Source organism: Falco punctatus, assembly GCF_963210335.1.
Source record: "Falco punctatus genome assembly, chromosome: 15".
NCBI lineage: Eukaryota > Metazoa > Chordata > Aves > Falconiformes > Falconidae > Falco > Falco punctatus.
In genome coordinates, this window is record NC_137595.1 from 14916079 (window position 1) to 15160148 (window position 244070).

Below are 244070 nucleotides of genomic sequence, written 5' to 3' on the forward strand. Positions count from 1 at the left end.
TGGCTTTTAAATTCATGCATAGGAACAAAAAAGCAGAAACTTTCACAGGCTCAGATATTGTAAAAGCCATTCATTGATTATCAGGAAGATATTTTAACTAGATAGTACAGAATTGTTGTTAAATTATGAATACAGCCAGTACAGTGTATCCTCACAGGAGGTGGTCAAAACTGTCAATACTGAAGTTATGCAAAGAGTTAAATAAGGTTTTCTCTGGGCTGATGAAGCAAGTGGCTCTGGAACCTATTAATTCTTTTCCCAGAGAATACTCCTGTGGTACTAAGGCATGGTTCTAATGGGCTTTGCACTGGAACAAAAGGCATGTTTAGATGCTGATGCTGAAGGCTGCTCTAACTTATGCTTGGGAATGGTCTAGCAATTAGCTTGGGATCAGGGGATTTCAAGAGTCACCTTTGCACCTCCTGTTTTGAGCTGCAGTGTGCATTTTTATCTTGTATCCCAGATCATACCAGGGTAGGTGATTGGAGCAGTAATTTACTGTATTACTTTTCCCTACACACCAATAAATAGAAAATATTTTGTCTCTTTTAGAGATTTATTCTTTTGAAATAACTCCAGAGTTTAGGATTTGTACAATATTTGTCTGGCAGGAGAACACCTCTGCAGACTTTTGCTGTTATATAGGTTTTTCTAAAGATCCTTAATGGAACAAGATAATTCCACCTGTGTGTCATCATTCAGTGTAAGGGTAAAGTTGTCAGATTGCACAGGGAGATGAACGCTCTGGTTCCCTTCATATTAAAGTGAGATATATGTGTGTTATTTCCTTACATGTCACCTGGAAGGTTTCCCCTGAGTATTACCAAGTCATGCAATTAACACTGCTGAATTCCCCAGGAGAGTCTATGCTTCTAATTTTCTACCCATACTAAGACAGTGATTTCAGCCTCAGACTAGCTTCAGTATTGAGTAACAGTCAAGTACAGGAAACTGGAAAACTTGTGTATGTTCAGCAAAGGCTTTACTAAAGCAAAACAAAGCACTAGCTTAGAATAAAGAACAGTTTCTCTGTCTTCCCTCTATTTTTTCTTTTTTTTAAGGGGGGTGGGGAAACGGGCAAAAACAACCTCTCAGGTCAAGGTTGAAGACTGTAATGCAGAAAAACAAAGCTTGACTGTGATAATCTACAGAGCACCTGCCCTGAGGATAAACAAACAGTTCACTTTTTAGTGCTTTCAAGTATGGTATGAGCAAAATCGCATGAGCAAAACATTCTTTTGAACCCTGTAGAAAAGGAAAAGTTGAAATCTTAAGAACAAACAAAATAGTATTTTATGTGCTGTGATAGATTTTCTGTTTAATAGAAGCTGCAGCATGCAAATCAAATTGACCAAAATCAACCATGTCATTAACCACATAGATACAAACTGAGAAGCTGTTCTACTTGTTACCAGCTTGTTCTTGAGCATAACATTGTTTTCTGTGCAACACTAGGCTGCCCTGCGCCTTGCTGATGGAGAAGCACACTGCTTACCTTGTGAAACATGCCTGCTTTTAGTGCCTCACAGCCTTTGTTTCGCCCAATTAAGGATTCCAAATTCTAAGCTGTGAATTAGCTCTATGCTGGCATTTTCGGTCAGGATATACCTGTTGTTGCTTCATTCCCTGATCCTTTGAGCAGTGCCAGCATGTACAAACTGTAACTGTAATTTGGCTAATTGTGTGATTTTTTTCTAAGTTGCCTGAACAAGGCTTGTGTTAACAGTCTGATTCTCATTCCTGGTTTCCCTTAATCAGGGTGATTTTTCTGAAAAGTTTTGCTAGTTGCTGTTCTTTAACATCCTTCTCATGTACTCCAGAACTTCTCAGCACCTCCTGTTCTTCATAGCCTGAAAAACCACATTTTTAGGCTCTGCTGTTCTAAAGCCGCCTTCTAGCTAGCAGAATGTTCATAACTAACATACCACACACCTGTCACATGTTGCATACTGATCATCCCACTGCCATGCATGCAGGTTTTTCCTCCCTCTGTTGGATTTCAGTCTGTTGTTCAAATAGTGTTGATGAGATTCCAGAAGTCTTGCATGATCTCCGCTTGATGCTTGATACATTCTCCAGCCTTTGTGAAAATGTTTTTTGGGATAACGATGTTACCCTTTCAAATTTGGGACTCCAGTCTCCTACCACAAACACTGAGCAAATGAGCTTCTGATAACTTTAATTTTACTTCAGATTATATTCTGATATCTATGTCAATGAAAAATAACCACAGAGAGAGAGAGCACACAGATTGACAGATTGAACAGGGGACCATTAACCAAGAGTATATCGTTAGGTATAGTTAGTATGCTGTACATTGTTGAAGCACAGGCAAAGTGAAAGGGAACAAAGCTTTGGAAGTTCACATCAGGCTGAACAGGGACAACTGAGTCCAACAAAGAGACAAGCTTGCTCGTGTCCTGAGATTTCTTACTGACCACAGCCAGGCTCTCTCTCGATCATACTGGAAATCCTTAACAAAACTCCTATTTATTTCCATTGCTGCACAAATTGTCTCATGATAATTTCAAGATTTATTTTATAATCCTAGGAATAATAGAAATGCCTATATGCAAAGAAAATGCTTGTGTTTATGATTCTCCTCTGAGTTCCATTTTCTCTAGAATCAAAGTCCCAGTTCCCACTTCATGATGAATCTAAGTCTTCAGCTTTGCTTCTGTTAGCACCACGGAGAAATCTCTGACAAGACAGATGTCCGTGGCCATCAGAAGCCTTAAAATGAACACCTAAAAATAGAAAGCTACAGAATTTATAAATATTTTTGCAAATCAACCTTTTATAACTACCCTCCTTTTGTAGCAGTGGTAGTTAGCATTGAAATCTAAGTATATTTCAGCAAAAGAGAAAGCTGACCAAGCAGCCCAAAAAATTCTGCAGAGTTCTGCAAATTGCAAGAGGCCCAGGGAAGGAAATCACTGCATGCCAAATTTTCCCACTGATTTCTATTGTCTCCACTTATCATATGTAACACTAGGAATGCATCGTGGAGTACTGTATCTTCCCCACAATTCTCACCTAGCTAATAGCCTGATTATGGTTTATGACTTTGTATTCTCATTCAACATAATTTACTCTTGAGTTAGAAAATATGATTGTCCCCAGAGAAACATCCAGTCCTTTGTTCTCTTTGTTCACAAATTATTTTGGAGAAGGATCGACCGGTAGTGTAGAAAGCCTGTATTAGATCTGTTAAGATCTCTTCCTATTCAGATTTGCTTTCTGTTGCTGGAGGCTACTCTTGATATTTATTTGGAATGAAATACTGCTCATCCCCTTAACAAAGAGAGAGTTGGTTCCATTCAGTACTTCCATGAACCTCAGACAGTGTTTATATAGTATGTATTCAAAACACGCCAGCTATTTCTTACCATCATGTAGTTTCTCTGACCATAAGCTGGGCTTCTGTTTTATCAGAGGGTTTCTGTTTACCTGGCATCTTTTTTTGTTCTTTTATATCTTTTTCTGTGCAATCATTTCCTAAACTGCCTAAGTAAATATGATTATGAAGAGGAAGAACTTCAGAATTCCTCTGCAATAAGTTCCTTCAGCTTTTCTTCCAGAGACTCACTCTTCTCCCCCTTTCTTACACCTCAGGTTTGGATACCCCCACATAGCTCCTCGCAAAACCCAGTGCTCCCTTCTCCGCTTCCCTGACACCAGCATGCGAACATTGCTGTGGGAGCCCATGAGGATATCACTGTGGATGATTTCCATTTACATCTGATGTCTCAGTAAACCTCTACCTGGAGAATTCTCTCCTTTCTTGTGTATCCCATTTGTGTAACCTGTTTATTTCTGGTTTCACGTTGCTGCTGCAGTGATCTGTGCCAAATAGGAACAAAATCAGAGGATTCTTAAGTAGAAAGTTACCCCTGCATAATTTCTACTTCCAGGAGAGGTCTTTGCTATTGAATATATGTCTTAAGGTTGATCTGCACTACCAAGACTTTGCCAGGGAAGTCAAACCAGTAACAACTTCTTGAGAAGGATCCAGTCCTGTGTATAAAAAATGCCTGCATTGCTAACCAGGCTTCTCTAAGCCATCCTGAAAAAGATTTCTTTTGCCACTATGAATTGTGCCAGCCCAGGTGATTTCCTTTCTAAGCTATTTTGGCAAAATGCTGCCTATGCAGTGCTTTGTAGGTTAAACTGATACCTTATGCAGAATTTTTTTGAACCAGGTGAATTCTTTCTATTGCCCTGCTATGAATATCAATGGAAATCTGACTTGGGTCACACCAAAGCCTTTGATTTAACCTGCAGGAGCGGGAAGATGAGAGGCAGAAGGCAAGAGGCATCTCTGCTGAGTTGAAATCCTAGGCACTACAGACAAAAAAGCCCCTAGCGGGTCTCAGAATGCCTGATCCAGCTAACTCACATATATATATAGTAACTATCACCAGAGTATGTGAACATTGACAGTACGTATTCTTTCTCTGCTGTGCATTGAAACCATCGTGGACAAGACATATTAGGTATTTTCTTATGTTTATGCAGTCCTTTGTAAATGTAGGGCCAGATGCACAGCTGCTTTAGATTAATGCCAATTCACCTATTTATACCAGCTGGCAACCTAGTCCACAGATCACTAAATGCTATTTATTATTTTATTTTGTTTGATAGAGTGACAATAGAAGTGACATTGATACACAGGTCAATTCAATCCTGCTGACATAGTCTTAAGGGGTTTTTTGTTTATTTTTTTTATTTTTCACCTCTCCCAAGAGAATCCCCTTTATAGCTTTATTTTTTGTTAATGTTTATTTAATAAGATCAGAACATTGGCAGTCTCATAAGCTTGTTATTTTATGTATCCTTCAATTTCTTTAGCTTTATTAATCATCATGGTACTTGAAGCTGCTAGCATGAAAAATGCACTGTAAGTATAAATAATCGTTATTATCAAAGTGCTTTCACAAAAATGATCTGTAGGATTAAATTCTTATTAGAGCAGCATTATTGGTCATGATTATTATTATTATGTATTAATTAGTAGTACCAAGATAGTGCAGCTTTCAGAATTATCTTTACCAAATTCAGTTAGATATGAGAGTTTAAAATGTCAATAGATTTAGTAGTTTAGGACATGGTACTGGGATTATAGTTAATATTATTTATTCCATTCAGTACTTGCAAAAAGCTGATGAAATGCTCAATGTTGTGCACAGCAGAACTTGTTGCCTGAAACACATACTTTAAGAAAGGGAAAGGAAATAGTTGCATTAGAATAGGTCTTTTTTTTTCTTCATTCTGGAACCCAGGAGATCAGCGTTGTTTATGGCTCTGCCACTTCCTGCGTCTATTAAATTTTGTGCTTTGTCATCTATTTAATCTTTCTCTGCCTCAGTGTATTGATGTGCATAAAGTATGTTACATTAATTAATCTGTGTAAAGCATTTTGAATTATAGGTACCATATAAGAATGGAGTATTTTTTACCATACGTGAGAGAAGAAGCTCTAGTTTAGATGGATTGCCCTATTGTATGGCTGTGTATTTTTCATAGATGTGTTGCCTGTTTGGTTAATGTAACTGTGAGGTGACATGATGAGCAGATTGTGTACAGCATACCTCTCTCTTTTTCTTTTATCTGAAATGATACTATTACTCCTTCCCTTTGATGCAATAACCTAGTCAAGCTTCAAGAGACATAGGATGAGAAAAGACTGACAAATAAAATATTGTTATGGCAGGTGTCATGAGATAGGTTATATAAAGTCTTCCAAGTTCTTTTTTTCCTCATCTTATTATGTGAGCAAACGTTCAGTCTTGGGAAGACACATGGTGTTTGTAAATTTTCTTTTGCAAGGTCCTGGATAGAGAAAGTCAAATAAATAATTTTTTGTTGTTGCCTCGGCCTCTGGATGGAGTTGTTCTGGAGGCAGTCACTCCCCAACAGACAGGCATTAGTACTTGGCTAAAATTCCCAAACAAAGCCATTGCCCTGCTGTTGCCATGTCTTTTTCAGGTCTAGTTTTGCTTGTTGCCTTCTTTCTTTATCTCATGACTCAAATTTAGCATCCCGGGCTTTTAAGAGCAAAGACTTTGTGTTAGATACAGAAAATCCCGCTTAGGCACAGGTGCTGGCTGCAAAGCAGGAGGCAGGCTGGGTACTTAAAAATGACAGTCCCAGCAGCCAGCATATGGAAGGGCAGTTAGTGACTGAGAGGAGATGCCCTGGCCTTTCGGTTTGGCCTCTGCTTGCATAGGTGTCACCTGGGATTCCAGAATATCTCTTGGAGGTGGGTACCCAAAAGAAGTTGACCCTTCACTACCAAAACAGAATGAGGAAAAGACCTTTTCTTTCTTCTTCTGTTAACTGGGCATCTTCTAGGGAAGGGGAAGCTAAATGTCCCTCTGCCAAATCTGGCATATGGAATTAAAATTAGGTCTCCCACATCTCAGAAAGGGCTCTGCTCTCCGGGCTTTTTGAGTGCTGTGAGCTCTTGCAGCCTCTTCCAGTGACACACTTCCAATTTGCATACCCACTGAATTACCAGCGGTTGAAATAATTACTTGATGAGATGTCCTAACTTTGTCAACTGCCATGTGAGCGATGTAACCATTGGTTTGCAGGGTCTTCCTGTCATAACCTCCTGTCTTGACAAAAGCCTGACACTCTTAAGAGATGGAAGAGATCTGGGTTGAAGTCCCCACCCAAGTGAGGCAGAGTAGGGTTTAAAATGCTGATCACCCAGATCACAGGCAAATAGCCTAGCTCCTGGAATGTGGGGTTTAGTATGTTTTAAAGGTATCTACTAAACTGGTCCCTGTTGGTTAATAAACAGGAGATCCTAAGGTCTGCTGTGCTGAGTAACCTGGTCTAGATTCTTGCCATTAGTGTGCCACGGGGGGGCTTGACGTATTATGGACATAATGGCTCTTCTTTTAAAAGCACCAAATTCCTCTTGCACTCAGTGGCATTTGGGGGTTTGCAAGGAATGCAAGAGCAGGTTGCTGAGAACAGCAGCTAGTCATTTGAGTAGTCTGAACTTTTTGCTTGGCTGCCCCATTTAAAATGGGTATCAATGAAGCAATAGATTGGCATCTGATGTTAGAATAAAACCTCCACACTTAAGTGATACAGTAGCAAAGCAATTTTTGTAAATCTCTGGAATTAATAACCACAGCTATTTGAGAAGAGAAACAGTATCATTCATACTGAAAAATATTCTCTTCCCTCCCACAGGGGAAGCCTGTGTAGGTGTGGAGCTGTAGTCTGGGAAATTAAAAAATGCAAATTAAAAAATGCAAATGTAAAAGAGAGGCACTGCTTGCTGCAGTGCTCTAAGGGTTTTCTTGAATAGCAGCAAATTAAAGAAATGCTATGTAATCAAAGTTTATATCAAGCCTATGAAAGAAAAGCACTATTATCTCTAAATATAGTAATAGTACTCGCTGCTCCTGATCTTTTACATTGTGTACATATTACCAATAAATTACAAAGTTACTGTATCATAGTTTTTAACAAGTCCTTGAAAAAATGCACATTACCTTTTATATGCCACTTTATTCTGTTGTATTAAAACATTGTGATTAGGAAGGAGAGAGTAGCTGGGCTAGCTTTTTTTTTCAACTTAGGTCATTCAAGTTTCTTCACTCCGTTTCCCTTTGCTGCTCAGCACCAACGAGCGCTTCCCAGCTGCAGCTGTTCACCACTGACTTTAATACAGTTCAATCACATACACTGCCTTGCTTGCATATAGGTTTAGACAGTAGATATGTTCTGTCTTTCATATCCCCTCTCAATTTATCCATATATAACCCTAAGCAGCTGCTTTTCTCAGCTTCACATCAACTTCACTTGTGGACTGTTTGCAGCATTTTCCACAAAAGGCCAGCATAGGCCATCTAGGGAAAATAAACGCATGTGCATGTCTGTTCAGTGCTTCAAGATAAGTGCAGTGCATTATGAGAACTGTAAGCCACATGGCTATTAAGGATGTCCCAGTGTAAGAGTACCCTGGGCAATGCCCGAATGGTTTAACAGCAGCACAGGGAGTGGGCAATGTGGCCAAGAAAAGGGGAGAGAATCAGGCAAATGGTGCATCCTAGCAACATCCAGGTAACCTGTTGGTCTCCAAGGCAATATGTAACTGGTTTTGAGAGTGATGAGATCATTGCCAACTAAGATGAAAAATAAGCCATGATGGAAACTCATATTTACTAGGTTGGTAATTACAAGAAGCCTCACTTCCTCCAACAGGACCAGGATATGTTGGGCACAGCTAGAACAGAGGCACAGCCGTTAACCATGTAGCTGGGAATTTCACCAAAGGTAAGTTAATGCTATTTAAATTTTGATTCCTGTGTTGGAAATCACTTGTGTTGCTTTGTGCTGTGATGATTTTATAAGTTTCACGGTCAGTCGTCTTTGACAGAAAATTCCCTGGGGCCAGAGATTTGCACATGACTGTCTCTAGGTTCCTGCAGAGAGTAGGTGGAAAGTAAAATAGAAATGCAAGTTTCATGGAGCCTTCTTTCCTCCTATGTTGCAGAGGAAGCTTGCAACCACAATGAGTTGCAGAGCCAGGAAGTTGTGGAAAGCAGAGCAGAGGTAGAAAGAGCAGATCTGTATAAAAGCAATGCAGGCCTTACACAAATGCTTGTAACCAGTGAATTCAGTATCTCTTGGCTGAAATTGTGCCTGCAGCCTGAGCTGCACACAGAATGCAGGTCTGTGGATTTGGCAATTGAGCAAATGAAGACTTCAGCAGAATCTCTAGGCACTTTAAGAAACTAGGCCAAGCATGCCCAGGTAGATAGCCACTGAATAAAATATTTTTTTAGACCCTGATTTTAATTAAAATGAAGCATAACTACTCCATTGTGACACTGCTACAGTTTACAATTCTTTCTTAATTTATTTAATCAGTCAAAGCAGATAAATCATCAAATAGTGCTTGCAAAGTCTCCTAGATTAAGAGGTAAAACTCAGATAATGTTCACCAAATACATTAAAAAAAAACCACCAGAATTAGCAAAATCCGCCAAATACCTCTATGGATGAAAAATACTAAAGGGATTTGAAAACAGCTCTTAATAGCTGTAAATAGCATATATTTTTAATTTAATACTGTAATATAGGATATGCTGCTTACTGTTCTTACTCATTCAGCAGTGGATATTTAAATAAAATTCAGATCTGGACTGAGATATCCTGCACTGGAAAAAAGGTGGCATTTTCAGCCACTATTGCCACCATGATGTGGTGAGGTGAGCAAAGATTCCTCAAGGGCATCTTCTTGAGCTCTGTCTTATATTTCAATGACTATCCCATTCTCTTGGTCTGCAAAAGGGAAGAAAACACAGAATTGCATTTGGTGTGTGAAACACTCACTGTTAGGACTATGAAAGTCACTTATGATATGACCTTTACTCCCTCTGAATGATGGGGAGGTGAACTTCTCCAATGTCAAATTGATTACTGCAAAAGAAGTCATCATCACTGTTTCATACTCTTACTGTACCTTAACAGACTTCTGTAACTAGCCTATCTCTGCTTCCAGAGCGGCAGCTTATTAGAAAAGAGCTTAAATGTTTCCATGATCAGTATTCCAAATACTTCACAGTGCAACATACGAAATGCAAGTCTACGTCTCCTTTGACATTTTAATACTAATTGAGATGGCCATTCAGATTTTAGAGTCATCAGTGTCTCTCTGCAGTGTGCATTTAGCAGCCTTGAAACTCTTCCAAATTGTCTGGCTTTAGCTGCCTAGAAGATTCCATTACTCACAAATTCAAATACCATCATAAAAGCTGCTGTAACACCAGGGGTCCTCAAAAGGTCTTTTGTCCAATTCACCTAACATTATCAAAGTGCTTGTAACTGGGCATATATGTTATATTCCTAACTTTAGTTTATTTTTAATGTAGCTGGCATTGGGAAAAGATGGTGAATTTCTCAAGATCTTTAAATAACCTAATATATCTTTTCTATTGAGTCTTCTGTTCTTTTCACATTGTCTCTTGCTCCTGACAGCTAGCGTGAAGTTCTGCTACCAGTAGTTACTGTTTTTATGGATGTCAATATTAGCTGTTCTGCAGCCTTTAAAACTGCTAAGGAAGTTACTGAAGTCATTATAATTTCTGTGGGGTAACACAGGCAAAACAAGTTGAGGTGTCAGGCTCGTCATTTTCAAACCAACTAAATCATACCTTCCTGCCCTGACATCACTGGAATTACCCATCTGTTTCCTGTATTTTAGTGCCTTGTTGATTTGAGGAGTGCTTTGCTCATGTTTCTTACTAAAAGTGGTGTGCTGAAGCACGTCAGCAGGCATTGAAGCAAGCTTGCAGCACCTATTTAGTGGAAGGATTGAAGGACTTTTGCCTCTAAAGCTATTAATCTTGTAAATTCCAAGCACAGAAATCAATAACATTTTGGAAAGTCAAATTGTTCATAAAGGAGCTATGGGTGGTGTCAGTGCAGAAAAAACCAAATACATATTTACTGGAAAATACAGAGAAATTTATGTATTTATTTGATATTGGGTGGCATGTATCAGAAATGTAACCAATATCTCTAGCAAGAAACAAATTTTTGTAAAAGCCCGATTGGCCAAGGAAAGGGGAAGAAGGATCTAAAACCAGAAGAGGCAGAGCTGTAAGAAATAATAAAATATTCAAATGCAAATAGTAACTAGAGCTGGACTACAGTGCATAACCTTTTCCTTCAAATGTGGATTGAAATCTTTCCAAATATCAATTAATCCCTAATCTACCATGTATTTCCTAGTTGCTTCCTGTGCATTATTAATGGACTGATCACCCTGAGATGAAGGTAGGAAGTAAAAGCAATTAAATTCCTCTCCCACCCCTGCAGATACAATTGACCTAGAGGATTCAGCTACAAGTAAAAATGAAAAAGCTCCAAAAAAGAATAAACATGCCCTTCTTGCCTGAGCCAGACTGTGTAGTTTAAAATGCATCATGCAAGAGCAACAGCAAGCTCCTTTTATATAAAACATCAAATTCTAAGATCCAGGGCTGATCAAGGAAAAGAGCAGGTGCCCACTCTCTGCTGATTTTTCCTGGTGTTCTATAGCTGAATGAATACTTTGAGCCAGAACTCCAGACACTGATTCTTTTTTCAGTGTAGAAAAGAAAACCCCATCTGTCTCCTGAAAGGTATTGATCCCATTTGAATTCGAAGAAACAATTTTAACTTCATGTTTTTGTGCTGGGTGATGGCCACAGAATTCAGTAAGGCTTCTGACTGTATAATACAGTTAACTCCAGCCTGAGAGGGTTATAGTCATCCTAGCCTGCAATTATCATACAGATCAGTCAGCAAGGATAACAAGGAGAGCTCTGTGGTTGGCGTTTGCACTCTAACGTGAAAGATTTGTGTTTGTTTCCACAGTGTTGTAATGCCGAGGTGAAAGTCTATCCCTTTTGCCCTGTTCAGCATCACTGGAGAGAACATACTAAGCTAAAATAGGCGTCTTTCCAAATCACCATGTTTATCCTTCTATTTAGGAAAAGAACCCTAGCCTAACAAAGATTATGTTATCAAACTCAGGGTGTATGAACAACTAACTGGTAAGGAACAAAGGAGGAAAACACTGACAGTGCCTACACAGTACAGGGAAGAAAGGGGAAGGAGTGACATGTGGTTTTACTAATGTAGAGGGTCAGTTCCGAATGTCTATGAATGAGGTCCTTAGTTATAGCCATCCTATATGTACGTGACTGGAAGTATTTTCTCGCTATTTATTCTCTCACTATTTCTTTCAAGGTCTTTTAGGATCATAAAGTCTTTGGGAGCACACTAGCTTGGGTGCCAGGAAGAAGAGAGGGAAGGCAGAAGAAATTATAGAAAACATGAGCTAGTCTTCCTTCTGCGCTTGAGATTTAGTGAGCCATTTGGGCTTTCTTATGATAAGAAGTCTCAGAGGGGTGGCAACGAACACAAACGCTTAGAACCAGTGGCAGTGCAGAGAACCAGACCATAGGTTTTCTTGAACCATTATTTTTCCTGGTGACGATAAAGGTTTTGATATCAATATATGGTTCCCTGAATCTGTGCTGGTCTCAGGTGAGTCTGTCACACTCAGTGCCTGCCATTCTGGATGATTCTTTGGTTTGGTTTAAAAATGAGCACCCAGCAAGAGTTGCACAGGAGCCCAAGGTCTGCGTGAAAAGGAATGATTCAAATATCATCATTGTGGGAGGGTAAATCTAGAAACTTAAAGGTTAGGCAGAGCAGAGTTTTAGGGCGGTCATGGGACCCTGACATGGAAATTGTCACAGGAGAGAGGAGATGAAGTTCAAAGCAAAACCACAGAGGAGAAGAGCTGGAGAGGGGTAAAGTGAAGGAATAAAGTTCCTGCGAAGCAGCCATCCATGGGCAGCTTTGTTGAGGCACTGGCTTTCCACATTGTTGTATTTCTTTCTTTTGTAACAGTTTATACCTACTAGAAAAAGACATTGTGAGTAATCAGCTTTGGCATATTTTCCATTTTCTCATTGCATGTGTTTTTTTCAGAATAATTTATGATACAAAGGGCAAGTTTTTACAAATTAATTTCTGCATAAAGACGTCAATTGCTCAGCCTCATTTAATGGGATTTCATTAGCTCTTTTGGGATATCCAGTAGACGTTGCCATTAAGATATACAGCAAGTGATCCAAATATGGCTCTCTTTGATATGAAATCCTGATGCGGTCAGGAGAGCTTCACGAACAGAAACGAGAGCAGGCTCATGCTAGAAGGGTGAGCTGGGCTCACAATTGCAGTACTGCTTAGTATGAGTGGAATGGGAAACAGGTGTTCGTTTTGCATGTAATTAAGAATGGCATTGGAAACAAGGAATGCAGAAAGATGGGCTAAAAGCTGAGACGGAAGTGGCCATAAAACCACAGGCAGGGTGCAAATTAGTATTGTCATAAAATACTAAAATAAAATTATATAAAGTACTAAAAACTATGGTTACATGGCACCAGTGTATGTATTAGTATTTAGTATTAGTAAAGAACTGAGAAATGCCACAGAATACGAGCTTTGGTTGGTTCTGTGCCTTTTAATGAGACCATTGTGCCTGTTCTTCATAACAACATAAATTAAGGAGAGGCCGTCAGCTTTGATTTTGAATTTCCATGTTTGTCAAACTGAGTTTCTAAAGCAATTTTTTTGTTCTTTTTCTTTTAAAAGGACAAAAAAGATGGAGATCATATTATATTCTAATCACTTGTCAAAATTCCTTTTTTTAAATCAAAGTTGTTTAATGTTCAAGAATCCTTTTTATGCATATAAAGTACTATGTTTTACTCTTCTATGATTTAAAACTGATTTTATTAATATTAGCAAAATGTCCTCACAGACAGACTGAACTCTTGTGCTGTAACTCAAATCCCAGTTAATTATGGCTCAGCTGTAAAGTTATAAACCCTTGGAAAAAAAGGTTTATAAGAGAAGTATTGACACAGTCTTAACTATAGCCATGTGAATGGAGCCACTGTAATATTGTTTGGAAATAGTGTTCTAAAAGGGAATCTTTTATGAAAAGAGATGCCAGCTGTTCACTTTGGAAACATTTATTTCATTGGCACATGATAAAATTGGCTGTGGAAGATATTATTCTGAAACACAGCAACTTCTTAATTTCATTATGACCTGAAGTCACTGAGAAAGACATGATGCCTAGGAGCCGTGAAAAGGGATCGTCACTGTGTCTTTTGCTTATATTGCTTTTCAAGAAATATACACATTTTCTTAGAACAATTCAGTCTGGACGGGCCCTCAAAAGATCATTTAGTACCTCCTGCTCAAGGCAGGAGAAAATACATGATAACCATTTTTTTATTTCATTTTTTGAACAAAGATTTTCTTTTTATTTTAAGACAAGAAGGCTTAAGAAAGCTTGCTTATTAATTATATTTTTTGGCTTTTGGCAGTAGTTTGCCAGGCAAGAGCCATTTGCTTTGGTTTGAGACAGAAGTCTACAAGCATGGCTAGGAGCACCTGCCAGCCCCAGCCACACTACACAGTCCAGGATCACACATGAATAGGTGGCTTTAATCACAAGAACCCAAAATCTAAAGAGATAAGTAGGGAAAAAGTGAGGGAAACAGAGAGGAGTGTATCCTGTTGACTGGCTTGTGAGGATCTGCCATGTGGAATCTCACTTCTGAGTCAAAAAGGTTGCTGGGTCTGGGAATGAGATCCAGAATCTGAGTGTGCTGGCAGGGGAGATGCCACAGCTGAAAATGCTGCTCCAGTGATGCTTTTCTGCAAAGAACCTAACAGGAGATAGCTGTCTACCCTCAATAATAAGGTCTGGCATGAGTCTCTTGTACATCAAATGGAGCTTGTTCATCTCACAGCATCCCCTTGTGCCAAAATTAAAGGAAAGGTATAGAGTGGTATAGCTCTGTATGTGCCCAGCTACACCTGGGTATGCAGTCCTGAAATGATATCCTATATTATAATTCTATGACTTATATTCCTATTATACATAATATTTTAATGGTGCAATGCTCTTGGAGGTGTAGGGGAGGAAAGAACTTCCATTTACCTGAGTTATTTTTCTTTAATGTACAGTGCGGCATGAAGACACAGATCATTCCTTATGCGTTCATTCCTTATTGCTACATCTTCTTGTCCTTGAATAGTGCTGATGAACTTCTTGTACTGGCCACTGTCTGCTGCTATTATTGACTACAGTCTATCCTCTGCCATGTCATTGAACTTCCATCACCGTTGGCTTCATTAGCAATTATTGTTTTGGTGAAAAAAAATCCTACACCACATATTATGGGATGACCTGAGGCCATTATAGAACTGAACGTTCCCATAAGGATAATCTAGCCACAATATATCAAAGTGCTGAGAAAATATCCTTTGTCTCAGGTCATGTAACCAATGTGGCTGTTAAATGTTTTAAAAGCAGTTATATAACTGGCATTTAAAATGTTTTATTGAAAACCCTTAATCCTACTGTAACTAAAATGACCTTTAGTGGAGTATAACACATCACACCTTAAAATGGGATTTGATTAAAATATCAGATGTTATAATGTGCTCATGGCTGTACATGCACCATCCTGTCATACCAGCCACAAAAGCACATGCACTGACTTTGGCTTTTCAATGTTATTTTCGGCTTAAATTTATAACTCAGTTACTTTACAAGGAACAATTGTTACGAACTTTTAAACATTCCTTGCAATATTTGACATGAGCACTTTATTATTGGTATTTTTTTTATGAACAGGTGGTATCTTTTAAAGCAGATGTTCCCAAACAGAGAGCATTTGATCTAGGCAGAGTTAGCTGATCAGAAGATTCTCACTGGCTTCAATTCTCTTCCCGTGCTATTATTAGATCTTTCCAAGAAACAAAAAATACATCCCCATTAATCTGTACTGTTGTGGAAGGAACCACAGAATTGCAAGAAAGTAGAGAGGTGGTTTTACATTCTAATGCAAAACAAGATAGCCATGAAAGATTTTTTCCCCTTAAGAGACTGCCCTTGCTAGAAGCAATTTTAAAAGCCCCACAGAGCAAACTTACATGTAAAAATATATTAAATGTCATGTTACAAGTCATATACTGCTGATGTCTGGAGTTCTGAAACACAAAGCCATCTGAATAGTGAGAGTGGAAATGTTTTTGAACTCAGGATAACAAAGCTAGAAGTAGAACAGATACACAAGTGGGGGAAAAAATATTCCCTGAATGACAATTGAAATGAGAGATACTTTTAAAAAAATGGAGAAATGTTCTCTCTAAGACTATCTGGCCTACTGAGAAACATAATCCTTTTTTCACTTTCAAGTACTCTGAAGAGGGGTAAGTAGAAAAAAAACCCTACTCCAACCTATGACAGCAAAAGATCTTTTTATCTTTCTACTTACTTACCTGTCTATAGTTCTTTCTCTATAATCTCATGAGCACTGGTCATTCCAAACAGATTATTATTCTCATTATTTTACAGCTAGGAAGTTGAGTCACATAGGAATAAAGCAGGGTGTCCAAGATCACCAAGTAAGTGTGGAATAGATAGAATCAGGAGCTGAACTAAGTCCCTGACATATGCTTTCATCACATCAATCTTCTCCCCATCCCAAATTCCACTCCCAGTGCCCATGCAAATATCTCACCCATATTGAACTGATATGTGCAGGATGGGCAAGCCTTCTGTGGTATATGAGATTGTCTGGAACAGGATTCAGGATCCCAGAGGATGAATTTGTTACCAGGTGAGGTGGTAATTTGCTGATGAAGTGAATGTGTTCATCATAAGTGAACTGAAAAAGTGTGAGGCCAAAACAGACATAAAGCTTTAACAAACCTGTACAGAAATACTGTGGGGGGGGGGGGGAATTATCAGATGCATCAAGGAAACAGTGAACAGCTAACAAAGTTTTGTGTTAAAAAAATGGATTTGATAACTTCCCCACATCTGTTCATCCTTTCAGAAAGTCACCTCTGTCCCCCCAAACTTACAAGACACAGATACCAGCTTTAAAATACCTAGATGCAATAAGAGTATTGATTTAGCAGCAACTGAGGCAAACAAGGGATGGTCCTGCAGGGAGGCAAAGCTTTTGAAGCCTGATGGGTGCTGCTGGGGAAAGGGGCTGTAGGTCTGTGATGGTGAGAGAAAGGCTGAGTAAGGGGGAGTGCTCAGGGGCTGGAAGCAATGCAGGAGGAGCCTGGAAGCACAAAGAGGAAAGATGGGGAGCATGAGGTGAGTAAGAAACCCTAGCAAAACAAGTATTGCACTGAAAGTTGCTTGAGAACAGAAATGATGCTTCAGGTATCAAATGGTCTCTCTGGGCTGGCATTTGGCTGTGACTATCACAGAGGCTGGCCAGGTGAGACAGAGTTGGTGCTGTTATTACCAGAGCTGCTGTCCACAAGAAGGGTCTTGATCTCTGGAGCCACTGGGGTGCCTTAGGAGAATGCTTCTAAGTTGCAGGAAGAGTCCCGTTAAACGTGTGAACAAAAACATAGAGAAAGCTTTAGTGTTGGGTGGCAATTACGCAAAACCTCTGGAAGTAGAAACCAACCCAGTGTTAGAAAGAGGGAAGTTTGAAAATAACTCCAGTTATGACGATCATACTGAACAGTCAGATCAGCATTTGTGCTCAGTCAGACCAGGATTTGTCTGCCAGAGAGTTTGATTTTGCAAAGTGAGAACAATGGAATCACGCATGCAAAAAACGATTCTTTGTGGAGGGGAATGTTGTCGTCTCCAGACCAAAAGGAAAAGGCGGATGTAGGGAGCATGGACTAAACCGATGCTTAGAACTGACAGATGTGAGCAAGAAGAAATCAAGAAATGGAACAAGCAGAAACAATAATACCCCTGAATAAACAGCTCCAAAGTCACTGGATAAAATAACAGGCATAATGGTGGTGGCTTCCATAGGTTGCTGAGGTGCTGGGCCATGGTGGAGATACCAGTCAACTTATAGTCCTTTTTGGTGCCTTTGCGATCATAAATGAGTAGTAACAACAAAGCAGGAACAAAAGAGATCTGAGAAATGTCACTATGGATCTGGGGAACCAGTAGGTTTCCCGTGGAACTTCTTCTAAAAGGGAAATGGGAAATAATTCAGAGAACAGTAAATCCTAGTAAATGTTTATACACTGAACTTCACACTCTGATGTGCAGTTCAATCCCCCTCCACTACAGGGCCCTGGGGTGGAGCTGGCAATTAATCTACAATTGCTTGGGAGGGAGCAGTTCACAGCTGAAGGGGCTCTGTGGATTATAAATTTAGCAAGCAAAATGGGAAGTCAGAGAACTGGTAATAAAGGAAGTGCCAATAGTTAAAGCTATAATCATCAGAACTCTAGGGCAGATAATCGACACCTATATGGCAATTTTCAATTCAATAAATAAAGCTAACTGAGTTGCCTAACAACGCCATTGAGCTACGATTACAACTGGCAGCATTATGTAACTGTGACAACCAGACGAAGCAGGGGAAAAAAAAAAAGAGAACTAGAAATGCATATATATTTCCAGTCTCAGTTACTGAAGGAGTCTGGGGGATGGAGCCCCATATATGAAAGCTGCAGAGAGAGCATATACAACCCATTTCGGATACTCCTCATCAACACCCCAGGGATCTGCACGCACAAAAAGAAGATTAGACAAAGGCACTGTTGGGTTTTTTCCTACCATGAAAGTGGCACCAGAACCATATTCTTTCCGTTCGTTAAATAATGCAGTCCAAGTACACTTAAAGAACCTGGAGGCATGGCTAGCCTCAGCTCTAGCCACTAGTGTGGAATTTTGCTCTGCAATGTTCACATGCTCAAATTTACCATAGCAACCTCCACATCACATTTAATACACAGAGACATCCCTCCTCTTGCCTGTTTAAAGAGCCCTTGTTAAGTGGTTTTGCTGTATTTTAGATGCCAAAATGTCGGTAAGATTGATGGAAGGGTGCACAATCAAACTTGCAAGGAGAGCCTAGGATCTAGCTCATTATGTAAGAGAATTAGCAAGGCAGTTCTTTTGACATGACAGTCCATTATGGCGGCTGTCAATCATACCTTAGCATATGCTTTTTTTTGTCCTCTTCAGTGATTTAAAAAAAAAAAAAATGTTCCAATCCTGTTCATCAATAAGGCAGAGCGTAAACGCTTTGTGTGCATGCACAGTAGCTGTTACAGATCTAGATGGGCAGTGCTTTCTCCACAGTAATCACTGGGTGAACATATTATTATGCAAGCATGTATAATCCTTACTCGTGTGGCTTTTTGTCCCAATTATATGTGCACAGAGGCTTGAATCTGCTATTGCTTCTCATCCAGCTAATAGTTTTGGGTCCTTTTCTATGAGGTAGTGGTGCTTAGACATTTTGGTGCAGAAAGCCTAGGTTTACTGCCTGAGGAAAATCCATCTAGAAAGGCAGTTATTTTTATTCATTCCCTCTTCAGGAAAGGAAAGAAAAACTTGCACTAAGAGTTGTCTTAAAATGACAGTGATACTAGAATAATATCTGTGTCTCTACTGCTTTTCATAAAAAATACTTCCATATAATGAACAGAGCTTATTGAACTAAACTTGGAAGGTGGCTCAGTGTTGTAGTAGTTTGTGCGTGGGAAAACAGAGGCACAGGGAATCTCAAGTTTCTGACTCTGATATCCTTCCTGAAGTCTTCTACCACTGAGCCGTCTCCTATTAAGAAGGAACTGAGATGGAAAAGAAACAGCTTCTGAGAAGGTCTCTCTTCATCTCCAAAAGAACATCTGAGGGAGGGAGGAGGAACTAGAAGGACAGATTGCCTCTGAAAGATAAGGAAGTTCATCTGTAAAGCCACATCTTGCCTGGTGTGCTCGTTTGAGAGAGATGGTAACTGGCAGTAATGCATACTAGGGAGCCTGGGAAGTTAACACGTATCAAACAATAGTGCATTTGCAAACATAGAATACGTACTGAGGTAGAATTATCTTTTTGTGTTATTTTTAAGGAAAAAAAGGTCCTCTATATTACAAGGCAACTCTTGTAAATTGTAGCTATATCTGAATTTGATTCACATGTATATCAAGCAGTACAGTTGACACCAGAGGTACACTTTAGATGTGGGTTTGGTTCATTTATGGTAACACACAGATAAGTTGGAAAAAGAAGCTTCATTGTGCACATCCATCTTTCTGCCACTCCTCCTTTCTTAGTATCTCTGTTGTACCCATGTAAAACTAGTCTTCTGGGGCAGCATGAAACACAACAACTTAACGCAAAGCTGCACCAGTGGGAAAGAGGTAGCACATCTATCCTAGTAAAGATGAACTTCCAAAAGAGGTTAGCTACTGGGAAAACCCAGGTTCAACACAGTAAAATGCTTTATCTTGACTATGACTTTTGTTAGGGTGAGTAGGAAAGCGAAATTGCACTTTAAGAGCACAGTAAAAAAGTAAATATATGGTTTCTTCCTAAAGTAAATGTTTTCAGAAAAGTCCTTTAAAATGTTCTCTGGTTTCTCTCCTCTTAGTTTATCTGGAAAGGAGCGATATGTGACTATTTAAATAATCCCCTCATTAGCCTTGAGGTAATTTATCTGTATTGCTTGGTTTTATGCTGTTACTTACAATCCTAGATAGTGCTGGGGCATCCTTGTATATATACACCATATAAATACAGATAAATTACACCCTCTGCCCAAGGATCGTACAGACCAAGGCTTCATTGGTACTGCTCAGATGTCCAGTGGTGTGCAGATGTTTGCTTCTGACCTTTCTAACATTCTTTTCCATTAAAAATAAATAAGTCATGCCCTGAAATACCAAACAGAGTCCATTGACATTATTCTAGCTGACTGCAGGTTAGATTTTTCCCTTCTATGCTATCATTTGATATTCCTTAAATAAATACTTCCTATCCTTTTTTTAGGGGGTGGAATACTGAGATAGATAGATAGATATACGCACACCCTGTCAAATAACTTCAAGGATGCTTCGTTCTACTATTTCATCCTGAACCAGCCATGTGGTGACTCTTCTCCTGATCTGGTCTGCAATGAAATCAGTGGGAAGTGTTCTATTGAATTCATTTGGCTTCAGATCAGATGCTGCCATTGAAAACCATAATGTAAGCAGCCTGGTCTTTGTGATATCTACCATAATGGCACAGTGTGGTCCCAATCCTGCAGTCTTACTCTGGGAAAATCCCCATTGACTTCAATGAGAGCTCTCCTTAACTAAAGATTTCACAATCAGATAATGAGAAGCAATGAGCATACGCTGCCCTCTCTATTAGATCCTGTAGTCAGACTACTTCTGATAGGCTTCTATAAAGTGATTTTCTATGGCAATCTGTGCTTCCAACAGCACCTGCTCTGTTAGTCTCTCAATTCTTCACTTAACAAAACAGCTTGACACCGCAGGTGAAAGATTCTGAAATGTTTTAATTAACTAGCTTGAGCACCATTTGATTTCTATCTCCCTAGATGTTTCAGAAATTCTAAACTGCTTGGTTCAGTGACTGCCATCAAACACGATTTGAATGTATGAAATAGGCTTCTATAAGAGGAAGAGGTGCTGAATTTATATTGGGAAGTTTACATCAGGCCACTGTAAACAGTGTGTTTCTGCAGCTCATTATCACTGGGAGATACGACCGGCAATATTTCTCAGTCTGCAAGAATAGTTCTAGAAATCATGGGCCAAACCTTACAGCTTGGATTTAGTCAAAACTCCTATTCACCTCAGGACTTTTGGCTTGGGGCTCATCTTGAGTTTTAGAGAATGAAATAAAAGATTAATGGGAAGAGCAAAAAAAACTCACCTGGGGTTTTTAAACGACTCATTTTTCAGGTTATACAAGAATGTGCATTTCAGTGGGTTGAAATTGTACAGAAGCAACCAGAACTCTCAGTCATAAAAGAACCTCTCGGTCATACGATGAAATAATTACTGAAATGTTCTGGCCATATTAGCATAGCTCAGTGCAGTAGGTCAACGCTGTGCACCTACTGCCGCACAAAGAGGGATCAAAGAAAGGCAATAAAACACAGCGCCGGCAATCTTTCCGAGACAGCCCACACCATGGGCTACCACACCCTTCCCGGCTGCTGGCTGGGAATGGGAGAGCTGGAGATAAGGGCTTGTTGTCTGAATGCAAAGAAATAGGTTCCTCTCAAAGGGCTCGGAAGGGACAGTGTATTTAGCAGTCGTGTTATCTAGCAGGAGTAGTTATTAGCTTGGAGAAGACCAGTTTATTTGCATGTATCAGCCTCAGAGTTACTTGCTTACAGGATCTGACATCAGGCTTCTGAAAAAAATGTGAAAAGTTGGCATGTGCAGGGAGGGAAAGCCATCAGATGTCTGTCATGGCCAGCAGGTACCTTTTTTTGGTCCTGCCAAAATGGTGAAAGTATACCTTTAGAAAAAAGATAAAAGCTAAAATTCTCTTGTAATAACTTGCCTCCACAATCTGAAATATCACAAATAATATCCCTTATAAAGGGATGAAAGCATAACAGTCTTACCAGTACAGCAGCAAAGCCACAGTGTGCATTTGTGGAATCCAGGATTTGAACATGACGTAGTCAATATGGAATGAGTTTTAAATGCTCTACACATAGTAAGAAACACCGGTTACCAACAAATCTTTAATAATCAGTAAAGTGCTGCTGGGAAGAAAAAAAAATTAAAATCTGGGATTACGATACAGATATCTTTGCAGAATTATGAGTATTACTGTTCTGAAGACTTAATCTGAAAGTTTTTTTCCCCTCACATTAAGCACAGTAAACTAAATGAAGTGTTCTGTGCCCCATTGTGTCTTTTCATAGTTTCTGAACAGAAGCCAATTTAAATAGTTAAAATCCATTTACGGGTAATGTTCCTCACAAACAGTGCACCACTGAGACTATTTGTCTTTCTGAACTTGTGCTAGTGCTCACTGCATTAGCAGTTTAATCAGATTTGTTAATGAATAATGTTTCGCTTGCAAAGTATATCTTAACGTGCATTAAGCTCTTAATTGTGGAGTTGCCACAAGCCCTGGATAAAAGGCAGTGTGTGCTGAAGAAGTCGGGGAATCCAGATCACAGCTGGGTTCCTGCTCCCCCTTGCTCCATCCTGGCTTAGCTGAGCTCTACTGGGTGCTCAGAGGAGAGGCCCATTGCTCACCTGCCTCCCTCTAGTCCTTGGTAGGGCTTGAGTAGCAGGGGCAAAAAAAGATGATTCTTCTGGTGTGGGGTGGTGGTTTTTTTGTAACTTGAAACAGGAGAGAACAGGGATGTTGGCTCCAGAAAATAATAATTTAACCCTGTAGAGTAGTTCCGATATTGCTGATTACTAATGTATTTTTTCCTGCTGGTACTGTTGCTCTAGCCTTGGAGCATTACTTTCACTCTTTCACTTAGCGTTATAAGAAATTAACCAAAAAATGGAACTTTGATGTAGGTCTTCAGTTAATGTATTCAGTCTTGTCTGGTTTAGCCTGCTATTTCTTAATGCCTGGTCCTTATTTTCATCTTGAAGTTTCCTTCATGTCTTTTTCTTGAGTAGATTTAATTTATTAGTCAAATAAATTTACAGTTGGCCATCACAAATCTACAAACTGGGCAGTCTTTTCTACTAAAGTACAAGCTGGCTTTTACATTCTGACTAACGATAAATCACAGTATTGTGTATGAAACTAGTCATTTAATTGCAATGCAGAACAGTGGGACAGAAGTAGGAAGTGAGGTTTTATTTCTCTTTGAAGTTGAACACTTCATTTCTCATTTTCTTATCATGTTTTCAGTTTCATATGCCTTTGAAATGCAGCAATTATATAAAACACTGGTTTGAACTATGTCATAGAAAACTGTGCCAAATTTTTTTAAGGCCTGGAAGTATGTATAAACATAAGTTGTTTCACATCATATCTGGTTTTGTAGGTTTTTTGGAATTGAAACTAGAATACTGAATCAGACTTAGGCACTTGTTTAAGGACATAATGAAACCTGGAATTTCTCAAGTAAGGAAATCAGGTCCTGAATCCAGGTATTAGCAATCAATTACTTCCTCAATTTGACTGACAGGACACTTCTGCAATGTTTTTGATATATTCATTTTCCTCCACAGTGATTTCATTTTATTTTCTCCAGGGAAGACCAGTATGGTCTCAGATTGGATTATCTGAAAGTGCCTTCCTTAACCCATCTTTTTCAATACTGTGAATCGTAACTTTTCTGGATTCATTTTGAAATCTGTCCAACTTCAACAAGATGTGCCTTGCTGGGGTGCTTTCATAGGCTGCGTCTGCTTTGTGCCTCTGGTGCCAGGCTCTGACCCAGTAATCTGAGGAACCCGTGGGCTGTGACCATGCCAGGGCACAGCCGGGCCGAGAGCAGGCAGTCTTGAACTATCAAAAGCACCCGTGGCCAGTAAGCTGAGCTCGAGGTTTGCTGTCCCTTGCCTCAGGTCACACCTCACGTGGCTCAGCTGTAAGCAGAGGTGAAGCAGTATGCACGTGGGGGACCCCCCATGAAAGCCAACAGAGATCTCTCTTACGAGGACCTTTCCCCCTCCAAGCCCTGTCCTTGTCTGTTGCTCTGCTCCCCCCCAGCTCTGGAGCCGATGCCTCCTGGCCACTGAGCACTTTGTGGGAGGCAGCAGCTAATGGTCCTTCACCCCCTGAATGTGATCAGAAAACTGTCTACACGCATCTTCCTCCAGCTGGCTCGGGAGGCAGCGGTCCCAGGTGAAAGGTGGTGCTGGCAGCTGGGGCTCCTGGCAATAGCACAAGGTCCTTATCCAGGCAGGCTCTGTATTAAAGGTTCCCCTCCACCAGCATTCGCTCGTTTGCTCCTGCCCTTTCCCAGCTGATACTGGGAATTGCCCTGCTCAGGCGGTGCTAATTCAGGAGTACAGTGCTGGCAGGCTAGCCTAGGTCTGTGAAACTCTCCTGGGTTTTTCCTCTCTAAAAAAAAAAGAAAATAATAATAAGAAGAAGTACATTCCTTTGGGCTCTCCTGCAGTGGTTTCACAGCCCTGGATCACTAGTGGCACAGCAGTAATGTGGCACCACTGCGGCACGGCTGCTTCCCAGGCAGGGCTGGAGCTCGGGGCCCTCTTCCCACAAGGCTCCACCGCGAAGGACCCCATCCAGCTGGCGGGGGCCACCACCGGCGTGTCCCCACGGCAGAGGTGAAGAGCAGCACTTGCTTGTGCAATCAGGCTCCTGGCGCGGTGACGCTTTAGCAGTGTGCACAGCGAGCGAGGCAGGGCGCGGGGCCAGCACAGACCAGGGTCAAACGCACGCTGCAGACGTCACTGTTACTGACTGCTCTTCTGCTAGCCTTTAGTTCCTTCCTGGTTTTATTTATTCCTTGTGGTGAGCACCAGCTGAATGCTCTGTTTTATCCCTAGCAGGACACGGCACACCCAGCGAGGAGAAGCAGAGAGTTCACCGTGGCTCCAGCCAAGCTGGGAGCCTCTGCAGGGTTACTGTCAACAGTAGCTAGTGGGGCTTATTTGCCTGGGGAAATATGACGAGTAAAACTTAAAGAAGGAGGCAGAGCCAAACCTGTCAGCTCTATCCAAAGCAGAGCTAGGTAACACTGCTGTTTACTGGGTTACACCAGCTGCTACAGCCCCTTTTTCCTAGTGTAAAGGCACAAAGAAACCAGATTGTGACTCAAAGCCTGATCTTGTACGTTTGCTGCACTGGCACTGTATTTTGGTGGCCAGAAGGATGGAAATTGTTGAAATTAATGTCTATGTGACTGTGATTATTTCTGTTGTGTGTACTTCTCTGATGCTTATGTGTGAGTAGCTCAGCCCAGTATCTCCCACTGATCCTGAAGCTAACTGCCTTCTGCTTTGAGATTTCTTTTATTTAGCACCCATCCCTGTGTCAAATTCTTTTTATCTTCTCCCTTCCAAATACACTCTATGCTTGGGAGGCTGCTGAGCACGCGCACACACACACACCGCGCAAGGAGTGTTGCAGCTTGCTCTTCAGGTGATTCCTTTGCAGCCCCTGTGGCAGAGAAGACTATTTCCAAATGTTGCTAAGCTGACACCATTTTTCTGAAAGCTTCCCATATAAATCCAGCAGACTTGGAGGAAGTAATTGCTCCATCTTTGGCTCAAGATAACTTCTGACACCATGTAATGTTTTATAAATACTTAAGAGGCAGGTTTTTCAAGAGAGAAGGCTCACTACCTATTATTAAGTGTGTGAGCACTCAGCTCTGTCTGATTTTACTCTGGTGTTTAGAAACTTCTGAAGTTTTACTTCAGCAGAACCAGGATTTCACCTTTTTGGTAGACTCAGCACTTCAGTATGATTATCAGCACAGCCACATCCACACCAAAATTATATGATTTCATTTCATAGTCATGTTCCTGCTTGCAGCTAGATACCTCATCCCTAATATTTCTTGGGTAGCTCTGGTGTCTTTTTATGTACAGTCCTGTTTCCTTTCTGGACATGGTACTGAAATATGACCAGGTGCGAAGCCTGGTGCCAGGGTATAAAGTGCATATGAAGAGCAGACTAGCTTGTCAGCACAGCAACTAGTACTATAGCCAAGAGTCTGTGTACAGATTACATTTTTGTGTGGACTGAACTATGCTATAAACACATGAGACAGAAAAATCGCAAGCCAATGAGAATACTGTTACATAAATAAAGTCATATTTATTTCTTTGGCCTAAGAAAATGTTGTGACTAAAACATTGAGGGAGATCAAAGAGGCAAAAAACTCCTAAATAAAACAGTAATAATTGGTGAGTCCAGCTTCCCTCTTATAAACTGGTCAAATGGGACAGAGCAAAACAAGTTCTTAGCCCTTCATTAATCACAATCTAAATAACTAGCTGCAGAGCACACAAGAGGGGAGGCTGTTCTTAGCTATGTCCTAACTAACATAGGCAAGTTAGCTAAAGATGTAGCTATAGCTGAACCTCTAAGCAGCAGTAAGTACAGTGAGTGGTGCTGTATTTTGTTTGAAAATGAAGTTTCCTTTTTCATTGAGAACACATGGAAATAGCTGAGGAAAGTCTGATTTTAAGAGTACTTTAGGAAATGGTCAAATTAGATTTGATAGAGTAGTGATGTGTAAAATAATGCATGTAAGACAAAATGTGCATCAGGGAATTCTCAGGACACCTTTCATCATAACAAAGCCAAAAGCCATGCAAGATATAGAAAGATATTTTTATTTCAAGCTATGGATTTTTTCCCCCCCTCTCTTTCTGCAGTGTTGCTCCCGGTCAGAAGAGTAGGAGCCTCTCCTCCATCTGCCTGCAGTCCTGGGTCTTGCTGCTTGCACAAAACTTGCCCAGTGAGTAAAGTTGCTCAGACTTCATACTCACAAACATAAAGTATTTTTTCAGCCCATGTGTAATGGGTGGAACAAAATATTGAGACCTTACAAGTATTCCAGAAAGGACAATTAAATGCTCAGAAACAGGTCACGAGCTTATCTACAGTGATATTAACTAGGATAAAAACCTTAAGAGATTTAAATGCTTATGATTCACAGCGTATGTAAGTACTGACTGATGAGATTTAAGGAAAAAATTTCCTTTAGGGCAGCCTTTTCCATAACAGGCACACTTCTCTTGTCCACGGTACAGATTACAGGGACAGCAAGTGTGATACAGGGCGGCAGTTCCCATCCTCCTGCAAGGTGAATTCTGTGGCCAACAATCCCTGTTCTCTCTGAGACATGCCTATGGGTAATGTAGAGTGCATTTTCAGGTTTCATCAGGCAATATGGGTTTTCCCACTTACTACTTTTTCCCCATTTTAAGCTCCTGCCCAGGTAACCTCGGAATTACTGTGTGGATTGATTGTTGATTTGCTGTGTGAGCAAGGAGTGTTTGCATACATTGCTATTAAAGACCAGGCTGTGGACTGTGCAGAATACAATTTCAAGAGATCCCAGTTAACCTAAAAAACAAATATTATCTTGAAATAACTTAGTATGAAGAAATTACTTAGTATGATCTGCTTTGGTCGAGGTCTTGCTTCTGTAGTTGTCACCTGCCTTACCTCAAGACAAGCAGAAACTGCAGGTGGGGCTGGCAGGAAAGCAGGTGTGATTTTCAACAAGTGTGGTCCTGTTCAATCAGCAATGGAACCTGTTGTCTCTTGCCACAAAAGAGAGGGGTCCTGTCAGGCTGCTGCTTCTATGCCGTGAAACTCATTTATGGATACGTTTGTAGGAAAATGTAGGGTTGCTTGATATAAGCAAGTCGCGGGGGATCAATAGATCAATAGGGTGGGTGCCTACGTCTTGCACAACTGAGGAGCAGCAGCGTACGCTGATTGAAATAGCTCAGCATCCACAGCAGTAACGCGATCTATAACAAGTCTCCTGTACCATGAAGGCATTAAAAGTTGAAATCAGCTCCCTTTTCTGTGGACAGATCTTTATGATCCTCTCGCTGGCAATACTGAATTCCACACTTAAAAGGGAAATATGTTTAAGAAGTATACTTTTGTCTGTATTTTCCTTGGCTAGAGGCTGAAGTGAGTACAGTGTGCAAGTGTGGTACAATAAAAGAGGCTTCAAGAAAGAAAAGAGCATGAGATGTGTATGTTATAGATGTAAATATCACTAGCAGAGCTGCACTGCAGAATAAATTGAAAGGTTTATAATGGGTTTCTGTCAAGAGGTTGCATAATGGTTAGAAAGGCAATACATGGTTCAAATTCACAGTTCAAGTCTAGAAATGGCAGCAGATGGAAAAGTATTGATTTATATTAGCAACAGTAGAAAAATAAAGGAAATAATTGAGCTACCACAGCTAGTTTCATGCTAAAAGAACAGCATTCACATTCCAGTTGCATGCTGCTACTGGGTATCAGGGTGACTACAGTAGAGATGCCTGTATTTCAACCACTGATTTGCATCTTTGAGCTTTGAGGGCCAAATAATTTAGTTTTAATAGCTATCAACACTGAATTTAATGGCATTATTCTGTATTCAGTTAGTGCTACTGGATGCAAAATTTTGTCTTAATAGGAAGCAGAACAAACAAATAAAAATCTATATTTCTACCAGATTCTCTCTAGTAACACAATTCTGCTCCACACTGGAAAATGAGGACAGTGTTGAAGATCCAACTATAACCTCCTCTATGCTCATCAGACTATACTGACTGACCCTGGGTGACTTTAAAATGATCGTGAGATCACTCCAGACTACAGTACTGCAACAAAGTTTACATGAAGTGGAGAATCACTGGAGCAGAGCATCCCAAATACCCCTTTGTTCCCCATTAAAATCCTTAATGAGATTTTAACTTGGGAACTCACTTCCACTTGGCTTTACCCCCATTCTGAGGGAGTTTTTTATGGTCACTTAAAGCAAATTCTTTTCCTTTGAGCCACTTGTACAAGATTCAGCTTTCTAACTTAGGATTTGTAAGTCATCTGTATGCATCTAGACTGTTTAGGAGAGTTCCCAGGGGTCCAAGTCCCCTGGTCACCCAGATCAGTTCCCTTCTTCCCAGGCAGACAGGCTCCGTCCTGTGAAATCAGGAGCACTGATGGTGGGTTGATGGGTGTCCCCTTGATACGGGCTAGTGAGGCAGTTTAGACAGAAATCTGAACTGGGAATGTGCTCCTGTATCTTCCAGTTGAGCCTGAGCCTGTGGCATAAGCATCAGATCACATCTAAGCTGAGAAGCTGCATGCAAAGTGACCTCCTGCTCTCTCCACTCATTTCTTGCCTCTTTTCTGAGCAGAAATGCTGAGCTGAAGCAGGCTGGGTTCCAGTTTAGTTGCATCTCCTACAGGTTATTGTGCTGCCCTCTGTTTCGTGGAGTTTGGAGAGAATTAATCTTTGCTTAAATGCAGCTTCTCTTGCAAGTGTAGCTGCATGGAGAGATGTCTTGGTCTCTGGACTCTTAGTCTCTATTAGTCCTGGACTAATAATGGTTTTGTAAATTAGGATTAGGACTTTAAATCTGATCCAAAAAATATTCAGTAGTCAGCTAAGGCTGTGAATCATGTTGTGCAAACTCTGTGTATTCTCATCAGCCTTTTTTGCACACTTAGTAAGACTCTAACTTCTCTAGCTGCACATGCACGGCAGCGAGGTGTCTTTCTGGCACAAGTAGCCACAAAGTCCACACTGGCAGAAAGAGGCCTGAAGGACTTCCCCTGTATTCCTTTGGAAAGATCAGGTGTGCCCAGTTCTGGGGGACTGCTGACAGACGTGCAGCTGATGCATCCTGCCATTTTCCACCGGTCTGTCTGCCCCAGTCAGTGACAATGCAAAGCAACGAAGATGACTGGGATTTCTGGGGGGACCTAGGCTTCTTCTTAAAGGAGTACTAATACTGGCTGCTGCAAGAGCAGATGGGATTTGTAGGAACCCCAAGCTCCATCTGTTCACAATAGACTTGATGAGCCCAAGGGCACAGCTGAATGCAATGGCTAGCCCAGCATTGTCAGCTGGAGGTGAAGAACAAGTGGGTCAGAGCAGCAAGATTAGAAAACAGACGGTAAAGGCTTCTTTCTCTAGAAAATGGCAGTAAACACTTTTCACCACTGTTTAAATATACCTGTAGTAGCATCAAAAGTCTAGGTCACCTTCTAAATACAACTGCCTATCCTTTGAACAGCCTTCTTTTGCCATCTAAGTTGCCTACAGTTGTGGCTGCAGAGAACAAATCAGCTAGCCGGCTGCAGCGTACAACCTTTTACTTAGTGGGTGGAGCTGGCACAGCAGCATTTGTAACCTCAGAAGCTTGAATAACCCAGTTTCTAAAATCATCATACTCGCCAGCCTATGCAAAGAACATATAATTAGAGCAGCCTCGACTATTTCTGTTGAAACAGCTCTTGCAGCTTCTTGTTAGTTCTGATAACAAGAATGTTGCTGCTTCTGCACTAATTGCTCTAACAATCTTCTGAGGGCTCAATCCTGCAGTTAGTACATGCAGTTCCTGCTGAGCATGCTGCTCTTAAAGCTGAGGGACTGTCAGCCCTGGAAAGAACAGAGCAGTGCTGGCTGATGTTCTGCAGGTTTTTCTTGCATAAGAGGCAGAAAAGACATTGTCACTTGTTATTGATACACTTTTTCACTGTGACACACTTCTTCACAGTAACCTGCTCCGATAAATGTGTTTGCTTCCATCAGGATCTCAGGATCTCCACAGCTAACTTTTATTGATGAGTTCTAGCACATGAACTCAGCTATGACTTGCAGGAGCACTCTTTTCTGTACCGCAAAAAAATAAGCCTCCTTGGGTAAATGATGAGTTCGTCTAAGATGACATCCCTTTGCTGATTAACACTAGTTCATATGGGGAGAAGATGCTAAAGCTAACTTAACTCTCTGTTATCCTTGACGAGTTTGGCATTCTCCAGGATGGGAAAGTTTATGCCTTATTTTGGTGGTGCTTTTCAATTATCACCTGATATTTCCACTTCTGGAGCACCAGGGCAAGGTTGCCTCTCAATGGCATAAATTCCTAGAACAGCTCAGCCTCAGATGAGGCCACATTTTCAAGTGAAGTTCTCTCAGCTGTATCATCTTGCCATGGCAATCTCAAACTATAGCTGTGCATCCACAGAAGACAAAATCAACTGTGTATCCTGAAATGCCTAGGATCATCAGAATTTTCACACAAAAGGCAAAGCTTCCCTTTTAGAGCCTCCACTGATGTTGGTGGGGTGAGGCTAAGGCATTAGCAAGCCAGGATCTTGTTGGTGTAACATAAGTTAGAGTGGTGTATTTGAAATACTTTAACACAAATTTATCAGTCACTGCCTCTGGGGAATTTGCCTGATATGTTGCAATCATCTGGATATTTTAACAGAGTTTCAATACTTGCGTCAAAATCATTTTGCCATCATCTTGACATAGTAATGTAGTCTCCAGTGACTGCAGTGACATTATTTTGCCATCATGTTGATATCATGTATTACAGCATTGAGGTCCCCATGCTATGGCATTGCTGAGTGCTTTGCCTGATTATATTATTTTCATAAGCTTGCTCTGAAATTTGTGCAAAATAGCTGTGGTTTTCATGGCATGTTACAAGTAAAGGGGGAGTTCCCTGAAATCAGAAAAGATATTTCAAGTATACTGGTCCGCTATTTTAAGAACACTCCAGATTTTTAACATTTTTCCTTTAAATGACCAAAATGTTTAATTCATACAAAACTGCCAGAAAAATGTTCATTTAGGAGGTAAATGATGTTTTACTCAGAGTTTGGCAGGAGTACTGAGAACTGGTTCCAAATTATGCTTTGTTCAATTCTCCATCATTAAGAGCAACATAAACTTACTTAATCTTTTTGGGGTGTACACTGGAGGAAACATTGCTTATTGCAGCATGAAATAGCTGCAGCATTCTTAGGTTTGTGATCCAATGGCTCCTGTGTTTGGGATCCAGCTTATTATGAATAAACTCAATCCTTGACTGCATCATTTTAAGTCATTCAGATATCTCAAATATCTTCACAGGCACAGATAATTTCAGAAATGGTAGTCTTGTTGAATTGTCTTAGAGAAAAGCTTGAGTTTGGGCTTAGCCTGGCCATGTTTAGCTAAAGCCATCTTAAACTCAGACATTTTTTTGTGGTTAAGACAAACAGCTGCTTTGATGGGATTGTTCATGCGAGTATGAAGTATTCACGTAAGTACTTGGAGAATCCAAGAGGGCGAGAGACATGTAAAGGTTCCCACTGACTTTAATGGCTTTAAAATGGCTTCAGTAGCTTTACATCAGGCCCTTAGAGAGCTTCTAATGTTAATATTTGTAGAAACAGGAGGAGGAAGCTTTAAGCTTGGTGCATCAGTCAGTGCACAACGGTAAGCCTCTGGCAATCCTGCAAATATTGGAGTTTGAAACTTAGGATGGAAAATGCTGTCTGCAGTATTTCAGCTCCCTGTAAACACTAGGAATGAGGAGGTACAACACTGTCATAACTGGAGAGCCAGTTGACACAGGACCTGATGCTAAATAGCAGTTCCTCTTTTGCAGCCTTTTTGTAAATTGCTGTAGCGTCCCTGCTTCTTAACAGCCTGCCTTGGTGCCTTCATGTCTCTGTTCCAATAGTCTCAGTTTCAATGTTTCAGCTAATCACATTTTCTAAAGAAAATAGTAGTTAAAAATTGGTGTCCAATGAAGGCATGATTTTATTTTTTTTTTATGCCTTCATAGGAGGCCATCAGATTATAAACATGAAGTTGGAAAAAATGAGTTTATTTCTTAACTATGGGAAAAATAGCTGGGATGGTTTTTTTGCTATTGATGTTACCCTTTTCAAAAGTACACACATAGCAGTAATTTTAAAGTTTCAGCTTTTAAAGTATGTTGTCTCACATTCCAGTACTGATCCTTGTGGCATTGTCTCTTGGTTAGCTGCCCTTTCATTTCTCTTCAATTACAGCTCCCTCAAAAGCTGTATAGAAAAAGATGCAAAAGAATAACACAGGCCATTATTCTAGGCTTTCAGTGGTGATAGACTTCACTATAGCAGACATTCAAATAATGACTGAACTATCACTTCCCTCAGAAGCTGTTCTAACAGAACACCACCAACGAAATTCATGGAGTTAGTTTATGTTTAATTGTGACAAGTTATGGGATGATATGGAATCGCTTTTTGTTCAAAACCAGAATTACCTCATGGTTCTGCTGTCTATATCAAATCTTCATTAGTCCAAAAATGAGACTGAAATCAGGCCATTCATACAGTGACATCTGCTGAGCTTGCAGATGAATAAAACTTTGTGCTTCTCCCCTACATTCAGTGGGTTGGCAAACAAATAATTATTTTCTGTTTCTGTTTTATTCATACAAAGCCACCAAATCTTGGTGCAAATACATGTGACAGTAAATCTCCCATTGTCTCTCACCGGAGCCATGTCTGGGTCCATCTATATGCAAGTTGTTAAGTCTGTCCTGAAAAAAGCTGCCCAGTAACCCCGTTAGTATGCCAACAATCATAAATGTGGTCTGTTTTATGGAGCATGCTGCAAAATTACTTGTGCTAGGGAAAAAGTTACTGACAGAAGCAGCCGCTGTCCCCGGGATGAGAAAGCAGGCATGCCCATTAGCAATTCCTTTGTCAGTAGAAGAGAAGCTTATCTTCACAATGCAGCCAAGGGAAGTCTGAATTACTATCAGGAAAACGGGCAAGTAGCTACTACTATAAGCTGAGTGGGAGGAGGAAGAGAATGGGGAGCAGGTCGCTGGGACGCTCCTCTTCTGTAGGGAGTGCGAGGGGAGTTAGATAAAATGAAAACAGGGTCAGTGTCAAAATGAGGATGTTTGATTAAGAGGCAGCAGCAGTGGAGTGAGCAGGGGCAGGAGAAAGGGGGACAAGATCACACGAGATAAAGAAATCGTGGGGAAAAGCAACAAAGTCAAAAAGCTCAAGGCTGTCATCTCATTCTCTGTTTTTTTGCCAAGGAGAAATGTTACCTCTGGAAAAGAATTTGTGCAATGCTTCAGCAGTCACACTGATAGGAGGTAGGAGCTGCAGGAGGAAAGTCTGAGGGTTTCACTGGTCCTCGGCAAGAGGGGGGGGATCCGGAGAAAGGGGCTCAGCTGCTGGAGGGGAGGAGAGGCTTCTTACAGTCCAGTGCAGGTAAGTAAGAGTACGTTTTCACGGTTAGCACAGGCAGGCAGTGAGCCACTTTTCCCCAGAGGCAGGGATGGCTTTGGTGAGCCTGGGTGCTGAGGCTGGTGAGATGAGGTGTGTGAGGAGCAGCTCAGCATGCAGGGAGAAGGGCTTTTGCTCCGGGGCCCCAGGCTGAAGCACAGCACAGGGTGTTTAAAATGCTTCTGCCAGGCTCTGCTCACATCTTTCATTTTAAAACAATGAATGTAGCTATTCCTAATTTATTGTAGGATTCTCAGTGCTGGCAGATCACCAGCGTTGTTCCTTCTCTCCTTGGATTAACCCAGCCAGCTCTCTCTGTATTTCCCTGAGTTGCTGCTGCCAGTGTTGTTCGGAATCCTGTAGCACCAGCTAAGTCAATCAATCACCGCAATCGGCACTGGTGTTGAGACACAAAATAACATGGAAAAAAACCCACTCTGTAACCCAGCGAAGGGCTGGGTGGCACTGCAAAATCAAGAGCAGACACATCCTGCCGGTGGCTCCACCAGCTCCTCGTTCCCTGCTGTGTGTGTGCATGCACATGTTGAGCCTTTTCTCTTTCCTGCTAGAAGTTTGAGAAACTTGGCTTGATATGCTAGAATAATCATCCACTGAAACAGCAAAATATTTAGTGCATCCTCTTTATGCCTCAAATCTAGTCCAGGCTAAGCAGAACGGGGGAAGGATTTGTGATTGAATACTAAGTTTGACATATTCTTAATATGTTTTATTAGCATGTGTTATTAATTGAATGAAATACATTGTGTAACAGAACACACCTCCTTTACAACTGCAACCCTAAGAAATACATCTGTGCTTGTACAGGGGGAGAATGCAAGAATTCTTGTACACTTTTCATTTACCAGCAGGCAAGCCTTGCCTTCTCCTAATCCACCCCAATTTTATTATTATTACAGCGATGTCAATTCACACTGTGTAAGTTCAGATACATTAACTTTCTCATTTATTGGGAGCTGTGGCTTTCTACAGCACCATGGCTTCAACAGGCAGAGACAGAGTAAAGTTTGTCTGGGACTTCTGTGGGTGGTAGGAACGTGAATATCTTTGCAGCTGTGAACTTAAAGCGATCAAGATTCTAGCAACAATTTTAATGGAAAGATTCAACAACTATTGTTCAGTGGGTTCTACACATGGCTAAGTCTGCGTTTAAATGCGTTTGTCGCAGGGATAAATTCTTGGCTGGGGGCCAGTGACGCGGTGTCTCCACTTTGTGTGCGCATTACCTACAGATCGTGCAGGCGCTCCTGAGCAGGGCGGGAGGCGCAGTGGGTAGGACATGATCAGCTACATGAGACTGTAACTTGGGCTTCAGCTCTCCTGGGTTTTAATGACAGTGTTCAGTACTTCCCATTTCCCTCTGAAATGAATTCTTAACTAGAGCAGGGAGTGCAGGTTATGTTTTCTCCCAGCAGAAGCACTTCCAGGCTGAGCACGCTGCCGCAGGTCCAAATAGTAGATGGTCAATCTTGGACAGTTGTGGTGCAGCTTAGCAGGAAAAAAACTGACAGTTCAGCCCCCAGTTCAATAAAGTGTTGAAACGTATGTTGAAGTATAGAAATGCCTGCAGGGAGGATCACCTCTCTGCTTGAGGTGAAGCACCTGCTTAAGCACACCACTGAGACTGCCAGTGTGAGAAGGCTGGGACAGGGACTGCTGTGGTATTGTGCCATACCAGCACCCAGGCAAGGCTTCCCTTTCACCAGAGTGAATTATCCTTTCGAAAAACAGTCCTAGTAAAGTGAAGTGGATTTTGAGAGGTCATCCAAGTCCATCTGCAACTTTAAAAGCACAATTTCTGATCAGTGTAAGCCTTGCATACTCCTGAAAACCTCCAAGGAGGTAGGCTCTGCAACCTCCCCAGGCGATCTTTTCCAGTGCTTAACTAGCCATATTATTACCAAGTGTTTCCTAATGTTTAACCTAAATTTCCTGTGCTCCTGTTTAACCCAATACTCCTTGTCCTATCCAGAGTGGATAAGGAAGACTACTTACTCCTTTCCTCTTTACATGCATATGCATTACATATGAAGTCCTTCTCAGCCTTTTCTGCAGAATATATGAGAACATTCTTTCTAGTTCTCTTTGCTGCTTGTGTTTCCTAGACCTCTGGCTGCTCTCAGTGTTCTCTGCTAGATCTTTTCTGCTTGGTATCTTTTTTTGAAGCAGAAATGTGTTGCCCCAAACTGGATACACTGCTCTGCCTGTCAAAATCACATTGTATTCTAAGCAAAGATCCTCAGACTCACTTGCTATTGCCTGGTGCAGCCCTTCTCAGCTTCACTGTGTGCAGAAAGTAAGTCACTCTGTTCTAACAAACAAGACTGCGGTAGAAGTATTTCACAGCAGCAAATCCAGGGCAGATGCCTGCAGAAATGTACTTAACAATATCCTTCCAGTCTGACAGAGAGTTTTGTAGGTAGAGGGAACCATATTTTCCCTAGCTCACTTATGACCATGAGGAAGCTGATACTGGAAAGCTTTACTAAAGCTGAGATTTATCTACTGCTTCTCCTCTGTTCCCATGGAAGGAAATTAAATTGGTCTAACAAATCTTTGTTTTTGACAAAGCCGTGCTAGCTGTTACTCGTCTACTTGTTATTTCCTGAGTGGTTCCAAATAATCTGATTGTTTCTGTATTTTTCCAAAAACTGATCTTCACTCACTACTTTTTAATTCCCCATTATAACCTTTTCCCTCCCTGTAAGGAAACACACTACATGCCATTTTTCTGCCCTCTGGATCTTCACCCATCTTCCATAAGCTCTCAAAGATAACCAGTAATGGCTCTGAGATTTCTTCCAACAGTCCAGTAGGATACCTTGGGATGAATTGTATCTGACCCAGCCAATTTGAAAGATCTAATTTATCTAAGTACCATTTAATCTGTTCTTTCCCTGTTTTCACTTGTGTTTCTACCCCTTTGTCACTGGTGCTGTTTCCTGCCTGATCTCATTTGACCTTTTTGGTAAAGATTGCAGAAAAAAAGCTGTAAGCACTCAACCTTTTCAGCATCACCTATCAATAACTTTCCCTGCCTTGTTCAACAGCAGGCCGACACTGTGTCCTCATCTTCCTCTTATTATGAAGTACATTTGTGGCAAGTTTTCTTGTTATCCTTTCTGCACCACTTCTCATTTGACCTTCCTAATTTGGGCCCTATACTCTCTCTCTCTCTCTTCTTCCACCCTCATCTTCAGTAATCTGATAGAGGTTCAACTTCCTATGCACATCTGGTGTTAAAGGCCAGCAAGGAGTACAAGATGTGGTTTCTTACAACACTTTAATGGTTTTACTGATCTGGGATAATTTGCACTTGTGCCCTTAACAGAACTATTTTAAGGAACTGTCAGCTACTCTAAGCTTGTTCCCCATGAGATATTACTTACCAATTTTCTGAATTTAAGCTGGCTTTCTTCAAGTCTGTTGCTTGTATTTTGCTGTTCTATTCCCTTCCAGGAGCAGTGAGTTTTCTCATTCCATGATAACTATCAGCCAAATTGCCTTCTATTTGCATATTTTAAACCTGTTTCTCCTGAATCTTAAAATCAAGAGTAAGGAGCCTTCAATTTAGTTGTTTCTCCAGCCTTGGTAGCAAGATGTTGGCAGCATGGAGTTTGTGTTCTGTGATACTCTGTGTCCCAGCAGGTATCTCCATTAGCCTCCTTGCCATGTGCCTCCATCATCTTCAAGCCCAGTGTGCACTGAATGTATGATTCATCTTTTTGCCCTCCAAAAGAAGTCGCTCCGTCCATCTGTTCTTTGTGGCTTTACTCTAGACACCCCATACCCCCCCATCGTGACAGCACCTGCGTTCATTCCCCCTGTTATTATTAGCTAGGGATTTTCAACTGGTTCGTCTCTTTCCACATTTTACACTGTGGTGTGAATGTGTCTATGGACAGCATTTCATCCCTCTTCTCCCTGAACAAACTGTACTAGCTATATTAATATTCTGGTCATGTGAATTATCCCAACAAGTTTCTCATGCCAATTAATTCATAATTTTGAGCACGTATTAAAACTTCCAAGTCCTCCTGTTTATTCCCCGTATTTCTTGCATAAGTTCTTGTGATTACTTTTTGTGATTGCACCCAGCATATATCAGGAATAACTCTGGGAAGTCAGCAGGTCGTATTTCACTGTCGGTTACATGACTGTCAATCCAAATGATTCTACTGATTGCCAAGAAGTTATTTCAGATTTACTTGCGTGAGGGTAAAGGAAGAATTTGGCCCATTGAAATGAATTCCGTGTGAAATAGGTCCAGGCCAGGAGGATTAAGCATGTTTCTCTAATTGCTAGATGTGTTATATTGTATGTAATCAGTGTAGTGGCAATAAAAGAGGATTGCCACACCCAGAAATTTCATCACTGAGCTTTTTGGATCCTGTGCTTGTCCTTCCCTTGTTACTGTGTTCATGTTAATAAGGTGCAAGGTTTTACATAACTGGGAAAATAAATTTTAAAAATTTTAAAAAGAGAACTCTAGCTGAGATATGCATGCAAGCAGACTATACCATGTAGTTTGTGCTACAGCAAAGCAGCAAAATGTGAGGTAGAAAAAGTCAGCTTTTGAGGTTTTATTACTTTTTGCTTTGTGATGACTGGCTTCGAGCCCACACATTTCTTGAATACACAATAGGGAGTTGGGCAAGACTGCAGAAATAAATTTTATTAACACACAATCACTGCAGCACCAGACAGAATAATCTCCTTTAGTCTCCTCTAGCTGGCAGAGTCCTCTTTGTACCAGGTCAAGTCAATTAGCAGTATAATGTACGACAGGTTTTATTTAAAAAGGGTTTAATTAAAGTTTTGTTACAAAGCTCATACAAACTAACAATCTGTCTTTCAGGGATATGTATTATCTAGAAATTGATTTTAACTTACACACTAATTTATAGACTGTCCCCTTTAATAAGTATAATTCCTTGGAAGATATTAAGGTCCTCCTGCCCCAAATAAATTCAGGTCCTGATTCAGCAAAACACATAATTACTAAGGACTTCAGTGAGGCCACTCATACAGTAAAAGCTGAAGGTGTGCTTCAGCACTTCGCTGAATTGGGGCCTTACTGTACAACCACTGCCCTGATCACACACATTGTTCAGTTCAGCCATGTCTTTACTGAAAAAGATATTTAAAAGAATTACTGATGTCTTTAAAATATCTCATACGGGCCATTAAAGATGGGAATATGCCTTTCTGCTAGATATAGATGGGTTTTCACTAGTCCTGGCTTCTTCTCAGTTCTTACATCTAAACACAATGATTTACCTGCATTACCTGTGTATATATTTTTCAAAAAAAATATTGACCTTACTAATGCTTTTTTTTTTTTTTCTTTTTTTTTTTTTTTCCACAAGAGAGCAAAGGCTGCCTCCCCAGCAGATGTGGCTAAGCATAGCTGCATTAACTTAAACAGAACTATGTCAGTTTATGTCAATTGAGGATTGCACCCCAAAAGTTTATTTAAGTAGACTTAATGAAAACCAGCTATGTTATTCTACTGATTGCCAACTACAAACTTTCACCTTATTCTAATCCCTATAGAATAATAACAGTTCCAAAAGCTGAAGAATATATCCATTTCAGGATAACTTATAATTCACCATTGTATATGACTTTTATTCACAAACTATATAATTTAGAATAAGAAATGGGTGGATAGAAAGGATTTCTATGTAGAAAAGATCCCAGGTGTTTTTCTGGCTCTCTCCTGGGCAGTGCGGTTATATTACATCAAAACCTCTGCATAATTAATTTGCTCAATGGCCAGGGAGGCAGGCAAACTGGGTTCTGTAGTCAGCCTCGGAAACCACAGAACTTGCTTATACGTTTATAGCACGTACAGGAGCCAGGAACTACGGACCCTGCTGGGGCAGCCCAAATGGGTAAGTCAGATGCTCTCCCCGTGCTGTCAGCAGTGCTGGGAAAGACCCAGCAGCGCCCGTTGTGTCCGTTTACAGCCGTGAATCCCCAACAATGGCCAGAGACACCAAGAAGCCTTAGAAGGCATCTGTCTTCTCTTCATAGCCTATTTGGGAAAGTTGTGCCTTTTTGTTCTAATGTTTATTACCAAAGTGAAGCCCCCTCATTTTTTATTTTAACTTTTTAAATCTTTGAGACACATGGAACAGCGGGCCAGAATTTGCTTTGATTCATCTTCAATCTGGTTCTGCTGTGTTCTTCCCCATGGTATAAATCTAGGCTGCAGCTGGTGGGGGGGTTGTATGCTAAAAAGTCTCAGCACCAAAACATTCAAAGTAGCAAGGTTGTGTTGCCTACTTCCAAGTCTGAATAGTCTGAAAACCAAAATGTAATTCAAACACTACTTTTTCTTCTACCTTCTGCCTGAGCCAAACAGAGATGAGGCAGGGAAGGCAGGTATGTGTTTGAAATATGTGACAAAAGAATAAAATGGGACGAGGAGAGGAAGGGGGGAAACAGGTGAATTCTGAAAACCTGTAGAAAGGAATAGTGACAAACTTGAACAGAAAAATAAATTCTGTGGGACAAGTCCTACACTGATGGCTGCTGCCACAGATCCCTTGATTTCAGCGAGGCCTCTGACACGTAAGCTGCTCAGGCTATTCTGTCTTGATGGCCTTACTTGTTTCAGCATAGCTGTTGGGTGGGGATGCCTGGGATGCCTGGCTCTAATATACATCATAGGCTGCCTGCTAGCTAGAAGAACAGGCTTGCTCATTTAAAATTGAATCAGGCTTTGAGCCTGTTTGCAACAGAGAAACACATGCAATGGTTTGCAAAGAAAGTCTTAAGCAATCTGATAGATTCTCAAACCAAACTTTTTCAGATTTGTCCAGGATTGATGCCCAGTCATCTTGCAAGTTAGATGCACGCTGGTTATAGCATATTTCACAAAAAATGAAAGCGCCTATGATTTGTTCTGTGAGCCCTTGCACACAGCAGGGTGTGGGGTTCTGCTGGCATCACTGTCAGGCTCAGGTGTGCTGGGAGGCACAAGGCACAGCCTGTGCTCCTAATGGAGGTTGCAAGGCTGAGGGAGGTCTGACCCATGCAATTAAACAGAGATATTTTCACTGATTGGATTTCTTGTTGGCCAGTCAAGAAGCATGGGGTATTTTTACTTGCCGTTTATACAAGTATAAGTCTGTGTGTGACCGTGTTGTTCACAGTATATGGCATCAAGGGAGAGAGGAGTATTTAAGGACTCGAGTACTGTTTTCCTGGCTCTGTGTACACACACACACAAGTGTGTGCTGGGTGTGGTGGAACGGCTGTGTCTGAATGTGTGCAAACCCTCACAAGTGTGAGCACTGCTGGAAGGTGGCGGGATGGCATGCGGCAGGGAGAGAGGCAGGCTGTCCGGGATCAGCTGCCACGTACTGTCCTGTGTTGCAAGATGCTGAACACCAGCCAGTGCCAGGTGACTAAGCTTTCAGGTACATGGTTAACCTTTAAGGTCCCGCAGCCTTCACAGAGGCACTTGCAGGTTTAAAGTTAAGAGTGTTTGTAAAAGCACAATTGGTTTGGGGCCGAACTGATCAGCATTTGAAGAGTTCAAGCCCAGAACTGTAAAGCAGAATAAACCCAGGCCTCCATGTGCAAAAGCCGAACTCATTAGCCCACTCTTTCATCCACCCTTTCCTTCCCTCCCCTCCAGAAACGGTCTCACCCAGTTTTACTGTACTGTAATGGAAAATAGGAGCCAGAATGGACTTGGGGCCTCCTATACCAATTTTTTTAGTGTCCAAATAGGTCCCACAGAGCTTTTCACCAAGCGATTTTGCTTCTCTTAGTCAAAGTACCAATGTGCAATAAAATACAAACGTCATTAATCCTAAAAGACAAAGTAAAGCAGAAGAAAGAGTTGCAGTGAGAATTAAAATATCTGCAAATGAATTTAGCTAGCATCCACTGTCCTTTTAACATTTGGAGTGATCTTCCTCTGGAAAAAAAATAAATTAAGGTCAACACACAAACTTCCTCTGCTTCCTGGAATTCTTACATATTTTCACTATGATAACATGATTCGTGTGTGTGTAAATGCAAGGGGAGAGGCGGCCGAAAGCTGGCAGAGAGCCCCCTCCCCCTCCGGTCCTGGGAGAATGCCTGAAGCATGAGCTCAGCTGTTCAGGCTCCGCGCATGGTGTCATACACTTCCACAAGCAAATTCACAGTGACATTAAGAAAAGAAGATCTGGGGGCCTAGTCTCTAAAGTGTTCACAGCGTCCACGAGACACTCCTACATAAAGGGCTGTTTATTTGTTGAATTATCAAATTGTTACCCGTGGAGGGGGCTGAAAATATTTGAGCAGTCCTGGGGTTTTCTTTGCTACGGTCACAAAAATGTGTTTTCTTCTATGTTAGTTTTCCCTGACGGAAACCCAGGTCTTTGCATTTCTGCTTCTCTCCCCTCCTCCCTCTATATATATAAACACCCTTGGAAAAAAAAAGGTAGCCCACAATTAGCCATTAATTAAGTCCTTCACTGGTTTAAAATAAATAGTTGATGAAAGCTTAGGAAGAGGATCTCTGCACAAAGCGTGTCTGTACGACATGGTGTGCTTCTGAGAAACAGAATTTAAATGATTTGCATATGGCCACCTAAATATTTAATGATTTTGCAGTTTAGGAAAGCAGGTTTAAAACTATGCTGTGCAGTCTATGATCTTATCTGGCTCCGCTGGCTATGTTGGGTCAAATGTGTTGTTATTTTTAGGGACTGATCCTGGAATTTCAGAGGCTGTGGGAGCACTCAGCACCATTTTAAACCCAAGCTTCTCTGGCGTTTATCTGCGCACAGCTGAGGCTAGTACACATTCAAGTTTCTAAAGCTGCTAAAGTGTTTGAGACTCTTTAAGCCCAAACCTGGCAATGTTGTTCCCTTCACAAAGAAGTTTCACAGTAGCATCGTATCAGTTCTCAAGCTGCCTTACAGCCTGTCTTTCTTTCCCCTGTCCCCATCCCCCAGCCATGGCCCGCTATGTACATGCTCCCAAACCCAGCTAAGCATTTCGTGAGTGTGCAGGGCTGAATGCACATTCACAGGAAACAAAACCGTGAGATACTTTCAAAAATGCAGACACACAAAACACTTCTAGACAGCTACAGGCAGGTGCAGAGTTTACGCTTCAGATGACTGTCCGGTTTTACAGCGCAGGACAGAGGCATTCTGATGAGACCACTCTCGAAGGCCACAGTAAAATATTAACTGAATGGAAAAGTTAAATAAAAAGAAGCAGCTCTTCCCAGTGGAATTGTAGCATTCTCTCCTCTTCACATTCTTTTGAGCTCATTCATTCCTTTGAGCTGCAATAACAAGTCAGCTCTTTGTATATGGTGAGACTTGTAACTGAGAAGAGAGAAATTCGCTCAGAAGCAAAATCCTGTCTTGCTGCAGTTTTTGCAGTGATCGCTATGCTTCTCCCCCAGCTGCAGAAAGACTTCTTCCCAGTTCCACTTCCAGGAAGCCTAACTCTTTAGCGTCGACACCTGGTCCCTGTGATTTAGAGAGCAGGTCTCCCATCACAAACATGCATCCAAATAACCAGCATTTTTGAAGCCCTCACTCCAAGCATTCCATCAGCTAAACTGGAAGCTGGAGTTTAGCTGATGGAGCTGAGGAGACCAGTAGCCCTAGGGATTCTTAATATCATGCAGAGCCAGGTCTTACTGGGCCAGTCCTGGTTACCCAAAATTCCTGTTGACACCAATGGGAGTTGCAGGTGCTTGAAAAGCTCTCAGATAATATGGATAGCTTAATTCATCATTCAGCTGCAGCAGTGTCTGGACAGGAAGACAGTAACCTTTAAAGAGCAACACTTCACAACCATTAAGCAACTAATATTTTATGCATTTGTATCACAGTTGGCTCCAAAGCCAACCTTGGCAAGTGTCTGGGGGTTTCTCTTGAGAGTCATTTTGTCTGTTTATACTGCTGTTCTGTTTAAGGTGTGTAAGGGTTGTTTCCCTGATCCTTCTTCATTAGAAGTAATTGAATAGTTTAGAAGCCTGATCATTGTTTGGCTGAGTCTTCCAGTCAACAACCCGCTGATTGAATAATCGATCACAAGACACAGAGGCACAGAAAGATAGGTTTATCACAATTTTATAGCACTCAGAACATCTTCAAAGTGTTTGGCAGGCCACTAATTACATTTTTATAAACAGCTGTGGATTCAGATCTTGCGAAAATGCAGAAAGATTCCTGTAGCCCACGATTTCAATTTCCCTGCAACCTGACTGGTGATTTGGGCAACAACATCCTTTGCACAGGCTCCTCACTTGGGGGAAAAAAAATATCCCTCCAGTTGCTTTGCAAGGAGGTTCTGTGCAACACCAGGTGCCAGCCCCTTCCTGCAGGCTTCTGAGCAGCTCCGTGTTCTTTCTGTGCGAAGAGATTTCCTTTCACCACCCCCAGCGAGACAGAGTTTACCTTCTGCCTCAGGCAGAGCTGCAGCTCAGCCATGCCAATTATAAAAGATGCCTCCCAAACGTGTATTCCTAGTTTCCAGAGTGACTCTGAGGTGCCACCACTCCTACATTTAGAGTGGCTAGAAGTTACCAAGAGGCAGTGTGGTCACAGGGAGTCATGTACTGTGGTGATGAGCATGACATGAATTGCTAACTAGACAGTCAGGGACGCTGGATTCTCAACCCAGCATCCCTGGCTGACAAAGGCAGATCTGGTTTTTGTGTGTGGATCGCTGTTTGGCTCTCCTGGCATTGCTGGGATGTGTCATGCCTTGCTTCCCTCATATGCGTTATGCCTGAAGTTGCACTTGCCTGTTTCCCCCTCCTCTTCAGACCGCATGGGCCATCCCAGCTTGGGGTGGAGGTAGGCAAGGGATCAGCTGGCCAAGTGGCATGCACAGGTTCAAAACAGCTGCCAAACAGGGATCATTAATACCAAAGATGTGAACTATCACATTCAAAGAGAGAAGAACTTTCTGGAAAGAAATGTAATAATTGAACATTGTACCCACTGTGTTTGTATCACAGCTTAGCTGGCAACATCTCTGTATCAGAGGTGAGCCCCCACTGAGAAAACTGCTCTTAGCTCCATGCTGCTCAGTTTCATTGCTGTTGACTTCAATTCAGCTGTCTTGAAAACACTTTCCCATCGCTCCTACAGAAACTGTGATACATGTTCATACCAGCATCTTACCAAAGCCTTCAGAATAGTGTGAATCTTGGTGAATTTTGAATGTGTGATTGCTTTCATCCAAGGACTGCTGACTCCCCAACAGCCTCAGTCACTGACTGCACCAGAAATTGTATCAAGATCCATGGTCAGTGTCCAGAGGGCAATGCAGCTAGAGCAGAGTGGCACAACCACTGTATACAGGGAAGGGAGCACAATAATTTGGCTAGCAGGCTAGGGTTAGGGTCACCTGTGCTATAGGTATTTCAAATCCATCCAATTAAACAATGTTAATTAGTGGTGGTTCTTTTTCCTATAATAGTCATCGCTGTTCTTTCCTGTCTAATAATGGAAGAATGCCACCAGCTTCAACAGTGATTTCTAAGGACTGATTAAAGAATATTTGTTCAACTTAGAGAAGAATGAAGTCCTACATATATGTTAATACATCCCCACTAACACAGAATAGCTTTTTGTTGTTCTCCTCTGTCTGGAACGTGAGCAATTTGTAGTCTGCTGCTGCATCTAATTAGTGGATCTGATCCTTAAATTGAAGCAGTAGAGGCTTGTGATTTTTAAGTCCAACATTTCAAGGCTCTATCATTGGAAAAAGGCTTCATCAAAGACTCAAGAGATGGAGTATTATGATATTTAAAAGCCAAAGACAGATAGAGCCAGAAAATAAAGGTGTGATCTTAAGCAGTTGCATGGCTGTCTTGGTTCAGATTCACAACACATAGCGAAGGTAAACTGCTTCAACATAGATATGTGGGAAGAACTTGGCTTTGTATAGCTCCCTCCTTGGTACTAGCCAAGATAAAAATACATCAGGATAACCAGCATCTAGGAAACTAGCATATGGTGCTCCTGCAGAATGTAATACTAATATATTTGAGAAAACCATTATTTTTCTCTTTTTGTGTGCTTTCTCATTAATCTAGATGCCATTCATTCTCTGCCTGGATTTTCCCCGCATTTTTCCCATGAAAAGAGAGGATATGCTTGAATTAATTTAATTGCCAAATGTTTTGTTCAAATAGCTGTAGCAGAAATAACTTTTAGTAGCCAGGTTAAATAGCCCCCTTCACTGCGGCAGTTAACGCTTATTGTTGCTGCCAGCCCCCCTGCATTGATTCGGGATCATACCGCTATTAGCGCTGAAGTGGCTTGGGAAGTTGCAGTGCTTCCTTTTCTCTCCCATTCTCTGCTTTCTTTTTCCTGCAAGAGCAAGAAGATCTCACCGTAATCTGGAAATAAATTGTTTTCAAATACTTCAGGCAGAGCCAGAGCGCTCAAAAGGTATCTGGAGGTTCATTTCCAAGCCAGCTGAAGATTGCCTTTGAATGAGTAGGCCTGATCCTTCACTGGTGTAAATCACCGTGCTTCTGTGGGGCTGTACTGTTCACATCAAGTAGGCATCAGCCAGGTGTCATCCCCGGAAGCCATCTACCCACCTTCTCCATCCTCCCATGGCAAAACACAGCTTCCCTCAGTGTGATATGTAAGCTGCAGCTGATGCTGCTCCAAATAGCAACGGGTGCCCAAGAACTGCAGCACAGAGCAGGGTGATCATTGTCACCTTTCTGGTGGGGAAACACCTTCCTCGTCCCAGCTCCAGCTGCACCAGCCGTGGCAGGAGGAGGAAGGGAAGCTGGTCCATGTACCTCTCACAGTCTTTACCTGCAAAGGTTGGACTGGCTAGTCACACGAGGGCTGCACCCTTTCTGCCGTTGCCGAAGTTAATCTATTCTGCACTGTACAAAAACAAGTGAGGATGAAGTGACAAGACAAAAGAAAATGCAATCCTGTTGATTCTGTTGTTTCTGCCGCTGCTGTCAGCCCTAAAGGTTTTGTATTTTAGTAAACAGAGAACTCATTATGACATGCAAGTGACTTGAGACTAGTGATGGTAAGACAGAGATTTCTTTATTGGAGAAAAACATAAAAACAAAAACATGCTCTGAACAGTGAGACAGGTATGCACCAAAGAGAGCACACAGTGGAATTGTCAGCATCTTTCACCAAACCCCACAAATGCCATTGAACTTTCATAAGCAGCTAATGATGGAACCATAAAGGTCCAAAACCTCACGGACTTCTGTTGGCCTGTAAAGCCCACTGCCAGCAGGCAGGTAGCCTGCTGCTGAGTCCGCGGTACGGCGTGGCACATGCTGGCAGCAGCAGCGTTCAGAAGCAGTAGGTCAGAGACAGACCTGTCTCCACCCAGGAGCGTTTCCCGTGGGGAAGGGAAGGCAGCAGAGTGGTTAGATGGAATTAGAGGTGTGAGCACAGCAGAAGGACCAAGAGAAAGTCTTAAAGAGTAGTAGGGGAAAATGAAAAACAACACTGGGCAGGAATGTGTTGGGTGACCAGGAGCAGAAGGTGGGCAGGAGAACAGCAGGACGTAGGGGGGCAGGCTGAGAGGGGACACATGCCCAAACTCCCAGTGGCTCACAGTGGTATTCTACTTTCTGATCTTTACAAATGCTGGCAGTTCAACTATCACTCTTGGCCCTAACGAACAGAGAATTACTATACCCACCATCCTTTTGCACTTGTGCATCGTGTAACTTGCTCGTGACAGATCTTTAGTTAAATTCAAGCTGTTTCTTGAGCTATTTGAGAAGTCTGAGGTACCTGTCTCGTAATTTCAAGATGCTCTGTGAACTCTTTTGAGTAATTTCCTTTGAGGGGTGGGAGAGAGGGTGATGTAATTTCTCAGGAAACTGCCCCCATTAATTTTGATAACAAAATGCATAGTTCTGAATGGATGCCATAGTTGTGCAAGTCATACTGATACCATACTGGACATAGAAATGTATCTTAATAGCTGGTATTCGGTCCTGCACTGAAGGGAAGTAGGGCTTTATTTTTTGGCTCAAGAAATCTGAGACTAGTTGAGACAACACACATTTTTATACAAGGCTATAGCCACTAGCAAATGGATGCATCTTTATATGACAGGATATGCTCAGTAGCCCTGGGAAACCAAGATTTGAAATCAATAATTTCTAGTAAATCACAAACTGACATTGGCAACATCCTAGTCTGGCTGAATATCTGTATCATCACAGACACTCTTCTTTAATAAACAGAACATACAATGTTTCATGCATCGGTTTTGCATTTTCTTGACAACTGCATAAAAAGCATAATTTCTGTGCTTGATCCAAGGGATCTCTGACAAAGGGAAGAGGGTAACATTTGTTTCTGTGGGCTTTACGGTTTTAAATCTCAGGGCCAATTCTGCCATCAGGTAGTTTATGAATATTCATGTAAATTGTTTTGAGTTGAAGAATATGTAACTTTGCCATGTATCTGGCATGGAAAGAATAGTTTGACAGCCATGAAATAAAGAATGCTTTAAAAAATAGTGTCAGCTCTAGCAAAGAGAGGACAACTCTAGGAATGAAAGGGAAAATTAAGGAAGAAAGGTATATGTGTGTCCTGAGGGAAGCGAAATTAGGTGATCCTGTCTTAAAAACAATGAATACAGAACCATTTTTGCAGACTTAGATATTTAAAGCAATTTGGAACCTCTTTTATCAGGTATGGGCCAGAATCTGCCTTTCTGTTGACTTCTAGAAGAGTTGAGGCAGGCCCATATGTTCCTGATCACTGCATGTGTATATGAACTGTATGATCCAGCAGTCAGAAAACAGCAAAGCTAGACTTATTACTAAGCTTTTTTGAATTATTATGTCGTCTGAGTGGTGCCTTACTTGCCATCAGTTACAGGAGTCAAGTAAGAGTGTCCTGTTGCCCAGGCCTATTGTTAACTTGGAAATACGGCAAGTGACGCCTGTCACTCTTTGCTCCTGATCTGATACCCCTTCCATGGGCTGGAAGCTGCTTTTGTGCCCACTTGGCTGCTGGAGCTCTGCAGCAACTGACAAATGTGAGAACGCTACCGAATGTAACGAACACTTGGAGAAAAAGGCATCTCCTGGGTAGTGACAGGCATTGCAAACACAGCCTCATTTAAATGATGCCTGTGTATTTGCATGTACACTTTCGGTTGAGCGTATGATGGCTTTTATTCTTAGATGTGACTGAGGCTGCAGGTGAAATGTGTAGCAGCGTCAGCCCTGCCATCCCACATCCCTACAGCCCAACGCCTTCAGTGGGAAAGGCCAGCACACAGCCTGTGCTCAAAGCCAGCAGCAGCCGTGCAGGGAGCAGGTGTCATAAATCAAGAGTGAAGACATTTTATGCACAAGTCATACCTAGAGAAATGCCATTAATTAACAATTTTTTTTCAGTATGTTGTTGCTAACAATACAGCTGTTAAATGTCATATTATGTTCGCTTGTACCATCTTCCATATTTTTAATGGAAACTCTTACTAGCTGCAAGATGATCAGAACTGAAATGACCATAAGCCCTGTACAAAGACAGTTAAACTTGTTGGTCGTAATTCAGCCTTTTTATAGAATATTTTGGCCTTGATGAAGGTGCATCAGGTATTTGATATTATTCTAGCACTGCTTCCTAGCCTCAGTCATGGTGGAACTCTGCACTCAGAGTGCGTTGCAGCTTTTCATGGCCTGATTGCAAGTAGAGATGCAGAGAGGTAAAATATTGCAGAGCTAAATCCTGCAGGCCAGACTTCACTCCAGTAAAAACGAAATGCCTGGATGAAATGAACAGGATTTTATTTACATGAGAAGATTTTGAGTAGTGGTCTTGAGTTTGGGATGTCAGTAGGGATGGGATTTTGCCTTATGCAAGCAAGACTTGATCACACCAGTGCTGATGGTGCAGATGTATCTGTGTGCTTACCTAAGCACTCAAGTAATCCCTTCAGTTTCTGAGAGAGTCATACATAACGTTAAGCATGTGCTTAAGTGTATCTTTGAGCTATGAAAATAATTGATTTCTGTATTTAAAATATAAGTTCAAAGTAGATCAATTTAGAACAACTATTTGGCAACCAAACAGACATTAACAATATGATTTTAACCTATACTTCGGTAGAAGCTACATACTTTATGCTTTGTACCTTTCTATGAAAATATGAAGAAGTTACTAACAACGTTGTCATCTCTTAACTCCTAAGTACAGAGATTCTGGTTAGATCTGTGTCTGGTTTTCTGTATGAAAGACAAAATCAGCATTCACTTTGATTTATGTGATTTTCTAAACTAGTTCCGAAATGTTAGCATGCCAGTCCTCCTTTGATGATTTTACCTATACATGAACATATACATATTCCATGGACACTCATGTAATGACCTACTAAAGGAAAAGTTGATGAGCTGTGTTTGTCTTTTATGTCCAAATCAACAGAGGCCATGCTGAAACCCTTCAGTTAACTGCTCACAAACAAAAGTGTTTTCCTTGAAGCTTCTTGTTTTCATAAAAGTGAAGTTTCTTTAAAAATTTAGAATTGCTACATTAACATTTATACATATTTTTCTACATGACTTACAAAACTACTTAATGTAGCAAACATTACTGAGGAAATTAAAATTGTTGATTGATGCAGTTTTTCTATTTTCAGGTATTTTCCGTATACTTTTACCAGGAAAAAAAGGTCATCTGATTAAACATATTCAGAAATTACCCGAGATGATCTTTTACTCGACACAGGATGTTATTGATGCTAATAGTGTAACGGGTTTCAGAAATTGAGATTTTGCATGCATTAGAAATTTCATCGCCGATATATTATCATGTGCTATGGGGGAAGTACCAAAGGGCACAAGCCCTCCTGGTTCTGAGCATCACCCAGTTACAGATGGTCTATGCTTAGAAAGAAACTTGCTAAGAAACTTGCACCGCTACCTGCAATTTGTCCTGCAATTGCTCAGTAAAGGTTTCTATTCCATCTTCTGAAGCACCAGCTATTGCCTGTGATCAGAGACAAGATACCAAGTTAGCTAGATCACTGGTCTGATCTAGCATAAGAAATGCAATCCTGACCAGCCAAACTGAAGGTTTCTCTAGCCCAATACCTGTGCCTGAAAGTGGCTGCTACTAGATCCTTAGGGAAGAACCTGCTGTGTACACGAGGCGCGGATAGAGTCCTGCCTCTCCTTGTACCGCCTGCCAGCTTCCAGCATTTAGTGGTTCAGAACCGGAGGTCATGTCCAGACCTTCGTGTTAAATAGCCACTGACGAATTTGCCCTCCATAAGTACTTCAAATCCCTTTTGAACCTATTTATTCTAAAATGGCCATCCATGGTAATGATCTCCACAGTTTAATTAAGTGCTTTTTGAAAATGGATATCACTGATATCCCAAAGAAAAATACTGGTTAGGTGCACCTTTGGTCTGATGGGAATTCTTCTGTTCTTATTTAATTACACTGACTTGTGATTATGGCACAGTTGTCTTCATTCCTTTAAAGGAAACACAGATAGATTTGTGCGGGTTTTCTATAATTTTCTATCAGAGGAGTATTTAATCTTTTGTATATTCTACCTTATCATCTTGTTTATATTTAATGTAATAATTATCTTTGCTGTGGAACAGAGTTGTCCACATCCCAGTTTACACATCTCTTCCTTGAATTTTGTTCATGCTCATGTGCTAAGGGTTTGTGTTTGGGGTAGAATAAAACTTATGTTTTAGCTTATGAAGACTTGTGTATAGCTGCTGCAGTTCATGAGAATTTGCTCCCCAGGAGCTTTGCTTTGCGTTTTAGCTCCAAACAAGCATAGGCTCAACAGTATTTCAGCCAAAGCCATTGATTTCACATGATTTCAGGTCAAAAACCTGCAAGTGGCAAGTATCACATGATTCCATCCATCTGGTTCTGGGTCGCTGACAAATTCGCGAATCCTTCAGTGAACCTGTGGTGAATCTTTGCACCGCTCAGTTGCTGCTTCCCTTCAGTGTGCAAGATGTGCTGCGGAGCAGCCCTTGTCTGCTCGGACTTCTGTTGCCCTCACTGATGTCAGGAACAACCAGAGGCCAGCTGGGAGTCTGGCACAGTTCTCCTGGGAGAACAGAGTCCCAGCATCAAGGTTACCTGGACACTCAGCTTTAGCGTGCTTAGTTCACAGCAACCTGAAAGAAGCAAATCTTTTCTGTAGCCTTTGGCTACCTGGTATTGGCAGTGCCTGTTGCTCACACGACTCACGAAGATTGTGTGCAATCCTTTCACTTGGCAAACATAATGTTGGGCAGTTATTTAACACACTGCAACTTTCCAGCTAACAGTTCTCCTTAGGTGAAAAGACACTGCTTTTTCAAAAACTGCAGAGTGCAGGACAAGCATTGGTCCTGTTTAGGGTTTGGTGTTTACTTTTTTTTCCCCAGAAAAGATACACTTCAGTGCACTCTTCTCTTCAGTTTGTTCTTTTTTTAGATACAGTTACAACTTCTCAGCTCTCAGGACTCTGGCTTTTGAGTAAGACATCCCAATTTGGAACGAAATTATGCTAGATCTGTAAATAAACAAAGCAAATTATATTTTCTATGGATATTAAGGATACTAAGTGAAATATGGCAAACTCTTGAAAAATCAATAAAGAACAGGAGTAATACCAGCCGGTCAGGCCTGGGTTTGATGCCCAGCCTTGGGGTACCATTTGCGGTACTAGGGTACATTTTGAGAAGTCTCAGCCTGTGGCCATAATAACAGCCTTGATGCCCTTAGAATTGCCTGTTTTCTTCTGAATCCCACAACTCACCTTTTCAAAATAAGACAGAAGCACAATAATAAGATAGTCTGCAATTTGCTTAGGGTAGGCCTAACCTAGGAAGATAAAATACTGCCCTGAAGAAGCCAATGAAAGTTTTGCCACTGATTCCAGAGCAGCCAGGGATTCCCCCAGGTCAGCTGTAGTAAACATGCCTAAAGAAAGGGCTCATAATTTAATCACCAAAGACCAAAATTGCAACCCTGAAATCCCCTGCTTAGCCATTACCCATCGCTGAAAATCAGTGATCACTGCAAGGGTCTTATTTTTTTGTTAAATGCTCATGCTGCCCAGAATTAGGCTTCTGCATACACCCAAACCTCTTCTTGTTGTGACACTGTTGAGCATCCCAGCACATACCTTACAGCTTTGCCTGATCAGCCCAGAGCACCACGCTTGGCAGCATGGGGACCCTTGGCACCGGACTGCCGGAGTGAAATCCAGACCTCCAGACCTTGCGCAGCTTGAGCCAGTTGGTTTGAAAAAGAAAATGTTGCCACAAATCTCTTGTGGACTAACCAGTGGATTAAAGTACTTGTCTCAATTTGATTTCCATCTGGGAGCGTATCCCACCTTGCAGAGGAGAATACAAACCTCTGTCTGGCAAGCAGATCACCTTGACAACTAAAGACAGCAGCATCTTTCCTGCTGCGTGAGGAGGCACAGACAGGACTCCTATACACCCTGTTCATGTCAGCTTCCTTCTGGGGAAGTCCTTTGGTCTAGTTTTATGAAGTAAGCAAAGCAACTAACAATCTTGAGGAAATATTGCCATTTGTCAGGAACTTGAGGTACCTGGCAAGAGTCATGAATGACATTGTTTGTCCAAAACTGCTGGACAAATGGCTGCTGTGCACTGTAGGTGCCACATAGCAAACCTGCTGTGGACCTACCATTGCATTCATCATCTGATCACAGTGTTCTCAGTAGGTCCAGTGTAGCTAGAGAACGTGGGAACCCCTGTGTGTCCCACGTGTTTCATACACTCATATTTTAGTCCAAAAAACTCCGGGCAGAAAGATGAGGGCCCTTACACACACACATATATCTCCAGGGAAGGGTTCCAGACATTGCATACTGGGCAGACAGCAGCACCTCCTTGCAGGTGGAACTTAATTCCTGCATGACAAATGCATCTCTTCACTGAGCTTGCTCATTGTGTTGGCTCTTTTGGATCCCATGTGCAGCTCTAATGCTGTGTTTGAGCCCCAGCACCTCAGGCAGGGTTGTAGATTCAATACGGGCATCCCAACAAACCCGAACACCAGGTGTCAATATGCCTCCTCTTAGACACTAAAACATTTTGAGATACAGCCCTCAGAGTCTGTAAAATTCAAGGTGTTCACACCCTCACAGTTTATTATTGTTATGTTTATTTTTTTTTTTTCGGTTGATAAAAGAGATTGAAGTAATTTGAAATAATATAGAAGGCAAAATCAGTAGAAAAGCAAACCCATAAACTTCCAAACAATGCAAACTGAAGTAACACAAATAATTCTCAGGGGAGTAGGGCCATTGTTAGAGTAGTCACAGGAAAGCTAGAGGCTTCAGCAAAGGTGAAAACAAATATTTATCTGTTGATGAACTGATATGCCTGATATTTATTAACCCAGAGTACAAAGATGGGTTTGGTCTATAAGTTAACTGCAAGTTGAAGATGACTGCTGTCTGAGAAACTTTCAGGGAAGTGAGGCCAGATTCTGGCTCCACTTGTATGTGTTTGGTCACAATAATTGGGTTTTATTCAAATGACTTTTTTCTTAATTTTATAAAGCGTAATTTACTAATATTACTGGTTTATGAATGATTTAAAAAATAGACATTTTATTAGAAATGGTGCTGTCTTCTGCATCTCATCCATTGAGCTGGTGTACAGGTTTCTAGCATCTAAAATGTATTGGGACAGGAGTAACAACTGTACTGAGTTAGCAAGGTAAATAAATGAAATTATAGCAGCAATTATTTGTGGCCCCAGTGTGCTCTCCTAGCTGCCTGCAGTGTGCTCTTCTCCGTCCTTTCTGCACAAGCCAAGAGGAGATCTGAATAGGTTCTCAGCTTTCAGTTGATGGTGTGTCAAAATTAATATTCAGAGATTGCAGCTTGTAACAAGCACATTTATAGTCGTGTGAGAAGCGTGTGGTTTTATGGGAGCTCTCTATTCAGAATTGTATCTGTCTTCAAAAATATATCTACATAGCACAAAGGGTGAAAATGAAACAACTCTACTGTTTCCTTCTTGGTAACCTGGGTTCACCTGTGTGAGATGAATTTAACCCTTTTATGAGTGGTAAGACTGATGAATATCATACAGTGATGGCATAAAGAGACAGGGAACTGCACTTTTTAAGAATAACTCAAACCTTTACACTTCATGCCTCGGACTCTCTTTTCAGTGATTTGTACACTCCGATTTGGAAAAAAAACCCCTAATTATCCATTAATTGGCAGTATCTTTTCGAGCTACCATACTTTCGTACTAAATGAACTTGAAGCTCTACAAAGAAGGCACTAAACGCGCTAAGCAGCTTTTTGCGTGTTAAAATGCTGTGCATGGGTGGCATGATTTTCGCCTTCACGCACAGAGAAAAAATATTAAATCCTTGGATCTGTGAGGTTTCCAGTTTCTAAAGAAAATGTTACTGCCCCTTTAAGCCTGGAGCCGCGAGCGTGCGTGTGTGTGTGTGTGTGTATGTGTGCGTGTGTGTCTCCTCCTCTTTGAGTGACACAGCACTTAGATATGCCTATCAGTAACTTAAACCCCACAAACTCCACCTTCTAAGTGAGGAAGCTGTGGGTTGATGGAAATGTAGTGAGCAGATTGAGACAGACAGTGAATCATTAGCAAACTGCAACGCCAGGATGAACTTGTCTGGAACCTAAAAGGAGAAAACAGTCTCGGGAGTCCTTCGCGGTGCTGGGTTTTGCTAAATACAGCCAAAGTGGATCTAAAAGCCGGTTGATCCCCAGTCCAAGATGCTGCTGGTTTCCCAGCGGGTAGAAGCACCACGCATGGAGCCGCATATTCCAGTAAGTAGCATTTGAAATCGATCTGGACTGGAAAAGTCGGAGCTGATTTAAAAGGACTCGCAGAGCCCCGGCACGGTGCTCGCCCGGACCCGGTGCGGCTGCGGCCGCCGCTCTCCGCCGGGGCTGTAAAGTTTGCAGCCGCGGTTCAAGAAAGTGCCGGGCGGGTACCGGCGGTGCCCCGGCCCGGGGGGACAGCGCACCGGGGGGGATTCGCCCTCCCTTCTGCGGAGAGCCGGTGTCAATCGCGAGAGAGGAGGGAGGGGGTCCGTGGGCTTGAAAATGGTGGTGAGCGAGGTGATCCCGGGGCGGTGCGGGCTCCGGCGCGGCGGCGGGGCAGCCGGTGCGCGGCGGCGGCGAGAACGGCGGCGGGCGGCGGGCAGCTCCCGGGGAAGGGGGGCGCCCCGACCAGCCCCGTCCGCGGCGGGGGACGCTCCGTGCGGTTTGGTGTCAGCGCCCGTGTGGCGGGGGATGTGGACGCCGCTGGTCTCGACGGGGGCGAAGAGCTGGCGGGGCTGGGGAAGTGCCGGTGCGGCCCGTGCCCCCCTGCGAGCGGCCGGGCGCGCTCGGCCCCTCGCTTGGGGGGGTGCGGGGGATCTGTGTGTGCATTTAAACTTAGACCGAGCAGGCAGGGAAGGATAAACCCGTCAGCGCAAGGGGACTGACTCCTCCGGGAAGGTGTCACACGTAGAAGGGCTAGTGCTGTTCTGTATTAATTTTTTTCCCCCAATAACTCCTGGTATTTGTGTTGGCAGCGGCGTGCCGGGTTTTTTTCGGGAGTCTGAAGCGCACGTTACATAGGCAGGATTTTGAACAAAAGGCTTCGCCGAGCCCAGAAGGAGCCCTCGGTTGTTCCTGAAAGGAGCGCAGATCCCGGCTTTCAGCCGCCGTTCGGCGGGGCTGCGCGCGCGCTGCTCGGCACGGGAATAGCCCAGAAGTGAGGGACGGTGCGAACGCGGCGCGTTTGCCACTCTCTCCGAGACTATACGTGTATTTGAAATAAAATGCATGCTGACTCACGATTTAAACTGTTTTGGTTTCTCATCCTGTGATTAAGATCGGGGTTTAGAGCAATTGCAGGGTAAACAAGGCGTTCGCTGACTGGGTCCCACGTCTCTAAGGCAGGGGCTGCCCCTCTCCCCAGTCAATAGGCGATCCCTCCTCCGGTCCCTCCTCCGCCGCCTCCCGGCCTGTTGCTCGGCCCGGGGGAGCGCCGGGGCCGCGGGCACCGCGGCTTTTGTTCGGGGCTGGCTGGCGGGAGGTTGTCACCAGGGTGACTCGGAGGGATCCCGGGGAGAAAGGCCGTTTCTTGGAAGAAGACAGGCTTTAGTTTCCTTTCACCCCCACCTCCCCCCGCAACAATAAATTAAAAGGCTGCTTTTGTTTTCTGCGGTGCTCCCGGCGGGGGGAGGCGGCGGAGCCCGGGGCTGTGCAGCGGGGGCCGGGAGGGGCCGCGGCCGCTGCCCGGCGCGGTGGGCTGGGCAGCCTCTCCGGTGCAGCTGCGAGCGGCCGGGCTCTCCCGTCGGAAGCCGGTGAGCCTCCAGGGCACCGACCGCTAGTGGGGAGCCTCCTGGCACGGGCGCTGCACGAAAAGCCAGCCTGCCTCCTCCTCCTCCTCCTCCGGCACCGGGGGGGGGGGACCCCGCAGTCCCTCCCACGACCCGCCAGCGGGGGATTAACTGCGTCTGGCCCCTTCCCCGAGCCGGGGGCGGAGGCGTCGGGCTCCCCCCCGCCGCCGCTCCGGCCGCCTCCCGCTGCCGTGCGGCCGCCCCGGCTCGGGGGGAGGGGTGTGGGAGCGCCGGGAGGGGCGAAGTACTCCCCCTGTTATATAATGTGAGTGTTTCCCTGCTTAGCCCTGTAATCCCTGGGTAATGCCTAGTGCCCGTGCCCGTGCCCCTGGGGGAAGGGGGGGCCGGGCAGAGGGGGGCTGCCCCTCCCAGAGCTCCCCCTCTGGGCCGAGCTGATGGGGCAATAAAGCTGCTGATGTGCGAGATGGACCATATGGTGCCTCCAGGCGCGGGGGAGCCGAAACGGCCTTGAACCTGCCGGACCCAACAGCTGTTTGCTGCGCCCACCCCGGGCGGGGGGCACCGGGGCATCCCCCGGATAAACGGGGCCCTCGCGCCTCCTCCGCGGCGGCAGCGGCGTTTCCCCGCCGCCCCCGAGCCGGGCCACCCGCCGGGGCTGCATTTGTGAGCGATCCCGTGCGAGGGGCTGCGGGCGGCACCGAGCGGGCGGGGGCCGCGCTCCCAGTCGCGGGCGGACGGGAGCGGTTGGAGCAAGTTACATGCTGGAACATAAAAAAGCAGCGATCTAGTTCTGTCACTGACCATTTTCAGTTCTCTCTCCCAGCCATATGTTGGGGGGGGGGGGGGGGGGGGGGGGGCGGAGGGGGAATAAAAAAAAAAAAGCAATTTGGGAAAGATGCTCTCAGCTGAAGGGAGGAGGTGGGCTGAGGGAGCGAGATACAAGGAAATTCCATGTTAGGAAAGCATTAGCAAGGGGTGACTTCTAATGTTTTCCTGCCACTGACGTTGACAGTGACACACATGTGTGGGTTGAAATTGGAACGTCACTGAGTTTTTAAACTCAACCAGGAAATAGTCTGTTGCTCGGGGATAAAAAACAAATAGTGTATATTGTAAGGCAGGTAACACGCAGTTAACAGCTCCTCTCCACTGAAAAGCTGTTTAACGTTTAGAATCGAGCAGTTCAAATTTAATTTAGCTTTTTATTTTCAGCGGTGGTGGGTTTTTTCTAAACTTGAGGGTTTTTCACCTCTATTTTTAATCCTTTTAACTAATACTTCAGAATCAGAAAAGCAAATATTGACAGGGCTTCACTTTTAGTCCCTTGTAAACTAAGTAGTTCAAACCTGCAAAGTCTGGATTTTTTTAAAGTTAGGGTAGTAGTTAAAGGATTTGGGGGGGATTCATAATTACAGGAGGCAGTTACATTTTTTTTTACTTCTTTTGTATGGCTTCCTGTTAGACAGGTAGAAGCATTTTATGAATACAATGTGTTTGGTTTGGGTTTTTTTGCTGACCTTGTTACAAATGTTTCGGTGTGGGAGCGTTCAGAGATTTAGCATGGGCTTAGGGAGCTATTCTGCCTGATGCTTTCTGAACATACGGGAAGATTTACAGCAAGAGCCCGTGATCCAAGGTGTCAGGCTGACACTCTTGCCCTGACTTACATGGTCTCTAACCTGCCTGGATGCAACTGTAGGATGAGGATCGACCTAGGTACTGGCTTCATGAGAGAGGCAAAAGTTAGGAAGGCAGAAGGTAACACAAGGGCAAGTATAACAGTAAGTAAAACCCCTGAGTCGTCCTGTAGGTTAAGTACAGTGCAACTCACTGGTTCCCAGTCATTTAATCAATAAATGTTCTATGTTACTTGTTACTCTGATGAAAGTCGCCTTAAAATAACTTTTATGAGTACATAGCCATGGGAAAGTGAAGTAAATCTTGCAGAAGCTGTGACAAATGGATTTATCCAAACTGGGGGATGGAGTAGTAGAAGGTTGTCTGAGCTTCTTAAAGAGGGAAAAAGGCAGGATCCCCAGGTTTTCATTGTTCCCCTGTGCTGACTCTTTCTAAGTGTCAGCGTTTTCCAGCATTTGGGCAAAGGTGACTATAAGTTACGATTCATTAGTAATTGGTATGGTCTCCAAATAAAGATAGTTAAATCAGTTTAAATGATGCTGGCGCCTCTCCAAGGAACCCTCTTTATATCTGACACATTTGCCGCTCACTTCTTTTAAGGAACAATTAATATTGTACACTGCTATTTTTTCCTCTACAGGAAGAGTAGTAGTGTAACTCATTACAAAGACTCTACCTGATGTTCCAGTTTGACTTGCTATGTTTAAAAAAAAAAATTAAAAAAAAAAAAATCTTCTGAACTGAAGCAGAAGATGCACCAAGGCTTTGCATTGAACTGTTTTATATCAATATTGATTTTTTAAGGGGGTTTGTGTTATAAAGAGGGAGCTTTTATCCCCCTGAGCTCTTTGGCAATTATCTTCCTGCCATAAATGTTGATACGCACATAATGGATGTAACTAAAAAATCTCCTTATCCCAGCAGAAAAGGCTGACTGTTTGTTGGAGCAGAGAGAATGCTGAGAGTGTGAATAGACAAACCCATATGTCGCTGGTGAGAGAGATAAATGATGGACGAACAGGAGTTGGTTACTATGGATCAGCACAATAAACCAATTCCCATCATACACCTCTCTTAATAATATACCAGTTTCAATGCCATTGACGGGTAACCTAGGTAGCACCAGTCAACTGTAAGTTTTTCAACTGTTCTTTTATACATCTCAAAGAACAGTTGGGACTGTTCTAATTTTTTCAGATGTTGAGTGCTAAAATTATGCAGAACTTCCTTCCTTGCCAGTAATTTTGAAGGGGAACTTTAGAGAATTGCTGTAAAATGCCAAATGTGCATGATACCGTTGTGTACTCATAGTAAGTTTTGTTTTCTGCAGCCGTGAAAGGGGTGCACTCAAAAAGGCAATTGCTTAATAAATATGTGAAGAAACTGTGTAGGCGTTTAGTGCTACCCTCATTAGTGGGTTTGAGATTAGACCAGATATTGGAAGATACTGGAGTATCGTTTTAAGTTAAAATAGCAGAAGAACAATGCTGTTTTATTTAAAAACAAACAAACCAGCCCTGCAGAATAGGCAGTGATCAATAACACAGTTTTAACTTTCTGTAGCCCATTTCAAGGCTGCCAGCAGCTGAAGGGAAACTTTGCAAAACAGTTTGTGCTTGCATCACGGTCTCCTTCCCATGTTCTTTATTATTGCTGCTAGCGCTTTGCACAGAAAATTGAAGTCTTTGTCAGTTAAAGGTTTCACTTTATGTCTTTGTCTTCTGGTAGATATTTTTCATTGCAGTTGCTGTGGACCGGCCTGTTAGCTCTGTTCAAAATGAAAGTATATCTCAGGGTGACAGTGTAAGCAGGGCTTATGGCTCTTAGGATGTGACACCATGGGTTTCGAAGTCACCAGTTGAGCTATCAGAGAGCAATGCCGTCAGAGAGGGATAACTGGCAAATGCAAATGAGCTATGAAGAGTCTTTATTCCACTTAGGAAGCTTCCTCACTAAAAATAATCTAAGTTTTTTAAATGAAAGGAAATGTATTATGAAGTCATTACTTTCCTTCAAGAGGAAAATGCTTATTTTGTGCAGTATTTACTTGCAAAGTTGCAGTAGCTCTTTTTAGACCCGTTTACTTTGGGTCTGCATCTGGGATGAACTGAAAGGTGTTTGTTTGGCCAGGTGGTAGGAGAGCACACCAGTCTTTCTCCTGTCAGGGCCAGCCTAGCAGTCCTTTTTCATTTTATGTTAGATGAGGCTTAGATTTGATCCCAGAATTAAGGGCTCAAGGATCAGGCCCTTGAGTAGGGAAGGGGGGGTGTTATGTGCCCCCCACCCAGCTCCCTCTGGCCTGTTGGAGGAAGTGAAATGGAAACGAAGCAGGGCAAAGGATTCTGCCTCTGCAGGCTGGCTATCAGCTCTTGGCTCCTGCGGAGGAACGGTTGTGCCCACAGGGTAGAGCAGGGCAAAGAGCCCTGGGTTTCCTTCCTCCCCTCCCAGCCAGGCAGCCCAGCCAGCTGGACTGGCCGGGGGACACAGGCTGTGCCCTGGGAACTTGTGGCCAGTGGCGGTTCCCGTGGGGCCCAGCATGGCTGATGGAGGGGGATGTGGGATTTCTTATGGCTCTTTACTCCTAGCACTGCCTTGTCACTGCCAGGGGCCATTGGTAAGCGCTGACCTGACAAAGGGCTGCTGCTGAGGGGGGTGGGTGCACCCCGGGCCTCGGGCAGGGGCTGGGGCAGCCCAGAACAGCTCCTTGGGAGTGGGTGGCCGGGCTCGGGAGGAGGGAACGAGGCTTCATTGTCATGCCCTGTCCATAGGAAGGCATCGTATCGTGACTTGTTGAAATCCGCTTGGCTTTTCCCTGCAAGGGACTTGGCAGTTTTATTGATAAAGAAGTGTTACATAAGTATCCCATCAGGCATGTCCTAATTTGTTAATAATTGATGATCTGGGTAGTAGAGAAATACCAGTGGTGTTAATGCACTCCCACGCTGATCTGCAATCTCTGAGCCCCCTGTTCTCCCTTTAATTGTAATACAGGCCTCTTCTTTTTTTTTTTTTTTTTTTTTTTTTTTTTTTTAATTTTTCTTTTCAATTTACCTGGTGATCCAACCGCAGGTGCCCATTGTGCCTTCCTGTTCCGGCAGGGACAGCTGGGGGCTCAGCCTGGCGCAGACATGATATAGATTACCTCTGCAGGGGAGGGTGTTAACCACCTTATTGTTTCACCCCATGTCAGGCAGCCTATTGAGTGGCATCAGCGTCAGCCCGGGGGAAGCCGACTTTTTGCACTTTCCACCGTTGGAAGTCAGGTGTAAGTTGAGTGGGACGAACGTGGTGGTGCATCTGCAGTTTCTGCACCAGGATTTGTCAGCGCGGGGAAGCCAGGGCACTTTGTGCACAGGACAGAGCAAGCATCTTTCAGTTTCTCCCCTCCTGTAAACAGGCTGTATTTGCATGGATTGAAAAATCAGCTATTTTTTATCGTGCCACAGCTAAAAGAGGTCGGAAAAAACATTTACTTTTGTTGTCACACACGAAAAAGAAATACTTGCTGGTTATCATCAATGTGATCTGGCTGCCTCTTTTGTCTTGGACTGTTTTTTCTTTTGCATTTCTGTGGAAGTTTCTTTTTCTGTAGAAGTAAATACCCCAGAACTCTGAACAGGTTTGGGAGTTAAACCTACCCAAGACATACTTATTTATTGTTTTCAGAATAACACAGCACATTTACTCTGTTGTGGGCAATGAAATCCATTACCTGCATTAAAATCAGAAGCAGCAAGGTAGCTTTCTAGTTATGTTGTGAAATAGAATGCTATTGTTCGCTTTTATTAACGTCTCGAGGTTGATTATACGGCGGTTAGAAGCCTGTTCTGCTGTGCAAAAGACTGTCTTTAATTTCAAGTGGTTGATCCTGATCAGGCAGTTAGAGTGGCTGCAGCAACAATTGCTTGGAGCTCTAAATCACGTTTGTCACAAGATCTGCCTGGTAGTATTGGCTGCTTGAAGACTTACTCCAACTTTTCCGCGTTAGCCTTTGGTTGGATTGCAGTGGTAAGGGGCTTGCCAATCTTGCCTGCTCTTTGTGCCTAATTCCGAAAGACTGGCAAGCTTTATGCTATGTTTTCTGAAGAGGGCCCGGCTTTACTAAGCTGCCTGTCTGTCAGGGATTAATTTAACCTCTAATTACTACATTTTCTTCACAGTTTGCTGCACATGAGCGTGTTATAACAAAAGCACAAAGAAGTATGTCATTTTATTTAGCCACTACTCTGAAATTAATTTAGGGGGTATAGAGTCAGATCTGACACACTTGGTGTTAAAATAATTGTGCTGGCATTAGAATTAAAGTACATAATCTTGTTGTTTCTAATGATACAACAATACTAGTGTAAATAGTGTTGTTAACTTGTTAGTCATAGCCACAGTAAGAGAAACGATATCTAGTTACAGAGAAATACTCAAACAAGCATGGCAGTAAAAGTTTCCCAAAAATAATTTGTGCTTTACCCAAAATAATGCATGGTTTCTGCTTGATTCCCTTCTACCATTTGGGTTTAAGATTACATGTCTAACAGTAGTTTGTTATTTTTCTGAAAAGGTCTTCCAAATTGCAATAAACAATACTTAGGATGAAAGTTGGGTTTCTTCTAGCCTGGATAATGATTTTTGAATTTTATATATATATTTATTTTTGTTTCTTTTTTTTAAACACGCGACGTCTTGGGAACAGTACAAAAGGCCATATGTCCTCTTTTGCCTGCTCACACTGACATCAGCGATGCCGCAGTTCACGTTATATTGAGAGCAGCATGTAGTCTTGGAGGAAGGGAATGAATCTGTTTCTGTTATGAAACACAGGCTGACTTTCTTCTATTCCAGGTCTGTGCTCTGTAATATTTACAGCAAAGGTTATTCTTTCCTTTGGGAAGGTTTGGATTAGGAAATGCAGCCTATCTACACTATAGGTAAATGTAGTTGAAAGAACTGTTGTTGTTACATAAGAAATTTGCAGTAACTGTTTCTTCATTCTGCCCCGTGTCCTTTCCCTCTGAGCAGGCTCGTTTGGAATGACTTTGAACATGTAATTTCTCACACAGGGTTGGATCTGCAAAATCGTGGATTAGGAACTGCTGATTTTTTTTTTTCTACTGGAAACAGAAGATTGGTTGTATATTTTTGTGTCATGCATTCAAGCTATAAAGCATGGGCCCAGCTCTGTAATCCTCCTTCAGTAAAAACTGTAACTGCATTTGATGGGAAACTTCCCCCAAAGATTCCCCAAGGTCAGATAGGACACGGTTACAGAGTCAAGTCTTGTAGTCCCTTTCTCAAAAGGAGAATTAATGTGGCATCGTTATCCTGGCTTGTGACAACAGTGACACAGGATTGCCAAAAAGACTAATGGAAGGAGGTGGATGATTGATTCTCTTTACAGTAGTAGATCAGGTTATTTCTCTGAATTCTTTCCTCAGTTCTCCCAATTCCCAAACTGTAACCAGTTACTGTAATTATTTACTGTAATTACTTCCAATCTACAAGTAAATTGAACATAAATTAAGATCAGCTGATGTAAGGGATGGGTGGTTCAGTGAGCTGACAGCAAGGCATGGAGGTGCTTTTGCTGATCAGTGCTTACACAGGATGGCTGTTTGATAGCTGCATGGAGTGAGTGGTAAGTGCCTGCTCTTAATTTTTGTGGATAGGTGTTTTCATGTAACAGTTTGAAGATTTCCTAAGGTAGAAGCCAAGCCCAAACAATGCCTACTTTAATTTCAGAACTGTCAAGATTATTTTTTTCAAAGGGTCTGAATATCTGCAGGCCTTCAGAGGTGGAGGCAGGTTGCGGAGTAAGTAGTTCCCAGGTTCTTACTTGGTGTCTTTACCCCAGACAAAACCAGCACGCTTGTCTGTTGTAAACAGACCTTCATGCTAAGTATCCTTAACTGGTTAAATATATTGTAAATTATAAGTGCTTGTTAGTAGCTGAGGTCTTTAGGGACTTTGTACATAGTTGGAAATTATATTCAAAATAAAGACAGGTACATCCTACTCTAAGCCCCCCTCAGTGTGAATGATAGTTTTATTTCTTTGCTTTGGCTATAATGCGAATGCAGGTGGATTCCCACCCACACACACACCCATCCCCCTGCCATCACATCATAGCATCTTCCTTTTTGCTGAAACTTCAGAATTTGATATAGGGGGAAAGAAAATATTTAAAGACAAAAATGACATTACTCTCAGGCATGTAGTTTAATGTTTCATTCTCCATCTTAGATCTTCATAGGTTACGTTTTGGACAAAAGTAAACAAATGAATATTTTACAAAGACATTTGTCTTACACAGTTCCACTCACACATGAGAAGCTTTTCCCCATATGTTAGTATGTAACATTTAGTATGGAAACATTTCCATTAGTTTAAGCATAATTATGCAACACTAATTTCATGTGGCTATCAGAATTGATACTGAGCATAATCTCATTTTGCTTTGACTAGTTACTTTAAGTCTTACCAGGATTTTCACAATTCCAAATTTATATAGGGAAATAATTTCTGAATTAATCCGATATTTCAGTAACCTAGTAGATCATGCTGATGGTTAGGTACTTTTAAGGACTTCACTTTTCCTGTTCTTTTTACTTACTTTCTTTCTTAATTAACTGTGTTGATTTAAATAAAGTCACACAGACTGAAAAAAACCCAAGTGTTTACAATCTTGCAGTCAAAAATACAGGCAAAAGGTTTTGGTCTCTGACTGCCAAACGGTGACTCATTAAAAAGGAATTTTTGTTCCTCCCTTTTCAAAGGGTTACTCACTACAAGCAGTAAATATCTAGTTTTGATGCTACTGCATTGAAATGCCTGACATTGTTGGTGTATTAAGTCCAAACTCTGTAAGATTATTTGGTCACAGGCTCCACAACGTTTTATTTTGTTGTTTTTCTTGATGGAAAAAAAAAAAAACAAACCTGTTGGGGGATTTTCCCCAAGCTTTACTCTTGTCAGTTTGAGTACAGTCTAAAATGAAATATGTTAGGATTTTAATAACAGAGGACCCTTTCCATACTTTAAGCAGTGGGTCATTCAAATTATTTTTAAACACATAGGACTATGCAAGTGCTGATTTCTTTCTAATTTTGCATTGGGTAACATTAGACAAGGACATTGGAATTCGTTTAAATAAAAAAAAATAAATCTTTGTTTTCCACATCAAGGGTTGTATGCTAAGCATTTTCTAATATTGCACTGCATAAAGCTGAAAACAAATTGTATTGAAGAGACACTGTCAAAATCCAACCAAAGGCATTCCCTTTTTCTCTATTTCTGTATTAATCTTAACTCTCTGAGCCGTCTGCTTTGTCTTCCTGTTCTTACCTATTCTACACATTTGATGGATGGGAACAAAGGCATGTTTGAATCCTCCATCTCATCTCTTCTCTTCTTATTTATGGATTGGTTGGTTTGAACTTTACACAGTGTTGGAATGATGTTTTCTTGGTTGCAGCAACACTTGTATTTGACTGGAAGCAGGAGGAGAGTGTGTTCAGGCTTTTCACTCTTCATGAGAAGTGAGTCTTGCTCCCTGTTCCCAGAAGGTAGATCAGCTTTAATTTCAAGTGAAAGTCCTGCATCTTCAAATAACTTCCCATGTCAGTTAAAGTTCAATATTCTTGAATTCCAGAGATATAGATGAGTCAAATCCAAAGTTTAGGGCAAGCGTGAAGGATGTAAGAGAAAATGTAGACGTTTCTTCTGATGCCACTCTCCCCTCCCCTTCAGGGCTCCTACAGTCTGTCAGCTGTAACAGAGTGATTTGATTATTTTGTAGTGTTAAGCTAAAAGAATAAATCTAAGCGCCTTGGGAATGGGGAACCAATCCAACAATCAAAAACAAACAAGTTAATAAATGTGAAGTATTTCTGCATGGTGCTGCTGCAGAAATGCTACTTCCAGAAATGCTTGGGGGCAGGCATGACTATTGGACCAGTCAATTAGTGTAAATATGTTCAGTGTACACACCACTATTAATTGGATGCTGGGGGGTGCGCTCTGTGTTTTGAAGGAGAAGTCTGTTTCTTCTGTTGGTTATAAATTATGAAAATCTTGAATGTCACAAACTGAACTGTTTATTGCTCACCCCCTTGCTTCTCAGTCACTCTAACATACCTGGAAAAAGCTTGACTTAGGCAGTCTTAATTGCCCTTTCTTTAAAATCATTCTGGCTCTAAGCATCATCTACAAAATCTTTTTTCCCCTTGTCGGCTCTTCTCTCCCCCTACCCCAGCCCCCCAAAATCTAGCCAGAAGCAGAGCATTCAAGTAACTGTCCACAGAGGCAGTCTGAAATCCAAATTATCCACTCAAACTGGATTCTGATGTCCATGTGCCAGGAGTCATCTGTAAGGACGGTGTGCTTAGAAATACTCTGAGCTACAGCAACAGTGTCAAGTGGTGTTGTGTAAGAAAACCCCTATTACTCACTTGTGTGAAACTGATTTGGGATTTGGGTACATGCGCAGATGAGGTGCAGGCACTTGCCAGAAGTCTTATGCCAGCCTGTAACCTTAATTTTATCATATCTAAGAATGGCAATAATGGTGAACTAGCAGGTAAACGACTGATTCTGGCTGCCTATGAGTCCTCTCTTTGGAGCATCTATATTTGTAGCTACATGCCTATTATTTCAGGATTTAAAATGGTCATCCACTATGCAGCCTTCAGCTAGTCCAGCAAAAGTCTCTTCACTGGCATTCACACCCAGAACAGAAACAGGTATAGGTCTTTGTGCAAGGACTGCAGAAATCATACCATTGAGTGCTTTTCCATCTGCTACTCAAAGTGTAACGAAGCAAACTGTTAAACCTTGCATGGAGCTTAGGGCTTGATTAACTTAAATTACACTCCTGTTGTACATGTTTGCAATGCCGAGGGCATTAGGTGGCATATATTTTCAAGAAATACATGTTCATTATTAAGAAAGCTTAAGCAATAGCATCGAGTGGTCATTTCCTTTTGGAGCATAGCTCTGTGTCTGTAGTGTAATTTGTTTGTTTATGCATACTGCTGGGTCCCGGCAAGGAGGTGGACCAGCAGTGCAGGCGTGAGCCGAGCTGCTGTGCGGTGCTGGCTGGCCCAGCTGTGTGAGCTGGTGCTGCCCGAGCTGCCGATGGAGAGCCAGAGACCTCGGGCCGTAGAGGTGAAGAGGTCCAAAGTACGAGGAGGCGATGGTAGGGAAGAGAGAGCAGGGACGGGCTGGGACCGAAGGGAGGGAAAAGCCAAGGAGGCAGAGGGAGAGCTGAGGAAGCCAGGCAGGTATCTGGGGGGAGGGGGCGCACAACAGGTCCAGGCCCACCTCGGGAGGGCTGGGATCCCTTATGTGCCTGGTCTGACAGGTCCAGCATTTCCCATTGCTTCCACTCAAGTGGTGTTTCCTGCGTGCAAGCTCATTCTGTGCTCTTTCAACACTGACTTACAGACAGTGCTTTTCTTTATCTCCATAGTCTTTTTTTAAGTTTGTGATGCTTGTGGGTTTTTTCCTCATACTCTTGGCTTTCATACCTTTGTTGTGGTTGCTCTGCTGGAGAAATTGGACTCTTAGCTGCAGTGAAGAAACGCTCCAGGGAGCTAACCCTGTGCTGCCTCTTCAGAGGCAGGCGGAGCCGCGGCAGGGAGCCGGCACAGTGCTGGTGCTGCACACCTTTGATTGCCCTGTGATCCTGGGCATGTGTTGGGTTGATATATTTTTCACAAAGGATTTTTCTTCGGGCGAGCGCAGTGCTTGGGCAGCCCAGCTACTCAAGAGCCGCCCAAAGCGCACAGCTGCAGGACGTGCCGGCTGGCGCTGAGCTGGTGCTAACACTAGGACACAAGTCAAGGTATGTCTGTGCTGCTGTCCTTGTGTAAATTCACTCGTTCAGGCAGAAAGGGTGAAGCCCGCTTTCACCTGGCTAGCCTGCTGGCTACTGACAGCGAGACGGCTGTGGTTGCATGAGTGAAGTTTGAGCTGCAGAAGTTGCTTAAGACATTAAGTAAATAATCTCGCACTTGACCCACCTGGACCAGCAGAAGTGCCCGGAGCGGCGTTGCAAGCCCTCCCCGGGCCCACCTCGCAGGCACGTCTGCCTGAGATCAGTGCCGCTCGCCGTGCCCGGGAAGCTGGCTCAGAGCATCAGCTGAGCTGCTAATGAGCCGTCTTCCCAAATCTCCTTTCACAGAAGTTTGGGATCTTCAGGTAGCCTTGGATTTTGTCAACCGAAGACAGTGACATTGTCTTTTACAGCTGGCTCTGAAGCACTGTAGCTTCTCCAGAGTAAGGAGACGTAATTCAGTGTTTATAAAGGCAGACAGGAAAGTAAAAGATCCTTTGGTTCCCTCCGAGAGCTTTTTTCACACGTAGAAAGAATGAGTCACTCGACATTTCATTACTGAATGGGAGCTGATTTACAAGTGTGTATGCTCTAAGACAATGGCGCTGGATGAACTCCTATAGTTTCCTCCATGACCGTGCTGTAAATGGGCTTCAGCCAGTTTGATGTAATTCATTCTGTGGCACTGTGCTGTCTTTTGAAATGGAAGCATCATCCTTCTTATGATCTTCTGAAGGCTAGAAGGACAATTAGCATGGGAATTCTTGATTAGCTTTAATTCAGCCCTACTACTCCAGGAAAGCATAGTTCCTGAATTGCACAAAGACAGACTCTTCAAACACGGATCCAAATCAGTGTACTGGAGATCCTGTTGGTAGGTGTGGTGACCCTGATTAATATTTACTTGATGCCTTTCATCTTCCAAGTACTTTACACAGAACAAGCATTTCATCTTCACAAAAGATGAATGAGTTAGGTAAAATAAATTTTACCATCTCTGCTTTATTAATAAAGGCAGGGAAACTGAAGCAAAGAGATTAAAGTAGTTTGCTTGTTGTTACAAAGAAGGCCAGCGCTGAACCTGTGTAATTTCTGGTTTCTATTTCTGTGTCCAGACTAATGTCTCTTCTTTGTAAGAAGAAGCAGAAGGACAAACTTTTGAGTAAGAGCATTGTAAGAATTTAGTGAGGCAACTTGGCAGATGTTGCAGCTGTACCTGTGGCACTTAACGCTGGTGTCCTGCTGAGTGATGCACTACTCTCGTCGCTTGGCACTGCCGTCTCCCATGCACCCTTATGGAGGCATGCCCACAGATCGCTGCTTGCATTGCAAAGCACCCACGGACCTTTTTTAGGCTGATATCATGGCTCAGTTTAGTCGCTGGTATGGCTGGACCATTGGAGACATGAATTTGTGTTGAGATTTCTGGGGTAAAAGAGTTTCTGCTGGAATGAACGTGATGAGGTACGTACATGTTTTTATTCAACTTAATGACTTCCTGAGATGTTCTTTTGGAGACGCGTTAGTAAAATCCTTAAATTATATTGTTGAAATTTAAGCATGCAAGTGGTCTCATTAGTAGGGAAAAATTATTTGTTTATCTTTGGTTTGGATAGGGCTACTCACAGAGGTCGATGTAAGTATCTGCTCAAGTGCGTTGCTGAAGTGGGGCCCTAGGTAAAAGCCAAGGCTGTGTCACCCTGAACTGCAGGCTGGCAGAGAATTTGTTGAGGACCCAAAGGCAGTTTCTGGTTTAAAGAGCTTCACATCAAGATGAGTCAGTGGACAAAGCTTGACATCTGAAGTTCTTACCTGAGAAGGCATCTGACGTTCTGAAAGAGAAACCTTTGTAGGTGCATACGAGTTGCGTGCACCCTCAATCAGATTGTGCTGCCAGTTGGCTGTAATGGAAATCCTCACCTGGGGAGGCTGTGCTGGCCGAGCCCGGAGCCCCCTGCCCGCTCTGCAGGGAAGAGAATTGCGTGTCAGCTCCTCCAATCCCACCTTCGTGGAGGAAGAGAAGGTGCCCTCGCCTGAAACTGGAATCTGCTCAGGGAATCTGCTGTAGAAGCCAATTCATTTAGTCTGGATTCAACTATAAATTCAGCCTCCTGTTTCATGTGGAGTAATGATTTTTATGCTGGAGTGAGGAATCGCTCAGCGAGAGAAGGGAGACAGGAGAGCAGAGCAATGCAGCCCTGCTCTCCTTGTAAGGCCATGGTTCAAAATGTTTAATTAGTTGTTTCGAAACGGTGGCTCTTCTCCTTTGAGGAAAGAATGATGTATCAGCAAAAGCTGACCAAATTGATGTAGCAAATCAATTCTATGGTAATCCGTTTATTTAAACTTTGGTACTTAATTTTATAAGCTCTTCTCAAGTGTTCCTGTGCTCCTGTTCATTAGCTGGTATTCTTTTATGCTGTTGCTTGGAGGTTTGTGCTGCAGATAGCAAAATGGCCAGGACATGCTACTCGAAACTGCCTCTAAATGTAATTCAAGCAGGTCTGCAATAACAGTGCTAAAAGAAGAGCTATTTAGCGGCATTATTAATGGGCAAAGAGTTCAGGCAGGATTATGAAAAAGTAAAATTTTATTAAGAGTGGAGGAGCTAGAAGAATGGACTGATTGCCCTGAGTCCTCTGGGCCCTCGAGCAATCAATTTCCCTTTCTAGTATTCAGTTACTTGCTAATTGTATTGATTTTTATCAAATATGTGTACAAATCAATTTTATATTTTAGTGCTGTTAAAAGCTTCCTTCCTTCCTCGCAGGCAGTGTTGCTCTGATCATCCTCATTGTCTTTCTTTATTTTAATGCTTTTGTCTTGATGCGTGTTTTCGTTAGGACACGCGTGTTTTTCTTTAGGACACTTAACTGGGTAGGGATTTTACCTAGATGCTCTGGGTTGGACCAAATGGGCGTCACTGGAACAAAACCTCTGTGAACTCTGTGGAAGTGTCTGCTTGAGTAAAAATTGCAGGAAAGGGATGTGTTGTGTTGTAAAATGGGTGGGTGCAAGTGACCATATAGTGTGACCCCCTGAAGAGCAGGAAGCACTGCTAGCGCAGGAGGTGAATTGTGTTACGGAAAGATTGTGACTAGAAACAAAGAAGGGGATAAATGCTGAACATGACGCACTCTTATTGAATAAACATGAAAATTAAGTCGGGGCAGCAAAAATTAAACTCTTGAAATAACGTGAGCTCTTTTATCAGTGAGGCCTCCATCATTTCTGAAAACTGAGTCACTCGGGCACTTCAAGTGAAGTGGATGCTGGAGACATCTCTAAGCAAAGGGAATGTACGGAGCTCTGAACAAAATAAAACACCGTTCTCCATTTGTGTTTGTTTATGCCCGTGGCAATTTAAATTGTTTCTGTCAAACATACCTATTTTCTGAGATAGCACACACTTGCGCTCTCTTTTTAATGTAACCTACACAGTCTGGAGTTGAGGAGAATCTCTCTGGCTGTGTGTAAGCCTGAGAAATTGACTCTTATAATTGAAATGTTTGGGGTATGTACAGTGCTGCCGGAGATGGTGGGAGAGACTTTGAACTTTTAATGGTGTGAGCAGTAGTCATAAGAATGAGGAGAGTTAGAGCTCTGCTTTTCCACTTGCCCCTGACTTAATATTACATGGCAGACTTTATGAGATTGCGTTTTCTGTGCTTATTGCCAAGGCACTTTTAAAAAGATACACAACAAACTCCTGTCCTTTTCTCTGGGAGAGAAGAGTTGCATTAGCAAGTGTCCAGGTATATACACACATCCAGTAAAAATACACCTTACATTCAATAATCTAATTCAGTGGTAGCAGCATAAAGCATTTCATATTTTACACTGATCACTTTGGTCTTTTTGATTTTGTTCTCCTCCCTGGTTCTGCTGATGCTTCTTCATTACACAGTGATCCCAGCTGGGAAAGCCAGCAGACACCACAGGTTTCTCAGCCTCTCTGAGAAACTCTGCCGGTGGCTGCTCCCAAAGGCAGTGGCACTGCGCTGTGAGATGTGCCCGCACCCTCCTGCCAGTTCCAACAGCACGTTAGGAGCCTGGGTGATGGTTGACTGGGAGCCTCCAGACAGCAGCTCAGTAAGAACCAGGTGTCTTTTGTGCCCTGTAATGCGATTTTGCTGTGCTCCCTAGCTGCCACGGTGGCTTTTCTTGCTGCGGGCTGCTGGATATTTTCCGATCCAGTGTAGGCACCGCAACCATAATCACCAGTATAATGTTTTAGAAGCTGGTTTGGAGAAACCAGTCTTATTGTCCTTTGATCTCTGTGCGCAGTGAGATGCCGCACCGCATTCCCAGCTAGGGCGAGGGGGACGTATTCTGCTCGTGTGAATAGCTGCCGGCCACTGGAAGCTGGCAGGCTCCGTAACCCGAAGGGCAAGGGCTCAGTGGGAGGAGAGCCTCTGCTAGCGCTGCCTCTGGCTCGGCATCATCTTGCAAACCATGAGCGCGCTTTTGTCATTAGGTTTACACAGCACCTCTTGTACGAGAAATCACAAACTGGATAAGCTGTATGAGGGGTCATTATAACACAGAGAAGATAAATGTACCGGTTCTGCTAGAGGCTGTCCTCAGGCTATTTGTTATGTGTCTCTAACACTGTCACTACATCACACACTTCCTCGATCTCCGTATTACCCTACAAGCCTGTCTAATGGGATCCTCTGTTGCTGATTCCGGCTTACCCTGACCTACTTCTTTCTTGTGTCCCAGCAAGCTGTCAGGAGCTATCAGAGCACTGGGAGCTGAAATAAACACTCACTGAGGGGAAAAGCAAGGCTGTCTCTAGTGAATTTAATTAGCTTTGTTTAACTGGCTTGTTTGCTTTGTAAATCACATCATTTTTAGTCAAATTTAAGGGATAAAAAAATCTGTAATTAAAATCAAATGATGCATGACCTTGTTAAAAGTCAAGGGTTTTAGATGTTCCGTACAAAAAGTCATTTAGTTTGTAACACGTTTGCAGTGTTCTGAATATTTTAGGGGGAAGAAGGATGAATTTGAGATGCTTTTTGGTTTTGGGGTCCTTCTTCATACAGAAGGGAGATTGTTATTATTATTGAGTCAATATCTTTACCTTTCCTTGAATTTGGAAAATAAAAAAACCCCACAAACTGGTTGTTTTTTTTTTTAATTAAGACTCAAGTCTTTTCATCAATATTGCAAACTTGCTGGATAGCATTTTTCAATCCAAATACAGATTCTTGCTCGCTCTTTCTGCCCTGTAGCCTAACCATTGGTATATTATCCATAGCTTGAATCCCTGCTGTTGTGTGAGGCCATGGTTTAAATTGGAGCTTCTCTTTGCACTTCTGTATTGCATTTTTGAGCATTGGAACAGAAGTCCCTGTAATTTTGGCCCTGCCAGACAAATAAAGCACTGACTCGGCAAGTCATCACTGGGCTGAATTTGAAAGTGCTTATAGTGTTTTTATCAGACAGTATGTTATGTCTTTCAGGTGCTTTACTCTATTTCAGTGTGGCACATATTTCTTTTAACAATTGATGTTCTTGCTCTTGTCAGCATAGGGTCTAATCCTCTTGCTGTTGAAAATGATAAAAGCCCTATGAATTCCTAATATGTCTTATCGAAATCTGGCTAAAATATAAAATGTCTGACCCCAACTTCTGATTCTTCTGCAGCAGAAATATGTTTCTTCCTTGCACCATGCATGCATATTGATAGAGCCTCCTGAGTACACGGCTTAGAGAAATACACCCATCCTCGTGCTGAGCTGCAGCATGAACAGAAAAGGATTAAAGGACCTTTGAGAAAGAAATGGGTATGGATGAACTTGCAGTGTGCAAAAATGTAAAATAAAATGACTGCCCTAAAGTATGAGAGGACTTCAAAATCTGTTTTCACAAATTTGCAGTACTTCTTCCAGTCCTTTGAAAAGGATGTAAGATTGGCCAACCTCTAGTACTGTGCTGAGAATTACTCATGGTAATAATTTCATTGAGGAGTATAATGAGCAGCCTGATTGCTCAATGAATTCTGAGTAACTCACTGACTTACTGATCGCTGCAAGATTTCAGAGAGGGAAAAGAAGAAATATCTCCTCAGCAGGAGTTTTGAGGTCCCTTAGCTCCACTGGAGCGTGTGGGGCAGGCAGCTCCCTGCCCTGCCGTCGTGGAAGTTGTATGGAAGTCTTGCCGAAAGAAACACATTGGCACGCTTCAGTTGTTTGACAAAATAGAATCCAAACAAGAATAGCCCGGTGAGTGTGGTAAACCAGCACTAAGCTGCTGAAGTCAAGTGAACTAGGTTTGCTGAGTTACAGCAGTGGGGGATGAAGCAAGGAAAACTGAGACATCCCAGCTGAAGCATTCATGTATCTTCAATGAGTCCATGGAATGGAGACCAGAAAAACTGAAGTATTATAACTTCAGAAACTTTGCTTGCATTCTGCTGCTTTACCGGATCCTCTCTGCCTCGTGGATTGAGGTCTTAAGTATTTTTGGCATCTGTAGCTGAGATGTGTAGAGTGGGAGGAATAAAAGTACTTCTCCTGGGTCATTGCTCCTGAGAAAGTGGGTGAGGTGGATATCGTGGAGCTTTTATCATAGGCTTGGAAGCAGACACATTTTATAATTTGATCCAGTGTGAATAGCAAAAAAAAATTTTATGGTCTTAATATCCTAGCAGGAAGATGAGTGTTGGAGCAGTGAGATAACGAGGGGGATGAAGCTAAATGCTCATTTGGACCCATTAGCTGCTGAGTGCAGCTTGCTGCAGCTGAGAACTGTGTGTGAGGACAAGGAGACTTCAGCGCTGTGGGAAAGTGGGAATTTAGTGTGTTTAGCAGCAAACATGTGATTAATAGATGCGTGCCTGTCATCTCTGTGATAGCACCATAGTCCCTCCATTCATCTCCCCAGCTGCTGGGGGAGGGGAGCCGGGGAGCGGCTCTGTGCTCCGAAGGCACGTTTGCTTTTGGTGTAAATCAGGAGACGAGAAAGGGATGTGTCCCAGCACCTCCCTCTGTGCTTACAGAAGTGCCTGGCATGTTTTGGGCACCACTGTAATCTGAATAATAAACACTTAATTCCCAGCTCCTCATATTTGGCTGAAGTTGTTCTGTTAAATTACGCTTTGCTTAGAGGACACAGAAAGGGGCAAATATTCAGTAGGACTTGAGTCGTTTAACTTAAATCAACCTCCTCCTACCCACTATTGACATATCAAGAGAACCAATGAGGCATGTTTAATTGCACATGCACCGAGTTTTACAATTAGTCTGCAGTGATTTTTTTATTTTTTATTTTCTTCTGATGCAGCAAGGAAAGATTTGATCCTGCAAGAAGTCTTATTAGCTGTAACACGAGCAGGGCTGGGTGGGGTTTTTTTGTTTGTTTTGGGTTTTTTTCCATTTTAAATGTAAGTGGAATGTTTTTATCTTCTAGGTCAAATGATTTAATCTGATGCTCTAATGTTACATGGTTTAGCAATCCTTCTGCTCCCCTTCTGCTTGTAAAAGTGACAAAAGTACGGCTTCTTGCTTGATAAATGGGTTAACAGTATTCACAAGGCAGGTAATAGAAATCCATATTAATAGGTGGAAATTGGCTCTTGATGCCAGACAGGAGAGTCTAATGAAAGTATTATTGTTTTAGCTTCCAGCTCCTTTGGAAGCTGAAAGCTAAATGCCTGTGTTACATTCTTATTACCTATTTATCACACCATATAGCTGAGTGGATGTTTATTAAATTACATTCATGTTTAATGCCTGTTTGTATACTTTTCACTGAACGTGTTCTCAAAGGAAATTTTCTGGAAACGTTTCAGAAATGCACGACTATTTTCCCATTCTCCTTTTATAAAGTAAAACCATTGTTGCCAACTGTCAATATACAATTGGCTTGGAAATTAAATTGTTTCCTGCTAAGCTGTAAGAACCAGCTGAACATGCTCTATTTAATTTAGGAAATAAATATTTAAAAATCTGAAAAACACACGGTGTTCTTGGGTAGTGTTCATTCTCTTCTAGTCTTTGAAAATACCTAAGATCCCAAGAGTTGGGCTTACCTAGTTTCAGCTTTAATTTAGCATTAAATTGCTTCATTGGGGATTTTATATATGACCTTCTGTATGTTTGTGATTCTTTTGAGAATATTTAAAATAGTACTGAATACCATCAAAGATAAGAAATTAGGAGCCTGTTTATTAATATACCTACTTAAGGTGCTTCTCCAGTTTTGCATTCTTATTTTCTTCTTAAGCAGCACTTTCAATTAATTCCATCTAGATTAAAAAAAAAAAAAAAAGAAAAAGAAAAAAACCCCAAGCAAAATACCCCAAACACAAAACCCCATCACAGCTCAAATATTCCCACATAGCTTTGACCTGCAGAGCGCTGGGATCTCAAGGGCTTTCTTGCAAGTTCTGGGAGGATTAAAAAAAAAACAAAAAAAACAAACTGGGGAAGGTGGGTTTGCATGTTCTTCCACCTATTTTAGTTACAGCTCATCCCCCTCATCAGAGCCAGGGCACTGTGACCATGCAGTGTGGTGGGGTGATGCAGCTTCAGTCACAGCGTGAGTCAGGTGAGGACCGTGGCTGGTAGCCCAGGACTCCTGGTTGCATCTCTACCTTGTCCGGCGGAGTCACGCCACACCCCTTCCTGACCCAGCATCCTGCCTTGACACCTGTGCCCTGCACTTACAAACCAGGCGAGAGGCATGCCTGGCTTTTCTGGAAGCTGTGTTTGCTGGTCCTGGGCTGCAGACACCCAGGGCTGGAAATCTGTGCCAGTTTATTTAAGCAATCCCAAACAGGAGGTTTGACTCCCACTCTCACACTGAGAAATATCTATAGCACATAGAAATCTGAAGTGCGTATTCTTTCACTTCACCAAGTTATTAGCAGATGCCTCAGAAATACCAGGGGCTTGATGCAGGTGACTCTTGTGCTTGCAGAGAGCCTGGGCAGCTCCTGCAGGCACCCTGGCCGTGGATGGAAGCAGCCCGAGTGCCCACGAAATGCAGGGGCTTGGAAGGATCAGGCTGTAAGATCTGGGCTCAAATGAGAAAGACCAAGGGTTTTTTTAATCAAAGGCTTTGATTGTCTGCTTGAAGTTTAAGTTCAGTGGAATATTGTATTGATCCATCAGTTCAGTCTGTTAAATACTGTGCTTTGAACCTTGCTTACTTGTTTATGTTAAGAATAAAGAAATAAATCAGAGCTGGTACATGCATTTCAGCTCTCTGCTGTGCAGATGATAATACAAACACTTCTGTAATGAGCAGGTTAATCACTTGACCACTTTTTCTAAAATTTTGCTGCCACTGCCATTTAAAGAGCTAATCATTAGTGGGTCCTACAAATGCAAACTGAACATGCTTTTGAATTAGAGAGGCTGAAAAAAAATATCTGTATAAAAGAATGTCATGTTATGCTCCACTTAGTGCTGATTTACATTATTAATGTAACAGAACAAGAAGTTGTAATCATGCTACCAATTTTTTTTAAATGGTGGGGAGAGAAACAATAAATCAATCTCCTGGAGTATGTAGAGCGTATGAGAAAGTAGTAATTCAAACAAATTTTAGCAGGCTTATTGGGTGTTGAAATTTCAGCTATCTTGCATCAGCAAATATTAACTTTTGAAGAGCCATTGCAAGGGTTCCTTAGGGGGTTTATATATATATATAAAAATATATATACACTAAGATAAGTTAATATATATGTATATATAGAGACACATTCCATCTCTGTTAAGCATTTGAGTTATCATGGGAATAAGCTCTTTAAACTGTTATTCTTTCAGTTTTAATAAACTTTAACAAACTGAGAAGTTCCTTCTCAGTACTCACACCTCTGCTCTACCTTTGTATTCACTCAATTTGATAAAGACTCTGTGGACTAATTAGTTTCATTTCTGCTCATGGCTGGTCTCTAATAGTTTTCATTCTTTTGGCTTCTCAGATCTTGATCAATGCTTTGGTATGTTTGCTGTAAGCCCTGCAGGGAAGGATTGTTCTCTTTCTGTACCCCAGTAAAACACACTGGAGCACTTTACTGGTTCCCTGTTTTGTAGCACCTTTATAATATGGATCTCTTTGAGTCCAAATGCATACAGCACTTTCTTAAGTCATATTGGTAGAAATGTTGTATTAGATCCTTTTTCATGTACCGTAACAGTACAACAGAATTTATAGCATTGGAAGTCATCTGAAAGACATCCACAACAACACTAGTATTTTCTGACCTGCCTTAATTTCTTTTCTTATGTCAGGTATCTGTAATTGTTTGTGTCAATTTTTTTGTTTAATGAAGTTCTTTAAGATGGGATTTTGCCAGTTGGTGTTTGGGCAAGTCTTTAATTTTTTTTTTATTTTATTTTCTACATTTATTATCTTACTTTCCGACGGTTTGCGCCTATTTGAGTTGTGTGAGTTTGGATTCTGCCCTTGGAAGTCAACACGAAGTGCTTAGCATGGGGTAGAGATCTTGTAGATCTTAGACGTAACATGAAAGCAGCTCGTGGGACTGCAAACAATAGCAAAACCACTTACAGGTTTAGTATGTTTGGATAGGGAATGCCCAAGAAAACGTATTTCTGAGCCCCGCGTTGTTTGTTAAGTCACGCTGACGCACAACTGAGGGCCCGAGGAAAAGTTCAGGAACAGCAGAGCCTGACGGCTTAGGGAGCGAGGGAGAAACTTGTCCATGGAGCATTTCTGTTGAGATAGTTTGTCGGCTGTTTATTGATTGCGCAGGTCACTGGTGAAAGGTCAACAGCTCTGCTGTGTCGGCAGATAAAGATAGAGGAATGGCATGCTGAGGTCACATTGGAAAGGAATTCAGTCACGCTAAAGAAAGAACATTTTAAACCTTTATTTACTCAAAAAGGGTTGTGAGGTATTGAGCTTGCACATTTACAACCCTTCGGTGTAAGATTAAGAAACCTTATTCTCAGCTTTCCCTAGGAGCCTTCCCCTTCGCTTTACAATCTGGTTTTAGAGTTGAACAATTTTTAGCTTATCACCGTAATTCCTTGTGCCTGCTTTTGTTTCTTGCAAAGCATTAACAGGATATTTCTTTGTGCAGACTGGTAATTTTTTTCTGAACTACCAAATTCTGAAGCAATTATGCTCTGATTAATTTTTTTTTCTTTTTTTTCCTCAAAGTGCCTGTAGAGTGCTGAGCACTGTTTATGCAGTTTATTTCTATTGTGCTTGGCTTTTACCCTATTTGAAGGTAACTATTGCATGGCGGAGCTGAGATTTAACACATCTGAAAGGTAAACTGTTTATGTTCAGGTCAGAATTTAAATCAGGAGGATTCAGGTCTTGTCTGAACAAGGTAGTTACACTGATTATCAGCTGGTGTATGCTGTGGTTTAGACACACTGGGTAAAACCACTCCATTTTATTTACCGCTACTAGAAACTCACTTAAATGAAAGCCAATAGATCGTTATTAAACTTCAGAAAAAGCGTTCTTATACAACACTTATACAATACTTAAGCTTCAGTTCACAGTTTTAACTAATCTGATGCAGGTTTCTTGTACAGCTACGGTGTAAGTAGATCACTAGCTGTTCTCCATAGCAGGGAGCCAAAACACCTTCCAATAAGCATGATATTTTCTCTCATGCAAGTTCCTGTTCCAGACTTTCCCTGTCACCAAATTCTAATCACTTAATCCCTGGAAGTGGTGCGGAGTTTTTTCAGTGCAGGGAGCTGCACTCAGACACAAGGATAACTTGTGGAGAGACACCTCTGGCAATCTCTTGGCAAAGTGGGTGGCAAAGAGCATGCTTGTTCCCTTTGTCGGGTTTGGCATAAAGGCAATATGAGAATAAGATTTGCCTTTACAGAAGATGTGAGAAAAGGTTTGTATGTTGGAGACGGGGTTGCTTTGACTGATGATTTTAATATTGCCACTTATTCTGGGCTTCTAAACTCCAAAATTACATTTTAAAAAAATCCATGTCTCTTTCTGCAGTGACTCAAAGCCCCTGAGTTTATGATCAGGGTAGATTTTTTAATATTAAAATATTAAAAGTAATAAATCCTGCCTGTTAGATCTTCCAGGACTGCTCAGGTAGCTTGCTTCCCTGCCGCAAGCCTTGATGCAAAGCCTTGTGTAAAGATAAATACTTCAGCTTTTGTGCAGTTCCATGGAGACACTCAAAACTGCTCTAGAGAAGATGCTAAGGAGCACATCCAGGCACTGGCCGTGTCCCCACCAGCATCCTTGTGCACACTGTGCATCATCACTGCCAGCTGGGGCTTCTGCTTGCTCAGCTTTATAGGCTGATATTTTCACATGGAGTCAGTTACTTTCTGTACCTCCCAGGGAACACGGGGGAAAAATAAGTTTCACCTGTGTTTTGCAATTGCCTTATCTCTGCCTTTCCCCAGCAGCCTGTGGGGCGGAGTGGAAGATGATAGTATTCTTCCAAGCTCTGCCCCTGGCACAGGGTCTGGTGGCCAGAGGTGGCTGATGTGCCCTGCTGTGTGCGGCTGCAACAGGACAGAGTAACAGAAAAGCTGCTTCCAGCTGTTGGTATAAGACAGCTGTGGCACGGGCTGCATTTTGACTGAAATTTGAACAATATGGGGAAGAAAGTTTTTCAGAGGCTAAGGCTGATGTGATGCCAAGCGCAGGATTTATTTAGTGTTATTGATGTGTGGCAATACTGTGATTCCTCATAGGTCTGCTGAATGCTGGAGGAGAGGGGTAAGAGGTGTGTGTTAGGTTAGATAAATAGTGACTGTAATAAAGAAAAGACCTAAGTAAAAATGACTTTTAGTGTAATTTATTTAAAAAGGAGTCTATGGGGTGCAAGGATTACACTGCTATTTCCCTTTAGTTGCTAAATGACATCCAGCTCCATCCTGAAGTAACTACATGGTGGCATCTAAATGCTGTCGAGTCACTTCTGCAATATGAACTGGTGATTTACATTCATACGCTAGAAAAGTATCTCTGTTAAATAGCAAAAACCCAAACCAAACCAAAAAAACACCTTTGCAAGGGGCTGCCCCAAAATATCTGGAAGGGGTTAAAATTTCTACTGGTGACAGGCAGGGAAAACTTTGTGAGGAACCTTCCCTGTGCTCGCCTAGCTGCTGGGGGAAGGTAGGGAGCAAACACCCAGAAACACATCCCGGAGGCCGGGGCGGAGGGCGAGGAGCTGCAGCTCCCACCTTTTTCATCATCATAGGGTGCCAAATCCTGAAGCGCAGCCTGGGGAGCAGGCTGCTACAGCTACAGCAGCACAACTTGCCAGCGCCGTGCCCAAAGCACCGTGACCGTGTTTTCTGGTGTGCGTGCCCTCCTCTTGCGGAGAGTCGAGCCTTTGTCTGAAGGGCTCCTTTCTCCTTTTCTTTCCTTTCTGAAGTTTTCAGTTGGCCACTGGGAAGGCGGGGGGTGGGGGGGCAGCCTGCAAAGATGAAGCAGCTGGTGAAAAGAAAGCTGCTGAATAGGCAAATTGTTTTATCTGGATGGGGTTTGTGTTCCTGACTCTGTTGCAAGGGAAGGTACAGTAGAAACAGTGTTCTGGCTCATGTGCCCCTGCTGCAGCCAGGAGATCGCTCTTTCTTCTGCTGCTTGAAAGCTCTGAGCGTGTGTTATCTTTTTCCTCCTCCCCCTAAAGAACTCCATTCACTGCTGATGGCATTATTTCTATTTCTACTTAGTAATGGCCGTGTTTACATGCTGTGAAAAATGTGAACTAGTCTCAAGGATTCTGTGGCTTCATGTGCCCTCGCAAAGTGGTATTTCCTATGGCAGTTGACTCCAAAAAGGTCCTGTGTTTCCAACCTCGTTTGCTTAACAGTCTGGAAAGAAATCTGGGAAGTTGAGGATAAATCAATCTGTGTGAGCTTTAGAAGGAAATTTGAAAGCCCACGCTTTGAGCGGGGATCCCGACTTGCTCTGGCATTGGCTTAATGTTCTCCTGCTTCTCTGTTCTTCCCATGGAAAAACTATAGGAGTAGCTGAGGCTGTGGTTGACTTCGGTAGCCCCTGTAATCCCAGGTTCCAACATCAGATGTGTTGATAGTCTTTGAAACGGAGAGTCAGTGGTCTCGATATTATTACAGGTCATCAGGCATCTGGTACAAGCTGAAGGGATTTTGTGCTGTGAAGGCGAAAGAGCAAAAAAGGATGTATAAATTTTTAAAAGAAGAAAAGAAAAGGAAAAGATGATGGTATATTTAGTGCCTCAGCTTCAACGCTGCAGGGATGGACAGGAAGGTGGGATGTGTGTGTCCAGGCAAAAAAAAATATCCTGATTAAATAAGTCCCGTTGATTCAGGACCCTTGAAAAGAGAATTCCTCATCTGATGCAGATGGGATTTTTCCCCATCCTGAATTGTCAGTGAGACACTGAAATGCTCGTCAGTGGTTGGGGAGATGAATGAAGCTGCTGGCTTCTTATGTGCTGAAATTGTAATTAAAAATAAGGGGGGATTTTAGAGCTGCTAGAAGTTTTCTGGCTTTTCATCTGAGAATAAAGTGCTAAGGCATCCCCCTGCTCAAAGGTGGAAAAACAGTGAGCAGGACTCTCCGCAAACACAATGGCTCTATCTTGCTCTATTATGCCACAAAGGAGTGGCTTGCTTAATCTCTGAAATTAATAGAGCAGAGAGGAAACGGCTCTTAAAGAGATGTGTGTCTGCTTCCTTCCTGAGCCTAGCACGGGGAGCCTGGGGCTGTGAGGTAATGTCATTTCACATAACTAGAGGGCTCTTCTTATAAAGGACGATTACAGTAAGTGTAGAGAGCCTGGAATTTTTTACTTTTCTGTGGTTTTTTCCTGCTACAGTTGTGGGGATTTTTGTTTAAAACCTGATATATTATTTTTGGTGAAAGGTGATGCTGTGAGAGTTTGTCCTATGTTTGATTTTCGAGATTTTTTTTTTTCTCTACCTCTTGTTTAGTGGCATCAGAGAGAAGCCAGCCTGCTGTTCCATTCCCTGCCACACTTTGTACGAGAGTCTAAACGTGTTTTGAGCTGCTGTCCTAGGAGAATGTCAGTTCAACCAGAATTAACGGAGTGTGTTCTAGTAGAACAGCTCCTTTTTCACACTGTGTTGGCCCTTTGTAGCAGTGTGTTACTCTTGGTGTGAAGCCAAATAGACTGATAAGCAATGGACTAGATTTCCCTGCACGTGGTCAAGGCTGCCCACATCTATCTGGACATTTTTTGCTTTAGGAAAAAGACCTGGCACTTACAAAACTAAATCCCACCTAGCATTGTTGCTTCGGAGGGAGCGACAGAAGAAAAAAAAATTGGCTTGCCAAGAAGCCTTAAGGAGTTTTTAATTGCTTCAGGGAGAAGGATGGGAAGACCAGGAAGAGATACCATAGGGACCAGGGCTCCTGGGTACCATACTGCCTCCAGCACATTTGACTTGGGAACAGGGGGATGATGCTCAGCATGTTTCAGGAACTGACTTCAGTTGGACAGATGAAGCTTTGCTCTGCTTTCATTCCTTAACTTTTATTAATAATTTATGTGTGATACTGCACAGTAGAAATATCCCTCCAATGCCGCATTTAAAACCACTGTCTAGAGCAGCATAACGTAATCCAGCCATGTTGTGTATCTTGTGCATTTATTAAAAAGAAAGGATGCATGGAGCTTTTGGTTTTTGAGTCACAATCAGGGAGAATCTGTAATAAAATGACTCTAAAATGCAGGACAGTTTGTTCCCTACTAGCAGCATGATGTATTTTACATATGAACAATAGTAGGTTGCTTTGCAGAAAATGTGTTTTTGATATAAAGATTATCAGTGCTGCCACCCCTCTTCCCTCATTTATTATTAGACTCACCGCAGCAGAATTGCCGAACTCCAAGTGCTTTTTCAGCTTTCATTCAGCTGCATGATTTGTAATGACTGTGGTGAGCTGGGGAAAGGAGGAAGTTTAAATTTGGGCAGTTGTGCATCTATCCACAGTTAACGAGGCATCTAATTTCTCTGCAAATTCAGTGCAGCTTTACCACAGTCTTGGCTGTAGCCTCAAGTATGCTGTAGTATTTTTCAATGTTTCTGTACCTTTGCTGTTATCTGTGTGTGTTAAGCTCCATCTATTTTGGATTTTATTTATCTGAAAGATGAGATAAAGAACTGGCTTTGTATCAGTGCTGCTCGCTAACGGCAAGGGAGGCTCAGCAACCTTTTGACTGCCTGACTCCACACTGCCTATGGACACTCCTAACCAGATACTGAAAAGGGCAATATTCGGTGGAGATTGCATTGCTGCAGTGTCCCTGTCCTCTTGATGCTTTCTCAGGAGCACTGAGAAGCTACACCCATCTGACTGAACCATCACTTTAATGTCCCGCACCAGAGCTCCTTCCAAGTATCGACAAAGCTTAGCTTCAGAGGTTTTGCAAGCTCTTGGGGGCAGGGACCTTCTTTTCTTCTGGTTTGGGGCAGGTGCCTAGCACCAACACTTGTGACCCTTCCTGTCTTGCAAGGAATTACTGTGATTCACGTAATACTAAGAACGGACAGCAGCACAGCACAAGGTGGGATGGCTACAGTTTAAAATAGAAGATGGCATAATGAAGTTCTTAGGCTAAATGCCAACAGGAAATCAGCATTTAACCTCCCCCTTAGTATCTGCCTGTTAATTGGGTGTCACCGCCTATATTGGCATCGTTTTTAGAGATTGTTACAGCAATATTAACATGATTGAAATGCATTGCATAAAATTATAATATCTATCAAAGATTTCTCCTGGTGGGGGCTTAGATCATCCAGCCCACAGCTGGGAATGCTCTTATTTTACTTGTTCTATTATAGGCATCTAGACACACATACAGCTGTCAGACTTACAAGAATGCGTCTGCAAGGTGAAATAACAAGCGTATACTAGACAGTCCACAGGATTATAAGGCTATTTAAATGAGAAGAAAAAGTTGGGGGCAGACATGAGAAAGGAGGGAATTGCACAGCTTGTGATGGTGCCCTCCTTCGCCTCCCAACTGGGACTTCTCAAACTGGAGCAGGGCACTGAGCTTTCTCTTCTTAAAGCCAAGTCCAAGCATCCTGGAGCAGGCTGGATAGAGACTTCCATCACATCTGTTCTTTGGACTTTTTTTTTTTTTTTTTTAAATCTTAATGCAATGCAATTCTTGCGTTTTGATATCAAGTTTCACCAACTTGCAAAAAGTTTCCACTTCTGACTGTTCTCTCAAAAAAGACGTTGCCCTGAACTGCTGTTCTTGGGCTTCCCTCTGTGGCCAGGGCCTTTCTGAAATCCTGTGAAGGTCTGGGGTGCAGCATGTATGGGGTTGTCTGTTCCTTGTTCCTTATACATTGCAATGCCTCCCATTCCCTTGCAGCCACTGTCTCTCTGGGGGCCCATCCTGCCGCGCTGTGACGGCTCTGCCTGTTCATTTTCCCCAGCTTTGTTTCTCTTCCACTTCATAACCAGCATGGAGTTAGAGGGAGGCTGGGGCTAGATGCAGGCTCTGGGGTCCTGTGCCATACACCACAGAGTACCAGAAGGCAGGCAATTTGCATTTTAATAACTCCCTCATTATGTATTTGTCTGATCTCGTCAATATTTTGCATTTTTTAAATTTTGCTGACTGCAGACGTTGTGGACTATCAAGTCGATAATTAGATTGCCTGCTTTTAAACACCTCAGTTATAAATCAGAACAGCCCATTTCTATAGCCCAGTGCTTTAGCTGGAAAGCAGCTGTCCTATATGTGGAAGGCAAAAGATTTGAGGAAAGCATTGCACACAGATTCACTGTTGTCAGGAGTTCCTCATACCTAAAATGTGGGGGATTGATCCTTTTTCAGAAATAAAAATTACAGAAATTAGATCTTCGTCACAGGATGTAGCATCGCCTTGCATGTCAGATGAGCACGGTTCTTCCCGCAGCGAGTAGGAGTGCTCCAGACTTCACCTTCCGTTTTTCCCACCTGTCTAATGAGGTGGGGTTTTTGTTTCACCTTAAGCCTGAGCTAACGGCAAAAACATTAAATGCAAATTGCACCTTCAGGGCCCCCTTTGAATCGCATGGCATAGCTTGCACTGCAGTTGATGCTAGGTTTATCTCGATTGTTGTCTAAGGCTTTGGAATTAAAAATGTTTGTGTTAGACACATACTTTCTCTTCTGTGTACTGCAGTTATTTGTATTGCATGTGGGGTTTGAAACAAGTCAAATTTAGTGAGTGCAGAAATAATAAAAACTCTTTATATGCACAGGTATGTTGAAGGCAAGAATAAGTGCTGGTATCATTATAAAAGATGTGATAATCATTTAATTCTCAAAAGACCTAACTGTGAGTAGATATGCAGAGAAATACTCACTAAAATCAGCAGGAAAGTTTGTTGGAGCAGCTCAGGTCCAGTTCTAAAACAGAATAGATATTATTCTGAGTGTAGAATATCACAAAGATGCATTTCAAGAAGAAAAGACCATTTTTATTTTAAAAAATGTTACTGATGAGCACTGAGATACCTATACAGAAACGTGTTTGATGCATCTAAGGCAGAGGAGAGCCTGGACCCAATGGAATCTGCAGTTGGTGCTGGAATGTGGCAAAATGGGTCCTGGGAGGAGATCTGCAAAAAGCAGCACCCAGGAACAAGTAAGCACAGGAAAAGACAGTTTTGCTTCTTTAAATTTGTATCAGGAACCAAGGGAGAGTTGTGTGCGGATGCATTGGAGGGGGAGGCAAAGCAGCGTTACAGGTTGCATTCTTTCTCTTACTGTAAATGGTTTTTGTTCAGCATGGAAAGACAACAGCTCTTCCTGGGGTTGTTTGCTGTTCTCATGCGACTCTTTGATGGTTCAGCTTGTTAATGGGCCAGGTTCCTATTAAAAGTATTTAGTAGTTTGACAGCCATGTGCTTCAGAAACCAGGAACATATTATGTGCTGGTGAAGGCTGCTGCTGCTTTCTCACCTGGAGATAAATATAAACACATTTTTAAAGGGTAACAAAAAATCCTTCTTGTTCTTGGATTACCCTTGGAGTTAAGCAGAAACCACTAGCAAGTAAAGGAAATGTACTTGAGGTTAGTTCTCTTTGCCTCCTGTTCAATCCATGAGCTTCTATGCATTTTAGAGAGAAAAAAAGTTCAACCTCTTCCAGGCACTCAAAACTAGTATGTGGCAATGAGAGATCCAGACCGTGGTGACGCGAGAGCTGTCTAGGAATCCCATTGCAGCTCCGTTTTGGCATAATTAAATGGGCAGTCCTGATGAGCTGGTGGTTTCCAGAGTCGTTGTGCAAGAGCTGCCAGAGGCAGCCTCCCGGCAAAGCCCCGTGCCGCCAGGCGCCGGCACCCATGCTGCCTGGGAAGCAGGAGGCACTTATCAACAAGGAAAATCTCATCTTGCACAACCACTTGGTGAACTAACATGGTGACATGGCGTCTGATTGTCTCACACTGCAGTTCTTGCAGGGAATCACGTTTTCCTCGCTGGGTTGAGGGATCGAGCCTTGCGCTTTGCCGTCAGTGCTGCTCGCTTGCAGGCAACCCGATAAGCTCTTTCTCCACAGTTCAGTTTCATGTCCCACGTTAGAAACGCTGTATTGTAAATGAGCAAAGTTTATTTTCAGGGAATTACTCATATTGACACTTCTGACTTAGTGTCTGTCTCGTTACAGAACAGACTTGCAAAAATCAGGAAACGCCGTGTAAGGGAACACACGGTGTGGTGCAGGAGGAGAAAGCATCCTTCAATCAGAAGTCTACCCCAATGTCACCCCAGTTCTTCCATGAGTTATTTTTGGTGTCTTCTTGTGTACTATCACAAAATACTTCAAATCAGATTTGGTATTGTAAGTTAATTCTTCATGGGTTGTGACCAAATATAATATAGACTTGATTTTTCAAAAAGGATCAGCAGTACAAACCGCATGATCTGGAAGATACCGGATGGTCAGTTAGGACCTATATATTCTCCAGTGGTATACTAAGGCATGTTTTCTTGGCAGTAAATAGAAACTACAAAAAGTAAGACAACTATTGTAAAAAGATGGGACTAATCCAGGAAGAAGGAGATTATTTTCTTATTGGAGGTCTGATAAATCGTGGTGCATTTTTCCTTTAAAGATACACTTGACATTTGTCTTTCCCTGTTCATCTATAATTAATGGCAAAAAAAAGAAGAAAATTATATTTCAAGTTAAGGTGTTCAAGAGGAAAAGAGGGGTAGTTTTATTAAAGAAATACATGCTGTATCTGATTCTACTTCCTTATTCCTTATGCTGTCTTTTACACCTGGATAAAGTGAATATAAAATGCTGCCAGGTTAGAAAAGTACTATTTTACATCCATTGTCCAAGTGATTGCGCAAAGAAGCAAGGTGAAGAATTAGATCTTTGTTGGTTTTCTGCCTTGAAGTTTTTAGTGGAAGCAAGAAGACTGTCAAAGGGAGGAGAAATACAACAGCTGAAACCTCCTAACTCATGTGCTTAACCATAGTACATCTTTTCTGTCCTTCAGCACCTCTCACATCTGTACAGGCCTCCAGAAAGATCGGGTCTTTAACAGTCTTTACACTGGTACCAGAAGGAGTAAAAAATAGATAGTGTGTTTTAATTTTTGTTGATCTTACAAAATTAATGTAGTTAAAAATGTGCAGTTTGTTTTAGATTTGAGTACAATTACATATGAAACAGGGTGTTAGCCCTTTTCATTTAAAAGAAAATACTTAGGCAATGTGTTTGGCTTTTTTATTTGTTTTTGGCTCCAGATGTGACTCAGATGTTTGTGTGAGAAAGGCTGCACTCAAAAGTGCAAGGTCAGGACTCGGTGTGCTGCTCAGATGTGGCATGGAGGGAAGGGGAAGAATTACTGTAATACGTAAGGCTGACGTTTCCTGCCCATTTCCTATATCACATCTGGCAAATGGAGTGACTGAAGCACTGGAAACCAGGTAGTTTCTTTGCAGTCCCCACAAGCGACACTAGGAAGTAGGTTCGTTTTGAAGAACTGGAGCTCTCTTCCTCCGAAGCAACCGCAGCGGTGGGATGAGATGTGCTGGGCTGGGTACACGCAGTGCCACAGTGCGGTGTCAGTGATGCTGGTGGGCACAAGGAGGGACTCCGCTGAAAATCTGGTTCAGAAGAGAAGCTGGCTTTCTGTTAGGAACTTGGGAATGGGAGACTTGTGAAATGCATATCTGCACTCGTGATGCAATGCTGAAAATGCTGTCAAGGACCAAAGCTAAGCTGGCAGGAGCTTTGCATAGTGGTAAGGATGGAGGTGAGGAGTTGCAGCCATGGTAAGCACTTGGAAGTGTTCAAGTTAGTCCATTTGAAGAAGCTGTGTTCCCTTCTACAAAGCAGTACCTGACAGCCTCTGTGTCAGTATGAAATAAACTGGTTCCCCTCAACCACTTTTAGTGGCTAACCTGTTTCAGTCTCCGTTGCATTTTCAGTCAGTGCTTCTCAGCTGGAATTCAGCACCTTCCACCCCAGGGGCTGTCATTTCTTGCAGAGGTCAGTCATCTTACCATGCTTGAGACATCCCTGTTCACCAGCACTAAATGAGCTAAGGGGACTTTCTCTCGGTGCAATTCAGCTTGAGGTTGTTGAGGCTACTGGGGCAGAGGACATGCAGTGTCCTGCTGAGGTCCCAGCGTGGCCCAGCACGGTGGGTCACATTAACACAGTGCTCACCCGCACTAATTAGTCCCAGAGTGCAGCCTTGGCTTTGAGATGTCTGAGCCCCAGGGAAGGAATGCGGTCTCAAGTGATAAAGTGATCTCAGGCAGCCCTGTTGAAATGAGGTGAACCTCACCACTTTGGGCTAGGGTTAAACCACTGCTCCTTCAATTCCCTTAACACCCTGAAACTTGAAGGCGGACACAACACTGTGTTTAGCTTCCAGCAAATCCAAACTTTTGTTCCCAGTTTGCCAGGTCCTTGCATCTCCCCGGTAACGCTCCGTAGTGCCATCCGGACATGACAGTTGTTTCCTGATCGTTAGGGCTGTTATATCCTCACTAGACCGTGTAACTGTAACCAAAAGGAAGTTCCTCCTATTCTTTCAGAAAAAAAAAAAAAAAAAAAAGAAAAGAAAAAAAAAAGAGCTACGTGCCCTCCAGCTCTGTATTTTAGGAGATTTCCTAGTTCTTTCAGGTTTGTAAAGCTTGGTGCCAACGGTCACGTGCGGCTCACCTGGGTCACACCAGCCGCTGTCAGCGCCAGTCAGGTTCCTCCAGCCCCTTCCTGAAGGCAGCCGGGTGGTCCCTGCGCAGGCGGCGAGGGGCTGCAGCCCTCTGGGAACTGCCATATTCTTGACAAATCACTGGATTCAGCGACGGCTGTGATAAGTTAATACAGAAAAAGCGTTTTACCTTTGTTTTCTGAAACTGGGAGAAAAGCGTGTTCTTGGGCTTGAAAACTTTTAGGGGAAGTAGTGTAATTCTTGTGGGTAAACGGAAATGTCATAACTAAAAGGCAACAACAGGGTGGTTTTTTTTCATCCTAAACTAGATACATACAGTTTAAGTGTTCTGACCTTTCAAGAATGTGTTTGCTCAACTCCAGACATCGTGTCTGTATTAGAAAATGGAAGAGTAATTTACTGTTGATGTTCAAAAGTATGCAGTGAGTTTTCCTGTAATATTGTTTCATTGTAAGGGCCATGTCTTGCAACCCACAATTTTCTGTTGAGGAGCCCTTAGCAGGGTGAGGACCATACCCCAGGATGCCACCCGCTCACATCCTGGGTGGAAGGGAAGCCTTCGCACATTTAAAAATTAAATCCTGTAGGAAAGGGCTCAGGAAAAACAAAGTACCTGTCATTTTCCTTCTTTTCTCTTTAACCTGATGCGCATCTTACATAATGTGAGCACTTTGAATTAATAACTGTGATATCCTTGATTTAATGTGTGCTATGCTTAAAGGGAAAAAATAACTCTGACCAAAAAAAGAAGAACAAATACCGCAGATGTGTATTGTAGGTGTAGTGCACAGTATGTACTGCTGCCTGGCTGCTCCCCCTGTGCATCTCTGTCTTACTCTGGTGCTGCACCTCCTAGCCTTGATGCTGTTCCCGGTTCTCACACCTCCCAGACATATAGCCATACCCATGGCAGGGTGGAGGAAGCTAATGAACACAGTTTCTTTACGAAGTCCCATTATCATTTAAATAATTTTAATAACCCAGTGTTCGGTAGCATGTAGTAATGGGCGAGAAGATAAGTGTAAATGGGGAAATGAGAAGCCCATCTGTGAAGCACTCACAGGGTCTAAGGTTTTCCGAGGGTTTTCAGGTTACATTGTCCCATTAGAATTAAATTGGAGCCAAGTGTCTAGGCTCCTCTGCAAACCTCAGTTGAGGCACTTAATGAAAAAAATAGTTCCTTTGCATAATTCCCTTCCCCATTAACAGGATATATGGGATTCCATCAGTACTTCCTCTGTAAATCAAGGTATCGGAGGCTATTGTCTCCATATGCAGCTCCAGCTCAGTGTGGAAAGCGTTTCAGATTCAAAGCTTCAAAGGTCAATCATCTGATTAATACTGCCATTCCCATGATGAGTTTTTTCTGTCTTTGTGGTAAACCTGTAGTTTTGAAACGCCTCACACAGATAACTCTAAAAATGTTTCCTGTGCACTCAGACTTCACCCAGCTGCTACAGCTGTGAGTTGGAGCTGGTGCTGCTGCAGCCATTTTCAAAAGTTCCTCTAGGGACTGAAGAAACAAGCTTGGGGCCATGCCCCAGCCATCCAGGAGGCTTCCTCAAGGTAGTCCCACCACGGGCAGCTGTAGGTTTCAAGCTCTTCTGTTCCCCCTGCAGTACACCTCCTTCCTAGAGTTTTACAAAGAGACCAGGACATGTAAAGTATTCCCGAACCGAGCAGCCTGCTTCATTCTGTGTATTCAAAACTACCTCCTCTGTTATGACAGATAACTGCAGTCTGGCTACAAAATCTGTAACAGGGATTGGTAACCCTCCAGGATGATACTTGGCACTCAAGAGCTAACACATGTTTTTGTTACATGAGCATGAGTCTAATAAAATGGCTCACTGGTTTAATATGCCTCTTTGTAAAAACAAGACGCAGTTGGATTTAGAAATTGTGATGATTTGGCAAGTTCAATTATTAACTTCTCTTGCAGGGTTAAGCTTTGACCAGAAATTTGCCATGAACCCATGGGCATATCCTGCTAGGAAACAACATGCAGAAATCCTTCCCTGTCCTCCTTGATTTATCTGCACAGTGCAAACTCAGAGTGTAGAGCTGTATTTTCCCCGGAGGAAGTCACAGCAAGCTCCATCGCCACTCCAGAGCAGAATGCCCTAATGTTTTCATGTTTTAGTACTTTGATATAGTTCTGCTGTGCTCAAAGCAATGCGTCTAGGGAAGCTTTGGCAGGTCCTGAACTGGCTTGTTGTAGAGTCTGCTTTCACCATGTTTTGGGAGAAAAGTTGAATGTGATGAAGAGCCCGAGCTATGTTAGCTATGCAGTGTCCTGTGGGATTGTTTGTGAACACAGCAGCTAAAGATAGAAGTGCACCATAGAGATGCTAAAAATACTGTCCAACTCTACGGTGGTTGTTTAGCATTTGGAGCGCTATAGTTGGCCTTACACAGACAAAGGCAAGATGCAGTTTTGCGATTTGAATATGCAAATGAAATCCTGATCTTGCAAATGTGCAATCATATGCTCGAATCTAAAAAGACCACTTGTATTCCTGAAGTTAAGCATTGGCAAGATTAAGAGTTTAATCAGTCAAATACGGTGTCATCAGAAGTTAGTGTGATTGCATGGCAATGTGGAGACTTTACTTCAAAAAACAACAAAAAAACCTCACGTTGTGTGATTAAGATCAGATTTTTACATTGCACATGTTGATACTTGGAACTGTGTTGTCTGATAAATCATCTCTTATTAACGCAGTAGGTTGCAAACAGTTTCTTCTTTACATTTATATGCATGATTTAGTAAACAGTATTTTAATATCAGTGGGAACACATGCTATGCTTCATAGCTTTCAACTGTGTGACCTTTAAAGGCAGAACAAAGGCTTAGAAATTAGAGTTTACATAAAACTGAGAAGTGTAGAAAGCTTGAAAGGCTGTGTAATTCACTTCTGCAGCAAGAACACCATTTTCTCTAACGTTGTTTGCACAAGTCAGCATTTATGTTGTCAATTTGCAGTGATGAATGTGTGATTAACATTGCTACTAGGACAGAGGGGAACTGGTATCTATAGCAAGTCAAGAGGTGTTCTGGTTAAAAACTGGGTAACTGAAGCATTGAGTTTTCTGCTGGAGAGAATTTCTTCCAGTGCTGTGTATTTTTAGTTTACATTAAATTTTCTAATACTGAAAGAGCAATGAGTAAAATCTTACCCCAGCTGAAGTCAATGTCCCAAAATATTTATTTCATTGAGGCCAGGATTTCAACAGCTTTATACAGAACGGGGGCTTCAGGGGTGGAGTGATGTTCTGGGTTTGGGCTTTTAGTAGCACCGTTTTGCAAAATGCCTTTAAAAGTCCCTGGGTAAGTAACAGATACCGTTCAAAGAGTGTGTGCTGTAGGAGCCGGAGCTGCATGCTGCTCCGGTCACCTCACCGGTCCAGGAGGAATGAAGCCTACACACAACGTGTTGCCAATGAGCCGTATTCCTATTCCAGTTAATGCACACCGAGAATAGTGGCGTTGCTGTGTAGGTAAAGATGAAAGTGGCAGGATGAAATGAAGTTGTCAGAAACAAATTAAACATTTACTACCAGACTTTTCAGCTTCACGAAATATTTCTGCTTCTGGCTGTATAAAGACTTCTCTCTAAACCCATGTTTAGTGAAAGGCTTGTAGACTGACAATCTTTTTAATCTAAGTGAGGCTTGTTTTTATGGGTCTGTATTAATATCCTGTTCATGGTTTCATTTTTTTGAAAGGTAGAGGAACATCCAGGAGGCTAGCAAAGGCCTGGGGTGAATGGGTAGGTGAGGAGCCATTCAGGACGTTTCCTTTCCTTGCCCCTTTGTTCCATCCTTCTGAAGAGTTGCACTTCACTTTCCAATACCTCTTAGGAGAAACCTCAAACTGCTCTTTTCAATGTTGTGTCCTGTACCTAGCCTAGAGGAGAGCTCTGGGCGCAGTAATGCATTGCTTTCCAGCAGAGAGAGCAAGCAGAAGGCCGCTCAGCAGTCGGGTTGTGGCCACAGTGTCCGCGTCCAGGTGCAGCCACAGAGGTGAGGTTTGAGCTATTTTTCTTTGGGAGAGTAAGTGTGAGTACTTCAGCTGCTGAAGCAAAAATGCCTTTTTTTTTGCCGACCGAAATCCCATTGTTTCTTATTGTTCTGAGAACCTGAGAGCTTTTTGGCCCCAGGTTTGACCTAATTGAAGGCTTTGCCTCCAGGCTGTTAATTCCCCAACCATACCTTTTGACAAAATGGAAGTGTAGTTTGATAAAACCACAGGAGTAAGTCTTCCAATAACGCAATACGTAGCAGAAAAGAAGTGTCAGACTGGGTTTTACCTGGTTGTCCAGTAAACTGTAATTTAGGAACATATACAGCCTGTTTCTTACTCTCAGCTCTTATTAACTTGTGGTCATTGCATCACTGTGCTAGTGTTAAGGGCTGAAAAAGAAGAAAGAAAAATATCCTTCAAGTCCTGGTGGACCCACGCAGCAAAAACATCACATTTTGCTCAGTGGAGAGGATCTGCAATTCTCCAGCCTAGCTATTGCCGTGAGAAATTAATGTAGTCTACAAAATTACTGCAAAGTGTTCCATAGGACTTTGAAATTAATGGACTATAAAAAAAGATATAAAACAATACTGCTGGTATTAAAACTGAGGTAAGATGAGGTAATACTGATGGAAAGGCGTTGAGTCTGAGATTGATCTTGATTTACAGCCATGTATGAAAGAAATGCTCTTGTACTTAAGCTGTAGCTTAAAAACCGAGAGGCAGAGAACTTGTTCTGTCTTCAGCTGTCTAGTTAATAACACTTGTCATTAAATGGAATGTGGAAGTTACAGCCAAACAATATACGTGACGTGATTGCTGTAAGTCTTCAGATGACTAATTAAGAGGCATCTGTACAGAGATCTCCTGCTAGCAGTACAACACAGGAGCAAGCAGTAGTCCTGTTCCTCCAGATCCATTTGTCAACAGCAATTTTTCTCCGGGAAAAATTTCCATTTTAACAGTGTCATTAATACTGAAAGCAGATGAATTGCTAAGGAAAGACAAGATGGGAAGGCTCTGAACATTTGTTTTGATAGGGCAGATCTCTGTTGGTGCCTTCTAAACGAGACTGGTAATTCTGTCTGACCTGAAAAGTAGCAAAGCTACTGGTTTGGGTTTTTTTCTTTTTTCTTTTATTTACAGTGAATGTTACTTGGTCTCTTGCATGGGGCTGCCTTCTGTGGGATGGCAAAATAAATATATTCTTGGCTATGTTTTTTTTCTCCTTGGAATGGATCCTCCATTGATATCTTCACCCAGACGTTAGTGATGTTGCCTGTAATTTTACACAAGTGTAATCAGAAAAAACTTGTTTGCAAACGTCCTGCTATGTAGCCTGTAAGATGTTCCAGTTTAAAGCAGGATATAGATCACACATATTTCTGTCATTATGAGTCTAACTACATTCATGCAAATCGGTATGAGAAAATCATATTTGTAGTATTTCCTTCTCTTTAATTTTTTGTTACGATTTAGAAGAAAAAAACCCTAATACCTCGGGCTCTTGGTAGTCCAGGTTGAATTTCCTGTTAGTTTCTGTGGTTTAAGCTTATTGTAAGCTCACATCTTTCCGGTTTTGTAGAGTCATGATGTTTTGGATTTTAGTGCTTACTGGTTAAGTAGTGCAGTTCTGAGTATTTGCAGCCGGGATTACTTCCTATGCTGCATGCTGACTTGGGGAGCAAAGCCACAGAGGCAAAAGAAAGTGCCCAGTCGGCAGTCACCGTTTGAAACTTCACGTATATTCAACAGTCAAACAAGAGACCTGTTGTACTGCAGCAATGCAACAGGGAAAGGGAGTTGATCATAGCTCTGGAGTGGCAGTGCAAGCAACTAAAACCTCTTGTCTTGGGCCCTGGTGGCGTACACAAGGTGGTCTGTCAGCCCAGATCCAGGTGATGCCTACAGGCATGGGAGCAACCGCCCTGTTAGTCACTGTATTTTTTTCACTCGGAACAGGGAGCGTTACCACCTTTATTAAGGGAAAAGACGTGCCTCATTTTCTTCTTTCTTTTTTAACACAGCTTCAGGTTCCTGATTTACTGAGGAAGTAACTGGAGAAGATCACAATGAGTGGTGACAGTAACTGGGCAAAGGATTGCAGCATGCTCCCATCAAGTCAACTGATGTTTGTTGTACTGATGGGAGATGAAGTTCTACAAATGTACCAGTGGTGATCAGGAGGTGTTTTACATGTGCATAGCCTAAGTAGCAACTTCCAATCATTGTTAATGTACTTGTTTTAAAGATGGCAGATTTCATTATAAATTGGGAGAAACTATAGTTTCAGGTAAAAATAATCTACATCTTGCGTACAAGCTAGCTTGTCTTTTCATGGTTAAAATGACTGCTTACATCCCCAGTTCCTTTTCCTACATCCTTCTTCCAGTTGCCTGTTTCTGTGGGTGTGGTGAATAGAAGGAAATCTACCCTGTGAATTTTCCTTACTCATAATCCTTTCTCCACTATCATACCTCATTACAAACAGATCTGCCACCTTTGCAGCCTACAAATACCCAAGAGACCCCAAACCAGACTTTACTCTGGTACTCCTTAGCTGACGAGTCAGGGTATTATTATTTTTAAACATAGTGAATCACATCTCTGGTAGCTTGGGATCACAATGTGATCTCTTTCCTGACAATGTGAAATGACAACTTTACGTCCATCCATGCTGAAATTGCCTGAAATCAGAATGGTCAAACAGCCTAAAGCAGCAGGAAGAATGTGGGTTTAGCTTATGTTTAATCTTAGTATGGAGAAAGTGAATGGTACTTTTAATTGCTTGAGCCTCCTTGACTTCTCCTTGTAGCCTGAGATGTGACTTTGATAAAGCATAGTTTATGTTCCTCATAGTCGTGGACTGCTTTGGTTACCCACTGGTCAGCAGGAGGCATGTTTTCTTGGATTCAGATATCTCATGTGCGTGTCTGTTACCAAACTGCAGCCAGCATGCACAAATGGGAACGTGCAGATGTGCTAAATGCACTTAATGCAGCGCCAGGTTCTGCTGTAGTTAACTGGGATCTTTGCCCGTGAACATTTGGGTTTTGCTGCTCGTCTGCAAGCCAGCCTGCTACTGAAAGTGGCACGTCTGATAGTTCAAGCAGGGATGCAAGTGACTGCTGCCATTTAAAAGGTAATAGTATATCAGATTCGCTTCCCAGCCTGCGAACACACAGTCAGATTCTCACCTCTTTGTCATGAACTGTCCTCAAAGATTAGTAGGACATTAAAATCTATCTAGAGTGTGGATAAATGAGTGATAGAGAGCACAAACCTTTCCAAATTGTGTATTTAAGGCGTGGGAGAAAAATTTGTGAAGTTTTCTTGTTTTATATGGAAAATTGCCAGTTTCATTTTCTCATTACATGACTGTTTTTGTCAGAACAGATAGAAACGTTTTGGGCTGATGGGCAGATAGGTCTCGCTGAAGCTTGTTGAAGCCACAGAGACTGAAGTCTTGATCGCTGAATGCTGCAAATAGTTTGCCTCTGGCAAATACATACTTCCAGTTTTGGCAGTTTCTAGTGTTTGAAAGAGACAGAGAGTGATGGGTTCTCTGGTCAGCTCAGTTGAGCAAACCCTGGATTCAGGTTTTATACTTTGCAGAGATGGGAAAACGGTTTGCAATATACCTTGAAAAAATACTGGAAAAAAGACTTCTACTCATCTTGGCCTGCTGCCTTGCTCAGCCCTTCCACCAAAAATTAAACATGCTCTCTCTGTCAAAATAATTCAGATATGCCAGTTCTTAGCAGCCCATTGGTGACCTGGATTCCCCAGGTCTCTGAGGCACCGGTGCCTTGCTCTGAAAGGCTTTGTGCAAAGCTGCCACAGCGTTAGCAAATCCAGTATCTGTGGTAAGACGGACATTTTCCCCACCTGCCCAGCTCCTTTTACCATCGTTTCCCTCTTTTCTTCAATCAAACAAACAGAAAGGCCAACACCTGGAATTCCCCAAGAGTTACAACGGTCTTGAGATTCCCAGTGAAAGAAGGTTATCCGACTCCCATACTGGAGATCCCAGTGATGGATCCGTAGATTTCATGCTACTACATCAAGAGAGTCTCCAGCAATGATGGTGCATGCTGGAGACAGGGAGAGGTGGACTGGCCACCAGAGGAGAATGCGGTGCAGGCTTTACAGACACGGGTTCAAAATGGTAGCATCCTGTCAGGCTTGGTTCTTGCTCAAAGAAGCCACGTAGGTGTGGGAATCGCTGCTGTAGGTTGGATCTCTGAATGGCAGTGAGCGGGGTGGGGTGGTTGCAGATCAATAATCAGCACCCTGCGGTTGCTGTAAATCAAGGTTTGAATCCCTGACAGGCTGCAGAAGCCAGGAAGAGGCACAGAAATACCTCGCCGTGTGTTTTTCCTCTCTCATTTCTGCATTGCGTTGACCTAAATAGGAACCTCTGGTTAGAGCTGGCTCGTTTCTGGTGGAGGGGGGATCGTTGCAAGGCTGGGAAAAGAAAGCTCTCCTGAGCAGGCTGCAGTGGCTCTTTCCTCCCAGATATTGTGCAGGCAAAGGAGCAAGTGATGGGTGGAGAATTAACAGGGGCTGGCAGCAGGGCCACGGGGCAGCCTGGCTCACGTGGAGAGCTGGAGCGGCAGCTGAGGACAGTTGATGCATTAAAGAAAGGAGGAAGGCTGAGTGACAGTCAGGCAGGGAGCCAGTCCAGAGGTTGTTAAAACCCAATGGAACCACCACAGTATGTATTTATTAACAATTTGTTCTCTCTGCCTCAGTTTTTGCCACTTCCAGCTTTCCTTTCTCCCTTTGTTAAGAAATAGTTAGTTACTCAAGGCCAGCGCCACCTCCTCGGTTTGAAAGGTGCCTCATGCCAAAAGCCACCCGAGCAGGCAATTTCACAGAGCTCAGCCTAGGAGGAGGCGCAGGCGAGGACAAGTTCCTCCTGCCGAGTCCACCTTTTCTTCTTTTCTTCCTTGCACAAGAGAAGCCTGCGGAGCACTCTGCCCACACGTTGGGAATTGGTTCTGCGCGAAGAGGTAGCGTGTGACAAATTAGATGTTTGTAACTACAGCTGCATAGCTTCCTTGGACGGAGCAGAGTAAACAGTTATTATTTATTCTTGTTACGCTGCCATTGCGAGCTAGCAGCGGTACTCATTTGTAACTTGGGTCTTTCCCAGAAAGACAGCCTCTTGGTTTTGAGAGGACAGTAGTGTTGGGATCATGGCACTCTCACTTTTAAAAGCAAACCTGAGATAATGGAGGACTCATAATCAGACATTCTCTGAATTGGAGGGCTTGCTTTTGGTTCCCAGGTATTTCCAAATAGAAGTTAGCCTGTGCTTGCTAATGCACTTTAATGAATTTTGACAAGGTCGCAAGAGCCCCTTTGTTGCTTGTCTGCTTCGTCCTTGCCTGCACACACGAATGAAGCTTTCCCGTACTTAGCCACAGCCTCCAGCCAGCTTAAGAGCGAGCGTGTGTGTTACGTGTTTCTAAAATATTTCTATTTGCTTCTTAGGTATTCAGTTTGAAACAAGGCTGCCCAATTATTAATCAGCAGAGAAGGTGGAAGAAAATATTTTGGTGCTCTTCTTGTTTCTGTTGATTTTGTCAAATAGCATTAAGCCCTCTTGAAGAAGAGGAAAATGAGTTGGAATAAATGAGCTCCTTCCTGTGGAATCCAGGGCCAGATGAAGGAAATGGGCAGAAAAAATGTTTGTAGTAAGAGAAGAGCCTAGGAAAGGATAGATAGGCCTTAAAAAGTTAGTCTTGAGGCATCTGGGAGTACTGAATGAATGATCTGCAACAAGCAGCTTCTTCATTTAGTTAGATCAGGAGCTCCTGGTCCTGAAAGTTGTATTGCCTCAGTGGTGATGTCCTGGCGCCGTTGTTGTTAGCATGTCCGAGCCAGCCAGTGTCCCTGTGACACGAAACTGCATTACTGTCCCCTGCACTGGTCAGGGCTGCCACGCTGGCACCTTGATGGAGAGCAGTGGTTGGGAGCTGGGGAGAAAAATGCTGGATCCTCACAGACGGCACTGGCACTGAGCGTGCTGTATGGGGGTAACAACCATCTCCGTTCCAGTGGGCAGTACTGGAACAAACCTCTCAGCTAGCCCAGCCAGCCCAAGGAGGGATTTCTTCTCTAGGCAGCCAATACTTCATACTTCAGTGCCCGATGAAATACTGTCATCTACTTCTTTTCATTTGTGATGTGCTTCAAGCAGAGGGCTGATGATACCCAGGCATCCCCTCTAACCAAAACTATCCTAGGATTCATTCGGTTGCTTTATGGAGAGTATCTTTCTCAAATTTGGGGCTGTAGTCGAATCTATCTTAAACAAAAGCAATGCTCCTAAATTGCGTGGTGTTATACCTGCCTGCACCGAGGGAAATTGGTCCTCCAGATTTTATGGTCCTTGTGCAAATATTCACCTGGGAAACAGGATTCTCTTGCTTTTCAAGAGAACATGACACCCAGGTAATTTCACTGCCTCTCTTACAGGCAGGCTTCTCACGAGAGCTAAGCAACAGCATCCTATTTAAAAATCCTGTCCCAGTTTCAGAATGCCCATGCCATCTGAAAGCTATGGCCTTATTTTATCTAGATATATAAACATATCTAGTAGTAGTCTTGGGGAAACTGAGTTTTGTTTTCCCATCGCATTTATTCCCCAGTGCAACAGTTAAAAAACTTATTTTTCAAAGTGTTTAGAAAGCCCAAATTTTTTTCCCCAGTAACTCAGAGCATAGGAATGTCCTATGGCAGAAGAAGCGCTGGCAGGGACACGCATGCCAGCATGTCAGCTGGCCAAGTGTGGGAGATCCCCCACCGCTTCCTGCCTGAAGGTTCCCAGGGTGCAACTTGGGAACACGCTGTGTTTATTTTGGATGTGTGAAGCCCCTGTAAAGATTCTCTATACATGTCTGGGTTTAAATATATGTAGTTACGCGCTACCAACATGTTTCAGCCTACGCAGGGCAATATCTGTTGAAACATGCAACTCTGGCTTTGTTTTCCTTCATTTTCTTTGCTAAAACTATTTCATCCATCATTAGACCAACACTTGGGAGAAGATTTAGGCCTTGTTCCATTTCCTAAAGATAAGCAAATTTTGGCCTCATCAGCCCAGAGGAATAATCAAATCGCTGATGCTTCAGCTGTCTCTCGCCATGATGTAAAGGCAGGCTCTTGCAGCGCAACAATTCCAAGCACACGCGGGACTGTGGCCGAAGGGGGCTGTCAGGTAACCCACGAACGCTGCAGTGACAGCAGCTCTCCCCGTTCAGCATCGGCTCTCACTTGCCGGTGGTTTCTGAGCGCAACCCATGTTAAAGCAATGCAACTGGCGATCACAGGAGAGAACTGATTCCCCTAGTAAGGGGGAACTCTCAGGGGGTAAGGGGGAGATGCCCATGTAAAAAAGTCTCTGCCACGCTGCCATTCGAAACTGCTGTGGCTGTTGATGGAGGGTAGGTGGACTCCTAAGAGGTGATCAGCAGCTCTCTGTCGGATGCAGACCTGCTTCTCCATCTGCCATGATGCTCATGTACCATTAACTTGTATCCTCTCACACTCTTCCAAACGCCTGTGAAAGCTGGATACTAGCATGGCAACGTCCGATACAAATCCTAAACTACACCTATAGCCTCAGCAACTGTAGGCTCAAAGCTGCCATCTTCTCTCTGCCCACCAATTTAGTGATGAGAGAGTGTGTGGACTTGGATGAGTCCAGCTGAGTGTGCCGCTGGGCAGCTCTCCCATATTCTCCCATGTCAGAACAGTGCACGTTTGTGGTCAATTGCCTGAAGATAGGCTGAATTGGGGGGGTGGATGTTGACCATTTGGACACTGACCTTCATGTGCACATTGCAGAAGGTGTGCCCACCTTGTGCCCTGCAGCCCCCGCGCACTCGGCGGTGATAGTCCTGCGACACCACTCCGACAGCACCGAAGTCGTTGGCCATTGCGGAGTGACTCTTAGGCAAAACTGTGATGTGCTTAATGATTAGTGTAAAATTTAGAAGTTAAGACATACTCGCCACAGCCCTAGAGTGGGTCTGGTTACACCAGGGTTAAATGGGGGGACTTTTCTAGTGTTATGAGCTGCTATTAGGTGTGAATTTTTGGCGTGGTACTAGGTGACTGGCAGCACTTGCAATTGTGGGCCAGAGCTGGGAGAGGCTTCACTGTGAGAGGGCTTAGAGGAGCGGTGACTTTCTTTCATTTCCCTATTGCTGATTAGATACTTTTGGCAATGCTACCCCCCCGCTATTGACAAACAAGAACATAACTTTTATTTCCCTTAACTCAAAGCAGCAGTGTTAATGTCTGCTTAATCCTATGACATACAGGTAATGCTTGTTAAAATTGAAAGCCACGGATGACTGTATTTGGAAGAGATTGCCATATCACACTAAACTAGTACTAGAAGCATTGTTTTCAGTTTCACTTTCTTTATATGTAGGAGGCAGGGTTTTTTTTCCCTAAGATTTGTGGATTTACAACTACACCTTTTCTTGTAGATCAAAGTATTTATATAATTGTATTTTGAAAATGCTTCCATTTTCATGAATGGGTTGCAGAATCCTTCAAAAGAACAAAGCTCATACTGCCTTAGACTTAGAAGAATAAAGAAAAATTAAGAAGTTTAGCTGTTATTTACTCTTTCTGAAATCTAAAACATCTGTGATTAGGAAGCTTGAAAGTCTGTTTAGATAGATAGTCGAGAATTTGGTTTGGTTTGGTTTCTTTAGAAAGTATGCCAGTTATTTCAGATGTTCTGCCTATAAAGAATGTAAAACAATTTAGTTGTCTCAGGTCTGAGTTTAATCCGAGTCACTGGCAGAAGGTCACTAAATTCAGTCCAGGGTTTCATTCGAATCTGCCATTTAGACCTAGAAAATGTTACCATAAAAATGTTGGCATGTTTGTTATGCAGGGAGTATAATGTCTTAATTGAAATGGTACCAGAAACTATTTTAAAAAAACTTCTATTACAGTTCACACGACAGACAATATTTTATAGCTTTAACATCTGTTTTAAGGCCAACATGTGAGATTTAGACTTTGACTATTAGTCTTTTGATTTCAGTGAAGTTGCACCCACTTAAACCCTGATTGAATTTGTCTCACGTGGTTGGGTTTTTAATTGTATGATTTAATTTTCTTTATCTCCAACCCAGCGTTACAGTATGGAGCTTCAGAGCATGTTAGAATAAGGTCAATAACGGATCCTTTCTTCTTCCTTTTTTATTTTCACAGTTACAGGGATCTATTAAAAGAAAACTGGAAGATGATAGCTCTCCTGCCTCCAGTGGCGTGCCTGATGTCATTTTCCCAAATGACAGTAAAAGACTTTGTCTTGACGACGTAAACCTTGCCATGGGCCAAGGTGCCAACCCCAGTGTGGCGTGTCCAGAAATGCAAAGTTCTCCGTTCTCCACTAGTCACAGCGCTTCTTCCCTGGGAGTCGCAGGTCATCCAGTGCTCCTTGAAAACAATCACATGAATGGCAGTGGCATCGGTTCCCCATTTTCAGTGCCACCCAACACGGAAATAAATCAGAAGGGGTCAATAGGAGGGCAAAACAGTAACATTGTCCACTACGATGAGAAAGGAAACAGCTTGCAGTCTATGGACCAAGAGCTGCAAGATCTGTTGGAAGAGCTGACAAAAATGCCTGATCCTTCTCCCAATGACCTGGATCTGGAGAAGATTTTGTGCAGCAAGGCTGAAGAGCCACTTGGGTTAAGTCATTCTCAGCCAAGCATAAGTACCACTTCAAAGTCCTCCCCACAGACTTCCCACTTGGAGAACCATGTTGCTAACAAAGATTTTTCTCCGGGCTGCAATCCAACCAGTGGAGGATCTCCTCAGATGAGACCATCATCTGCTGGAGCTAACTTCCAAGTTCCTCCCTCAAACAAACCTGCTGCATCGCCCATCTCTACAGCAGCTCAGAGCAAGAACCAGCCACCACCTATGCTGCCGGTCCCCTTACCCAACATACCTGGCTCCAACTGGCATGCTCAGCAGCTAAAGCAGCTGGCAGCTAGCAAGCAGGTATCTACTACTAAGCAACAAGTACAAGCTCCCAGCTGGCCAACTATGTCTCCTCCTGGTCTCTCTCCACCTTACAGGGCAGGATCATCCCCACACCATCAACCTTTCAGTCCTCAAAACGTCATGGTATCTGGCATGCCTGCTAATAATTTACCAGGGAACAACATTCAGAGTCCTCAAAACACTCTGCTTTCAAGCATGACTTCCAGCAGCACCCCATCCAATGGCCCCTCTCCTCCTTATGGGTCTGAGAAACTCTCCAGTCCAGCTCTGAACCAGCAGCCCTTCAGCCCGCAGAGCTCCATGCTGCCCACGCTGACAGCAGCCAGCTTACCAGCCAACAACATTAAAAGTCCACAGAACAACTTGGTTGCCAGCATGGCCTCCACAAATACTGGACCTTCTCCACCGTACAGGCCAGAAAAGCTGTCAAGCCCCGCTCTGCATCAGCAGCCCTTCAGTCCTCAAGGTACTTTAATCTCTAACATCACTCCCACCAGCAACCCCACAAGTATGCAGAGCTCGCTTTTTAAATCAATGACTACTAACCAGTCCAAAAATATGAACATAATTATGCAACAGCCATCCAGTAGCTTACAGCCAGGTCTGGTGAATGAGAGCCCTGTTAGCCAAGACCAGTTTTCTTTCAATAACACCAAACCACTGTCTCACTTTGCCTCAGAGTCAGCTACTCAAAAGATGTCACCTCTGACAGCAGGACAAGGGCAGCAGTCTCTCATTCACTATCTGCAGCAGCAGCAGCAGCAGCCGCCTCCAGCCACGCAGCAGTCCCAGCAGGCTAACAACAGCCAGTTTCTCCAGCAGCAGTTTCGACAGCTGATGCAGCCACATCGGATGCAGAGACATGTGCAGCCTGCCACATTGCCATCTCAAGGCAGACAGGTGAGAACATCTCTTGTCTTACAGGGCTTATGTGAAAATATTGAGTCACTTGTTTTCTTATTTTTGCTTTCCTTTGTGTTTCAAATGTGACGTCGCTAAACTTCTGGGGTGTGCACGGACAAGGCAATAACAACAATCTGGCATGATTTACTATTACTCCAGTTGAAATGTACTGTAATTCCACCATGCATCATCTCTTCTATCCCAGTGGAGAGCTTTGTGCTGTTAGGCAAAACACATCTTGTACCACTCAAATACACTATTTTTGTGCATATAGGTGGTATTCTTATTTAGCTTATGTTGTAAGCTGTAGAGGCATTCCCGTAACACGTTTCCCATCATCCTTTTAGGGGGGATGTCTTTTTCTTTCTTAGTGTCCTTCAACAAATTTATCTCTGTGTTATGCTTCTGAGGCTAGAGAAGATCAGGTGGAGTGAGAAGTGAAGTTAAGATATGACTCCATGGACAGCGGGTCAGGCAGTACAGCTCCCAAATAGCAGAGGCAAACTTTAAATATTTGTTACTAGCATTTGTCAGAAGCAATGCCCTGCTTTGGCTGAGGGCCATTCCCCACCCTTTGTTGATCTGCGATACCAACTGAGCTGGTAAATACAAAATGCAGCTGGCAGGAGTGAAGCACAGCCCTGATTTCTCTCCAGCAACCTTCTCCCTGAGACTTGCAGAGAGATGCGAAGCAGTGTCCACTGCTGCCCCAGGTAAGAGAGATTTGCTGTGCATGGGGATGTCAGAGCAAGGAAGGGCTTGGGGACTCAGTCTGAGAGCAGCTGGGTGTGTGGAATAAATAGCTATCTTTTTGTTAGGAAGAATAGTAGGAAACATGGAACCTCACCACCAAAGCCAAGTACCTTGTTAGGCTGAACCAGCTCTGTGGAAGCAGAATCCTTCAAGCTGCCTGTGCAGACAGGCATTCCAGCAACTCCTCACGAAGCACTGAAACACTTCTCACCCAGCAAACCAGAGATCGATCACTGAAGCTCTGCTAGGGTCCGCTTGGCTGGGGGATACACTCCAGAGCCTGGTTTTCTTTGCTCTTCTTCCCTGCTAACTGGTTCTCGCAGAGGTGGGTTTCTTTAATATACGCGACTTGGTGTAACCTTGTCCTACGATAGCAATGAGAAATAAGGGGATAGTTACGAAATGTCAGCTTCTTAGTGGTAAATCAATGAGGTGCATTCCCACTGTGCCACCACAGGATCAACTCAGTCTTTCCGAAGTTCTACATGCTCAGTACTCCCTTGCTTCAACACAGCAGCTTAAAACAGACAGTTGGGGAGGGCTGGTAATGTGCTGAATCTGCTTATCCAAACATGCAACATAACGATATGGCATGTGTAGTTCGCTTTAAAGGCTTATCAGTGTAAGGCCCCTGATTCAACAAAGGCCTGAAAGCAATTTTGTTGCTTTAAGCATGTGAGGACCCTGTAATTTGGGTCAGTAGGACCCAAATTAAACACAAAGTAGACGGTCTTGCTCGCTTGGGACCTAGGAGTATGAGTGAACGTGCGATTGAGAGTGAGTAAGTTGCTGCAGCTTCACGAACTACTGCCCATCCAATGTTCTACTCTGGAGGCACTGTGGGTGAAGAATACATTCACAGTGTTTTACCACATCTCGGATGATGGCTAGTAAGTCGTTAACTGCAGTAACATGATTGCTTTTGATCAAATGTCCATAAACTTTGAGCATATGGGTTTTTTTCTGGCTCCACCGCTGGGTGTGTGGAATTGCCACATCCCTGTTGGATTCCTGAGGTTTCCTGTGCCCCAGTTTTCCCTGCTTTGCATTTTGCTCTTACACCTCTGAACCCCCTACATCATTGATTAGCCAAAAAAAAAAAAGAAGAAAAATTCCTGCAGTCAGTCTCTTTAATTGGCTGAAATAGCCCCTCTTCCAGCAACTTCCCTAGTGCTCTGCCTGTGCTGCATTTTCAGCTGATTCTCACCATCAAAGAGAGAGTTGTTATAATTTGGTGGCTATCAGTAAAGATCAGTGACAGTTAAGACAATGATTACAGGTGATGAGCATTTTACATTTTCAGACTAGTTAGGTAAGCTTACGATGCCCCCCTCATTTTACAAGGAAGACTTGTTACAATAATTATACACCAGATGACAGTGCTTCAGTTTCACAGTCTGTTGAGCTGCTGAAGAAAGATGGTGGATGTTCAGGAGTGGAACATTTTGTTAGGTTTTTATAACTTTAATGCTAATCCCATAGAAGAAAATGGATCCTGAGTGCTGATCTAGAAGAAAAATTACATGGAAAAAAATATTATAGGTAGGAAACCTTAAAATTATGGGATATTTGGTAATTTTCTTTGAATTAGCATGTAGAACTGTTACTTACCTGCAGTAGATTTCTTATTTACATTGAGACATTGATCCTGAAGTTTTGGACTCGACCTGCTGTGTACCGGTTTTACTCCATTATAGTGAAGTAGCTCTGGTGCCTGTGGGTTTGATTTCCAGCAGTGCACTCAGAGCTGAATTTGAGCTTTGAGGAATCTCGGTGCTACTTCTCTTCTGAGGCAGGTGATGAATAGGATTTTTCAAGCATAGAGCAGTTGTTTCATTAAAAGGCAAAATGTTAAAGACTCAGAAGACAGGAGAGACAACTTCTGTGTCTTCAAAAATTAGTAACCTTCTGCTGGCAAATCACCTGGTTTAGCCTCATTCACAGACATTTGCTCAAAGAAAAATCACAGCGTTCCCTGGAACGTTGTTTAGTGTTTAAAAGTCACCCCCTTACTCTCCATGCGTGTTTGTAAATGTGACTAAAATTTATAAAAAGAAGGCATAGTACTCTCTTCTTTTGAGCAAGAGGTGCAGCTTTGTACAGAAAAAGAATGTGGACGGTGGCCAGTTGGAGGGAGAACAATAAACCATGAAATGTGATCCTTGTAGCAGGCAGAGCAACATGGGGAAGAGAGCAGCAGCTGGGACAGAGACCTGGGGTGAGCTTTTTGCTGTTGTTTTAACGCGTATGGAAGCAAGGACTCCGCATTCCGAAAGCTGGGTTACTACTGGCGCCTCACAGCCCTACCATTTTTAATGATACATCTCTTAGGCGTAATCAGTCTGAATCCCAGATCCTGTATTGCCTGGACAACTGGTAAATCTGATAAGGGCTAATCTTTTCCCATCTGAAGCACTATGTCTTTATTGTTGAGCATTGACGGATATTGATCGAGGCACTGACAGTTTGCATTGTGTGATATTGCAAAGCCTGGTGGTGCTAACGTTGCTCTTGTGGGTATGTGCGGGTTTTCATTTTACTTGTGTAGGACTGATGCTTGCTGAGTGAAATTATACTCAAAGGTCTGGACTCATAAATCCACAATATAAAGATGGTAGTAAATGCCAGAGTGTCAAAGATAGTCTCCAAAAGGATCACACGCTGTTTTCTGGGCTTAAGCTGAGCCACTTGACTTAATTGGCTGTTTCTGGGCGCGTGAAAAGCCGCATTTGCCCAGGCAGGTTGGAGAGTTGGGCATCTCCCTGATTTTCATGTCTAAATACAGTTTGTACTTGCACATCTCCCATTCTGGCATGTCAGATTATTGGGCCCAATTCTGCCTTCAGCAATGCTGATACAACATCACCGCTTCCAGAAGAGCTGCTCTTCTACCCCCGCCAATATAAGAACGGGCGCAGGTTTTGGGGAATGGAAGGGAGGGTTCCCCTGGGGGCAGGAAAACGAGCCGGTGATCTTTGCAGTTTAAGGCAGGCTGGAATGCAAGAAACCCTTTGGGTGGCTGTTACTTTTCCAAGCCCAACTTTATCCGAGTTAAAATGTGAGTCTCGAGGAGGAGGGCAGTATTGCTCACTGCTCTGTGTATAAAATGTTGAAAACCAAAACACAACTTAAAAGGTTGTTTTGTTGGGGAGATGTAGCTAATAAATAGCCATTGTTTGGGTGGGACACACTGCGCATTTCTGAGCTCCACTTGTGCTGTAGGAACCAAATGTGCTATTCTTAGAGCTCTCCGCATTCCTGCTGACATCCAGATAGTTGTATACTGGATTGTCAGTGAAGGGTATATTTGTTTCAGCTTCATTGCCAAAAATGATGGTAGAGGAAAAATGACAGGAGAAGAGACAGAGAGAAAAATAATATTATTTGCAGTAAAAATGGCTATATTTTCCTACATGTGCATCGCACATGAGATAGTGAAGAACATGCTGAAGACTAAAAAACCTTTGAAAAGGACTTGACAGTGTTTCTTTAATGGTGGTAAAAGCAGCAATACAGTATTTGAGTTAGCAGAGTAAATTACAGGTTGCAGAGAAACACCAAAACCCCTGAGCTAGATTAAATATACTAGGGGGAAAAAAATAAACAAAAAATCTTGTTTCTGAGCATAAGTTCTCCAAATATAGAAACAAAACGGAAAAAGAAATGCACTGTTATAAAGAGCAAACTGACCCAGAGCTTAGATGTCAAAGGTTATGTAAATATAATGGAATACAGAATACAGCTTTTATTAATGTAAACAGAAATGTTAATACCAGGGACTGATTCCTGGGTGTCTTATGTGAAGTTATTTCTCCCTATGAAAAGTCAGTGCACCATGACTGTTAGTTGAGACTCTTCTGATTCAACAGCACTTAATGTTTATAAGCTCTGATGCAAATTGATTAAAAGTTTGGAAAAGCAGAGAACGCAGCACACAGCATCTGAGTACATACAGTCCTTTTGTAAGTACAGGGAAAAGTCATGGTTTATTTGGGATTTCCAAGATGTCGTGAGGAGTCTTCCTAACACATGAAACAACTACGGTATCATGTAGTATTAATGAGTCAAAAAGTACTGGCCAGATTTCATCTGCAATTTCACATACACCCACACACACTTTTCTTTAAGTGTCAGACTTATCTTTAAAGCCACTTTGAATGAAGTTTCACTGGTATTTCCTCCTCTTTCTTTTCTTTTCCCTTCTTTTCCTTATTTCCTTTTCTTTTTCCTTCTCCTCCCTTTTCCCTTTTTTCCCTTCCCTCCTTTCTTCCCTTGTTTCCCCTTTTCCCTTCCCTCCTTTCTTCCCTTCCCTCCTTTCTTTTCTTTCTTTTCCCTTTTCTTTTTTCTCTGAAAAAAGTTTTTAAAATATTTCTCTTTTTTTTTTCTTGTACTAATACTGTGGAAAAGGAAAACAGATTTTATTTCAAAGGGTAATGTAGCACAATACCAAAGCAAAGCCTTTGAGGGAGTGGAGAGCTTTTGAAGGCAAAGCAACAAACCCTTCAGCTAATTAAGTGCCTTTGAATAGGGGAATAAAGGAAGCTGGTGATGAACCTGGATTACAGAGAGCAATAAGGCTGAGCCTGGAGTTTGACCTCTCCACAGATGTAAAAACATCTTCTTGAATGGCCATTTCTGAATTTATATTTATCTATGCACTTGCAACTGAGTTGATGTTTTGGGTTTTTTTTTTCAACTTGGAGATTGTCCTCTCCTTTCAAGAGAGACTGAAAGGAGCTTGACTGAAGTTATCAGACTGCCATCTTCTCCTCCATCCCCTCCCTCCCCTGCAAATAATGTAAGACAACTTTTGGGAAGTAAGGAGTAAAACTGTGGAAAGAAGCAGGGTGTTTGGCCTCAACATGCCAACAGTAATACAACATTTTCAGAAGTGCAGCAATTGAGATAAAAAACTTAGTTTACAACTGATCTTAGCCCATTGCTCTTTCACATTGTTTTTTAAGTTGCATATATTGTCTTCGGATAGATTACAGGTATTTCAAGGCATTTCCCTGTTGTAGTGGAGCACTTGTTGCCGTGTCTTAACCTTCCCGGTTCTTTGGCTTGTATTCTGAGATGTTTACAGGCACTGATATTTCTAGCAGCTCTGCCTAATGCACTCATCATTCCTTCCCGTTTAGCTGTCTGTTGTGCTGAAAGCACTTTTGGACGCCACGTAGCACATCATTAGGGGAAGCAATCTGCAGAGGAGAGGCTTGTAAATAAACCAAATCTTTCTGAACACCACGTGGGGAGCATCCTCTCCCACCCTCACCATTCCCCTCCTTTTGCATCTGAAATTAATGTGGCTGCTACATCAAAGCTGCAGCACTTCCCTCAGTCCAGCCGGGTCTCTCCCTTAGTTCTGACCTGTTTAATAAGGTGGAAGATGTTCTGCCAGCAATTTAGCACTCGGGACACAGACAACTGGACAAATTAAAATCCACTTGGAAAGAAACAAGAGGCTCGGGAGGCACTAAAAACACCAGTGAGGAGTGCTGGGAGGCACTGAAGAAAGTCTTTCTCTTCGTTACCTGCAGGGCGATGAAGCGATGCATGCGCAGGCTGACGTGGTATTGTCCAGGGGTTTGGTGGAGAATGGGGAGAGGAAGTAGTACTCATGTACTGTGAGCGTGGAGATGGAAATGTGACTTATACCAGAGAAATTTAGGGCAAGGCGCTGAATTCCAGCCTGACAGGCTGCTTTAATGAATTCTTCCCTGGTGCTCGGGACGCAGGCTGTATGTCCGTGCTGTACCACCACCACCCCGGGATGGCCATACAGCCATGGGGTGAGTGGAGGAGAGTGTGTTATCACACAGAGGTTCTGCATTAACTCTAAAAAGAAACAAAAGCCAAAAAACCCCCGTGGTTTTGAGCTTTAAGCAACAGGCAGTTGTTCCCTCCTGCTCTGCAGTGCAGGGTAGGAGAGAAGCCCTTCTCTCAAAGGTGTAAGGAAAGTGGTGGTGTCATACTAAAAAGTGATTCATTCGATGTGAAACCATATTCTGACACCCATTTTGTACCAAAACAACTCTGACCCTGCTAGCCTAGGTGGGCAGTTTCTCTCTGGTTTTCTAGGCAGCTTGATAGCAGGAGTCATAATTTTTTCTGGGCTAAATATCAGCTGAATCAGGCCCCAGCTGCAGATTTTCTTGCTTGCTTTCCCCCTCCCCGCCCCCCCCCCCCCCCCCCCCCGTAACCCATTTTACTTTCTTTATTACCGCAGAAAAAAACATCCATATGCAGAAATCTTTAATTTCTAAGCAGTTGAGCAAAAAGTTTTGAACGTATATATTTTTCTCAACTGTGCCCTTAGAAGCAATGAAGTTATAAACATCCTAGGAATCTAGGGAGAGACTCCGCAACCTTCTCACTGTTTGTCTTCATAATGAATGCCATAACTTCCTTCTGCGTATGATTCTTAAGAGTAACAACATGAATAGCGGTTAGTGATGGGTAGGACACACCACTTGCATCCTCACTTACAAGTCAGTGCACCCATAATTCTTATATTGAAGAGGTGTGTTCATGACACAGCGTGCTAATGAATAGCAATAAGGAAAAAGTTTCCATGACCCTTTTGAACACCCAAATCATTGCATCTGTGCTTTAAATTCCCATTAATATCAGAACATCTTAATCTCACTTTTTCCCATATTTGTTGAAGGTAGGTTTGTTTTTTGCCTGTATTTTCTGTACCTTAGTAAATTACAGTTTGGGGAGCTTATTTTGAACTAAAAGCAGGCTGGCTTTCAGAAAATGTACTCCCTTTCCTAAAACCATGCCCTTCTTACAACCTCAAATTTGATGCCTAGATTAATAATTATTTTTAACACTTTTGCAGTGAAACTGTGAGAGCATGGTTTGTACCTTTGATTTTGGGGGTGGTTTCCACCTAGTATTGTCTTCTAGGAGTCTAAAATTACATCTGTATTCCACAAGGCAGAAATAGTTACAGAACCAGAGTCTAATTTAACAATTACAATAAAAAGCAAAGAAATAAATAAGAGAGTCCCTCAGATGCTGTTAAATCATGTGCCTGGCGCCGGACGGCGGTTCGGCAGGGTGGGGTGACTGGAGCAGCCTACTTTGCCCTTCTGCTCTGCTCCTCTGTCATTTCTGCCTCACTGCAGTAAATGCTACACGCAAAATAAAAGTACAAACATGTTTTGTTTCAGATGCAATACCTAGAAATAACTTTTCTGGTAAAATGAACTCAGTCTCTTTTTTCTTTGGGCATTTTGGAGAAATTTCAGTGTGTGGGTGGGGGAAAACAAAGCCGTGGCTGTAAACAGGAACTGATATTGTCTCCGCGTCTGAATGGGGAGAGAAACTGAACTGGCCTCAGTGGTTCTCTCGTACATCTGCAAGTCTGGAAACACTGGGATGATTCACAGTTTGCTGATTAATACAGGAGCAAGCAAAATGGTGTGAATTAACGGCCATTACAGAGCTGCATTGGATGGCAAATATCCCCCTAGAACAAATGATGTTTCACGAAGATTGCTTAGAGGAAGAGGTAATGGGTCTTAAATACAAATTAGAAGCAGTCCCATCAAAGCTGTTAACATTAAGGTTTGAAAGCCAAACACTATTATGAGCTGTCTTCAAAAACTGTACATTTAGGAAGCATATCAGTCTGCCGTGTTGGCTGTGTAATATTTCTCTCTCGAGCCCTTTGGACTATTTCAAGCAGCCAGGACTAATTATTAGAGAAATCCACAATCAGAATGTAGCAGCTCTTCTTAGGGTTTTGAAGGCTAATCACTCTACTACATGTACATTTTAAAGTTAATTTTTTTATAGCATGTATGAAGGCAAATATTGTCATTATCAGTACGTAACTCTTAAAAGCGCTACTGTTAACAAAACCTAATCCCATATTACAATTTAACCCTTTGCATATAGGACTATTGAAAGAAGAGGATAGGAAATACATTACTTTAGCATAAACAATATTCTCTGTATAACCGGCAAAATTATTTAACATTCCTCACAGAAGTAATGAAAATGTGATAGCTTAGATTGGTGTCAGACAGATGCAGATGTGAATGCAGGCTGTGGACAAGCTGTGCCGAGCTGTTTTTCCCCATTACAGAATTGATGAAAGACCCACAAGGAGTGTAAGCCCTGTAATGTAGGCAAAATAGTATGATATCCCAGTCTAAGACATTATATTAACAGCTTGATCTTGTAAAGATTCAAACACACACCCCTAAATATACGCAGTGGGAGGTCGTTCCAGGACGAGTACAGGTTTATTTCTGTGAGCAGAGTGAGTCTTGTATGTGTACAGTCTTTGTATGCTCAAGAAAGACCAAAGGTGGAGGAGAAAGATGCAGCAAAGGGCAGAGTAATCATTGGCAATGGCATATTAGCGCTATGGCAGAAAAAGAGAGTTGGAAGCTTCACTGCACTTGTTCCTGCCTCAGCTCAAGTTTACATTTGAATTATTTTGGGGTTGGTTTTTTTTTTTTTTTTTCTGGGGGTCAGCACCAGCATTTTGTAAACATGCCAAACTTCGAATAAGTTTATGTTTTAACCAATCCAGTGATTCTTTACAGTCCTCTGGGGTTTGTTTTTTACAGTCATGAATTCTAGAAGCAAAATTTGCCCCTTGCAGGAAGCAAAGCTGCTCCCTCCTCTTGGGCACAGCAATAACAAAAGCAAATGAAGGGAAAAAAATTCTTAACAAAGACTTTTTCCCTCTCTTTTTCTTCTGTGATTGCAGGTTGCTAATGTTACTGTGTTTCTCCCCTTTCCAGAAAGATGAGGACATACTATCCAGGGACACCAGTAGTATGTATCCCTGCCATAAACAAATCCATTTCCTTCAGTACTTAAATACTCAGGGCTTATGGAAGCTTCTCTTTGCATAATAAATGTGTTTAATATTTCCTTTACTCTGCAGCATTATTAAGTATAAACTGTTTCTGTACTGGATTGAAGGGTAGTTTACACAGCACTTTATTTGGATAGTCTGTTTTCTTTTACCATTGCTCCGAAGGGCGTGTTTGAGCAGTGAATGAGTGTTCGTATGAGCATTATTTTTTTTGTTGTTTTGCACAACCCCTTTCTCTCTTCCTTTCCAGCTCAGTCAGCACACTTTCTGCAGCAGCATTTTAGTTCTTTACATGGAAATGTAGCATTTAGCAGAATAGATGCATAGCAAGGATGAGATACTTTTTTTCTCCTTTCCCTCTTCTCCCAAGAGATACCCTGTGACTTCCTCTATTAGTCCATTAATCGCCGTAGCTCAAAATTCAGTCTGATCAAAGGAGCAGAACGAGGTTGAAAAGTGCAGATTCTGGCAATTGACTTGACTGTTTAGATTCCCCGCTGAGCTCATTTAGAGCTGGAATTAAGCTATTCCTGCTGTATTTTTCGTCCTTGGCTTGGCAATAGTGCTGTGCCTGGTGCCGTGCCGAGGGAGTGCTGAAGGCAGCACGGCTGTTCCCACAGCCCGGACCCAGCCTGCAGCAGAGAGCAGCCTCCAGGATCTAAAGAACTGAATCTCCCTGTGCCAGGAGAGAGCTGAGTAATCTTGTCTTAGTTCGATAAGAAGGTCTGTGTTTAGATTGTGTTAGTTATTCGACTGCAGAAAAAAGCGGAGAACCTGTTAACTGAAGGTGCCAGAATAAATTTTGATGATTCTGTGGTTTTTAACCTAAGCATCAGGTTTCCATCTCTTGCAGCTCCCTTTGCCGAGGTTGGTGCGTGTCTTGTGAGTGGGAAGGAAAGAATTTTTAAAAAAATGTAAACGGGAAATTTGTAAACAACGTGAAGTTTCTTGTAAAAGTTTTCTTTACGATGTAATGACTCACTTAAGGAATACAGTTGTTTGTAATGCCTATTTGTGTGCAGTTAGAAAGTGGTGCTGTTCTCTCTCATTAATAGTCTTGTTGGTTCTTGTTTGCTTAAGGCGAAAATGTGTGCTGCCCATACCTGTGGTGTTCTCTGATTTTGCAGTCCTTACACATCTTGAATTCCGATTGATGTGACTGGGAGTTACAAGTTCTCCAGGAGTAGTGTCAGACTCTTGGTGTCATTATTTGTGATTTTACAGTTCCCCAAAGTGTGCTAATATTTCTCCAACAGAGGTAGACTCATCTGATGTTTAAGTTCTTATCTCATTAAAGTGAATTACTGTTACTGAAATGTGAATGACATTCTATTATCAGAAAATATTATGTATTTAATGGTTTAAGAGTGCTTAAGGTCAGCAAGAACAGAGAAATGCTGATAACATCACCATAGACTGTGTGATGGTCCTGAAGTGTGAGTAAATCTTCAACTGAAAGAAGTTTTGCTAGACATACCGGTGTTTTCCCATAGTTTAGAACTTTGTATAAAATCCCCAACCTTTATATATGTTGCATTTTACTTAAAAGAAAATAAAAACTGACCATTTAATTGGAAATTTTTATTTTATTGAGGAAAAAAAAACTGGCAGTGAGGAAATGGACAAATCCATTTTGTGCCCTGTCCAGAGTCTAAGCTTTTTCCTACATAGGTGGCATGTATCTATATGTCCATAGGTTTTAATTTTAAAAAGAACTGTGACCTTCATCAGGGACCCTATGTGGAATAAAATTAGAAGGGAACTCCTGACGTGGGTGTGCTGCTCCATTCTAGATTGACACAATAAATAAAAGCTACTGCGCTTTAGCTTACAGAGCTTCCCTCAAATTTCATACTTTATAAAGCATTGGTCAGTACGGTGAGCTAAAATCTTGCTTTCTCTGTGATTTCTTAGGGTTTTTTACAGTATTGAGGCTTTTCATAAGACAAAATGCTGTCTGGCTGCATTTAAAATAAACATTTTTGCCTAGTTCTGTCTTGATTAAGTTAGAGGGAGGGTACCTACCTGCTACTTAGATTACTGTCAAACTTGACCAAAAGTAAAGTTGAATTGTACTCTGTTCTTCTAACAGAGCCTATTTTCTCCTTCTGACTGGGTACTAAAAGGCTTTTTTTTTTACTGCTGCACTAACATTTTCCAAATAAAATGTTTTTGCCAATTTCTGAAGAAATAGCAGAATGAGTACCACCTTAGACATGCTGAAGGAGACCTGCACCATGGATTATAAACTGAAACAGTTGGCCAGAATAAGGAATTACAGTAATCCCTGATATTAGGAACATGAAAATGAGATGACCTTCTGTATACGCCCTGTGTGAGTTTCTAACCCAGTTGGCCTATAGGCTCCCCTTTATCGCTGTTCCTCCATACCTTCACTGTGCAGAAAACAAAAGACCGGCCGTTCAGCTGGGAAACTGGAACACAGGCTTGCAAATATTACAGACTTTAAATGCATTGTATTTTTTTAACAGTAGTTCGTGATTGGAATGACAGGAAGGAAATGAGTAGAAAACATCCTATTCTATCTCTATATAAAATCTTGCTTGTGAAAGATACAGTTACCACAATAATGATCGGACACTAATTGATTCATTGTGCTGGGAGACAAGTGCTGAGCGGAGGAGCCGGCGGGGTCATTCTCTTGCTCCAACTCCACTTTGGTTGTTTGCTGAGGAAGGGCAGGAGAGGGTTATAAAGCTGCTGCCACTGCATTCAGCGCATGTTTTTCTCAGAAAAGAAGAGACACCGCCAGCCAAGATCTCTTTCCTTTGGAAATTGTAGCTGGGAAGGGCCCCTTTGGCTCAGCAGACAAAGTGGGCAGTCAGACAGCCCCTTTCCTGAATCCCAGGCAGGCACCAGACGGCTGAAGGAAGAGAGGCACCAGGCTGAATTAGATTGCCTCCTGCTTTGGACAGTAAGGCAGAGAGGCAGGCTTAATTGCTTTGCAGCTGTTCATTTTTTCCCCTTCTCCCTCCCCTGCCCTCCTCTCCCTCCTCCCAGCTGACCCCAGCGGCAGCCGCAGCTCGAGCCCCAGGGAAACCTCCCCAGCTTGGGGAGACGAATCCAGGGTGTCTGGACTGACTTTTATCAGCCTTGATACCCTTGCCTCCAGTCCAGCAGCAAACGGGAAGAGAAAGGAAAGTATTAAGGATAAAAAGGCTCTTCAGCATAACCTAGTCAGTTGTTGCTTTTTTTCCTGGGTTAGTTTGTCCCCTGGGTTAGTTTGTCCCCTGGTTTCTGAACGCTCCCTGGGGGGGGGGGGGGGGGGGGGGGGGGCTGGGACGGCTGGGACGGCTGGGATGACGCAGGGCAGCGGCAGACAGACCTCTCGGTGGCATCCTCTTGGGAACGGCAGCGGGGTGTCACCGCTGGCAGCTTCTGGAACACTGTCCACATGGACAAACCACGGAGAGCGTTGGAACAAGCCCCCCCCCTGCGATGTGGCACCCCCACAGCAGGGTTTAGGAGATGTTTGAGATTTCCCCTCCGGAGCTGCGATAACCATGTACGAGATCTCCCAGGCTGCTGGCTGGCAGTGTCTATGTCAGCTGGGGTTGATTTGGTGGTGCTTTCACTGGTAAAAGAACCTCAACACTGAAATGTTCTTGACCTGACTATTAAAGGAAAAGCTTTTTTAACCTTGGAGAAACTTGCAGGGGTCTCCAGCCCTCAAAAACTGGCTCAGGCCAGACTTGCAGATTTGCATGTATCTCATAGTCCCAAACTGTCTGAACCTCATGTTTGTGGAAGAAACAGAGTTTGTTTTCTTAATTGCGCTCACTCCACTCCTGGATATAAAAATTCTAAAAGGTGTTTCCGTGCCATAGCAATGAGGCTGCAGTCAACTGCCAGCTCACCTGCGTTGCAGAGAGGTGCTTTGCTCCCCTGCTGCTCAGCCAGCCTTCCTGGGTCTGTTCACCTCCAGCAGCAATGTCAAGCTAACCCAATTTTGCAGCTGGTATCGAATGCCAGAGGCGAACTTTGTAGATGTCTCTTTAATTCCTGCACTTGTAGAATTTAGTGTGTATTTTCCCTCCAGTTCCACTGACTCACACAGTCCTTGGGGGTGGAGGCAAGGAGAGAACAAGAAGGCTATAACCCAGGTCTAATTTACTCATCTGGTAAAGCCAGTCGTCAATGAGCCTTTCCCCTCTCTGTCCACAAAGATAGTCCCTCTCGGGAGTCTGTTTGGCCTCCCAGTTATAATTATGGCGTCAGTAGTTTCATACTTGACTGTCCTCCTAGGCTGACTGCATCTCCTCTGCCGGGGTGTCGTGTCTGGGCGATAGCATTAAACCGTGCGATGCCCAGTGAGCCGACAGTGCGACACAGGGCATGCAGCCCCGTGTTGTTCGGCAGTGCGGGCTGTCACAGCATGCTAATCCCTTTATATGGGACATACTTGCTGCTTATTTTTTATGATATCCTTAAGAGCATAAACCAGAACTTGAGGCAGGCATCAGTGCAGGCTTTTTGCACATTTCTTTCAAGGCACAAAACCAATGGGGGTCTTTGCTCAGGGCTGCTGGAGAGCCGGAGGGTGTCGTTCCTGAAAAGGTACCGCAGCTACCAGATGCTTTGGTGGTCAGAGGGATTTGTGTCTGTAAGAAATGGATTTAGAAATAAGGTACAGTAGCATGTAAGTGACTTAATTTTTTTCCTAATCTGTTCAACATGCAGCCTACAATATCTCTGCAAGTTAGATTTGAATTAAAACCGGCTCCGCAAGGTACAAAGGCTCTGGAGCCTCCATGAGGGACCGGAAATCCATTGTGGCATCCTGATTAGCGCTGGTGAAATCGGAAACCTTTCTCGGGGCAGATAACAATCTCGCAAATGAAAATATAACCTGTTCATCCTGAATTTTAACAAGGATGGTTATGCAACTGCGGGCCAAATCCAGGATGTGTCCTATCCGTGTGCCCCTTGGTCAGAAAGGATTTGCTGATCAGGGAGGGTGGGATTGCACCCCTGCCTTATGCCAGGAGAGGCAGGAGGAGGGGTGCTGGGGGTGAGGCTCAGCGCAGAAATTGGGGTTCACATGTTGGGACTGACCCCTCTGAAGCTCTTGCCCTGAATTATCTTAAGATGGGGCCTCTGTTTAATGTTCTTCCCCATGCCAGTCACCACGGCCAAAGGAGGGGTGGTCTGGCTGGGGCCATCCGTGCTTTTGCAGTCCCATAATAGTCCCTTTAATTACAGGTAACAATAGGTTCTGTTTTTTCCTATGTTAATAACAAGTTCCAGGGTATAAATAACTCTGCAATTAAATCAAAACACTTAATGATTTACCATTTGACACCCATGCGGTCTGCCGGAGCCTTGGCTGTGCAAGGAATTTTTTCTACTGCCCTGAATATTTTATAATTGTTTTACAAAAAGCACATGGATGTTCCAATCATTAAGAAATATCAACCAAGGTACATTGTGGCACCAGGGAGCAGAGAACAAATAGCTACGTCTGTGCTGAGGCCATAGAGAGCTCTCCTTTTGGAGATGCAGCCGTAGTTTGTTTGACTACTTCTGTATATTGACCCTTGTTTTTCAAGAAAAACACAAACAATCAGGATTGCTTTATTGTGGGACCCATTAACTCCTTCAGAGATTTTGTGGTGTCTGTTGATAAGAGCAGCACACGTGTGGCCATATACTGCAGGCTGAAACACCTCTGCCCGCTCTGCTGCATTTGGATGTTTGCAGGCAGATGATGCTGCAAGTCCCTTGCTTTGTGCATTTGGAAGAGCCAGTATATATGTAAAAATATGTGGAAATATTCCTGGGGACTCTAATCATGGTGGCCAAGGAGATAGGGGCTATGGGGAGAGGGGAATTCAACTCTGCTTTCAGTGGGGAGGCATGGAGTGCTGTCTCTCATTTCCGAGACTGGCTGTGATGTGTTTGATGTGGAGCCTGCGAACGGAGTTGCTTAAATATACAAGCGTGCCTAAAAATATAAAAATAAAAGCAGTGCTATTTTAAGGCTCTAGAATCAGGGATTATAAATAGCCCAACTGGTGTGTTACTCCTGGCTGGGTGTGTCGGTCCTAAAACATTACCACAACTGTCACTTCCCTTTGAAGCAGCTTGTCGGGTAATGACGGCGGCAGTGGAGCCTCCTCTGCATTTCCATGGTCCCTCGACAAGCACAGGTCAATGATAAGATGCTCTCCAGGCTGATGAGTCCATCACACAGGCCCTCCCTTTGCCGGCTCAGGCCTGCGGGCACACGCAGCGGGAAGGGTGGGTGGGCGCTGGCAGGGAGCGCTGCGGCACTGGGGTTCGGTGGTGGTGGTGGGAGGTGGCATCTGCAGGGTGAAGCTGAGCTGGCTCTACTGAGCACAAGCTGTGGAGCAGGGGCTGCCGAACCCTGGGCAAAAGGCAAAATAGCTGCGTGGTTAGGTGCTGGTTTGGGACCTGTGGGATGGGGGTTTAGTGCTCTCCGTTGTCAGCCTTCCTCTGTGACTGGCTGGGATTCATCTTCCTGCTCCCATCAGTCAGGCTCCTCCTGTGGCCAGCGGAGGAAAAGATGTTTAGAGGGTCATTTCACCTCACGCTGATGTGCACCTCCGAGATGTGATGGATGGTCAGCGGTGAGGGAAGCCTGGACAACATGCTCAGGCTTCGCCCTTGTCTGCTGCGGGCACCTTTATTCTCCATCTTCGGCAGCAGCAGCAGCTGTGGTGATCCAACATACAAAAGTCTGTGAAGCTGAAAGTCACATAGGTACCTTAAATAGCCGACTTTTTGACTTTCTGACTCTCGGAAAGCGTTTTCATTTCTGTCTGGTTTTCCAGCATGGTGGCTGGAAAGGAGTACCTTTGGTGGTGTTCCACTGCCTCGCCGCCGCGGGCGAGTGGCTGGGGACAGGCTCTTCTCGGGCGGCTGTTTCCGAGAGGAATTCTGGCCGACTCCTGCACCAAGTAATGATATGTTTATTTGCAATATATGGAGCCAGGAGATGTCTCTGGGTGATAGGAATCTGGAGACTAGTAAACAAAAGAAGGCAAGGTTGAAACTCAAACTCTAAGAAGGCTTCTTTGGGTCTAAAGAAAACAACTATATAACCAAATAATGACGGTGTTCAAAAAGGTCTGTGGTGGTGTATCTCAGGACAAGGTGCAAATGTACCTGCCAAGGCCCTGCACTGGTAGGATGCCAAAATCTGGATTACTCTTACAGGGAGCTCCAAGCAGCCCGTACCCAGAAGGTGAAGAAAAGGGAGCTTGTTGGCCTCTCCTTCTTTTCATAATAGATAGGAATAGCCCAGGAGTCTCCTCTGCTGTACCTGAGTCTTCCCCAGGAAGGGGAAGCTTATTTCATGTTCTTTCAGTGGAGGAAAACTTGCAAATAGCTTGTGTCTAGCATCAGTAAAAGAAGTAAAACATCCTGATGTCTGGAGGTTTCCGAGAGTTCATGCGGAATTCTTTCTCCATAGCCTGCTTGTAACACAGAGGAGCCGTGTCCTGATGGGATGCTCCCCTAGCGCAGAACAAGCCACTTTTATGGTGATAGAGAAAATGATTTCCGTCAAGAAATGAATGGGGATGACAGCAGTGACAAATAAAGATCTTACGGGTTTAAAACCGATAAGCTGACAGCTCCATTTTCAAACCTGGATGACTTAAACTAACCACCTAGAAACAGTATTTTGGCAATCGGGGAGCTTCTGGGGGCAGGGGGTCCTGGGCATGGCTATGCAAAGTTACAGTAAGTGCCAGGTCAAAAATTAAAGCTTTTGTCTGAAGTTGTAACTTGGATCTGAAAACGAGGACTGCTTCTATTGCTTACTGTGGTCAGAGCTGCTCCTAGAGGGCAACAGAAGGACTGATTTAATGCTCCATGTCCTTTTTCTTTTACAGTGAACTCTTAATTACGCCTGCATTTCACTGCAGATTAGCAGGGAGTGCGGAGCCGAGCCCAGGACCCCTGGGGTGCAGCGAGTGCCCGTGTCCCCTCTGCCCTGGCCCTGGGCTGCATTCGCAGACGCGGTCTGTGCCCTGCGAGGGTGCCTGTGTGTACGTACGCTCTCCCTCTCATCTTTCTCTCTCATGGCATGAAGAAGCTCAGTTTGCTTTGTATTCCTGCCCCCCCCCCCCCCCCTTTTTTTCTATAATCATTGCAAAACAGGAACAAATGAGTGTGTCACTTTAAACCATGAAACCACTTAGTCGGTAAAGACAGATTTGGCGTCTTTGTGCTGGCAGCGACAGGCCAGCCCTGCTCCATAGTGATCCCACTGTTCTCCCTCTGCCCCGCACCCCCCACTCCCCACCCCCTCTGAGGTTTGCTCCGTGTTTGCCTGCCTCTGTTTTTGTGGTTGGTAACCAGCAAAAGAATGGAATGGATTTAATGATTTGTTGGCTGCAGTGCCAGCATGATTAAGTCAATAAAGCTTCAAGCTGAAAACAGTGTAGTTACAGTATATGGCTTTAACCTTGTTAATGCATGTTTATGTCCCCCTGCCCACTGTATAGCTGTATGTTGCATAAAGAAGATCTGACCAATCTTTAACCCATTAAATAATTCATAAAGTGAGAGCAGACATCAGCTACTTGCGGAGCGGATCAGTAACCATGGGGTCAGCAATAACTTTGGCTCCCTGGACCATATCCAGCATGTTTAAACTCCGGTGATGTCACCAGGCAAGCTTCTAACCTTAATCATTTGGATGGGTACAAAGGGAAGTTAACTGTTGACATGCAGTGTCTCCACAGAAGAAACACTTGTGAGTGCTCTGTCACATCTCTGCCTCACAGGGAACATGAGCTGGTTCCAGCCCCCTTGCTTCTTTTATATGCTTCCCTCTTTCCTTACGGCAGGAGCGTGGCTGGCCGAATGTTCAAAGGCACGTTTCCTAGACTCCTATTATCTTAAGTGACAGAGGCAACAAAATCCCACAGAATTTGAGGGAAACATTGGCTGACTTGAGAAGATAATATTTGGAGGTGCTTGGATGGGGTTTTTTCATTGTGGATAAATTCTGAATGAAAAGTATCTCCTTTTGTGTGAATGACAGGGAAGGACATATCATGGGGATGGAAGGGGGCAGAAGCCAGGGATTCAGGAGAGGGTGTGGAGTGAAGCAGGACTGTTCTCACTGCAGTAAAAGCTCTCACAATAAAATACCAAGCACGACTTGCAGGGAAATCCTAGGATTCTCACCCACAACCGCCTCAGCCAGCCTCTTCTTTACGTACCAGTCAAAACACAGAGCTGACTTCTAGCATGCAGCCCTCTTGACACAGCTCCCAGCTGGGTGCCGGGGGATTCTCCAGATGCAGCAATGTCCGTAGTTGTTGCAGCGGCTTCCCTTGCTGGCATGTAAGGGGCGAGTCATGGGATCCCGGGGCGTGTGGCCGGGACATGCTGCGCTCCGCTGGTCTGTGCAGCCAGGTTAGAGGCCCCAGGGGACCATTACAACTTGGTGTAGTTTAATGCTGTTCTGAGATGCAACCAGCTGTGGCCGGACTCAGAAGAGAGGTGCAGAGAGGAGGCCAAGACAAAACCTCATATGCCACGTGAAGCAGAAAAAGCCCTTCCACCTCTTGCCGGTGAGTGGCATGGAGCACAGGTCTGCTGCAGGTCTTTGGGGTCATAACCCAAGGGCATGGGAGAGGCACCATTTCAGGAGGCTGGAGTTGTAACCCACACGCTGCCCCAGGAACTGACCCTGATCCTCCTATTCAGTGAGTAATTTAATTCCTTTTGGGGGGGAAACTGAGACAGAGGGAGAAATGAAGTGGCTTGTCCATAGTCCCATGGAGAAACTATGTATGATGGAACTGGAAACCGACCCTGGCTGTATGAGCCCAAGTCCATATGGCCGGCTTTTATCCTGTGACTCAGTCACGGAACAAACTCACCGTTCAAGATCATCTCCTTTAGAGGTGGCTTGGGAGTTCACCTTTGACGATCCCATTTTCTGCGTCTCCTTCTGACAAATTGCATGCTCACAGGCTCGTGAGCTAACCGTCCGCTGCGTATCCAAAAGGACTCTTGCTTGTGCAAGTAAACTCATGGGAGGCTTGTGTGCCGATCTGCACGGCGTCCAGCCAGGTGTGTTCGCAAGCAGGGCTCCGTGATGTGCAGTCTTCAAGTCTAGGACTACTGCGGCTATTAGAGGCACTCAGATAAAAACTCCCACGTGTTTTTGTGAGCCAGATGGCTGCATACAGCAGAGCATATCTCAGAATCCACTACATCAGCCCAGTAGTTAATATTCCAAGTGCCAAAAGATACACACCTTCAGTTGGAGATTAGAGCCAGGACCTTCAGTCTGCTGTTGCCAGCATCTGCAGCCAGCGACCGGGGGGCAGACTGACCCCCAGAGCCAGTATTGATTATTCTCAATCACTCAGTTATTCCCTGTTGCTTTATGGGTGTGCTAACGAAGACTCAAATTAATTTACTCTGTGTTTTTTGGAGGGTTTTTTTGTTGGTTTCATTTGGTTTTGCTGTAATGCATAGAAGCAGTCTTTGCTTCAGAGAAGATGCTCCAGAATTTATGGATTTATGGCAAGTCAAATCTGATCTGAGTAGAAATTCCATGTTCCGTTTTCTTTATTTTTAGCTTGGAACATTGTGTGATGCGGCTGAAAATCTTCCCTTACCGGTCTGTTGGTTTCAATGAATGAACCCACATACACCTAGTGATGTTTTATTATCACTCACCCACCATAGGGTATATAGCAGCTGGTAATTTTTGTGCATTGACTGCAATTTTTTTTCTGCCTGATGGAAAACAGAGTCGCTCCAAGCATATGCTAATGCTTAATGGGGGGGTCCCAACTTCTGACCCACAGCTAATATCCTGCAAGTCACTTGAAGCTACCAAGGATTCTTGAGCTGGTGTTCAAAATGCCTATGTTATCAGCAAATAAACACCATTAATTGCTTCTAATATGTCATGCAGTGGTTAAATGACAAGATCCTTATTAATTTGCATGTATATCAGCCTTTTCAGTGTGTGTGAGGGGGAGTATGAAGTGGTAAAATTATTTAAAATTAGTGGGGAATATTTACAGGAAGGCATAAAGAACTGTCAGTTGAGGAAAGCAGCATTTTATGTTCTTGTCCCGGATGACCTTGCTCCAAGGACAAACCAGAGCTTGATGAAATGAAGCTGCAGATGGCTAGTGATCTCAACTCTGTAATAATGAAATGACACAAGAAAAAAATGAGACATCTACAGTTTGTAAATACAATCTGAATGGAAGGGGAGAAAAGGAATTTTTAAGGGAGATTGAGTTGACTTGGTTACAGCAGTTCAGCTTCGGGTGTTTTAATAATAATTTCCATTTTAAAAAATAATGGAATTGCTCCTTGTTCCCCATACTCAAGGTCACCTTAATACATTTTTCTTTTTTAACATGTCAATACCTTGGTTTTAAAAATTTGATCATGAGGACTACCTAGTCACAGCCTTCTTTGTATCCATTATTTTAGCATGTTATTTATCACTGCATTTGGTTTTGTAAGTTGTGGTGCTGACTTCTGGCACCTGATCGGTAGATGATCTGACTCAACCATTTTAGGTGTTTGAATAGTTTCATCTGTTAGGAAAGAGTCAGCTTGTGAGAGGTTTACTACTGAAAAAGTGATGTGATACTTTGCGCCAGACCATGCTTTGTTTATGCACGTACATGAGAAATCAGGAGTATATACTGTTGGGTTTTGCATGTGGGCAGGTTTTCATGCAAAGGGCTTCTCTGAAGCACTCAGGCAGCCAACTGCTATTGAAAGTTAACGAGACTCAGACATCTGCCTCTGCAAATTGAACCTTTGCATGAAAACGAAAAAGAAATTAATGGAAACATTAACTTAGAGAAATATAGGGATTCACAAATCTCTGTGATCCAGACCACTTCACTGTAATTTGCAGAGCTTTTCAGAAATGGGCAGGTAGAAAACTGGTTTCTCCCATTAGCTCAAGATTCCCTGACTTTCACTTTATTAGAGTGAAATCTTCCCCCCCCCCCCTTTTTTTTTATCAGATCTTTTCTGCTCTCAATACATAAATTCACCAGCCAGTTCTCTGTAGCAGCTTCTGTGGGTCTTGAGCTAACCCCGCTCCTTTTGAATCTCATCGACACCTCTGAGAGCATGCCTTGACATAACACAAGGATTACTTGAGTCAAACCACTTTATAGATACAAGACGTTGTAGTTTGTCATCACAGCTAGCGCAACCTTGTAGAGACAGGCAGAAGGACTACCAGCCGAAATTGGGTGAGATAAATACAGTTTTAGATTATCTCATTGAATTTATAGGCAAGCTGCCCTCCATGGGAGCGAGAGCATGGTGTCACGGGTTGGAGAATCATGATAGCTGTACAAGCCAAATATAAATATTTTGTTCTTTGCAGAGAATTCAATTTTGGATCTTGACTGTATGTTATGTAGACAGGTATAAAACACCCATCTCTGCATTTTGGGGTGTATACACATAAAAACAATAATAGATGCAGTTTATGTTAAAAGCATGGTGGTTCAAAGACTGGTGGGAATGAGTCCAGCCCTAAAACATTGCTCTCAGGTGGAAGAAAAGTGTGTTACCACCACAGGTACCCAGGTCCCATTGCCATCAGGAGTCTGGCAGAGCCTCCGTGAGTCTCCAGTTACCCTGAAAGCTTTGCCTTTCACTCAGGATGGTGGAGCAAAGCTGTTCTCTGGGCTGCCTTCACCCACGGCCTGGGAGTTCACCTGGGCCAAAGGATGCATTTGCAGGGGAGCTGCTGTTGCTGGAGTCTTGACTGTGCCTCCTTACAAGCAGCGCAGTCCCATGGAGAGTTGTGTGTGTCTGTGATACACCAGCTCTCCCATTCATGTTGTGCCTCAGGCTCTTGGCTGCTCCCAGAGCTATTGCCCATGTTCTCTCTAACAACATGGTGCTGGTAACAGCATCACAGTTTGATTTCAACTTGCCTGCTAAAGGACGTATTTCCATGTAAGAGAAAAATCGCTGTTGCAGTAGTTCACTCTGGATTTTCTGTCCTTCCGTTGCTCTGATTGCTGCTGCTCTTCAATGGCATGTTTTGATGGATGAAACCAGCTCTGAAAATATGGGTAGTCTTTGCACAAAAGCTTTAACTAATTAAATTATTTTTTTTTAAGAGGGGAAGTGGACTCACTTTCCATCTTATTAAAATTCTGCGTGCATTTTTAAAAGCACTTTGGATACTTTGATAGGATTTTGTTCTGTTTTGAACAGCAGGCAGTACAAGAGCAGCTATAGGGAAATTAGCGTTTCGTCTGCTTTGCTTGAAGGGAGGAGATTCTAATACTATTGCTAGCCAGGTGTGGTGATCTTGTCATTACTCCTAGCAAAGAAGGAGAACTACCTTTGAAGGAAGCTGTACATGCTCATGCCGTATGAAAAGGAAGAAAAACTTAAAAGAACTTTTTTTTTAAAAACAAAACCTTATACCCATGGATCACTAACAGTCTTCAAACAAAGCCTTTTCCTGACTGACAGCCTCCAAGATAAGCTCAGAAACTTGAGTCTGGTATTATTTCACATGCTTGTATATCACATAAATGGGTGAAAGATGGGTAAAAACAAGATCAACAGAGCTGCACAGTTTGTGTTACCAATGTTCATACATTGTGTTAAAACAAACATGCAAACAAACAAAAGCTTTGGAGCGTTTCTGAACTGAAAGGCTGTTTTATCTTGAAGAGCATCTCTGAACTGGGAGCAGAATAGAGGAGATAAAAAAGACAGAAAGCTTCCAAAGAGCAAATGGAGAGTTCTGTTAAAGGCAAGAAGCAGAGGCAAGAAGCATATCTAACCCCTGACTTCTACACGAAGGAAATGATCATGGCATCTCACAGCCATCACACTGTTCTGTGGGCTGACACAGTCATTCTGCCAAACCCTGACCCTGGAGTTTGTTTGTTTTGTTTGTATGCATTGGCCAAGCAGATTCCCCATCTTAGTATCTACTTGGATTAACAGCTGTGGAGGCAATGATCCTCCTTTGTAAAGGTGTCATCGAGGTTTTCTATGGGACCACACAAGGTTACTAGACACTGGGAGTCTTACACGTGGCTTCTCCATAGGCCTAAACATGGCACTCTTACAACCAGGAAACTCTTTGTGTGAGGTCACTTTAATACTATTAGTGTTTTAATTGCTTAGTTTGCGGTATTTGTAGAGTCGTCATGCCTAGCAGGCTTTGTCTTGGACTTCAGAGCAAAGTGCTGAAGGAGAGGCAGTGCACCTACGAGAGAGGAGACGATGCACTGGCAGGCGGGAGCTCAGGGAAACGCAGAGGCATTAGTTTGAAACTAGTATTTGCATTTCCTCAGCAGAACTTCCCATACATTACAGATGTTCTTAAAATACAGAACGAAAGCTGGTTCATGAAACTTCACCCCACCCCTAGAGAATAGCTGTCCCCACAGTGAATAGGGATGCCCCTAGGGTCCGCGGCCGAGCAGCCAGGGCATCGGCCGGTCGGTGGCACAGGCTCTGCTCCAGTCCTGTAGCCATGGTGTCCCTTTCTGGTTTGGTGTGGCTTTTGGGGGTTTTGTTTGGTTGCTGGGTTTTTTTTTACTGTGTGATGTCTTAGTTAATTCTTCAAGTTATCTTTGGTTACAAAAAACAAATGGTGGAAAAAGCAGTTTGTCCCTTTCTTGTATTTACAGCAAACATCCACCCTGGGCCACCCGTTCCCTTAGGTCCTCTCCTTTTTGCTGGGGTGCTGTGGCTCGTCTCAACAGCCCTTCTGTTTTAAGCTCTATAATTACTGGATTCAGCTGGATGCCCCATTGCCAGTGGAGGGAGTGTTTCTGAAATCAGCAGTGTCTTTTGAAATGGAATAAACTTTTTAAATGCAGGTACTATATGCGTTTTTAATTAGACACGTTTCCGTTTTTCCACTGCTGCTAACGCTTTCGGTTAGGAAGTGCAGTTCTTCCCCAACTCTGTAAATATCTACCAAAATTTGCAAAGCTGCCTGTCTCTCTCTCAGTAACCTTGCTGTGACCTGGTTATCTGCTAGAACCACAAAGAATTCAGTCTCTAATTAGTCCATCTGTTAACTATTGAAATTCATGGCTTAGTTTTATTGTCTGGGTCTGTAACATAATGCTGAATGGTCTCACCTGGCAGCTTATTTCTTATAAAGCAAATGTGCCTTTCCAAGAGCCATTTTGGTGCAGATAACTGTCTTTTCAGCATTGGACAAATGACTCTGTCTAGCAGCCTGCAGTCCCCTTCATGCCCTCACTGAAATAAATTGTATGTCTCCAATAGCTTTGGGCTTAAGTCAATACAATTTAACATGTACATTTCTTTGTTATATTCTTTGGAGTTACACCGTAAGAGCAGATGGGAAAGTTTAATAATGATAAATGAGTTTAGTGTTTTTGCATAGTCCTAAAAAACAATGAACGCTCTTTATTAAAGATTAGAGGGATTTTTACATATTTGCCAAAGAGCGATTAAAGCTCTAGCTCAGATCCTCAGAAAGTCTTGCTTTTAAATTCTTTTTGGACTGTTTGTTAATGAGGATTCAGAGGATTTAGGGGCCATAAATTTCTTCATTCTCACTTAAGTGAAGCCATAGTGATTACTGGATATATAACCAAGTGCTGAGGACTGGAGTTTATCAACAGTGTTCACACAAAACAATTCATCTCCACACTTATTTACTGCAGTTGTGCAGCTTCTACGTAATCAGATGATGGGGCTGCGCAGGTCGAGCTCATCAGTGGATTTTTAGAAGGATGTAGATTCATAAATATACATGGTAGCTCCCAGAAGGGCTGTTCGTACACTTTCCATTAAGTGGTTGCCCAAATGTTTTGTTGGACCAGACCCATGCTCACCACAGCCAGGCACAGTAATCTGCAGATGCGTTTGCCCAGCCTGAACAGCTCACCATTGTGCACCGGCTGGGCGGCTGGGAGGGACTGGTTTCGCTGCGCTGTGCAACCGCTTTCACAGTTACAGTCAGGGGTGAAATACTGACACAAGCAGTAAGAATTCCTGCAAACCTGGAACCTGATTCTTTTCTCCTTGCTCTTGAAACTAGTGCATGAGATGCTAAGTCAAAACACTGAAGTTACCCAAAGCGCCTTTTTGAACAGAAATTGCTACATTGGAAAGCCCGGGGAGAGCCACAGGAGCTCAGGGCCTGCTGCGCGATGGTTTGCTTTAGCAACAGAAAAATCTCTCCAGTTCCAGGTCTGTGTGGCATGCCGTTGGGTTAGGGATTCTGCCCATTTGATGTTTTAACATGAGGTTTTGGAGGGAAAAAAAGTCAACCCCCCCTGATACTTACATGCAAACATATTTTTTTTAAAGATGAAGAGTAAGAATCTGCCGTAGCCATCTGTAGCCTCCAGTGGGCTTACAGCTGGTTCAGCCACATGGCCCTTTGGGTGTGAACACCCGCTTCCATCCTTCCCAACTTCGACACTAGAATCCTCCTCTCCTTGCTGTCTTCCTGGATTTTAAAATGGGATAATCCAAACTATAGACAAATTAAGATTATGGCTTGTTTGGCTTCGGCCCACTATGGGAAGGAAAGTGATTTTTCTTGGGAAGTGATGAAAAGGAAAAATGTTTGAAGTTCATTAACCTTTGGTACAGATAGCAGTGTCCTTTAGACTACACCAGAGCTATTCTTAGTCATGACGTTTAAGAGGTTATTTTTTATTGTAAGAGAATACAGTAGTTCCCACTAGTGGTGAAAAGAGAGAACTTTTTCCTTTTTTGTGTGTGTTTGGTTTTTTTTGTTTTGTTTTTTGGCTATAACCTAACTGTGAACTGTAGAAGGCAAGATTTTGAATTCATTCCTTGTCTTCCCATCTATGCTGTTTTGTCCTAATTTCCCCAAAAGCAAAATTTATATCTATAGATTGTTTCTTTAGTGGCTAATTAAGTGTTATACAACTTCGCTCTGAAAAACTCAGCAACCCATTCTGTCTATTTGCAAATGAACTTTGCTGATTGTCATTATTGCTATAGGGTGCCTGCAGAAAATCCCATATAATTAAGCTGTTGTACTGCCACAGCACAAGAGCCGCAATTGGTAATGTGATTTACACTTCTTTACCATTAATAATATGGAAAAATCAACGTTATTTTCTTGATGATGTTTGGGAGAAATTAGAATGAGGTGGACATGATTAGGAAAAGAGACTTTAATGTTATGACTTGTTAATGCAATAGCCCTGAGCAAGACATCAGAATGATTGTCCTTGCACTAAACTCATTTGCTTCAGTAAGCACAGACCCTCTCTGCACGCAACAAGACAAGTTTGGAGGAAATTGGATAGATGGCAGGGATTTTGGTGGTATGAACATTTCAGTGTCTTTTCATGTGCAGGGTACACAAACTGAATCCCTCCACTTTCAAATATTCCCCTAGAGGCAATCTGCATTATTCAAAGCTTAACTATGGCTGCAGAATCCTGTCTGACATGAAAGCAGAGTGCTAGCTTTACATGAACTTCCATATTTACATCTGTAGTAAATCATACTTACTTTATTCCTCCCCTTCCTCTTTTTCTGTGGGAGAGGTGGAGTAAAATGGGGAGGAGGGAAGGGGGAGGAGGAGAGATGTCCGGCAGAATTGTAAGCAAAGCACCAGTAATAAAGCCTAGTCTTATGAGACTGCCCATGAATAGGAATGATAATGAGAGCAGTGATGAGCTGCAGGTTTGTGTCTTTTAGTAAATTATCTAGCAGGCATTTACATTTCATCAATTGTGGTTTTGCATAATAGACTGAAGTGCTACAACAAAAGGAGGCACTATAAAAATGACTAATTTCAGTGACCTTCTTGGTAATTGCTCTTACAAAGCATATCTTGGAAGGCGTTGGGTGATTCCTCATGGTGAAGCTGCTGTGGAAAGGCGCCCCAGGCCCGAGAAGCTTGCCTGGTGACAAATGCCTCCCAAGGCTTTCTTCTGGCCACTCTGAAACATGGCTCGTATCCTGTTTTCTCCATCTGAGCATGCTTCTAATTGTCAGATGTCAAAAGGGAACAACCATTTTCTTCTTGCTTATCTCCTGATAACATTGATTCTCAAACAAAGGATGTGGGCTTCCATTCTGAAAACAAAGGAAGCATGGCCCAGTTAAGGATGCTGGATATAATATACATACTTCTCCCTGCCAATAATAACAAAACATCATAAATAACGTAGAAGCTGGATGTGAAAATGGAGAATGGGGAATACACTGGTACTGCTGTTCCTGGGTACAGCACTTACAGAATCTTGTCCTCAGTGAGGCCCTGACTTCTTCCTTTGTTTTCCTCTTGTATTTCCCTGACCACCTGCCAGCTCCTAAAATGTTTAGACTTCAATATTTTTTTAATTCTTTTTCCCTTTTGGGCTGTGTCTTCATCATGTTCTTGTGAATTTTTTCCCCCTCTTCTCCACACAATGCCCTTTCGTTGGAGGCAAGTGCTCAGCTGGTGAAGCTCAACTCAGATCTTTCCTTGAGGCCAGTTTACACCGGCCAGGAATCAGGCCCACTGCATTACTGATTTGTGCCTGGCCATGACCTGACCGTGTTCATGACCTTTCCATCTTCTCCTCTCCTTTCACAATTAGCTCTCCTCATTGGTCTGATCATGGAACCCACAAGCACCACTTTGGTCCCATGCCCACATCTTCCTCATCTTTCTGGGTCCCTGGTTTGATGGCACCTTTTCCTCTCCTCTGCTTTTAGTTTGCTGTTTTCCTTTCCTGTAGGCTTCTCCTTTACATTCAGTTGCCAAATCCTACCCTGATGCAACTTTTCTTTCCTTATGTCTTTCAGTGTAACAGTTGGGGAACTGGTGGGAAATGTGATGCTTTACTCACATCCCTTCTGCCAGCCAGGCAGCCATGTGACTCCAGTAATGGTAGTGAATCAGTCCCATAGCCTTGGGCTAGTCACAAAGAATTTTGGATTAACGTTTTGTTTCTCTCACTTCTTGTGCTGATACTCAGAAATGTGAGCAGTCCCCTGCCCCTCACTGTCCTCCCCGTGACATGCGGGTCTATGTGAATCCACAAGGTGTTTTGGCCCTGGAACAGCCAAAGACTGGAGAGAGGGCATCAACAGAGAGGATAAGGGTTTCTGTTGTTATCTCCCTGATGAGATTAATTTTCTTTTTTCATCTTTCTTGGCAGGATCAAAATCCTGGAATTGTTGCCAGACTTCAGGAGCCGGGCTCCATCCCAAGCGGAGGCTCTGTGCCTGCACCAGCCACGGTGAATGGGTACACAATGAGGAACCATTTACTGAAGCAGCAAATAATGAAACGACAGCTGATGCAGGTACGATGCCCAGTGCTTCTGTGGGTTGATGTGCTGTCCACCTCACTGGGAAGGACAGGACTAACTGGAATGGAGAAATCACCAGTCAGCAAACACTAAGGAGTAGTGCTGGAATTGCTGGGTTGAGTCAGACTAGGGCTGTGGTGAATCCAGGATGTCATGCCCAGGAGAGGCCAAGGCCTAGTGCTGCTCAACAAGTCTGAGTGCAGATCTGCCCACTCATGTGCAAGGAAAGGATTCAGTCACCTCCATATCATTGCCGTCATCCTTGGTCAGTCACAGGATTGGGAGGGAAGATGCAGAGAAGGGAAGCTTGGAGAGTGAGTCAGCCCCAGGAGAGATGTTCTCCATGCTTGCCTTTCTTTCTGGTTCCCTGGGGATTCACCACAGCAGATATTAGACTCCAGTTTGTCCTGGACTTGGCTGGTCTCTAGCAACAGAAGTCCCTGTATGAGGTTTGTGATATGCTGCGTGAAGGAACAGGGATGGGGCGATCCAACAGATCCAGAGTTGGATGAGGCAGTGCTGAACATGTGCCTCTGACTTTCTGAGTGTGCTGCTGGATTTGGGTCAAGGAGGCTCATTTCCTTGGATGGGAAATGAGACAAGAAGTAGCTCAGTAAAATCCTCAACAAAGTACTGTCATGCTCATTGATCAAACTCCCTTTCAAAACTGACTCTACCTCCTTGTCATCAGTTGGCTTCAAGCTTAACTGTGCTGCTCCAACACAGCGGGAGTCAGGCCTCAGCTTCCACCATCCACGGGGAGTTCCCCTGGTCACGGCTGCTGTCCACAGCAGGGATGCGAGTGTGGTGGGAGGTTCTGGGGTTAAATGGTGGGAGATGTAAATCAGGTCACTTGGAAAAAGTCAGCAATGCCTTGCGCAGGGAGCCCTGCTAAGGATGCCCGGCTTCCAGTGGCTTGCTGCTATGTTGGAGTTAGAAGTGTCAACCAGTGCAAAAGGTGATGGTGCACATGAGCAGAGCCATCCTCCAGACAGGGTCACGGCCACCAGCAGTCTCCTGTTTGTCAATGTGCCCCTGCAATGCTGCCACAGCTTCTGTTCACCAATAGGCTCTTGGACACCTTGTGTTCCCGGAGCTGGTACTTCAGAGAACACGTCCAAATAGTGAGCACAAGAGGTGCTGGGGAGACACCAGGATTCCTGCAGCCTCCAGCCGTGCTGCACTTGACTTATAAGCTGGTGAACTGGAGGGTCTCCATGTTCATCCAGTTCCCCTTGGGCTGGCACAGTGTCTGCTGAAGGCTGCGCTTCCCAGGTTTGTCAGGACACCTTTGCAAGAAGGGGCATGTGAGCAATTAAGATCCGGTCTGAAATGAACTGTCTGGGCCGAGTTTCATCAGAGGGGTGTGTGTGTGTGTGCAGGGGAGGTTGTTAATGATGACAGTGGCCACGCTTCAGGTGTATGCTGCTATTCTTGCTTGACAAGAGACTGCAACTTTACTATTATGCCCCTTGTTTTCCAGGAAAAGCAGAGACAAAACATGCTGGGAGTAACATCTGAGCAGAGGAGTTTGTTTGCGGCTCAGCAGATAAATCAGTTTCAAGGTAAGGAGGGAAATGGTGTGTTATGAAAAGCCTCGAGGAGCCAGGGCCTGGGGTCTAATTAAATACAGGGCGCTAAATGATTCTCAGCCCTGAAATAAAAGCGTTTCACATTTCATCACATACTCTGACACAGGGGAGAGGCCTATGTAATGAAAGGGAAAGATGGAGCAGCAGCCTTTCAGGGCTCTGCCGTGTTTCCAGGGTGAACACGTGCTCCCCAGCTAACGTGTCTCTCTGTACGCAGCCGTGCAGCAGCCCATCCCCACCGACTGCAGCCAGGTGATGCCGGCTCCTCCGCCCAACCACCGCATGCTGCCGTCTAACCCAGCCATGCTCCAGAGCTCCTTGGGCTCTGGCATGGCCCCAGCCACCGCCAGCCAGAGCAGCGGGACGATGGTGATGATCCCACACAACCCTGGCAAGCAGCAGGGGATTTTTCCGCCTAATTCTGATTTTAACATCCCACTGCGGCCAAGCCAGAACTCACTGGGCATGAACTCGGGGTGCCAAACAGTACACAGCCACTCTGCTGTGCGTCCAGGAATGCCGATGGCAGGCTTCAGTTCTGGATCCTTAGCAAATCACTCTGCGACTCAGCAACACTTGAGGCAGCCGAGCATGCCAAGAATCCCTAACGTCTACCCCAACTCCTCTGCCCAGATGTGGACGCCAACCACTGTGCCAAGAATGCCAAATCAAAGCCAAATGGATACCAGCATGCAGCAGTTCTCCGGTAACGCTCTCTTCTCCAAACAGAACGTGAGAGCGAGTGCACCGGCTCAGCAGTTCTCCCAGCAGGCTGTAGTGCCGCCTAACCAGATCGCTCCCGGCGTCCAGGTCAGACAGATGCAAAAACTGAGCATGGGCCAGGCTGGCCAGGGCTTGAGCTCAATGAGTAATCAGAACTTGAGACACAATTTAACCAGAGGACCGTTGCCAGCTATGAATGTTATGAAATCAGTGCCACAAGGAGTATCCAGTTTTAACCAGCTCAATCCTGCCTCGGGCCTTGGCCCGCCAAGCTACCCTTCCACAGGCCAGCCGCCCGACGCCTTCAGCAGGATGAGCGCCGCCGCCGAGCTGCCGCAGTATGACTTTGTGTCCCAGCACAGCAACTCCATCATGCCCGCCAACTGCAGCGACACTGACTTCCTCGACTCCCTCATGAAGAACAGCAGCAGCAACGACGAAGAGTGGTTGAACAATCTGACAATGATAGACGACATTTTGGGACAGCACACGCAAAGCTCCGGACATGTTTAGCCGGGAGAGAAGCAGTCTCATTGTAAATAACATACGTATGGCTTTTGAACGTAACAGACAACCCGTGAAAGCCGCCGCCTCTTTCAATACGGAATGAGTAGACTCAGCCAATTCTTTGCCTGCATCAAAGTTTAATATTGGCAGTTTTTCAGATGACTGTATATATTTGAATATTTTGTAAATTATGTTTTCCTAAACCTTAAATGTAGAAGTATTTATACTTCTTTGCTGGACTGTTTGTAAATAAATCTATGGCATAACTTTTGGTTTTATTATAGGGATTTCATTATACCTTGTTATAAATATGCAAGTAATATTGTTAGTTTCAGTAATACTGTGTATTACAGCATAAAATACTTATGTTTTTGACATAACTTAACACATGAACTAGGGGTGTCGTTGCAACCAGACTAAGCAGAAATCAAATGTGGCATCTGTTCTCCCATACCAAGAGGACAGATTGAAAAGTTGAATTTTAAAAAAAATAAAATCCATCAAAGGAGCTGCTGATTCCCTGGTAGCTCAGTCTTGCAGCCCAATTTCGATATGTAGGTCCCATCCGGGCTCCCAGTGCGTTCAGGGATCTGCCCGCAGAGATCCATTTGCAAGATCCCGGGCACATTCTCAACCCGATACACTCCAGTAGGCCGATTCGACACTGACAAGGCGCCGTCCCGCCCGCTGTCCTGCGGTGAGTGCGTGCCTGTGGTGTCCCAGCCACTGCCCGGCGTGTGTGTGCCTGGGCACAGCCGGCCGCGCGGTGCTGCCCGCGGGGGGTGACCTGGAGGGCTGGCGCTGGGCGGGCACTGCCAGGCATCCCTGGTGACTGTCCCCTTCAGCCGACAGGTAGCTCTGGTTTGCGCACCTCTGCCATGTATATTTGTAGTGTACAGGTGATTTGTTCCTGGTTTTAAGGCTTTTCATAATTTCTGTTTTAATGTGAGACTTTTTTTCAGGGGAAAAGTCTATAAACATTAATAGTTAATTTTTGATGTTTTCCTGTCAGCTATTGTCCTATGTATATTTAAGAGTCTGTTTATAAAAGATTCACTGTACTGTAAACTTCTTAAAATGTTCATACTTTGTGTAATCATATTTTAATAGTCACATCATACTTCGCAATACATTTGTAATATAACGTCAGCTTCAAGCACAGAATGTTTTTTTCTTCATACCATAATAAACTGCCAGGGGAAAATTGCATATACTTTATGTGCTCATTTCTCAGCTACAACATTTCATACCTGCAGATATTTGAATTAATTTGATTTGTCCAGGATGCTACAATGTCGATCTAATAACATGTACAAATGCCTGTGTGCTGTTAGCAGGAGAAATGGGCTAGATGAAGAATGGAAGCAGGCTTTAATTTTATTTTAAGATGGGATTTCTTAGGCTCACTCTCCTTTTCCAGTGTAATTATAGGAGAACGTGAAATTAATCTCTGTCGGGGGGGGGGAGTGTTGTTGCATGGCACGTTAGTTTTTTTAGTGACAGTTCTTGTTTCTAAATGCCTGTATCAGTTGGCCCATCAGAAAATAAAGCGGTGCCCAGCATGAGGCAGCAAGGAGGGCTGGGGGGCCACGGCACAGTCCCACCTTGCCCATTGAGCGGTGCCCAGGAGGGCAGCGGTGGGTACGGCGTGTCCCTCCTCTGACACAAAATTGTCTGACGGGAGAGCTAGGGCCTTCCCTGGGGGAGGCGAGGCTGGGGGAAGGGGTAGGACGCAACAGGAAAATTTTAGCAGTCTTAAATAAATGCACAAATAGAATCTGTAGCTATAATTGCCTCGTTTAAAGAGCCAGACACCGCCCCAGCTTCCCATGGCTGGTGGAGAAGACGTGTTGGCGCTGACGCCTGTCCCAGGCACACTGTGGGCACGGCAAGCCTGAGGAATCTCCTGGCTGGGTTGTCCCTCAGAGCGGTCCACGTTGGAGGGAGGGGTTTAGCGAGGTCGTCCCGGTTGAGAAGCCTGTTCTCCGGAGCTGGAGGGTAGGAAACAGCTCCTGAGGTCAAAAACGAGAGGAGACAGTCAGGGTTTAAAGCAGTCGGGTAGGAGCTCTGTTGGTGGTGCTCAAGTGAGCAGGAGACCCCTCCCAAGCACAACCACCCCAGGCCCTGTCAATGCTCCATGTGGCTTCCCCATGGCAAAGGCAGGTCCTCATGGCACAAGAGGCCCTGAGGGGAACGACCCCTGACTGGCATCACCTCGAGAAAGGCACGTACCTGCGTGGAACCAGGGTGAGGAGGAAAGAAGCCAGTTTTTCCAGCAAAGGAAACCAGCCCCACCAAACAATCGCCCAAAACAGGCTGTAAAACTCAGCAAGTGTCTGAATGAGACAGAAATGCCGACTGGCCTCCAGACAGCAGCGAGGGGGAGAAACGCCTGTGTGTCTGTGGCGAGGACAAAGGTGAGTTTGTTTGGCTGTGAAAACTGGCACCGTTTCAGCAGCTTTTCTGTCGTGAGCCGTGTCCTGCCAGGGAGCAGCGCTGGCTGTGGCCGGGGCTCCGCTGCTTTACGGAGCAGCAGGTCTGGCGGCAGGTCCGGGAGCCAGCGGCACCTGACCCCCACCGGGCCAGCAGCACAGCAGTCATAGATGGCAGAGAAGGCCACTGCCCCAACGCTTGTCCTTAGGATATTCATAAAAATACAAAAAATGCCCTCTTTTCATTCTTGATTTTGTTTGTGTCAATGCACCTTTCAGCTTTTCAGTTCTGCAGGGTTTAGGTCACGAACACTGCAGAGGGGAAACCTCCAAAAGTCAATTGTTTCCCACATTATTTATGGAAAACAGTTTATCTTGTACCCCCGTTCTGTACCCACTTGTTTTCACTCTTTTTTTGTTTAGCTTTTGAGCTGGTAGAGCTTTTCATGCCTCCACGTCCCAGTTCCTCACTTCTCAAGGGGGAACGACAATCCTTGCCTGCCACAGAGGTGCTGTGAGGAGTCAGGACTATATCAAGCTTGGAAGAAGAACAGGAGTAAGTAGTAGTATTATTATCTTGCTGCCTGTGATCATACTTGTAACTGCTGATTCTTAAATGTGTCTTGTGGGGGGCTGGCAGGTGACTGTGATGGCCAGCGCCCCGCTTGGGCGGCAGCCGAGGGCTGGGTGGCTGCTGCTCCCTGGCTCAGCAGCAGCTCGGCGGGAGCACCGGGCGCAGGGATGTACAGGGCGAAGGTGTGATGGCCACAGGGTAACATCTCAGCTCCTGCAGTTCTGGTGGGTGTCAGGCTGTAACAGGTAATGCCTCTATCACAATAAATTGTCTGTTTTGTTCTGCAAAAAATACCTTTGTCTGTACTTTGCCTTCCCCTTTCCTTCTCTCTGTTTAAAGTGTGAAAATGCCCGAAGTCTGATTCGGCCTTCACTGTCATGGTCCGTATCACTAAGGCGAATAGTTACAGCTGGTGAGGGAGTAAGACTAAATACATCTGCACGGTTCTCCCATTGTATTTACTGGACCAGCAGATCACACTGCAGGGTGTACGCAGGCTTACACCATGGGCCACATTCTGCTGTCTTGCAAGCGGCGCAAACGCAGAATAGGTCTCCTGAAGACAGTAGTGAAGCATGGGATTTACTCAAGCATAAATAACAGCAGCATCTGGTGCTGTGGAAGTGCAAAATGAATTTGGATTTCTAAAATAGTTACAGCGAACAAAGTGTCTGACAGCACTTGCTGTTGAAAGCTATCATTTATTTCCCAAACAAGTTACGTCACCAGACTGCCCTCATAATTATGGCCATGAAAACAGAGGCAAGGCAGTAAGCTCTTTCCTCTTGGATTCTAAAATAACATCAAATGCCTATAACAGCCAGAATTTCCAAAGACCTGAGCTCACTAAAAGCCTGTCTGTCTGAATGGTTAGTAGCATAGACTTATTACGGAACAATTCTCTTTGTGGATGGTATTAATCTAAAGCAGCCCATTTTTGACAAAGGCAAAATAGAAAAACACACTCATTCCTCTCAGAAAGCATGCAGGGAGCGCCTAGGAATAGATGTCATGGGAGCCTGGGTCAGGCAATTTCCCTGGCAAGCCTAGCCCTGACTTATGCAGAACCCGAGCCCTGCTGCTTGGTGGCTCTCCAGGATTGATTACATGTCTGTCTGAAGAAGCTTTCAACAAAGGAAGCTGCACTGATGTTGAAGTGTAAGGTCAAGTTCTCCTCTTGTGTAGGATGTTGTAAATCAGGAGCTATTCCCCTGCCTGCAGCAGGGTAACCCCTGATTTACACCCGTCTGGGAGCAGGAGCGAGCACCTGGCGAGAGGCTGGCACTCGCCACGTGGTCCTGCCCTGATGGCCCCGCGCCGCGGTCGAGGCACCGCAGATGTGCAGGATGGTCCCAGGAGAGACCCCCACTCCACGCTGGCAGCCGGCTGCAGGGTAGGCAAGGACAGGGGATGGCGTGAGGGCGAGCGGCCGGCTGCTGTTGCCCCCCTGCCTCCTCTCCGGCTGCCTGCCTGCAGCGAAGGGCAGGTGCCACGTGCTCCCGGGGGGACAGTTTGGCCCTGGCACATCTGCCCAGCCATCTATTCAGGCTGAGCTCAGGTTTTGAGGCTTAATGCCAAATTAATGCCTGTTTCACCTTCTATTCCCTGCTGTACATATAGCAATTTTTTTTTTAAAAAAAAAAAAAAGGAAAGAGTCTGGAAGAGAGTGAGGTGTTTTAAATACCAATAAGGGTCTCTCCTGGGCAAGCTAAAACACAAGTACTGGTTGGCAGCTGCAGGAGTTACTGAGAACTTAAGACTCTGGCTGGTCAAGAGGCCTCCTGTGTACAATCCCGCACAAAACCGGGCAAAGGCGCCTTATTAACGCAGCCAGGCTGAAACCAGTAGAGCTGTAGTTAATCACAGCCATGTTCTTTGCTCCCTCCCCACTTACTTGATGGTTTTGTAGCACTGTGCAGAACAAATATGCTGTTTTATACGTGTCTTGATCCATTTCCCGTTAGGCGGCAGGTCTGGGACTTGGCTTTCATCCTCGCTCTGCCTGAGGCAGCCATTTGCCTAACAAGGGCTCGTGCTGCCTGCGCTGGGCTGCGCGCTGCTCTCAGGCTGCGTGCGTCGGGCTGCGTGCCCTCTGCCTAGCCAAACATGCATGGCCATGCCTGTGGTGGGGACATGGAGCCCCATTCCTTTGCTTTCCTGAGCTCAGGAAGTAGAGACGGTTGGATTTTTTGTTTTCTTTTTCTTGAGATTGGCATGAAGATGGTCTGGGTTGCATCACGGCTGTGTGTCAATTAAAACAACCCACGGCTACAGCAAGGATTTCTCCCTGCAGCCCAAAGGGCCCTTTGCTGTGTGGCTGAACCCTGCTGCCAGTCTCACATGTGTCAAAGCCAGAAAGCAGCCAGAAGCTCCTGGGCTTTTGTGCATCACATTGGTTTTGTCCTTATCAAGGTTTATGATTTAATCAATGTAGTGCCTGAGAGGTAAACATTTGGTTGGAGAAGAAAAAACAAATGCCGTTTTAAGCTCAAAGTTGGATTTGTATCAAAAAAAGGACATTTTAATTGTTCTGATGTTGTCTTAATCCCTTTGCAAGGAGCGAAAGGGCCTGAGCACTGCCCCTGCTCGGTTTCACATCCTGGAGTGCGCTGTGTTTGACGAATGGCTGGGACGGATGAGACCTGGGGCAGTGGCAGGAGGTGGTGGGACCGGCCCATTCTCACTCCCTGAGGGCAAACCAGCCCAAAGCTATAAAGTTGTGAAATCTCTTTTTTAATTTGCTAATATAGAGCTGTGCTTGACTCCATCCAGCTGCAGAAACATGCTTTGTTTCAAGTTTACAGACTGCTCCTTGTCAGCCATGCCGGCTTTGTATGGCAGCAGGGGAAAGAGAATTACCTGGCAGACCAGGACCTGTGTTCCTTCCCTCTTCTCAGCCCATAAATTATTATTCTCTTTCACTTATTAGCTGGCTACACTATTTGCCTAAGCAGTTCCCATTAACCCCCTGTTTGAGCCTCACAATCTTTAATAAATATATGTGTTTTCCTGTGCCCTTTCAGGATAGTTGATGATGTCCATTAGCAGCTGGGGACCATGAGGCACAAAAGGCTCAGGACTCGAATCCCAAAGATATTTAAGTGCCTAATGAGGCAGGCAGACACCAGTAGGATTTTTCAAGTGTAGTTAAGCAGGACTGGCAGCCACATCCCGCAGCCGGTGGGTTGTGTATTACCGTCAGTAGCTGTGCACCACTTTGGACTTTGTTTTACAGATCTGGGAGAATAAGCTGGTTGTTTCTGTATGGCTTGTTGTGGGCAAAATGGGACTGTGAGTCAGGCCCCTTCGTGTCTTAATTTTCCAACCTCAAGAGCCAGTAGGCTCATTCCAGCCGGGCAGAGCATGCAGCCCAGCAGGTAGGCAGTGGAGGACGAGCCATGGGCTTCAACTGTCTTCTCTGAAAGCTTTGCTTTGCTCAGCACCTTGCTCCCAGCGCTGGGACGTGGCACACCCAGCCCTGCCACAGGGGTTGCTCTCACAGTGAAAACATGAGTGGTTCGCTCTTCTTGGCCAATATTCCTGCCAACAAAGTCTTTGAAAGTGCCACCTGTGCATCTTGAGGAGCAGGCGGAGTCCTGCTTCTGCTTCAAACATCCACATCTTTACTCTGCTAAGGTTTTTGGCTTATGACCTGTGGTTGAAATGATGCAGTGGTGTACTACTAATACTGCTGCAGCAAGGGCAGGGAGCATGGCTGGGTGGAAGTGCAGAGCCCACTGCCGCGGCTTACTCCTTGGCTGCTCTGCAGAGCCCTTCGTTTGCAGAGGCTTCCTAGCCCAGCAGTGAGCACACTGTAAATCAGGGCTGCCAGTGTCCCAGCCCAGCTCTGCACCTCAGTTTACCTGCCCATAAAGCTGAGACAGTCCCTCTTCCACAGGGATAGTTTGAGGGGTAATCGGTTAACGCTGATAAAGTGCTTTGAGCAGCTAGGACTGTAAAAGTGCCAAGTATTATTATTAGTCCCATGTCTTTGCTTTACTGTGTCAACCAGATCCAAGAGTCTCCTGGTACCAGAGCAGCCTCCTGCAGCACCTGCTCCCCACACAGCACAGACCACGCAAAGCAGATTATCCTACAGCTGGCCTTTTCAGGGCAAAAGCAGCAGTTCTCGCTGCCTGCAGTGGGGGACTGAGTATCCAAAGAAGAATTTAAACTAAATACTTATAAACGCTTGGCTGCAACAGGCTGAGTTTTGCTGCTTGAGTGACTGAGAACCCAATCCCTTGTTGAAAAGGGAAGTGAGTCTTACACCAATGAATTTCAGGCTATGCTCTCAACCTACCTGGAAAATTAGAGTTGTGTTGGTGTTTCACCGCTCGTGTGGGCAGTTGTGCATTTGTAGTTATTTGCAGCCACTCAGTGACTGAGTTCATGCTGTTCAGCGACATGAGTACTCCAAGAGGGTATCTGTTCTTAGATTTGCAATTCAGCTTTAATGCATTACTTGACCACTTTCTCCCCAAACAGTGGAAACCATTTCTTACAGATCTGGCATTTATAGCTGTTCTGATTTTTTTTAAGTAGGATGTGCTTTTTTGGTTTTTGTTTGGGGTATTTTTGTGTCTCCTCTCACACTTACACATTTCCTTCAGTTTCTCCACCTAGTCCCTCTCACACATGATGATAACCTGTGGACTGCCATGTCTGGCTGTAAAGAACGGTTGATGGGAATTTAAGGCTGTAAAAGGTGAACTGGTGAATATTTGGAAAGTGACCCCCTTCTCCCTGGGTGTCCACTCTGTGAAACTCAATTATCTTGAGACCCTCTAGTGTATTTTGAATTTGGTGCAATTAACCAACAGTTCAAAATCATCTAGTGGGGCGGTGTGCCTAGACACGCACAGAAATGTCTGCATCAGACTCATTCTCAGAGGAAACTTGCTAGAAGTGAGTTGTGATATGAATACAGCATTTAACAGAAAGGAGCCAAATATTGTTTACTAGAGGTAGCAAAAAAAAAAGGTCATTGCATCCTGGAATGGTTACCAGTGTGTGAGCCAGAAAACATGCCCACATTTCCAGCTGCTATGCCAAAAGCTAACATGCTAAGCCACGTGCAGATCTACCACCACAGACACACACTCTTCCACGCTCCAACTCACAGGGATACGGAACTGCTTCACCATTTCACCCACTGCTTCATCTTGCAGATATCTCTGTGATCGACTGGTTTAAAAACTCAAATGCCTGACACCTCTTGAGTTTCTTACGGATGGCTAATGTACCCAAGAGTGCAGCAAGACACCATCTGCAACCGTGCTTGGCCTGGCATGAAATCAGACAGGGAGGCTCTTTCCATCTTCTTGCATCTTGAGGTCTGAACCCAGAATAATGTGTTCATTTTAATTGCCTGTCAGTAGGTAATTTTATTCCTGGTGTCAGCATCCACAATAAGCATGAAAAGAGTTTTGCCTCTGGCTGTGGTAGTAATGATAGCTGTAGTACCTCTTGTGCGCATCCTCAAATCATCCTCGAATTTAAACTGAGCGCTAGAGAGCAAATATATTATTTGTGTATTTTATGCGATGCCCAACACAATGAGGCCCTGGTCTCTAGACGCTATGATAATACTACTAATAAATAATAACTCAACACTGAGATTAACACTGCCACACAGAGACTTTCTGATTTGGTACATTAACTTCTTATTCTTTTCATGCTGTGAATGTAAGCTGTAGCTGGAGATACAAAGTGCTGTGAAGATTACTGTAAGTACTCTGATCTTCTGAACCCTGAATGGAGGTCGCCGTTGTATAATAAATTGCATTAAAATATAAATGAAAAGAAATCATGTACAATTTTTCCAGCAAGAATTATTCACAAGAAGCTTTGTGGAAGAAATGAGTGCGTTAGCTCCAATAAAAGCCATTATTTCTTTCAGGTGGCTGCTTAAAGCTTTGCTAATTGTCTGAAGAAACCTATAACAACATCTGATGTGATATTCAGGGCTTCCAAAGACCCCAACAGTCTCAGTGATTTTGCAGAGCTGAGAGGGGTTTTGTTTCACTCATTAGATCAACTAAAGAAATTGTGCTTCATAATAAAAGGATTTTCTCCTGCTCACCAGAGTGCAAAGATGAGCCAGGCTAGCTGATCCACAGTAGCATGGCTCTTTCAGTCCCATGGGAATGATCCTTGGTCCCATGGGGGTTAAGAGAAAAACCTTCACTGATTGCTGCAATGAAGATTCCTGCTAATACCATGAATGCCAGTTGTTTTTAATCCTGCCAATAAATGGCAATTTTCTTTAACAATGGGACAGAAAATTGCATATGAGACCCAGTTTCTCTTCTCCCCACCATGACATATTTATGCAGCCATGCCATGGTGGTGGGTTTTCTTTTTTATTAGAAAGAATAACACCTTATAATAACAAGATTAGATCCATTTTCCCTACAAAACATAGTCGGGAAATTTGAATTAAACCAAAATCAATAAAGCATGACCTTTGGAGAACCCAGAAGAAACTATATTCTCAATTTTTCTAGCTCTGCGCTGGCAGGCTCTGCTGATACAGCCTTGAATCCAGCCTGAAGTTCATCACCTGAGAGTGCAGAATTTCTCCTGAATTATTGGATCAGCTGGTCTTTAGAGAGAGAAATCAGTAAAGCTCTAGTGGGTGGTGGTGGTCCCTGAAACAGTTTGCCAACTCATTGATTGCCTATCCTGCATAAGCAGTCACCTCTGTTGCCAATATGACAGCAAATACTACCATGGAAATCAATTAAAAACATGTTTTGATCTAAGTAGATGCACTATTTAAAGAGGAAAGAGGAAGGGCTTTCCTAATACTGATCTTTCTTCAGGCTCTCTGGCTGGTCCTGTGATCTTGGGACTCTGTCATTCAGTAATCACAGCCTGCTGCCTGGAGCTTGTCCAGATTTTAAAGCTAACTCCTCTTTGCTGGGGGATGACAGCTGAGAGGGGCTGTGCTGTGTTTTCAAAATACACCAAAATTCCCTGTGAGTAGTAAATGCTGCTGAGAATGTTTCCCTTCCTGTCCTATCAGCTGCTGTGACTCTTGTACTACGAACTTGAGAGTATTTCTCAATAGAACATGTATTAACTGTATTGACAGCCCATCTCTGTTGTGCTCATTGGTACACTTAAAAAGATGTTTAAACATGCTAAATTTTAAGTGATTCAGGCACCATGGTAGTTTAAGTTGTACACATGTGGACCATGACAATAGAAGGAGGGTGTTGGGGTGTCCATCCTACACAGTTTTTTTTATGCTGACGAAACTGTTTGATGCCAAGGTGCTGGGCTTTTATAAGGTATTTTAACTTTAACCACTTTGCTGCTGCAGTCTCTGCTGCCTGGTGTCACTAGAGTTCTTTCAGATTTGAATGAAACCTCAGCCCTTTGGAGAATTTCAGAGCAACAGAGCAAAAGCAAAGCACTTAACAGGTATTAGTCTAGAAGGTCCTTCTGTTTTATGGGCTATATTTACACATTTAACGGGTAACTTTCTATTGCAATTTACATTTAAGTGTACTGGAAGCTTATTCCTTTGTGTGCTATTCCATTTAAGAGGATTTTCTTCTATTTCTCTTAATTTGGGGTATTGTTCTAACAGTACTAAAATGAATTCCACTAACAGTCCTGCTAATTCAGTGGCTATTACTAACTTCCATTTGTTTGGTTCTTTTCATCCAAATTCATTTCAGTTCTCTTAAAACCTTTTACTTACTATGCAAATTAGGTATGATACATGTGAGAATGAGTTTGCCTTCCTGTGAAATGCAGCTATTTCTCAAATAAAACATACTAACTGCTTCTAATATTTGCATGGAGAAAATAATGGATTTTTTTCCTACCTAAATATAGAATCAGTAAGTACCTGATATTAATTTTCTCTGCCTTTGAAGACAAAGAATCAGCATCTAATAGGAGGAATCTGTCTACTAGGCATAGCAGGTGTGTGTATATTATATATGTATGTATATGTATGCCTCAGTTGCTGTGTGCCAGGTTTTGGTGACAGCAGTACTGTGCATACAAAACTTAGGTATCTGAAAGCTAGCATCTGCCTGATTTCACAATAACAAGTATGTACATTCAGTCAGTGTTTCTGAAAATCGTTCCCAAAATACAATTGCTATTTCCAGCCCTTGGGAGTCGCAGGATCCAGAAATACAACAAGCCTCTTACATAACTCACCTTATTGCTATTGTGAGTCAATCAGCAAGGGGCAGATTTTTTTTAGGGTGCTATAGGTGTTTTATTTGGCAACATGTTTCTTTATAAAGAAATTATTAGGCTAATTGAGGGGAAAAGCTAGATAGAAATAGGTTAAAGAGGTCTTAAAGTACCGCTTAGAAGAATTAAATCTGGCAGTCTTTATTTAGCAGAGACAAAAATAAACACAAAGTTAGCAAAGAAAGGACAACAACAGGAAACAAAGGGTATAAGTGGCACAGTGCTAGAAAAGCAACAGCATCACTGACATACCGTATCTTTTCTGATATCTAACTTATAAAAGGAAAAAAAAAAAAAAGTACACATGTGAACATACAGACATACCCATGAATGTATGATATATTTAACACTACATTGTCTTTTCCATTTTATCTGTCACAACAGCAACTATAACCAAACAAAAATTGTTGTCAGGTAGATGGATATAAATCATTTTTAACTTGACCTATGGGCTTGATTTAAAGATGCAGACTCCCCACCTCTGCTTAGTTTTGTTCTTCTACTCTCCAGAATAGTAGGAAAACAAGTTAGTATTTTTATCAGGTATGGTTATGCTCCCAAATTGCACTTTGTTGTCATCAATCTCATAGCACCTAGGTTCTCCCTGGCATCTCAGTTCCACCTATGTATTATTTGCATTACCATGGTGCTACAAGACCCTGTTATAGTCTTGTCAGAATCGACAGAAAGGATGGTCCTGCCCTGAGAGCTTAACAAAGTATGAAATGAGAGAACTGAGGAATAGGGGCAAGAGAGGCAGCATAAAGAAACGTGATGCTGTTGCAGACATTACAGGAAAGAAAAGTTTTAAGGCGAGCTTTGAAGAAAAATTATCAGTAACTTTGGGGCTGTTTATAGGATCCTTGGAAATAAAAGGCAGTCAGAAGAATGCGCAAAAGAACCTGTTTAAACGTATTACGAGAGGGCTGTGAAACTGGTATCATGAGCTAACTGGAGGTGCAGTTAGATCTCAGTAGCGAATGGAAATGGCAAGTAAGGTGAGGCAGGCTACCGAGGCCTTCCAAAGCAAAGACACGTAGGTAAGGATCAACGTGATGGAGTAGGCTGAGCCAGTACAGGGATGAAAAAAGAGGAGTAACACAGTGAAAATGACAGACTAAGAAAAATGGTCTTTGTAGCAGTGTTCTCAATGAGCAAGACAAGGTTATATTTTCCAAGGCCAAAGGAAAGAATGTTGCAGTAATTGAGATTTGAGAAGATGGGAGTTTTAGCTATATGGACAGATTTAGACACAGTCTGAACATAAAGGGCTAGGGAAAGGTCTGAGTCAAAGAAGATTACATACAGGCAGATAATAGTGTAATAGATAAAGTACAGAGGGCTTGAGGGAGAAGACTTGACATGATTTTAACTGTAGTGAGTTTAAAATGACATTAGGGTTGTCAATTAACCAGTTTTTATCCAGATGGTCCAGGGACTGGAAGCTGGAGCTGTGTGCTGCTGGGCTGCTTACGAGCCAGGTACTATATCCTGCAATACAAAAGAAAGAGGAACAGACTCAGAAACAGAGAGAAAGCCTAAACGTCCCAGAACCCACTCACACACGGAACTGTAACAATGTATGCTCTTGCAGAGCCAAATAGCTATCAGATGAATCATCATCAGACTCAAAGCACGTTTCTTCCACTTCACATCATCTACAGGCATCTGACCATGCAGTTGTGGGACTCACAGGGTGTTTGTGACTGCATGCAGCAGCAGGTGAGTCCCACTGAGCAGTCATAAGAAGGCAACAGAGACACAAGCCAAGAATTCAGTAAGGAAAGCATGCCAACCTGCAGTGAGGAGGCATAGCTGTGAAAAATCTGAGTGGAAATAGTTGTTTGAACTGTGGTTGTAGTACCCATTATCTGGGGATAAAACACAGAGTGACTAGAGGAGCGACCCAAGGGGGAAGGCCTGGTTAATATCTACTGGAAGCTGGAAGGCATGTAAGGAAAAGCCCCTGAAAAATATGTCAGTAAGTGGGTTAGAAATGTAGGAGGAAAAAAAGGGAGAGGACAGTAACCGAACAAAGGTGGAGCGCATTTCACTGGACAGATTAGGGTGGAATAATAGTTGCGATCATTAATGTTCGTATGAGCAATAGGCTGTCTGAGACTTTGTCCTTTTAAAGAAATGCAAGGGGCATAAGCCGGGTTGGAAAAGATCTAGAACAAAACGGATGGACAGAAATTTATGAGGGCATTTGTGGAGAGCACTTTCAGTAATCTGAGTCATGGAGTGTCAGAAATGAGTAAGGCAAAAAAAAAAAAAAAAAAAAAAAAAGCCTTTCTAGTTTTCACGATGTCAGAGAAAAGCTTTAAGATGTGATCTGAATGAAACCTTGAATGAATGATCAAACAAAGATTGTGTGTATACACACTTGTATGTGTAGACCAATAACTATACATATAAATGTGTATATATAAACCAACACCTTGATTTCTGATTTACAGTTGGAAATACCACACTGGCATCAATCAAAGCAAGACTTCCAAATTGCATCAGTGAATTTTCCAGCTAATCTTCACTGAAAGGGTGATATCAGCAATAAAGGCATATCATACCAGAAGACAACAGACAAGATTGCCTGTGAGGGAGGTGAACTAACATTTATCTCCTTTTGCTCACTGCTTGCTGCTTCTGGTTATTAACATAAAACACAGTACATTCTTATTGCAGGAAAGTATTTTTTATCCAGAAACATTTTTTTCCATCGGAAGAGGCACCAGCCCAATTCCTTTGTGTTTTTTGATTTAGATTCTCTACAGTTACTGGAATTTCCAGATGTAAATTGTTGATAGTAAAGGAGACACCTAAAAGTAAAGAATAAAATTAATTTTAAAATTATTGTCTTGTGGCTCCTTCTGAAAGTACATCTTGTCTGGTACAAATGCATGGCTCACCTCAAAGTGCCTTTAGCTCGGTCGGCTCTTCAGACGATGCAACTATTCGTTCATAGACAACAAACAACTGGCAAAATTAAATTGGAGACTTTTTCAGGATGATATGGAAAAGCAGAGGCGATGGTTATTGGTTTGACACTCGCAAACCGGCAGGTGACAATCTCCCTCCCAAAGGAGCTCGTGCTGTGGCACTATGTCAGGGTGAGGCAGGCACTGCGGGAGAGATCTGGGTTCAGTCGAGTATGGAGCTGCTCAGTGCTTGGGATCATGAAGGAGCCCGGGGTTACTTTTGTTTCATATTATATTTTTTTTTCCTTTGATCAGCTGTTCTGTGGTGTCCAGGCCTGAGGGCAGGGAGAGGCATTGTCACTCCACTGGCAGGGGAAAAAGTTCAGGCTGGCCACAGCACAGAGGAAGTGGACACAGTTGTTTTGTAACTCAGAAATACGTTGTATAACATAAAAAAAAAATGTTTTATAACATTGCTAATCCCCTTTTCCTGACGGCAGGCAGCGGCAGGCAGCAAAGGGTGCCTGTGCCGTGTGTGCTGCTACTCTTCGTACAGTGGCACCAGGCTGTTTTGTATGTAAAGGTTTGTTTTTTTTCGAATTTTACATGAATAATCCCCCTGGCACCTGCATCACCGATCCTTTTACTCCGTGTCGGTTTTTATCTGTAGGCAGGGCGCACGCAGGCGGCTTGGGCCGCCTCTGCACAGTGACGGCCACCGATCGACCTGCTGGATCTGCGTTACCCTGGGCGCCCCCCCCCCCGTGTTTGCCTCCCCCCCACCCCGGTTCCCTCTCTTCCCGGCGGTTTCCCTGCGCTTCCCGGGGCAAGCCGCGTAGGCGCCGCCGCTCCCGCCCTCCCTCACGCCCCGCGCCCCCCGCTCCCGGCATGCCCCGCGCCTCCCGGCGGGCGGGGCACCGCCCCGTCACGTGAGGGGCGGGCTGGGCCGGCGCGGGGAGCGCTGGGCGCCGCACTCGGGCCCGCGGCGGCGTCGGCGTCGCGGTGAGTCTCGGTGGGGCCGGGCTGGGCCGGGCGGCGGGGTAACGCCGGCGGGCCCTGCCCCTGCCCCTGCCCCAGGGAGCCCTCCCTCCCGTCCCCGCGCCGGTGTGCCCAGGCGGGGACGGCTGCCGGCCCGGGCCTGCCCTCCGGCCCAGCCCCTCTCTCTCAGGGCCCCCGCCGGCTGCCCTGGGGGTTTTTGCGAGGGCCCCCCCCGCCGGCCCCGGCCCTGGGGGAGCCCTGCGGCCCCGGTGCCAGCCCGCCTGCCGGGAGCCGGCGGGGCCCTGCGGCCGGCGGGGCCCGGCCCGGCCTCTGCGGCGGCTGGGTACTGCCCGCTCCGGCCCCGGGCCCTCGCCCCGCTGTGCTGAATCAGGCTGGAAGCGGGACGGTACCGGAGCGCATCGCCCAGCGCCGCGGCTTAGCAAGGCGCCTGTGAACTGTGATTTGTACCTTTCCTGCAAAAAGAAATTCGCTCTTGGGATAGAAAAAATACCCCGAGTGCTCTTGATTCGCTTTCAGACTTACAAGCCTCTGTAGTGTTCCTTTCTGACTGGCTTAAATTTTGTTCTGAATCTTGTGACTTCTTTGAGTGTTCACAGCTGAAAGCAGAAACCTTCCATTCCAGAGCAAACGTTTTTGCTTAATTTAAAACAAGAAATGACTCTGGAAAGTGATAGAGTGTTTCTGCTTGCTGGTGTTTGTGCTTTGGCAGCCAAAAAGTGTAATTCCAACAGTGTCTGATTAGTGGGTTTTGGGTTGTTCCTTTGATTTTCTGAGTTTTTTTCAGATGTAGGTGTAATTAAGAGTGTAAAAGGACTGTTAGCTTTTTTTCTTTTCACAGAAAGCCCCATTTTTTTCTTGGTCCTGTAGAAAGCAACATAGGCAAACTCAGTTTTAAAATTGCATAGATGTTAAGTGTTTTGCAGTTGGCCTGTAGATGGACTTGTCACAATAGGTATTAGTCAAAACTATGTACATTTAAAAAGTACCTTGGCTCTACTGCGTAATACCCGTTTTGGGGCAATATCGTGCTCATTGCTTGCTGGTCATTATATACTTGTTTATCATTAACCAGATCTGAAGGGCAGACTTCTCATGGTACAGGATTAGCACTGGGTGAAACTAGAACCTCTTTCTTGGTACGGTTTTCGTATTAACGTTAATTTGTGGTTTAGGTGGTTAAAAAAGTTAGGCTGTGCAGTTATTAACAAAGCTGGTAAGTGCAATGAGCCTTAACACACAGAACTTTTGGGTCTGTATGCAGCTTCATTGTGTGGCAGATGTCGCAAGAGATGAGATCTAGAGGTGTTTTCAATAATTTACATACATGCAGAATTTTCCCTTTTTGCACTGTTGATCATTCTATGCTTGGTCAGAAGGAAACTTCCAAAAGGCACAGTTGCCGAAGAGAAGGGCTTGAAGCATCACTGAGGTTGAGCATACTCTAGTGTTAACATATTCCTGATGCATAGAGTTACAGTGTTAACTAAGAATAGAGTGCAGGACTAATGTAATGAGAGGCAACTGCAAATCTTTAATATTGTGTGTGTTCTTTTAAAGGAGAAAACATAGTTGGGTTTTTTTTCTGTGAACTCAAATCGGGTAAAAATAAGTTTTGTTTCCTTCTGACTTTGCCAAGTTTACATAGCAGCTTTCATATGAAAGTCATTCCTGAATGTATTTGGGGGAATAAAAGAACCCAAATGAATGGCAGTGTTGTTTTGGAAGGGATGAGAGGAAGTGCTTAACTGTGTGCAGAAAGGTGCCCAAATATGTGTGGGAAACTTATGCAGACTTTTAACCATGCTTATGATTTACATGTTGGAAACATGTCACGGAATTGTCAGGGTTGGAAGGGACCTCTGGAGATCATCTAGTCCAACCCCCTGCTAAAGCAGGATCACCTACAGCAGGTTGCAGAGAGTTGTGTCCAGGTAGGTTTTAAACATCTCCAGAGAAGGAGACTCTGCAACCTCTCTGGGAAGCCTGTCCCAGGGCTCTGTCACCCTCCAAGTAAAGTTCTTCCTCATATACAGATGGAACTTCCTTTGTTGCAGTTTGTGCCCGCTGCCCCTTATCATGTCTTTGGGCACTACTGAACAGAGCCCAGCCTCATCCTTTTGATGCTTGCCCTTAAGATATTTGTAGACGTTGATAAGATCCCCTCTCAGCCTTCCCTTCTCCAGGCTACCCAGGCCCAGCTCCCTCAGCCTCCCCTCACAAGGAAGATGCTCCAGTCCCCTCATCGTCTTTGCAGCCCTCCACTGGACCCTCTCCAGCAGTTCCCTGGCCCTCTTGAACTGGGGAGCCCAGAACTGGACCCAGCACTCCAGATGCGGCCTTACCAGGGCAGAGGAGACAGGGAGGACCACCTCCCTGGACCTGCTGGCCATGCTCCTCCCAACGCTCCCCAGGATCCCACTGGCCGCCTTGGCCACATGGGCACACTACAGGCTTATGGGCAACTTGCTGTCCCATCAGTAGTCCCAGGGCCTTCTCAGCAGAGCTGCCTCCCAGCAGGTCAACACCTGGCCTAACTGCTGCGTGGGGCTGTCCCTCCCCAGGTGCAGGACCTTACACTGGCCTTTGTGGAACTTCCTGAGGTTCCTCTCCAGCCTGTCCAGGCCTTGCTGAATGGCAGCGCAGCCTTCTGGTGTATCAGCCGCTCCTCTCATTTTTCTTTCATCAGCAAACTGTTGATTTGCTCAGCCCACTCTGTCCCTTCATCCAGGTCATTGATGAGTAAGTTGAACAAGACTGAACCCAGTGCTGACCCCTGGGGAATGCTGCTAGTTGCTAGTTACAGGCTTCCAGCTAGGCTGCGCTGCTGGTCACAACCCTCTGAGCTCTGCTGTTCAGCCAGTTCTCGGTCCACCTCACTGTGGATTCAAAGCCGTATCTTAAATTTCTAGAAGAGAAAGTTCTCAGTTCCATCGTTTTGATGCCAAACCTCCTGATGCAAGGTGAAACAGAAAAAGAACTAGACCTGTTTGTTTCCTTTCTCCAGAATGTTTTTAGTAGCAACTGTTCTGTGAGTTTGCTTCCTTTCTGGAGGTTTTATTTTATTTAAGAATTTATTTATTTTGTTACAGAATATTGCAATTGACATTAGTTCTTAAAGTGCTAACAATGTCTTCCTACCTGTTCCATTCCTGTCAGGGGCCAGCTACAGCACAGAACTCCAATGCTGTTCGAGAGTTGAAGGAATGAACACACAGTCGTCCTCTCAGCTTGCACTGGAGTGGACACCTATATATTTTCTACAACTGAAATGACTTACTAAACCTGGAAACTTCTGAGCAAGAGAAAACAAAAGTAAGTGCTACACTTTTGTGTAAGATGTAGTCTGTGTATTTCAACAAAATATAAGTAATTGGTGCACAGACTCTTTGCTGGGTTGTTGCATAAAATGACTGGAGAGGCTGTATGCCAGAGACTCTGTGTGATGTGACTGGACCCGTTAATGCATAACGGACATAGGCAAATGTGTAATACAGAAGTATTGAGCTTTCTGTGCCTGGCACAGTACCTACCTGTTACTTGGAAGAGAGCACACGCAAACGTATGGTGCTGCCCCATGAAAGACTTAGGATAGCCCCAGTCTCCCCTTTCTTAGGGATTAAAGCAAAGAACGGTTTGTGGATGACTTCTTCATAGTCCTCAGTCTGCTTCTTTCAGACACAAACTCAGAATGATACTTTCTCTGTAGTATTACGTGTATTTAGAGAAGCAATCCATGCAGTGGAAGAAAGAAATAACACAGCAGATGAAGGAGGAGGAGGAGTCTGATGCATCGGTTGTACATGTTCTCAAAGGAAAGTTGGAGGAAAGCCTGAGTAGGGGATGTAATTTTAACCGTTACAGTGTCTTTTTTTAATATATATATATATATATATATACACACACAAACACACACACACACACAGAGGATTTCATTATATAACAGATACAATTTCCATTTCTCTTGTGGAATCATCAGTTAAATCTTTAGCAATAGAACTGCAGTGGCCTAAGGGGATATCTTTCAAGAAGAATGAGCAGGGAGCAACTGAAGGCTCTCTTAATAGAAAACTTTGAAGCTGTATTTGCTGTCCCATAGGCTTTCCTGTCAACTGCATCAGCTTTTGACAATGTGGGAGGTATACATCCCTGCAGGGGATGCAGAGTAGAGAAAATAGACTGGGTGGGTTTAGAAAGCCACGGATCAGCCTTCAGGCATAGGTTTCCTACAGATGTAATGCTGATTCTAGAGGTAATGTGACTAATGGTTCCTAACAACAGCTACTCGCTTCTGTCGTGCCACCTATTCTAGCTAGACTTAACAGCTATTTGCTGTACAGGACTACATGCATAGAGGGAAAACTACCTTCTTTGATCCACTCATATGACTGAACTTCCACTTCAGAACTTGGTTACTAGAGTAAATATTAAGAAAAAGTAAGTAAAAAAGATAATCATGGCAAGAGAAAGATACTATGCATAGAACAGACACAGGAGAAGCAATTGGCAAGTACAAGTGGACAGAAAAAATTGTCAGCATGAATTACAAGGAATAGATCTCTGATAATTGCTAGAAAACAGGCCTTAGCAAATAATTGTATTTATTGCCACTGAAGCAGGTGCTGCTTTTCCTTCTTACTGTGATACAAAGCATGAGAAATATCTAGCTAACAGCTCAGAGTCCATCAACAGGTAAGTTACTTAGTGTCCATAATGGCATGTGTCCTGCTATATTATCTCTTTGTGAGGGTGCTTGTAACTCTCCCACAAGAAAGCTTGTCAGGATGAAAGCCAGGGTTATCACCCTAAGCTATGTTTTCAATATAATTAGAAATGAGGAAGCAATTGCGTTGATGACTAGAAAAAGTAATGTTACAAACTTTTATGTTAGGTTTTGTTGACAGTTTTGCTTTGCTTTGAAAATAGAGTGGGAGTCAAATTCCGTGAGAAGTTAAGACAGTAAAAGAAACCTTCAAATGGAGACAGGAGAAATATCAATCAAGACAGAACTGAAGATTTTTATTTGCTCCCTCCAGCTATTATTTATGGCTTCCCATGTGCAAGCAACAACATTATTGTTTTATGGTTTTTTAAAGAAACATATTCACAGAAGTGTGTAAGATCTGGTGGCACTAAGAAAATACTTACCAAACTTTCTGTGAAGCTCTTGTTGCTTGCTCCCACTTGTAGAACTTCATTGTCAAGATTTTATTTTTTTTTCATTAGTGCAAGGTTTTCCTGCTAATATCTTCAGAACTACCTGGTGTAGTAAGCCTAATACCAGTGGGCAGGCAACTGTCATGCTTCTGATTTGTTTGCTGAAGTAAATAAGTCACTTGACTGTTGTGAACTTTTGTTCATTTGCACTTGTTCATATTGAGTCCTTTGGAGACAATGATTTGCCCTTTCAAATACAGGACACATTAGGGAACCAGAGAATGCTTTTTCTGGGAGAAGGAGCATTTCTGATTCTTTGCAAACAAATTTAGCAGTTCGTGTAGAGTTGTACAGCTTGCTGTTCACAGTCTAGCAGAGGACCGGCAGCGTGTGGGATTCAGGAGTACGTTTATTTTAAAGACAGGAAGCCTGGTGGAGAACTGGTGTTTAGCACACGGGTGGCTCCAAATTGCAAACTTTTTCATAAGCGATACTTTTTTTTGGTAGGATACAGAAAATTTTAATGCATTATTGATGAATTTAACTGACTTAAAAACTTCATTGCAGAAGTGCAGATAGTAGTATGCATTCTACATGCACAGTATAGCATTGAAGCTTGTGCTGCTGGCATGGTTTCCCTGGGAAATGTAGGTTTCGTAAGTACATACAAATGGGGGGTATTATTTAGATGCGAAGGGAGAAGGCCCACTAGTGGAATGAGCCAGTCTCAGATCAGTAATATCATGAGGATCTACTTGAGGAAAGATAAGGGCTGCAGACTCCATTACTAAGAAGTTACACTTGGCAGGATTTTATATCCTGTAACTGTGATGGTAAAGAAGAAACAGGAGATTCTGTGATCTAGCAATTCTTACTGATTCCAAAGATCCACTCTGGAATAAGTGCAGGTAGAAGCTTATGACTTGACATGTAAAGGTGGTTTGTCGTTGTACATCATAGATATGATTTGCACTTGAGCTCTGACGTAAGAAACCATAAGTGCTATCAAGTGATTTAAGAGAACCTCTTCCTTTTCCTGCTTGATACTTAATCTCACAGGTAAGTCAGTTTTCCTTTCTTTCTGTTTGCCATCAGTTGCATAAGGAGTGACAGGTAATTGCTGGTGGCCGCAGGTAAATAAATACATGTAACTATGATGTGTGAATTGGCATTGCTCTAGGCATGTTTTTGATGCCCATACTGTATGGCTTTTAAATGTTAAAATCTGTTTTTTAGTTAAGTAGTCTAAATATATCAGGTCAGAGAGCATGAACAATATTATTATGATTCATGATCAGAGGGCTGGAGCACCTCTCCTGTGAAGACAGGGTGGGAGAGTTGGTGTTGTTCAGCCTGGAGAAAAGAAGGCTCCAGGGAGACCTTGCTGCAGCCTGCCAGTACTTAGAAGACTTATAAAAAAGGACAAACGTTTTAGCAGGGCCTGTTGCAATAGGACAGGCAGTAATGGCTTTGAACTAAAAGAGGAACATTTATACTAGATACAATGGATTTTTAGTGATGAGGGTGGTGAAACAGTGGAACTGCCCACAGAGATGGTTGATGCCCCATCCTTGGAAGCATTCAAGGTCAGGCTGGGTGGGGCTCTGAGCAACCTGCTGTAGTTGAAGAGGTATGTCCCTGCTCATTGCAGGGGGATAGGACTAGATGATCTTGAAAGGCCCTTTCCAGACCAAACTATTCTAGAATTCTTTCTTAAAAAAGAGAGTTTTTCTTCTACACACACACCACACCCCACACCCCCCCGCATTGGCATCTTTCACTGTTGCAGAAGTTTTAATGTTTTTTTTTTATTATTTATTTCCCTTGGAAATAAATGTAAGCAAGTATTTCTGTGGCATGGGTGTTTTGGTGATTTGATTGTGTGTGTATGTGGTGGTGATTTTTTTTTAAGCTTTATCTGTTTGAAACTGGAATGCTCTGCCTTTATGCTACTTACTTTTTGTAGCTTTGTTGGACTTTGGAGACTTCTGCTACCTCATTTTTGTTTCCGTTATTGAGTATAGTTCCTTTGTGCTAAAATACAACTAAATATAACTGGTTATATGAGTGTGAAAGAGATATTTTTATGAACTTGATTAGTTGGTTGTGGCACTTTGGTTTCACTGTATTTCTTCTTGGTTGATTAGTGCTGTTTTGTTAGGGACAGCTGATGTCTGGAAAACAGCCTTCGTTGCTGTAGTGTAGATCTTTCTTGTGATTTGTTTTGTAACCCTATATATCTTTATATAAAATTCTAAAATTTTATTAACCTTTAATGAAATGAATGACTGCCCTTGATTTCATTAGATTAAATGCTTGTTTACTGGCGTTAAAGATGCTGATGCTTATTTCAGTGACTTGCTGATATGATAGACTGTTGCTTTTCCATAATTGATTTTTTTTAAAGGATTTGTGTTCTTTTTTGCTTAGAGTGAAATACTTCTATGTGTTTTGGATTTTTTTCCTTCTCCCTACATGGCTGTCTTAGCTTAATTTTGCTACTGTCTTAGAAATTCCTAGAGTTCTGCTCTATTCTATGTTATTTCTGAAAACCTATGTGTTATGTGTTATCTCTTCTGTGCAGCTGTGGTGCTGACAGATGTGGTTTTGTTTTTAGGACTTTGTATTTTATGCTTTTAATGTTATTGCGGGAAACACAAGGCAATATATTCATACTAGCTCTGTAGGTTGTTACTGTACCTAATAAAACTCTACAGTAATCTGTGTAACACCAGCATACTTTGTCACTATAAACCTGCTTTTTCATTTTTTTGCTGCTTATGTTCAAATGAAAGTGCAAGCAGCTTTTTCTATATACCCACACTAACTTATACTTACCTCTCAAACACAGTGAAAAATTGTTTACTAATATATTATTATTTTTCTTCTCTTTGAAATAATTCCTTATTTGTTATCAGGTCTAACTATGAAAATAACTTAATTTTTATCTAGACTGGCAGGTGTCTTGCAGGTCTTAAATGATTAACCCAGTGCACTGATGGTTTTCAAGTGTCATGTAATTGTCTAATTGTGACTGGAACTTTAGAAGTGCTCTAATTCTTTTCTGAATTACTATGACAGCAAATGAAGGGATTTAGTAAATTTTGTAACTGTATTTTTAGGAGAGGCCTTGGAGGTGCACAGACTCTTTAGATGCTTCCACAGATCATCATATGGAGCAGGATTATGAGAACTTTGGCATTGTGCTGTGTCATGGTTGTTGATGTGTGACAGAAATGGGAACGCTTCTAGAAGATGTTCAGTTAAACTGTTGTTCATTTTTACTGTATTGATAAATCTGATTCTGGTAAAAGCAAATAGTTCTCATGCTTATCCAGTTGCCCTTATATTTATATACAGATGTGTATATATATACACACACACAATAACTGCTTCAACTACAGTAATATGTGTCACTAATGTTTTTTTGCCATGTTTACTTCTTACTCAGTATATTCTGTAAATGTCTTCTGTGTATAGTAATTTAGCAGTTTAATTTCCTCAGTCTTTCTGGAGTAACATATTGAACATTATGGACTATATAAAGTTAAAAGCTTCATTCTACATTAAGTGGTGTCAATTTTTTTTTGCTCCAGATGATTGATGTAGGTACAAATTTGAAGAGGTTTTCTTCCAAAGCTTTAATCAGTGATGGTCAAAAATATTCGGTATCTGGAAAGTGGTGCTCCCAGTTTACTTCATGCAGTTTACTTGATTTCAGATGTTTGTGGTAGTAATCCTTTGGCTGATGCAGGTTATGTTGTGGTTGGGCACAAACTGGTTCTTTATATGTGTTAAGATTTTAGGTTGAGACAAGCATGGCTCAGTTATATAATAGTTACAAATTATTTGGTATGATTATGGTGTGAAGGTGAAGCCTTAAAAGGACCAGCAAAATGTCAAATGAACTTTGATTTCTTCCGTGTTATAAACAATGAAAACGAGTTTTACCAGGCTGCTGTCAATCTAAACATGAGTCTTGGCGATCTTTCCAAGCTGTGCTGCATACATTCTCTCACCTGTTGCCAGTGAAGAACTGTAAAGAATGAATAGCTTGCCACTTCAGTTTCTTAACCCTCAAAAGCTTATTTACATGTTCTAAAGTTTATTTAGATTTTCTGTGTGGGCATGTGCTGATATCTGTCAGCATTTATTCATAAACAGCAGATAGGATCCTTGAAATGACTTAAAATCTGGCCTTCAGCGCCTACCATTTCAAATGTTGTTGCGCCTCCATTCCCATGAATCCTAGGAAGCACAAGTATAAATATAATCTTTAATGAAAATAAAGATTCCAAGTAGTTTAATTGTTATTGTAAGATCATTGGAGCCTACATTTCTTGGTAGTGTTACTATATTAAGTTCTGGTAACTTTAACAAAGCTTTGTTTATTAGTTCAAGTTAAATCCAGTAAAATTTCTTTGTCTCCTTGCTATTCTGGATTCAGGGAAGAATGTTCAACTGTTTGTAACTGCAGAATACCATAAACAAAGCTCTCTGATTTATTTTCAATTTGCAGAGTAATTGTACTTCAGTTCAGCTGCTGCCAAGTGTGAGACTTGCATGGCTTTCAGTTTTTGTGCAAGTATAGAAGTACGTATGGGTGATACTGGGGAATAAAATGTCTCTGCAGTGGAAAACTACTTGCAAGATTTTTCTCTGTGTGGAAGGACTACTGCTGCTCTGTGATAATGAGAAAGTTGTAGCTATTTTAAGACTATGATGGAGTATGTTTTTGAATTGTTCATGGCAGTATTACTTTGGGAAGTTGCCAGAAGCAGCTTCTACAATTTGTCAGAAAAATAAATTCTATTTTAAAAGGAAATATTTCATGTTCATTTTAAATGTTTTTGAAAACTTGTTTGCTCTTTTGATACAGAGGAGTCCACTTCTTTAAGGGTGTGTCTTTGAGTATTTTTAAATGAGAACTTAATCTTGTCTGTTGTCTGAAGATCACAGAAGCACAGAGCAGTTCAGGTTAGAAGGGACTTCAGCAGGTCTCTGGTTCAACCCCTCGCTCAAAGCAGGGTCAGCCCCAGCTGCTGAAAGCTTTACATGATTGGGTCTTAAAAACTTCTGAGGATGGAGACTGCAACCTCCCTGGGCCTTGTTTTCACTGCCTGACTGCCTTACTGTGCAAAAGTAGTGGGGGTTTTTCCTTAAATTGAGCCAGAATCTATTTTGTTTGTGTTGTGTGTTGTCTTCTCATCACTCACTGCTTCGAGGACTCTGGCTCTTCTCAGTAACCACCTCAGAGGTACTACTGGTGGGTGGGCAGCTGTGGGGTCCCACCGAAGCAGTCTCCTCTTCAGGCTGAACAATTTCCGGCTGCCTCAGCCTCTCATCGTAGGGCAGGTGCTCTGGGTCCTGGTCGTGTTGGTGGCCCTCTGCTGAACCCCCTACCAATGCCTGCCTTGTGCTGGGGTCCAGCAGCAGACACTGTTCTAAAATGCTAATTGGGTGTTCTGTAATGTAAAGTTTAATACCTGACCATAGCTTGCTTACTGAAATGAAGGAAACGTGGATGGATATAAACGTGCATGTTAGTATTTGGGTTTTTTAAGTGTAATTGGATTTCAAAGTAAAATTTAGGTAGCATTAAAAGAATTCTTCCACTTATCTACAGATGAAATAACTCACATGAATTTTAGTGAAAATGTTTGATGGTGGATTAAAAAAAGTATCTGACAGATAGCACCTTATCTTCAATACATATTTATTCAACTTAATTAACTCTGAGTAAGTCAAATTTGCATCATTAAAGTGTTGGAAACGAAACAGAGTAGTTGGTTGTAATTCTGTAATGAAATACTCTATAGAAATTGAAGTTGGTGAGTGAGTTCATTCTCACTGTGTAGAATGTTTAAATAAATTAGTCTCATGGAGAGTTGGGGGAATTTTACACAAAGTAAGCTTACATGCACGCAGAGGTCTGCTGCAACAGCTCCACAGACGTCTTGGTTGTTGGAAGTGGCATGGTGGGGAGGTGAGCTCTGTCCCGCTGTGTGTCAAGTTCTACAAAGAGAAATTTTTCTGAGAATCTGAAGGGATCCCTGCATATTCATTCCTTCTAATTTACACTGAGGTTTGGAAAAGTTGTAGTCAGTGTTCCGGAGTCTGATGATTATTTCAGAATCGTAACTCACCTCATGTTATGCCTACAGTTCAGCCAAAACTTAGTGAATGTGTGTAAGGGAGGCAAGCGAGGAAACAGAAGGCTTTTAAAACACTTCATAGTGTTCCCCTGTGTGAGCAGCAGAAACACGCTATGATTGGAGATTGTAGTGAAAGGCATAAGGAATGTCCAAACAAGCTTTTTTGTTCGTACGAGCTTAGGCAGTGGGTTGGCACCGGGGTGAGTGTCCAGGATCCTGGGTGGGATTGTGTGACCTCTGCTGAAGTTTGTCTTTCTATGGCTTCGCTGGTGGAGTGGCTGTGGTTGCAAGATCAACAGCTAGCTTGGGTGTGCCTGTACCTGCTGCAGTCAAAATTTCCATTTTTAGTGCAGATCTGTTCAGGGTTGCCACATCTTTTAAAAGTCACTTTTCTAGGGCTTGTTTATGCTCACTTGTCTCTCAGCGTTGGTGCAACCTTCATTTAAATTTGTGAGCTCTAGTTAAAACCACTTTCTATACAGACAGAAAAACTGGGACTGTGCTGTGCCTTTGTCTCTTCGTCTCACCTGGTATTTCTCACTTAAAATATGAACAAAACCCACTTAATATGGAAAACATTTTTAAACAAGCTTCTGAGTAAATACACCTTTTACCTTTATAAATACCTGGTTGTTGGAAAACTTAAGCTTCTATAGGAAAAGTCATCTGAACAAATCTTGGATGTCCCCAAGTTAACGTTGGCAATATAGAAAAACTTGAATGTACCTTAAGTTTTATAGCATGTAAGATATTGCAAGGAAGGAAAAACTTTATCTTCTAAATTTTATAGTCTCCAGTGTTGCAGTAGTTTTCCTGTGGAGGTTAGTTTGAAAGAACAGTGATTTAATGTTGATTGCTAATGGCTTTTCGTTTAAGTTGTTGGCATTGTACTAAAATTAGGTCAGGACCGCTCTGTTTCAGTGTCTGGAGAAAGCTGAGACTGCCAGAGATGCAGAAAGGCAGCAGTACACCTCTGTGCAACAGGGTCACACAGGTTCTGCAGCATTCAAAAGCATTTTTTCTTTTTTTTTTTTTTTTTCTTTTTTTCAAGTTAAGGGGGGGTGTGTTTTGGTTGGGTGTGTTTTGTTGTTTTTTGGTTTTTTTTTTAGGCAGTGATTTTTCTACTGATAGGCTGTATCACTGAATATTACAGTTTCAAACAGAATGTCAGGTTTCCTGTGTTTTCTTCATGAGCTATGGAAGACTTGAGCAGTGTAAGAAGGTAACAAACCTGTACAATTTCAGGTCATGGTTTTCCTCCTTCTTCCTGCACAGACACATTCCTGCACTGTTACAGTAACTTCAAAGCATTTTGGATCTTGCACTTTGATCTGTCAGTGTCGCTTCGTGTAGGGCTGTTGCAGTGTCACTGTGAGCCCAGCTATGCAGGAGCATGAGTGACTTCTGCTGCAGAGATATGTGCAAACTTTTTTCAGTGTTGAGAGGGGAGAGTAAGTATTTATTTAAAGTTACAATGTTTCTTTTATGGAACAGGAACAAAGGCCGTGTGGTCTGTAATCACCTTAAACTCCCTTCCCCAAACAAACAAACAAAACCTCTTCAGGATTGCTCTGGAATGTCAAATGGACTTGATGAAGGGCGTGTGACTAGTGAAAGGGAAGTATAATTTGGTACAAAGTTGCTGTTTGGAGGGACTTCAAATATGAACATTTTCCCAGTGTTTTTTTTTCTAGAAATCCCATGTGCAATTTTCCCCAGTGTTTGCTCTAGAGATCCCATGTGTGATGTCAGGAAATAATTAAGATGATGAATCCTGTATTATACAATTCTGTCTTTACTCAATACCATTTTAAAAAATATATATTCTTTTAAACATATCAAGGCTATTCTGACCAGAAAGCTGGACACTCCCCCTTCTGGTGTGCTAACTGAAGTTTCAGTTTAGGAAATGGGGGGTTGTTTTTAAATGTAGAAGTGTTGTGGAACTCCTGCTTTTTCCTTCTCTTCCCTTATTTTTTCTTCCTTTTTTTTTTTTTTTTTTTAACTTGAAACACTTGAGTGTGGTGACATGCTTGTGATTTCAAGAGCTGTGCAGTACTTTTATAGCTTGTTCCTGGTTTCCTAAATGAAAAATCCAAGTAGATTGCATTTCGTAGTACGTACATCCTGTCACTTAAAATAAACACTCTAAATGTCTGAATACTATTACTAGTTCAATCAACAAACAACTGAATTCCAAAATACAGCTTGATACAGAATAATCCTTATAAGAAGAACCAATCACAGAGCTAGTAATTAATTTCGTATTAGATTTGGATGCTTTTAAATAGTGATCTTCAATTATAAGGCATTGTGTAATTTTTAAAATTATTAACTTGCAAAACAGTCTTGGAAGCTCTGTATTTCTACCTGTGGATCTCTAAAGTCTAAAATCTCTCCCATAAACAGTATGTATTCCAGGAGGAAGTTTACGTCTCTAATTTGTGATTTCTCATCAGATACCCAGTATGGCCGCATCATCAACACCTAAATATAATTCAAACTCCTTGGAGAGTTCCTCAAGTAAAAGGGTAAGTATAACTTTTTTCATGTTTGTTACATCAAAGATCTCAAAATATCCTCCATATCACAAGTTATGAGAGCCTCCTTAAAATCAATTCTAATATGTTTACGCTTATCCATGTTTTCTACATTGAAATATTCTGTGGCGTTCTTGAAAATTCTTGACACTTTGCTGTAGAAGGATTCTGTACTGCAGTTGTTAAGTTATACCTAGTTATGTTTGGCTGGCTTAGTTTTAAAATGTTCATCTGTAGTGTGAAATACGTTGAAGCAATCTAAATGACATTCCCCTCAGCTTTTTGAAGTTGCGTGCTGAAGAAAATGTAACCTGTGTGCAAGAAAACAGAAACTAAGGTTTTATTAAGCTTTTTAAACATTTTTTCAAAAACTGATTATTTTCTATTCATCATTATTAAAAATACTGAACTTGGGAAAGGCACAAATGAGTAGATTGTGTATAATAGTTGTGAGTACGTTGCTTGAGTGATTTCAGTTGATTTGTTCTTCCAAGCCCAGCATACTTGGAAAAATAAATGCACAAAACCTTTAGAGAACTTATAATATAGAAATTTAATCCCAATTTAATGCAAATATAATTAACTATTCTTTCAGAAGGAGAAATACTAAAACATGCTGGTGTTTCAGATCTGTTCAACCTTTAAATGTTCAATAACTGCAGCTTAGGATAGTGGTGTGTGTTCCTGTTTTGATTCAGTCTGTCAGTTTCTACTGTGAAGAAACCTGTTCTTTCCCATGCAGAAATTACCTTTAAAGGTTGATTGTTTGTTTGTTTGTTTTATCTGGAACTTAAAGGAATTGTAACTAAAATAGGATGCGCTATTGTACTTTCTTTAGATGCTAAAAGATGGAACTAACTGGGAACAAAATGAAGAAATACCTCGTTTGCCAGGAGAGACTAGAGTTACAGGTATGAAGCTATATAGCTGCCTAATGCAATGCTTGATTAGGAGTCTGGCATTTACATGTATCTTTATTGGATTGTTTTCATAATTTGGACTGGTTTGGGCTCAGGGCAGGGTAAGTCATGCTAAAACATCATTAGTTTTTTTTAAGTCACTGCAATAAGAATTTTTCATCACCACAGATAACTTTTTAAGTCTTTAAAATTTTGGTTTCCGCACGTTGCAGATCCTCCAGTACAAAGAAATGGCAAGTCAAGGTGTGTCATAATTGTATCTACAGGCTAAGTAGCAGGTGTCTAGCAATGAGAGCCCCTCCAAGCTTTCTGAAGTCAAGAGAATTCTGTGTGCCACCCACTATGAATCGATACCTTGTACAGGACTGTGGAAACTTAGCTCAAACCATGCCTACCCTAAGTACTAGTCTTACGCTTCCTTGACACAACATGGCATGCGTGTAGCTACTATTCATTTACATACAGTAATTTTGTAGCATAAGGAAGATTAATGTATTGTGTACAGTGACTTCTTACTGGAATGGAGCCTTCCACTCATGGGCGCTTGTGTTGAGGGATCAGAATGCAATGGGAAGAGGTTGGTCTTCTATTTGTGAAGCTTCTCCTTCCCCCTGCCTGAGGATTTTTTAGGTGGATTTGTGAACAGGATTGGCTGAGGTGAAACCAAAGTAGTGATTTAGAGGAGGGAGGGAGGTTTTTAATGAGGAGAGTTGTGGGGAAGGCATGAGGGAGAGGGTGTGGGACTAAGATGAGTGATCCTTATGAAAATTGTCTGTGCTTTGGGGAAGCACACTGGAAGAAGGGTGCTTGTTGTGGAAGGCAGATAAATAGGTTGGGCTAAAGAAATGAGTGGACAGGGAGAAACAGGTGGTTTGTACTGCTTCGCTTAAGTCTGTAATGACATTGCTTCAGTTGAGTCTGTCTTTTTTTGAGTAGTATGTGTTAGTACTTGTTTTGTTACTGTCCTTGCTGAAACATTGCTGATGGCCCTGCTGTGTTTGATTGCCTCAAATTGAAATGTAATGTTTCTCTTCAGGATGGTGAGTTCCCTAAACACTTCAGAACTTGAACTACATAGTTCAGTGCAGAATTGATTACAGAGCACTGAAAGATGTAATATATCAATAGAAGTATGTGTTTGTTCTGGGATAGTGAATAGACTGGTTCAGTAGTCACAGAGAGGACTTAAATCTGCTTGCTGTTCTATGTCCTGCCCTCTTCCGTGTAGTGCCAAGAAAGAGAAGAACACAGATGTAATTAGGGAAGGCTACTGAAATCTGCTGATTTAATTTGGAAAAGTTTAGTATATGAAACTTTTTCACATTTTCCTAATAATTCAAGTGGACGAAACTCAGATTTATTACTTTTTAAATTCATTCATCTCTGAGTGGCTGTTATGAGTGCAGCTCTCTTTAGTTTACTGCTACTTAACTGACGCTGTCCTTAGCTCTGATTTTTTTTCTTTTTACAATCTTTAAGAAATGCTGCATTTCTTACAGACAAGGATGTTATTTATATGTGTCCGTTTAATGGCCCTGTTAAAGGAAGAGTGTACATCACAAACTACAGGCTATACCTAAGAAGTGTGGAAAATGTGAGTAATATGCCAGAATTGCTTTGGTGGGATGAGTTGGCTTTAAACCCCCTTCCCTTCACCCCCACTGCTTTTGGTTTATTTTGTGGCCAGTTCATTTGTTTTAGTTGTGGCCCACGTATGCTTGTGGAATTGCATGGGAGGCTTTTCACTGGGAATGATCTGTTTGTAATAACCGTATCTTAACTGTGTAATGACTAAATAGTAATTGCCTTTGTGCCACTAAGAAATCCATGTAAAAATGGAAGTTCTTTAAAGTCAGATGTGTTGTAAAAGTGTTATTTCTGCCTGGTAAAATTACAGTTTAATCACACTGAACTGATACCTGTATCTTTTGTCTGTTGGAGCTTTTTTGATAGCTGCTCCCTTTACGCTTACTCTATGATAGATCAAGGGCAGCAACTGATGATGTGCAATAGTTCTTAAAATGGCTATCACTTAAACCAAGATTTTGATTGTCCTTGCTGCTGGAAAAGAAAAATACTTTGATCAATAGAACCTTACATGGGCGGTGGGAGTAGCAATGTGTTCGATAACAAGCGCATTTTATTCTCTTTCATGTTGCCACTTATCTGTTTCATAACTTGGTTTTTGTTTGTATTTTTTTAAAAGTAAGGTTTTAGGACTATTGAACTGAGGTCTTTCTGGTTGCAGCTAACTCTACTAGTAATCTCTTTTTCATTTTTTTTCTAGTTTATCCTGTATGTCAATAAAGCCGTCTTAGCAGACAGAGGCAATCAGATGTGTGTAGCAGAAGGCATCTTTTAGGGTGTTGCCACCTTTTTTTCCTGCATACCGTATTAGGCATGAAGTATTTTTGTTGCATGTTAAACTGGATGGTATTCAAGACTGTAGAGTGACTGTGCAGACTTCGTAACGTGTTGGGAGGAGAGACTCAAATGCAGAAACACACTTCTGCTTCCTTGACTGTATTTCATGTCTGCTTTCTATTCTAGAATGCATAAGAACATTTCGCTTGAGTCTTCTTTTTAGATTAATCTTCCTTACTCAAACTTTCCTTGCAGGATCCAGTTGTAATATTGAATGTTCCATTGGGTGTAATTTCAAGGATTGAAAAAATGGGAGGAGCTTCAAGCAGAGGAGAGAACTCTTACGGATTAGATATAACCTGTAAAGTAAGACTTTCCAATAATTCAATAGAAAATGAAATCTATAGGTTCCTTTTCTCACTGCTTACCTATTTATAGGAATGAAAAATCACGTTCCTCACAGCTGAATTTAAAAAGAGGGGGGTTTGGACCTGGACAGGGAAATACCTTTTGTACAAAGGGCTATTTAACTGTCCTCTCTGCATGTGAGGAGAGGGGCTGGTCTTCCTTTCTGAGTCATACTTGACAAGAGGTTTTGCACAGTAGTCCTGTTTTAGGGCATTATTCCTGCATTGCTTCATTATTTCATTAGTTCTAAAAGCAATTTTTTTATAATCCTAAAATCTTTGAAGAACACCTCAAACAGGGGTTTTATAAGCCATAAAGGCAGTGAAAAGCTTATGTAACAGCCATCTCTGTTTCCTTAGTCTCACAAGAAAATTGTTGCCATGAAAAAATATGGTCATAGGGAAGTTCCCAGTGGATAATTCAGGATCCTTTGACTCATTAATGGAGTATGTATACACATTTAATTCTTAGTAGTTAATGCGCAGATTGCTTATTTTGGATGTTAGTGATGAGAAAATAGCTAGGGACAATGTAGTCTGAACAGATTATTGGCAAATTTTCATTTTGAAAACATAGACTAATTCCCATCCTGCAAATGTTCAATAGCCCATGAGACTTCAGTGAATCAGATTCAGTCATTTCTGATGGCTTTATGCCAAAGCAGCATTTGCACCACACAGAGTGTGGTGCTGCTTTATTTGTAGAATTCTTATGCTCTATTCTATTTTATGGTGTAAGAAATAAAAGTGTACATTCACAGTGGTTTGAGGTGTGTTGCAAGCAGATTCTAAATCATGTTTACTGTACTATATAGCATTTGTACATCAGATAAAAGTATCTTACTGCTTTCACTTAAAAGATAATGCCTTTGTTTTAGGATATGAGAAATTTACGGTTTGCATTAAAACAAGAAGGGCACAGTAGAAGAGATATATTTGAAGTCCTCACAAAATATGCTTTTCCCCAGTCACATAACTTGGTAAGTTACATCATTTATACTATTGAGTTGTCTTAATGCAGAGTTCTTGCCAATTAACTTTAACTGTTTGACCTGCTAATGGACATCACGTCTGCTTAAAAAGAATAACCACAGAATCTGGTGTCAGCATAAACTAAAAAGAACTAATGGTTTTGTTTAGTACATTTACAACACTTAAATGTATGTATTTTTAAAGTTACGGATGCTGTATGCTATACTTCAGGTAAACTACTGAGCATCTCTGATCCACACAGATTTCATTGCTTAGAGACTGCAAGTTGTCCTCCCTAATTAGGAAATACAGTAGTACATGCCTTACTTGATTTCTTGACAATATTAAAACTATTGGGCAGTCTCCAAGGTAATGATAAATAGGAATCACCAAGAGTTTTACTTCAGGAAAAGAAGATATGGTAAGACAACACTTGTTTTATTGATGAAACTGATGAAAAATATAACAGGCAGCTAATAGTGTCATGAATTTACCCAGATTTATTTCAGGTTAAAAAAAAGCACCTTATGGAAGGAATTGAGCAACAATTGTGTTAACTAACCATTACCTTCACTTTCTTTGCCAAAATCTGTGTGTTGTTCTTGGTGTGAATCATTTTGACATCTCTTCAGTAAATGCTTTATTTTGTCTTTTGCAAAATTCACTTTACATTTTATTACGTTCCTTTCATTTAGTATAATTGTATGAGAGCTCTCTTCACAAAATGTTGGAGGGTTCTGCTATGAATTCTTAAAAAGTTTGTTCAGGTAATTGTTGAGTGGATGAGGCTGCAGCAGGAATCTTATTTCCTTCTCCAAAGACACATGTCAATCAATGGGCTATACTCTATAAACATTTAAGTCTTTGTAAGTATTTTTGCAGAAATTTTGCATTCTGTATGCAAACTGTGGAATGAAAGCATAAGGAGAAATAAATGCTTTTGCTTAGAAGTTTTCGCTTTGCTTTGCAATCTCATCCAATATTTAATTATTCTCATGGTGAAGAGGTTTTTTTCTTACATTGAGGACCTGTACGGATTTGCATGTAGTGACTGTGGGCAAATTAAGTTTTAACTGACTTAGGAGCATCCCTTATGGGATTTTTTCTATGGTGCCCAATCCAACTACAGGGCTTGAATAATATGGTGATAAGATGTGGACTTGTGTTAGGTTTTGTCATGCAAAAAGTCCCAGTTTTGGGGTCTAGCAATGGTAGTGAGTAATGTGTGGAGTGGTACGCTTCCTGCTGTATTTGTTGCACCTGTTGAACCTAGTAAAGCTCATCACTACATGGCCTGGCCCGTTTTGGATGTAACTTGCCAATAAAAGTTATGCTTTTTAACAAAAGGCTCAGTCAAGGCAGAGGTAATTTTGCCTTCAGCACAAAACTTGTGAAGATAGTGACAAAAGACAGAATAGCTGTACTTTATCTCTCTTAGCTCCTGTCGGGAGCAGCTTATAAATGTTATAAATTATGATTACTTTGGAATGAAATAAAGTGAGCCCATATTACATCATGGTTGCACCTGTCCTTATTTCATGATGTCACAATGTGGGTGAGCCCTTAATTTTAAAATGAGCTAAGCAAGTGTGTGGTATTTTTGGTGTGCTTTCACCGTCTTTCAGCAAGCAGTTTAAATTGATCCTGCTAAAGTTGGGTGTTTCTGCCTGGTTGTTCATTCCTGCCTTGGTTTTCCCTGCATGAGCTTGAGGCTTCGTGGTGAACCAGATAGGGAACTGAAAGGAACTAAAGCTGAACAAAGAGGAAAAAAATAAAAGCTTTACCCTGCGTCGTTTCCTCAGTCTTGTAAGCCCAATGTGACAATGGGGTTGGGGCATCTATGGGTGGATGTGAATGAAGAGAAATTACGGGACTGCGTCTTTCAGTGGCTGGTTTAGAACAAGGTTTCACTGTCGGAATATGACAGCGTGTCTGGGCTGTGCATGCCTGCGCTCTCCTTTGAACGTATGCTAACGCCCTGACCATGCAGATAGCTCACTCAGGGAGATCTTTTGTAAAGAATGTGCTGTGACTTCACATGACAGCTGGGTGAAGGTGGCAGTCCTCTGCTATTCAAATGCTGAGCTCTTGCTTTTCTCTGGTCTCCTTCTCTCTACCTGCCAGCCATGTGGTTGATTATTCCTCTCATACCAAACTGACAGTTCTATAATCACCAAGTAAGCCAATGTAGCTCACTTACCCAGCACAAAATACTCTTGTTTTCTGAATTAGTTTTGTGCCACTTAATAAATTGATGAGACCTGTTTTTAAATCAATATGCATCGGAACCAGTGCAAGAGAGGGCTTGTAAGTAGAACAGGGAGCAGGCAGGAGAGAAAATAGAGGAATACCCTATTTTTAGCAGTGTTAAAGTGCTAATTTTGCTCAGACCACCTTGTGGAACTGCATCCTTGATCTTCAGCTGGTTCAGCAGTACTGATGCTTGTGCAGCTCTGCAGTGGAAAGAAGGCATCATCAGGACAATAAAGGTCTAAACTTTACTGTCCTGATTTTTATCTGTATTTCTATATTTTAAGTCAGATTTTTATCTGTAGCGGAGCCATATTCTTAGAGCTGATCCTAAAGAAGAATTTTCAGAGATGCTTTGCTTCAGTTTTCTTCATGCTATACCATTCTCAGACAAATGAATGGTAAATACAGCCCCAAATATTATTTCTGGGTAGGGTGTACTTAGTGTTTTCATGGTGTTTTCTCCATCACCATCCCAACAGCAGTGTTTGAGAGCCTCTAATAAATCATGGGTCTATGTGCATCTATTGGTCAGTGTCTCAATGTTTTCCTTACTTCCAGAAACTAATTGTCTCTGTCCAGTTTGAGCATAGGCTGGGTTCAGATCTCCCTGAATCAATAACATAATGTAAAATCTGATAGCCCGACTGACAGCATAGTTGATACAGAAAAAACAACTGCTATCCATAATCCTCTGTTGCATTTGCCAACTTATGCTAATTTAAATTGTGCTAAATTGAAAAGTTGTTGCTGAGTGTTTTTAAAAAGTTAAAAAAATAATCACGCCCCCAATTAAATATTTATAACACTCCACAAAAGATGAGATATATTTAGTCTTTGTAGTTTAGTTTCTGCATAGCAGCTGCTTCACTTCCTGATCTTATCTTGAAACTACACATCATCATTTTTATAACATTATTCGCCACCATAATACCTACATGATACATACTTATTTCTAACCATGATAGCTCTGTGGGAATGCCAGTTTTGATGAGAGACGCTGGTAGTCATGCTGTCTGACTGACCTCTCCCACTCCCGATGTAGGTAGTTAAAGTATAAGGTTACTGTATTTGCAAATGATCAGAAGTTAATTATTTAAATACTACAATGCCTGATCTTAGTTGTTAGATGAACAGGTATGATGTAACTGGCTGAGTTGTAGTAATGGCACATTAAAAGCAAGGGTAATGATATCTTTAAACACACTGAGAAACCGACAGCCTTTTCTACTAGTAAAAGCTTATGATATATGAAAAGCATAAACCAGTAAGTTAGGAATAGAAAAAACAATTTACTTTGCATGTGTGCAACACTTTCGAGTTTTGCTTCTTTCTTCTTTTGTAATGCATATTGTACAAATACTTAATAAATTGTATATATGTTATATGCTCATGTACAAGTAGAGCATGTATTTATGTACTGTGTTCTATAAATAGACTAAATATTTAACTATTTGTAAATAGACTGCTTGCCAGTCTGTATTGTCAGATTGCAGCTGCCCTCTCCTCTATGGTACAGAACTACATTGTTGTGAGCAACCGATGTATCACATACTATTTTTGTGTGCAAAATGGTAATGATAAATTGAATGTTGAAGACAAGCACTTGATCTGTAGGAGGACTGAAAAAGAGACACTGTGTGTTGACATTGCAGGTTAGCACCTGCAAGGAAGTAAACAGAATTATTTGCACAGTGAAGCATAAAAAGGAAGCTTAGCAAAAACATTACAAAATTTGAAAGCCTGTTTTAAAGTGAAGTAGTAGCCTTCTGCTGCAGGTGAAGCAGTAGTCGTCTGCTTTTAGACTATGGATCTGCAGTTAAATCCCTACTTGCATTCTGTGCAAAGAGGCTTTAAGTTGCTTTTACAAAAATCTTAGTTGATGTATTGTTAAGTCTTAGTTGTTTTGTTTAACTACAGGTATTGATAGATCACTACCCTTGCACCCCGTAAGTTTTCTGAGTGATGATTTGCTATACTTTTATTTATTTCTTACCTCTTTAATGCTTTCCTTGACTACATCTTTCTATATCCCATGACAGCTGAAAAGAATTTGAAACTGATTTTAATTAGTTGATAGACTAATAGGAATTGATGGGCTTCCATCAGACATGTAGCACTAATCTCTGTCAAACTTAAACCAGATTTAGTCAGTACATTGGAAGTGATTGCAAACTACCCCGCTTTGAACCCAAGATGTGAGACAAAACCAGCAATCAGTATAACTTAAGGTAGATCTGTGCTTTATTCAAGTGGCTTTTGGCTAGCTGGGCTCAGTACTGAGAGGAGGAAGGCCAGCTCAGGCTTGCTGCCTGAAGCACTGATTTATTGAACAGGTCGTCTACCTGAAACTTGTACTGTTGCTTGTACTTAGGATCCAACCAAACTAACCTAGGCTTGGCTCGGGTATACCTGTACAAACCACAGTTAGACTTTCTGATTATATGTTCCTGATTTTTAAAAAGCCAGTTCATGTTCTGAAAAAATCCAAACCGCTTTTATTGCAATATTGTGCTGAACCTGAATGTTTCCTGTGTGTAGGTTTTATTTTAAAAAAATTCCAACCTTTTTTGTCACATTCAGGCATATGTAATGAAGCTGCAGTTGATTTAATTCCTGGGAAAATGGGCTGGGTGCAAATAGGAGCTGTGGAGAAGTGCTTTTTGTTGGAGAGGAAGGATTAACAATGAGAGAGGAGAATGGATTTTGTGTGTAGTGAAAAAAGAAATGAGTGGAGGTTAGGGTGGAGGCTCAGAGTACCTAAAGTACTGTTTGGGGAGAAGGAGGGTTTAGCAGGGATGTGCCACTGATGTGGAGGGAAGGAAGGATGTGTGAAGAAGGCATGGAGCCTAACTAGCCAACTTATTGTACTCTGGTATTTGAAAGGCTTCCCTGAGTGCATAATGATGTGCTGAGAGAGGTTGGCAGGGCTTTTCTGCTTTGTGGAGTCATGCAATTCCTGTAGCTGGTCATGTACTTTGCTTCTCCGACCTTCCTCTGCCCTCTGAAGGATATAAATATACACCCAGCTGGTCCATACTAAATGCCTATGGGCAGTGAAGTAAGTTCCTTGTTTTCATCCTGACATGTGAGGTGTGTGTATGTGAGGGGCACTAAAATGAAAGAACCTGTATCCACAAAAAGCCAAGCCATGTATTTTATTAAGGTAGCATCTCTCAGATCTTATGTTAAATGATACAAGAATTTATGCATAATATATTGTAAATGGCATGAATTCATTGTCCCCTTTGCTTGCTGCAATGTAGAATTGCATTCGGATTATGTGCACTGTGGCATGAAAGCTTCAGCAATGTTAAGTTAATCAAGACATACGGATACAAACATACTGTGTTTAATCTGTAAGCTTGGGTTATTTAGGATGAAAGTGGAAATATGTGGGTCGGTAGTGCAGATGTGAAGCTTACCTGAACTATAGCCCTTCTGGGGTTTAAATAATATTTATCATGCTAATTTGTTCACTATGATGGGCTTTGTCAATTTGGTGCATCAGAATAATAAAAGGTCCAATTTGGTAAAATATGTTATTCAATAGAAATTACTTCACGTTGCTTATTACCACATTTTGTTTCTAATAAATAATGGTAATGTACAGACGTGTGCTAAATATGGCTTGTACTGGCACAACTGAGAAAATACAATTGTATCCAAGCACATCTCTTATGTTTGCTTAAGTATATGATTCTTAGTATTAAAATGTTTATAAGTGTGGGTTGCTTGTTACACTGAAGTGAAAATGTAGTTTGAAATTAGACAGAACTGTGTAAGATAGAAACTTTACAAATCTTATAAGGAGCAGCTGAGGGAGCTGGAGTGGTTTAGGCTAGAGAGGAGGAAGCTCTGGGGGATATTATCGCTCTCTACAACTACCTGAAAGGAGGTTGTAGGCAGGTGGGGTCAGTCTCTTCTTTCAGATAACAAGGGACAGGACAAGAGAAAATGGCCTCAAGCTGCACCAGGGGAGGTTTAGATTGGATATTAGGAAAAATTTCTTCACGGAAAGGGTGGTGAAGCATTGGAACAGGCTGCCCAGGGTGGTGGTGGAATCACCATCCCTGGAGGCATTTAAAAAACTTGTAGATGTGGTGCTTGGGGACATGGGTTAGTGGTGGGCCTGGCAGTGCTGGGCTAACGGTTGGACCTGATTGTAAAGGTCTTTTCCAACCTGAATGATTCGGCAATTCTGTTCTCTGAAATGAGTATACTGTTTTAAATGCGTATTCTCCTACTCTGATTTTTCTGCTGTGCTATGTTGGAATACAGAGGGATACAAATTTTATTTTCATCAATTGAGCTGCCTAAGTGGATGTGAATGTACAAAAATCTTGGGTTTGAATGGAACCATACTATGATTGTCAGAGCAGAAAAGGAAGCATTTTTACTCTTGGAAACTGCTTTATATATTGCTTTGTATATTTTGTCATGAGAGACAGGCCTAAGGTAGGATGAGGATACTGCTGTATTTCAGACTATAGCATTTAGCCTGGGCTAACATTCAGGCCATTTTCACAGAACATTTCAAGGCTTGAAATATCAAGTCTTAAGTGAAAAGCCATGGTGGGTGGTGGGGGTGGGATTCAGATCCTCAATCTTTCATACAGTGAGTAAGATTTTCAGTAGTAACCAGGTTAATTGTACAGTCTGCAATGCACACATATAAATGTGTGTATATAAATTTTTGTTATAAGTTAGTCAACTCTTGCAAAAGAAAAATAATTTTTAGTCTTTAGGATTTTCGATACTATTTATTTTTAAATATTGTTCCTGTTGGAGTATACTTCAAGAGTTTTCTCTGAATTGCTCATAAAAATTTAAGTCCAGACTTTCCTCCATACACTTTCATGTTCATTGTAGTGTTCTTTTATTTGTTAGTCTTAAGATTTGTGCTGGTTGATCCATGCTACTAATGTGGGTTTTTTCGTGAGCAATATAGGAAGAATTTGCACTACCTGGAATGTCAACAGAACTGATGAAGGTTAATTGTCAGCTTTAATAGTTGTGGGTTGTGTGACTGAAAGCTTTGGTCATAGATGCGGTAAAGCTGCTGTAGCCAAGTGTTTTAAATGAAGCATGCTCTGCATAGTAGGATTTCATTCTTGCAGAAAGGGTTCTGTCCGTCCCCTCCTCATGCATAGTAAATTTAACTTGGTTTTTAAAAGGTGAAAACAAAATACAGTTTTCCTTCTGTTTTCTTGTGGATTATTTTCTGGGTAACATGAACAGCATAGCTGCCATTTGTTTATTTCTAGTTTTGAGCAGCATCATCTTTATTTTTATCAATAAAATCTTCTATGTAACAGCTATCACAGTGCACTGTAATAAGCTCCTATGTTTTACTTATCAGGGCTTAAGCTGGGTAATTTTTAAGTTCTCACCAGGAAACTTGCAGTAAGGAGCAACTTAAATAAGATATTCCTGCCTTTGAGACATATTTAAGTCATCTGTTAGGATTCCAGTGTTTCTGTTTCCTACTGTTGTAAGCTTCTTCTTTGTCTCTGGTTCTTTGGTGAATTCTTAGCATAGTTGCACTTTGGGATACAGCAAATTCCTTTGGGGAGGAGGGGATGGTTCTTGTGTGTTGCTATTTATTAGTAGTTCAGCAAATCAGTTGCATCTACTGCTTTAGTGATAGTTCTGTTTTGCTGTATTCCTACTTTGCAATTAAAACAAACAACCTTTTTCAGGTTTTTCTGCCTAACTTCTGATAATTGCATCTACTTCTAGTGGTATGTTTTTTTTTCTGGTACAGCTGATGTCCACCTTTTTCCTTTTCCTTACTTCATCTCTCCCTCCATCCCACTTGAGACCAGTTTAGTTAGTCAAAAGAATCCATGTTATTTACTTCCACTGAAGGCCTACCCTTTTAAAAATGGTGAAGACATTCAGAATACACAGTTTGGGAATGCATTGCTTGCTTCTGCAACTTGCCGATGAATTTACTTGCTCTAAAATACTGATTTAATTTCAAATCCCAGTTTCTAAAACTAGTGGGATAAAATCTCTCGTGTGAGTAGTAATGTCCTTTTGAAATACTTGTTGATTTGAAATACATGAGGAGAAAACTACTCCTTTCGGAGGCATTCATTTTTGTGGTTTTTAGTGCTGTTTACCGTCTAAACCATTGTAACATACTAGGCTAAACAGAATTGCCTTGAGCCAGTAGGGTCCGCATTCATAAGATGGAAAGACACCCTCCTCTGGGCCTGAGGTGCACGTAGGAAACATTGCTGCCTTATCTCGGTAGATGGAATCATGGCACCTTAGAACCATGGGGGTTTTCCTTGCTTGCCAGGTTTTCTGCATTTCTGCTTAGTATGGGTGTAAGCCTGTGAAAATTATGTAGATTTGGGATGTTTGGTTTAGCGTTCAGTTTCTTCTTTTAATATCTTTGAATAGCTAGCAGACTTTCAGCTTTTTTTTTTGTTACAAATGACCTGTGATGGGCTTTTGAATGCTTTCTGCTCTGGCTGCTGTTACTCAGCTCAGGACAACGCATTCTCTTCCACATTTGTTGGGTTTTTTGGGGTTTTTTTTTCTTCTTTCTTTGAAACAATTTAGTTTCATGTTCCAGTTGGCATCTGAAGAATTTGTAAGCCACCAAAATCATTTTTCTCAATGAAGGAGATTCTTAAACACTTGGTTTCATCATAAACTGTAGAAACAAAGGAAAAAAGAGGTTAGTTAGGTATTACAGCCCACTTTAATTGAAAGGAGAAGGAAGCTGAAAGCTATGAGGAAGTTCTCAGAATCTGGGGTGAGGATACTGTGTTTTATATATGAGTCTTGAGAGTGAGCAACAAAGCAAGAGGAAAAGTAGATAGTGTAACCTGCTAACAACATATTTTGTTTCATTTTCAATGGCAACTTTTTAATTTCCGTAGTGTTCCAAAGTAAACTGGATTTCCACTAGTAAGGATCAGTTGGGGAGGGGATGCAGAAAGAAGGTTGCTTCCTAATGGCAATGAATAGCAATTAAAACCTTTTTACACTTTCAATTTAGCATCTATTTATTTTATGTAGTAATTGCAGCTGCACCTATTGGAGAAATTTTGGTGAGAAGATGGTGGTTTATATGGTGAGGATATGAAATGCAGGTAGTAATCAAATATAAACTATTTTAAAACTTCAACCTCCTCCCAGTAAAAAAAAAAATAAAATCCAACAGTTTAAGCTGTGTAATTTTTATTATTTTGTCACTTCATGTTTTAACTATTGTCACATTTTCATTATTTCATTAGCAAATCTGTATTGTTTGTTACTTCTTGGTCTTTGTTTTACAGTCTTAAAAATATCAGATTTAAATGGAGAGAATGGGGCTGGCATGGAAGAGTCAGTCCTGTTCTGTGGTGGGGCTTAGGGTATAACTGATGAGCCCTTGTATTTGCTCAGTTTGGTGTAACAAGCTTCTTTTACATCCTACAGCTTTTTTTTGCATTTGCAAATGAAGAAAAGTTTTCTGAAAATGGATGGATGGTGTACAATCCAATGTCTGAATACAGGAGACAAGTGAGTTATTAAAGTTGCAGTTGCCTGGTGCTTTCATATCTGACAATTTACGTAGTGGAATTATTACTTGTATGTGTCTCTTACCAGCTGTTTTGTGGAGGGAGCTCAGAAAAGATGATGATGGAAATACAACTTGAAAAAAAAAGTAAAGAAAAGAAATAAACCACTGGAACCTTTAAAAAATTGGAGTGTCACAGGAAGGTAGTCTTTGCTCTTTGAAGGAAGTTATTGATACTTCTTACAATGTGCCACTGTTAAGTGAGCAAGGGGTGGGGAGAATGTGCCGAATATGTAACTACGGTGTCCTAAATATAAATTTGATTTGGTCTTTGATTTGGTCTAGTGCTTCCTGAGGTGAGGGGAGGAAAAAAAAAAGTTTTTTAGAAGCAGTGTTGCTTTATAGAAGTTAATTATATGTCTGTTGGTATTCTACCTTGCTCTTTAGGTGATTTTGGAAAAATGTCAATGAAAGAGGATGATATATTCAATTTTAAAACATCTTTTAGAAAATTTAATGTTGCTTTAAATAGGACTTTTTTTTTAATTATATAGCAAACAGTAAGGCCTTCCTTAGATTTATTTTCTTTTTCCCTCCATAGTTTTTTGGTTCAAGGTTTAGTGGCTGTTATGGTTTAACCTGAGCCAGCAATGAAGTACCACGCAGCTGCTTGATCACTACCCCCCTTTCCTTCCCACCCTGCCCCTGGTGGGATGGGGAGGAGAATTGGAAAAAGGTAAAACCCATAGGCTGAGACAAGAACAGCTTAATAATTGAAATAAAGTAAAAATAATAATAACAACAACAATAATAATTGTAATGAGGAGGAGAGGGAGAAAGAGGAATAAAATCCAAGGGGAAAAAACAAACAAAAAAGTTATGCAGAATACAGTTGCTCACCACTTGCTGACCCATGCCCAGCCAGTCCCTGAGCAGCAAACAGTGGCTCCTGGCCAGCTCCCCCCAGTTTATATACCAAACATGATATTTTATGCTGTGGAATATCCCTTTGGTTAGTTGGGGTCAGCTGTCCTGGCTCTGCTCCCTCCCGGCTTCTTGTGCACCTCCTACCTGGCAGAGCCCGAGAGACTGAAGAGCCCTTGACTCAGGGCAAGCACTGCTTAGCATCAACTCAAACATCAGCGTGTTATCGGCATTGTTCTCATACTAAATCCAAACCATGGCACTGCACCAGCTACTAGGAAGAAAATGAACTCTATCCCAGCTGAAACCAGGACAGAGGCCTAAGACCCAAAAAATTAAAATGCAGCCCCCCACACAAACCCACTCTCTGTATGTGTGTGTGAAGGGCTTATCAGTCTTTCTCAGTTTCCTGGCTGCTGTTTGTGAAATGTCTTACTGAGCAGACTGCAACTAAAACTTCTTGTTTCTCAGTAAGAAAGCTACCGTAATCTTACTTTTAACCTGAAGGTAGTACAAAGTCACAGCGAAGAAAGGTTGAGGTGAGACTTCCTCCCCCTGTCTTCTCAGGACCATAGTCTCTTCAGCAGGCAAAATGGAAAGGCAGAGCTTTGACGGATGAGAAAAGGCAGTTTTCTTCCCTCAATCCCATCATTAAAGAAATGCATCTACTAGTTTTAATCATTGTTTTGAAACTTGTTGTAAGAATAGAATTTTGTATGTAAGAGAACATGAGATAGCTCTGCAGTAGTCTAAGGCTGTGAATTCATCATCAATGAGCTATTTTGTGTGGTCTTGTAATCTTTTTTCTTCTATTGTTTTGAAACAGTACTGTAGTTAGATTAAATTGGTAGGTTGTTGCCACCATGTGGCCATAACTTCTTGTAAAATTCAAGAGCAGAATTATTATTTGTATAGCCAAAAATATGTTGAAAAACTTTGTGTTACATTTTAGGGACTGCCTAACGAACGATGGCGAGTAACTTTTATTAATGAACATTATGGCCTGTGTGACACATATCCATCGCTCTTAGTAGTGCCATATAATGCAACTGATGATGATCTCAAGAAAGTTGCTGCCTTTAGGTCCCGAAATAGAATCCCGGTGAGTATGATGTGATGAAAGTTACCTTATAATGTAGCTAGTTTTAAGTATGCATCCAAACAACTTCTTGCTGAATGTGACACAGAGCATGCTTTTTTGGAACTGGTTACAGCAGAATAGTTTTGATTGGCTGGTGGTTTTACTGCTTGAAACTAGTATCTTGGCCAAGCCAGATTTCCGTTTTCCCCCCACAACAATCACCCATTCCAACTTCGTTGGTTTTAACTTGACTTTTCCAGTAACAACTGCCAGCATTGCAGATTCCCTTTTCTTAATGAAGTATGAGCCTTAGACTACCATCTGTACTACTTTGACTATCATTGGATGCACATAAAAAGTGATAGCAAATGTTACTCTCCTGTAAGCAAACCGCATGGCATTTAAACATAGTTCCAGTGGTCAGTCCTAAAATAAGACCACATGCATAGTCTCTGTAGCAAATTCCTGGGCTTTTTAGCCCTTTAAATTGGGCTGTTTAAGATAAACCCATTTGACTTTTTGGATATATTTCTGTAACTAAAATTCCTTGAAGTAAAAGAATTTTTATGTATCAGCTTTTTACAGCACTATAGAAAATTTTAATTTCTACCACAATACAATCTGGTTTAACTAATATTTCCATTCGGCAGACTTGGAAGAGGTACTAGATTCTTAGCCAGTATCAGAAAGCTGCCTTGAATCTCAGTTAATTTCAAGCAGAAGCAAAACTCAGTATGATAAATATTTATTAGATATGGTGTTTACTGACAGGCTAGGCCTATAATTATAAATTTACTATATATACACATACATGTAATATATAATGTGTATAAAATATATATGTTAAATATATAGTGTGTGAATATAGTTCTTATAGCCTAGCTGTATCTTCTCTGTCATCTCAAAATTCATGATAGGGCTTTTGTGTGCCTGTGCAGTGAGAGTCATTTCCTTGGTAATAGTAATTTTATTCTTGTCAGGAAATAACCAATCATACTCACCCACACACACTCTGACAGGTCTCGTTCCTAGATATACAACTAAGGGTTGTATTACAGGAGTGAATACTTCCTGAGGATTTTTTTTTTTTTTTAATATCTGATGTTCTTTCACTCTGTAACCCACAACTTTCAGACTGGTTGAGAGTGCTGTTTCTTAATATTCTTCATTCATTGCTACGAAGTTAGAGATTTTGCCGGCTGCTTATCTTTAATCTCTTGCACTGTAGTATGTTCCCTGGGCTGCTCTCTCTCTCTTGTTTGTGTTAAGTCCCCTCTGACTGAGAAGAACAACAAAGGCAGTGTGCACTTTGTTCCAGTGCCCCCTCTTTGTGAAGAGGGCTGAGGAACAAAATGTACTTTAAGGAGAAGGGGGAAACATTCAAGATACTCTAGAAAGGTTCAACTTTCCTTCCTACTCAAAAAAAAAAAAAGGAAAAGTTGTTCTTGTAGAATTGGAGCATTTTAGTCACTATTTCTACAATGACTTCATTCTTCTGAATTGCTTCTTAGTATCAGCAGGCATTGCTATGTTTGCTTCCAGTTTGCTTTTCAGAATTATTTGTGCAACTTGTAGGAAAATATTAGAATGCATTGGACTATATAAGTAAGTATAATTTCAATAAAAGTATTTAAAAGAACGAACTCTTCTAAAGATTATTACTATTAATACTAAATTTTATGAGACTACAGTGGAAGCAGTTAAATGTCTGGGGATTATCTTTTGAAGAAAAAAAAAGAAGCGTTAACCTTCATATTAGCTCTTTTAAAGAATGTAACTTTGACATTTAAAGTTACGATTTGTTAATAAAATATATTTCTTCTGATGTGTTTTTGACACGTGACTAGGTTCTGTCATGGATTCATCCAGAGACTCAAGCTGTTATTATGCGCTGCAGTCAACCTCTTGTTGGAATGAGTGGCAAGCGGAATAAAGATGATGAAAGATACCTTGATATCATCAGAGAGGCTAATGGGCAAATCTCAAAACTTACCATCTATGATGCTAGGCCCAATGTCAATGCAGTCGCAAACAAGGTAAACAGATGCTTAATAGTCATATTTGTGAAGGGGGGTGGGAAGGAGACTTAGTGTCAAGTTTTCTGTGAGGAGGTTTGTGGGAGCAGTACTAATCTTAATGTACATAAACTTACGTAAATAAATATATATTTACATAACCAAATATTGGGGCTCAAGGCCATGAAAGGCCATGAATGCCTTAAGCAGGTCATAAGCAGGATTTCAGGACCCTGTGTGGATTTCCAGACATGCTTTACCCTGTCTGTTAGTAGTCAAGCACAGATCTTAGCACGGGACTGAAATCTAATAGGACTACACCTGCACTGTGAGGTAAATGTAAGGCTGTGCTGTAGAGCGTGCCCTTTGTTGAGTGACATGCCACCTCTATGCAAGCCACAGCTCTGCTTCATATCCTCTGGAAAAGTTCTGTCCTGGGAAGGCTGTGTGCATAAAGCCTAGCCCACTGTTAGGCATCCTTTGTTTGGTTCTGGGAGTTTAGACAACAGTTCTCCCCCTTTGGACTTATTTCAGTCCAGGACTAGTCCATTTCCATCACATTTAGGTGGAGCTTGAGTGACTACATACATATTGTTGTTACTAACTGGTATTGTGTGCCCAGTGAGATGTAGTAGTACCTTGGAAGCAGGTAACTTTGGGAGGGAGGTGTGCATTAGTATTACAATGAGATTATTTCATCTGAGGAAAGTAATTTCACCACAATGGTTAGCTCAGCCACAGGCATCTCATGGATTCTTCATATAACAACTGGTATGCAGCTGATCAGCTGTGTGGTGCCATCGAGTGCCATTCCTGCAGGGAGCATGGCAGAGCCTGGCTGCGGTGTCTCCACTCTGCTCCATCCTCCATTACTCCTATCAGCATGTGCTGAGCTGGCAGGATGTGTTGCTTAGGGAACTGTGGTCATGCAGATGCATTGGTGATGCATGCCAACCATCCTGAAGGTGGTAGCTGTACTTTACCCTGAAAAAAAAAACCACCTACGCTTCTGTTAGGACCCAGTTTTCTCTAATTCCCTGCCTCAAGGTGATTTTCCCACACATAGAGCACATCAGACTTTGTTGTGCTCCATGTTCATATGAAAAAACCTAATTAGGGAGAGGCGGTGAAGGACACAAGTTTAATGCTTTCTTCATATAAGAATGTACAAACTTCACTCCCATGTCTAGGATAGTCCCTTACACACTGAACTTCAAGCACAAATGAAGTGGGTGTGCTCTTCGGTACTTATTAGTGAAGGTGTGTGTCTGCACAGCAAAGAGCATGAGAGAAATGAGCTTGAGAGGATTTGACATCTTAGGGGAAATAATGAGTGTGCTTATCTGGGAGAGAAGGAATTACAGCTCCTGAGTAGTTTTTTGGCACAAAATGAACACTAATTTAGTGGAATGAGTCCTCTTCAATGTTTGTGCTGAAAGGAGCATGAAATGGTAAAACTTCTTGGCCTCTGTGAGGTTTCTGTGTTACAAACATTAAGTTGCTTCAGAATTCAAGAGGGACAATAATGTTAGTGTTTTGCTCTGCGCAGCTTAAAAGCGCACACATGTACCTTTATGGCCCTTTTTCTCTCTGATAGGGAATATAATTTATTAAGGAAGAAATGAGGTGCTTTTTTTGTATAGCGCACACACTTTCAGAAACTGTATCCTAGGGTCTGTTTGGCTAGGTTTTCATCTGATGGTTTGTATTTTGAGGGTCTGTGTCAGTTGCTTGCAAGTTGCATTATCCTCTGCAGACTGAATTTTTGTGGGTGAACAAAACATGTAATCCTTCTGTTTGCCTTGTGGAAGGAATGTCAATTCTTATATTACCTTACATTTTTCCTCAGTTCTTGGACAAACTCAAACTTTTACCCCATTTGTTTCAAAGATGTATTGTGGCTGAACTTTATATACACATACTCACTGAAGTATGAAACACAGTTTTCAGCTTTTTAAATTAGTATATTTCACCTATGTGTTTAAATTAACTCCTGATATGCCTAAATATGAAATAATCATAGCGGTAAAAGCAGTAGGGTGCATTGCTAGGTCTGAGGGACAGTGTCATAGAGTGCAAGCCGATGTTGATCAGCACTGAGAAAAGTTTTCTTGAACAGCTGTGAAGATTAGTGTAAGCAAAATCTTGGGCTATGCTACTCATGCATTCCTGTGTTCTTTGTAGATAGGTCAAGACCACACAGTCAGTAGGAGTTGCAGCAGCCCTGATGCTAAAATTACAGTCATTCCTCACCAGGACTTCATGATACTCAAAGGAAAGAGAAAAATAGTGTCATCGCTTCTTTTAGCACAAACCCTGGCACAGAGAATACCCCCACATCTGAGGAAGGAGATAGCAAGCATAGAATAGAGAATACTGTACTAGTATACAGAAATGTAGGTGGTATTAACGGGCAAAGGCTATACCGTACCCTAGGTGGTTGCTTGATGTGTCTTGATGTGTAGTTGGTGTCTGTAATGGCTTACAAAGGCAAAATTTAGTTACCACAATTCATGGAATGGCATGGGTTTGTTGTCTGCAGGAAATGCAATTTTACAGCTAAATTCAGAAAAATCTCATCAGTGGCACTGCATTCTGAAGTATGTGTGGTTTTTCCACTTCCTTTTGTGACCAGGCACATCCTCTGTAGTGGTGGTGATTCAGTGTTTTGGGAGACCAGCAGTAGAATGGACTTTCTACTTACGTGGCTCTTTAACTTCTTAATGATCTAAATACACGTTTAGTCTTCAGCCATAAAAGTTAACGTTAGAAAAGTTGCTTTTAAGTAAACTTAAATGTTACTACTAATTTACTACTTAGAGGCAGAATCTAAGATTCTTGAACTTAATTCTTAAATGAAACATAGCTTATTCTTAACTGAACTCTTTAATTTTAGTTGGATTTGTGGGTTAACCCCAGCTGGCAACCAAGCACCACGCAGCTGCTTGCTCACTCCCCCACCCAGACGGGTGGGGAGGAGAATTGGAAAGGAATGTAAAACTTGAGGGTTGAGATAAGAACAATTTATTAATTGAAACAGAATAAAAATGAAAGAATAAGAATAATTACCATAACAACAATAACAGTTGTAATGAAAAGGTGGGGGAAAGAATAAAATCCACAGGGAACAGGATAAAGGAAAACAAGTGATGCAAAGTACAACTGTTCACCACCCACTGACCGATACCCAGCCAGTCCCCAAGCAATGATCCTCGGCTACCCCCCTTAATTTTATATACCAACACGACGTCCCATGGTATGGAATACCTCTTTGGCTAGTTTGAGTCAGCTGTCCTGGCTGTGTCCGCTCCCAATTTCTTGTGCCCCTCCAGCCCTCTTGCTGGCAGGGCCTGAGAAACCGGAAAGTCCTTGATTTAGCATAAACATTACCCAGCAACAACTAAATCATCAGTGTGCCACACTGTTCTCACATCGGAGCCAAAACACAGCACTGTAGTGGTTACTAAGAGGAAAATTAACTCCATCCCAGCTGAAACCGTGACACTTGGCCAAACATTTTATCATTTTTATCTATTTCAGTGTCATTTCAATTTTAGTAAACTAGGCAGTTCAAACACAGGAAAGCATTTTTGGTTTTGTTCTTTTTGTTAGCAAGTTTGCACTGGTAAACCTGAGATTTGTTCTCCTTTGAATTAGTGGTGTAAAGAAACAGACAAATCCTTTTGACTGAATTTCTAATTCATACAGAAACAAATGAGCAGTTTTATTCCCTGGTAGTGATGATCTCATATGTTATGAGTAATTGCTGTTTTGTGTGGTGTACTTTAATTTTAATTTAACCTTAATGATTTGTCTGGACAGTAAGTTGATCTCTTTTGTATTCAGAAACATGAGTTTGTTTAAGCCTGGGTGGGAAAAGTGAGCGTCAACAAAGAAAAAAAATACTGATATTGTAATGTCAGTTGGGCAAGGAAAAGCCATTTCCACTGTGAATCTCAAAAGTAATGGGGAAGGTACCAGTGGCTTTTTATTCTCAAAGCAGTCTGAGTCCTGACTGATGTGATGCCAGCCCACTGTCCATAACCTGGCTGGTTCAGTCCGACTGGAAGGTCTCCAGGCCCCATAGTTCAAACAACCTTGTAGTGTTAATCTACTACTTTTAGGGTTACTCCCTTGAGATTTTGAAATGAACTAGGCTACCTGGAGCAACTTGAATGCCATTCTGGCCATGGGCTATATGTAATACACTTTGTCCTTTTGGACAAAGGAAAGCCCCCAGGTATCCTTCTCCAGCATTTGCTCCTCCAAAGTTTGTATCAGAGACTGATGTTTTAAACAAGCAACTGAAATTACATATTGCTCAACTACAAAACAAAGTATAAACAAAATTCAGTCCCTTCTTCTGTTGAAGAGCTGCTACAACAGTCTATATGTGACTAAAGTTAATTTTAGATCTCTTGTTTGTAGGCAACTGGGGGAGGATATGAAGGTGAAGATGCATATCCCAACGCAGAACTTTTCTTCTTGGACATTCATAATATTCATGTCATGCGGGAATCTTTGAAGAAGTTGAAGGACATTGTTTACCCTAATGTGGAAGAATCACACTGGTTGTCGAGTCTGGAATCAACCCATTGGTTAGAACATATAAAGGTAACTTTTTGCTGTTTGAAATAACACTAGACCAAGCCTGTCATGTCAGACTTGCTTTCTTTGCTGGACTTTGAGATAGTCCTGATACAGAACACACTGAACTACTTGGACTACAAAGCCAGCAGAGTATATTATGATTTAACATTATTAAGCAACAGTAGGTGAAATGCAACATTTATTGTCTACCTCAAGTCAAATACCAGTCTTTAACAGAGGAATGCATTGTTAGTCTGATTGCCTTCACATGTAAGAGAAGAGATTTCTTTTTGTTTCTAGCAGTGCCAGACTATAGATAGCTGTCATTGTGAAGGATTAGTAATTACTTCAGTTGTCAGTATGTATGTAACTTTATTTTGTGGATTATAGTTTTGTAAATAAATCTTGCAAATGTGTTTGTAAATTTTGTAATTTTCACCTTGTAGCACAAATATAATACTTAAACTGGTAATTCACCAGTGTTCTTACTGGTTGACCTTTGGACCTTTTGCCTCAAGTATAGCTATGCAAAAGTATTGAGAGATTATGTAATGAATTCTACTTAATAAATTTTCATTTTAAGTTAATATTTGGAAAATAAGCATATTAGAAGGGTACAAGTTCCTTTGTCCAACAACTGAAATATTTCAGTAATTTAGCTGAAAGAAAGGAGCTAAATGAAATACAGATTTTTTTAGAGAGTATATCCTATGGTAAATCCTCTCTTTCTTTAAAAAAGAAGCTTACGTTCTTTGATTTATCAAGGTTACTGCTTTCTGCCCCATTTTTTTAAGAATTTGCTGTGAGATGAATTAGACCTTACTAAGGGATTAGGGAACCAATCTGTTTCTCTATTTTTATACCAGAAATTTACTTGATCTCCTAGAAAATTCTTTTCCAATTGACTACACCATGTTCCTCAGGTCTTTTAATGGAAATAGTATCAATTAAGATATTGTGTACATACAAATAAATCAATTTATTTTTGTTAGAATGATAACACTAATTAGTGGTCTTTGGTGTCTGTTTCTCTTTGCTAGCTTGTCTTGACGGGAGCTATTCAAGTGGCAGACAGGGTGTCCTCAGGAAGGAGCTCTGTGTTGGTTCACTGCAGTGATGGCTGGGACCGGACAGCACAGCTAACGTCGCTGGCCATGTTGATGCTAGACAGCTACTACAGAACAATTGAAGGCTTTGAAGTTCTGGTGCAAAAAGAGTGGATAAGCTTTGGACACAAATTTGCATCGGTAAGAATTAGAAGATAGTTGCAAGAACCATGCAACATTAATGTTCTAAAAAGCTTTTAATATTAAACTAGTCATTGTGTCAGGGTTTGATAATTCTTTTCATTGTTTTGGAATTCTGATTTAAAACATTTCCAGGTAAATCTGAGAAGAGCTTTTGGTTTTGGACCTGTTTAGTTAATTTTTTTTTGCTGTTCTTTCTATGAGAACTCATATTTTGTTCTTTACATGCTTTTGAAAACACAGAATTGCTAGGGTTACTGGGGTTGTGGTTATTAAGCAAAGGAAACGAGAAGGCAGAAAAATTGTCTTCTCAAACTTTTCAAAAGATGATGAAATAAGGCTGGAACATGGGGCTTTTCCTTCACCCTCCCTTTGGACTATTTTGAATGTTATGGGAAGCATATGAATTAATCTGGCCAATGTCTTTTAAGTGATGTTTTGAATGCTGCTTCCCAGTATTCTACCCTTGTCATAGTAGCTCTCAAGAGGCTGTCACTGATGATGCTGGCTCTAGTTCTGTTCTGTCTTCTGGGTGCTTAGAAGGTTAAGTAGAAATTGTCTGTAGCAAGTCCTTAATATCCATGCATAATGCAAAGTGCAAAGTCAAGGGTGCTCATGTTAGGAAACATTTCAGAGTCTCAGTGGAACTTGTTTTAAATTTGGTACCTTACCATTTAATCAGGAAATCTATATGAGGAACCTGGAGGAGCAGAATAGATTGCCAGGGTGAGTGTGCTTTGATATGTAAACTTAAAACATAAGTTGGGAGCTTTACAACAGTGCTGCTTGTTGATGCTGAACATTGTAATTCACAGTAAGAAGTTTCCACACCTTCAGGAGAAGTCATTTGCACAGACAACTTGTCCCTAGAGGAATATTCTAAAGATACTACTTAATATTGCTAAAATCTGGAAAATAGGCAATCTGGAAAAAATAAAGAAATGGAAGAATATACCTATGTGTGTATTTCATGCCCGTTTTACGTTTGCAAGACTGTCTCAGCCACTTGGAAATTCATGTATAGCTACTGAGCGTGAACCACTTCACCATTTATTGTATGGTGTGTGTACAGTGTACAAAGTGTGCTTGTATGCTGCAGCAGTCTTTGATCTGATATTCCAAGCTTCAGGGCACCTTTAGGAGATTTGCATTTTGATCATTGGGAGTGGTATCTGTCATAGTCCATTTTTTTTGTATACTTACCTGTAGTCTTCTAGTAGTGGTGTGTTACATAAACCTTTGAAGTATTCTGTCTATGGTACAGCCACAGGAAAAACACTGGCTTGCCTTTTTATTCTTGTATTTTATTTCATATTTTTTAAAAACATTATAGTCGTGGTGCAGATAAAATGAGATTGTATAACTAGGAGACCTGTAGCCTAGCACACATGTTATGCTTTAACAGACAGCTTGAAAAAGAGATCAGTGTGTCCTTCACCATTCTGAAAAAACTAAGTAATCTATCATTCTTTTTATTAAGCCATTAATTTTATTTTGAATAATCAAAAGAGTTTGTTCTCTCTCAACAAATAATGTTTTTCTCCTATTAGTGAGGTAGGACTTTTGCACCCCTTCCAGATGACTAGCTCAGACCACCTGTTCATCTCTGACAATGTAGCAGCAATAAGGATGATTTAAATAGCCTGCTTTTGCTTAAACTACTGGTTTATTTTCCCCAACTTTCTCACTCAAGTAGTAATCTTTGGAAATGGTTGAAGCCACTCTCCTGTAGCCATCTGCAGTTGAGAGTACCGTATATTTGGATTGGATGGGCTGTTCAGCTTATAGTGAAGTATTTTCTGGAGTATTCTGTAGAAATGGTTGAGTCGCTGTCTCTGGAGGTATTTAAAAGATGTGTAGATGTTGCACATAGGGAAATGGTTTAGTGGTGGACTTGACAGTCCTGGGTTAATGGCTGGACTCAATGATCTTAAAGGTCTTTTCCAGCCAACATAATTCTATGATAAAAAATGATAATGCAAACAGAAAATATTTTGATCATACATGCTCTGGTTTAGTTTGGTTATTACCTGATAGATCTGTGAGTTTTAATAGTGAGGACCAGGCACTTCGGTGCAGGTAGCATTTCCTGAAACTCATCTCTGAAACTATTGTTGTTATGCCCTCCTTCAAGTGGGGAGTTGGAGAAGAGTAGGGAGTTTCTTGTATTGTCTGGATTAGTGCAAGTGTCATGTTTTCATGTTACTAGGGCTGCAATTTGGATGTTTTAATAACAAATAACTAAATAGTAGACTACTTCGTAGTTCCTCTCAGTATTTTCTGTCTAATGAAGCACACAATAAGTCCCCTTGTTGAAAAGGGATTCCCTGCCCCTGCTTTTCTATGTATAGTGAACTTGGTGCACTCTGCAGGTGTTAAAAATGCTTGCTATCTAGAATGTCATTCTAATAGTGCAGTCTAATGTAAGAAATAGGAGACATAGACATAATTATAGATGGAAAATACTCAGACATCCTAAAACTTCTAGCCGTAGTGAAAGTGGAAGGACATTCACTCATTACTGAACACATATATGACTCTGTTAACAGATACAATGTATTTTAAACCATAAAAACTGGAGAGCAAGGAGGCCAATTTGTTTGTCTTCCCTACAGTGTTTTCCTAGTCATTTGCTACTGTTCGCTGAGTTCGGCTACAATCCCTCATCTCACTCTATTTCCTGCCATTCAATTCTATTATTTCAAACTATCTTGCAAATCAGTTTTGCAAGATATATAAAACCAGCAAAAAATTACTGGTTTTACAACTCTTTACATCCTTAAGACATTAAGCCTGCTGTCTTACGGGCAGAGAGACAACATCTTAGTTCAACATACATGCTCTTCTTTTGTCTCCTCCAGGCCAGTATATTTGAGCAGAATTATGGAGTTAATAGAATCTCTTTTCCCTGCATTTCTTATCTGTTCTCAGCTATCAAATGTGAAAAGGAAGGAAACTGCTTTTACCAAACCTGCTTTTTGTCTGTGGGGAGAATGCCTTTAACTGTTACTTTGGACTCCTCAGAATAAGTGACTCACTGAAACTTTAGAAATGTGTGTTAATTTTCTGTCAGGAGCATGAACATTTCTTTGAGCTCACTCATGTTCACTGTCGACCTCAGGATGAATCTTTAGGTTCAAGTATGGAGGGGGAAGAGGAGAATCTGTGTGGATAGTTTGATGATCGAGTTTCTCCAGTGGCTTAAGTTACAAAAAGAAGACAAAGTATATAACTTGGCTTTTGACAAAATTATTACGTAAACACAGTTCAAAACATGTCTTGATTATTTGCAAAATAATGGATACTTTAATGGTTCTGCTTGTCCAATAACTAGCAGGTTTTTATAACAGGACCAATTACCACTTTGGAATTTGATGTCTTTGGAACAGCTTTGCAGTGCTTCTGTATATCTGAATCTCTCCTCCTTGGTGCAATAACTAATTCTGAAGTTATAAAAACAGGTTGTTATATTACTGAAGCACTAATATGCTAGTGCAAAATAAGAAACAATGTCTATTGGGCATAAAATAAACTGTTTCGATTAACAGGAGGCTGTATTGCTTCATTTCAGAGAATAGGCCATGGTGATAAAAATCACGCTGATGCAGACAGATCGCCCATCTTTCTCCAGTTTATTGATTGTGTGTGGCAGATGTCTAAACAGGTATGTTATATCATTCTTCAGAAGGCAACATTGTTAAGAGATTACTGAATTAAAAACCTAGGTCTTTATTTAAAACCAAAGTATTTGAAGAGGACAGCATACCTCTGTGCTCTGATATTGTAGTCCAAAAGAGTGGATTTACTTTTAAACGATACCATGTCTCTACCATATTTCTAAAAGGCGTATATAAGCTGTGGTTATGTTACTTAACATGGCATTGGCTATGCATGCAAAGCTGGCCTGTCTTGGATAAAGGCTTCTGTCGTGGTTTAACCCCAGCTGGCAGCTAAGCCCCATGCAGGTGCTCGCTCACTCCCCCCACATTGGGATGGGAGAGAGAATCGGAAGAGTAGAAGTGAGAAAACTCATGGGTTGAGATAAAGACAGTTTAATAGGTAAAGCAAAAGCCAGGCACATAAGCAAAGCCAGGCGTTCATTCAGCACTTCCCATGGGCAGGCGGGTGCTCAGCCATGCCCAGGAAGGCAGGGCTCCAGCACCCATGATGGTTACTTGGGAAGACAAATGCCATCGCTTTGAACATACCCCCCTTCCTTGTTCTTCCCAGCTTATATACTGAACATGCTGTAATATGGTATGGAATATCCCTTTGGCTAGTTCAGGTCAGCTGTCCTGGCTGCGTCCCCTCCCGTTTTCTTGTGCCTCTCCAGCCTTCTCACTGACAGGGCCTGAGAAGCTGAAAAGTCCTTGACACAATATAAAGATTACTTAGCAACAACTAAAACCATCATTGTGTTATCAGCATTATTGTATGAAATCCAAAACACAGCACTGTACCAGCTAGTGGGAAGAAAATTAACTATCCAGCTAAAACCAGGACAGCTTCTCAGAAACGTATCGAGAGATGTGACCCAGCAGAATGCTTTTACAGGAATTGTATCACACTATCTTAATAGCGTCTGTTGTTTCATTTCAGTTTTTGTGGAACTGTCCTTTGAACCACAGGGACAAACGTTCTTTTGTCAAAGCTTGAAAAGGAAGCTTGGGAGCTGTTGAGTGCTGTAAACATATTTTCAATAACTAATGAAACAAAGCAGCAAACTTAGTCCGTTTAGGGACAAAGATTAGGAGCTAAACCAGGGGTCCTCAAACAACGGCCCGCGGACTGAACACAGCCCCCCAGGGTCCTCAATCCGGCCCCCAGTATTTACAGAACTACACACACACACACACCCCGCCAGGGGTTGGGGCGGGAAACCAAGCAGCCGCAGATGACTGACTGCCACTTCATCCATGCGCTGGCCCCCTGGTTAAAAAGTTTGAGGACCCCTGAGCTAAACCCTTGTTTTCCTGTATGGCGCTGCACTATAAAGAGTGCACTATGGATATCTTACTGTTTTGCTGGTAAAAATGTAACTGTAACCGTTCTGTATTTGATTCTTGTTTTTAGAAATTCAAGGCAGTTAGAACATTTTGAGAAGAGTGTTTTTCAGGGAATAGTTTGATGTTGAACATCTCATGCCATCTGAACACTTACTTTGCTATATAAAGTATATGAAAGCATTATCCTAAAAATTATTTGTAGATGTATTCAGGCTTCTACATGCTGCCTTTAGCCTCTTAAACCAGGGCATGTGCATCTCTCCCTGCTTTTATGATGTAAGGAACAAATGTGTCTTTTCTGCTTTTAGTTTCCTACAGCCTTTGAATTCAATGAGCAGTTCTTAATTACAATCCTGGATCACTTGTACAGCTGCCGGTTTGGTACTTTCTTGTATAACAGTGAGTCTCTTCGAGAAAAAGAGGTTAGTCATATTTAATTGTATCGCTGTCTTGACTCTAGATAATTACAGGAAGTTTTGGTTGTATTGCTTGGTTATATTCCTTGTATTACAGTGGTTTTGAACTGGTTTTATTCTTGTTACAGGATAAGTTGCATGGTAAATTCCTTGGGTTTGGTAGCTTAAAGACTGCAGTCACTAAAATATTTGTCAAGCACTGGTTGTTTTGAAATATTTCTAATAACAGTAACTTACTATGCTTCTAAGTAAATCAGAAGTATATTAACTTTAGAATGTAACCATGGCTTCTGTGATGGATTTCCTGCTTTTGTGCAAATATTTACTGTTCTTATTTCAATTTCATTTTAGAAAGTGACTGAGAAAACGTTGTCATTATGGTCTTTGATAAACAGTGAAAAAACTAAATATACCAATCCTTTTTATACTAAAGAGCTAAATCGAGCACTCTATCCAGTAGCCAGTATGCGTCATTTAGAGCTCTGGGTCAATTACTACATCAGGTGGAACCCAAGAATTCGGCAACAAGTAAGTAAATTTGCTATAACATACAAAATGCTTTTTGACTTTGGAAATAGGATTTTGTGTCATAACTGACTTGTAGAATAGTACCTGTAATCTGTTCAGGTTTTTAATCCTATATTGGTAAAGATACAGAAAACAGATCAAAATTATTGTTCAGCTTTTGGGTTTGTTTTTTTTTTTCCACTGAGCTCTTCTCAGAACACTGAATTTATTTCAGTGCTTAGTATCAAGTCATCCTCAAGCTCTTTCTATCCTCTTTCCTTGGGGACAGGGCTCAGGGAGCATTTTTTAAGGACATTTGATGCTGCTACAGGGCGAATGACAATGCTTAGAGATAGGCTTACCTATCTCTGAAGAGTTTAGGGCATTAGCATCACAAACTCAGTTGGCTGCATTTGCTTAGCCTTTCTCCTTTTTCTGAGAAAGTGTATGAAATCTAGAAATTACGATGACCTGTTCAGTCCTTTCTCTTTCAAAACAGCTGTCTGTATTGATGGCTTATGGTAAGATTATTTTTTTTAATGTAACTTTGATGACAATTTGTTACTGAAAATTATACAAGTGGATCAGGTTGGAAGCCCAGAAGAGCTTTTATCAAATTACACAGAATTCAGTTCTGTGCTTTTAATGTTTAATATATGGACACTCAATGTTTCTTACAAACTTGCTAGAGATCTCAGCAATGTAGCATGTAAAGATAGTGGAGAGAGACTTATTTGTCCTTCTTAACAAGTTCTGGAGTTTTGAGTAGAAGATAGAGGAGCAATTTCTTTGACGGAAGCAGTCTTCATGATCCAGCCCCTGGAATGAATCAGGAGATTCCAAGCAATGAACTTCCTTTCCCGCAGCTGATCTCCTGTATTATTTACAACACTTTAAAGGCTGCAAGAAAGCCAGTTTGCTATATTTTCTTACAAGTATATTGCTAGTTTTAATTTTAAAGTTCTGTTTTTAAAGCTTTTGTTGCTTGTTGTGAAAAATGAGGACATTTTACAAGACGTGAATCAAAATATGTATTTTAGAAAGTGAAAGATTATAGGGCATGCAAATTAGCTGTAAATCTACTTTAAAATGTGCTTTGCCTTTATTCAGGGAAGGTCTTTGGCAGGAGTTTCTTAGAAATACAAACCCCTGTGATAATCTATGCTGCTACTACTGCTCCCTCGTCTTCACCATTTTTACATACAAAGTGCAGCCTTTTTTTTTCCTTTCTGCACACAAAATTTGTGCTTCATCCTGACTTAAGCAGCTGAGTAGTGGACACGTGGCCTGATCTAGTTTTTCAATGACCTTTCATAGTGCTGTTACTTAGAAGCATGTTACGCATCAGATTCCAGTCTAATGAAGAGTCTGGTCTATCACTAGCAACATTATTAACCCTAATTTCTAATCAGCATCTCTAATAATTTTAGTAACTGCATTCAGTCATTGATGTAACTTCCACAGTTGCTTCAGCATTCATAGCCGTCCTCATCTGGGGTGCATAGTGAGTGGTGCATGTAAGAGTGCCAGTTCAACTGGTTTTGAATTGGTGAGGCCTTATATTTGCTCCTGAAACTGTACTGCTAATAGCTTTTAATTACAGGCAGTTAACTGTGAAACAGCAGCAACTTCTTGACAGATGTACACAGCTGAAGGTAACTTTAGGCTCTGTACCTGCCTTGGACATTTGTGATAATACTTCTTTTCCATTTGTTTCATTACTCTCTTGAAAACTAGGACAGTTGATTTTTAAACACATTCAGGTTTACTTACAAAATTCACTATAATAAAGTTTTGCATTTATTTCACTTGTTTGTTTACACAAAGTTGCAAATTTGCTGTTAAAAATTGAAGTAGATTTTATCAGTGAGGGAAGCTTTTTAATTGGAAGACATGTAGCTAAAATAGTCAATCTGGCTAAATCCTCTTTTTAGGGAAGGTAGTGAGACATGATCTCTGGAATCTAAAAGCTTTTAACAATTCAAGAAGAATACCTTGGCTGAAGATTTTTTGACACCCATCTTGCACACAGTGTTAATTAGATAATAAGAAAATAAAATCCATATGCTCCAGAAAGGGCAGGCTGATTTTATTGAGGTAGGAAGAACTGTTTTGTATAAAGATTTTCTTTGGATGAGAACAACTGGAAGGCAGAGGGCTCTTGCATTATAGAAATAAATATTTCTGCTTAGCTACAACTCACTATATATGTTGGGGACTACAAATACTGCGTAATGCCAGGAAAATACAAGTACTACAGCAGCCTAACTGTGTAGAAGTAGTTGGACTGAAGTGATGAGACTAATGCAGATCTCTTTCTAGCAGCCAAATCCCGTGGAACAGCGTTACATGGAGCTCCTTGCGTTACGTGATGATTATATAAGGAGACTTGAAGAGCTGCAGATCACAAATAATTCTAAGATCTCCAATTCATCAACCTCATCAGCATCTCCCTCACAAATGATGTCCCAAGTACAAACACATTTTTGAAGAAAATATTGGCTTCGTTCTATACTGTAATAGCAAGTGGTGCTTAACATAGATCTATAGCATAAACAGGAATATTTTAATGCCTTACATTAGACTGTCCTAACACAAGTTATTTTAGCCTGTCTTCATTTGAGGAGGACTCAAAACAAACTCTTCAATTATGTGCCTTTCAGAACCTGTGGACTGGGAACATTATTAATCAACTTCTAGTTATGGAGGACTTTAAGTCTGGTACAATTGGAATTAAACTGATATTATTGTTTTCATAAGAATGCTTTAATTTATTACATTGTAGGTCATGTTCCTGTAAGGAAATTCATGCTCAGTCTTACATGTTGTGAAAAAACACATTAATGACAATAGGAATATTCACATTGTGTAAAATTAGGTATGTGTGTATTCCTGTTAGGAATACGTTTGTGGAGTTTGAGATAAAAATAAATTCTATTGTGAGATTTCAGAGAGAAGTGTTGAAATTTTCTGGTTACCTCAGAATCCCAAATTTTCCCTTTTTGAAATAAATAAAAATATGGAAGGGATTTCACTGATACACTTCTAATGAAAAAGTTCAAATAGCTCAGTAGATATCAAAATAAAAGAAAAAAATCTATTTTTTATTCTAAATAGGTGTGTTTTTTTTAAAACAAATTACAATTGTACTAGATTCTAAGAAGTCCTGTCTTGGCTAACTGTTCAGCACTAAAGTATATTACAAATATTGTTAGCAATATTTGTTCTTTGGATTAATACCGAATAAAATGGTTCATAAAGAAGGTTTATATAATTAAAAACAGACCCACAGACACATCATTTAAGTATCCAGCAATAGCCATAGTATTAAAGCTTGTGTTTGTCTTCTAAAAGTAAGTGTGCCTGTTCAAAGGAGCTTTTATACCAAAGTAGGGGAAAAAATCAGTTACAAATACTGTTGAAAACTTGTACATTTATAGTTTACTGTTTAATTTAACTTTTTTTCAACAAATTTATTTTTAAGTATTTAAGGGACTTCAGTGTACAAGATTTGCCTATAGTGTGTGCACTTCCATTGAACCTTCCAGTGAATCCTGGCTTCAAGCCTTCATTTCAGAGGCTTCCAGTAAACCTTTAATTTGTACCTTTCAGGTATTTTTTTAATAGTTGCAAGCATTTCTTACGACAGCACAAACCTTGCTACTTGATATTTAATTAAAATTTTGCATATTCTCAGAAGTTTAATGGTATTCAGGCGATCCAGGAAATAAATACTGCAATTCCAGACTCTGTAGAGGAGACTATCTAATACTGATATTTCAAAGGAGATATTTTGATGATTGAGGCTTCTGTCATTGTAAATTATTGTATATGTGGTGAGTTTTGATCTGCACGATATAATAGGATTATATATAAATTGTTTCGTGTAAGTATATATAATATAGTTTATTAGAAATTCTGCAAGTTTATAAAGTGTAAATATTTTGCATATGAAAACTAAATTTAAAGCTATAGTTCCATAAAGTAAGTTTAGAGGACATCTGAATATTTTTAGAACAGTATTTTTTCAAAGGAATAAAAGTGTACCGCCTCTTGATTTAATTCAGTATATACACTGAATTGCACTATTATTTTCAGGGAAGCTCAGAGTATATGGCACGTGTGTGTTTTAAATAGACATGATTCATATATGACTTGGTTTTGTCCTCTAAACTTCGTTCTCCCATCAATGTTCTTCAGTATGTATTTCCAAAATAACAATGTCCCAAAATCTTGACTTAAGGTAACTCTTGGCTGGTTAAGATGCATTACATCAGATAAATGAAGAAGGATACTCGATTGTTGATGGTATAACTTACACTTTGAAAGCTATGCATACTACTCTGGTATATTTGCCTTCTACTTACTTGTGGATTATATAAAAAAAAAAAGCTATTTTTATTAGAATATTTGAAGTTTCTGTATTTGAGTTGAACATATTGGTGACATCTCTGAGCAGTGTGAAGAAGTTCAGAAAATCTAATCGTTTTTACTATGTAAACACTACGTGATAAACTATTGCATTTGGGAAAGTAATATAATGGAAAGGTTCTTTTTGCACTTAATTCATTACATATATACATGCCAATCTTCATTACTGGTTTGGTCAAATTTCAGTCTTTGAAGCTTGTTGACATGTCTCTGTGTGGGCTTGGCTTTTTTCCAAGTCAACAGATAAAATTAAACCCAGTATCTTATTTTTATATGGCAGTATTAGGGAAACACAGGGATGTGTTCAAAGTAGTCATTTTCCAGAAAGCGTCCAATTAAAGCTGCAAATGTAGGCACACAAACAGATTAGTGTGAATGGAGGACTTTTCCCCTTTCTGCCTAGGTGGGTGGCCTGGGCTGTCACCCTGGGGCGCAGGCACTGGCCTGAACAGGACATCTCCCTGTCACAGCTGCCACCGCTGCTCCACCGAACCCGGGGATGCTTCTGAAGTGGTGAGCGGGAAGGTTCCAGGCACCCGTGCGTTTTCCAGGAGGGGTAACAAAGCAGGGCTGGGGTGTGAGTGGCAGCAGCTGTAGGTGCCCGATACCCAGTACAAAATGCCCATCTCAGAACGCTCTTTTGGTTTTCTCTGTTCCTTATTCTTACTTCCGTGGGCCTGAGAAGATAACCTAGTTTTTGTGCTGGGCTTCAGTCAGTTACTTAGAAAGTTTTATCTGTTGAATTGCTGCCTTGACTTGCTTCTGCCTTTCCTCCCCCAGCATCACTGCTATGGGCATGCCCTAGGAACGGTTTGGCTACTGCTTCCTTCTCTTGCATCATAGCTCTGCCTTGCATTCAGTCCTTTGGGGTTTTTGTCCCGCAGTGAGCATTTTGTGCCCTGCTTGAGAAAGCAGGTTTTTATAACTGACCGGAGCTCCAGCGCCGGCCACCCTCCTTGGGCACGGCCGGGAGCCTGCGGGGCGGGGTGAGCGCCCGGCGGCTGCCTGCCCTGTGCCTGTCTGAAGGGAAAACGAGCTAATAAAGGCGTCGGGTGTAAACCTCCGCCTCTGACCGGCCTTTCCGTGGGACCCCGGAGGTGTCGGCGCCTTTCTGTGACTGCCGAGGCCGCCTCCGTGCCCCCGGGGCCCGCAGGCCCTGCTCGCCCCGCCGAGCCCCGCGGAGGGCGGCAGCGGCCGGGCCTTCCCCCGCCGCGTGGGGCCGCTGCCCGCCCTCGCGGCGGCGCGGAGGCCTGTGGGTAAGCCCCGCCGCCAGGTGACAGCTCTCGGCCGCCGCCGGGGCCCGAGCGGGCCGGGCTGAGGCGGCAGGGCCGGGCCGGGGGCGGGGGGCCGCGCCGCGGAGGGGCGGGAGGCCGCCATCCCGGCGGGCGCAGCGAGTCCCGCCGGCGGCCGGAAATATGGAGCGGGCGGCGGCGGCGGCCGGGCCGGCGGTGGAGGGCGGCGGTGTGAGCAGGCGAGCCGTGCGGGCGGGGGGCGCCGCGGCGGCGGGGGCAGGGTCGCGTCAGGCCAGCACGGAGACGCTGGACAGGTGAGCGGGGCGGGAGAGGGGGCTCCGCCGGTTCCCGCGCTCGGCGGGAGCGCCGCGGCCTGCCCTCCCCGCGGGGCCGGGCGGCGGGAGGGGGCGGCGGGCACCCACGGCGGCGGGAGCGGGGCCCGCCGGGCTGCAATCCGGAGCTGATTGCCGCGTAACCGCGCCGGCTGGCGACAGATTTTCCTCAGCGAGGGAACCGGCCGTCACCCAAGTTTCCTGCTTGCGGTTCGGTGCTTCTCATCGCTCGCGTCAGCGGCCCGGCGAGGGCTGGGGCTGCCGGCGGGGCACCGCGCCGCGCTCCTCGGCAGCGCCAAGCCTCTCGGCAAACTCCAGTGAGGCTGCGCTCGGAATTTAAGTCTTTATTCCCGTGGGGAGTTTGGAGGCTTTTTTGTTTTGTTTCCCTGCAAGACTGGGTGTCGCCTGCCGGGGTGTGCCTGCCCCACCGCCGCTGTGCTCTGGGGCAGCCTCGGGCCGGGCCGGGGTGCGGGAGCTGGAGGCCCGGCCCTGGCGCATCCCGCTCGCCGGCCCTGGCACAGGAATCCTTTCCTGCAGAAGTTTCCAGCTGGAGGCAGACCTCGGAGTGGAATTTACAAATCTTTAGAGGAGTAGATGCTAATGGAAGTTTCGTCCGGATGAAAAAGAAAGAAAAAAGACTGTTTAAAAATTATCAGTGCCAGGTTCTGGTCTCCCGATTCTCCCTCTTTCCTGTTAGGAGAAACCTGGCAGTTTACATAGTTCTGCTGAAGGTGGAAGTCAAACATCTGTTTTTTATCACTAAAGCTTACATTTTGTATTCCTTATTAATGCTCTTTCTTATCTTAATGTCTTATCTTTCTTCTCATCTTGTTCTGCCCTGGAAAAGTTATGATGTCCATTGTCATACAGTTTATGAATTTGCCAGTACAATTGTACCAGGCTACACTAATGTGCATAACCTCAGATGAGACAGAACGCAAAGGCGTGTAGTGCTGTGTGTCCTGCTTGTCAGCTGGTGATAAGTCACATTGGTAATATCAGCATCGTGCAGTACAGAGATACATCTCGAGATGCTGATCATAGGAGATGGGCCTCCATTCAGATGTTTTCCTCACTGCTAACTTTGTTGATATAGTGATTCCTAGTGAAGATAAGCTATAGAAAAATAAATACTTTTCTTAATTAACAAGTAAATGCTTATTTGGAAACAAACTTTGGCAAACCCTAAGGAGATACGCTAGAAATCAGAAAGATGTGAGAGAAGGAGAAATAAATGAGATTCAGAAAAGGATTACTGCAGGGTTTAGCTCATGTACCCTTTTGCAAAACTTAAGTGAAAACTTCTGCTAAGTGAATCTGGACACAAGTTCAGCACTAATTTGAGAGTTATCTTCATTGTTCGAGCAGGAATAACATAGATGTGTTTTAGTTGCAAAACGATGTTTTGTGATCTAGTACTGTGTAGAATTTTGCAAGTGGGGAGAAAGGTACTGAAACCTATCAGAAAAGTTCTGAAACAGCTTTCATTTCAGGTACAAAGTTCTTGCATACATCTTCACCTTATATCTACCTGTACTAGCAGAGTCGGTGTAAAGAGAGACCTCTAATTAAGTCATAATTTTCCATCTTATGCCATCCCACCCTTGTAATGTCCAAGTTAATGGTGCACCTGTTGGGTGCTGGGTATGTATATATAGTCATTAACGTCAATATTATGGGATGCTTACAGAATTCAAAGCTAGTTTGTGAATGCATTTTTAAAAATAATTAAGATTTTGTTCCTGTATTTAACTTCTGCATAGGCATTAAATGCGTAGAAGAGCCCAACTAAACCATCTGAAGAAATGGCAGTTATCTAAGGCATCAATTGCGCCTGCTGTGGCACCCAGGGAATAGTTCCCTCTGGCATTCCCAGTCTTTTGTCAGACACCACACGTTCTGAGGCAGACCTAGGGCACTTCAGAGTAGCTGGCAACAAACTAGTTGCTTCTCGCTCTCAATACTACATTATTTGTAACCAGCACTAGTGAAGTGGCCGTTCTCAAAACACATCAGCCGGGATTTGGTGCAAGTCTACTGTTCAGATGCTTTGCCTTTAGGGTTCTTATAAACACCCCACACTGCAGAGTTCCTTGCTGTGGCGTGGGAAGGACCATCCTGAAGATTATTTAGTGATTATTTTATGAATAGGGAAAAAATACGGCTAACTAGAAGTTACCCTTTAGAAAACATGTGTTTTCTTAATTTAATATTAATATAGAATACAAGACTAGCACAGTTTAAATTTTTAAATTCTAGCATAGAGTAATTGCAGTTTGATTACTGAATAATCAGGAAGTAATAAGGAAAGTGTAAGGCGTCTTGTTACTTGACCAAATTCATTCCATGGATGGCTTTAAGAAAAAAAATGCACTGGATAAGGAAATGAGCATTTTTGTAAGTTTCTAGGGCTGTGAGCTTTTTTTAAGCTACCAGTAGCTCTACACCTCTGATAAGATCTAGTAAATTTCTTTTCCCTAAGTTGATCAGCAAAATAGTTGCATTCTTCCACAAAACAAGCTAGTTTTTATGATGCTAGTGATCATTTATGGTCTTTTTTTCTGGATGTGCTCAGTTGCTAAGCTATTCTCAATATACATTTTGAATTACATGTAAAGAATTTGCATTGTTCTGTTTTTGTAGCCCAACTGGATCCCATGTGGAATGGTGTAAACAGCTGATAGCTGCAACCATTTCTAGTCAGATTTCAGGGTCTGTCCCATCAGAAGGTGTGTCCAGAGACTACAGGGTAAGTGACTTGATGAATGCGTTGATTTGTTTAAGGTAAAAGAGTGAATGATCGGGAAAGGCCTTGCTGCCTTGATTATCAGGTGCTAAGTACTTAAGTGATCGCTGTATGTTTTGGGACTAGAAACATCTCATTATGCGTAGAAGTCTCTTGAATCTGCTTTGTGTTTTCCTCTATATTTAGAATAGTGGCACTGAAGTCTACAGAATAAAAATTAAGAGGTGAAAGGAAAGCTAAAAGTCAATGTAGTCAATGTTTTGAATCAGATGCCAAAAGTAAGTTCTCTTTTCTTTTGATTGCTACATTAAAAAAAATTGGCAAAGTAGATTAATAGTTACAGGTTGAAATTGTTTCACGTGTTTGTCAGAGTACAGAATTGAGCTCCAGATTTCATAAAAAATAAATGCATGTGTCTTTGTTGCCATGCAAAGAACACAAGTGACTATCATTTTTCATGGGGTTCACCTGAAACAGAGAATTTAACATCAGACAAACAACAAAAATCACCTTTTTCATTCCCTCCCAGCAACATTTTTGTCACTAAGGTAATGATTGCACAGTATAATTTACTTGATAGGCTCCTTTGTGCTTTTTGCATTTATTCTTTCATGCCCATTTGCCATTTCCTATATGCAGCCAGCCAACTCAGCTATCAAGAGTGCAGCATACGCAGTTTTCCTTCTCTTACAAATTGACAGAAGTCACCTGTGTTTCAAGTCCCTTTAAGAAACCCAGGCTGCTGCTATCTAGATCTTTTTTTCTTCCTAGATATGAAACAGTTTCATGGTCTTCATGTAGAATGGCCAAATGAAGATTTTATCTTTTTAATCTAGATTGTAAAGTATTTTCTAATATGTTCTGTGATTAAAAGGTTTTTTGTCAAGAAACAGTTTATTTTAGATTCTGCGACAGCAGGTAAGATTCAGCCCAAGCCTGAAGATGAATCCACAAAATGTTTTTGACCGTAGTCTACTTAAAAATTCACCTCACAGAAAATTCCACACTATTGGCACAGTCAGCAGCTTATACTCATAAAAAAGTATAGCTCTTCCGTACTGTGGCAGCAGAATTGCAAATGCTTACCTCAGGTCAAGGCTAACATCTTTGATAAAACATTGTGGGAAACCTTGCATTACAGCTGTCGATGTTGTATTTGCCCTGTAGATCAAGGACTTCATTTTAGTAAAATCCAAGTGTAAGCTTGGTGTTCAATTTATCTCTGAGTTAGAACGCATTCCTCTGGAGTAAAGAGCACATTTTAACTCTAAATAACCGCCTTCTCTTTACCAAAGTCATCTTGAATATTATTGAACAGGCATTAGTCTTTTAAGGCCTAATTAAAATCCTACTTCATTCTCTGCTTTATAGAAATGAAAGAAAAAAGTTTAAGCCTGGTGGTATTCAGAATTTTTTGTGTATAAATTGTATTTGGCATCATTGCATTCCTGTGATTTGAAATCCCATGTTTGTGTATAACATCATGGAATTTTTAATCCTAGAATATCTTTAGTTACATTCAGGACCAGTATCTTGTGAAGTGGTGTCTATGCTTTAGGAGAGGGTTTCCTTTGCACTTAGCTTCTGCAGAATTCCATTGGTGCGATTATTTGCTTAGTCAGTACCACTAACGGGCTGAGTTTACTCATTATTACTATGGAATTCACATGTAAAAAGGTAATGCCCATTTATAACTCAGTCTTTGAGACATCTTTCCCTTTTGATGCATGCTGATCAGTTTTGTGGGTCTTCGTTACCTTTGGTTACCTCGAATTGCTGCATTTAGAGACTGTCTTACAACTACCCAGAAACTTCAGGTAGGGCTGTGTGCGTGTGTTCTTCTGGAACTGGTCAGGCAGTTCTGTTGCTTTCTGCTGGATTTACCTGGAGCTCACTGCTTTATTCTTTTTTCCATCCTTTTAATGTTTCATTCTATATGTTTGCAAAAACAGGTAAATGTATCAATTCTTGTACCTAATGGTATTAGTCATGTTACTCTCTGTAACTTACCTTACCAGAATGTAGTTTAGGGAAGGGGGGAATCAAATGGAAGCAAAGGGGCTGCAGATGAAATAAATGGTCAAAACTGGAGCTCGCTAAACCCTACAGCAACATCATCTCACTCTGAGTTTGAACTCTGCTGTGTATTGTCTTCTCTGACATACTCTCTGCCTGGAGAGTATTCTTGAATGAATATAAACAAAAATTGCTTAGGTTATAGTAGCTGAGTATAGACACCTTCAGAAATAAGTTGAGAAGAGTTGTTCTTGTTTTGCCATGTAAATCTAAAAGATATGGTGGTTACACTTCATGGGTGTTATTGCAGGCTTATTGTCTTCCACCTGGAAGGATTACCAGGCTCTTTCTTCTCTTTTCACAATAGCACATTGTAAGGATAAAAGGGTGATCAGGAATGAATGTTTCACAAGAGTTTGGCATTTGTAACTTGCTAAAATGAAGTAGTTAGATTGCTCAGACCAAAACAATTCTGCAAATGAGAGCTGCCAGATCTGCATAGTTTTGTTTTGTTCTTTCAAAATCTGGCTATAATTAAAATGTTTGGAAGTAGAGTTCTTCGGAAAATCTGATGAAGTAAGATATAATATCTTTAACAAATCAAATCATGTGTATTTTGTTGGATAACATTTTATATTTTAACTGACAGGTGTACAGGAGGCCTGTTGTTATACGGGTAAGATTACCTTTGGCTAGCAGTAAAACGGCCTCCTACCTGTTTGTCATTTGTGCTGTGTGAGATCTTGGTGTGTCAAGCGTTCTTCTTTACTTCATTAATGGTTTTTATGAACCAGTCAGACCATTTTGCTATGCAGTGCAACAGCTTCTTTGCTATAGAAATGCTTTATATACATTACAATGTTTTTGTGAGCAATAAAAGTCAGTGTGTAAGGAGCAGTATTTTTAAATTATGTTATGAATGTGCAATACTAACTTCAGTTTTATTACATTAATTTTGACAAAATGGATGCTTGCAACTGAGGCTTACATGCTTCGGACTACAGAGTACTGTATTAGCAGCTCTAACGTGTTATCTGTGCTAAAGAATATTAGTGATAAAAGCGGTACATCTTTGTCTATCCTATCTAAATAAGATACCAGTTCATGCTTGCCTTTGTACATGTTTTACCTTAATTGTTACCACCCTGTAATAGGACTGAAAGTTAGATTTGAAGTTAAGACACTAGTGCAATGACCTGCATCTTTTTAATGATAATTTTGAGACTAGGTCTTGCCCATTGTTCATTGGAGATATAAAAAGGACGTGCTTTGTTTTCTTGTCCCTCTCTCTTGGTAACATTTATGGAGTGAGAAATGATCTGGATAGTGTTCTGACATCGTTCATGAAATGTGTCTAACACTTTTATTCAGACAAAGACCTCTTGTTCAGCCTCAAACCAAGAGATGAAGTCTGAATGATTTCTTTTTCTCATCTGTTGTTTACGTATTTGAAAATGATGTGTTTATTCCAATCATACAAATCCACAACTTGATGATTTATTTTTTTTTTTTATAGATAGCTCTTGAAATAATTGGTCAGGGTTGAGTAACAAAAATTGATTGTTTTCATTTGTTTTTTCATAGTTCTGTGTAAAGTCTTTGATCTTTGAATGATCTGCTGTGCCTCTCTCTCCTGTGTTTATTTAAAATCTTTTGGTGTATTTGCTGGTTGTCCTTCTGGTTTTCTTCCCAGAGATCACAATATCTACTTTGCTTTAGTTTCAGAAACAACGTTTTTATGGTCTGAAATTTAAGTAATTTCTATTTAGAATTTCACCAATACGTAAATGTTAGGAGTCCTTTATAATTTTAAAGGGTTTTTTGAAATGAATTATAACTTTTTAAACTCTTGTAGAGTTCAAATTATATCTAAGTCCTTCTTCAAAGTTTTTTTGAGAGATCTGTAGAAATGTTGTAAAAAGGAAAACTGACTTTAGCAAACATTTGTAAATTTAGACTGAGGCTGGTTTAACAGTCTATCAAGTGAGAAGTTCGATGTGTGAATGGGGAATAATAGACTGCCATGAACACAACTTCTCTGCCGTTAATAAAGAAAGAAGATGGGAGAACACTTTTGGCTAGACGTATTAAAACAGTTACTTCGTATGACCTATGGCAATTGTACTTCTCTCTGGAGTGCATAGGAACCTTATGTTTATTAAAGAGATTTAATTAATATTCAGGATTTGCTGTCAATATTATGCAGAAATAAATTAACATAGAGATGTGAATTGTTTGCATATTTTGCTGTGAGGAGTCATTTTAGGTTCTGTAGTTACTGGCTCGGTTTCCAGCAACAATTGTTGAAAAGGAAGTTGCTGGGAAAATGTGTGAAACCATAGAACTGAAAAGTTCAATTAAAAAGTTTTACACAGTAAAGCATTTTTTAGGTTGTCTAGATACTTCTATTTTATGTCGACCTATTTTTTCTGTGGAAGATTGCATGAGTTGTCCCCTAATGCTGCCATTGCAAGCTGTACTCAATTTCTTCTATTGATAAGCATGTGGCATACTTCAAATTCATTTTTCTTCACTATAAGGTTGTTTGTCTTAGAAGACAGTACATACTTTTATGTTCTTATCTACCAGCACTTACTCTTTTGTGAAAAAGGGAGTAAATTTTTCATTTTGTGTTGTACCAAATAACAATAAAAGGATAGTGCTAATCCTTGGATAGCTTGGATTCCTTTCTGTGGAATGTAGTTTGTACCAGAAATGGAAGATTTTGTATAGCTAAACTGAAGTTAAAGTATGTGCTGTCTTTTTAAGGAAAGAAATAAAAAGGGAAACGAAAAAGAAAAGGTTCTGTCCTTTCACCTCTTGTCTGCATGTTTTTTCCTGTTACTTCTCTCTTGCCCTACTGCTGCCTCATGCAATGCAGGAGATTCAGGATGGACACAATGGCTATCATTCTGAAGCAGAACCTGATCAGGTGGCAAGTTTTTACTCATCTTTTATTCTTTAACTGTGTAGCAAGGTACTACATATTAGTACTTGTACAGTACATACAAATCTTACATTCCTCAGGCAAGAGAATCCACAGAAGGTATTTCATGTGTTAACTGGTTATTTGCTAGGTAGGGGTTTTGTGTACGGTCATGTAGTCTAAAAGGTAATACTGCATGTAAGCAGAACACATTGTCGTCCTAAGTTTGTAAGTATTGGCTAATTCTCTACACATCATCTTCTGTGATGGGGTGCTAAATATAAAATTCTTCTAGTTTCCAAGAAAACATAAAGCCACAGATCAGTTTAAATATCTCTAGAATTTATTAATGAGGGCTTAGAGTAGTTTGTTTGGAGGCGGGCAGATCCTACCAATTATTTGTATGTGGATCAGAGTTGTCATACAAGGGAAGAGTTATTTGTTTACTGTAACATAGCCCATAATATTTATTCTCACTTCAGGATGTAAAAAATTGAAACCTTAATATCTTATCATTTCGACCTGAGAGAGATCACTTTCTCACATGGTCCTTAAAATCCCACAGACCCTTTTATTCTTAATTAAAATCTTAGTACATTGTAGATCTTAGCTGCCAGTGAAGGACCCAAAGGATCAATCTTGTATCATTCAGGAATCAAGCCAGTTACCTCAATGAAAATTCATGGAACTAGCCCTTATTTTAAAATTGCTAATTGTTCTTCTGTATTTCATTATTACTTCATTCTCAATCTGACCTTCTGGATCCAAAATTCCTATAATGGACCTCTTCCATATCCTGTGGCACTCTCAGGAGGGTATTGATTGAAACAGAGCATCGTGGGGTGCTTCTGACTTCTTGCTATCAAAAATACAAAGTTAAAATGTTAAAACTTCTGCCATATAATTCTCTCAGGTGAAAATACTCAAATATTAAATAAACAACATTAAGAATATAAAAAAAATAATATGAGCTTTGAAGTGTTCTCAAGTATATAAAATACCAAAAATAATACCTGCATTTAGCAAAAGACTAACAAATTGTTAATTGCAAATCTGGGCTGATCTTACTCATATTTTTGTATGCTATGTGTAGCTAGCATGTGAAACTAATTGTTGCATAAATGCTTTGTTACTAACATGTTACTAACATGTTACTAACACGTACGTCTGTGTAATATTTATAATACCAAATTTTATGTTGTTTTTTTTGTTTTTACCATGGTACTGTTTAATACAGTTGTGCCTTGTAAAAAAAGATACACTTCTTGTGTTCGAGTTATCTGGTAGTAAAAGCACTTTGCATCAAAATGTATCGATGTGGTACAGATGGAAAGTGAGATTTACTCATGGGTTTGGATTTCTGCCAGGCACTGCGGGATGGAAACAAACTAGCCCAGATGGAAGAGGCTCCACTTCTTCCTGGAGAATCAATCAAAGTTATTGGTAAGCATACTATTGAGTACTACACTGAATACTATTAAAGCACTTGTTTATTTATTTAAAAACAGAATATTATTTCCTTTTGACTTTTGTTGTTTTTATGTAATGCCAGTTTAGATTAGCTGATCTCATGTGGATTTCTTTTCTTTGTCTTGTAAATCCAAATGTAGGAAAGAGAAATCATTTCCAGAGGATGACTTGCTTCATATAGATAAATACATTTTTCAAGAGCTAATATATTCCACATAAATGTACTGTTGTATTTTTGCTTGGGCATGCCAAGGATACTTCATAGATTCAAAAGCTTCAAAATTGTAGTAGCAAAGAAGATTAAGAACTGGAAACTAAGTTTTCCATAACTTCATGAGATTTATTTCGCTTTGGCCTGTGACAGCAAGTGCTGCATTAGCAGCACAGTACTTGGCTAGAAAATACTAGCTCTTTCAAATAAAAGTGAAAATGAAGATAGGGGCATATAGCTGAATTACTTGGAGGTCAGTTGCATATACATCAGTGATTCTCCCATTTGGGTGCTCTTCTGTGAGCTGAGTGTGGGTGCTTTACGCCGCAGGGCAGGGAGCAGAGCTGCCTGCAGCTAAATACCAGCAGGATGCTTTGTTACCTGCCTGCCCTTACTGCAGCCCATGCTAGCTGAGCTCAGCCACAGTTGCTCAGTAGTTGCTGAGCAGCAGTGGGACTGAGGAGTTTGATTGTTTTCATTGTTGAGATAAAGACAGCTCTTTCAGTTCTGACAGCAGTAGGCTTTCCTGTCGAGGTCACACAGCAAAATCTTACAAAACTGCATAAATCTTGCAATTTTTAAATGGAAATAGATTTTTATGGAACAAATGTCTATAATAGTAAAACAAAGCTTTAATTGGTCTGTTTTCCAGCTAAAGATGTTATGTATATCTGTCCATTTATGGGAGCAGTCAGTGGTACACTAACTGTGACGGACTTCAGAATGTATATCAAAAGTGTTGAAAGGGTAAGACTTCGCTATCTATCTGCATATTGTTTCAGGTGGGAATGTTGCTGAAGTAGATTTCAGAAAGTGAGTTTTGGTGTAAGTGAAGTATGTTTCACAGCAGTCTGTTAAACAGGAATTGTACTTGACTCTTATGAAACGTACATGAATAATACTACTTTGTGTTCCTCCTAATGTAACAAAATTCATTTGTTTTATATACAAATTTCAGGATCCACCTTTTGTTATTGATGTTCCCCTTGGAGTCATAAGTAGAGTTGAAAAAATTGGAGTACAGAGCCATGGAGACAACTCCTGTGGTTTAGAAATAGTTTGCAAGGTATGGCATGGTAGAAATTTACTCATATTGAAGTATTTTCATTTCGTTTTTCTGTAAGGGGAATCTGCATGCACATGTGCTGTTTTTCTGTCTGATCAGTTCCCTGTATTTGAACACTACTTCTTCTACATAATATATTTCAATTCCTCTTATGATACTTGTAGCCTTAAACACTTCTGCCTTTTGTCTCAGGAGTGAATTCAAAGGAAGAGTGGCTATTTTTATATCTAGCAACTCTGATGATGATCCTAGTCATATAATGCTAACACTTACAGAACTCTGTTCTAACATGGGTTAGGTGGTATCAGTGACTAAGTGCTACATATATGCCTTCAATCAAATGTCTTATAACTGCTTTTTATTTATTTATCACAGAGTAAAATAGTGTAACATATTTTTGACAGGATATGAGAAATTTGCGGCTGGCCTATAAACAGGAAGAGCAGAACAGACTGGAGATTTTTGAAAACCTTGTAACACGTGCATTTCCTGTTTCTAATGATCTGGTAAGTCTTAAGATGTAGAGAAGGCTGTCACTGGCTCTCCTTCTTTTTTGGAAAGTGTAGGTGGGGAAATACAAGGGCTGTATAACAAACATTGAAATATTGATTCATAAAATCTGTTACAGAGCAGGCAAGATACTCTGACCCTGTTTCCTTTTTGCATTAATTTGTAGAACATTACGCTATCGCCTGCTATTGGTGAGGGTAGTTAATTTGTACATAACCTTGAGATCTAGATTTGCCTAACACGACTGATTAAAAATGTGTATCTATTGACTCTTATTTTCTGCATTAGGTAATTCAGTCTAGAATTTTTGTCTAAACAACAAATAGGTACAATTAGTCTTATTATTACTTAGTTGCAGAATGCTATTTCATTTGCATGTGTGGGTAAGGAACTGGTTGGGAGGTAGGAGAAAAATTTCCTTATCCTGGCTTTGCCATTGATGCATTGTATGATCACAGCCAATTAACTTCAGCTCGCTCTGAGCATTTCCTATCTTGATTTTGTTAATTCCATAGCATGTACTTGAAGGAGGAAACCGTCTTTCATTTTCTTCCTAGCAGTGTTGGTCAGTCTTGACTGAAGGTTTTATGTCTGCTGTTAGAGTTTTAGAAGTGTTACATTTGAAATATTAGAAGGTTTGCTGTTTTGGAGCTTATTGTGCGTACAACCCATCACAGTAATTTATGCCTTTGCTTTGTTGCCTTTAGCCTCTTTTTGCATTCAGCTATAAAGAAAAATTTGCTGTTAATGGCTGGAAAGTGTATGATCCAATGGCAGAATATAAGAGGCAGGTAAGTTATAGAAGTATACTTGGTACATTATTTTTTTCTCCATCTTCCCCAAAGCCATTTAAACAGGAGAAAAATATTAAAACTCAAGATTTTCAGCTCTAGCTACGTACAGAGACTGTCTAGATCTCATGTTTAGATAACAAAATGCAAGTGGCCTGATTTTGAGAGTGTTGACTACTTACTAAAATTGTTGGAGATTGCAGGTGCTGAGTACTGGTCTACCTTAACATTCATTCTTAAATCCACATTTTTGCCAAGTGCTGTTTCTAGAAAATACAAGCTTTATAAAAATTTTGTTTTGAATAAGCAGCATTAAACAGAAGGGTAACCATAGTTTGTCATAAATCTACAGTTTCCTAGTTGCAAAAATATTTTTATTTCACTGTATGATCACTTTTTACCTATGTAGCCTATTCAAATGGTTATTTTGCATATCATTTTTAAAGATAATAAACAGGAACGATTTCCAGTATTTTGACTATGGTTCCATATGAAGACCTAAAGTTTATAGCTTATTTAAAAGAAAAATGTGGGCGTACTTTTTTTTTTAAAAGTACATAGCATATAAAATTTTCATTGCCCCAGACTCAGATGTGTAAAGGTCTGACCTGAAAAATACAAAAATGTTTTGCTTTCGTACAGGGCTTGCCCAATGAGAGTTGGAAAATATCCAAAATTAACAGCACCTATGAGCTTTGTGATACATACCCTGCTATTCTTGTTGTGCCAACCAGTGTAAAGGATGATGACCTCTCAAAAGTGGCAGCATTTAGAGCAAAAGGCAGAGTTCCAGTAAGTGAAACTTTTACAAGTAGATATAAGTGCCCTAAAAAATTTGTAGCTTATTAAGAAATTAGCACAGTTCTTTTAGGCTTCTTTTTTTCAGTAAGTGGGCCAGCTTCCTTCCTGAAAGGGGTGGGAGGGGTGGTGGTGTCGTGTGGGGGGAAGGGGAAGGCAAAGAAAGAAGAATTAGGCTTGATGTGTTTAGAACTGAAGAGAGCAACTTAAATGTAAGTCTTAATTACTTGGTTATTTTGCCATGTAATTAATTTTTGTTTGGAGTTAACACTTGCAAGCCACAATGATATTTGATGCTAATTCACATATTAGCTTGCGTTCTGATTCTGATTTGGTGTGGAATGTGTTACAGCCATAGCAGTTTTCTTGAGAATAGACAAGTTTTGCAGGTAGCATAAGAACCCCCCCTTTAAGCATGTTAGGTGGTGACAGTTTCCATGCTCTAGATCTGCTTAGCAAAGTAGTTTAGAGTTCTGTGGACTTCCACATGAAAGCAGTTTTTCTTCCTCCACTTTTTTTCCTAATTAGTAAGATGCAGCAGCAGGCTTAATTTTTCTTAGAAATAAAAGCCAAGATGTTTAAAGTCACTTAATATTTCAAGCGTAGATTTGGGATGACCAGTGCTAGTGTGCTGTCAGTATGGTTTTGCATCAGCTTGTCCTTAAATTTGCATTTGTTGATTTGCCAGGAAATATCATGTAGGCAATGCGGTTGTCTAATTGTACCCTGAACTGTTGCTTTTATAGTGGTATGGTAAGCTAAAATAATTTTATTTTATTCCAGGTGTTATCCTGGATTCATCCTGAGAGCCAAGCAACAATAACACGATGCAGTCAGCCATCGGTAGGCCCAAATGATAAGCGCTGCAAAGAAGATGAAAAATATTTGCAGACAATAATGGATGCCAATGCTCAGTCACATAAACTTATCATCTTTGATGCCAGACAGAATAGTGTTGCAGATACAAACAAGGTAGGTTGGTATCATAACTAGCTTTGGTAGTTCTAGCTTTATTACGATTACATTACAATTACAAATTGAGTAAGAGATCAAGATGAGGGGAACTTGATGTTGAAAAGAGAGAAAATAGGGTCTCTAAAGAGGTCATGGGAACGAAAGCAAGTTGCTTGTAGCGTTTTGGAAAGGCTGGCAGGAACTGAGGGCAGCATGAAGACATAGCTGAGAAATGAGATGCAGTAAAGCCCACAGAAGACCAAAGGTTTCGGTAGTAAAAAGGAGAAGGTATGTGGATGTATTATCAAATGTAGCCTATTACAATTAGAATTTCTTTCACCTAAAAAAAGATACCCTAGTGCTTCTTAGAAAAACAAAAGCCAAAAATATTATTTTATTACTGCCAAAATAATCCTTTCTCTCAGAAAATTCTGTAACCTGACCAAAACAATGCTCAACCTTATACTGAAGCCCTATACATTGTTCTTTTCTTTGTCTGTTTTTACTTTTTGAATGACAGGCAAAAGGTGGAGGATATGAAAGTGAAAGTGCCTACCCAAATGCAGAGCTGGTCTTTCTGGAAATTCATAATATACATGTAATGAGAGAATCCCTGCGTAAACTTAAAGAAATAGTTTATCCTACTATTGATGAGACTCGGTGGTTATCAAATGTGGATTCCACACATTGGCTGGAATATATAAGGGTAAAATACTTTTGATATGAAAAATCAATTGTTTTTCTGAACCATGTTTTTAACTTGCATTTCTGAAAATATTACTAAAATAATGTCTAGATTTAAGCATGTTGCTTTGATCAGGATAATCGTGTAAGAAAGCTTAATTTTTAAACGGTTGCTCAGAACACAGCACTTTAAGCATTCCATAACAACTTGTATTTCCAGATTTATGTATTGGTAGGTAACGAGTTAATTCCTGATAGCACAGTATTATATTTGGTGTTGGACAGTGTTTTATTTTCTTGAGGGGTAATGTTTGTGAGCAGTCCAGGGTTATCCCTGCTTTTTTGGAAGAATGCCCTGGGAACTTCAGATTTTATTTGAACAGCTGCCAAAAGGACTTGACTATAAATTCTGCAGTCCTTCTCATCCTTCTCTCCTTCAATGCAATGTTAGTTTTCCTGTGTCGGGCACCTACATTTTCATGGGCTGTTTATAGCCAGTGCTCTACTGGGCTATAATCTGCTCTATTATTTAACATAATATTAAAATAAATCACAAGTTTACAGTCTGTTTCACTAACCTCTGAAATGCTTTTAGAATAGATTATTTCATTACCGCATTCGCTCCCCTGTTTATGATGAATATGGATGGAGTGGAATTTGTTTTATTAGCAACTGGCTTAAATGTCACTCATGCAAAACATGTTTGGGATTGTTCATTAGTTTTACTCTGCTATTAACTAGTGCTTGCTAACTGCTGCAGGAGAACCAGTAGAGGGAGCAAACACTAAATTAAGAATTAAACAAATTTAACAATCTTTTGGGAACAGTTTAATTTGCTTGTTCTCTTGAAGTTAGGCTACTTCAGACAGCTTTGGGAATCTGAGTGTCTGAAAACCTTTTCTTAATCAACCTGACCATGAATACAATAGTCTGTTTTTTAAAGTGGAGTTGTTTGGACCAGTGGTCACCTTTTCTTGACGTTGAATTCATTGGGGTTCCTGGGATTAGGTGGTGTCAAAAGTGAACCTTGATACCACTGTTGGCCATATGACACTGGCATAACGATTTGCAATTTCATTGAAAGTTGACACATGTGTAACATTCTTAATGAATCTGTCCCTTACATGATACTTCATGTTAATGGTAGGGACAGCATGGACGGCAGCCTGATTTCTTAAAAGCTGCCACTACTGTGTTAGCAGTGTTGATAATATCTCCCTGTGCCTTCATACGAGAATTGCTTACCTTCCTTGCCTATTTGATTTGGCTTGTAATAGCAATTAACAAATCTGCAGCTTTACTCTTAATGCATCTTCTGTTTTCCGGACTCAGACCAGTGTGATGGTGTTACAGTTTAATGCAGCGCATTGCTGGAAATTCACCTTCCTAGCACTGGGTACCCATAGCGGATGGTCCAGGAGTGTCTGGGGAGGCACCAGGAACATTCTGTGTGTGTCAAGACAGTAGTAACAACAGGAGTGGAGTCACTTGGTGCTTTTTGCACACCCAGGATGTTTCCTCATGCCCTCCAGGGTTTTTTCTGTCTTTCAGGGTAGAACTTTTGTGATTAATTATTTTTAAACCAATTCTCCTTTTCTAAACCAATCCAAAGCCAGTTAGTTATTCATTAGGAGCCTCAACTGAAATACTGTGATGGTTGCTCAGTTTTGAAACATCTATAAAGAATAATATTGTGTGGAGGAAGCTCTTTGCTAAAGGCTTTAGTCCAAAGTAGAATAAAATGCTTCACCTTACTCCACAGATATTTACTGAATTAATAGTAACTGTTGTTTTCTGTCTCCCATTCTCTGCTTATTGCCTGTATCTGTTCTGTCCTTTTATTTTCAGCTGTACTTCTTCAGAGGCATCTGTGTTCTCTTTAGGACAATTCAGGGCAAGCTATCACATACCTGTACATTATATAGATCAGTTTTCTGCTTTTACTGAAGACCAAACTGTTTTAGTATTTGCACTTTTTTTAGTGCAGTAGAGCTTTTGTAACTGAAGTAATTGGCAATTCACTAATTCAGACTGCAAGCTCTATTCTCCCATATAAGCTTTTGTTTCCTGATATTTCCATCCTGGCATCCGTCAGTTTTGCTATAAAAGATATGATCAATGAAAGATACAACCAATGAAAGTTGCCTCTAAAGCGTGGTTCTTGAAATAGCTTTGAAGACTGGTCTTGAGCACAGCTTCTCCAGTAGACGCTGGCTCTCCTGCTTCCCAGAAGATGTTTTTTCTTGCTAGGGAAGGAAGAAATGCCAATATTATGCAAGTTTCCATTTTGATGTTGGAATGCAGAATAGGAATTTCTCCTGTGGTCCTGTTCTAGTGGTTGGGTGTTTTCTACGTATTTTTCAGTGCCATGATAGGTCATGTTACACAGACAGATCTTCAAAGGAGAGAGATTATTCAGTTTTTTTTTAAACTTCAGAGTGGCTTAAGACAACAAGAGAGGTGGTGGGTTTGTTGGTTTGGGGTTTTTTTTGGGGGGGCAGGGGGAGGGGCGGGCATGGACAGGGAGACGAATAGCAAGTTCACACAGGTGATTTCAGTCCTGTGCCATCTCTATCCTATGCTCTCCGGCGTGTTTCTGAATGCACACTATTAATGGTCTGCTCACGGGCTGAATACAGTGTTTGCTTCATGCACCACCAAGTCTGCACAAGCTGCCAGCCAGGGGTTTCTGGGTTTGTTTGACTTGTATTTTGATTTAGATTATCTGGATGGTTCGTCCCTTTCTCTAAGCTTGGTAGTTGAGAACTGAAAGCTGAGGAAGATTGAGTGATTGATTACTGTGAAAATGAACTTTGAAAACAGTGAAACTTCAGCCTTTGGAATAGGTTATGGTATTTGTATCTTTTCACTGTGATACAGAATTTCAGATTTAATTTAGAGAAGGAATTCCCAGTTTCTTTTGCTATATGCTACAACAATGGAGAGCTCGTAACAAGTCTTTCCTGGACAACAGAGTGCACATAGTTTTTGTACCTCTAGGAGTATGCAAACTATCATTTGGAAATCCCTAATTTAAAACAATGTAATCTAGATGATTATGTATTAATCTGAAAATTTATAATATATTAACCTTAAGAGTTAATTATAACTTTTTTTGGTTAGTGTTTGGTCAGTATTTAACATGCCCATTTATTTAATTTTGGTTTTTTTTTTATTTAAGATGCTTCTTGCTGGAGCAGTAAGGATTGCAGATAAAATTGAATCTGGTAAAACATCTGTAGTGGTTCATTGCAGTGATGGTTGGGATCGAACGGCACAGCTTACTGCGCTAGCTATGCTTATGCTGGACAGCTATTACAGAACTATCAAGGGGTTTGAAGTTCTTATAGAGAAAGAATGGATAAGTTTTGGACACCGATTTGCAATGGTAAGCTGAAAGATTTAGTGTACGCTTTGTCACCTTCAAGGCTTTTGTTTCAAATTGCATGTTTTCTCACAGTACTCTGCTACACTTTAGTTACTGTCTCTGGTGTCCTTCTTTTAATGGTGTGAGTGTGTCAGAGAATTGTGACCTGTTCATTTTTAACAGGAAATCCATGTGTAAAGTATAATATAAATTAAATAAGAATGAAGTGGCTTGAACATAATGGTTTAAAAAATCACGTGGCTTTTTTATGAGGAAGAGGGATTGTAACACATTGCTTCATTTTTAATAATCTTGTGAATGGAGAAACAAGGAAAACAATTAAGGTGTCTAGAAGGTAAAATTGCTGGACCCATTACTCTGATTTAAGGTTGAATTGTTTATTTAACACATGGGCTAGTGGGGAATTAGGACATAAATTATTATGACATTTTGTGGGCTGTGACTCTAAGATGGTTTAGGAGAAATTACATGTATTTATGGGAGGTGGATGTGGAATAATCATCGTTTCAGTACACTCTTAGTAAATATATACCAGTTTGACCTACTGGTAGAAGTAAATGGCTGTGCAGTGAAAGGTGGGGAAACAACTGGTACAGCTTTGTTGACCAAGTGGCTTTCAGCTCTGCTCAACAGCAAAGGCATGTATGTAAGTGAATATTTCAGTAGTTGAAAGGTACGGGTTAGCATTATGGAGGATTTGCTTGTCTTGTTCACCATTGGAACATAAATTTAAGAATTACTCAACTTTAGTGTTAGGTTGGTACTGTAAATACACCAGCCTGAAATGAAAAGTTTGTTTTGACTTTCAGCGAGTAGGACATGGAGATGATGATCATGCTGATGCAGACAGATCTCCCATTTTCCTTCAGTTCATTGACTGCGTTTGGCAAATGACAAAGCAGGTAAGATGCTTGAGAGTATATTTCTATGAGGTCTCAGTCTTTATCTTGGAAATGTAATTTGTGTAGGAAAACACGTTTCTTTACAGAGCAGTAGTGTGTTTTCCTGAAGCTGGTCACACTGTGGCTGCGCCATGCACACATAGGGAAACTTCTTGCTCGAAGTAGATAGAAGGACCTAGAGTAGTGGTATTGACTTGAAATCAAAGTACCAGCAATCCTTTTTGTTCAAAACAGGCTTTCAAAGGATTCTCTGATCACATAAATGGGAGTTATTGAGGAGATAAATGGTTTGCATTGCATATTCAGTGGTAGAGTAAATGTTCATACGGATTTATATTGTCCTTAAGAAACAACAAAAGTCCAGGCAGATTGTGAACTGAGGGGCAGAGAGGTTCTATGTATGTCTCAGATGTGAAATGTAAGTTAATGTTGGCATCATTATGAATACAGGACAGCACTTACAAGCCTATTCTCAGATAAGTTTTCTTACTTCTGACACTGTTTTTACCTCTGAATCAGGAGAGATCTTTGAAATTAGTGATATTTGAGATATCAAAACATTAAAATTCTCATTTTTTTCTGAATATGTTAAATTATAGAATGGCTTTAGCCTTCATTTTCCTTATTCATACCTCCATGAGCATAAACATAAGTGTTTTCTGAGCTTTTGTATGGCTGATCTTTAATGGGGTTACTGGAATAGGTTGTCCACATGAAGCATTTAAATGCAAATAAATTAGAAGTGTTCGACCCCTTTTTTTTTCTTCTTCCCTCTCTTTCTCCCCAGCCCCTACCCCCTGGAAGCGTGACATGAATCTGTGCTCTTACAGCAAAAGCAGTTATACTGAAGTCTGTATAGTATGTGATTTCTTTAAAGAGAGGAGGGTAGCAACCTGGTTCCATATGATGCTAGCACTCCCAGATCTGTTACCTTAGTATTCTTGTTCTGCACATGGTTTTTGAAAACTTGTATCACAGTTTCCAAAACTTGTATTCAAAACAGTCATCTTCAGTGCTGTATGAAAGTTTCCTACTTTAATACTGGGCCCTTGTCCAGAGTCCCTTGAAGACTTTCTCTTTCTGTGTATCTATATTTCAGCATTAATGGCTGTTTAGTATGGCTGGAGAAAATAAATGAAAAATTCTGCCCCTCTCTCAGAGGAAAGCTCATAACAATAGCAAAGAGAAGCAGTTCTAAACACCTGGTAGGAACGAAAGTCCTCTGGGGAGATCCTTAATTGAGAGCAGCCTCTTCTATTTTTGTGATCTCCCTTGCTGCCTCCTATTTATTGCTATAAACAGTTTAGTTCCCTCTGTTTTTTTTTTTTTTTTTAAAAAAAGGGAGGGGGAGGGATGGGGGGCAGGGGAGAATGGGAGATTCTATGAAACATTTTGCCAGTACCACATCTGTTCAAAACCTGTTCTGAAATTCATGAACAGCAGTGGCATTGAAAAATCATTAATGTTACAGCAGGAAAAAAATTGAAAATGTCATTCTTGTAGAGTTCTTGCCCACTTATTTTTACTTTTTTAGTTGACTTCAACACCTAGAGAATAGATGTGAAGATGGTGATTACCTTTACAGGGACCTATGAAAACCAGGATTCTATTTTATCCTTGTATAGATCACTTGCTAGTAAAATAGTGCTAGTTTCGTGCTTTAGAATCCCTGGTAAACATATGTGAAATTTTCCATAAGTGTTAGTGATTGCGGGAGGGTGTAAGGGCTGGGGTTTGGGCATGGGCTCAAAGCAAGCAAATCTTCTCTTTCGGGTTCTGAGGATTACATTCTTAAAACAGTTGACTTAATACAGTGAGAGAATCTCTAACTTCCCACTGAGATACAAATTTCCGGATAGCTTCAGACAATGAAACTTAATCCTCCACAGCCTTATGTTTTCCCTTGTTTTTTATGGTCTTCATGACATACAAATACAGTAATAGAGAACCTGAGAGAAGTACATTGATATCAGCTTTTAATAAAAAACATATGGCAAAGTGATTTCCCTCCTCTGTTAGTCAAATCTGGTCATTTTGAATAGCACATGTCAAATTGGAAAGGCCACACGTGATCTGACATGATGCCCTGTTAAAAATGAAAGAAAACTGTAAAATTTGCATGTAGCATGGCAGCTCAGGCAGCTTTCTACCTTTCATGCACAGTACCCACTTAGGAGAAAAGTATGTTTGAAACTGGTAGAAAGTTTGTATCCTGTTTGTTACTGGATGTCATCTGTTGCCAGAGATGCATTTTTCACTGGTTTCAGACTTCTGTACTCTGTTTATATCTAGTGTTCAGCTAACCTGATTCAGTCCAATTCCACAACCATAAGAACTATTCTGCAAAGTGTTTCAACTTTAATGTTACTGTAGTACAAAAAATTAGTTCATTGATTAAAAAGCAAGCTTATTTTGCACGTTGCTGAATCAGATGCCACTTGGCATCATCAGACTTCTTAAACAAGAGAATTCTTCTTTTAAATACCTCCTTCACAACACACACCCCACCCCCAACAAATCCAGCAGTGTCAAGTGGGAGATTTTAATGACCCATGTGTTCTCTCACAATTAGTGGACTTGACAAGAAGTAAATTTTCATTTGGGGAATTTTTCCACCTGAATCTTCAAACAGACGCTAATGGGCTTGGAACTACAGAGGAAAGCATTTTTAGGTCAGTGATTTTTCAGCAGCAGTAATAGAAGCTTTACAGTCTTGATATGTCAGCTCCAACAGTACCACTCTTGTATCCAAAGACAGGGTTTCAATAAAGTGCTATCACTTATTAATAAATTAGTTGGAGTGCAACCACTGATGTATGGAATTTTGAATATGCTTCACTGAATTGGAATAGTGGCCATGTCGGCATCCATCTGATTAGTATGGACTCGTCACAACACAGAACCCTAATGTGACAAGGCTCATTAAGTGCTTTCAGTTAAAGAGAGTCCCTTTAGGAGAGGCTTTGTCTTCGAAGTTACTTCCAAATATCATTTTGATCCTTTGCAAATTATTTTTGCTCTCTGTATCTGTTCACTGCTTTGGGCTGGAGACTGAGGTCTGAGATCCACTGAATTTTATCCTGACTTGGTTTGGCACACCTGCTTATCAAGTCCTGTTCATACTTCTTTAAAATCATAGTGTGTTGTTAACATCATTGTATGGTAATTGAATTTTGGCATGATTTCCTAGAGAGAAGTAAGTGATAACTTTTCAACATGACTGAAAAAGAGAATTTGATAATCTTAAGTTCTTATAGGTTTTATGAAAACAAATGGCTAGGCGATTGAAAACAAACGTGTGATTTGAAAGGGAAGCCTCAGTGTGAGCGCGCCATGCTGTTGAACGGTGTGGAACCCGTAGCAGTCAGAAGGAAGGCTCCCATTCATTTGGTGAGCCATGATACTGATAATTCTCATACTCAGCAATTTCAGTTGAAAGTTGGTATATCTTAGCTTGAGAAGACTTGGAAAGAAAATGTTTTTGCAATGTTTGACTTAAATCAATCTTTTAAAAGAACATTGCTTTAAACTTACGTTTTCTGGGTTTAATACAAGCACACCCATTGTGTGTTTTTCAACTCTTTCAACATGAATATAAACATTTGCCTTTCATAAATCACAGATGACACTGAAGAGGAAGTTCTGGACCCACTAGCTCATCCACAGTCCCAGCTGCTGTGTTATTCCTGCTAACTATACTTGTCATCTTTTTTTTGTTATTTTATTTTAAAGTAGCTCTTGAGTCACTCATGCCAAGGTGTTCACTGTTCGGAAACTAGTCTGCTGTTTTTTTCAGATCTGAAAGACTGACTTGAGATTTCCCCATACAGCAGGAAATTCCTCCTTATGAATATATAACTTTACCTTTTGGGTTTCTGTAAAGATTTACTCCTTTAGTGGGAATGAAAAAAATTTGTTTCCATTTGTTAAAACATTCTCTTTCATGGTAATGAGGGAAATGCTACTTTTTAAATTTTCCTTTAGTCTTCTAAATTTTTTTTTCTCCTAAATGTTTGTCATTCCGTATCTGTGTGAGACCCTTGTCATACTGAACGCAAAGTTATTTTGACACATCAAGCAGCTGCCATATGTAGTCCTATCATAAAATTTGATTTAAGAAGGACCTTTTCCATCTGAATAGGTAGCAGCCCATGCAGTTTGCATTAATTTCTTCCTTTATGTTTTTTCGAGCACTACAGATTAAGTTATATCTTAAACATTTTGAGTGTTTTCAAATTTCTAACTTTTTTCCTACAATGTACCAGGTAACCTCTGCTTATGAATAAAATACCTGGTGGTGCTCCGTGGAATAACAGTTCTTTCATTTCAGATGTACAGGATTTACTTGCCAATATAGAAGCAGAGGGATTAAAGGCTTATTGTACATAGCTGATGGTAAACTCAAGGGGTGAAATGGAGGCAAATAAACTTACTTGGGTAGAAAGTGAAGAAACATTTAAAATATATGTTAAGCACATTGTACGTGCAGTAGTCTTTATTCTCCAATTCCTTGCATGTTAGAATAGGAAAACCCTTAAATGTCATCATCTTCTTCCTCCCCCCCCCAATTATTTCTTGTCTTGTAACAAGGGAGATAAAGCATGTGCTGAAGACAGTTTAGGGTGGGTTAGAACACAATACTGTTGGAGCTCTTTAAAGTGGATTGCTTTGTGTCACCAGTTGCACATTAGCTAATGTTTCTATGTATTCTAGTATAGTTGGATAATGAATGTAAGGTTTGTCTCTGAGGAGTATTTATAAAGAACTGTGTAGGTGAAATGTATTATTGCAATTGGAGCCACTGAAATTGTTGAGTTTTCCTGAAAATAGTCACTAAATAAGAAGAAAAAAATCTTATCTAAATCTTTTGGTTATTTCTTATGTCTGAGTTTCTTCCTTTCTATGCTTCTTAAAATAAAGCTTAAAGTAATTTTATCAATTTTTTTTTTTCAGTTTCCTGCAGCCTTTGAATTCAATGAGTTATTTTTGATCACCATTCTGGATCACCTTTACAGTTGTCTTTTTGGGACTTTCTTATGCAACTGTGAAAAAGAGAGATTAAAAGAGGTAAATAATTAGTGTAATGTACATTCTTAATTTGTTGATTTTAAATGAAAATACTTAGAATGCAAGATGTAAGAACATCTGAGATGTGGTTTTGGATACATTTGTGACATAGTCTTAAAAGGCAATGCAGGAATGAAATTTCATGGTATGAGAAATACATGCTGAATGCTATGCTGTTAAATGAGAGCGCACTTATTTTTCTTTAGTTATTATCTGTTCAGGGGTTTGAGGGTTTTAGACAGTCCTCTTTCAGATATTTCTAGCCAACGTATACAATTTTAAATAATCATTGTCAAATTACATTAGCATTTCTTTCACTGTTTCCAAAGGAACTCTTATGGATGACTTTGCAGGTCACTTTAGAACATAATTAGATTGCGTTTACAGTTGAAGACTATGGAAATTTAAAATACCTAAATGAATGAAGTTAGAATTCAATGAAATACTTTGAGCTGGGAGGAGGAGGGGGAAGTTTGTTAATATTCCAAGTACACTTTTGCTTACTTTTTGCTTTACTGTTTTTAATACTTTATATTTTTGAAAGCAAATAACAATTCTTTGCCATATTTAGCTTTGCTGTTCTTTTGGTTTGTCTCTACTGCTTCTGTAGGGGAAAAAGTTGCATATAAATACCACAAGATGGAGCTGAATAACATGTTCTCAGCAAATGCAGGGTTTCCAGATAGCTTTCTTTCATAAATGAATAGTCAGATGCAATTCTCAATAAAGAAATGCAATTTAAGACGCAGTGGTAGTAGAAACACATGCTTTACAACACTGAAGGAGTGTAAAATTGCAAGAGGAATCTGATGTAAGTTCAGATTTTCAGTCTTTGATCTAACCATGATTATGCTGATTCCATTTAGAATACAACTTTCAGAAGTGCAAATAAAGATAAAATAGGCATTTTAAAGCATAATATCAATTGATAGGAGCGAATAACGAGTGGCTGAATTGCATAATGACTTCTCATGGATGCTGTTTTGGATCTTCCAAAATACATATCTCTTCACTGATTTTCTTGTCAAAGCTAATTTAATATTTTTTTTTTAGTTGTCAGTGTGTAAGCATGTATTTAAGTAGTTGCAAACATTGCTCAAAATTACAAGCAGTACAGCTTGCTTTTGCTCAACTAGACCTTAGTGTCTCTGAAAATAATATGCCTGAATCTTCTTGCTCAGTTAGCCTTGGACCAGACTAAGTGTTCAAATGTTTTGCTAAAGTTTTAAGACTGTGTAATGATCAGCTACTGGAAGTGTTCTCAGAGTGCTTGCAACTTTCTAGTAGATAAGGTAAATTTCACGGGCAGAATTACTGATATGTAGATATTAACCTCATATCTTAAGGTTTTGCAATCCATATAATTGTAAATTTTTTTTTTCAATCAGGAGGTAAGCACAAAGACTATATCGCTGTGGTCCTATATAAACAGCCAGTTAGATGAGTTCACAAATCCTTTCTACGTGAACTATGAAAACCATGTCCTGTATCCTGTTGCCAGTCTGAACCATTTGGAACTATGGGTGAACTACTATGTCAGATGGAACCCAAGGATGCGGCCTCAGGTATGAGCTTTCACATGACTTCTGTATTTTTGTGAAGAGCACACAGATTTAAAAAAATAATTATTTTTCAGTGTTGAATGCAGAATTTAACTTCAGAAGTATTCATCTGTTTCACGTATTTCAGCTGGTAGGGAACGAGGCGATTTTCTTGAAGAAAATGCAGGATGTGTTCAAACTTGGTAAAATGTTTTCATTGTGGTCACCTGCAGAATAGGGTTACAGTATCACTTTACTGGCTTGTGAAAGGTAACATTAAGGGTCTTTGTTGTCAGAAGATTACTTTTTTAACACTTCTATAATACTTTGTAACACTTTTTAGTACTTTTATTGCCTGAACCTTCTGGTAGAGTTTAGTGTACCTTAGTTTTTAATTATGTTTTGCCCTTTACCAGCAATGATATAAAGTATAGCAGCAATTTTTGAAATAATTGCACTATGTACTGACACATTTTGTAAGCTCTCTAAACTTAGCATCACATAGATGCTTGTTTTCAATTGACCTTTACGGTTTCAAGCTGGCATGCTAAAGATTAAACACTCCCTATACATGCTCCTTGATTCATCCAGTATTTGTTCTTACAAGTAATGTCTGCTATTCAGATAAATCTAAATCTTGCCAGACAAATACTCCATATGCTCTCATGCTTAGAAGTCTGAAGAAAGAACATTCAGTTTGTGTCACAGCCATAATATATCTGAGGGTGCTACACCATCTCTTTATTAAGGTAACATTCCAAGGTACCCCCAAGCATATTATGATAAATTATCTGTATTAAGTGACTGCTCAAAAGCTGCTTTCATCTTCTACCAGTTAGAGTGAGATGTGAGTTTCAAATTTATTAGACACCCACAAGTGAGAGACTGTTGTAAAAGATGGTGTTCCAAGGTAAGTTTCAAGGACAGTACACTGATAGAAGTCCAGGCATCTGAGAAATACCTTTCAAGGTCCTGGAAAAGTCTGGATGGCTTGCTTTCTCACTGAGATGTTTCCTCTGAACTGCTTTGTTTCCCTTACTTGTTCTGTTTTGGATGATGTAGTCCTATGACCATTAGGTACCTGTTAGCTGTTAGCATGTATTAAAACTTGAAAGATGGGGTATTTTAGTCTTTATGGGTTTAAAGTAAAATTGTCAGCTGCTTTTTAGCAAAATACCATCTTTCCCTTACCTTGCTGAAAAACAAGCTTTTTTGTGTGATTTATGCATGTTTTAATACAGTCGACCTGCAGCAGTGTCTGTTACTTGTATTTAATTGAGATCTGTAGGCCCTGAAAGCAAGCAGGCTTTTTAAGCACACATGAAAGGTAGTCCCGATCCAGAAGAGATGAGGGTGGGGAAGAGATGACAGAATGAGAAAATATCAGAGCTGTCGTATACTTAGTGGCAAGCTCTGCTCACTGCCTGTGTTGGAGAGTGCTCTGCCCGCTCCTGTCAGGGGAGCGCTCTGCAGGCACTCTGGTGTGTGTGACTCATTGGTCTTCAGGGCATCTTTGGGAGCAGGTCCCTCAAATCAGCAGGCTGAAGGTAACAAAATTTGATGATCCTGGTGACTGCCTTAACTTTACTACCACCTTCTTTTCTTGAAGTACTACTACAACTGTTTTGACTTTTTAGTTCTGCCACCTTAGCTTTGTCTTGTAAAGACACATCGTGCCTTTCCTCTTGTCTCTGGCCTGAATTTATGTGGTATTTGTGACAAATATTTGGAAGTGTTTCGCATCTACTTGGATAAATTTGCTGCAGAAATTACGTTGGGGTTTTTTTTGTTGCAGATTTGTGTTCTCCAGTCTAATTATGAAAGCACAAACTCATGCAAACAAGTAGTCTTTGTAATCGCAGTATACTAAGTGTGCTTTCTTCTGTGTTTGCATTGTCCGGTTTCACACCGTTAGCCAGCTCAGTAACATTCAGACCCGTTCAGTGACAGAAAAAAAAGACAATGACCATTGCGATGCCCAGCAGCTCTTCACTTATCTTCATTGAAAAAAATCCTTGATCAGTGGATTTATTAAAAGAATAGACATCTCTGCCTACTGATAAAGGGTGTTTTCATTGAATATCTTTGAACATGGTTTTCTCGTTTTCAACTGGAATAAGAGAAAATGAAATATTTAATGTGAGTGAAGAGCGCTCTGATGAGTAGCAGTTCAAAGCAACGTCACATGCTGTTTTATCAGCTGCACAAACATCTTCAGGAAACTAGAAAATGATTTTTGTTTTCTAGGAGCTCACCATAAAGGAGAAATGCCTAATAGTTGAATTTAAGGGAAGATGAATAATAATCCTTCAATATATAATCAGCATGGATGTTTGATACCTGTTTTCAACCAACTTTATATTATGGGAGAGGAAACTCACAAGAGCAGAAGGGCAGGTTTTGGTTTACGGCCGTATTTTGGGTTTTCTAATTTCAGCTTGATTAGTGAGTGAGGCTTGAATTTCTAAATGGACTGAGAGAAGTTAATCATTGCACTTTATTGACTTCTACTGGAAATAAGCATACATCACCTTTTAAATTTTTTTAATTTATAAATTACTGAATGGTAACTGGATATAACCATTTATTTTCCCTTTACTGTACTCTGAGTATCTGCATCTCATCAGACCTTTAACAGTACAATAAGGTCTGAGCACTTCATTGCACTAGGATGTAAAGACTTTAGCGTCATTTTTGTGTTCTGTAAAGAAAAGATTGCTTATGATATATCTTTAGTTTACCTAAATTTTGTGGAAGGCTAAATTGGTGGTTTTGATGGTGTTTGCATCAAGAGCCCCATTTTAGGGTTACAGCTGTATTGCAATAGATCCTATGCAACTGGGTGACACACAGCCTCCTTCCATAGAGATCAAAGCTCAAGAGTCTGAGAAGTGAACACCATGGAAAAATCTAGGTGAAATGTGGACATCTCTTATAGATTCCCTTTTTGCTAAACTGTGCTTCAACAAGGTCATTCTAATTCTTAAGTGAAATAAAATGTTCCTTGGTTACAGTTTGGAGGTGTTACATCATTATTGACTTCTTGTCCCAAGAAAATTAGATAGATTTTAGTCGTATCTTATTTGAGTTCATTGACTGAGAAAAAAAATTTTCAGATTTGTCCTTTCCTTGGCTGGGGAAATGTGTGTTTGTGTGTGATATGTGGAAGGTAGGCTGTTTCATTCTCTCATGCAGAGGTGTGTGCTCTGTGGGTACCTGCTACTGGGCTTACAGATGATCCTGCTAGTCTGGAATAGATAGGACAGTATGATGCTTTTGATTTTTTTCAGTTGATATCATATATTTCTCTTTCCTTTTCTATGTAGTCATTCAGACCTCTTTACAGTAGTGTAAGGAGTTCTAGCTTCCAGATGTGAGTTAGTTATCTGCTTGGGCAACTCTGGAAGGTGGGGACAACACAACAAATGGTGTTCCTGAATATGACTTCTGCAGGGGCTGTATTTTTGAACTCATCTACTCTTACCATTCATATATGCAGGGCATGAGTAAAAGTTCTGGTCCTTTCAGTTCAGGCTGTGGCTTGCTAGGTGAGAGGCAAGGAAAAGAATGTATTTTAGTCACAACATTTGCATGTTTAGTTGGTTTATGCCTTCTGGGAAATGACATTTTAACCCTTGGAGTACAGGGCTTAAACTTGTTCTGTTTTAATTGTTGGGATTTTAAAATGTTTCTATGCCTGCTAATTTTTTCTTCAAGCTCTGTTCTGCAAATTTGGCGACTATGCTAGAGATAATATCATAGGAATCCCTGTTTTTCAAATTAATTATTTTCTTTGTGTGTGTGGACTTTCGTCTAGAATATAAAACTATCACCATCTACAACCTAGAGGTTCAGTTCAGCTACTGGAAAGGAATCATCTGCTAAAGGCAGTCTTTGGAGCTTCCATGAAAAGCCAGGGAAAGTCTGTTTGTAGGTTAACAGCTGTCTTTAAAAAAGGGTAGGAAAAGATATGAATAAAAACCTGTTTGTTTAGTATGTGTAGAAATGCCTGGAAAGCAAATAAATAGGTTACAATGATTGATGCTTTTTTTTATGCTGTGTATAGAATTGCAGAAGGATTTCATGTGTTGAACAGTCGAGTGATTAGATGTCAGCTGAACTCCAGTGTCAATAAATAGAAAATATTGCATATTTAAAAGAACAAATAAGATGCTAAGCATCACTGGAAAAATCATTGAGAATAAACTGGAAAACATAATTACTGAGATACTTTATCCTGCACATAACAAGATATGACTTACTGTCTGGCATGTGGGGTATTCGTATTATTTACACCTGTCTTCAGTCACGCTACCCGGTATTTTCCTCTCTGAGCATGTTGACATCGATTGTAACATTTTCGAAGTTCATACATTTGATTTAACATCATTTTAGCCATCAAACACAAACAGCACAACAAAAGTAGCACAACAAAGCCATCGTATGGCTCAGGAAATGCTTGGTATTGCTGGTCCGCGATCCATGGTCTTGAGTCCATCCTTTTGCATTAAAGAGTGAGGCAGGAGGTATCAGGAGAAGGAATTGCTTGTGGGTTAGATAGCTAAGTGTTGCTCTAGCTAAGGAGATTTCATCCCTGCATTTACCAGAGTGTCTTGTGAGACAAGGGAAGTTTCTTACAGTACCTGATAGTTTCTTTCTGTCTGGTTGTCTAAGTCAAGATTCCAGAGTCTGATTTACTGGAGGTAACTTACATCTGCATATAAAGCCCTCAGCATTCGATTGATACAGAATAAAAAACTAACTGCTTATCCTGTGTGCTGAAAGAATCTGGAGTTATTTAAAAATAAATAAATAAATAAATTATATCCTGTAATGAGCACAGCATCAGAACATGCACAGAAAGAGAGAAACTAGTACTGTACAAATAATCTTCATTTTTGGGAGCTTCTAACATATTTTGAAGAGTGAGCGCTCAAAGCATTGCTTCAATCTATGAGATGTCTGCATCTAAATGGGCTGTAGGTTTTAACAAGCAATGGCATCAGTTTGTAGCATGTAGAGTTTCCCGAGTCTGGAAATCTTTGCAGCCGTTTGCAAAAATTTCTGTTCCAGTTCCCACGTGGTAGGATTCATAATTTCTGTTTGCTAGTCATTGCTTTTCCAGAAGGCCAGGGGGTTTTGCTAGGTTTCCCAGGAGCATAGCTCTACAATAAGTGTGGCAGTATTGATTATTACTGAAAACCTGTTTTCATCATTTGAGATTGTCTTTTCCTATGAATATACTGTTAACAAGGTTTTAAAAGCAAGTCTGTCAGAGTTCCAGCTCTTCATGAAGAAGAACAAAAAGCTGAAGTGAAAGATACTGTTCTTTCCAGTGCACAGAGTAGGTTTTTGAAAAACTTACAGTCTTAAGTCAAGCAATGAATTTAAAATAACCATTTTCCTCTGCAGCCTTTCTTCCCTGTTGCTAAAGTAGATAAAGTATACTCACTGAACAAGACAGAATGCATTCACTGTTGAACAATTTTCATGTGAATGACTGTCCTTGAGCTAGTACAGTAATACACAGTAGATATCCATCCAATTAAGACTTGGCGGTACTATAAGTGGGTAGCTATTATAATTTCTTTTATACCTATCTTTGTGTTGACAAATTTTGCTATCCAAAAGCACTCCAGGATCCTGAAGGATTACTTGGGAATGAAAACCTGAAAATCAATACTGAAAGTGAGCTGTAGTAATTCTGGAAGGTTTGAAATTTTTAGGAAATGAAGCCGTCTTTTGTCTAGGTGGTTTTTATATGTGTTGTAGTATGTAAATTGTATAGCATAATTGTAGTTTCTGTGTGGGTATAATTAAAAAAAAACAGCTTTATCTTTCCCCAAGTCCTCACTCAGCAGGAATAATTTATTATAACTGTGAAGTGGCATGTTCTGAGTTGCGGTTCAGCAGGTTCTGCTTTCGATGTACATATAGATAATTCAGTTTAAAAAATGCTTTCATATCAATGATATTTTAAGCAACAAAGAATGTTTCTTTATCAGTGTTCTGAGTATTTTTCAACTTGTTATAGGCAGTAGGTACCTTATCTTTAAAGTGTACGAAAATTGTCTGCTTTTGAATTAAATAGGCAGAAAAGCTAGCTATTCAGGAAAATAAAACCCCACGCATTTTAACTGCTTAATTTGCAGGAACCTACAATCAGTTCTTTCTGAGTGAAGAATGCTACTTGGCTCACTCAGTTTTGCAACATTTTGCTGTTTTTTACTGGTGGGGGACAGGGTTTCAGATACTGCAAGTATCACTAGCAGTGGGAGAATCGTATCAAGTCTTACTGGGGAAAGAAACCTCTCGTACCAGAGAGAAGAAACTGTCTGGAGAGACAGAGCAACTGGCAGTATCATAGGTAAGGAAGGGAAGGGAGAAGAAGCAAGTAGCAGGGAAGACGTGCAAGAGTAGAAGACAGACAGAGATGAATAGGTTGTACGAGGAGTGGGATCAGGTTCTAAGTTTAAACATGGCTTAAGGCAGAAAAGTTGGACCGGGAACTTGAACGAATGTTGAAATGGGCAAATATGCAAATTGTTAAAAAGCTAGAGAAACCTAAGAACTTCGGTAAATAAATTTTTCCTGGTAAGTTGAATGTTTCTTTTGTTTATTTACAAAAAAAATAGTTCCTTATGGTAAGTCAGTGAGAGAAGGGTAATGCAATAAGACTAGTGATTTGAATGGGAAGGGACTACAAACCTTGGTGAATGCTTAAAACCAAACAAAAAGATGGTAGAATCATGGACAACCGGGGTTAGTTTATGAAGCTTATATTTAGTGCTAAGTGTTGCTCAGGACAGGTAAAAGGACTAGGGGCACAGGGTTTGGGTAGTGGCTGGAAACAGTTGCTTATGAGCTTGGGAGGGGAACAACATGCAATTCCAGTCATAGTTGTCTTAGTTCCCGAGTCAATATTACAGTAGCAATTAAAAAGAAGAAAAAAAAACCACCATTGAAGTGTTGCAGATAAGTTCTTCTCCATCTTTTTCAGGGCCAGCTTTTTGGTTAATGCCTTGGTCAGACTTCCCAAGGATCCAAGCCCTTTTCCCCACTGCTTAGTGCTGCTGGCAGACTCCTTACTCTTGCCCCTGCTTGGACGGTACTGCTAGCTGTATTGGATGTAAATGCCGATTTTGTTTTGGGCTGATCAACTTCTAATCTGTTTTTAGTAAGTTTTATGTGGTTTGAGAAATCCAGTTTTATTTCTTATAGATAATCAAATGCCAGAATGTTTTGATGAGGTTAACCCACCAAAATCTGTTAAAATGTAGTATGTTTGCCTTTATGTTTCTACTTTATTTTTAATTGGAATATTTTATTAAATAACAGAAATGAAATGTATTGTTTTTCAGCACATTGAGATGATGATAATTTAAATAGCATGTGAAACACGTCCTGAAGACCTGAAGAGCAATGTCCCAACCCATTTTCAGCCCAACAAACATCTGTGTTGGCTCCTCGTGTGCAGCAAAGTAGGTCTTTGCTTTCCCCCCGAGTATGGACAGGAGCGATGGGGACCTGGCTGTAGTGGCCAGGTGTTGCCCAGCAGCCTTGCTGCAGCAGCACACTGAGAAGCTGGTGTTAGAAAGGAAAGGATGTTCACTCTTCTTAAAATCTGGTATCAATACAGTGAAGCAGAGCAGCAAAAATTAACTTGAATGTCACTGGGTGGTGGGTCCAGAGTCATCTTTTGAGCTTCCACTCCTAATTTGAGAGGCAGGATGAGAGAGTAGAAAACAGTACGTCTGCTGTCAGACTCCCAACAAATTCATCTGAGTCAAATCAATTATATGATGCCTTAACACGACTGTAATAAAAGCTTGCCATGGAGACAGTACTTGTGCTATGCAAGTATACACTTCTAGGGTTAAGGTGGTAACAAGATCTTTAAATAAACAATCTTCTCCAAACATCTTGTTCCTTACAGAATCTGTCACTCTTCCACTTCCCTTTATTCTAAACAGTGGCAGAGTAAAGGAGAACCTCGTTCACAGCAAGCCATTACAGGTGTTATTGTGAAGGTTGATGGACCCATTTCCTTCTGAAGAAGGCTTTGTTTGAGAGAGGGATCCATGCTGAAATACAATAGTGTGAAGGACAAAAATGGAGATAGTTACCTGTAAGAATTTGCACAGGATGGTATGAGGGAACACTGGCAGCAACAGGTCTGCCTAGGAATAAGTTCTTAGGAAACGTGGAAATGAACTAGACCTCTTTATTATCTTAATGTTTTTGTGATAAAATTTATTTGAAGGTGCTTCACCCTCTTACCCTTCCTCCTCCTTCCAAGATGGACAGAGGCTTCCAGAAACCTGTGTAATTCCAGTTCTATTTGATTCTCTTAATGTTTTCATTTAAAAAAAAATAAATACACATGACTTGAAGCTGAGGCTTTGTTTTGGGCATTTGCCCCCTTTTTCCCTCTAGCACCATTGTCTATCTTGTTATTCTTTGAATTTTTTGCTTTTTTCAAAAAAAGGAAAGTTAAACTAGCAGAATTGAAGACATCTGGGAGAAAATAGCTCCTCATGCCAGGCTGCTTTTCAGGTCTTTTTATAAGAACTTCCATAAGACTTTTTTTTTATCTTCCAGCTGCCTGTACTGCCTTTTTCTTACCCCATGAGTATGTGATTTTAACATAGACCTTTATCAGTAATAAATCAGTCATTGTCAGCTGCTTGAAAATACTTTGAACGTGCTAAAGATTTCTCTAGGCTGAATTAGACATGTTATTTCATGAAATTAGGGTATGTTGCAAGTTTACTGTGTGAAATCTATTTTTGGAATTTTATTGTTTTACATCAATGTGCATTTACATGATGCTGTTAAACATCAAGCAGCAAGAACTTTTCTGGAAAGACCTGACATTGGAAAACCATTTACGTTTATGCTACCATATGAAATGGCATGATGATATTTATGTAGAATTGTCTTGCAGTGTTTGCATCTAACATGTACATATTAGAAGATGGCCAATATTTTAAAGGTGAGCCTTTTTTTTCACTTCCATTATAAGACCTTACTCTGCCTTGCTTACAGCTTTGCTGTACTCCAGTGATGTGTGTTGGGTCACCAAGTACGTGTGTCTGAGTTGTTCAGTAAAATTTCATCCAAGCAGGCTCAGGTGCTTATGAGAATGTGACTAAGAAAAATTTTTTCCCATATGAAAATGTTGGTATTGTAGACCTGTTTTGTTGGGGCAAGAAGCAGTTTTTCTGTAAATATTCCATCTCTAGGGCAAATAGGAGATTTTAGTAAGAGAGATTATGTTTCAAAAATGTGCCTGGTCGTATCCTGGAAGAAATTCATCCAATTAGGAGATCTGACGCTGGAACAATCTCAGTAAATTCTCAAGGACTAAGAATAAATTAAAGGACTGAGAGATGGATTTGATACAGAGTCAATGAGAGAGTTGTGACTAATGGGGAATAGGAACTAGGAGTGAATAATGCTCTAGAGCGTTGGAGGGCTTGGCTTTCTGTTCAGCCCATGGAATACAGTCTGGGAAGGCAGGCTGGAGCGGGCACGGCTGCAAAGGACGAATTGCCCTGTGTCTGAGGGAGCAGGATGCTGCTCTGGAGAAATGAAGTTTCTCCTTGCCTTTGCCACAGGATTCCTCTTGTAAGGGAGATCACCAGGAGCTGAGTGGTCACTTTGTGTGTGTTCCTTATTTACTGGGCATCCTGCTCAGTACCCCTGAGGCCAAATTGCAGAATTCCCCGAGTTCTCTGTTAAACCAATTTGAGATCCAAGGTATGCAAAATTAGGAGGTGCTTGCTTCAGATCCTGGTCTAAAAGTGTTAGTACTCCCATACCTCATTAGGCTGCTGCAGAAATAAATTTGTTTCCTGACATGAGATGAAAGTACAGAAAAGGAAACTTAAGCATTTTAAGTTCAGAAGAATAAATAAAGGATGGGGTCAGACTCTGCAAAGAAAACTAAATATTGAATAACTGCTCACTAATTGAGTAGCATCAAACTGTGCACTGAATAAATGAGGAATACAAGGGGGAAGCTAGTGTTTTAATGTTTATTTAACCAATGATTTTATACAGATGTACAGGAAGACTGCATTGAGTTTGGAGAAGTAATCTTAATTCTGACACCTAATTTTTTGAGAGCATTTTTTGTAATCTTAATGTTGAAGTTTTTGTGTGACTTGAATAAATGCAGACTTTTAAAATGTCATTATTGTTATTTAGCTAATTTATTTAAAGACAGTCCCGTTCTTTGAGATGGACATGTGGGCAGAACACCATTTGCATCAATTTGAGTATATGTCTCGTTGAATTAGGTTCTGGGAGAATGCAGAAGAAGGATTGAGATGTGCAGCCACACTTTTCCTCCTCAAAGGAGTTTACACAACACACCAAATTCTGCTGCAGCTTTTGTGTAGTGTATCCTGAAAGGATTCATAGTAGGTTTGGCAAAAGCCATTTGTATAGAACTGCTTTATATGAGTGTTTGAGCATTGTGCAGTGGAACACACCGGCTAATGCCTGCGTGAAAGGTGTCTTAAGAGAATTGGCCTGTTATGCTGAATCATGATTAAGCTGTGCAGAAATCAGGTGTACAAATCTCTCATGACCCAGGGCTTGCGTGACTAATGATGCCAATAGTAAATCACCCTGTTACAGACCTAAGTGTTTCAGGAAAATGTCTTCATAAAGAAGAAATCTGAAGTGGGAGTGTATGAGGAAGGAATCTTTTACTTGAGGAAAGGGGGAAAAAAAAATGGGGGGTGCTTATTCCAGAAGGTCTTGATCTTCACTGAAATTTGAATTTTCCATAGTGTGTACTACAGCATCTTGGACATACTTCATCACCAGACTCAGTTTTGCTGTGTTTTTAGGTGCATGTGTTCTCTGTACATCTCAGAAAAATGAAATTGGCTTTCTGGAGGGAGTGCTTTGTTTGATTAATGAAGGAGACTGTTGCCTGTAGACTTGTGGTCTCACTTGCTAAAGAATTTGTATGGTGGCTGCAGGAGAAGATTGGAAGAAGAGAAGGAATTCAATTGCATAGCAAAGGCAGGAGTCCAGGGTCACTGGGAACTTGGCAGTGTGCAGCGATTGTTCTGCTGAAGACTCAAAAAGTTACACTTTTAAAATTGCTGTGGGTGACATGTTGGATGAATTGATGACTCCCAGGGTACCAGGAGAGCACTTTGTGAATACACTGAAGTTTGTGTTCGTGGGTTAAGCCACAAACAAGAAAAAGTATATGGTCAAAAAAAGTTGACCCTAAACCAGACTGTTTTGATACCGTTTTATTCTTTTAAGTTAGAACTAAAGTTAGAAATTAAATGGTATTTTCCTGTTTCAGAAACATGAGTGTTAGGTTTTGCAAATATCAAAATCAAATGCATGAATTTTTAATATACTTTCTTTAAAAAGCCAGAATTCACAAAAATGTAAATTATGATTCAGTTGTGTGTTAATGGCAAAGAGGAGAAGCTCTTTCTGGCTTTTGGTACCTTCTTCACGTAGCACCATGTGAAAATTTCCTGCTCAGGTGTGTATCCCAGACCTGTAATCACTCCTAAGCAGCAGGAAGTATTGTGGGTGAATGCAGTTGGAGCCTGGCATTCCAGAAGCTCAGGATATAAATCACTTAGGTCTCGCAATCTATAGGTTTCCCATTGCTGCATTTCCCAATGATTGTCTCACCAACCCTATTAAATTCTTCTCCCATCTTGCTGTTTCTAAAAGCTATAAACAATTAGAGTTTGTACAGGATAAAATAAATTAAAAGCAACTTACAGTCAAACTTTTTGGGCCTTTCTGTGGCATTTGGAAGAAGGGGAGGTCTCTCCCTGCTTGTCTGAGATAACAGATCCAGCTGCAATAAACTATGGTTCGCATCTTCCTTTGGCCATGGCATATTGATTGTTCCAGATGAGCATGAAAAAAGCCTAGAACTCTAATGCAGAGTGGTGTATCTCTGGTGGGTTTTGGGTACCGTCAGAGGCAGTGGCAGGAACTTGTACAACCCACTTCTATGAAAGGTTTATTAGAGTGTGACTCCGGGAGGTCCACCACAAGCACGATTCACTTGTCAGTGAGAAAAGTGCAGCAGCCAAGCTGGAAGGGGTCAGACTCTTGGAAAGATGCCTGGTTAGAAGAGTAACAAGATGCTCCGTACGGAGCCAGCTTTGTGACCTCTCTTTACATAGTAGGTTCTGTCCCAGCAGGCAGGGGAAATAGTTCCCGGGAAAGGCATTTTAAGTTCAGGTGCAAGTGGTATTGCCAAGGGATAGGGGTACGTTTCTTGGAATACATTTGGTATCCCATCAAGACTATTTGCAAACAGTCTTTTGAATAGGTTTCTTGCCAGTTGCGTTGTTAGAAAGGGACGGTTTGCTGAAATGTTTCATTTCAAGTGACTGAAGAAACACTTTCCCAAAATACTGAGATACTGAAATTCATAGGTGTTGGATTCCTTGCAGTACTGAAGAAAACAGTGGAAGCGTTGCTAGAGAAGCTAACTCACTATGAGAGTCAAAGCAAGCATTCTCTTTCTTCACCCGACAGGTTCCAATCCATCAAAATCTAAAAGAGCTTCTTGCCATCCGGACGGAGCTTCAGAAGAAAGTTGAAGATTTGCAACGGGAAGCTGCTACACGATCCATTTCTTCCTCCTCTGATAGAGGTTCATCTCCTTCCCATTCAGCCACGCCTGTGCACACCTCTGTGTGATGTGTAACAAACACCATGTCAAAAAATTAGTGTCAGGTAATACAGAAGGGAGGGTGAAATGCTTTTCCCATCACAAAAGGATTGTGAGTGACTTGTAATTGCTATGATCTACATGCCTTACTTTGTGTCTGATATTATCATGATGAGGCCAAAAAGAGCTTCAATAGATGTGATGTATTTTCTTGTTGGCAGTTCCCACATGTGTTTTGACATTCTAGCTAAATCACCAATTGTGAAATTAAACTTTTTTTTGAGCAGCTAACAATTTAACCATCCTAAAAAGGAATCCATCTGCCAAGTAGACAGAAGAATGCCTCTCACACTGCCTAGGGTACCATGCCTAGTTGAGCTAATCAGTTGAAATGCCACGTGATGCTTACACAGGACATTTTTCTGAATGGGAGCTCCTTATTTCACTCAGTTATATATATATATATATTATTTTATTTTATTTTGGCTAGAGCAATTTATTTTTTTTAGGTAATTAATGCACTTGGAAATTGATTTTTAAATAAATGTTTTCCAGTATAGTCACTTTTACATTTCAACTAAATATGCCATTAAAAGTGAATGACGTTAAGCTGGATTTATTGAGTACACCACACTGACTTGTATGATGTAATATATTTGGTAAAGCATGTATTTTAGGGTTTTTAATGCCTTTTGTACGAGTTGAAATAAAGTCTTTTGACTGTTTAGCTTATTGTTCAGTTTCAGCCTCCTGAGCGAGGAGTAAACTTATTCATGTCAAGATCTTGTACAAAGTAAGTTTGTTTACTAGCAAATGGTAATATTTGGGGTTGGAATGACACCCAGCTGTGTAAATTGTATAGTCTGTATAGCTCCACATTTTGTTAAGCGTGTTTTGTTTTAAAGTCTACACACAAAATGCAAAGCTGTGTGCATTTATACACGTGTATGTGATGTTAAACATATGCATACCCCCATGGTTTTAAGTTGTAAGTTCAGAAGACGGATCCTGCCTGTCCAAACTCTTTTGAAGACCTTAACTTGTAATGACTTTGTTTGACAAAGTTTTTAAATAATGTGATCTTAATTGGTTTTCTTGAAATAAAGCCTCTTGGCTTTTTGTTTTTTAAATTGCTGCTAGCATTTTTTTCTGTAAAGTGAACAATTTAGCTATGTTTTCATATAAAATATACATTCCCAACTTTCTTTCTCATCTCTCCCCCAAAATATTTGTATCAGAGAGATTTGACTACTGTAACATCCAGCCTTGTAAAAAATTTTTCAGTGGTTTTCTTGAAAGGCCCAGAAATGGTGCATGCTGAAAATCTCTCAATTGTTTTCCTTGCTGTACTTCATAAGAATCTGGTTCTTCTCCTTAGGGCACTTAAATACTGCAGCTCTGCTTTTTGACTCGTGCTTGTGTTGCTCCAAGTTCTGCTGGAATTAAGCCCCGTTCTTAAGAGCCAATTGATTCTATATGCTGACTGTGGTTTTTACTGTCTGAGAGTATTTATTACTGCACATTTGTTCTTAATATGTGGTGGCGCTTTTCTGCATTCATCTATGTAGCACATCATTTATGAGTAAGGTGAGCCACTGAACGCTTTCGCGACTTCAACTGGAAGGCTGATGTGCTGTATCCAGTCTTAGAAGTTTTCTGTGCAGTGCCAGGGTATTTCAACGTGTCCTTTTTATTATAGTGAATGCTTTTTATAATAGATACCTACAAGAACAAAGTTTAGGAAGGCTTGCAGTGTTGCATCTCTTAATCAACCTCAGGCTTTTTACAAATAGATGAAAGATGTTTTCCTGTAAAAATGGTTCTGCTAAACAGTATGCCAGCAGTGAATTTTACATTGCCAAAATATGTTGAGCTGGTATTGAATTAAACGCTTCCATACTTCAGATTTCCTTGACATTTTAACTGTATATTAAAGTAAAGCACATTATCTCTAAAATGCAGTGCTAAAGAAAATCTTTTGAAGTTTTTCTCTTTATTGGTGCTAATAATCACAACATTTCCTCTATAATTATTGTAAAAGTGATGACTGGATTATCTTAGGCATTTGGAGATTTTTAAAGCTTAGATTCCTAGAGCTAAAATCTGAGAATTCAGTTTTGCATAGAATACCAGTTATTTCAGCTGAGTGACTGTTTATCCACAAGTTTCAGCATAGCTCAGTGAGTCTTCTCTGATCCGCAGGGAGAGCACTGGGGGAGGGGTCCTGCTGTTAAGTGTGTAAGCACAATGGATGTTTTTTTGATGTACTTGGCATGGAAATTTTTCAAGGTATATAGCTCGCATATGCTAGTTAAAACATAGTTTTATATTGAAGAGGTGACTGTCTTTGTACTCAGTCTGCTTCCTGATAATCAGATTTTTTCCTATTGATTTAACAACTAATTCCATCATCTTTTATTTTTAAATAAGGCAGCATTGAACTAGTTGAGGGCAAGAGCAGAAGCCTGTTCCCTCTCTGATGCACCTTGGACAGAACTATTAACTTCTGATTCAAAAGCTGGATCTTCTTTGGCTTGTGGGTATTTTTGTTTGTTTTGACTCCTTTGAGTATAAAGAGAATCTGCAAAGACAGCAAGCAGTTAAATTTGACCTGTAGGATTTCCTTGTTATCGATGACATGTGAGAGGGGGAACAACTTGGATCTGGTGTCCCAGAATGCGATGAAGCTTTGGTAATGAACCGAGATCTTTTTTTTGCCTGTAAAGTCAGTCAAGTAAATCATCAGCATCAGACACTTTGCCATTTTAGTCCTGTTTCAGAACCGAATTACACTTTTTCCTCCCTGGTAGATAAAAGTAATTTTTTGTTGTTTCATTAAAATGGAAGAAGGCTTTTAAAGCTGGTAGACAGTCCTGTCTGCCTGGTTTTGTTCCCTGCATGGGCAGCCTTCCTCTCAAGGAGTTAAAGCTTTAAACAAGAAGTGTTTTGTTTTTCTTGTTTTCCAAGAAAAGCTGTATCGGTTCATATGCTGTATGTAGTAACACTGAGAATGGCTGATTCTCAAAAATAAGGAATAACAGCTCCCATGCACGTGCATCAAGCCCACAGCAGAGGACAAAGTACAACAGGTGATTCAGAGTATTCCCCAGGTGAAGCATTTGTGTTAAAAAGCAAGAAAATGTCCATTTGCTGAGAAATCACGTCTGCTGAACTAAGTGGGTATCATATTGGAGATCTTTTAACTGCCAGGTTTATGCAGTTGGGAAGAAAGAATTTTATTGCTACAAGAGATACGAGTCAGAAGCAGCTAGTTTAAAATACAAACCACCTTTTTTGAATGTGAGACTAAGCACCGCATCATTATACAAAGGCCAAAAGCTTAGCTTGCACTGCATGAGAGATTAA

At 41.5% G+C, this 244070-nt stretch overlaps 3 protein-coding genes across 8 annotated transcripts; all 3 read left to right on the plus strand.

Moving 5' to 3' along the window:
- The first annotated feature begins 34056 nt into the window (after nucleotides 1–34056).
- On the plus strand, nucleotides 34057–138953 carry MAMLD1 (mastermind like domain containing 1). Of its 2 annotated transcripts, XM_080365667.1 has the most exons (6): nucleotides 34057–55899; nucleotides 104308–105577; nucleotides 105791–106011; nucleotides 134770–134916; nucleotides 136406–136487; nucleotides 136732–138953. In XM_080365667.1, exons 1-6 carry the CDS (start codon nucleotides 55846–55848, stop codon nucleotides 137748–137750), a joined length of 2793 nt encoding a protein of 930 aa, XP_080221793.1. In that variant the 5' UTR covers nucleotides 34057–55845; the 3' UTR covers nucleotides 137751–138953. The 2 variants fall into 2 exon arrangements, with proteins under 2 accessions (XP_080221793.1, XP_080221792.1); XM_080365666.1 differs by having other exon boundaries at nucleotides 34058–55899; nucleotides 104308–106011.
- Nucleotides 138954–152753: 13800 nt separating this feature from the next.
- MTM1 (myotubularin 1) lies at nucleotides 152754–200088 on the plus strand. 3 transcript variants are annotated; one of them, XM_080365728.1, is made up of 16 exons: nucleotides 152754–152893; nucleotides 156047–156202; nucleotides 166659–166730; nucleotides 167578–167650; nucleotides 169159–169253; nucleotides 170279–170389; nucleotides 171309–171410; nucleotides 181093–181176; nucleotides 183051–183200; nucleotides 185027–185215; nucleotides 189623–189808; nucleotides 190825–191031; nucleotides 194603–194695; nucleotides 196346–196459; nucleotides 196805–196981; nucleotides 199283–200088. In XM_080365728.1, the coding sequence occupies exons 3-16, from the start codon at nucleotides 166668–166670 to the stop codon at nucleotides 199448–199450; spliced, it is 1812 nt and encodes a 603-aa protein (XP_080221854.1). In that variant the 5' UTR covers nucleotides 152754–152893; nucleotides 156047–156202; nucleotides 166659–166667; the 3' UTR covers nucleotides 199451–200088. The 3 variants fall into 3 exon arrangements, with proteins under 3 accessions (XP_080221854.1, XP_080221855.1, XP_080221856.1); XM_080365729.1 differs by having other exon boundaries at nucleotides 199286–200088; XM_080365730.1 differs by lacking the exons at nucleotides 152754–152893; nucleotides 156047–156202; nucleotides 166659–166730 and having other exon boundaries at nucleotides 169139–169253.
- A 2538-nt stretch (nucleotides 200089–202626) lies between these two features.
- On the plus strand, nucleotides 202627–241436 carry MTMR1 (myotubularin related protein 1). 3 transcript variants are annotated; one of them, XM_080365726.1, is made up of 16 exons: nucleotides 202627–202937; nucleotides 205599–205704; nucleotides 208367–208393; nucleotides 212011–212086; nucleotides 212977–213071; nucleotides 213283–213390; nucleotides 213795–213896; nucleotides 214608–214691; nucleotides 215334–215483; nucleotides 216273–216461; nucleotides 216964–217149; nucleotides 220309–220515; nucleotides 221325–221417; nucleotides 226371–226484; nucleotides 227873–228049; nucleotides 240569–241436. In XM_080365726.1, the coding sequence occupies exons 1-16, from the start codon at nucleotides 202807–202809 to the stop codon at nucleotides 240731–240733; spliced, it is 2010 nt and encodes a 669-aa protein (XP_080221852.1). In that variant the 5' UTR covers nucleotides 202627–202806; the 3' UTR covers nucleotides 240734–241436. The 3 variants fall into 3 exon arrangements, with proteins under 3 accessions (XP_080221852.1, XP_080221851.1, XP_080221853.1); XM_080365725.1 differs by lacking the exon at nucleotides 208367–208393 and adding an exon at nucleotides 210599–210649; XM_080365727.1 differs by lacking the exon at nucleotides 208367–208393.
- The last annotated feature ends 2634 nt before the right edge of the window (nucleotides 241437–244070 follow it).

What these genes read in the sequence shown, in the direction of transcription:
- MAMLD1 (XM_080365666.1), top strand. Translation starts at nt 55,846, where the DNA reads ATGCTGCTGGTTTCCCAGCGGGTAGAAGCACCACGCATGGAGCCGCAT. An exon ending in TGAAACGACAGCTGATGCAG is followed by an intron (nt 134,917 to 136,405) that starts GTACGATGCCCA and finishes CTTGTTTTCCAG; the next exon opens with GAAAAGCAGAGACAAAACAT. An exon ending in GCAGATAAATCAGTTTCAAG is followed by an intron (nt 136,488 to 136,731) that starts GTAAGGAGGGAA and finishes CTCTGTACGCAG; the next exon opens with CCGTGCAGCAGCCCATCCCC.
- MTMR1 (XM_080365725.1), top strand. Translation starts at nt 202,807, where the DNA reads ATGGAGCGGGCGGCGGCGGCGGCCGGGCCGGCGGTGGAGGGCGGCGGT. An exon ending in TTCCTGTTTCTAATGATCTG is followed by an intron (nt 213,897 to 214,607) that starts GTAAGTCTTAAG and finishes TGTTGCCTTTAG; the next exon opens with CCTCTTTTTGCATTCAGCTA. An exon ending in ACCCAAGGATGCGGCCTCAG is followed by an intron (nt 228,050 to 240,568) that starts GTATGAGCTTTC and finishes TTCACCCGACAG; the next exon opens with GTTCCAATCCATCAAAATCT.
- MTM1 (XM_080365728.1), top strand. Translation starts at nt 166,668, where the DNA reads ATGGCCGCATCATCAACACCTAAATATAATTCAAACTCCTTGGAGAGT. An exon ending in ATTGGTTAGAACATATAAAG is followed by an intron (nt 189,809 to 190,824) that starts GTAACTTTTTGC and finishes TCTCTTTGCTAG; the next exon opens with CTTGTCTTGACGGGAGCTAT. An exon ending in TGTGGCAGATGTCTAAACAG is followed by an intron (nt 194,696 to 196,345) that starts GTATGTTATATC and finishes TTCTGCTTTTAG; the next exon opens with TTTCCTACAGCCTTTGAATT.